Below are 219,146 nucleotides of genomic sequence, written 5' to 3'. Positions count from 1 at the left end.
GGCCCTAGTAATTAGAAGTTGGTAGGCGGTGGCCGACTCGGTGGTGTGGCCGACTCGGTGGGGAAATACGTTAGTTAACTAGTTAACTATATTTATCTCCAATTCGCGTCCGGCTTCAACTTCAACGTCAACACTCGGGCCTGGATATTGATGCGACGACCCATCAGAGATAGATATAAAACTGCATTTCAATCTCTGTAGACTATTAAGAGGTGGTGGACCTCTCCTATTGGCCTCCTCTAATAACCTCATTGCTGGCGTCGAGACACTCAATGTGGTCAAGAGCTGTTTGCTATCATCACTACTTTGACAAATCAGCTTGATTGCCTACTTTTTTCAAATGCCAAAACACAACCTCGCAAGCTGATGTAACCATCTCAGGTGAAGATCGTGGTCTCCAATAGCTCCTGCAACACAACGCGCCCCCCATCATTAACCCTAGCTGCCCCCCGCAGAATGTAGTGGTTCAGCGTGTCGGACATGACAATGCTTCCAGAAGAGCCTGAACCAGCCTAGTCTGCTGACCACCTCTCCATGTGAGCCCAAAACATCAGTACTGCGTGGCGCCCAGACGGAAACCGACAGAACGACGGGTTTTATGGTGGAGCTTGGAGTGATACTTCCAATTTGCCTGTGCCCCCCACGATGACTCCTATTCCTTGATGCCAGCCAAAATCTGGAATGAGTAGGGACTGATGTGCCCTCCATGATTCCCGTGTCGACATACACGAGACGACTAGGGCCACACGAAGCAAGACGCCATGATTCACCCGTGTCTAATTAGTGACTCGGTCCCAAAGTGACACCCATCCCTCAGGGGCATGGAGTCTTGAACTCTGATGGCGCAAGAGGTGTGAATTAACTCCACCTGCAAGCGCCATGTTTGGGACACCCCGTCTTGATATTGTTCGTTCTGTTGCAGCTTCATATTGTTGGTCTTAGCTACCATATCCCAGTCTCAGTCACCTTTGTCACCTAGCTAGACAAAGTCTTGATCATGGCCTTTGTCTTAAGCCCCCTGCACTGTTAGTATTGTTACACCTGACTTTAATGTCTTTTGCATACATTGTTTGTTTCAGGTGTTGCACTGCATGAATCTCCAAGAATAAGTGCCTGAGTGGCCAGACGGGGGCGACAATGTTGAGATTCACATGGGATTCCTTCGTCTCGAATATCTATCATGGTGGTCCTTTCTAAACAAACCTAATCTTCTTCCTCAATCTTCCATCCCGTTTCTTCCTTCGCGTTTCTCCGATCCAGAGCAAACAATTTCATCCCGGACTACATCCTCACCACGCGACTTGCTCCCACGTCGTACAGCATATCGCATACCTCTCCCCTCAGCTCAATCGTGGAAAATTGATCCATCATGGCAAACAAGACCTTGGATTTCGACCCGTTCGACCAGCCCTTGACCTTTCGCTACGCGGACGGCACCCCGTTTGTGGTCACGGTTGACGAAGTCGACACCAACCTGATCCAGTACAGCATCCGCATCTGCATCAACTATGCATCCCAGCTTGGTGCCACCATTGCCATTTTTGTCGTTCTGCTGCTGCTCACCAGACCTGAGAAGCGTGGCTCGGCCGTGTTTGTCCTGAATGCCGCCGCCTTGATCTGCAACATCGGTCGTACCGTCTGCCAGGTCACCTTCTTCTCCGGGCCTTTCGTGCGCCTCTACCCTTATTTCTCAGGAGATTACTCTAGAGTGCCGAGATCCGCATACGCTAACTCCATCCTGGGAACTGTCTTCCCTACTCTGCAGTTGATCTGCTTTGAAGCGTCCTTACTGCTCCAAGTCCAGGTCGTGTGCGCAAATCTCCGTCGTCGCTATCGCCGCGCCCTGGTGGTTGGGCTGAGCTTGATCGCCTTTATGGCCCTGGGTTTCCGCTTTACACTCATGGTCCTGAACTCGATGCTCATCATGGATGCCGCCGTTCCTAACAGTCTTAATTGGCTGGAAAGCGCGGCCAACATCACCCTGACAATCAGCATCTGCATCTTCTGTGCCGTGTTCGTCATCAAACTTGGCTTCGCCATCCATCTTCGCAAAAGGCTCGGCGTCAGGGACCTCGGACCTATGAAAGTCATTTTCATTATGGGATGTCAGACCTTAGTGATTCCAGGTACATTTTCCCTCCCCTCTCATCCACCCCAACGCCCCTATCTTACCCTACCGACCAACCCATAAACGTACCAAGAAGACTAACAGCATCCAGCCCTGCTCTCCATACTTCAATACGTCGTGACCGTGCCCGAGCTATCCTCTAACGTCCTGACCCTGGTCACGCTCTCCCTTCCTCTCTCGTCCATCTGGGCCAGCACGACCCTCTCGCAATCCAGCACCGGAGCATCCACCTCGCGCGCCAACCTCTGGAACGGACCGACTTTCAACGGCAAACAAGTGTCCTCGTCCACGTCGTCCAGCGGAAAACAAAGCACCACGATCTGCTACTCTGACCAGCCCAAAGCGCCGAGCTCCTTGCAGCAGGTCTTGAAAAGGGATGAGGACGAGGTGGATCAGGGATATGGCATTGCCATTGAGCATGATATCTCGGTCCGTAGCGTTCGGAAGGAGAAGAAGAGCGATGTCTAGACAGTCGTGACCATGGCCGTGTGCACGTACAACAAGGACGAAGGAAGGACAAAAAAGGGGGAACAGTTCAAGTCGAACGGTCGAATACTCAGACAAGCCCGGGGTTGATGCTGGTGGCGACGACGATGATGATGTTGAAGGCGTTCGTTTAGTTCTGTTCAGTCCTTCTTTTTTCTTTGCCTTTCATGCATCCTAGCCTTGTTTCTTTCTGAGGTATGCCTACCTTACCTAACCTATCTTGCACTTTTCATCGCATCTTCTCATCCATTTCCTCTTTCTGTCCCTTTTGCCCTTGTCGTGGCTCTTCCATTTCACTTAATCGTCTTGTGTTCCAACTTTCCTTTCTTCACTGTGCATCAATTTCTTTTGTTCGTCTTGCATTACGGTTGAGAGGCTTTACTGTCTTCTGGGATTAGTGATACAATAATAATCACCTGTTTATCTAACTCCTTGAGATTGACTGTATGCATGGAATAGTTATTGTGAATAATTTAATAGGAAGAATGGGTTTGCCTTTTGTGTGTGTCATTCAACTATACTCTATTTATGCCAGAGCCACGCTAGAGTCATCAGACTATAGATTCAGGCGGTACGTCCTTATGTAGAAATTCCAAAGAGATCATAATTCTATACTTTATACCGCTTTCAGATTGCAATTTATCATGGGTTTGCCCTTTACTGTTCTATTACATGTGCAAAATCATATTGTTTCCAGGAGATTAGACAGAGGGATCCTAGTCCATCCATACCTACCTAGCATTGCCTCTCGTATGGGAGATACGAACAGAGGGTTATAGATGAAAAGGGGAAGATAATTAGACAGATTACTGAAAGGAAGACACGTAAAGGGAGTTCGAGAATCGACTTCATTAATTATAAATCCACTCGACAAATTCTATTTTGCTTGATTCGTATGCGTAACCGTAACCACGCAGAAAGAAAAGTAAATAACCCCCTATCATTGCAAGAAAAAAGAGATAAAAAAAAAAAAAAAAAGAAAAGGGGCGAGTAGGACATGAAGAAGGGAAATGAAAAAAGACTACATACACCATTAGCTCTCCCGTCCCAGTTTCGCCAAAGACTCTTCCAGGAACTCGTTGGCGTTCATCAAGTCCGTACTGCCGTAGACGACTCTGCGTCTAGGGCCGCTAGTTGGACCGGCTCCCGGGCGGTTCCCGGCTACCGCGCCGTCGCTGCCCGGTTGTCCGCTGCCCTGAGCGACCCAGTCCTGCAGGTTACCGTATTCGTCCATGCTGCCGCCGCCGACGGTGAAGACGATGGCTTCGTTAAAGGCTTGACGACGTTGTCCGAAGCTGGCGCTGGTGCCGGGACCTGGGCCGCCTATGGGTCCGGACGAGGGGGCGTTGCGGGACGCGGAGGCAGGAGGCATGGCGCCACGGGCGTTGGCGCTGCGGGGGTCGAAGTAAAGGTAGTTCTCAGTCTTGGCGATCGCAGAACTAGAGGCGGCGGTAGGATCCATGATGGATTCAGTGATCTTGGTGAGGGTCAGGTCCTTGTTGGCGGGGAGGAAGTTCTTGACGCCGGAGATGAGCGAGTCAAAGTTGGCGCCCAAGGCACCGGAGGTGATGCGGTCGGTAAGTCGATTTGAGAGCGACGAGAAGCCACGGAAGATGTCTGACGATTGTTGTTGGGGGGCGGCCGTTGTCATCATCGTCATGCGAGTGATCTCTCGAACCTGTTTGACGTAGGCAAGGGAACTGACGTCCTTGACACCCGTGCGTGTGAGCGCTTCCTCGAATTGGCTCATGTCACCGCGGGACAGCTCGGTCTCGGTGCTGAGGAACCAGATGAGGAAAAGCCGGAGCTTGTCGGACGGCTCGTTGCCCTTGGTGGAGTCATTGATCAGTTCCAAGATCTGGGCCTTGGTCTGCTTGGTGATGTTCTCTTCCAGCTCGAAAAAGTTATCGAGTTGGCGGTCCTTGATGCCCTTGAGGAGCGCGGTGGCGATGTTCATGTGCATGTCCAGAATGGCCTTGCGCTCTCGCAGCTCCGGCAGAAGGGTGATGGCGGCCTTGAGGTGCTGCGCAGATGCGCTCGTGTCGTTCTGCAAATCCTCGATCGAAGAAGCGCCGGTCTTCTTGGTAATCTCGTTTGCATCTTCCTTATATCGCGTGAGCTCGGCATCGATGTCTTCCGCCACCTGAGGGAATGGAGCACCGGCGTTCCGTTTCCAGAAGAAGTCGTTGCTGTTGAGGTCATAGGCTTTCTTCGTGGCGCCTCGTGCTGGGTTCGACTCGTCCGCTGCGGTTTCGACCGTGATCCGGTTCAAATGCATCTGAAGAACATCTTGAACCAAGGACTGGTATGTCCATGAATGCGACAACATCGGGACTAAATCCACATTGCGGTCGACAATGATCAAAACGGGCCGAGACGAAGGGACGCCAGGTGCGGACTTCTTGTTGGAGAACAGATTATCCTTGGAATTCAGAATATGATCGCGTAGTTTCCGATCGAGTTTGGTTGCGATTAGTTCTGCAGCACCGCCTTTGGGACACCGTATGATTGGGATTGCGCCTGGGCATTGAGTCAGAAAATTGGAGCATTCGCGCATGAGCTGTGCAACATACCCATAGTGACGCTGACACTGAACAAACCACTGACTATCTTGTCCACAATGCTATCTAGGTCCTCATCGCTTGTTTGCGCGCTGTTGATCTTCCAATAGGCATCCTTGCCCAGACCGAGACTGAACAGGTCGGGCTCGGCGACGATGAAGTTCAAATATTGATCGAACACCTGTGAAATATGCTCCGACGCACCAGACGATACAATCTCCGAGGCGAAATCTTCTAGAAGGGGCCGAGGCACGGAGGATAAGAAATTCACGTAAGCGGGGGTGTACAGTCCGTGGGACAGATCTCTTGTAATCGCCTGGATATTGGCTGGAGTGGGTTCGAGGAGGTAGACAACAGGGACGTCGGGGATTGGGTATCGAGTGGAATGAATGTTGCTATGAAGAGATTCGTTAGTCGGCTGCTAGGGTCCTGGGTCGGAAGAAGTACATACAGATGGATCGTCACCCCCCACGATCTCAGATCATTGACACGAAGCACGCTGCTGATGACATCCCGGCCCATATTATCGAACACCAACACCTTCCAGATCGGATCTCCATCCTCGTTCAAGATCGGGGTCGAGTGGGAGATGAGACCCTGGGCGGCGGGATCATGGGAGCCGTCCTCCGCGGAACTCGTATCGTGATTCAGATTGAGGATCTTTTGGATGGAGGCTGGACAGTTGTCAGTACTGGCGACAGCTCAGCCATGGACTGGGAGAGGCATAGGGAACCTACCGACCTGACGGTCTCGCAGCGACATAGGATGCGATGCCATTGTTTGGTTAATTGAGCTTGCACCCCAGAACGGTATTCACGATGATTGTCCGCAGTGGACCAAATTCATGACATGTATCCAGGAGTGGATGCACCAGTGTTGTACTCAATGAATGAAAGTGAATTGAATTAAAGCGGCCGTTAAGGATTCATGCGAATCCAGGACCAGGGACATACGTAGGCTGCTGTCTCTAGCACGATCCACCAACTACACGCACTCTCCACCTGGCATCCTGAGGAGCTTCCCGTTTGATGAGGGCTGACATAATCCCGCCCGGGCGAGCATCACGTGTCCCCAGGCCGCCGGTAAAGGGACCGCAGGCGCCCAGCCGAGCTTTTTTTCCCAGTCTCACCACCTCCAACCACGCCCCTTCCCCCCATTCCCTTCCAACACCTCCTCGTAATGCGAATGACTATGCTGCTTAACTACAGCACAGTGCGGTTCCTTGTATGAGAACCCTATCCTTTCCTCTTTTTTAAATCAAGAAGGCAGATCTTAGGTGAAGAACAGGCAGAGACAGCTGCTCTGGCGAAAAGCGTGAACCTGGTGGATTTCTTAAGGCATCAAGAAGATTAGGAGGTACAATCGGAAGGACAAACAAACAGAGAAGTGCAGGCAAGAAGCAGTTTGAAGCCGAAACCGGGGTGCCCAGAGGAAGAGGCGACCGGATTGATCTTACGTCTACTATACGGAGTACCTGGTGTATTCGTGGAGTTTGGCCAACTTGTTGCATTCAAGCACGGTTCTTTTTTTTTTTTGCTTAAAAGAGGGTGCGAATTGGGCCCGACACAACGTGGACGTCTCTTCTCTTAAGAAGAAAAGCAAAAAACAAGAAAAAAGAAAATAACGGTGCCAATATTCCTCACGGCCTACCTACCTTTCTCTCCTAAGAAGCCTCTGCCCCCTCCTTTTGCATCCGATAGGAGAAGGGAAGGACCTCAGGTATCCAGGTATCCAGGCATCCAGGTGTCCGTCTCCTTTGCCACCGTCTGTCCTACCACTACACTCTACACTCCAACTGTCGGGAATCGCCTGACCTCCCACCTCAGCGGCGTCTTTCCCACGGCTGACAAACCACGCCGGCTCTGCTGTGGGAGCGATCGGAATCGACCAATCACGACTCCTCCCGGTGACCCCACCCCTGGAACATCTATCCCAAAAGGGACTCCGTTCGATCTTTACCTGTTTGGGCCACACTAGCACGTGGGTGCATGTGACTCCCCAGACGGGTTCAAAATACGTACTGCCCATACATTCTCCGTTGATTTCTCGTTCACTCCAGGGTGAACCTCGCGTCGGAGGGGCATTCACCACGCCAGGATGGAGCAGTCCACTCCGCAGAATATGTTGCGTGACTTGCCCCGTGCCCCCGTAAACTCTGGCTCGGCACCGGATTATTGGAACAACCTCGATGCCTTGTGTATTCCCACCTCCGATCAACATGCACATCCCGCACCGCAACGGCTCCAGCAGCCCCCGCCACAGCCACAACAACCACCACAACAGCAGCCCATGGGCATCAGCTGGGATCACCCGGTTTTCAGTCAACAACATCCGCAGCCTCAGCAAGAGCATGGCCATGGCATGTACCCTTCGGCTACACCCCAGTCGTGGCGTGCCAATTCACTGCATCATCAGCCGATCCTGCCATCGGGAAGTCCTCATGGATTTGGAGTTCCCGGACAATATAGTCAGCTGCATCAATATCCTCAGGGGCAGGTGTCCTTCGACTCGCGACCCTTGACTCCCTCAGATAATCCCGCATACCAGACGTTCCCATTCCCTCGTAATTATTATCCTCCGCAGCATCTGGCCGTTCCAGACACCTTTTCTCAATCACCCACGCCGCAGGCGACTCAAACGCCACCGCAACCAGTGCAGTATCAACCGGTTGCACATTCAAATGCGATCAATGGGTATCCTCTGTCTACAACCTTTTCTGACGAGAATGCGGTAAGATCCCCCCTCTTCCTTTTTCCACAGCTCGAACGAGTTCTGAACTAATACGTAATAGCATCCATTGGGACTCTCTCATGAATTTCCCGAACCCATCCCCAATGTGCCGGGCCATCAGACCATCAACCCTCAATTCCTAGACACTCCGCAGGCCACTAATCATCACCCATCTTTCTCCAACTATCTTTACGTAAACCCCAATGAATTCCAGGATTCTCAAGATCCAAAGTAAGTTTTCTGGCCCAATCGCAATTAGTTTGGAGGCGTTTCTGACCTTTACTCTCTCAGGGTCTTTGATTTCTATCGGAATGATATTCAACTGCAGGCGGGGCCGCCCGCTGTTGGCAGCCAAGGCGTCCCGGTACGCCCTCAGGGTATGGAAGCTTTCTTGCCAGCAAACGGTATGTTCGAGATTTCGCCCTCAATGTTCCTCCTTTAGCTTGACGTTAATCTATGGTATAGGACAAAAACCCGTGGCAGTCCCATTGCCAATAACAGCGGCCGATGCACGGAAACAGATACCGATTACCAAGATTCTACCAAAGAATGCTACCGGTAAAGTGAGTAGTAAGAGGGTTGATGGGAAAATGGCGGGATCTTCCGGCTCTGAAAGCGACTCCGATGACTCGGACCTCGAGATTGAGCATGAGCCCCCGGAGAAATCTCCCATTCCCCCCTCCCGTCCTACTGAGCCTGAAGCAGCTGCCAATTATGATACATTACGAGCTGTGTGGTTCCCCCGTAATAGACGACCTAACGCCGACAAAGTCAAGAGTGCTCTAGTTGCATTCAAAGATGTCGTCAAAAAAGTAAGGGATGCTTGGAAAGACAAGACGCAAGCCATGAAGATGGCAGAGAATAAGGGCGACAACGACAAAGCAGCCAAGTTCAAGAAGGAAACTGCCTCCCAGAGACGCATAATGAACGTGGTTGTCAAGACCACCCTGGACAGAGCCCACCCTATGATCATTGAGAAGTATGTCTTTTTTCTCTCTCCACCCCCGTCCTTTTCCTACTCCCCTACGAACCTGGCATATCGTTGTCATGGCCATAGAAGTCAGAAACGAATTGAAAGCCTCTCCCATGTAATTTCCATTAAAGGAATGCTTATAAGTAAGGGTGGCTTTTATGCTGTGCACCCAAGGACAATACATGTCCCGCTGTGTCCCTTAAAGAAAAGAAGAAGAAAAAAGAAACACGAACAAGTCAAGAATCGCGCGAAAGCCTCGGTATTCTGCGGAGATGCTAGTTTGGCCACATAATTAAACGTTTAGTGGGCTCACTAAGTCTCCAGCTGATAACGACTGGCCGCCGAGAGTTCTTGTATTACGACGACCCGTGTTCCAAATTTGCCCTCAATTTCGCGTTGTGTGTTTGAATTCTTATTAGCTTCGCAATGCTGACACAATTATCATAGGCTGGGAGAACATCCAATCGCAGTGTCTGCTATGTATTCGTTTCTTTTGGATCGTCATCAGGCTTCTGACATCGACGGGGTCCTTACTGTGAACCTTCTTGAGGTGAGTCGATATCATTATGCATATCCATTGATCAGACAACTAACATTTACACAGTTGCTTTCGCGTTTCACGACTATGGATGATGAGGCCCTCCAAAAGACAAACGTTGCTAAACTTTTGCCCAGATTTGTCAAGAAAGGTGGCGTAAAGGTTAGAGGTCTGGCACAAAAGATATTGGACAACGCTGCCGCATCTACCAAACGGAAGCAAGAAACTGCGAAGCCGGGGTCAAAGGAAGGGTCGCCTAACAGAAATGGCACGTCTACTGATACGGCACCTACCGAGGCTCCTGGCGCAAAAAGAGCGAGGGAGAACGACAACAGCAATGGGCTGCCTGCCACCAAGAAAATGGTGGTTACGTCCAATATCAAGAATCCCTCCAAGCCCAGTAACCCCGTGGTCGCCAACGGCCCTGCCAAGAAACCCCAAGAAGGAGCCGCGGTAATTGCTGCCCGTCCGAAAGCCAACATTATTGCACCCAAACCTACCAACCTGTTTGGAAGTTTGAGCTCAGCCTCGAAGAGACCCGGTACTTCTAATGCCGAGAGAGCGGCCGCGGCCGCGGCCACCCCGAGGCCCAGGTAAGAAGTCTTCCCATGTCATGTCAAACACAATGTCTAACTCCATGAAGCGCCCTTTCTGAAAAGAAAGAGTCTCAACCGGCTGCTCCAAAGCCGGCATTATCTTTCGGTGACATAATGGCAGACCTTAATAAACAGAAGGACCCTGCTCCCGCCCAACCTGCTGAGGACAAAACGCCCGAGACCGAAGAAGAGCGGAAGAAGAGACTTCGGAAGGAGGCCCGACGAAGGCTACGGGTTACCTGGAAACCGGATAGCCAGCTTGTCCAAGTTCGCACGTTCACGCATGACCCTGATGAGGAGCTTCATCTCGGTGATCATGAAGTGGGTGATGTGAAGGGTGAAGGGAGCGTACTCAAACTCCATAGAGACATGGATGATATGGACGAGGATGATGATGGCGGTCTCCGCGAGGAGTCTCTGCTTGATTATTATGAACCGACCGGTACGTTACTTCTTACTCTTGGCCTCATATCAATTTTACTGATTTGTCTAGCAATCGATGACGAAAACATCACGTCTCCAGACCGTTCTGGGAACTTTGTGAAACGCGGAGGCAACAAACAGCCTACCAGCTCCGAAAAAGAGGCTCAGGATCATAGGGAAGCCACCACCCTCATGGTGTTTTACACTTCTCCGGCGGAAGTCCCGCCCTCACCGAAGGAGCCACCTGCACCGACCGACGAGGAAATCGTCACGGATGTGGTTGATTTCGGGGAACTCCCAGACAAGGTCAAGGTATGTCTTTTCATATTCGGGGTTCTTTTTAATTTACGTTACAATCATCTGACTTGGCCTTTTCTACAGGCCCGACAAGAGCGGTATTACTCAATGGTCAACCCTAAACCTGCGCCTCTGGCCCAGCCGAGCACGCAGAACAGCAACAGCAACAGCAACAACCAATTTGACATCTCGAACTTGTTGAAGATCATCCAGAATGCACCTCTACAACAGCAGTCGACTCCGCCACCGCCACCTCCTCAGCCCGCACCACAGGCGCCGATGTCTGATCTGGAGCGAACAATCAGCATGTTCCGTCAACAGCAGGTTGCCCAACCCGCCCAAGCGCCAGTGTTGCAGGTGCCCCAGTTTCCTCCGGTTTCTCAACCGCCCGCAACACAAGGTCTTGATTTCCAAAAATTATTGTCCGTCATCAATGGACAGAAACAGATGCCCCAGCCCCCACCGCAGCCTCAGCCTCAGAAATCGCAACCTAATGTCGCGCCAAACCTTGCCGCCATCATTTCTCAGATTGCCAACCCCAATCAGCAAGCGACCCCCAACTTTGCTCAACAGCAAGGTAATTACGAGGATCCCGATCGCAAGCGTATGCGCGAAGGCAATGGATACGATGGACACGATGACGATCGCTATGGTCACCCCAAAAGAGGCAGACCAAATGGCCCAGGCAAAAAACACGTAAGTTTGCAGTGGAACATTTATTCAGTGATCTCGTTACTGACTATGCAATAGCCTAAAGCAGGTTTGGTTCCTTGCCGATACTGGCCTGAAGGGAAATGCATCAAGGGAGATGACTGCACCTTCCGCCATGACCCTCTCAACTAATATACTATTCTCCTTCTCAATCCCCCATTTCTGATACCCCATGTGACTTTTTTTTTTTTTTCCCTTTTCACTCTCATAGTTTCCCCTATGAATTCATGTATAACCATAATCTTGCATATGAGAGGCCCTCTACTCGACATCACTCCATGATAATGCGTTCGACTGGCGGATATTCCGGCGTTTGTTGTGCTCACGAGATTTACATTCATCCACTCGGCATTGTTCATCTAGCGTTGTGCCTGACTTGAAAGCATCTTGTGCATGGGTCAACACTGAGGAGTTTCGTGATTTTTGCAAAGCTGTCATGTCTCTTTTATTCTCTTTGTTTCCTGTCTTTCTCTCTCTCCTTGCTTTTCCTCTCATGATGGAATTACGCGTGGCTGGGTCGGACGCTCAGCCAAGGCACATTGACATCGCCACAAGGCAAGCCAAATATGTACATTACATTAGAATGGCATCCAGCGATGGACGATTGTCTCTTTTACCTTGATATGCATGTAATACGCAGCCTTTATTCTCAGAATCAGAATGTGTTTTGAGGAATTATATTTTCCATGTAGATTTGCCGATGTGCTGTAGATTCTGATACAGGCCTTGCAACAATAAGACTCGTTGTTCACAACACCCTGGATTTTACAAGTAAAAATCGAACCTCACTGAATCTCGACGTTGCCTCCTGCAAAGATGAAGCAGTGTTCTGACCACACAACATATAGAGTATATCCTTGGCGGGGATCAACTAGGGTTAGAAAATGGTGGGCCGCTCACTTCCAATTGATGCCCGAGGCATCATGAATCCTCCCGCTCTCACTGATACACTATTACAGTACTCCGTCGCAGCATCTACTTCTGAACCACCTCAGGAGACCACAGACATTTTACAAGTTTATTTATTTTTTCCTTTTCCAGACAGCGATTGTATCTATAAGATATAGATCCTGAAGCCGTGAGATCCCACAAAACCATGCCCCCCTCCACCTTCGACGTGCAGAAATGCACCCACCTGATCATCGTCTGCTGTCATGCAATCTACCTCGGGGGATCAACAAAGGGCATCTCAGAGGATGAATGGTAAGAAGCATAAAAAAAATAAGACATAATCCCACCTCTCCACCCCTACAATCAAAATAAACCCCAGATATCATTGCATGATGATTGCTGCAATTCATCCTTAGCTGACGCAAACATATACACCGAGACAGGCTAATTGAGCCCTTCCAAAAGGGCGAAACGCCCACTTTCACGTCCCACGTCAAAGCAGGTCTTCGAGCTGCGGCGGAGGATCCGGAAAGTCTGCTTGTATTTTCGGGGTATGTGTGTGTGTGTGGATATACTACCTGTATCCCGGCTCTATTCTTTATAACGTGGCATGGAATGGCTACTTAAGACTGATTGATCTATGTAACAGAGGCGCAACAAAAAGAGCCTTGACGGATCTCGCCGAGGGTGATTCATATCGTGTAAGACCTCCCCTTTACATTACCTAAATCACACCGATATCTAGATAAAAACGGACCCAAAGAAATACATACTCACCGTGACCACGCAGAACCTCGCCAAAGATAACGCCTACTTCACATATTCCGACAGGATCAACGCCTTACAAATAACAACCGAAACACACGCCACAGATTCATACCAGAATGTGCTTTTCTCACTGCTGAAGTTTCGAGTACATACCGGCAACTATCCGACGCGGGTTACTGTCGTGACGCACGAATTCAAGCGGAAGAGGTTCATAGAGTACCATTTTCCTGCTATCGGACTTGCTCCGGTCGCCTCGGCTTCTTCCACTTCCACTTCCACTGGTGCAGATGGGCGTGAGTCTAGATGCCAATGCAAAGGGAATGTAGTTGGGATTAATCCGCCGGAGGAAGTGACGTCGGAGGCGTCGTTGATTGCAGGAGAAGAGAAGAGGGGGATTGGGCTTTGGAAGGAAGATCGGTATGGAGTTCAGGTGGAGCTGGCAGGGAAGAGAGCGAAGAGGGGGTGGAATCCGGGGATGGAGATGGGTGTTTTTGGAGACTTGGGGCTGGAGCCGGTGGTGGAGGAGTTGGTATGTTGGGATGGGGGAGAGGGTGGGAATGAGTGGTTTTCGAAGATGGACCATTTACCGTGGTATAAATAGTGACGAAAAGAGAGTGAAGAGAGGAATAAAGTAATGCATACTCATTAGTCGTTATGGTAGATAACTTCTTGGCTTTTGCGGCCGTATGGTCTTGAAATTCATGGTACAGAAACCCCCGAAATGAAAGCAAATGGAAGAACCCTCCGTGTTATCCCTAACGCCTCCGTATAGAACACCTCCTAGTCCACTGTAGAATGCCGAGTTTAATCGGCAAGGCGGTAGCTGACGAGAGTCTCCACTCTGTGGTTATTTGTGCTGAAGCTTCTGAGCTGCACCTTCTCGGCGTTTTTGATCTCCTTGGCGTCGCTGTCGCCCCATTCGACCGGCACCTCCGAGTCTGCGTCCGCATACACGAGTACATTGAATGTGCAGTCTCCATCGAGGACGGGGAGGAAGGTAACAGAGGCAGTGATCTGCCGAAAAATGGCTTGGACCTCGTCCTGGATCTCTTTTTCGGTTTTCTCAACCGTTTCGGTAGCAGGGGCGGGAGCATCTCTGTAGACAAGAACAGTTAGTTTGCGTTCCTAAAAGTTGCATAGAGAATATTTATTACCCTGCAGCAGCGTTTTCCTTATCACCAGCTTTTCGGGCTGCCAAGCTCTTGCTGTGCTTGGTGTGTATTTGAACCTGGATCCCAATCAGTCTATGCAAGCAGGTTCTCGGGTCGGGTGACATACGTCAAACTGCCATCTCTCCACATGTTCACCAGTCTCCTTGTCGGTGATTACCACGACGAGCTTCGAGATTTTGCCTCCCATCATCCACTTGTTCAACTGCGACATGATCTTCTTGATGTAGGCTTTGACTTGGTCATCGGAGGTGACTGAATTGATCGGTAAGCGAGAGGGCATGTGGGAGGGAGCGAGATTGACCAACCGAGCATGTTGAGGCCATACTTCTTTACTCTGGATAGATGTCAGTCGCAACTTTTTCTCAAGAGGTCGAGAGAAAGAAAACTTACGTTGTGAAGTCTTCTGGGGGGTAGACTCCGCGTTGGAACCTAAGGGCGGGATTGATGAGTATCTTTGAATCGCAACTGACATAGACGTCCGCTTACAGAATGGAGTTGATGGAGTATTCAAACTAGTGTAATCAGCATAGTCCATGAATCCCTGACTTGGAAGGATTACTCACGAATTCAGCCACAAGCTTCGCCGACCCTGCGGGGGACGTTAGTTTCGCACTGACGAACGCTAAGACCCGTATGCCTTACCTTTCAGCGACAACTTGTGGACCTTGGACTTATCTTTTGTCGAGGACATGATGGGATGAGCTGGAGATCACTGAAATCGGTGGTGTTGAGAGTCAGGACAGATGGTTGTGTGGAGGGAAAAACGAGCGTCGCTTTGTTTACTCCGATAGTCGCCGCAGCAATCGACCGCCCGCCCAATCGTTTTCTCCGCAGAGCCGCACTTTTTTTTTGCCCGCCAAATCGGACTCCATCCAGCTGTCATCGACAAGCGCGAGAGGACCACCCTGACCTACACTCTCCTCCTTCTCATGCCATTGCAGCACTCCAGATGCGAGGATGCCTGCAATTAGCCAGATGGCTGAGCGCGGTGCAGAAATGCCCAGCTGCAAGCCCTCTCAAGGCGCCATCCGCCCGTTTTAACTACCTTCGTTCCTTTACCAGCGCCGCCGTTTACCAATCGGCACGTTCAAGAGCGGCCGCTGCCAAACCCGTTTCCGACCTTGAACAGAGAATCGCCGCCATCCCGATCGACCGATACCGCAATTTCTGTATCGTTGCTCACGTCGACCATGGCAAGAGCACGTTGTCCGACCGAATGCTGGAACTGACGGGGACCATCCAGCCGGGAACTAACAAGCAAGTGTTGGATAAGTTGGACGTCGAGCGGGAACGTGGAATCACCGTCAAGGCGCAGACATGCACCATGATCTACAATCACAACGGGGAGGACTACTTGTTGCATCTTGTCGATACGCCGGGCCACGTCGACTTCCGCGCGGAGGTCTCACGGAGTTACGCCAGTTGCGGAGGCGCATTGCTGCTGGTCGATGCGAGCCAGGGTATCCAGGCGCAGACCGTGGCAAACTTCTATCTGGCTTTCGCGCAGGGATTGGAATTGATTCCTGTCATCAACAAGGTGGATCTGCCGTCCGCCGATCCCGAGCGGGCCCTCGAACAGATGAGAACATCCTTCGAAATCGACACCGAAAACGCCGTGGGAGTTTCGGCCAAAACCGGTCTGAATGTGGCAAAGCTGCTACCGACTGTGGTCGAGAAGATTCCAGCGTAGGTTTCTTCTGCATTTGGACTGACTGTAACGCTAGTACTGACAAGACCTAGGCCGATTGGCGATTCCAAAAAACCCCTCCGAATGCTCCTGGTCGACTCCTGGTACGATACTTACAAGGGCGTTATCTGCCTGGTCCGTGTGTTCGATGGCGAGATTCGAGCCGGGGATCAGCTTGTGTCCTTTGCGACTGGGATTAAATATTTCGTGGGCGAGGTGGGAATCATGTATCCGCTTGAGACTTCGCAGACTGTCATTCGTGCTGGCCAGGTGGGATATATCTTCTTCAACCCCGGCATGAAACGCAGCAAAGAAGCCAAGATCGGCGACACATACACCAAGATTGGGTCCGAAAAGGCCGTGGAACCGCTTCCCGGTTTCGAGGAACCGAAGGCAATGGTTTTCGTGGCTGCGTATCCCATGGATGCGGATCATTTCGAGCATCTGGAGGACAGCATTAACCAGCTGATGCTGAATGACAGGAGTATTACGGTGCAAAAGGAGTCTTCCGAGGCCCTTGGTGCGGGCTTCCGACTGGGGTTCCTAGGAACCCTACATTGCTCGGTGTTTGAGGACCGCCTTCGTCAGGAACATGGCGCTAGCATCATCATCACCCCACCTTCCGTACCCGTGAAGGTGCTCTGGAAGGACGGCAGGGAAGAGATCATTACTAGCCCGGCTCGTTTCCCCGATGAGGATGACGTGCGCACGAAAATCGCGGAACTACAAGAGCCATACGTCCTAGCTACTTTGACCTTCCCAGACGAATATCTGGGGAAGGTGATCGAACTCTGCGAATCCAACCGAGGCGTGCAGAAGAGCATTGAATATTTCACGGCGACCCAGGTAATTCTCAAGTACGACATACCGTTGGCGCAACTGGTCGATGACTTCTTTGGCAAGCTGAAGGGAGGTACCAAGGGATATGCCTCACTGGACTACGAGGAGTCTGCTTGGCAACCCAGCAACATTGTTAAGCTCCAGCTCCTGGTCAACAAGGCCCCAGTGGATGCGGTTGCACGTATCGTCCACTACAGTCAGATTGAACGACTTGGAAGACAGTGGGTGACCAAGTTCAAGCAGCACGTCGACCGGCAGCTGTTCGAGGTCATCATTCAAGCTGCCGTTGGGCGCAAGGTTGTGGCGCGTGAGACGGTCAAGCCGTACCGCAAGGACGTTCTTGCCAAGCTCCATGCAAGTGATGTCAGTCGACGGAGGAAATTGCTGGAGAAACAGAAAGAGGGACGCAAGAAGCTCCGCGCGGTCGGAAACGTGGTGATTGAACATAAAGCATTCCAGGCTTTCCTGGCCAAGTAGAGGCAGGAGGGCCAGTTGTATAGTGTGTATTATATTCTAGCGGGGAACTATTACCATGGTGTATAATTAGTCTTGAGATTATACTAAAATTTATTGGAACAGACATGAATGTCACTGAGCTCTATGTATAGATCGCATTCAACCTCAGGCTGTCCAGGCTGCCCCATGCGGACTGAATGCATGGTTTGTCTTGTCTCTGCATGCTGATTGAATGGGACGGCGGAGGGGGCGGGAGCAGCAGCTGACTATTCCTGTTCGGGTAGTTAGGCAGGTCGCTCCGTCGCCTTTGCCCGCAAAAAAGTTCGTCGCCGACCCCGCCGTTCGCCCTCTCCTTCTTCCACAAAAGTCCTGCGGTCGCCGTCCCTCTGCATCTCCAAGTCTCCTTTTTTGCCTGGTCGCGTGTATCGGAACCGCGACAAGAGACCCAATCTGCTCATCTAGTCTATTTGTCCCTGCCATGGTCAAGCTTTGACGGCGGCGATGCAACCTCCGGAAGGTGTGCAGGTCGACCTGGGCAAGGCCCAGGTCATCGATCGTGTTCCGAAAGTTATCAAAGAGCTCAAATTCGGTGTGCTGTAAGCTCTGGCCTCTTTGCTTTTCTGAAGATTTTCTGTCTGTGCGTGTTTGTGAGCGTGGGTGGCGGGCTAACTGCGGATGTGTCATACCCAGATCCAACGATGACATTGTCAGCCAAGGTGTGGTGGAAGTCTCGGACCGGAAGTTTTTCGACCTCGACCAAGACCGATCGGTAATTCCGCATGGACCCCTCGACTCACGTATGGGTATTTCCAGCAAGAGTGCAACATGTCAGACTTGCGGTGGTGCGCTCCAGGTCTGCAACGGACATTTCGGCCATGTGAAGCTTGTCTTGCCGTCCTTCCACGTCGGATATTTCAAGCGGGTGATTACGATTCTACAGGAGATTTGTAAGGAATGTTCACATATCTTGCTGCCCGAAGGCGAGCGCCGTACCTACCTCCGAGAAATGCGTCGGCCGAATCTGGATAATCTGCGGCGATTGCAGATCGCGAAACGGGTGAACGAGCGCTGTCGCAAGACCCGAACCTGCGACTCCTGCGGCGCCATCAACGGCGTCGTGAAAAAGGCGGGAAACAGCGCGCTGAAAATTTCGCACGACAAATTCCGAGCCTTCAATGCCTCGGCATCGGTGAAGAAAATCCCACCTCCCAGCAAGATCGTGTTTGATCGGTCGTTCGAGGAAGCTAGGGGCCATAATGCTGAGGTTGAGAAACACTACAAGAAGGCCCAGGATGACCTGAATGCGCTCCGAGTTTTGAACTTGTTCAAGAAAATCTCGGACTCAGACTGTGAACTGTTAGGATTGAACCCGAAGGAGGCAAGACCCGAAATGTTCCTGTGGCAGTATATTCCTGCTCCTCCGGTGTGCATTCGTCCTTCCGTCGGTCAAGACGCCGCATCCACGGAAGACGATTTGACTGCCAAATTGGGCGACATTATTCAGAGCAACATCAATCTGAAAAACTCGTTGTTGAAGGGTGCACCGGTGCAAACAATCATGGAATGCTGGGATTACATGCAACTGCAGATCGCCGTTTACATCAACAGCGATGTTCCCGGCCTGAACAAGGCGGACTTGGGCAAACCAATCCGAGGTTTTGTGCAGCGACTCAAAGGAAAGCAGGGACGATTCCGTGGTAACCTGTCTGGAAAGCGTGTCGACTTTTCAGGTCGAACGGTCATTTCGCCCGATCCTAACCTCCGAGTGGACGAAGTCGCCGTCCCTATCCTCGTGGCAAAGAACATGACCTATCCTGAGGTTGTGACGCGGTACAACAAGGAAAAACTGCAGAAGGTGGTTCGGAATGGTACTAAGAAATGGCCCGGAGCAAACTACATCACGAAGAAGGGGTCGACTTTCAAGCTTTTCCTGAAGTATGGTAATCTCAATATGATCGCCGATCAACTGCAGGAAGGGGACGTTATTGAACGTCACCTTGAGGATGGTGATATCGTCCTCTTCAACCGTCAGCCCTCTCTCCACAAATTGAGTATTCTGTCTCATTTTGCGAAAATCCGCCCGCATCGTACCTTCCGACTCAACGAGTGTGCCTGTAACCCGTACAACGCTGATTTCGATGGTGACGAAATGAACTTACACGTTCCGCAGACGGAAGAAGCTCGAGCCGAGGCCATGGAACTGATGGGAGTAAAGAATAACTTGGCAACCCCGAAGAACGGAGAACCGATTATTTCCGCCATTCAAGATTTCATCAGTGCGGCTTATATTATGAGTAGCAAGGATAACTTCTTTGACCGGCGCTCCTTCACGCAGCTGTGTCTTTACATGCTTGGACCTGAAACTCGCTTTGATCTTCCTCCTCCAACTGTGCTGAAGCCACAGATGCTTTGGACTGGAAAGCAGGTGTTTAACATTCTTATGCACCCGAACAAGGATGACCCCGTTCTGGTCAACCTGGACGCAGCATGCAAGACGTTCAAGGCCCCCAAGGATGGCAGTCCTCGGGACTTGGACCTAAACGACAGCTGGCTCATCGTTCGTAACTCAGAAGTCATGTGCGGTGTGATGGACAAGTCGACAGTTGGATCCGGAAAGAAGGACAACATCTTTTATGTCATGCTTCGAGATTTCGGACCTGCAGCAGCAGCTGAAGGTATGAACCGACTGTCAAGATTATCTGCACGCTGGTTCACCAACATGGGTTTCTCCATTGGTATCACGGATGTTTACCCCAGTGAAAGGCTTGTGCAATCTAAACAGGACCTGGTCGAAACTGCCTACGCGCAGTGTGACGAAGTCATCGCCAAATACAAGGCAGGCACTCTGGAGAAGTATCCAGGTTGTGACGAATTGCAGACCATGGAAAACCAGCTTTCGGGTATTCTCAGTAAGGTCCGTCAGCAGGCAGGAGACGAATGTATTGCGCAACTCAGCAAGTACAATTCTCCACTGATCATGGCCACGTCCGGATCCAAGGGTTCTAGTATCAACGTGTCACAGATGGTTGCTCTGGTCGGTCAGCAAATTATTGGTGGTCAGCGTGTGCAGGACGGTTTCCAGGACCGGACCCTACCCCATTTCCCGAAGAATGCCCGTCAGCCCCCATCGAAGGGTTTCGTTCGTAACAGTTTCTTCTCGGGACTAGAACCGACGGAGTTTATTTTCCACGCTATGTCCGGTCGTGAAGGTCTTGTCGATACCGCTGTCAAGACCGCCGAAACCGGTTACATGTCTCGACGGTTGATGAAGTCGTTGGAAGATCTCTCTACCATGTACGATGACACTGTCCGGAATTCCTCCGCGGCTATCGTCCAGTTCCAGTACGGAGATGACAAACTCGATCCGGTGGATATGGAAGGTAAAGCCAAGCCTGTCCATTTCGACCGGACTTTCACCCACTCTGAATCTACGACATACGACAATGATGAGCGCAGTCTCTTGCCTGCCGAGATCATGGAGGTTTGTGAAGACATGCTGTCTAAGGAGCGTGCTAAACTGGTCCGAAAAGACCTTATGGGTACTGAACTCGGCTACATGGATCGGTCAGACCATGGTATTGATCAGTTTGAGAGTGCCCGTGACTTCCTCGACTCCATCCAGCAATATGTTTCCACAAAGGCCGACCGGCTTATCTCTCGCGGTGGTGACTTTGATCCTAATGATGATCGGAGTCAGAAGGGTCTCAACCACACTGGAAAGTTGACCGAGACGACTCTCCGTGCGTTCATCTCTGCGTGTTTGATGAAGTACAAGAAGGCCCAGGTTGAGTCTGGTCATGCCGTTGGTGCAGTGGGTGCTCAGTCCATTGGTGAACCCGGAACTCAGATGACCCTGAAGACTTTCCATTTTGCTGGTGTCGCCGGTATGAGTATCACACAGGGTGTTCCCCGAATTAAGGAAATTATCAACGCGTCCAAGGAGATCAGTACGCCTGTCGTTGCTTGCGAACTTGTCACCAAGGATAATATCATTGCGGCTCGGATTGTCAAGGGCCGTATCGAGAAGACCTATCTTCGGGATATCATTCACTATGTCCGAGAGACATGGACTGGAAAGGAGGCCTACATTACTGTCAAGATCAACTGGAAGACCATTCAGGACCTGGCACTTGAGTTGAACATCAGAACTATTCTCGCTGCCATCAAGAATCATCGGCGCTTTAAGGCCGACGATCTTAAATTCCGGTGCTCGCGGTCGCATATCCACATCCACATGGACCTGGACCCTGCCAGCAAAGCAGGCCTCTCTAAGACAGAGATTGCATCTACCAGCGCAGATCCGTTCCTTCGTCTCAAGCATCTCAAGCGCATGCTTCCCGAGATCCAAGTCCTCGGCCACCCCTTGGCCTTCCGTGCAATCATCCGGACCGACGAAACCTCCACTAAGAACACCCTCCTCGTGGAAGGTTACGGTTTGAAGGAATGTATGACGACTCTCGGTGTTGATGGCCTCCGCACATCCACCAACAACGTCATGGAAATGCGCAACGTGCTCGGTATCGAAGCCGCCCGCTCCACCATCACGCAAGAAATCAGCGAGGTCATGAAAGACATGGACATCGATCCTCGTCACATGCAGCTCCTCGCCGATGTAATGACCTACAAGGGCGAAGTCCTGGGTATCACGCGATTCGGTCTTGCCAAGATGCGCGACTCCGTCCTCCAGCTCGCCTCGTTCGAAAAGACCGCCGACCATCTCTTCGACGCCGGTGGTGCCGGCCGCACGGATCTCATCGAGGGTGTCTCCGAATGTATCATCATGGGCAAGACCATGTCCATCGGTACCGGAGCCATGGAAGTCGTCCGCAAGATGAACTTCTTCGAGGGCCAAATCGGCGCCAAGAAGACCACCTTCGAGGATGCCTGGACCAGCACCGAGGCTTCCCTCGAGACGACCAGGAAGAGAAAAGGCCGTGCTTGAACATAACATGACATGACAATACCAATACCAATAGAACCTTGGAAAACAAAAACATCCTTGATCTATAATCTTGGTGGCTCTTTGTTCTGATCCTATCTACCCACACAGTTTGCAAAAAAGTTCGCATCACCTGGCGTTGGAAATTTGATTGGGCTTGTTTGAACCAGTATTGCTTTTGTACTACTTTTCTTTTTGTCCCCCCGTGAACTAACTGCTTTTTGCGCGCATTAGCGATACTGAAGGTAGTGTGGATGGTGATGGTTATATGACAGATCATCCTTGTACTATTGATTATGTGTTAGTTTTAACAATGAATTCGACGATGATAGATGTTCATTATTATACTGTGTAGATACCCCTCCCTCCCCAACTCTTCCAACTCCGTTTGTGTACTTCAAGCATTATCTTCACCAACAGGAGGTTTCTGTTCATCTGTACTCCCGCGTCGGAATTTAGACAAAGCCTCCCACATTCTCTTCACTTTTTCCAGCACGTCCTCGTAAGATCTCTCAAGTTGTTGAAATCTGACTGAATCGGCCCTGTCCAAGGACGGTATATGGTAGTGATAACCGTTCGAAGACTCAAACATAGAGATCAAGGCCTGCCTTGTAGCCGATTTCCATAGTCGTTTGATATCCTCCAGATGGAAGGCGATGTATGCGAGGGGAGTAGTGATGGCAATAGTGATGCAGACTATATAGTAAGGCCAATTAATCGAATTTACCAGACAGTATCTCTATAGGAGTTTCTGGAAAAGCGAAAAAGGAAACAACACAAGTCAGGAAGCAGGACTTACAAAGCATTGGGAAGATCCAGTTCGGTTGGTAAGCTAACTCTCCTTTGCTGTCGTGTTGGAAGGAAGTGACGTTCAATGCGAAGAGAGAGGATAAGAAGGACATAGGGGTCTGTGGGGGTAGAGTTGAATTAGAATGAATGAATGGTGGACAGATAGGTGGCAAGCCTTACAAAGACGATAGTTATAACCGTGAAGACCATGAGGGTTCTTCCCTGTTTAACGGATTCGAAGGCCTCTCTGAGACTGGTGCCGTTTTGCTCTAGATTGAGAATTTCGTTTACCTATAAGCAATAAGGAAGATTAGCCTGTATGCAGTATATGCAGTGTGTAGTAGATAAAACTTACGGAGCTCTTGATGGTATCCGTGATCTCAATCATCTCGTTGACTTCAGTAAGCATGTAATGCGGCCTTCTTTCAGATTTCGGATGGAGTGGACTTTTCTGGATATCAGCAAGAACGTGATCCTGCTGGGTTAGTATCGCTTTCAAGATCGTGAGCTCATCGCGGATATCTTTGACCTCATCTAGGAGGTCAGCGGCCTTGCTGATGGACGACCAGTTTTCATTTTCGTCGGTTTCACCGTGCAATAGCATTTTTGAAGGTGCGTCATGCAGCTTGTTTCCTTCCTCTGATGGCTTCTCTGCTCCAAGCTGTCCGTTTTCTGGTTTGCTGTCACCCTGTTTGGTTTGTGTTTTCTTGGCCTTGGGTGCTTTTCTCTTCTCATCTCTCTTTCTCGCCCTGTCCATTTTCCTTTTGAAGGAGGCGAACAGGTTTTTTTCTTCAACGGCCTGTTTCCATTAGCCTCGGGTATCAAGGGATCACTCTTAGAACGAACCTTGCTATTGACTGTTTCAGAGAAGATCTCGCGTACGGACTTGACAGATTTCTGGTTGCTTTCAGGACTGGCAAGATCATCTGGACCAGAGCCCTGCCAAGTGACGGTATTGATGAAGTCGATGCAAAAGCTAACAATGAACTTGCTCATCTCATCAACAGAGGATGGCAAAGGTCGTCCCTTCTTTCTTGACTTGGCTTCCCTTAGGTGATTGAAAATGCCTTCGATCACAGGATCTTCACGACCATCCGGTCTGCAAGTAGAGGAGGTAATGATAGTCTCTTTGTGGTGACTTGAGTTAGTAAAATGCCACTAAATGAATGACGATGTCTTTGAAGCTTACCATCATCTATGACCCAAAGCCAGAGCTGGTCAACGCCGAGGATTGGCCACCAGTGTCTGCTTTTCTCCACCCCGTCACCATTCTTGCCTCCGATCAAATAACGGGTCACAACCTGGTTTTCGTCGCGGCCTTTGATATCATTTCCATTCAAAGAATGATAATAGAATTGATCCAGAGACCTCGTTCTATGACCAGATCCAGTTCTAGCTTGTTGTTCAGAATCATCCGTGGTCTCGCCAACCCTGTGTCAACCGTACTCAGCTCCATACAATTCCCGGGCTACCTTTTTGAACTCACTGGCTATCGCTCCGATCACGTTTAAGGAATACCAAGTATGGCATCTGAACAGTTAGTAGGCATTCGCGTGTCCTCTGGTCGAATCAAGCTTACATATAGAGCAGTCCTTTGATACGTAACTAGTCACTCAGCATCAGCATTGTCAAATTATACAATCAAGGTGATGCAAACCGGTTTGAAATTCAATCTGTTCGGGCTCAGTTATAACTTCCTTGGCTTTCTCTTGTTGCTTAGCTCCCTCTGGTCCTGCCGTGTCCTCCTCTCCTTCACCATGAGGAGGATTCGGCAATGTTTGAGTGGTTTTGTCCTGCATGGAGCGTTTCTTAATCTTTGAGACACTCTCTTTCTAAGAAACAAGTATTAGTTCTGTAAAGTTGGTATTTTGGGAGGACCTCACCATGCAGACTGGTTTCATGAACTTAGACCCAAAAGCACCAGTTGGCATCTCTGTCCAGCTGCTCCGCATAAAGTCTCGCATCGGTATATAATCATCCTCTCCTTTCTTTTTGTCTTGGTACAGTCGTAAGGCGAGATCCTAGTAAGGAAGATTAGTGAGCCCCAAAATTTATCGTGCCGTCATTCTTATAAACAATACCTCCATAAACCTCAACTAGTTAAGTTAGTTATCTGCCGGGATCTAGATCGATCAGGACGATTGTCACTTACATTATTGAGCGGTAGATGTATCCATCTCATGCGAAGATCCTCAGGCAGGTATTGTTTTTCCTTTGCAGCTTCTTCGCTGATCTTTCCCAGCGTCTGTCTTGCCTGTTGCATGATCTGATCCGCACCACCATCTTTTTCCCTCCCCTTTTCCGTGCTGGCACCCTTGTAGATGACATTCCACATTTTGCGTGACCGGCGAAGGATATCCACCCGTCCATTTGAGTTGTAGAAATCAACAATCGTGGCGTCATACTTCTCAATTTCGTCTTTTGTAGATGAATCTAGCTTCAACTTCTCGTTCAACTTGTGCGAATCCGATGCTTCTATCACGGGAGGGGGGTCTCGCAGCATATCCAAGGTTAGAAAATACCGGTCGTCAGTGCCTGATCCGGCCTTGTCGGTTTGGGACCTAAGACCATCGTTTCGACCGTCATTTCCTACTCTATCTCCGTCTCTTTCCTTACCGGGTTTTGGTGTTTTCGCATTCCTGAATTTCATCTTCTCCGCTATTTCTTTGGCTTCCCTTCGGTCCTGAGTTGCTTTGCTGCTCGGAGGAGCTGTTCTCAGAAGCCACCAAACAACAACATATCTTCCATGATAAGCAGCGAGTTTCAGCGGGGTGTTCGGTTCAAAATGGAGTTTGTGGCGCGGTTTTTCAAGCCGATTGAGGATCTCATAATGTTTCCGATGTCTTGCAGCCGCCCAAATAAGAATGCTTTCTTTGGTCTCCGAATCACTCATACCCATGGCCTTCGCAACATCTTCAAAATTGTTCTCACACTCCGCTTGTCGGAATGCAGCTGTTTTCTCGGTTCCATTTGCGAGGTTGGCGAGGACCTCCACAGCCTTTTCAGCGGCACTCAGCTCCTTCGTTTTCTTTTCGGCGTCCAGTTCGGAGTTATTAAAAATGTCTGCATAACACCGAACTGCCAACGTCAACGCATCGCGACCTGTATCGCCTGTTTTCAAGACACGGTCTGCACCTTTCTCCAACAGCAACTCAACCACATCACCAAACCCATTAGTGCAGGCTAGATGGAGTGGAGTCCAAGCATCACAGTCCAGGATGTCTATAGGTTGACCTTTATCAAGCAACGGCTCAATCATTTCTTTGCATCCGAACTTGCCAGCAAAATGAAGAGGGGTCTGGTCGTCCACTGATTTTGCCCAGATGTCTGCTCCATAATCTAGAAGCTTTTCTGTGATCTGTCTTATGTCGGTCTTATTCTCGTTGTAAACTAGTACATGGAGCTCCGATTCGTTGGCGTTGCTCTTCTTGTTGACATCTACTTCACGATCGATAAGCTGCTGTACAACATTTGCGGTCGAGTGGCGACAGGCCATCAATAGTGGAGTGTAATCGTCGCAGTTTTGGATATGGACATCGGGATTCCGAGCAAGTATGGTAGTTATGACCTCCTCGCTGCTATACCTTAAAGCTGTAAGTAGAGGCGTCCATCCGTCCATATCCCGCTTATTCAAGTCAGCGTTCTTCTCCAAGAGCGACCGAACGACATCCACGCTTGAATATTCAGATGCCATCATCAACGGTGTGCATCCCTCATCATTGACGGGGTTGACGTTGATATCGCTGCAATCAATCAATAGGTCAATGACTCCCTGGAAGTTGTGTCTTAAAGCCGCAAGAAGCGGCGTCCACCCATCTGGTCTCTGAGCATTAGGGTCGGCACCTCGTTCGAGTAGAAGTTTCACGATATCGGCTTTTCCTTCGATCGCAGCGCCATAGAGCGGTACCCATCCATCTTCATCTCGGGCTTCGATTTTGGCGCCTCTTTTGATCAGCAGCTCTGCGAGCTGGTAGTGCCCATGCCTCGATGCCAAATGAAGTGCTGTCTCACCAATATTCGTCTTCGCGTCAATATCGGCGTTGTCGTCGAGCGCCTTTTCCACTTCTTCGAGACACCCATCTTCAGCGTAATTCAGCAACCGCTTATCTGGTGTAGACTTATTCTCCGTTTCATTATCGCTTTCCCCGTTGGAATGAGTGCTGTCGGAGTCACTGGGGGAAGTGTCTTCGCTGCTTAAAGACGGCTTAGCGGGGCTGATGACAGGATCAACAGTTTGAGGTTTCTGTGCGCTATCTTCATCGCTGGTTGGGTTTGGGTCGTTCATGCCGATAAGGACTCGTTTATTAGAACAGGTTGCTGTAAGACACCGATGAAAATGCGATGCTTTTTGACTCAATCATCAACCCCCGATGGCCCTGGCTCATATGAAGGCCAGAAAAGAGACGGCGGCTGCATTAAACTAGCGTGTCGCGCGATATGCTGACATGGTCTGGGCTGAAATAAATACATGGCCGGCAACAGCTAGACTCGGTTCAGCTCCGTTACGAGTGTTGATGGCTGCAGATAGGCTGAGGAACTGAATATTTAATTGGCGTGGGGAACGAGCGCATGGACACCATGGATCATGGGACAGTTCGCATCCTCTTCGTAGATAGAAGCAATCACAGTCCGTCGTCTTCTTCAAGAGAAACAATTCAATGATAGATGCGGTCTAATTAAAGGATAATGTGATGAGGAAAAGAGAAAGAAGGATGAGAGAAGGAGAGATGTACTGAATAGGTCGTAACCGGGGTGGGGTCTTCCAAATTTCCCATCTTCCATTTCCTCTTTCGCTTCCAGCTTTGCTCCTCTCGTATTTGCATTCTGAATATCTTCTACAATCAATCCTCTATATTCAGGAACTCTGCATACACATACCACGTCTAGATGAAACAGTTTGGGTCATTTCTACCGGATGCTTCATGTAGCCGTAAATATATTTTAAGCCTGCGATACTTATCAATTACAAGGGCGATAAAGATACAAAATGTATTGAAAACGCTTTCCGAACAATAATTTGCGATCATCATGATTTTTCCAAGTTCACATTAACGATGGACCCATAAAGCAAGCCTGGCTGCCAGCCTGTCTCGCAGTGTGGCTATGAAAAATGGATCACAGCGCCAATGGAGGATCTGCCCTAAAATCTCACTACGAGCCGCGCCCGAGGCTGTGTATAGGTAGAACACCACAGCCTGATACCTAAAGATCCACTATCCACCTCGCTACGAGCGTTCCATAAATTGGATACTTTGCCTCATCAAAGAAGCAATCCCACGCAACCATCATCAAACGACGAATAAACCCGCAATGACACTCTGCAAGACCTGCGACTCACTACCCATCGGGGAGACTGATAAAGCAACGCTCGGAGAGTATAACGAGCTTGTTTCAAGAGCAGACGCTGGCTGCGACGGTTGTCGATTCTTCATCGCAGTTCTTCAGTCTTCTGGTACCTGGAAATCCCGCTTGGAAGAATTACCAGGGAAAGTGCTCTTCTTGGAACACCTTCGCTTGCAGGTTAAGAAACCGACCGAGTTGGGTAGATATAGATACACTGTGGATGATTTGAATTTCGATATTTGCGTTCCGGAAGGAGAAGAACGTATGTTCTATGTCGATATCCGCAGTTGAAATGCGATATGGTACCTTTTATTAACGAATTGTTAGACGAGGAACTTGACTCGGTGCGGATTGTGCCTACAAACCCCTTAAATGAGAAATGCCTCAATCAGATCCGATCGTGGGTTTCAGAATGCTCTGGACATATGAATTGCTCGAAATCGAGGCCCGTTAGCCTCCCCAAAGTGGTCATTGAAATTCCCAGTGACGAAAAAGAGGCGCCCCAAGTCTGTCTTTCCGAAGGACGAACAGGTAACTACGCTGTTCTAAGCTATTGCTCCGACAATACTCCAGCTCTGCCAGTTTCAGAAACTACCAACTTTCCTATTTCACTGGATGTACATTCGCTTCCGAAGACTGTAACGGACGCTATAGAGATCACCCGCCGATTAGGATATCGTTACCTATGGGTCGACGCGCTCTGCATGAGCGGCCACAACTGGGACGAAAACATACGGGCATTTGTTTCCATCTACAACCAAGCCGAAGTGATGCTTTCAGCCACGAATGGAGAAGATGCTAACTCGGGTTTACTTCACGAAAGACAAGTGCTCTACTCCCCGGCATTGGGCCTCGAGAAGAACAGATATCTGCGACAACAGCTGCTGCGGTGGGGATCAGATCTGGAAAACTCTCCGCTGGAGAAGCGCGGCTGGCCTTTTGTGGAACGCGCTCTAGCACCGCGGATTGTGCATTTTGGCAAACATCAGATGATATGGGAATGCGTGGCAGGACTCAAGTACGAGGCATCCAAGCACAAAAACAATGAGATCGGCAGTGGGCAGATCCGAATGCGGTATCGAAAAGAGGTGGTCCAGCCCTATATCAATAAGGCGCTCCTTGGCCACAGCAACAACGAACCCATAAACAGCAACGATCTCAATCGATATGAGGCCTGGCACCAATGCGTTGATGAATTCTCAGACCGAAAACTGAAAAGACCAGCCGACAAACTGCCCGCCATGGCTCCGCTAGCTGGTCTTCTAGATGACGGCTCCATGGGGACGTACTTGGCCGGAGTCTGGAGCAACAACATCGCCGTCGGTCTAGCTTGGGGACGACCTTGGGCTCTATTCACCCCATCGCCAGTTTACCGAGCGCCAAGCTGGAGCTGGGCCAGCGTCGAGGGCAAGGTAAGCTCGACGGTGCTTGGATGGCCGGAGGACCTGATGGAAGAGCATTGCAAGGACCCAGCCTGGATCAACAAGTACCAACCTAAACTGCTATCACATAGCGTGATCCTCGAGGACCCATCAAACCCCTACGGCCGGGTTTTAGAAGGCTCCTCCATCACACTCGAGGGCAGCTGCATTGGATTCACGAGCCTTGCGAAGGCGCTTGGACCCACTCCTCATTTTCAAGTAATCCCACTCTTAGACGAATCTCAGGCGTTCGATTGCCAATGCTGCGCTGGCCGATCGGACGAGGACCAGGAGACAGAAATGAAGATAAAGGGCGATATCGAACACCATATCTGCATGGTATTGCAGGGGGATGCATGGAGAGTACAAGAGGAGTGGAATCCACACCGGGGTTTCTGCGATCTTCTCATGCTGAAAGCTTTGGGCGACATGACTTTCAAACGGGTCGGCATGATGCGTATCAGTACCCAGGACCCCGAGCCTGCGCATGCAGCGTTCGATGCATTGGATTGGGAGAGGCGGGAGTTGAAATTGGTTTGATCTGCTGATCTCGAGTTGTGATGGATGTGCGCTTCCATGTTAGCTCAAGACAATATCACTAGATGACTACGGACTGATATATCCGGAACTGCATCCTGAAGCTATGAAGTGCATTCAGACTTATGTCTACATTCAGAGGCCTGTCGATTGCAAACTTGACGTCCATCATCTCATTCAGCCAGAATCGGACTGATAATGATAGAGCCAGTCCACAGCCCCGTGGCTAGAAGATGGACCATCTCTGTACACCAGCGCGTTTCCAGGGCCGGTTGACTCCACTGGCAACCGCACATGTTATAGAGACCTCCCCACGATGAACCGAGAATCCAGGAACCAAGAATATCGAGAGACCGAGCAAAGTAATTGTATTCGCCCCTATGTAAGGAAAAAAGCCGATACCGAATATCAAATCGTCTCAAAAAAGAATCTCTACAACAAAGATAGAGAGCAGAGCCGTTTCAAATGCCATCAATTAAGGACAACCCCCAGTTCGCAGAAAATATTCGTTACACAACAAATCTGCCAGCCTCCCGTTTTGATTTTCGCGCGCGGCAAACCGGTGGGGGAATCATAGTCGCCGAGTCATCGAAATTTTTTTTTGGTCTTTCGGAGGATGCGTCAAATTTACGAGCTGGGGTTGGCGTTCATCTGTAGAGTTCATCGCGTGTAAGCTTTCCATCTATCCATCTCGACTGGAGATTTCGATCCTCATCGAAGTCTCTCCATCTTCGTGGTTTGTTCCTTCATACCTTGCGCTTGCCTCCGGTCATGGTGACGTTGACGAAACGGCGAGTGTAGATGATTCTCTTCTTGGCGCGGCCCTTGGGGACCTTAGGCTTCTCCTGCTTCTCGACCTTGGGGGTGGCGCTCTTGACCTTACCGGCACGAGCGAGCTATACAACGATTCAGTTAGATATCACCAGTTCTGATCTGCCGAGGGGGGACCGTCTCGAGGGACGAAAAAGTGGCGGGTGGTGGGTGAGGGCGAGCTTACCGATCCGTGGACCTAGAAGAATCGAAAGTTAGCATACAAGTCCTCCTTTCATCATTTTGATCGCATTTTCCATCGAAAATGGCATCGAAAGTTCCAGGGACAACATACTTTACCCATATTGGCGGCGAAATCTGGTGCAACAAGGGAGGCTGTTTGGGAGAAGGGTTGTCGATGGCGTTGTCGTTCTCGGGAGGGTTTTGGACGAATTTTCGCTGTGCGAGTGCGGTCACGGGTTTGTGCGGTCGACCCACCGTGGGCTGGCCGGATTAATGTATTGCCTCCACTCAGCGCGCGGGCGGTGAGTCTGACTCAGCGAGCCTCGTTTAGCTCGGCTTTCCGGTGACTCACCGCGTAGCGTCACCAACTTACCGGTCGGATTCTGGGGGATTCAGTTGGAGTTGGGCAGTGGTTGGTGCTGATGACAGATGATATCATCTCAATTATCGGAGCATTCCTTTTCTCTTGGACAATGGCAATGAATGTTCCAGACTCGTGGCATCTGCCATAGGGATACTCCATGGCACATTTCCTTTACATACCTAGACTATGCGCAAAGCCACCTGAATTGCTGCGAAGTATTAAAGTAAAAAAAAAAAAAAAAAAAAAAAAAAAAAACCAATGAATAGACTCGGTCATAAGAGAAATAATCTTACAAAATAATACCCTACTATAGATCATTCAAGTATCCCCCGAAGTAGACATAACCCCTCTATTATCATAAGTAAAAACGGAGTAGCTATCGCAGCCATCCTACCTATCAACTGCCCCGCCATACTACCCGGACAACTTTTTTCTCCTCCGCAACAACCACCACCACAACCACCACATCAATCGCAACACCTCAAGACCTCTTCCATAACCTACGGAAAGAAACTAATCCTACCTACCGTACTCCACCAACTCAAATTTAACTCAACTACTATGTCGGAATACAAACCACCCGACCTCCCCTCGCCCTTCACACACACAGCCCCACCACCCACGCTCCTCACGCAAGGCGCCGAAGGCCACCTCTACAAAACGACCTACCTAACGCCGAACACATACGCCGCGCTGAAAGTGCGCCCCTCGAAACCCTACCGCCACCCGATCCTCGACCGCCGACTTACCCGCCAACGCATTCTCCAGGAGGCGCGATGCCTCGCGAAGCTAGTGCGCGAAGGGGCCAGCGTGCCGGCCGTGCTAGCGCTAGACTGGGAAGGTGAAGGGTCGGGGGCGAACGGGACCGGCGGGGCGTGGTTGATGATGGAGTGGGTGGAGGGGTTAGTGATGCGGGTGGTGTTTGAGAAATGGGAGGCGTGGATGAAGAACGAAGGGGTTCTGGAGGCCGCGCGGATCGAGGAAGAGAAGCGACGGGTGGGCGATCTGATGAGACGGATTGGGCGCGCCGTCGGGGGATTGCATAAAGCGGCAGTGAATCATGGGGATCTAACGACGAGTAATTTGATGCTGAGGCCGATGACGAAGGGATCGGGGTCCGAGTCGCAGATCGATGATGATGGGTATCCGTCTATGGATGGGGAGGTGGTGATTATTGATTTCGGACTAGCGAGTCAGAGTGTCCAGCCGGAGGATCGGGCCGTGGATTTGTACGTGCTGGAGAGGGCGTTTGCGAGCACGCATCCGCGGACAGAGCCATTCTTCGAGGAGGTGCTGGTGGGATATGCGGAGAGCTACAAGGGGGCTGGAGCGACGCTGAAGAGGCTGGAAGAGGTGCGTTTGAGAGGTCGCAAGAGGACTATGATCGGATGAGAGAACTTTCTATTATGACGATATCTCCATTATCTATTGCATATCTGTTGAATCGGGGACACCAACTCATGCATTCATCATTCATCATAAAGACAAGAAACGCCACGCTTTTTTCAAATGCACGAAAATATATACTGTGAGTGAGAGCCGTAGAAGAATAAGAAAGCAGGCAAGAGACCGGGGAAATGAGGCTGAGCAGAGGCGATCATGCACGATCTTTCACACAACTTCCGACATCCGCAAGTGCAAAGTATCCCTTGTTTTCAACCACTCCACGGTCCTTGACCACAGCCGTGTACTTGACCACCCACTGCGGCTCGACATCGCCCTGGATGCCATCCTCGGCGTTAGGGGCGGACGCAAGAATCCCGGCGCCCTTTTCACCAGGACCGAGGAGATCGCGAGTGGTACCGCTAGGCAGAATATCCATGCAATCATTGTGGGTGAGGAGTTGAATGTTCTCCTGCTTGGCGTAGAGGATCAAAGACTTCGGCACAACGCAGCAGTCCTTCAGATTGATCTGGTCGACCGAGGGCTTGACCTTCGTATGAGGCAGAAATCGAGCCAGTCTCTCACTTCCGAATTCGGCGACACCCAGCTGAGAAATCAGGCCCTTCTCTTGGAGGCCTTCCAGGGTCCTCCATGTCTGGATCATACTGTCAAAATCATCTGGCTCCTCGCTGCCGTTGTCGGAAGACATCTCGTCGTCGCTGTCGTCCTCCGCATCAAAGAGAATCCCAGGGAAGGATACGATCAACAAGTCGATAGAGTCGGCATGGAGCTCCTTCAATACTAAATCGATTGCCTCCCGGGTATGGGCGCATCGTCGGGATGCCGGAATCCCCGGCAGGTAGAACAGTTTCACCGTAATGTCATACTGGGATCGTTCTTCAGCGAGACCACGCTGCGAGAAATCGATGGCGGGGATGTAGAGCGCGTTATCGGCTATTTTCGTCCAGGAAAGATACTGCTGAACCTTTGGTACCCCGCCCGTCGCGGCGTCGGCGGAGGTCGAAGAAAGGTGTTGCGCCGTCTGAAAATTCGATCGCAGAGAGTTGATCAGTTCGACATTGGATTTGGCAGTGGCTGGCTGTCGGACAATGGTCGAACCACTTGTCATAAGATTACTGTAGAGAAAACTTCATGTTAGTTTGGTCAATCGGTGAGACGAGGGCGATCGCTGAAAAAGAGGGGCGCTTCATTGGCCGTCGCAGAGGATGCGATGGAACCTGACTTACGAGGTGGAGAGAATCAATTTCATGGTCGCTGGTGGCAAATAGATAAAGAGTGATGGAACAGCAATACTGAAATTTTCTGCAGACGATCTGTCCCCGTGGGTTGGTAGAGGGAGCGATAAACTGATGGTCAGAGAAGTGTCTGGAGGAGAATTGCTAAGCAGCCCCGCGGTTCGACTGTTTTCGGCCGCTCAGCCCGCCCGATAACGATGGAAGAATTCGATAAGGGTCCAGTTCTCTCAATTCTTTGTATACTCTAAACTTGAAGCTATATATTCTGTATCACACTTGAAAATGCATTCTACGCTCAATCATAATCAACCGTGGGATCCCAGTCTGTGGGATCATACTCGCCCGTGTTGAGCAACTGCACATCCTCCTCGGACAACTCGAAATCAAACACTTCGGCATTCTCCTGGATGCGACCGGGGGTGGCGGATTTAGGAAGGGGAACAAAGCCCTGTCAGATCCCAATTAGCGCAGTGTTCATGTCCAGGCAAGTATGGATCACGAATCTTACCTTCTGCAAACTCCAGCGGATCATGACCTGAGCGGGAGACTTGTTGTACTTCTTCCCGATCGTCTTCAACACCGGTTCGTCGAGGCGATATGCATGCGCCAGGGGAGAGTACGCTTCCACCACAATGTTGCGCTTCTTCAACCACTCGGTGATGTTAGTCCGATCGAGCCACGGGTGCAACTCATACTGTCCGACATCGATAGTGCTGCCCCCGCCTTCTTTGATGTACTGCTCCAGCTCCTCCAGATGATGGATCCCGTAGTTCGAAACCCCGATCGATTTGATCTTTCCTGCCTCTTGGGCCTCGACTAATGCACGCCACGAGCCAAGACGGGCTTGCTTTCCGCCGTAGGGAGCGTGAATCAGAATTCTAACGATCAGCATTAGCGCGGTACGCAGTACAACTGTACAACTCATCGATAGCGAGAGGAGAGGGGGTTTGATGCGGGGTAGCATTCGGCCGACATACAGGTCGAAATAATCCAGCTCGGCCTCTTTCAGACTGCTTTTGATGGCTCGTTTGGTGCGATCGTAGCCCATCGATTCAGGTGGGATCTTGGTTGTAAAGAAGAGCTGAGAGCGGTCGATTCCAGATTTCTGGATGGCGCGACCGCATGGGCGCTCGTTGCCATACATAATTGCGGAGTCCACCTGTTCATGGTGAGTATCTTCGCATGATCTTATAGAGTGTTGACCACGTACATGGCGATAACCGATTCTGAAGGCTTCCAGAGTGCTCCGCTCAGTTTTCGAAGAAGGACTGAAGAGGATCAGTGAGGAACACATCGAATCTTCAAGGGAAATGCACAAACATCATATAGACCTGTTTAGATTATCAGCGTTGTTTCCCCGCTCATAGCATCAAATTGACCTACTCCGTATCCAAGGATCGGGATTTCATGACCCGAGTTCATGCGGTACGTGGACCGTAGACCTTGAAGGGCTGCCATCTTGGTACTTGAGGAACTGAATAGGTTGTTGCAAAGAGTATGAGTAAAGAGAAGAAATCAAAATATGAGATGGGCGGATTGTGATGGCGATGAGATCATCGGCGGGTCCGGCTGCAGTGCTGCAGTGATCTCATTTCAGCCATCGACACCACCGGTGTCGAGATGTACTATGAAACTGTCTCATTCAAGGCTCAGACACCTGCATCAAAAATATGAATTTGATTTGAAGAATACAGTTGAGGATTTTTTTTGGTTTTGGTAACTTTACAAGCATGCCCTCATTTGCATTTAGCGGCCTGAGGCAGCTCGGGAATTATATGAACATTGGACATGCCTGATCCGATCACTTCTTTGTTGGCCGCTATAGAAAAGGTTATAAATTATAACCCATCGGATGTTTCTTCTTCTTTGCAAGTAATAATTAGAGCTGGATGCTCCTTTACCCTTCAAATTTTCATATCCGCAACGGCGAGATAAGATGCGGTTCCTGAATATACATGATTGCAGACCCACATACCACACTCAGTGTCAGTATGACATTCATTCTCGACTTTGAACTTTCGCTTTTGTAACTCAAAGTACGAGAGTAACTACCATGGGATTGATAATGAACCAGAGGAATGCATATAACTCGGCATAGAAATAAACCACCTCAGCACTCCAAACAGATCCAACCATTACTTGTTGGGGAACTTATTCACTGAACAGTAGCTCACCAGTGAAGTTATCTGGAGGGAATCAAGACCAAATTTTAAGATTCGGATCATAGGCAACTACTGTGGCTTTTCAGCGAAGAAAATACCCAAGAGAAAGTGACTTTTTCATCCACCCAGAATCCAGCAAGACAAACACACTCCCTCGTTTGTTCCCAACCATCCCTCACTCAAGACCTCTCACTCAAGACTTCCCATCTCTCGTTCAACCCCTCATATTCCTTATTTCTCCCCCTTATCATCATCCATCTTTTTACCTGTCCTCGCCCTGCCAAGATGTCCCAAGAGGACACCCAGCCCGACAATTTACTTCAAGAATTTGACCCCAACGGAGATGTCATTTTCGTCGTGGGAGAAGGCATGTTGGAAAAAGAGAGAAAATTCCTCGTCTCCTCCAGAGTACTGAGTCTTGCATCACCAGTCTTTGCGAAGCTATTCTCAGAAAGCTTCTCAGAAGGCATCGAACTCAAAAAAGGCACATGCCCCGAGCTCTCACTTCCAGAAGACGACCCCCAAGCTATGGAAACCATATTTCGAATCGCCCACTTCCTGAAACCAGAAGAAGTCGCACCCCCGATGACAGAATTCCCCGCTAAGGTTGCTGTTCATGCCAATAAGTACGACTGCATGAAGGTTGTGGCAGCGTGGTTGACAAAACATTTGTACCACCCCCGACTGAGACGACGCCAAGATGATCTGGACGCAATCAATTTCGGCCATATGCTCCTATCCGCCTTTCTTCTTCAAGACCCAGAGACTTTCCACGCCTTATCAGCTCTAGCTCAAAAGTCAATGACTCCAGGAAATCTTGAGGCATGGGAGTACTCCGGCATGCTTCAGCCAGGCCTATTTCCGCAAGAAATTTCAGGTAGGTTCCCTTAGTTGTTGACCCCCCCCTTATAAGGCCTTCATTAATTACCTGCTAGTCCATCTGAGGGTGAATATAGAAATGATGTTGGACAAGATCTTCGAAATGCTCCAGGCCGTGGAAGAAAGACTTGAACAGAACAAACACATCCATCTCATGGAAGGGGTAGTCTGTACGGACTGTGAAAGGACACACCCTTCCAACGCCAAAAGATGTCGCTCCTGTCCAAATTCCATAATGCATGAAAAGTATTGCGATAGCAGTCTAAGAGTGTCATTGTATGTTTCGGGATTGAGACGAGCGGGCCTACGACACCCCACTCCACGAAAGCTTAGAGCTAACACTGGGTTTCAACTCTCTGATAAGATTGGTTTGATGCATCTACAGCACAGATGTATGGCTGGACCGGGCTGTCCGCTCAATCTGGAGTTGAATAATTGCATTACGGATTGTGAAAAAATCATGCGCGACGCTGAGGGTCTATGGCTGCAGGACCTTTCATTGACTACCTGAATTTCATGCAAGGATCTAATACAATGCGTCCTCGAAATTCTGTTTCAGAATTGATATACCTTATTACAGCACAAATTTATGTTCTTATAGCAAGGATATGTTTTTTTACGCCCCATGCCTGACTTATCATTATTCCGCGGTCGAAATCCCTATGTTGTCCATCTTTCGGGTTCTTGTCATTGTTTTTCCTCACTGAAATGGCCTTATTATCAAAGCAGGGGTACTATATTCTAGCAACCCCATCCTGTATCGAGCAAATTGAACTCAAAACTTTCCAGATCCAATTCCGTTTCAGAATCCCCTAGATGATAGACAACCACAAACCGAGACACAAGATCTCGATACCGCGACGATAAAACAACAAGCCAACAAACCCCGCCGAATCGGGGACCCAAAATAGGAAAACCCCCGGCCGATCAAAAAACCCAGACAATCCTGCATGAATCCACAAGCTCTCCAAGGCCTATCAAGCAACCACACCTTAACCAGACAGCCAAAGAATCAAGCATCAGCGATTGCCTCACTCTGCTCCCTGTGCCACCATCCCTGCTAATCCTCTTCAGGATCATACTAACTATCTTAGACCATGCAAATCAACCAACATATTACCCGGTTTGCATGATAGCTGAGTATCGGCTCGGCATTGAATATCGGATCGGACGAGGCTCAGCCGTAAGATATTGGAAGGGAAAATAGAGTTGCCACGTACCCTGTAGAGTGCGGGCTCGCAAGACCCCATGAACAAGGTTAGCGGTCCGAGGACAAGCTAAGACCTACGCTAAACTAGGTTCTAATTCAGCAGAAACACAGCCTTGTGGACTGCGGAGTTTGGGGTGGCTGATAGCAGTGGTAGATAGGTAGCTTAGTATCAACTGTTGGATTTCATAGCGAAAGCAAATAATCAATTCTTTTTCCTAATGTCAAACCCATATTAAAAATCCTGTATCGTACACAGTATGTAAAGAATAACTAGAGCAAGACGAATATCGTAGATGTAGCTATGTATGTAGCACAACGTAGTAACCATCCCATCCTCTTCCTAGCCAATGATTCCCGGTAACGGAAAACCAACAGCGAATACCCAGAAAAAATTGCACCAAATGCATCTTGATTGCGAGACCGAAGAAATCAGCAAAGGATTCTAGCCCGTGAGTCATGAGGCTCTGACTCCAAGGCTGAGGCTGAGGCACAGGCTGATGCATTCCTCCATGCTCCGTAGGCCTAACGGGGGCGAGGCTACCGGCCGCCGGTGGGTTGTCGATCCTGCAGATCCACAACCCAGGTTGCGATTCGCCAACAACCTTCTCAACGTCGTGTTGACTACCTGCAGGCTATGACTAGGCAGAACAGGCTACTCAGACATGTGAAGTCATACAGTATTCAGGCTGAGCGGGGGACTGATGTCTGGGAAGATGAAGGAATATAAGGAGCGATGGTTTCGCTGTTCAGGATGGAAATTAACTACCAAGCAATCAATCTATCTATCTATTCCAGGACTCTGCGAATTTAATTATTCGCAGACATTTCATCCGGCAAAATTTTTCAATTTTTCAAAAGTTTTTCCTTTGAACGTTCCCCAACCATGACGCAGATTACTGGGGAAGTGATCAAGAAGGAGGAGGGCGTGAATCCCCCTGAGAATGAGACGAAGAAGAACGAACAATCCGGTGAGTACAGCTGACAACACACTTCCTCAGACCAAGCAAGCTAACATTCCCCGACCAGAGGATAAGAAGGAAGAGAAGAAGGAATACGCCCCCGTCGGCACCATCTGCGACGTGCAAAACCTCTACCAGACCAAACCCGACGAGAACGAGTGCACGTCATGGTCGAAGGAAATCCCCGACGACCTACCCGTGGCCGTCGAAGACGCCGAATCGGCCCAGTTCGCGCTAATTCTCCGAAAGACCAAATGCTACGACGGACTGAAGAGTCTCTCGATTCACTCGGTTGTGGTGCAGAGCGAGCCCCTGAAGAAATTCCTGGGCAAGGTGCTGGACGGATACCCCGGTGTGACGTTGACGTTGGATCGAGTGGAATTCGTCAAGCCCTTCGCTCCCCTCGTCCACCGATGGGAGGGCTTCAGCAAGGCGTGTGAGGAGGAGGAGGATGAGACGACGAAGAAACACGCGGATCTGTTCTACGGGATCCTCGAGGAGGAGCTGCGGGATGTCATCGCACGAAAGCAGGACCACATTAAGCACGGAGTCATCACGTTCAACCTCCTCTGGACGATCTTCGAGCCTGAGGATGTGGTTATCACCTCCCTTGGCGGCCACCAGAGCGGATGTCGATTTGTCAGTGGGGAGGTAGACTGCGAGGAGGGGTCTTATGAGGCGAACGTGAAATACGTCGAGTTTGACGGCGAGGATTTCGGATGGAAGGAAGACACCGAATCGATCCGCTTCTTTACGGGGACAGCCCCCATAACCTCCTTGGACATGTACCCTCTGCGATACCACCCTGAGAAGGCGACGATCCGGGAGTCATTGGTGGCTCGCGGAAAGAGGTGGGAGCAGCACAAGGGGTACCACTACAAGAACTACGAGGGACCAGCAGTCTCGGTCGGTAGAGATGATGAGGAGGAGACCAAATACCATGTCAAAAGCCGCATCATCATCGATGCCGAAGGATTCAACATTTTCCACCCCACCGAGACCGTCAGAGTTGATGAAACGATCCACGGTGATCTCTCCGACGACCAGCTACTAGTCACAACACCCGCGGTACACGGATACTCCCTCAAGGATAAGGAGTGGCTCCGACTATACCTCGACTCGACCTCCGACATCAAATGGGACTCCAACGCCTTCGAATCCCTAGTTCTCCCCTCGGAGCAAGCCAACTTGAAAGACCTGGTCCTTGCCTTTGCCAAAGCCCAGTCCAAACAGCTCGACAACTTCGACGACGTGGTGCAGGGCAAAGGCCGAGGAATCGTTATGCAGCTCAGCGGCCCTCCCGGAGTCGGTAAGACGCTGACAGCCGAGAGCGTGGCCGAAGTGATGCAAGTGCCTTTGTACGTGATGAGCGCCGGAGAGCTCGGTTCCAGCGCGGACACGGTCGAGCGACGTCTGAAGAACATCCTCCGCATGATCCCCAAATGGGGCGCCGTGCTTCTTCTCGACGAGGCGGACGTGTTCATGGAAGAGCGTAACGCCACGGACCTGCAGCGGAACGAGCTGGTTTCGATTTTCCTGCGTATGCTGGAGTACTATGAGGGAATTCTCTTCCTGACCACGAACCGGGCCGAACGCATCGATCCTGCCTTCGAGTCCCGGATCCACGTCTCGTTAGTATACAAGGAACTCGACCAGGCGTCGAGACGGCACATCTGGACGCAGTTCCTGGGTCGCAACACGTCGGCATTCACGGATGAGCAGTTGGACAGCATCTCAGAGATTGAGCTCAACGGTCGACAGATCAAGAATGCACTGAAGACGGCGAACCTTCTGGCTTGGGTGCAGGGATCGGATGTCAAGTATAACCATGTGAAAACGGTTCTGGACCTTCGGTCAATCTCCAAGCCTAAGCTAGATGGTTGAGCGATTAGAGTGGAAGAGACCTGTTATGAAATGATTTAATCTTAGCTCGTTCGTCATATAATATATCCTTATTGAGCGTTAAACCACAACTTCTATTGTAGACCGTTCTTTTCCAAAATTTGAGTTGATTGTCTAGACATAATAAATTCAAATCACTTAGCAAAGGAATTTCTGGCTCAGGGTGATCGAAAAAGCAGCCCTTCGAAAATTTCAGTCTCTGAATCACCGTTCTTCGATGGTAGATGTCAACTTGGTTGTGTTTGGAGAAAGGTCTTCCATCGTTGCATGCATAGAACGGTCATGGAAGGGTAGGCAAACGGCAAAATAACGTCAGCTTGCACCTCGGACATCTCAGAACCTACATTTTCGTGGATGAACACGAAGAAAAAAGCCAAATGACAAGAGTAAGCCCCGACGGGGCGAGGCAACTACACATACTAAAGACAGTAAATGCTGCTTTCAACCCGTGGATTGGAATGGAATAGAATCGAGCAAAATATATACAGGAGAATAAGTGAACAGAGAATCAGGAGGCCAAAAAAAAGCTCTATGACACCAGAAAGATGCGAATAAAAAAGCAGGGAGGAAAAAAAGCAAAACTTGACAACTCGTGAGAGTTATATCAATGTAGAAGAACTTGTGGTATATTCCCACAACTCCCGACAAAACAAGGGCAAAATCCGCGTGAACAACATTAAAAATGATATATAGCTGAAACCAACTGAGAAACTAATTGAGTTGAACGTAGTTTGCTACATGAATATTAGTATTTGCAAAAAGACGGCTGTGGTTTGGAATAAGAAGCCTACCTGGAAACTGCCCCTCGCGGCCGTCAACACGGCCACTCCACCATTCGTGTTGGTTGTCCGTCCTTTGGACGATTTCAATGACATCACCCGCGGAGAAGCTGAGGTCCCCATGCGCCTGTGCTTCGTAGTCGTACAGGGCCGTGACTGTCTCGACTTGTGCGGCGAACCGAGCCGGCTTGGGCTTGGGAGGGGGAGGAGCGGGCTTTGACTTGGCGGCAGCGACAAAGCTGCTGCCGGAGCTAGCGGCGGAAGTGTAGGGGGGCGGAGGGTTATCGACACCAGCTTCGGGGTCCTTCTGCCGCGGAGCAAAGCGCTCCTTGTTTTCGTTCGCCATTTTGTCCTTGGGGTTGAATTTCGAGTTCTGTCGACCCAGGCCCTTGGTCTTGTAATGAACGATGGTGAGCTCCTCGGCGCGCTCCTTGACGTCGCCTCGCTTTTTTTCGAATGCCTCCTCAACATCCAGCGCGAGTTCGAAGTATCCAATGTTTATCCCTTGCATCTTATCGTGCAGCGTGTAGAAGACGTTCAGTTGCATGTAGTAGAAGGACTGGAAGAGCGGACGAATGAATTCGGCCTCGAGGGCGAACAGTTTGGGTAGCTCATCCTTCATCAAGTCATTGTAGTAGTTGAATTCCTGCGTGGCTTGCTCGACGTCGTTTTCCGCCTTGTAGAGCGCCTTCTCGTCCTTGAGTGATTTGTCCTTCTTTTCCTGGAGCTTTTTCAGGGAGTTGCGATGTCGGTCGTAGTCCAACTTCTTGTGATCTCGCTTGACTCCGACCTTCCGAATAACCTTAATCACCTCGAGCAATTGATCTGCCGGGCTGATGATCCGGCTTTCGATCATTTCTAATTCGGGCGCTAGTGACTCCTGAAGATCGCGAACAATGGCCTCGTATTCCTCGCAGGCCTGGATCCCTTCCGGATTGCCTTCGATCGTGTACGAGCTGGGGTCGGAAGCACGGCCGGAAATGGGTTTGTATAGTTCGGTCATGGCCTTGGAGAATTCGATCTGGTGGTTCAACATGCCTATAGAGAGTGGCGGGGTAAGGTTAGCCGACACCGCGTGCGCCTAGTCACAAACCGCAGACCGGATCATACCATTAATGGCGTCAAAATATTTCTTGGACTCATCGTGGAGTTTTTTTGTCTCTGTCTCAAGTTCCTGGAATCGGCGCTCGGCGTCACTGTAGACCATGTCCTTGGTGTTTTCGCCAATGTTAAAACGGGACTTTAAGGTCTGCGGCGCCCGAACCAGGCTCTTCTGAAAGCCCTTCAAACTCATCTTGAAGTCGTTGCGGGTGCCCGGAAGTTATGCGGAAGTAGTGGGGGTAGGCAACGACTTAGTAGGAAGCGCGCGGAAAGGGGAATTAGAGGTCTTAGAGGGGGAAAGAGGGCAAGGAAGGGAAATAATCAAGGAAACGAAGAGGCAAACGCGAGCGGAGGTGGGGGGAAGCGCTCTTTTGTTCGCTGCGATAGTGATTCGATCGGGGCCTGCCCAAGGGTTTTGAGGACCAACCGGTGACGGTTAGACTGCAGTTCGTCTTTGCTCGGCGTGGCTCAGCTATGACATAAGACGCCCTACGCCTGTGGCTGAGCGTGTTTTGGTTTGGTTGCCGGGAAGTAATGGATGTGTGGGGAGTGGAAACAATGGTAAACACCAGTAGTCCAGTACGTTGTTCGGTAAACAAGGGAATGAAAAATGTTACTTCCACTCTGTTTTCATTTACTTTATCGGTGAAATAGCAGAATTATATCTCCTGGAGTGACCTTGCAGTCGATGTGGCGTAAGGCAGGGCAAGTGCCCTCCCATGGACCGTCGTTAGGCACCAGAGTATCCAGCACTAGGCCAAGTAGTTAGTTCAATAGTCGCTGAGCATTTCCGTTGTTTCCTTGCTTTTCCTTCCCTTTCCTTTTCGCCTTGACTATGCTCGATCGGGTCAATCTGACTGGCGTTTCTTAGGCTGGCACTAGGCATTCAGCAGCCGGCGACACAGCCTATTTCCCCGTATTTATATTGGCCGAGATGGGGAGCATTCTGGACTGCATATTCGGATCGTGCAAGGGTATATAGTCTTGGTTATTTCGAGAAAGATCTGACGAGCCAGAGTGCTTGGAAATCATGAGCGCCCGATGCCGATCGGGAAATATATAGTACTCCGGACGGGGAACGCCGATGGAATCGATGAAAGCATGCGTGTCAGATTCAACCAAAGAGGTTCAAATTCACTATTGAAAACACAGCTCTATCCTAAGATTCAAATCCCTATGAAAGAAACATACTGACGCAGTGAATACGGAGGAAGTACAGAAAACCCCGAACTCCGATCGGACTTCTATCAGATAAATCCGATCGGGTTTAGCGGGCTCGGCAATGATGATATAACCGGATCCAAACTTTTTTCCCACTCGCCGCCCCGTCTTACCCTCCCTTCGCTGTCATCATCTGCTACCAACTGTCCCTATCATTTTTGTATGGTTCAGTTGCAGTGTCATCTTCACTATGTCTAGTGTGACCCCCGCTGCCTTGAGACAGGCATCCCGAGCCTACGCTTGTCGACTTTCGTTGACGCAGCATGGTTCCCTTTCCTCGACTTTCCCGCGGCGAGCGCTCGCCACTCCGTCCAGACGCACCTACGTCTCCGAGACCAAGGCTGGAAATGCCCAGGTCTCCGTCGAAACGGCCATCAAACAGGAACAGAAGGAGTTCGTGAAGCAGACGGGTATGCAGCCCCAGAAGGCCGAGCTTCCCGGCTCTGGAGTCTCCGGCGATGCTTCGATGAGCCCGACGGCCGGCATCCTGAAGCAGGCCACCGTCATGGATCAAGGAACGCGACCCATCTACCTCGATATGCAGGCTACGACACCCACGGACCCCCGTGTCCTGGATGCTATGCTTCCCTATCTCACCGGAATCTACGGCAATCCCCACTCGAGAACTCATGCGTACGGCTGGGAATCGGAGAAGGCGGTCGAGCAGGCGCGTGAGAACATCGCGAAGCTGATCGGTGCCGACCCGAAGGAGATTATCTTCACTAGCGGCGCGACCGAGAGTAACAACATGAGCATCAAGGGTGTGGCCAGATTCTTCGGTCGCTCCGGCAAGAAGAAGCACATCATCACCACCCAGACGGAGCACAAGTGTGTGCTGGACAGCTGCCGACATCTGCAGGATGAGGGATTCGACGTCACATATCTGCCTGTGCAGAGCAACGGATTGATTCGCATGGAGGACCTCGAAGCGGCCATCCGTCCCGACACGGCCCTGGTCAGTATCATGGCCGTCAACAACGAGATTGGTGTCATCCAGCCCATGGCCGACATCGGAAAGCTCTGCCGCTCCAAGAAGGTCTTCTTCCACACTGATGGTGCTCAGGCTGTGGGCAAGATCCCCTTGGATGTCAACAAGCTGAATGTGGATTTGATGTCCATCTCCAGCCACAAGATCTACGGCCCCAAGGGAATTGGTGCCTGTTACGTGCGTCGCAGACCTAGGGTCCGTCTCGAGCCCATCATCTCCGGAGGTGGCCAGGAGCGTGGTCTGCGTAGTGGCACCATCGCGCCTCACCTCGTGGTCGGCTTCGGCGAGGCCTGCCGACTCGCCATCCAGGATATGGAGGTAAGCTAATTTTCACATTTCTTTATTGTTTTGGTCCCATTTTTTTCGGCGATGATTAAACGCTTTAATACTTCTCAACTTTCTGAGGGTGTTTGGGGGTAGCTGCACGCTTGACGTGTTCCCATCACTATTGATGTACGTAGCAGGGGTAATGAGTCGATTGTTTTTGTCGGGACCATGTTTGATCAGTTGGAGTCGAAGACTGTGATCGCTAACGATTATTCGCAGTATGATAACAAGCACATCGAACGTCTGTCGAAGCGTCTGTCGGACGGTCTTTTGTCGATGGAGCACACCGCTCTTAACGGAGACCCCGAACACCACTACCCCGGTTGCGTCAACATTTCCTTTGCCTACATCGAGGGTGAATCTCTCCTGATGGCCCTGAAGGATATCGCTCTGTCGTCCGGCAGTGCCTGCACCTCCGCCTCTCTGGAGCCGAGTTACGTTCTTCGTGCGCTGGGCAGCAGCGACGAGAGTGCTCACAGCAGTATTCGATTCGGAATCGGTCGATTCACCACGGACGATGAGATTGACTACGTCCTCAAGGCGGTGCAAGCCCGCGTTCACTTCCTGCGCGAGCTGAGTCCCTTGTGGGAGTTGGTGCAAGAGGGTATTGACCTGAACACGATCGAATGGAGCCAGCACTAATTTCGTAACCTTCTTGACCGGCTTGGTATTGTTTTGTGGCTATATTTTGTAATTTCGAAAGACTGCCAAAAGTCGACGGCGCAGTCTATTCCATTGCGTTCTTTTACTTCGAGATATCTATCTACCACGGGATGGCGTTGGATGTGTAACAATAAGCGGACGAGTGCTTAAGTCTGTACAAAGAATGAGATTGAGCGTAGGAATAGATTGATTTATTTTTTTATTTGAGCATTCATTTGGATTTTATAGACAAGGTAAAGCAAATTGTAAATGCAGTGGGTGCACGTAGTATGTACAAGTCTCCTCAAGACCCTCAAATCCGGAGTACCCCATCCGTTCATGGCAGCCAAGGTTGATAAGATTAGAAGATAAAATCCGAAAGCGGTTAACCGTCCAAATAAGCTGACGGCAACTCCACGGCCCTTGCAACTCACCGCAGACCCGAACGGGGTGGCGTGGGTGCGAGCGAGAAGACCCTTTAGCTCGCCTCTCGCTCGCTTAAAGCCCCGAAATCGCACCCACGGCTCAGTCTGCCAGACTCCCGGTTCATTCTCTAGCACTCACGCTAGTTTGCCTCCCTGACCACCCCTTTCGCTCGCACCCAATGTTGCCGCTGGTGCAGTTGTCAAGATCAAGCTTGAGATCGTACTTGAAGTATGTAACGGCTTCTGGAACCTCCATCCATGGATTTGTATATCACATCGCCATAGATAACCTGGAAATGTTCTCCAGTCTCAACCCCCACCGTTATTTCCTGGCCATTGCCCGTCAGTCACCTTAGTCCAATGACAACCCTAGTCGCTGCCACCCAAATATGATGGCTTTTGCCATCTATTCCGTGCTCTATAGTCACTGGCTGGCCCACCGGTCCTTAGTCAACGGTTCTCCCTCCTGCGTGATTGACCACGACGATAACGGAGAATGCTGCCCCTGGTCGCAAAATCCCGGTTTTAACAGCAGTCGGATGACACCCAATATGCTACAAACTGCCTCCCCTGGCTGATTAATTCACTCTTTTACCCGGTTAATCTCCGTGGTTGCGCCGTATTCTGGGAAGGACTCCCTCTTCTCCTCGTGCCGGACAAACCGATTGTCGGTTTGATCGGCTGAGCGGTTTTCGCTCCCTCTTTTCCCTCCGTCTTCTTTGTCCTCGTTTCATGTCTCTTTCTCCTTTCGTTTTCACCGTCATCATTTTGAGTTCTGTCAACCTCGTTCATGAGCCGGAACATTCTCTCTTTATCCCTTGCATAAACTACATTTTCACGTCACTGCAACTCTGAGCCTCTATCTTCCGCATTGAGTGTCGTCAGATCAAAACCCTCGTGTCAAGATCCCTCAGAGAACTTGTTTGTCATACCCCGAAAACATCATAATCACGTTGCTATTCAACTTTACTCCGTCTGTCGTGTGGCTTATTGGAAAGATTTGATCCGATAGGCCCCTCTATCTCTTGTCACACGACCACCGCCAAGGGGATTGATTGCTTTGTGGCAGGCAGGAACATTCACTTCATCAGGCTGTGTACCTGTTGAGGACGGCTGAGGGCCAGGTATCGATCCCATTTAGACTCGGCTGTCGACGACATTGTCCTGAGCGGCGTACGATTTTGAACGACATCATCTTGCGGCACGTGAGGTGCTGAACATTATTTACGAGACGGTTTCGAACATCGTCGGTCTCGAGATCTTGGACATACACTGCATATTGAAATATTCTATTCAGTCACAATGCTTCCCCCAGTCCCAGATCTAGCCGACTATGGAATTTCGCCAAGTCATGGCTTTCTTCCGTCCGAGATCCCTCTGGATATCTTGCCAGACCCTTACTACCATAAGTGGGAATGGACGGTGTTGAACATGCAATCTCTGCTCCTGAGTAGGAGAATTCGTGAGGTGGTAGACCGCATGCCGATGCTGTCTACTGCTTATCTAGCCTCGGAGGGCGAGTGGAGAAGGGCGTATGTTGTGTTGGGCTTCATTCTGCACGGATATGTCTGGGGTGGCAACAAGCCTGCCGAGGTACGTGATTGGCTCAACCACTCAATTGAATGCACCCTTTTACTAATTGATCCCAGAAAATCCCACCTCAGCTCACAGTGCCCCTCTTCGAAGTATGCGAACACCTTGAACTCCCTCCCGTGGCAACATATGCCGGGGTATGTCTATGGAACTACAAGCCTATCTTCCCGGACGAGCCACTTGACGACCTCCACAACCTGGCTTGTGTTAATTCATTTACTGGTTCGTTGGATGAACAATGGTTCTACTTGATATCCGTGGCTATTGAGGCTCGCGGTGGTCCAGCCATCCCGGTGATGCTGCAAGCAATCTCCGCCGCCCGCGGTGGAAACACCGTGGTCGTGACCGAGTGCTTGCAAAGACTTGCGGAGATTATTGACGAGGTCGCCACCCTACTGGAACGAATGTACGAACACTGCGATCCTTACGTGTTCTACCACCGCATCCGGCCCTATCTCGCCGGGAGCAAGAACATGGCCGATGCCGGTCTTCCCAACGGTCTCTTGTACGACAACGGGACGGGCAAGATTGATTACCGCCAGTACGGCGGTGGAAGCAACGCACAGAGCTCTCTCATCCAATTCTTCGATATCGTCCTTGGAATCGAGCACCGTCCAACTGGAGAGGGTCGTCCAAAGAAGACGGAGGACGAGAAGGAGGGAGTCCCCGGCGCTCCTCGGCATGGATTCATTCAGGAAATGCGGTCCTACATGCCTGGACCGCACCGTCGGTTCCTGGAACATGTGAACGCCGTGGCCAACATCAGAGAGTATGTGGAAGATCGAGAGTCCGACAAGGCGCTGTGCATCGCGTATGACGGATGTCTCTCCATGTTGCGAACCCTCCGCGACAAGCACATCCAGATGGTCTCGCGATATATCATCATCCCATCGCGAGACTCGAAGCCACGAGCTCCGCGAGCGTCCAGCCCGCGACGACAAGCACCGGCTATGAACCTGGCCAACACCCGGAACGCCAACGGCAAACTCGACAACAAGAAACTCCGAGGCACGGGAGGAACCGCGCTCATCCCATTCTTGAAACAAGCTCGTGACGAAACGGGCGAGCCAGCCATTGACGCATGGGCGCGGCGTCTACTTAGCGATCGTCCGGCCGAGACCTTCGCCTCGCTCAGCAAAGTAGGCGAGAACCACGGCGGCAATCTAGAAGTGGTGGGACTATCGGGGACCTGGACGGCCGCCGACAGCGAAGGAGGCATATGCCATTGGTGATGGACATACGGTATACTGAGTACATCGACGATTTGTTCTGATATGATTTCACTGCTTTGATTTATTGGCTCATCGAATGCCTTGTTTCAGCGATATAGCACGCTATGATTTAAGACCCAGTTAGAGCGCACATTTAGCGCTAGAGCGCCACAATGGAAGATTCCACGATCTCTGTCCACTCGATTAAGTTCCAGTAAATGAAATATCCAAGTAAACCCGGATATCACGCGTGGCCATGACGCACTTGCCGTACGTCATGGCTCAGGGGCGGCTATCACATGAATGACGTCATGGGTTATTCACTCATGCATGAGGGGAATAGATATAAAGACCCCAACGACTTCAACTTCCCCGGACTCTCATCTATCAAACAATCTGATTATCTACAAGCAAGTCTACAAGCAAGAATCTACTTTATCTACTCTACATTTCCACAATCCACTTTCATCAAACCACCATCACCATGTCTTCTGAGAACCCTTCCACTCTCAAGTCCTACGTTGACTCTGCCACTGGCCTCGCCCAGCGCGCCGTGGGCACCGTGACCGGCAACTCCTCCACCAAGGTAAACATCCCCATCCCAATACACCCACCTCCATACTCTTTCACCCACCAAACAAAAACTAACCCAGCTCCCCACAGGCCGAAGGCGAAGACGCCCAAGCCCAAGCCGCCAAGGACCACGAAGCCAGCCACACGACTGCCAAACTGGGCCCTGTGACCGCAGACCCCAACACTGGCGCTACTGCGGTCGACGACCCTCAGCGCAACAACGGCACCTGGGACCAGACCATCGGCTCGGCCAAGGAGTCGCTCGGCAACCTGACCGGCTACGAGAGCCTTCGTCGCGAGGGCGTGGAGCAGAACTCGCGCGGCAAGGCCGCTGAAGCCGAGGGCCAGCTGAAGGACTGGGGTGAGGGCATGAAGGATCGTGCGACGGGCGGACTCGGCAAGGTCGCTGCTGTCGCGAAGGGCGATCGCGAGGAGGAGCGCAAGTGGGAAGAGATGCATGATCAGGGCAAGGTGCAGCAGAGAGGTGCGGAGGCTGATATCCAGAAGCGGGCTGCTTAAGTTCGCCTGGGGTTGAGTGATACCTGAGCCAGGATGGTTTAATTTTCTTTTCTGCACTCTCGGAGCTGAGCTTGGAGGGTTGACTTCTGTCTTCTGATGAGAATGATTTACGATTACTATGGCGTTGTATAATATCGATATCCAAATCGCCAAATCTGATACTTATTCCTTACTGGATCTTTTTTTCAAATTGTAGACGAATCGTAGGTTTCTGATCTACGGTGAACGGTATAGTAGTTGTCGACTCTTGCTGAATGGTGACAGCCAGGTACCGTCTGCTCGACATCGATTCAAAGCTAGTAACTCCGATTTTAGCAAGGTGTGACACAATTGTATCATTCAAAAATGACAGGTTCAAGTCTTATAACATTTCATTTCTTTTATTACCAAATCTCCTTTCAATATCTGATGCCGATTCCTTGACTTGCTCTTCTGAGTGATAGTTAATTATAGGTCTATCATAAGCCCATAATAATTACCCATATTGCAAGCGAAGGCGCTAGATGGAAACTGGAGTCCTTAAAAAAAAGGATTTATTAAGATGCTAATCAGACGTCACCGAGACATACTTTACATAGTCTTATGTTACCCGGAAGAACTTTATCAAGCGAGTAACTTCTGCCTTTGAACCATGTACGAGGAGGATCAGGTTGATCAGGTGAAGACTTGCGTAACAAGACAAAGTCTCCTCATGCGGACGTTGCTGCCTTTGATTCAATAAATGAAAGGGTGTTGAAGGTGCCAATAGATGAAAGAAAACTACTAGGAATACATCTAACGCCTGATTCAAATATCCAACAGGACTTCTCCTGAAAACGTAAAAGTTTATTTGGTCAGTATTCAAGAGCCCGAAGAGGATATTTCCATGAGATTGAACACTTCCTTCGTCCTTCGTAGAATAGAGCAACAGGCCCAAATAATCAGGTAGAGGAGAGCGACGCTAAAGAAACTTTTGAAGCAAGATGAATCTTATTGCCCAAGCATCAGACAAATATCAATCATAAACAGTGGAGAAAGCTATTGCATTCTGCCTTTATAATACTCGACTTTCACCTAATGGTTGTTATTTTGGTGGTTCGGGCTTAATACCCTGACTTATGGAATACAGTAGACCATCCTCAAATGGGACAATTCTTTATCATACTTATTTTTGGATCGAGCGAAGATATATTTGCGACTTTGGCCTCACAGAGCGCAATGCATGAAATCTAATATGGCTTAGATCTAAGTAATGGGGGAAACATCCAGAAGGTCTGGTTTCACAAGTCCTTAGGAAACAATAATGTCCTCATGAAACAACGGCCATAGATCCCTTTTCTAGGTACGCATGCCTAGACATTCCTGTTTCTTGGGATTTAATTCTCTTGACAGACCCACGGACCTAAACAAGTAGAATATTGGTAGATATTAAAGTTCCAGGGGTATTTGTTGAATTTTGAGAACTTCAGAATAGAGAATTGAGTTAAAGTTAGGGTAGGCCGGCGGGAATCAAATCTTATCCAAATCACGATATTTATAGAAAAGGTAGTATCTGCAAAGACACAAAAATATTGATTAGAGAAATAATCTGTAGATCAACCCACCTCCCAAACTTTCTCTAATTCCAACAAACTCAAGCCAAAACAGCGGGAGTTTGGAGATGGGGACGGCGATCGACCGATTTTTGGGCTCTTTTGGATTTTTCTTGGAGATCTTTTTTGCGACATCTTTGGTGTCTAGATCAAATAGTCTATCTGTTTTAAGGCGGATAATTGATGTTGTTGCTAATTGGACAGTTTATTTCGTCTAATTAGATGTCGGTAGGATGTTTTATCATGACTTGTGTGTGTTAGTTGTATGTAATAGAATCAGTAAAATCAACGCCGCTCGATGTCCTCGACATCTGGATATATGTAAGCATGTACTTGCCCTCAAGAAAGAGGAAAAGACAAAAACAAGAAAAGAAAAATATAGACATCGTAAGTCGCATCACATCTAATCAAATCAAATAACAAGAAGCTGAACAACCTCAATTACCACTATCTTATAGGTTCAACCCCTCTATCACATCTAATATGTTATCCCGTTTCACCGGATCGTTAATTAGATCATCCCAGAGCTGCTGGTCTTCGAATGATCGTTCCTTCAAGGATGATTCTGTACTGCTCTCGTCTCGAGCCTTACCCGCTATGTGATCAAGCATGTTCTGTCCCTCCTCAGTCATGTCCATGTTATCGGCCGCTTGGGAGAAGATATTCGTGCCGTTGGGCCGAAGTACGCCGCGGAGGGTGTTTGTGATGAGTCCGGCGAGCGGCACTTGGGCTGTCATGGTGAGGTTCTTCATGACGTTCGTGTAGTAGGGTACTTCGGTGCCGTCGTAGAATACCGACTTGCCGACCGTATCGAGGGTGAGGGTCCCGTCTCGGATGGATTCGAGCTGGGTGGCGAGTACGGTGCGTAGGTTTTTGATCAACACGCGGAGGTCGAGCATCCCGTGCACTGGAGTCGAGTGGTTGCCTGGCCGGAGGATGAGGTTGTCGAGGGTGGCGTTGCCGATGACGAGGTCGCCGGATTTAACATCAAGGGTAGTTGTGCCCTAGGGATGAGTCAGTGGTGCATTTGGTGGTCGAAGTGGGGACAGGAGCGATACTTACAATTTCGAGTGTTAGAACGGAGGGGTTAGGTAGGGTTGCGTTGGCGATGAGATTAGTTCCGTCTTCTCGAGCGGGGAGCAGGAGCTGAGTGTCTTTGATGGCGAAGCCTTCGAAGGAATTCAGGGCTGCGGATTGCGTTAGTTCTGATACCCTGCATGATCTGACACGCTGGCATACTGTTCTGGGGAATATCCTTGTCCATCGTGATGTGGTTTTTGATCTGTCCTAGATAGGCGGTGGTCTTGCCCCATACCGATAGCGGACCGTGCTTCATGAACACGACGTTGTGCACGTACTGCGTCCACTCGGCGACATTCAATGGAGTGAACTGCTTATCTACTCCCAGCGTCGTGTTGCCGCTGATCGTGTAGTCTTTCAGATACAATTTTCCCCATGTGCCATTTCCGGGTGAGGCACGGTTGAACAGACTTAAAGTCATCGGATCAATGCGCACCGGAACACCCAGAGGAAGCTTCAGTGCAGACTCAATCGTGAGCTGCACGGATTCAGGTCGGGGGTGCATGACGTCGGCTTTGACTAGTAGCAGCGTCGAGTTATCCACGACTCGCTGCGCAATGGCGGGGATGATGAGAAGGAAACTGTTGTTTGTTAATTTCCGTACACGCAAATCAAATGGCAAGGGGCTATACAAGATGGGTAAAAATATGATGAGAAAGATGATACTGAAGAAGAAATAGCAACACCAGAACCGAGCCCAATGCCGCCGGAGATTCTGCGTGGGCGTCCTCTTGACCTTCTCTAGAGTGATCGTATCGGCCGTCTCGATATGCTCAAGGTCATACCCCTCGCCATTCTCAGGCAGAGGTCCGCGATGGATTCCCACCGCATTTTTGGCGTCTTTGGAGGCGAGATAGTTCTTCTCGTCCATGGCTTGTGCAATGCCCTTGTTCGGACCACAGAAGTCGAGATTATACAGCAATTCACTTGCTCAGGCGACGCAACTGACTGACTTGGAGATATATCGGATATTAATATTATAAATTAGCACAGGTATGTGTGAGCGCAGGGTGCAGCTGCATATGCAGTCAGGAGAATTGAGATGAGAGAGAGAGCAAAAAATGTTTGATCAATCGATCTCTCAACCGATCAATATTGCGATGCATGAAACAATTGATTAATTGGCACCATCCCGTCATTTTGCAGATAACCGAATACCCACACATAGCGGCGTGCATGGCTATGGCTCTCGTGGGCACCATTTTCCGGGCCTCGGGGATTCCACCCCTTTGAGCTGGGACGATCTCAGTCTCAGCAACCCTCGAGCCCGTCGCCAACACTCCGCATAGATCGACGCTGCAACGCTGTCGATCGCTAGCGAGGGGTTGGACCGAGCCAATAACGGCGATTCATTGCCACTCGCAGGAGTTCACATGCGGAGGCAATAGGATGAGGATCGACAGCGACTATTGAGGAACCGCGGTTGTTTTGGGGGAGCGACTTAAGCTTCGCACCAGGAGAAAGGTTCCACTTGCCTTTCGGTCAGGAAAGTTGGGGCACGGAATCATTGCCTCATTGAGATGCGGGGGTGAATGGTAAATGATGTAGGATGACCATTGGAATTGTCTGGATTACGGCAATTTTTTTGTCCTTGTTTCTGCGTTGATCTTGATATTTTTGGGACGTGAGATGATGAAGAAGCGAGGTTGATGGTTATGGGCGAGACGTGCTGCAAGGGCGCGTGATTCATTCCAACCCTACTTTTCCCTCGGCCGTCACCACCATCGATCAATAGTCTATCTGTCTATCTATCAGTCATTTTTTCTATAATACGTCACTCCTGGAAGAGTAGCAAAATCACTTCAATCCCCCAGTATACACCATGTCTTTCTACGACGACAAAAAGTCCCCCGACGAGATCACCCAGTCCCCCACCAACACCTCCACTAAGTCTCCCTCCCCAGACGACTTCGAGAAGCTCGAGAAGCTTGAAATTCTTCCTCATATCCTCCAAGAGGGCATTCTATTTGCCGGATCCGGATCCGCACTGCTCCTTCAAGCCGCCTACCCAGGCATCAAGAACCGCATCAGCGACAGCCAAAGTAATGCCGGCGACAGCGGCGCCCTGGCCAAAGAACTCAGCGATGCCCTGCAAGCCACTTTAAGCTACATCGCCTGCCTCGTCCTAGGCACAGAGAAGGAGAAAAAGACCCTCATTGACCTCCTGCAGCGCGGGCAACCGCCCTTCCGCGCCAGCGAGACCTACACGTCGCACCCGCCCACCCAGCTCTGGGTCTCTGCCACGCTCTACGCCACCGCGACGGACTTCTACCAGCGCATCTACGGGCGCGTCAACTACCGCACCGCCGAGAAGGCCTACGCCGAGTTCACCCTCCTCATGCACGCCCTGGGCATGCCGACGGGGACGTGGCCCGAGAATCGCCAGGCTTTTTGGAAGTATTGGGATGACCAGATCGAGCAGTTGTCGGTGACTGCGAACGCGCATCGCTTTGCGAAGGACCTTTTCGATCGTACGGATCTACCCCGTTGGGTGACGATGTTGAAGCCGCTGATGCGGGTCGCGACTATCGAAATGCTTCCGCCGCGCATCCGAGAGGCGTACGGGCTGAAATCGACAGTGTCGACGAGGGGGTTGTATCGTACCGCGATGGGCTTCTCGGTGGCTATCTATCCTGCGCTGCCCAAGGGGACGAGGTCGTATGCGTTGCAGTATTATTTGGAGGATTTACGGAAGCAATTGAATGTTGTTTAATGTGTTTTATTTCAGTGCCTCTTTTATTTGGTTCTTGTTTGTCTAGCTAGCGGTTGAATTGTGGTTTGTTTCAATGTTCATATATTCGTTCGTATACATATGCAATACCAGTCATGTCATTTCATCTCATCTGCCTGCTGCCTGCCTGCCTGCTTGTTTACTCCAGTCGAAAGAAAGGAAATCACATCAGAGAGCCCAATAATCCACCCAGAAGTTTCGAGATATTTGAGACGAGCTAAATCGTTAGTTTCAAAGTTAACCCTCAAACCAGAGAACAGAACTTACAGGAGTCGCATCTTCAATCAGCGTCGTAGTATCATTCACAAAGGTAGGCGTCAACAGCGTATCGGCATTATCGACCAGACTCTGCAGCTTGTCGATGTTCTTGCCCGACAGCAACTTCTGCAGATTCTTGGGCGTGTCGCCGCCCAAGAGCACCGCACCGCCCTTGACGATAGTCTGCAGATCTTCCAGCGTGTCCTGGCTGAGTAACTCCTTCACCCCGTCGATTAGCTGCGGAAGGTCAGAGAGAAGGCCACCGGTGGACTCAGGAGCTGGCGCCGCCACCGGGTTGGGGTTGGGGTTCGCGATGGCCAAAGGGGCAGCAAAAATGAGGTACTTGAAGAGACGCATTTTGAAAGCGGACTGATACGCTGGCTGACTGAGGTGACTGGACTTTGGTTGGACTTGAAACGCAGACAGTTATTTAGGCTGTAGAAGGGTCTTTGACAGCTAAGTTGGTCTTATAAGTAGAAGATAAGTCGGGTTGCCCAAATTAAAATCCGTATTAAGGATGACCCCGCCTTGTCTCTGAATGATTAATTTTTATTGCTCTTTCAATTATAGTTTCTTCTATTTCGCTCGTCCTTCCCGGTCTAGTGAGTAGTGAGAGAACCTAGTACGCAGGATCCCGCAAGGTCGAGGCCACATTCCAGTCAAAGCTGACCGCCGACAGGGCAGTCCAGATCGCTCCATTCTCATTCGACAGGTGTTAGAGTGCCTCTTTTGCAGTCTGGCCTCCGAGATCTCCGATTTTCTCCCTTGAATTGAGCGATTCCGTCATTTTCTCCCCCGCTGCCGTCTCTCCCCCGCTAGCCACGACTCCAGCAGCTCACCCGAGGCTTATGGGGCGCGTCCGTGTTGGTTTCCCCATGAAAAAGAGGAAGCGGGGGAGAGAAGGATTCAATCCGGGGTAATACAGAGATAAGAAAGGTAACCATGTGAATATGACCTCGTATCTACCGTCCTCATTTAATCCAGCTTTCTACTATCCCGAACTAAACCCCATCTCACCCGAGAGACCCCGCATGAACTAGGGCTCGCTAAGTCACCTTCTCAGGTACTGCGGCTGTCGATCGTCTCCAGCGTCTTCACTTCGCGCCCAATCAGCCCCGAGTGGAGGCCTTTGCACCTCGGAACAACCGTGTACATGTGAATCGCCTCCCGAGCTTGTTTTTGGGTCGTTCCTGTCCGCCCCTGGCATTGGTTTCTGGCGATCCACTTGCCATATAGAATCCTGCATTGGCCAATTGATGAGCACCGTAAAACAAGGCACGCACTGCATACCGAATCCGGTAATGTGTCAATTTGATCTCTCTGCCTCTATGTCTATCTCTCTGTCTGTCTGTCACCTACGTCTTTCATCTTCATATGATCCCGACAAGCACACTCCAGCCGTGCTGATGTCCAACATCTTGATTAAATTATATTAATGTCTCACTCATTACACCTCCACTCAAAGCTTGTCTGCTTGTCTTTCGCCGTCTAGGTCCCCGAATTATGTAGCCACTTCCGTAATTTGACTAGGATAGGATGGGGACCCTGGCCAGGAAGCCGATGCCCGACCTCTTCCCCTCAGTAAGACAGACAGATCGTTCCGACATTCGTCATAGGCATAGGCATGAATTCGGACGTAGACGTAGACGTAGACATGATCCCATTCATTCAATCAATTAATCATCCCGGAGGAAAAATCCCCTCTCCCTTCCCCTCCCTAGCGTATCTGCAATCCATCCCTCTTTGCCGATCCCCTTCAATGCACGTAAGATCGTATCGGCCGGTGCCAATGTCCACCCTACAGCGCCAACGCCACGCCCAGCACACCCAACGCCCCCATGCCTCCCACGACAAGTCCTGTCGGCTTCGCTCCCCCCGCCGCAGCCCCCGAGGAAGTCGCCGATGCGGCGCTACCGCCCGTGCTGGACGCATCCGCACTGGCCGGCTCTGTCTGCGCGGCCGCCTTCTTCGGTGGCGCGGTCAGCGCCCCCTCTGCGATTTGGCTCTTCACGACAGACAAGTAGCTCTTCACGTCCGTGGGTAGACTTCCGTACCAGTCCGGGGTCTTGCCGGCTTTGAAGTCACTGGCTAGCGAGGCGCGCTGGGCGGGCACGACCAGTGCGGCGAGCGCGGTCGGAGGCAGCGCATGAACGATCTGGGGGATTATAGACCGCGGCGGAGGGTCGATGTTGTCGAGGTTGGCGGTTTGGGTCGGGATTTTGAGCGAGAGGGATTGGCTTGTTTTGAGGTTAGTATATACTGTACTTCTGCGGGACTTATGGGTATAGGTTTGGGGTAGGGGTGTAGTGATGGATGTATGTACATGGCATTTCCCAGCGAGGACCAGTTCACTTCGTCGCCAGTTGGGCTGGCTCGTTTCTCATGCTCGTGCTCATTCTCGACGGCAGCTGCCCAGGCCGTGGTGGAGAGGGCGGCGAGAATCCAGGCGAATTTCATGGTGATGGACGGTGGGAAAGATGCTGGGTGTTGGGATTGAAGGACAGGAGTAAACGTGCAGCTGAAAAGTAAAAGTAGATGGAAGAGTGTCTAGAGTTGTCTTAAGGGGAAAGTTTGTACCAACAAGTACTGGGCTCTTCCCGAGATCCGATGTGGAGAGTCCGTGAGCAGGAGTGGCTGCTGATCGTCATATCCCCCGGAAGTAACAGGCGCTGGGCCTAAAACTGGGTTAAATTGATTCCCATGTGCTACTGGTTACTGGTGTCTAGACTTTGTGTCGGATTTATGATTATGTTGATTATGCATTAGTTGTTGACAATGATGTATTGGGGCTGGAACATGCTGTTGTCTTTTATGACATAACTGTTCTTATTCTCCTTTGAGTTTCCCAACTTACTATCATCTAGGAATTGATAAATTATTCATGATTCATCATACTAAAATGAAATCGGAGATACATACTCCCTTTCAACGGATGCCCAGGTTTTCCCTCAATACATCCAAGCGACCCTCAAATCTCTAATTCCTTTAGATATTCGTAATATCTCCTAATTTTAGGAATTCATTGTCTAGTTATGCTGCAAAAAAAAAAAAAAAAGAGAAAAAAATTTCTACGACAAGGACGCGATTTGAACGCGCGACCCCTAGGGGATAAGATGACAACCCAATATAGGATTCAAGTCTTACGTCTTAACCACTCGACCACCTTGCCTATATTTGTGGGGCTAGCCAAGATTTTGAATTCTTGCTTTTGAGGATATTGTACTACTCGACTAGACGGGCTAGCCTATGTCTTCAGACTCTAGATATTGTCACAATAGTGGAGGTGGTTCTTCTACCCAGTATACATAGAAAAATCCTAACGCGGCATATATCTTTCATGTAGAAATATTTGTCAAAGTCTCGCACAACAACCATTCATTTCAATTCCAGAATTCACCACACTTCATTAACTTGGTCCATTTCCATAGACCTTCGACATGTCTGGGCTTGGAGTGCAGTACTTGGATTTATTTCTTCTTTGGATCCAAGACGATATGCTTGGAAAATCCCTCTGCTTCTCGTTTGGTCGACGGTTCAGGCTCCAATATAACAATGAGAAGAACAAGGAAGTTAAGTCTCAGTCGTTGGCTTGCCAAAAATAGTCACGAATTTGCAGATCCCGAGAGCATAATATCACTGTAATTGAAGAAGTGCAAGAGTTGGAGACACGAGATGAAGCAACTGGTTACCCTCTATGATGCGGATTGTTCCAACACTGTCATACATGAACCCTGCTGAGGCCGAGATGAGGGAGATCCAGTTGAGAAAGTTGAAACTACCATGCTTGATACTCTTGAATTGATGTATGCTATCAAAGGGACTCGCAAGATGTGGCCATAGCTAGTGAGTAGTGTGAGTCTAGGACCTTACGACGGGCGTTCTCTCATTGAAACCATCACCATGACAAACAGCACTCAGTTGATGTCCACCGAACAAGTCAATCTCGCTGCAGGTTACCGAGAAGTCAGCGCCAGCGGCCGCGAGAGCTGACAGAAAGAGAACAGAGATGAAGTGCTTGAATTGCACTTTGAAGAATAGAGAAAATCGAAATATTCACACAGGAGAACACAGGAATTCTAATTGATCAATGTTGAGCTGGAAAAGACCAGGAGAAAGGCCTGGTATTTATTCCTTCGGAGCATCTCAATCATTTTTTAGTATTCATTATCAAGCCCGTCCAACATGCATGGCAGTTTAGCCACCGGGGGGGCATACTTTCCTGCGCCTAGTATGGCCATCTTGTTCGTTTTCGTTTATTCTGGCCAGGGAGTCCATCCCCACAACGGCGCAGTAAGCCAACAAGGCTAATGATTGTGACCGTAGGTTGTTGTCTCCTTTTAATATCGGACAGTCTCGGCAGTCTCAGTTGCTCTCCACCTAGCTGAACATTGTTAGAGCCTCATGCAACGAAGTAGATCAATTTTATTCATGGCCTTGCTAAGTAGCGTGCAGTCTATGTTGCTTTCCTTCTCAACAACGGTGGTCACTACAGATTACATTGAGTCTCACACAGTGCTACGCATTTGTCTTGGTCTATCACCTAGACATGAAGCTAGCCTTTGTGGTGTCTGGGAGTGTAGCAACCGTGCCCCAGAGGTGCAAAGTAATGGGGGAATTAGGGGCTTAAACATACTATCTCACCCTAACCCGGCGGGGACTAGAGGATGGAACGTAGAATCCTTAGTGGCCTCAAACCATGACGGTTCTGACTATTTGGCCCTAAAGATGGGACTCGAATCCGCAGTACTCGCCAATTTTAAACTAGCCTCAAGCAACTCGACGTTTCTACGAGGGCTCAGCGCTATCTACGGAAGATACTCGGAGCCTTATCTTCTCTTTGTTGAATCGAATCCACGGAGGCTCAAATAGTGTTTAAAGTTGCAAATGATATTGAGTAAGTTAATTTTATTCGAGTCCCTTCACAGTCCAAGTCACAGCTTTTGCTGAATAACACGTTCAAACTAATCGTCGTGCGCCAATCTAAAACATGTACTCTCAACAACCTCATCTATTGGCTCCTGGTGATACTAACATGAGGCCGGGTCTTAGGTATTGAAAACTTTCTAGGGGTACCATGCATGAAGTGCGATGCTATTGCATGGCTTAGCAAAATCCCCACTCGGCAAATCAACAATTGTAGTGTTATTAATATTTTGGGGGCCAACCTACCAGCCCTAGAGAGTACAATGTGATTTTTTATTGCCAACAGCCTGGTAATCAAGCCGTTACAGCAACAGTAACATATCAGGAGTAGCAAGATATCCGGTAGTTTTTCTCAATATCGCAGCTTATATTTATCGACCCTTTTATCAATTATTATTGGAATAGGTCATTACCAATATATGGGGCTTAAAAACTTAAAATAGTGCGCAATCCTGAGCGCCATTCCCCGTTTGAGGCTCAATTGGCCCACTCAACAATTATTATACACTAGGTGGACTATGTAGGTACTGCCAGTAGTAGGGTAAGGATCATGAAATCGGGCGCCGAAATGGAAATACATTTAGAGATCATTTGTTCATATTACTCTACCTGAAACAACTTACCTCTCTGCTAACAGTTCGAACTTTCCTCCGTAGCAGTTAGGTTGACCATTACTGGGTAATTGGAATGTTAACCACGAGGAAATAGCGTAAAGTTTTCCACCCTTTCGCTATCTAGCCACCTTATATCGCGAATGAAAAATCTTGTTCTCTCATAATGTTGACGGCGGAAGGTTTTCGTCTGTCAAGCATTCAAGTAGGCTACGTAATCTGTACTTACTGTACAGTACACATATATCCACTTTTTATACACTGTATCCCATCTGGCGCCCTATTAGGTGTTCTGAAGAGGGTGAGTTTGTTTTCTATATCCTCGCATTCCATCGTATAAAGCAGAACTGCTGCATATGGGCAATTCGTTGATACATATTTACATATGGCTATGTAACCATTCATCCCTGGCAAGCTCCTTTGCGGAGCTACGCTTTCCAGGCTCCCATTGCAGCATTTTGCGCATGAAACGTAAAAAGGCCTCTCGATCCCCTTTTCCCTCAAGGGTAGTTTCCCTCTCCTCAAGCGGAACCCGGCTTGTCAGCAAACTTGGAGCAAGGAAATTACGTAAAGCCATCTAGTTAGTGAAATTGGATGCCAAAATCCTCAAAGTACTGTTTAAGGGCAAGAATCACTTGCCTTCCCCTGAGAAAAGTTTGTCTGTTAGCCGCCCTTGGGTAAGAAGACTGGGAGGTGGAGGACCAAGAAGGTTGATCATTTCCGCAAGATGCGCTCGACTCCGATACCTCTCAAACTCAGGGTCATCGCCCGTAAAAAAGGAACCGTCTTCATAAATATCCCAGATCTAACTTAAATATTAGTAGTTCACGCTTCTTAGACTAACATTATCAGTATTAAGGACTGTTCATCTCACCATACATCTCACATTCCATATATCGGCACTATACGTCCAAGGGACCCCTAGAAATACTTCCGGTGCTCGATAAATCTTGGGCTGAATGAAAATCGAGTGGTGTTCATTGCCATGTACGGCTGAGCCAAAATCACAAAGAATCGGGGCTGCAATGTCTTTTGGTACTTTGAGTTTCTGGGAGGCGTAGATTATCCTGCCGTCTGGGTCTACTTCTTTCCGCGGAACAGGTCGTTGAAGTTCGTTCTCCTCAAAATCAGTGGAGACTGAATCGTCCTTGATCCCGAACATGATATTATCGGCCTTGATATCTGACAGGAAGAATGGTAAGTAAATTGAAGATGTACAGAAAGGGGGAATCGGGGAGTTGGGTGGAAGGTGATAGATAATTTAGGCTACAAACCAGTGTGTGCGATCTGGCACTCTGTATGAAGGTAATATAATGCTAAGAACAGGCGATGAAGAACCACTGCGAGAACTGCAGAGGGTAGTCTTTCGACTGGATTGCGGCGTAAGAAAGCTAGTACGCTTTCCCATAATGGAGGATGCACAAGGCATCGGTGCTTATCCTGAGGTCCGTCGATATCAAATGTATCAAGTAATTTCTTATAACGTCGCGGCCGGCATGGGTGGTTGAAGATCGCTCCATTTGTCGGTATATGGAGAGCTCATTATCAACATGTTGGCCTATCGATGAGGTCTGGACGGAGATTTTGAGCATAACATAACGGCGGTTGCTAGCATCAAAGTAAACAATACATTCGACAGTGTAATTCTAGCCTCACAAGAGATCTCACTCCATATCTCGTGCAAGCCATGCAGTCGAGGTAGATACAAGTCCTAGTTTGCCAATGACTTGATATCTATATCTCTTTGATAACTTCCCCTATTTGGGTTGGATAATAGCGCGAAGCGATATAATCTGGCAGCGTCTCTTCAATTTTTCTGCCCTTCAGGTATGCGGACGAAGTTCGGGTTAGAGAAATTGAGAGGTTTCCATCTCCGCCCGACCCGGGGAAAAGATCGCCAAAGCGATGAGAACATGGCAAGTGCGAAGACGAATGGTTCTGTTGTGTTGTAGGTTGTGGCTACTTGGAAGCGTTATTTTTTGGTCGCGGAAGGGATGAGCGTAAAGCCCGATATAACTGTCCTTAAACGGCAAGATGGCCGAGTGGTTCAAGGCGGCAGGTAGTCCGATTGTCAGTCCGGAGTCTTCGGCCATTACCTAGTACTCTTGTCAACTTTTGGTTTCTCTATTCTCTTTTGCGTCATTTCTAGACATATAGTTTTATTTCATATTTATTCATTATTGAGTTTAACTCTCACTAACCTCTTCGTCCTCCTAGTTCCGACCCAATAACATGTATCACGGCATCAAGCTCCGACAATAACCTCATATTTGCGCACATAGCTATTTTTGATCGTACCAAACCAATCACAAACATCGGAGGAAGAGGGGGAGCATCTCATCACTCAAAGTACAGCCAGGCAGCTATAAGACCTGGTAACATGACAATCACTAGTGCGGAGAAAGTCGCTCCTCACACACAACAGAAGCGGCAGTTCAAATAGGTAGCCTTGCTTCAAAGGCACCCATCGGCCTTCCCATCTCTCCCCCTCTTTTTGAGCTACAAGTGAATATAATGGGCTCAATCAGTCCCACTGAGGGGCTTGCTCAAGCCGCACCAGAGAGCCCATCTGGTTTCGCTCCAGGTCGAGCTGCGAATGGTGATCAGCGCTCTAAGGCACAAGATAGCCCTCAAATTAGCTGGCAAGACGTCCTCAAATTACTCAAAGAATACCAAATTCGCTATGACCAGCGATTCTTGGACTTGGAAACGGCTCTTAATCATCGCGATCCCACCCCGCCTGCCTCACCTGAGCGGAGAAGTGGTAATGCACACCACACGAATCAATCTCAACCCAACACACCCGCGGTTCGACTTGCACCTTGGAAAGCCGAAGAGATGGGCTATTTTCTTCCTGATGCATCAAAGCACAATCACAAGCCCCAACTTTATTACCAAGATGTGTATCTTTTTGTTGAACGAATGCGTGACGTGACTCACCTCAAGGGTCAAGACACTGTGAGGGCCAATATTTTCAGTTGCTTGAAAGGCGCGGCACTGGCTTGGTTTACCACTGAGCTTACTACCACGGAAAAGGATGGTTTACGCAATAGTTCTCTTGAGGATGGCTGGTTTCAAGTGCTAATTGACCGTTTCAAGCCGCGCCCTCATGAAGCATTGGAAAAGCTGATGAAAATGACCTATGGACTAAACGACGTCAAGCAGGGTCGCAACCCACGTGTCTTTGTTCAAGAATTTCTTCGCAGCGCTCGAGCCGCTCACATCGAAAAGTTTTCTCAACTGCTGCTTGTCTGGAATCATTTGGATGCCTCCCTGCGCCGCGACATTCCAGAACCTTCGTCAAATACGACATTGACAGCGTTCTTGCAACAACTTGATAAGAAATACGACATTTGGCGGGATCTGGCAGCTCAAGAGATCAAGTCTTGAAGAACGAAACGCAGTAGCCACATCTTGACTGATATCATCGCAGCAATTCATCTTCTAATGTTTACCAAATTGTTATCCGGCACTGACCTCTTTGAGGGTTATCTCTTCCCCATTGTAATGAAACGTTTATCCTAGTCTCCCAAATTGATCCGTCTTAAACAGAATTCCATGTTATAACAATTCCTAATCATTTCAGTTTCCAAAACTTCGAAACAGCGTCAGTTCTGAGGTCAAAAGCCAACAAAAAGCCTTGATTATGTGCAGCCATATCAAGTATAAAATTCAATAGACAGGTAGCTAGGTTCATCAGTATTTTGACTGCAGCACTCCATAAGTCATACCATATATTAATTAGTTCACAACTAAGCAAGGGAGCAGGTTTATTGAGAAACCTTTCTCATTGATGACACTCCATTCTGTTGGGAATGCTGTGCAGCACCCTCGCTTCCATAGCCCGATTAGGCTCAGTGCATCCCATAATGCCTATAGCTGAGCGCTGCAGATCTAGATAGGAACACACACCTTCGCGCATCCATTCCTGCTCAAGATATTCAATGCTTCGACTACCCAGTGGCCGCTTCCAGCTCAGCAAAAGATGGCGTATACATGGCGGGATACAAAGGTATTTGACAAAGAATAACGTGAATCTAGGAAACTATATTATGTTAAACTTTCAATGATTTCATGAAAGCGCTCAAGACAAGACAGGTCGCATATCGACGCCCAAAAAACGATGCTATTGTTGAGAGGTTGCCCAAGTACCTCCGCTCGCTTACATTACTGTATGTAGCTTAGCGCCGATTCTGGCGGAAACCGCCAGTAGGCAAGGCCTATCTATATAAGGATCCTACGATCCACCTCTGGTGAATAACACACGTTGCACCTCACCAGTGTTGGAACACAGGGACGTACCCTTCCGCCTGCCCTGGGGTTCGACATCGCTTAGTCATCACTTAGTAAGCTAGATATCTTAGATAGTTGGCCACACCGGCCATCCAATACACAACACATCAATCGTTTCCCACAACCAGCAAATATGAAGATCCAGATCGTTTCAGACCTTCATCTAGAATCTCCTGCCGCGTATGATGTCTTCGAAATCACCCCCAAGGCGCCATATTTAGCGCTACTAGGCGATATCGGCTATGCCAAAGACGCGGGGCTGTTTGACTTCCTCCGCAAACAATTGGAAGCATTCCGGGTTGTTTTGTTTGTATCGGGTAATCACGAAGCGTATCACAGCAGCTGGCCGGAGACAAAGTCTGCGCTCGTCCAGCTCAAAAAGAGAGTGGACGACGCTCGAGGACGCGATGAAGCGCTCGGTGAACTTGTCGTTTTGGACCAAGCCCGTCACGACATCTCACCAACCACCACCATCCTTGGATGTACTCTGTTTTCGCACGTGGCCGAAGCACACAAGCAAAACGTCAGTCTCGGTATGAATGACTTCTACCTCATCGATGATTGGACAGTCGAAACCCATCAAGAAGCGCACGCTGCCGATGTAGCGTGGCTGAACGAGCAGGTTGATCATATTTCGCGCTCCGAGCCCGAGCGGAAAATAGTCGTGTTTACTCATTACTGTCCATCAACCGATGATAAGGTTGTCGACCCGAAACATGCTAACACCAAAATCATGTCGGCGTTCATGAGCGACCTCTCTACCGAGCCGTGTTGGGAAAATCCGGCCGTCAAACTCTGGGCTTTTGGTCATACACATTATAACTGTGACTTCCAAGACTCGAAAACCGGGAAAGTAGTGACCTCAAACCAAAGAGGATATTATTTTGCTCAGTCGGAAGGGTTTGATTGTGAAAAGACCTTTGAAGTGTAGTGTCCCCATGGTGACGAGCTCTACTCTCTGTTCCGTTCCGTCCATTAGTAGCGAGAAATAAAGAAATTCGACTTATTTGTCAACTAGTTTTCAACGGAAGACGATGTTCTTCAATCAAGTTCAATCGAAGTTCATCAAGTATATGAAACATCGTAGGGCCCGACAGTTTTGGCGCATGATAAAATCTTCTGTAGCATTCTTGCAGTATGGTTGCATCGAAGAGATCTGTACTGTCGACAAATTCTAGTAAAAAGCTCAGAATGGCCATCCAGTATCTCTCGTGGGCAGTGTCGTAGTCCCGGCAAAGCAGCAGGAATCAAGCGAAGTACTGACATCCCACTATCGTGGGTACTCAACAGAGAGTAAGCAAGTAAGTAGTTGCCCCAAAGCAGGTTTGGAACGCCTATCGAGTCGAGCATACTTTGTATTGACGAGAAAAACCATTGCTAAGGCTCTACTTGATCAAGGGAGATTCCTCCATTGCCGATGCACTAAGTAAGTGCTTGGAGACCTGCGAGAAATAATGACAAAAGTCACATTTTAAGTGACGAGATAAAAATGGAAACCCCGCACGTCAGGGCAATTTATTACGTATAGCTGCAGGCTCCCATACTGAGAATAGCCCAGAAATGGAGGTTGTTTTACACGGGGCGGGTTTGCTTGGACACGCATCGACGGTGTGTTTCACTGGTCGAGGGAAGGGGGCTTTGCCTGCAGCCCTGGAAGTGCTAACCTAGTATGTATAGTAAGGGGTCATATACCTGACTAGTAGGGCAAATCACCCTCTTACTTGGTTCCAGTCGAGGCATGGAAACAGTTAGTTCTAATTTTAGTACATTAAGCGGGCTTTCTGAGTTCTCGAGTATTCCAGTGTCAATCTAGAATCGGGAATTGAGAACCAATCGTTATCATCGATCGCCATTAATGAAATCGAGTAACCTCTGGCTACGTCAATCAATATTTTCTGAACTTTCTACAGATACCGAGATAGTATGAACTCAGTGCGTACGCTGTATAGAACACCTGAACAGATGGTAAACGATCTCAACAAGCCACAACCTACTCCTCCACCCACACATATAACAACATATAGCAAGATAAAACAAATCTACAGAAGCCTCCCACCATTTCATCCCATCACGGAAAAAAAAAAAAAAAAAAAAGAAAAAGCAAAAGAAAACCACAAGCCACGTCCCCATTCGCCCATTAACGTCGATCAATCACGACACCCATCCCGCCCCCTTCCCCACTCTTCAACCAGCAAAGAATGAATTGAGAGAGAGGGAAGGGGAAGAGCAGCAGAATAGGAGCTATGACCCCTATCCATCGCCGAAATCTTACCCGTAGAGGTCTAGCTCATCATACTGTACTGTACATCCCAGCCCAGTCTACCTAGCAAGGTCAGCAGTTAACACAACAGCCACTATTAGTTATTCATAACCATAACCAAACAAGGTGAGAAACAGACCAAGCGCAACGAACACTAGACCCGACGGTCTTGGCCTGTACGTAAGACGGGTAAGGAGTCCTTTCCTGGTCCGATCAGTCAGATGGCTAGCTAACCAACTAACCAACCGACTAGTTGGTAAGCTACGAAACTTAGTCAGGTCACGTCAGTCGCCTAGGTAGGTAGGTAGATAACATTAGTCTAGTGGTCTGTGTCAGCTCGTATATTTGTGGATACGCCGACACGGACACGAGCGGGGTTAGGTCGGATTTTGTTTGTTGGGAGGAAGTGAGCTCGTAGTAGATAAATAAGTACGGAGTACTGTACATACTACGCTCAAGGAGAACAATCGAATGATCTGTCGATTAAAGCTATAGGGTACAGATTACGCACGGATCTAATGCGGTGAAGGCGGCTGGGACAATCGGCATATAGTATACGCACGAAGAGAGGAGAAGGGAGAAGACATGGTCCGGGTGAGTTGGCTATGCATGCGGAAACATCGCGGAGGGTGGATAGTTAGTTCCTCCGACGGAGGTCGGGATGAGGTGAGGATTAGGCTTATTTAGTTGGGCTACATACCTAGATTAGGTAGGTGGTTGGAGAAAAGTACGGAGTAGTTACGGCAGTGAGATATGAGATGAGATGGGTCAATGTAGGTCTGGATGTGATATGTAGCTTTTGCCGATGTGAGGGTGGAATATTCCGTAGGATTTCGAAGATTGTTGGTTATTGTTTGATTGATATAACTTGTGGAGTACTTACGCCGTCGGTACTTTCTTGTTTTGTTGATTCGTTTTGACTCAATAAGATGGTGAATTTCGCAAGGCTGGGGAAAGGCAAGCGAGCGTATGTACGGAGTAGTGCTTACGAGACTCAACCTGCAGGACAAGTCCGGTTTCAAATTATGGGTCGTGTGAACCGCTCAAATAAGGGAGAAGCGTGTGACGTGACTAAGAAACGTAGAATTAGTTATTCCGAAGGCCAATTGACCTACCTTGCTTATGGAATCGGACCTTTGTTCATTGGTGCTAAATCAGTTTAGTTTTCGAGAGTCAGACTCTCAGTCAGGGCTTCGGTCCTACTCTGCGTGTGTGACGCATGGTACGACTCATGTCAAGTCAGACCTAATTAAGTTACTCCGTGAGGGCAGGATCCAAAATTTTAGAATTTTTTATATGGGCTATTTTGGCCATTTAATTCATGTTTTCCCCAAAATGTAAGTCATAAAAATAGATAGAAGCAAGGCTGACGATGTTCATGTCATCGAAGCCAGTATCCACGTCGAATATTGAGATACATAGCCGGTTCCTCCCGGACAGATGGCATAGCCCGGTTTGCCCTTTGCCGAGCAAATGTTGTATGAGGCATTAGACGTTCGCATCCGATATCGGCTAGTTGAGGTCGCTCAATGTCCACGCCCGCTTGGGTCTTTTGAGCCTTGAGCTGGTCAGGCATCTCCAATTGTTGCAGATCCGACAGCCGAAGGGCCGGATCGAAGTTGATTAGAATGATCGCCTGATTACCGGGGCTCAGGCCTTCCTGGTCCACGGAGTAGAGTATCGACCGCTCATCTGAAATCGCATGTACCTTTCCTGCTCTTTTGGACGGGCATAGAAGTCTGTTAAGCTCGGGTGGGGCATCATCTGGAGGCCATAGAGATATCCCGCGAGATGTGTAACGCTCTTCGCTATTCTCCAGCGGAGTGCCGTCCGGCGAGGCCAATTCTGGTTTGTACAAAAATCCCTTGGAACCTTCGTCTCCGTCCTCGTCGATGGGGCATTTGCGTTTGCGCGAAGCCACGCGCAAACGCAGTCGGTCGTGTGGCACGAAACAACCGCCCGACGGAGGGCTCGGGTCATTAACCAGATCGACAAAGCTCGAGGCTGAAATGTTGTATGTGCGAAACTTTGTTTTTGCAAGGATGAAGTCCTGGCGTGGAGTTGGGCTAGTAGCACTGCCGCTGCCGGAGGCACCTAATTGGTATTCCTGGTGGAAATGTCGGCGTAGACGTTTCCGCGGCCGCTCGTAGTTGGGCTTATTGTGAGAATTCAGGGTTTTGGTCAACGGTTCGTCGGGCAATGGGGCGGGGGCTGAAAGCTGTCCTGCGTTGCCTCCCTGCCGCTTACTCTGGCGGATCTCAGCGGGCGACGGCAGAGGCTGCACGTAATACGTGCGACAGTTTTCGCTGCCACCGTCACGCCACTCACGCCGACACTCCAGAACCATGAGTTTATTCGTCGACTCGTCATGTCGCAGCGAGAGATCGGACCAGGTGTCGTTGATTGGACCCTCGCGATGCTGTCGCCGCCAAGTTCGGTTAAGAGTCACAGAGCCCGTATTCCTGCCCGGCGACAAACATACCCAGACGTAGAAAGACGTCCAGTCGACTTCTTCCTCCTCGAAGTCCACCTGCGTCGACACAGCGTAGAGATGCTTCTCGTGGACGCCAAAGCAAACCGTTTGCCCGACCTCGTACCCGGCAAAATTGTGCAATTCGATTGGTTTCTCGGTGATATGCTGCCCCGTTGCCAGATCGACGCAGCTGACCGCCCATTGCGGATATCCGTGGTAGCCCAACGCCGAGTGGGTGCCATAGTAGAGGTAGGCGTCGTCGTGACGAACGAAGAGCCGCCGTGTGGATTGGAGCTGCGTCCGGAGGCGCAGTCGCCCGCTCTTCCCGCAATCTCTCTTTCGCCGCATGTCCACGGCAAGCAGCCATGATTCGCGCCGTTCTACAATCTCTACAAGAAAAGCAAGCAACCCGTGTCCGTATTGCATCAGGGATATTTGCGTCGTGTCCTCTGCCGGATTGCATCCCGGGATGGCGCGGGAAAGAACGCTATAGAGGTTGAGCACCTGTTCGATCCGACTGCCGCCGTGTACATCCAAGGCGCGGATTTCGTCATTGTAGATGTAACAAAGGGAGCCGCCGCTGTACAAGAATGCGCTGCCGTAGCCCAAAACCGAGGCTGAGTAGGGTTGGGCTGTGGCGAACGCTTCTTTGATGTCAAACAACCGCCCAACTGCTCGGCGATAATTTTTCGATTGTTTGGCCTCTTGGCCTTCCTTGGTTTGGAGGAGGTTGTTCTAGATTTGGTCAGTATGTAGCCATACAAAACACGAAAAGGAGGAGAGAGAGAAAAAAAAAACCGAAAGAAAAGAATTACGCGAACGTAATAGGCTGACTTGAGAAGGGGAACTCACCTCGATCGTTTTTCGCGCAATTGATTCACATCGCATCAAATCATTGAGCGATCGGTTCACGCGACTCAGGTGGATGAAGTCATGACAGTCCAATGTCGAAGCTACCTGGTAGAAAACATCGTAGGGGATAGAATCCAGATTCTTGGTCACGACCGTCATGACCGAGGTAGTGCTGTGTGATTTTCCAAAACATCTGAAAGGGGAGTTCTGGGGTTGGAAGTCGTAAAAGAGGTTATATGATCGGACAAAAAAGTAAGCGGCTGATCTTGGTGTTTGCCTCCCAGAGGACTAATATAGAAAGAGCAGTAGAAAGATGGGGACGCATGGATCCACACAAAGACATTTAGTGCCCAAAGGGAAAGCACCCGGACCAGAACTTGAATGAATCCATGAGGCTAGTGGTGAATGTCGGAAAGGGAGGCATGTTTTATTTTACCCCTTGGTGGGTGCGGCTCTTTGAGAATGTTTAGAAAGACCAAAGAAGCGGACAAGGAATGAGAACCCAGATTGCAGGATGGGAACATACGGCCAAAAGTAATGCGATTGGTCTAAAACGGCGCGCGTTATATCCAGGATTGTAGGGAAAGCTAGGCTAAGCCACGAGGGGCCCGCACGCCGTGCAGTCTGATGATGCTGATGATGATCGTTTTGGCCCCCCTTTTTTAGTGGTGACGGGTTAACTTGACTAGTCCGTTTCGACTGTCGAGGGCGGCCGCTCGCGGGCGGCGCGGAAGGCCAGTCCAAGCAAGAGCCTCAAGTGATTCACTTCAGCACGAGGCTGCCTGCCTGCCTGTGCCACCGGGAGATGTGGCAATCCTAAAAATATTACGGAGTACGGCGATTCACATTCGGGCTGAGACAAGCCCAAGACAGCAGTCGTCAACAAAAAGACAAACTGGAGTACTGTACAGTCAAGCTAAGAACAAAAATAAATAAACGAGCCCCAGAGGCAAAACCCACGGACTAGGCTTCAGTCGCTGACTCGCTTCACCGACATAGCCAACTGCCATAAAGGGATCCCGGCCAAGACGCGAAATTGGCCACTAATTTTGGGGTCAGCCGAGGGACTTAATCTGACTTCTCTTAGGGTGCAGTCACCGGTCGTGTAATATCCCCTTTTGAGCCTCTTGTCTCGGCCTTTCTCAGCCTCTAGGCCCTCAATAGTCCAAAACCACGCAGGGACAGGCCCCCTCGTAAGCTTAAATTGCGACGCGCATGATGACGACGGCGATCGGATTGAACGAGATCTTGCACTAACAGCTTTCCAGTGGGCTCAGGACCGCGACCGTGCGGCTCTAGTTGCTGTCATGGCTTCGAATTCCTGGTTCCGTGGGTGGCCACCGTCAGCCAGCCTATCAGAGCCTCAGGCATCAACTTCCGATGAGGCTGACGGCGTAATGCGATCGAGGCCATAGCTCGGTCGATCTTATCGGCCACAGTTGCGTCTCTCGTATATTCTGAGATCGGCTGCATTTCTCTCTTAGAGACGGTGTGGTCACTGGTCTTTTTATCTCCGAGCACCGCTGATCATTTACACCGCACGTTGGCTCACGTCAACTCGCGTGCTATTCCAGCCTTGGATTTCCAATGAATCCTAGTTGAGTCGGTTGACCTAGGGCAGCAATGGCCAATAATGAGTGCCTGTGCCAATTCTCAAGTGCTCTCTAGAAGATAAGTATGGTGATAGAACTACTGATTAACCCCGCCTTGCACTGCCCCAGAACCAGGATCAGGGGTTCTGTACAAGGCTAGCAAAGCTCAAAGCGCTGCAGGTAGTAAAACCCTCAAGGAATGCGTGAATACCCAGCATACCAGTCGCATTTCGTCCGTGCTCTTGACATTTAAAGGTGCTGCTGTATACGTCACGCCTGATCTGGAGTAGCTACCAGCTACACGATGAGCTCAATTAATTGAGGTGATGAACGGCCTAACAGCTCGAATCCCGGTTCCCAGTTACATCTTCTCCAATCATAAATGGTCCGAACTGGACGAAAAATCAGCACTTGGGATCCCGGTCCTGCGGGGTTCCATAGTGACAAGTATAATCGGTCATCTTCAAGTTGCTCCCCGACGTTTTACGGTTGCACTCTGCCACGAGACGAGACAAAGTGACCTAGCCGGTCATCGGAACGTGTTCAGACCGGACTCCGCACGAGCTACCCACAATTCGACTTGGAATGGGCGAGTCTAGATCGTAGTTCCCATGTAGAGTTGATGTGGTGATGCAGCAATCCCTGCCTGTCACATTGATTGCGGTACGAGGCTGTCGCATTGGACTTCGGTCCAGTCCAGTATCCACGATTCAGCAGGGAGACTCGTACAAAATACGGAGAAGCAAAGAGGCGATATCTTGGAAAAACTCGCTAGAACATTGATTAAGGAGGCTCAAGACCCGCCTAGTCATCGGCAGGCTGCAATATATAACGTGATAAGTCATATATTCTTGCCACGATTTCGCTCTCAACTTTCTTACTTCTTCTTTCTGTCTCTCTCCCTTGCATGATCTCTTCTGTCTGCTGCATTTATAATGACCCAAGTCAATTTATTCTGGATTTGCCCCTGAAGATTCGGGATGCTATCGTTCATGAGGCGATAAGCGGTGATTTCCATTGTGCCAGTCACTCCATGACATGCATGACTCGTTAGTAATCGGGTGTAACGCCTGCATGCGAGAACCACATCACCTGACTCAGGAGAGCTATTTGCAGCCTTCAGACTGAGTACGCCGAGGTAAGGAGATGCCACAACCATTGCCCGACCACGGCACAGGGCGCACCGGGCACATCCGTGAAGGGCAATGACTCCCACTTTTTGCCCCGGATGTGAGGATATCGTCATGGTGTCATTTGCAGGCGACTCAGCCCAATGGATCCCCTGCACGCCAAGAGTCCAATGGGATATGCTGGTGCCTAGAGGAATCTTCTCGAATGTTGCCATTCCCGGGCAAGCGTCTGCCCTACTGGTGGGTTGCGACGGACGGATCCACGGATCATGATGCGTTATCCTGCCCATCCTTGGTCGCGGCAGCCGACGGGATTCGTGGACACGATCATGCTTAAAGGCTCCAACTGGTTTCGAGGGGAAACTAACGGAATTGACGGGTTTTAGCGTCTCCCATCAATGGGCGGGAGTTTGGGGGGCAGCGACCGTAGGGCTAGTAGATTCACGATAGACATTGAAAACGGTGGGCAGAAGATAGAGGGAGATAGGACGGGCATCATCGTTCAGATAGCACACTGAGCCAACCAATTTACCGGAATCTTTCCAATTTCCAACACTGATACAGGAGTTCTTCATGCTTGACCGCTGCCCTAAGGCTAACTTGCTAAGCCTGAAGTTCCTAAGCCTCGTGTCGGCCCCACTGAGTCCCCTCCCGAAGCGCACGTATCAGCCCAGCCCTGTCGCCCCAGTGCCTGGGGATCTTCATCTGTTTAAAATCTCTCTTTGCGCCGTCTTCCTTCCATCTTCTTCTTCTTCTTCTCTTCTCTCTTCTGCCCTATTTGACATACCAGTGGCACTTCCTCACGAGGTATTGATTGTGCTCATACCCCATCTCCATCGTCCTTCTTCTTTCTTGTACCCTCTTCGTGGAGACAGGACTTGGCAACTGTCTGATCTCCTTCAACCCCGCAACAGCCCCTCAATCAGAATCTCGACGCTCGTTCAATCGACCGATTGATGTACTACCCTCATTCCGCTCCTCCCCCTCCGCAGGGATGGGGGGACTACCCTCGCCAGCAGCCTGGATATTGGCCTCCCCCGCACCAAGGATACTAGTCAGCTTACCCATTCCTTTTCTCTTGTCTGCTCGGCATTGACTGACTCCTTCAAGTCCCCCGCAATACCCCCCGTCAGGCCCTCCCCCTCCTCAACAGTATAATCAGTATCCACCCCCTACGCATTATCCCTCGCCTGGTCCGTACGGTCCCACTCACACACCAACCCCACCTCCGCAATCCTCATCACCGTACGGGCAATACCACGCCCACGGTCACAGTAAGCCCATCCTCTCTGTGATTACCGGGTTAAAATCCCACAATTGTCCCCGCTGACAATACCTAAAATAGGCCGCTCGCAATCATGGCACATGCCCCCACGTCCACCGCAGGAGTCGCAGCACTTCGGTCGGGGAGCTCCGTCCAACTACCGATTCCAGTACTCCACCTGCACGGGTCGCCGGAAAGCGCTTCTGATCGGAATTAACTATTTCGGGCAACCGAACGCCCTGCGCGGCTGTATCAACGATGTCGCCAACATGTCGAACTTTTTGCACGAGAAATTCGGCTACCGGAGGGAGGATATGGTCATCTTGACTGATGATCAGAAAAACGCCATGAGTGTGCCGACCAAGGCCAATATTCTGCGCGCAATGCAGTGGCTGGTGAAGGATGCTCAGCCGAATGATTCGCTCTTTGTTCATTTCTCAGGTAGGTCACCGGTACTGATCGGTCGGAAATTAGAAGACTTAACGTGTCATCTAGGCCACGGTGGACGAACCCCAGATCTCGACGGAGACGAGGAAGATGGTAGGATTTGCCTCTGATGGATTTTGAATCGTGCTAACATCACCAAGGCTACGACGATGTTATTTACCCTCTGGATTACCGTACCGCCGGACACATTGTGGATGATGATATGCATGCTATCATGTACGAGAATCCCCTCTGCTGTGCGCTATTTCAATTTACTCATTATTATCTAGGGTCCGTCCTCTTAGGCCCGGTGTCCGTTTAACCGCCATCTTTGATTCGTGTCACTCCGGTACTGCACTCGATCTGCCTTATGTCTATTCGACACAGGGTATTTTGAAAGAGCCCAACTTGGCCAAAGAGGCAGCGCAAGACCTGTTCAGTGCTTTCCTCTCATACGGCAAAGGCGACCTGGGTAGCATGGCGCAGACGGCCATTGGGTTCTTCAAAAAGGCAGCCATTGGTGACTCCGCCCGACAGCGCACGGTGATGACCAAGACCTCACCCGCGGATGTGGTCATGTTTTCGGGATCGAAGGACACGCAGACATCGTAAGTCTACCCGCTTAGTCCAAGGCTCTTCCTCCACTAACAAAAGTCAGGGCGGATACATTCCAGGACGGAGAAGCTCGCGGAGCGTTGAGTTGGGCGTTCATCAAGTCATGGACGCAGCAGCCCAACCAGAGTTATCTTCAACTGCTGAACTCGATTCGATCGGAGTTGGAAGGGAAATATACGCAAAAGCCGCAGCTAAGCTGCAGTCATCCCTTGGGTAAGTACTCTATCATCTACCATGTCAGATGTCTTTTGCTAACAGTCACTCCAGATGTCAATCTACAATTTATTATGTGATCATATATGATGAACCACGATGTATGCATAGCACACGCGTTGAATGAATTTGGATGTTTTTTACTGGCACGAAAACGAACCAGATCTTTATGTCTATATACCAATATGTTACGGAGTTGGAGTTAATCTGTTGTTTTTACAAATATCATCTCCAGCATGATACAGCCATATGATGCGGAATATCTCTGCTTGTCTTACAAATCCTAAATGATAATTACATCATGCCCGCGACATTAGCATCGATCCTCGATTATGATATGTAAACTTCCGCTGACGAACATCTAGCGGCTCTGCGTCCCCATGGCATCTAAGAACGAGATGTTACATGTAACTTTTCCACAGTAATTTGAATCCCCTTGAACTAGCTAGCTAACTAGTTATACATCCCTTCCTTCGCACCTACAGCTCGCTCTCTGACCCCCTAACCCCCTAATCACGCACCAACCTAGTCAACATTAGTTATCAATAATCCAACCCATCAAACAGACAGATCATAAATACATACTGTACAATGAAGGAATACACACCTGCACCGTAGCCAACTATCATAGTCAGCTAAATAATCACCCCTTGCAGGAGCACTGAAAACTAATGAATAATTATTCATCGTTCTCCGCATTCTACTCCACAATTCCTACGTCATATCCCCGTATCCCCCGTCCATTTACTCTTAGAAGTTAGAGGTATGGGGCAGTAGATTGAGTTAACTCCGCCACAAATACGGAGTAGGTACGGAGTGCCTGGTAGTCAATGCCAAGCGACAGGGATCATGCCTGGAAACTTTTCCAGAACAAGAACTTGCCAAGAAACCACGGACCTTTGGGATTCCTGGTTTCTGGTTTCCAGCCTTGCGAGTAAGTTACTGCGTAGAATCTATCAAGAAAGGCAGGCTAGATAGATACGTCATGTTTACATTTCAAAGCAGTCATCCAGGTGATATGAGATTTTCTGACAATTCGGGACCAGTTACGATCTTCTGGGGATGAACGGGGAGAGATAATGGCGAGTCCTTTGATTGCGAAATATTTATATCCGTTCACTTCACTTCTCGCGACAGAACAAGAAGAGGTACTTCTAAGCGTGAGAATGTTAGCCTTAGAGCCCTGAGGCAACTAGGCATTGGGCACGAGTCCTCAAATATAGTTCCCATTTATCTAACACCCGTAACTTAGTCAATCCAACTACCCTTGAAAACCTAATGAGCACTACGTAGATTCCCAACACCGCTGACTACTAGCTCCCCAGCAACTCAGCAATCGGAGTGAAATATGTTCGTCTACAAACTCCTACAGGATAGTAGGGTTGCCTTTTCTAACATACGAGAGTGTCTGTTACCGGCCATATTGAGTCCACGATCGCGAGACTTTAAGTGGGTTTCTGATCGCAGTGCATTGAATTAAGACGCATTCTGAGATTCTGGGGCTGGATGAAGTGAGGAGTCCATGTGAGTTAACCTGTCCTTCATGTTTATCAGCCGGAAGAAGTCGTTGATCAATTAGAAAGGAATAATCTGGAGGAGTTCGGTGACGGGGGAAGTTCGATGATGGTCTCTCACTCCCATCAGCCCACATGTCTGTGATGAAGAGACCGTACCATCAGGATCCACGACTAGCAATCAAGCAGCATAGACTCGGGCATTCTAGTCCGCGATAAAGTGCCAGACGCCGCAAAGCTGAAAAACCAAGCCCCCCCCCCCCCCCACGAACAAGACACGCAGAATCCTCGACTTGTGCCACTAGACATTCATCGCCTCACCTCCAACTACGCAAGATCAATCATCCTCGATCGATGGACGCGAATCTCTTCCGACCGTCTCCAACTAGCTACAATACGCAAACCAACGGGGCTGTTCATCCGCCACGCCAACAGCAAACGAATTGGCCACCCACCGACTAGCGTACAAGCTTTCCTAAGGCGTGGTTCGAATGCGCCGTCTGATCTCGGAAGGAATAAACGTGTCGTCCCGGTTGACAGCTAGGGTCCGCTCAAGACAGAAAGACGACGCAGCAAGTACCGAGGGATGGAATCATAACATTCGATATTCTCCCCCGCCGAGGAGACCAGGCAACCCAATTAGGACCAACTGGGTCTTTACCAGCCATGGTTTGACGTCCCTGGAATTTGACGTGGCCATTGACTAAACTAAGATCGTAACCACTCAGTCTTAAAACGCTGCCACCTAATCCGACCGTCCGTGAGTCGTTCCAGCGACAGCTGTCATGTCATCCGTCGAGGCCGATCAGGTGGGGAATCGGAGACTGTGGCTCAAGCGCTGATGACGAACCCAGATGACGAGGAGGCGAGAGTATCCTAGAATGAGCGGACATGCACACACAGCGAAGGTGAAGATTCCAAGAGCCATAGGTTGCCAATTCGTTCTGAATGTTCATGTTGTGTTGATTTGTTTTCTCGGATGCATTGCGTGTGGCAGTACGTCTGTTGCTCCGACCCATGTTAGAAGATCGCGAGGCTGCGTGCGGTGTGTGGACTGGTTTAGATCTCGGCCGGACAGTTATGGACCAGAGCCACCCACAGCTCAGCCTCCCATGGATGGATGAAACGAAATCCTCACCTTTCCAACCATCGAAGCAAAAACAAACGAAACAAACCGAAACAAAACAGGCATCAACATTCAACATGCAGATGTTCCAAACTAAAACCAATAATAATCCAAAGTACTAATCAGATCGCTTACCCCAGCAAGCTACGGAGTATTAATATCTGCCAATAAGCATAAGGTGCTGGGATCGGCAAACGCAGCGGATCCCCATTGCCGCCCATGCATGACCAGACGGCAGGTTTTTTTAGTCCATCCTGCTGGGCGTAGTCCGTAGTCCGTATGTACTCGGTGTAAACACTAAACAGTAAGGACGGGGTACAGGATCAGAAAATATCTGCAAATTGGAGAATCACCCAGCCAACGCCCAGCTAGTTTTTTCTTCATCGGCATGCGGTGTACGCATATCGGCATATTCCGTGGACACGGAATCCCTGACTCAATCCTCGATACACCTAGCTAATAGCCGCCTTTGGAAACCATTGTTCCGAGTGGACCTCATATTCATACCTAATGAAGAGAGGGAAAAACAAGAAGAAAAATCAACCCGTAAACTTTAAAGCTTCAAGCCAGCCGCATCCCAGACACCATCCAAATCAATCAACCAATCCCTATGCCGGGTCGCGCACATGTACTCCGTAGTATCGGAATTGGATCCCGTCCGTCCCATAATTATTAGTTATCCGTTATAGTATTACCGAGTCCAGTACGGAGAAAAGCGCTATACATCGGGAATAGTGTTATTCCCTTGAGGCTGTGGGGGGCAGTGCGGATCAGAAAGGAAAGGAAAGAAAAGAAGAAACCCATATTTATTGCTGGGGCCTTTTCCCCTTCCTTCCCTTCCCTAAGGGGCGCTAGAAAAGAGGATAATCAACCTGATTAGTCCAACGCGAGGGTTTTGTTTCACCTTGCAGGCCAAGCGCAAATGTGGCTGGTTCTGCAGGAGGGCGCTAAGGTCCTTATGGGACCGTTAGTGCGCGGCACGTCGGTTACACACAGATTGGTTTTATTTCGCATCAGCCCAGTTTTTTTACCCATGATTTGTTTCTATTCGGGCGGCCCCCGGAGACAGAGGAGGGGGGAATGTGTAAAGGTGAGTAAAGCTGCCTTGGAAGAGGGGGGAATTAATAAAGAAGCAATGAAACAATTGGAGATGCAGGGACAAGGGGACGGATCGTCCGTTGGTCTCCGTACTGTTTGTGTTTGTGGTGTCATGATTTGCAGGTTGGGTTCTTGGCGGTCATTCATTCATTTCATTCATGATTACGGAGTACTATTCCATACGGAGTATGACTTGACTTTGTGTCTTGTAAAAGGAATAAAGGAAGTTATTCCCACCACCCCACCCAAAAAGGCAAATGTGGTACCAAGATGTGGTATCGTGATGTATCATCATACCAGCCGGATGTACGGGGTGCATCACACCACGGAAAATGACCCATTCCGTGGGTAAAAATGAGACAATGAATTTCCATCATTCCATCATTTGCCGCCGGAATGATTACTTCCAATGATTCCCACCCGTGGACCTTGTGGAAATGGATCACTTGGACCACTTTTCGCTTTTCTTTCTTTTTTCTTTTATTTCTCCTCAACTTTGGTGTTCATAGCTTATTATCACCCAGCCTCGTTTATTCAGATTTCATAATGTCCCGACGAGTCAGTGGGCAAGAGCTATAATGGCATACGCACGCAATGGACGCAACTTGGTCGCTACTGTGGAAAGTATCCGACATCGCCCAGCGCCTATGCATGTTTCAGGTAGATATGTATTTATAGATGGGGATCGATATACTTTGCCGTAACGACAGTATCAACCGGCTGCCAATGCTCGCGCAGCGTTTGCCGCCCCAGTAAAACCTCTCGAGCAGATCAACCCCAATGACTTGAAAAATTGGATTTGAGAACCGAGATCTGAGGTCGCTCCGATGAACCGATGGAGCTGGAGCTGAGATTTAGAGATCAAGAGAGGAAATGAAAGGGGAGAGAGCCACACTTGTCTCCTCCCCCCCGTTCTTTGTTCAGTGGAACTCTGGAAATACGAGAAAGGAGGCTGTTGCTCCGATGGATGGAGACAGCTCGGATACCAATTGATGTGGATGTAATACCGATCCAGTAATGGACCAGTTGAATCCATGATGCTCCGGAGTTCCACTTTGCCTCCTTTTAGTCTCTTTTGGCATCCGTGCTATAATTATTTCTTACCCTCCATTCCCATCCTACACCGAGATGGGACGAACTGTCTGACTCGGTCGAAGTTGGACTGAGAAATCTTTTCTGGTGCTAACCTGCTACTAATATTTTTCGTTTCCTCTTTCGCTCTATCACTCGTTACCTTGCCTGAACCTATCGTCAGTCCAAGGCCAAGATCAAGACCAGACCCTCGTTGACCTGCGTCTATACTATACCTTATATTCCGTTTATACATATCGCGCGGGATTCTAATAATATCGGATTAATCCACCTTGTACCAATTATACCACATACAACATTCATTCTGACAGATTGAGGATCTTTTGACGAAAGAAGAACAAAAAAAAAAAAAGAAAAAGCGATCAATCACAGCCAGACTTTGTACAACAGAAACAGAACGACAAAATGTTGACCTCACCCACCGAATCTCTATCCGCCTCCTCGTCCTCCAGCGGCAGCCCTATCATCCAAAACCCTCACCCCAAAGCTTGGTTTCCCTCTATCCCTCGTCGCCGCGCAGAGAAGGTCCGCGTACCTCGCCTACCTCGGTACTATGCCACGCCGTTGAAAGAGAACACGCCCAACTCGACCCCTCTACAATTGTACGGTCTAGAGGAGCGCGAACCGTCGATCGCCGAAAAGCCCAAGCTGCTGCGCCGCATGTCGTACGCGCTGGATGATATCAAGGAGGACTTCTCGCTGCAGCTGGAGCCGCGCGAGAAGCTGAAGAGCCGGCACCGCCAGTCCACCTTCATGCTGGATACCAGCGTAGGCGGCAGCTCGGGGCCTGGATCGAGTGCGGGCTCGTCGCTGTCCGGCGGGGAGAGCCCCATGACAATGGAATCGCCTCGCCCTCGTCCCATGTCGACCTTCACCGTGGATAACTGGACACCTCCGCCCTCGCAATCGCTCACTCGAAGACTGTCGACTCGGCTGGGTCTCTCGCAGAAGAAGCGCTTTCGCCCGGGTCAGGGAGCCAGCATTTCGCAGCCGAACTTGATTGGATCGTCAATGCAGATGTAATTTGACCATTGGACTGGACCGAGAAATCAACCATCCGCTCCTACCAAAAAATACTGGGGTAAAACTATATCTCAATAATTTTCCACCATACCATGGGACCGAACCAAGATTCAAACAAATCAGGACTATCATCTATCTCGACATGAAAACAAAAGCATATTGCCATCGGAGTTTCTATTCGACATCGCACTATACACACGGAGGCCTTTTTCATTCCTTCTTATTTCATCTTTTTTTTTTTTCTTTTTTTTTTTCTCTCATTTCATTTTAATATCCACCAGCCAAAAAGTCCCTCCTTATTTGTTCCAACTTTCGGCGTCTTACATCACACTTGATTCCCTCCTTAGACCGCTGTCATTTTGTCGCATTAGCTTGGGTGTTTGGGGTTTTTTCTTTTTCTTTTTCTTTTCTTGTTTGATCAACATTTCACCCACATTCTGCATGTGTTTTGTTTGTTTCCTGTTTGTACTGTACTTGCGTCTTTGTTAGTTAGTTACTGTTGCTATTACTTAGTCAGCTTACTATGTATCCTCCCATGTGGTCTTTTCCTGGTCTTTATTTGGATCTTCATTTTTACCCCTGATTATCATGTCACATGGCACCTGTCAGATAGACCAGCTGAATACATACATCATACATACATACATACAGAACCAAATGTCTCACCTCCATCGTAAAAACACACCGTCTGAAACCACCCAGACGCAAAACATGAGTTATATTGACACCAGAGTATCCGTAGGTCGTCAATCCTAGTAGACCATCAAACCACCAACCAATCAAACCCCCCCCCCCCTCTAACATCGTCACTAAAGCAGACAGATCATCACTAACCAACCACCAACTCCTAGCTAGTCCTATTCTGCTGTAGACAACTTCAAATCCAATGGACTAGTCTTGGCCAAGTCAAGTCCCAGCGTCACCAACCCAACGGGGTAAAAGGTAAGTAAGACAAGTTCGCGCCGTTGACTTTCCTAGCAGTGCCAGCAGGGATCCGAGCCCGAAAAGTAGGGGTCCGGTCCTATGACTATGACACCTGACAAGTTCCCAGGTTGAAACACGAGACACATTCCAGGTACGCGCCAGAGAAGATGTCTTGCTTAAGGGTGGCGTGGCGGACGAACTTAGCAGCATCAGCATCATCAGCATCATCAGCATCATCAGCATCATCAGCATCATCGGCATCATCAGCATCATCGGCATCATCGGCATCATCTTGGCATCATCTCTGGCTAGTCTTTAGCCACGTTAGATAGCACTCCGTGCTAGCCAGCTTAGCCTTAGTTACATTACTGCGCAGCAGTACTCCAACTCCGTAGGAATTGTAGCCACGTTGCTAACTAGCAAATGGCTTGATTTCTTAGGGGTTCGTGGGAAAATTAAACGATTATCTTCTTGCCCCCTGTCTAGGGTGTACTCTAGAGAGGGGTCTACAGCTAGTGGGTTAGCGCAGTAGTACGGAGTATGATTTTGTCTCTTTGTTTTTTCTGTGTTTTTCCTTTTTTTTTTATTTCGGTTCGTGTTAAGGTAATTTCAATAGGTGGATTCGGTGCCCGTTTAGCGCCCTGGGCGGCGGTGCTTGCTTCTGATGGTGGGTTTTCTCTTTGCTACCTAGTACCTACGGAGTACTCCCTACTTGCTTACCTTCCATGGACATACACATACGGAATACCTCGGTCATACCTTATTAGATCTCTCCTATTATTTCCCTGTTTGATGCTAATACTAACCCCAAGAAATGAACCGAATACCTCGTGGTCACCTACTCTGTTAGTTAGCAAATTAGCACCAGCTAAGTCAGTAACAACAACTTGGTTGAAACTAGAAAACTCGGATAGTACGCCGTACCTACTCCTAGTGTCCGTCTTGTCTCGGATATTTGAAGAGTGGAGGGGAGGGGGGAGGGGGGTTTAATTTCCGCCCGGTAGCCGACTCATGAACTAGCTACGACGAAGCGGCGAGATGAAGTCATATTTAATCTACGGCGCATGAGGGTCTCCAGTACGGAGTCGTTCTTGTTTGTTTTGTACCACTCACAGTAATCTGAATGATGTATTACATACAGACTTTGGGATGTGCCGAGATGGTGTCCACCGTACGGAGTACGGATAATAGAGTTAGGAACAGTCCTGACTCGCTCGCTGGTGGGTGCTATTTTGTAGATAACGATGATGTACATACTCCATTGTCCATATACTCCATAATCATACACGGTGTACTCCGATCCTGAATGAGAACAGACTGGCGGAGGCGCCGATGTGGTATCTGCAGAAATAGAATTAGGAACCGTCCTGACTCGCTGTGGCGCTATTTTGTAGGTACCATACTTCATGGTCCAGTATACCTCCATATATGTAGTTACGGTGTACTCCGATCCTGGATCAAGGTGAAGACAAGGCCTTGCAATATCATTATTAGGATTTTCTTCGATTCGAACGATCCCTGTGACCCGCTAATTGGTTCAAGATAATTGATTGTCTAACCTAGGTAGCAAACAGACCGAGCGCGACATGACATGGCGTGGTCCCTGAACCATAGGTAGGCAATTATTCTGAAGAAAAAGCAACGCAACGCAGCCAGCAAATAGGAAGTACTCCGCATCGTCTTGAACAAGGAACATGGATTCAAAATTATAACGCCGTTTCCCACCCCACTCGCTACGATGAAATAATAAAAAGGGAAAGAAAAACCCGTGTATCAAACAATAAATCAAAGCCCAAAAGTGCCCATATCGAGGGGTTCTTCGTCTTGTCTTGTCTTCGTCTTCTATCCAATGACCATCACCCCGTTTCTCCTTCCTCCTTTCCTTCAATCCGTTTAGTTCAATTTGCGTCATCCATCAGTTCATTCTGCCGTCTCCCCCCTATCTCCCTAACCCCCGTCCATATCCATGACCATGTCTGCAAGCAAGGCACGCCCGACAACACACCCCTATAACGTCCCACGCCCACTCCCCTAGAGCGAGTGCATACATCATAGCGTCACGCTCTCCAAATCCCTCATAACAACCGACATCTGGGCCCGTTTCGCCGCCTCCGCAACAAGACTGAAGTCTCTCAAGAATGGCGCTGTAGCAGTCGGCCCACTGGCTGGGGCCGGGGCTGGGACCGAGGCCTGAGACTCAGCCGCCACCGCAGCTGCAGCTACAGCGGGCGCAAGACCCGAGGGCCCAGTCTCTGCTGCGTGTGGTTGTTGTTGCTGCAGGTGATGCAGGGGATCGGCGGGCGCGTGATGCGGGTTGGGGTTTAGGGTTGTGTTGGTGTTGTTGCTGATGGTGGTGCGGGCGGAGGTGGATGAGAAGAGGAGCGGGTCTGAAGGAGGGTGCGTTGCGGTCGTGGGCGCTGTCGCTGAAGATATCGTTGCGTATGGTGCTGTGGATGAGGCGGAGGGTTGGTTGAAGGGATGGGGACTTGAGTCCATCATATTCATGTTCACGTTCATTGTGGAGTGGATTTTTTTTTTTTCTTTCTTTCTTTCTAATGGTTGTAAGAGTGTAGTGTAGCGTGGCGGAGAGTAGTGTAGAGTGAGTATACGTAATATCGTAAGAATTAGTCCTGTCTGCTGTCGCTGTCTGTGTCTGCTGTCTATCGGTCTATGTCGGAGGAAAGGAAAGGAAACGAAAAGTCTATATCGAAGGTGGAGGGCGTGCGGAAGAAGAAAACTTCATAGATGGGAATGGTCTGATCGGAATCCGGTGGAGTCGCGGTTTTCGACGGCGGGTAATTTAAAAAGTATGGCGTGATGGAGAGAGAGACGGCGTGGAGAAAGTGGGAGGAGAGAGAGCGAAAGAGAAGGGAAAAAGTGTGAGAGAAAAATTAAAAAAGATAGGAAAGAAGACTACGATAACTATCGTAGGCAACACGTGGGGTGGAATGCAAACCGATGACGTCCAGTAAAGAGAATGGATGACGCCGATGCAATTTAATTTAACCTTTGCAAAGGATTGGATTGAGGAGAAGCGAACTGCAACTTGCAGCGAATAGATACAAGTAAATAATCACAATCGCCGTACTTTTGTCCCTTCAAACTCAGGGGGCAAGGGAATCCGGAGATCCTAGATAGATGATCGACAATTCCCCCCTTCCGTCGGTCTATCACATCAATAATGTCAAGTCTTCCTTGCCGAAGGGGAAAAGAAAAAGTTGCGATCAACCATTTTCTTCTCCCGTTCTTTTTCTTCCAGAAGGAAATTTCTCCCGCGAGGCCGACAATTACCCGGTCCGGTAATATTGTAACACAGGCGTACCTCTACCATCTCCGCGCGGGGATTGCGCCCAGACGCAGGTACACCGCCCGTATGGTCGTACAGGCTCCGGTAAGGAACTCTCCTGCCGAGGCTGAAGGACCAGCCACGTGATCTCATGTCACTCGCCGGGCTTCACGTCCCGACGCTAGACCCAATGGAGACACCAACTTTACCCCCCACCATTGCGATCATCGCCCCTCACGAGTCACGACCTGCTCCTGCAACACCACCATGCCGGTATGCTCTCTCCCCTTGGTCACATTCGCACCGGTTCAATCCTCAAACCTAACTGACCTCCAGACTAAACCCACCAGCTCATAATCCTCACCGGCTTCCCTTGCTCAGGCCTCACCCACCGCGCCCAACAACTCGCCTCCGCGCTCGAATCCATCCAAACCACCCTCCCGGCCTCCAAACCGCGGTACAAGATCAACGTCGTCTCAACGCACGATGCGTCCTCCCACCCAAGAACCGTGTATGACCGCGCGCGCACCGAAAAAGAGGCCCGCGGTGTCGCGTACACCCGCGCGAAACGACTCCTCGGCAAAGACAGCTTCGTGATTCTTGATGGCATGAACTACATCAAGGGATATCGGTATTAGCTATGGTGTGAGGCTAAAGCGCTAGGGACAACATGTTGCGTGGTACGTTTCTATCTATCGGGGATATGGTTTTCGTTTGGTTAGGATTGGAGATGGTAGCTAACCAGATTGGATTCGGACATAGGTCCACGTCGGCACACCCGTTTCGCAATGCGTCGCGAACAAACGAAGCGCGTATCCATCGCCAGGAAGAACACAGCAACAAGATAGATCCGAATGAAGTGCCCAATGATGAGTCTGCAACGACGACGACAACAGACACCACAGAACCCTACCCGCCCGAACTCCTCCAGAACCTAATCTTCCGATACGAAGAACCGAGCACACATAGCCGCTGGGATAAACCCCTCTTTACTGTCCCCTGGGCCGATGTAGAGCCCCCAGTCGCCGACATCTGGAGCGCCCTAACCGGTATCCCATATCCATCTATTTCCGAAACGGATAAGCCATCGACTTTGGCGTCCTCGTTCGCAGCCAGACACATCTCCTCATTCTCCTCACCCTCCTCCACCGCAGCCGCAAGCAAAGCAGGATCCCTCACGAAAACACCACGCGTAATAATCCAACCACACCAAGCAACCAAGCAACCAATATCAACAGACTCATCAGCCCTCTACAACATGGAAAAACAGATATCAGCCATAATCTCAGCAATCCGAACCTTCACGCTCTCAACCCCATCCGCGGAAGCAGCCTTATCACAGGACGCAAACGGAATCCAGATCGCCGTCCCGGAAGCCTCAATACCGATATTCATCCCAGCGCATACGGCGACCTCGGGAACAACGGATGAGTTAGCCGGCGCGGGCGGGATCCTAGCTCTGCCGCGGTTACAGAGGTTGCGGAGGCAGTGGATTTCGTTGAATCGGGCGTATATCACGGGAAGGCATACGGCGAATGCAGCGGGCGGGATTGGTTCGGGGCAAGTTGGGGATGCGTTTGTGAGGTTTTTGAATGCGGAATTTGGCAATGAAGAGGAGTGATTCTTCTCATTTTGCGATGTCTTGTGTGTATTGCTGGGATTATTCGAGCATTATTGGGCGCAATAAAGGGGTACATGTAACGAGCCTACACACATAGATATAGAAGTCTGCGTGACGGTTGATCGAGAGATCAACCAACTAGTTACCAGGCAATCCATTAGACGATTACGAATAATGACCGATTTCCACTCTCAAGCACACATCTTATATAAGATCTACAATCAATGACTCATACAAGTCCTCCCCTACTAGAAAACAGAAGACAAAAGTCAAGTATAAGAATTGAAATCAAACTTTTAGAGTATATACCACACACAGGATTATTCATCGAAAAAGACAAGATCCCACCTCAACCCTAGGAAGAACCAAAAGATAAATGATAAAAGATAAAAATGTTCATGATCCAAGATATTTTCCAACGAAAAGACTATATCCAAAACCGAAAAAGGTAGGCAACCATCATAAAATAGACTGGAAGGTAATATCAACAGAAATAAGAAAGAAAAAAAAAAAAAAAAAAAAGATAGAACCCCAACATAAGCGGCGAGCTGAATCAGCCACTTCTGTACATGCCTAAAAAAACCAAAAAAAAAAAACAAACAGGATATCAATATGAGATGAACGAAACCAAAAGCCAAAAAAACCCCAAAAACCTCTAAATAATGCCCTGATATTCCTAATCCCGAACCCATGTACACGAGTGTGCTGTTCCCATCCGTTTTTCATGTGTTTTTTGGAGGTCGTTTCTTGTCTCGGACCACGAGTGTTCTTGAACTGTGAAGTCCTTGGAAAGTGGCCTTGTTGAAGGTCTGATGAGACAAGAAAGACAAAAGAAACACAAAATATCTCCAAAATACAAAAAAATGTTTATACAAATCAAAGGGGTTGTAGCAAGAAAGACAAAAACCTTTCAACAAGAACGTGAAATAGAAAGAAAAGAAAAAGAAAGGCTCAAAAAAGCCATGTATTGCAGCATGATGGTTTGGATAAACCGCTGCTCCTCACAAGCGTCAACAAACAAAGAGCTTAGCTCCGGGTCTGTTGGAAATAACGATGGTCGGCAATAGTCCACGTATGGCCCCAGTCGTCTTCAGGTAGTCCGTGGAGGGATGATGGTCGCGAAGACACATCATGATCGTTTGTGATGGGTGTTCCTGGTAAGCCCTGGAAGAATGAAATGGTCCTTGAAATAAAAAAAAGGAAATCCAGTGGTGGCCCTGAGAAAGTTGCATGGACTGTTTCCATGACTCTTTCACACATCATCAAAAAAAGGGTATGAGATTCTCATGTCTGAGATCATGAAAATCAATTTAAAAGAAAAGGTCCATCCGAGCGGTCGAGAGAGTCTGGGAAGACTTCAAAACCGAGTCTGGCTGGCACGTAATTTATGCCGGAAGACCGTGGGTCATCTGAGCAGCAGCCTGGCTGGCTTCAATGTGGCGGTAGTTCAGGCCCAGCGTGATCAGCTCCTGAAGGCTGGCATTGACCTTCTCGTGCATGGAAGAATCCTGGGGGATGATGTTGCTAAGTTCTTCAAGCAGACGGGAACGACAGTTGTAGTAGTTTCGCTCCGCGTTCTGCAGTCTCTGGCCGTGGTGAGCAGAGGTCTGCTGAACAGCCTTCAAGGAGTTGGACTGGGACTGAGTGGAGCGGGTCCGCTTCATTGTTTGAGCGCCAGAAACACCGGCAACTCTTCTCTTGCGTCCGGCGGCTTCCTTCTTCTTGGAGGCTTGCCCAGTGGTAGGGGAAGCATCCGGGGAGCTGGGGCGCTCCGAAGAGGCGTAGTCGTGAACACGTCTCATGTGGTCAAAGAGGTTCCATCGGCGGGGGAATCCATATCCGGGGACGGATCGGTCACATCCTTCAAACAAGCAAAGGTGAGGGTTGTCGCCATGGCCGTGGAATCCGTGGGCCTCACGCTCGTGACGGAACAGGCAGGCATTAGAAGAGAACTGCAACTGGGCATCCATGCAGGCGGGAACCTTGCAGCGGTATGGCTTCAGGTGAGAGTCCAGGTATTTGCTAGTCATAAATGTTAGCTTGAAAAGCGCACCAAAGCGAATTAATTTGGTTTGTTCCAACTTACTGGTATGCGCATTTCTGGGTGGTAGGGGGGTGGTTGCAGGGCTTGTCTCCAATGGCGTATGGGCAGTAGTATTTTCCATCACTGTGGGTTGGGAGGGAGTAATAGTAGTGGTCCCGGGGATTCCGCAACTCGACACCTTCCTTGGATCTTTGGCGAAGGGGCTCCTTGACGGGAAGAGGTGGGAAAAATTCGGCATCCTGTTTCACCTGGGGCTGAGACGGGGGAGTTTGCAAAGCTGGCCTACGCGCACTCTTTGAAGGTCGAATAGTCCTGTTGAACATCGTGTCAGTTTCAGTTGGCGAAACGAAACCGGACAAGGTGAGAAGGACTGACCTGTTAGGGTCTTGCTCATTGAGAGGCGGAGTGAGAGGGAACAAAGGATCTCCGAGGTTGATTCCCTGGTTGCCAACGGGGGTAGATGTTACATCCTTGAGGATGGCGTCGTCATTAGACATGAAAGATGGATATCCAGTGTGGGAGCAGGAAGAGGTAACAGAAACATCATTGCTTGCTTCCGTCAGAGGAGGGGAAACGGGGATTGGGTGAAACATGTTGGAAGAGAAGTGGTCCATGGATGATCCGGGGTAGTTTCTGGTATCTGCCACTAGGGAGTTCCATGCATCATCGGTGTGAGAGCTGTGGCTAACAGAGTGGGCATCATCGGAAGTGCAGGACTGGGAACCAGTTTGGGCTCCGACATCATTGTCAAACGCACTGAAATCCACTAGCGAGGAGTAGTGGGTGTTGAAATCCTGGGCATGTGAAAAATCCAGTTCGCTCTGGTCTGCCATGTCCTGGAGACCTGGGAATTCGGGTCCAGTGTGATACATTACATCACTTGGCCCCACGGTGGAAGGCATGAGTTGCTGAGACAATGAGAAAGACAACATTTGTACTTCCGGGGATTCTGGTTTAACTGAGGACATGACACCAGCGTCAAGTCCATCAACATCATTCACGGACCACGACTTGAATCCGGGAGTTCCATGGGTCTGGTGTGTGCTTGAACACAAGGAGAAGTTATCCTGGCTCGAAAGTTCATCATCCGGGATCACTCTGGGGGCCATGCTTGAAATTCCTTGGACTAATTGGTTGTGTCTGGATTGAGACATCTGATCCATGTTGTGAAGAGCGGACTGAGACAAAGAAACTTCAGGGTCGTTCTTGATCTTTGGGGACATTATATTCTTGAAGCCAGCTGGGCTTGAAGAATGAAAAAGCACTAGAAGATTTACAAGTCAGTACGCAAACTTTTTTCCGAAATTTTGTCATCACGATAAAAAAAATAAATATAAAAAAAAAAATTTAAAAAGAACAATGCGTCAAAGGCCGGGAGGAGGATCCTGCAGGTCTGTTAGCTTCAAGAGGACAAGGCCCAAGGATTCGAAGAAGGTACCAACCACAACTGTTGTCCAAGAAAGGCGAAGCAAGATGTTGTAAATCCAGGTGCATTAAGGCAAGTTCGAGGTCCAGGGGAACAGAAGTAAAATTGGCCAGAGGAGATTGGGGAGCAATACAAGCGAGATCAGGTCCACAACGCTTAGCTAAAAGCTACTCGCCGCGAGGTAATCCGTACAAGGCCTCAGATACCAGTGGTATCTTTCATCCAGGTGTTTAGTCCCGAAGACTACAAGGAATTGATGTCGAGGCGTGGAGGGTCAAGATCAGAGATCAACGGAATTCTTTTTCGTAGGTCCAGGAGTTTGTTGAGTATCACATTTTGGCTTAGTTTATTTCATCATTTGAAATGTCCAGGGTATCAAAAGCATTGGTTCTCCAGAGTGGGATCATTAAAAAAAAAAAAAAAAAAAAAAAGGCATCCAATTGGAATCCGTCCGGCATGGTTCTATGGTATCCAGGTTTTCAAAGGTCAAAGGCCAAAATCCAACTTGCACTCCAGGCTTGGAGGAAGTAAAAGGTAGTCACACGAGTCCAGGTGAAGGTGGTCCAAAGAAGATCGATGAGTGTGCATCATTAAACAACACTCAGAAGTGTCCAAGGCTCACAGCGGTTGCTGTGGACGGCTTTTCTCCAGGGGTATCATGCAATGAAACCGTCAAGAGACGGCGAATCCATAAAGAGATCAAAAAATCCGGTTGTCCAGGGCTTCATGGCGTTCAAATCGGCAAACAGTCGGCAATAACTCATCCAGGCAAGGTCGAGTGTCGAGACGCAGAAAGCAATGAAAAGAAACATGCACAAAACAAGAAAGGCACAGAGTAAAGGCAAAGAAAAGCAAGGGAACTACCTGTGATCTATCGATATTCGAACAGTCGAATAAAGAAAAAAAGAAAACAGCAAGGCAAATCCTATCCAGGATATGGACTGAGTTCCAATGGGCAACGAGGTCTTTCTTTTCTTTTGAAGCCAAGGGAGTATGAAATCTTTCCACGATCCACGGGGTTGGACACGGAGAAGATCAGAAAAAGAGAGAAGACGAAGAAGCCTTAAGTAGTAGTAAGTGGAAGACGGCAAGTAGTAGCAACAGGGTAGTAGTTCAAGTGGAGCAGCAGATTTGACTATGGCAAATCTAGCAACAAGGTGGAGCAGAGGTAGAAGAAAGTAGAAGGATGTTGGAAGGGAGATGGAAGAAAAGGTGGAGGCAGATCTGGGTATCTTGATAGCGGGAGGCTGGGAGTTCGTCTCGGATTGAGATGATGAGGATGAGATGAATTGAAGAGATCGAGAAGAATGAGATCCAGAGGGGAAAGGGCGGCCTTTTAGAGTCATTTTCTCAGCATCAAGCCGGAGATGAGGCGTGGGGGGGCAAGGCCGACCGAGGGGAGTCCAAGCGTGTGCCGGGCTTGCATTTTGCTGCAGCCGGGATTGGCATCTAGCACGATGATTTGATCCTGCAAGACATGGCGGTGATAGTGGTGCGACCGGAGGTGGTGTTGTTTGCGTCTCTCGGCCAATAATCCCCAATCGATACTCGTCCGCTGGACCTGACGTGGCAGCGAGTGGATGTATCACTCGCAAACACATCTAGCGGTGAGGCGCGGCCCACCCCCCGGGGCCCTCTGACTGGCCGCGACGTCCCGGGCATGGGCTGCGGGCTTGCATCACCGGCAGGCCCAGATGATGCAAGCCCGCAGCCCCCCCGACGGGGCTGCCAACCACTGAGAATCCCCGCTGATCCGCCCCATCAATCAGCGCCCGTTAGTGCGCGCTGCCCCGCTTCCCTCGTGAAGTGCTCCTGTTTGGCGCCGTCCCATCCTTTGGCTACGACCACAACCACGTCAATTCTCCTACGTCTCGGGGAACATGCTGCCTCGTCCCCTTCTGCATGCAAGTGTCGGATGGAGGGGGAGTTTTGGATTTTGATACTTCATCTATGCGCCTCATGCTGTCCAGCGATGCGTTTGCGAGGAAAAACCGCGCAAAAGTACCCTGGACAACGCTGTCCAGGTTTCAGGAGGGAAAAGGGGCTGCATTTATCTACACATGTGCACGAATGGTTCGTGTCTTACCAGGGTGGATATGAGAAGATCCATGACGGGAAGCCCAAGTTGGGCAGCAATGCATTTTGGCAGTCTCCATCGAACGTCTCAGGATTTTCTCGAGGGGCTGGAGTTTAATCGCGAGTATGAAGGGGTTTGTTTTTGATTCATTTCATTTTGATTATTTTTTCTTGGTTCCAATCTAAATTTTACCTGTTTTTGGTTTTCCTTTTCCCCTTTTTTTTTCCTTTTCCGCCGAAATTTCCGACCTAGGTACTCTTCAATGCAAATGTCAGCGTTAAAAGTTCCGGATGATCAATCAATCGAAGACAGGTGACAAGTACACGAGACAGGCAGGTGATATCAGACAAAGGTGAAAGATGGTATACAGTTGTCGTTCAACGATCCGAAGACCTCAGGTGAACTATGCTTATTGGTATTGTGTTCATCATAAAAAGATGCCAAGACCCGTGGGATGTCGAGAAAAAGAAAATAAACGGAAGATCAAAAATAGACTTACCCTGATTATTAAGGAGCAAACACCGGTTTCAGCCTTCTGCCAATCGTAATTTGGCTCTGCCTGCATCAAGGCAAGATCCAACCGGTCGCTGGCCACAATGAGTGGCTCGCGGCAACTCCGGAGTGGCAGGGTGTGGTCAGGGGACCAAGCGTTGCTGAGAAGGAAGAGAAAAGAAGAAAGGGGATTTGTCCAGTGCGAAAGGCTTTTGTGTAAGCGAGTCTCACGTGACAGTCTCACGGTTTATACTGTTTGCATTCTCGGGCCGCAGGCGTTGAACCAGAACCTGAAGAGCATTAGTCAACTTAGCTTGGATCACTGTCCGGCCCGAGCCGTACTCGACCAAGGCCGATTGCAAGCCCCATGGTTACGTAGTTATCCGTAGTTACATGGTGCGCAGTCTAAGCCCTACAGACTCGGGTTCGAAAGTCAGAACACTGGAGGGAATCGACGATTGACGGAACCGGAAGAAACAAGATGTTGAAATCTCGCGCTTCACCTTCCATCAATGTGATCCCTATTGGGGAGTTCCATGTTGACCTTATCCCTACAACTCGAAGTACTCGGTACCTCATCAAATTGCTTGCCTAATTGGCAATATCGCCCAATGGCATCTTATGATTATCTATGTTGGGCAATCGCCAGAAACCAAGTCTCATGGTCCCGAAAATTGGGTAGCTTCCTTCAGGCTTTAAACGCCAGAATAAAGAGGGTTGCCAATTGTAGGCCATTATGTGAATCATCGATTATTCAGTCTGGTCGAATATTATCAGCACCCTACTCTTCCAGTGACACTCAACACCATATCATACAGCACTAGGTTCCACTCTGTATAAATGAAAGACATCCGCATGGTCCATTCTCTGGATAGCTTGACTCTTTCACCTACATTGGGATGCTTAAACTAAATTGACAATCTCTCAGACTTTGTATAGCATTGTGCCACTCTTGCTACGATGGCGGTGCCATATAGGGAGTAGCCTCGGAAGCCGTACCTTGTTAGGAGTAGGTATCACATGATACTTCCATTGTCATGAGCAGACAACCACCCAATGACCCCGAATATCCGTACCCTCTTCAAACCACTCCCGTTGAGTTTGAGTCTTCTTTGATTCAAACCCGGCCATGAATTGGACAGGAGGCCGTCTTCACAGACATTCCAACAATAGTCACAATGCAAACTCTAAGAATCGAATAAAGAACTCTCAACAGTTCCGATCCAAGATAACCAAAGACTCGAATTGGATCCCGTTCTCTCGCTTTCCAAACTCAACAGTTGCGGGGGAACTGACAGAAGGACAGGTAGAAATTCGCGATTATGACCCGACACAAGAAGTGAGCGTACTGTTGCAATTGATGTCGTACTCTCGCTGATTAGAAATTTTAGTCCAGCGCTAGACTTTCGCATCTACAATCCCATCCTTACGAATGTCCACCCCTCGAATCCTTTCAACAGTCACAGCCAGTCAGCCGATTAGACAGCATCAAGCATCAGCTTTTGAATACGAGAGACTGGGCCGCGGTCGCCGTTTCAAAACCTCTCGAGGTCGCATTCACACGAACTGAAGAGATTGAGAGATTTGGAAAGAGAAGAAAGCTTACAGATGCCGATCGGAGAAGACTGGCGGATGCTGAGAACATTGTGTCCCGGATAGAGCGGCCGTTTCGCAAGACTTGGGGTGATAAAGATACAGCGTCTGAAATGAGAACGATCAAAAACCTCAACATCAGAATTAATGGGCGCAAAGTGCCGGCAGAGAGCTTGCCTTCGGAAAGCAGTAGTCTCCAAGCAAACGAATCATCTCAGTCGATGCTTTTGGGTCACGAATCAGCATGCTCGGAAAAGCCCGAAACAGTGGATTTACCTTGCTTTCGAAATGGCGAAGGAAGTGCCTTTAATCAAGGCCCCGAGGAGCTCGGTATCCCGGATCAATCGCCATTATGTCTTAGAAATTCTGTGGACACAGGTCCTAGATCTCCGAGTGGGATCCTTGACGTTGTAGCGAGCATATCTGCCGATGAAGAAGTGTCAGCAGTTGAGCAAATGTCATCACACAATAATCAAAACGATAGCTCCGCTCATGAGTGTCAAGCATTGGTCAACAGAAGAAGATTCACCATCGATGATCAGGTTGATCAAATGTTTGCCGATAATGATCGAAGACTGAATTCCGCCAACAGTGTGACTACGTGCGCCGATGAGATAAACCAGGAACGGCAGGAAATTCCCTACAACACTCCCATATTATCCTCAAAAACATTGAAGGTGTTGGATTGCTATGCACGTAGGACAACACATCATTTGGCAGAGAATCTGCTGCCTCCGGTTGGCGATTCTAATGACCAAGCACTCGAATCGTTCCATGATATACGAGCTGCATACAAATCGACTTACCGCGAGAAGGATGAGATTCCAATATTGTTTAAGCCACATGGAAATAATATCACTCTGTCCTCTCCTTATATGTTGGGCGCATCCACATCACCGACCAAAATATTTGGGCAACCAGTTGAGCTTGGTGATAACAACGATTGCGGCGCAATGCGATCGATATGGAATACGGACCGTGATACATCAATTCCAAACAGCTCAGCCAAAACACTCAATGAAACAGAGATAGTCTCTACTCAGTTCAAATCCCCTCGCATGATTGATAACGAGTTATCGCAAGATGCGGATCCCCAAAACCAAATCATGTTCCAAACACAAAGACCAGGCTATCATCCTGGCAGTGGCTTCGCATTCAGGACACCAAAGACCATGCTTCATTCACCGGCAACTTTGCTTGAAGGCTTCCTCCAATATGATCAAAATGCTTTCGGGCAAGGCCACAAACAAGCGGAATCGGTGGAACCGCCTGTAGGTTATCGGGACAATCTGCATAGTATCGAACGGTTCTATGCCAAGCGGATATCGTCATCCCATGCGCTCTCATCAGAATAGATATTCTAATGCTACTTGCATTCGCACTTCACCTACAGCAATCGGTCTGGTTTCCTTTTTGTTCGAACGTTGAGTGCCACATAGCACTAAACACCGATCTCCCTATCCGATGGTATGTAATAATGTGGGGCAAGCCTCATGAGTGCCTTAGAGTTTTGTTTCCAAGTATCTATTCTAAAAACTGCTGGTTGAGGTTATTTGTACCTATCAGGTATTGGATTTGCCGAAGCCAACGGATAAGTATAATTCGCGAACCGCCATGGACTGTGGTAAAATGGGAATCAGTATTAGTAGTACATAATCGACCTGGACTTCTTTCATGAGCTGAACGACATGATCGACGGAGAATTTTCTTTGTACTCACTATATCATAGTCTTCATCACAAGGGACTGTTGCCTGACATCAGTACATTTAAGCTTGTGCGACCATTTCCCCTTGGTTACGCCTACCCCGGAGGGCCACACTATCTTATCGCCGAGCTGTAGCACAACTTAGCCCCGTCAGGTACGACAGCCGCCCGACGATCACATGCCCGGACAACGTGACCTCATCCCAGCTCTCAGCTCTACATAATAATAACAACAACCACCATCATCTCACCTCACCATCAACACATCACCATCATCATTCTCAACATCTCATCGCCTCATATAGTATCAACCAACCCATTCTTCCAAACATTATACATCCAAACCGCGCCATCCCAATGCGTCATCTCTTACCAACCCTCACCCTCCTCCCCATCCTCGCCTCCTCCCTCCCAACCACCAACGAGCTCGCCCCCCTCCCGCTCGTCATCTGGCACGGCCTCGGCGATGACTTCCAACGCGACGGCATGAAAGAAGTAGCATCGCTCGCCGATGCCACGAACCCCGGAACCTACGTGCACCTAATCCACCTCGCGGACAGCGGCGCAGCCGACCGCCAAGCCAGCTTCATCGGGGACGTGAACTTGCAAGTCGACACCGTCTGCGCCCAGCTGCAAGCCGACAACATCCTCCGCACAGCGCCGGGGATCAACGCGCTCGGGTTCTCGCAAGGCGGCCAGTTCCTGCGGGCCTACATCGAGCGCTGCAACTCGCCACCCGTCCACAACCTCGTCACACTGGGCAGCCAACACAACGGAATCGCCGAGTTCCAAGCCTGCGGCGCAAGTGACTACTTCTGCCGAGGCGGCGAGGCGCTTCTCCGATGGGGACGATGGTCTCAATTCGTGCAGACGCGGCTCGTGCCAGCGCAATATTTTCGCGACCCGGAAGAGCTCGAGGCGTATTTGGAACACAGCAATTTCCTGGCGGACGTGAACAACGAGCGGGAATTGAAGAACGTGACGTATAAGGAGAATCTGGCGCGGTTGAATCGGTTCGCGATGTTCCTGTTCGAGGAGGACCAGATGGTGCATCCGAAGGAGAGTGCGTGGTTTGCGGAGGTGAATGCCACGTCTGGCGAGGTGACGCCGTTGCGGGAGCGTGAGATCTACAAGCAGGATTGGCTGGGATTAAGAGAGTTGGATGAGAAGGGAGCGTTGGAGTTCAAGACTGTTCCCGGGGGACATATGCAGTTGTCGGAGGAGGTGCTGACGAAGTTGTTTACGGAGTACTTTGCGCCGGTGGAGGTTGGCGATGTTCTTAGGGGCGAGAGAGAGGATCTTTAGGTTGGGGCCACTCTGGTTCGGCAGATCGGGGACTAGGGGTCTGAGGCTCTAGGTAGTCTGTACGTTCTATGAAACTAATGTAGGTATAGGTTCAAAAGGGAAGGAAGGGCACTCCGCACAGAATGGTGTATATTGTTGCCTTATGGATTACTGGTACTACTAGATACATGTAGTCATCGCCATTGAGAAACAAGGATAAATATTTGAACAATGGTAAAATTTTCAAAACATGTAGAATAAAAACGACACTCGGGCGAGGCGCTCAGAAAGCAATGAAAGAAGCACAGCTTGAGAAAGATAAATGTGTACACAGTACAGCTTTATCAACAATTCAAACAAAGAAAAAAGACCAGTGAAGTTCCAAAGGACGGAGATAAGTTCTAAAACATAGGAAATCGGGGCAATATTGTATAGGGAATGAAAAGCCGAAAGACTGAAATCAAAGCAATAGGCAGAATAAATGGATATGTGCATAAGCATCAATAAATGATAATAAGGGAGGTCATCGGGCATTACCGAAGGGGGAGAAAAGAAGTGAAAAGAAAAAGAGGTCAAAGTTGATCAGTAGGGAGGGCGTCCGATTCCTCCGGTCGCCGTGCGCCGACCAGTTCGCGATCTGCCCACAGGCTTTCTGCTCTCAGCGTCCATGGGGGACAAGAAACTGCCAAGCAGCTTTTGCACATTGTTTCTCGAGGTATCTGCATAATCCTGGCCATTGGTTTTAGGATTTTCGGCGCCGTCAGCAGCAGCCGCGAGACCTGTGCTAGATCGACTCTTGTGTCTGCTGAGGGATCTGCCAGACGTAGCATGAGCTCCCGCTTTCGCGCTGGCGCTGGCGCTGGACTTCCTGCGGGGCCGGCCAGGGGCACTTGATGGCCGATCGGCCGATGCTAAAGAGCGTTGGGATTCATTGGGGAAACCACCGGGGATTGAGAGAGAGGGTGGAATCGGGGGCACAGGTGGAATGACATCAGGGCCTGTCTCGCCAGAATGGAAGGAATATTGGGACCGAGCATTCTCCGAGCCGTATGCCAAAGCCGAGGCTTTGGGTGTTTCAATGCCATCGGCTTCTGGACCTAAATGCCCGTTCTTGATGGACTGGGGTCTCACCGAGGATCCCTCGCCATCAATTTCAGACAAAGAAAATCCACTGACCATGCTCTCACTGCTTGAGGAAATAACACTGCTGTTGGCGGTATCCAAGCGGCCACGGAGCGGGCTAAGTCTGCGTTGGCCCTCGTTGTTGACCGAAAGAACCCGACGGAGCTCGTTCACATGAACAGGAGAATCGCGATTAGAGCCGTTCAGTTGGGAGCCTGAAGAATTGGGTGCACTGGTCCGTCGGACGTTTGGCAGACCTGCTGCTGCGCCCGAGATACCGTGATGAGCGGATGCCGGCGAAGCCGTAGAAGGAGAGCTGTCGCCATGGCCATTGTTGTAGAATTGACTGCGCATCGCCATGGTCCCCGACTTCGAGCCGCTGATGGACAGTGCTTCAGCTTTCTCTCTCTCAGCAGCCGCCAGACAGGTTTCCCTTGACCATGCTGACAACATCTGCTCCTTGACGGTTGATGGAAGAAGGGTGGCCTTTTGGGCAGCTCCGGCAGACGAGACATGCGCCAGTATAGGGGTAGTGAAGTTCCGCCCAGGGGAGCTGGGCGGACTATGAGTCGCCGATAAGATGAACTCGTTATAGGCTTCCTCGAGGCGGTTGACGAGTTCCTCAATACCATAACCGAAAGGTGTCAGTTCTTTGATCTGCTCCATGCCGATATTCGCCCGCTGAGATGCCCGATCTTGGAGTATATCGTTGAGACTGGCTGGCGGCAGACGGATCTGCTCCACCCAAATACCATATCTCTGTCTCTTGACAATTTCATTCATGATTTCGCCTCCAACGCGACAATTCTCCAAGTCGAACTTCTCGGTCAACGCCCACAGATACCCATACACTAAGCTAGCGATGTTGATCTGGGCAATACCGGAGCTAAGGCTATCCACTGTAGTCAGGTCATCCTGAAGTTTCAGGACCATTGGAAGCCCATATCTCGCAGAATTCACGCCAAGTTTATCAACGAGGCTAACCAGAAGAAGATGGAGAAGCATGATTTCAGATTTCTCCTGGGAGCATTGGAGGGCAATGTCGTAGATCGTCAAATGAAGCAAACGGAGGAAGTTAGATTGCGCCATTATTAAAGCTCTCTCTCGCTGACCCGTGTTTGAGCTGACAGTTCGCTTTCCAGGCTTTTCGGCAATGTCGGCCAACTCGCGCTTCGGAGATTGACTCTGTTTCGCAGGCTTCTCCTTGACCTTCAGATCGTCCTGGTTGGTTTCCATTCGCAACCAAGCCAGAAACGCATCGACATAGGCATAGCGAACAGTTTTGTTTGGCTCGCACAGCAGCCACTGCGTTCCTTCCCATACGTAGCTGCCGACACGGTGTCTCGATTCAACACCGGCTGCTTCCGCGGGTTTCTTGGAGTTTGCGACCAGAAGAACGTTTTTGATGGCCTTGAGAGCGGTGACCTTTGCGGTGGGCGAAAAGAATATGATATGTTTTCCTTCTGCAGGGGATCCAAGAGAGCCAGCACCTGGGCCGAAGCCATCGAGCTGGGTTGGGAATGACGAGTTCGCAGTTTGACCATTGGAACTGGCAGGCTGAAGACGAGTGAGAATGGCTCTTATCATATCGACAACCTGATCACCATAGTATATGTGGGTCGTCAGGTCGCCAATGCAATTCTGGAGCAAACTAAGAAGCTCTTGTTTATTGTCCGACGGTTCACCCATATTCTCGGAATTGCCGTTCTCAGAGGCCTCCTCAGTCATCCTCTCGCCCCTCGATGGTGAGAGCAAGAAGGACATGTATTGCATAAGACCGAGCAAAACATCAATGACGCTGAGCCCAATCATGTTCACTGGCGATTTCAACAATCGGTCAATCATGTACATGATAGTGAAAGGGCCATCTAGAGAGCCTTCGGTCGGCTTGAGGTCCAGCAGGAGCTCCATGGCAGCGGCCAAGATGATAAAGCGGATCTGAACCGGGCACCATTTGGCAACAAGCTCAATCAGAGATGTTTCCCAGGTATCCCTAGTATTCAGCGACATTCCACGGTTATCCGTCTTCCCTTTGCGCAGAATGAAATCCAACACGACCTGGGTGGTAACTCGGATTTGACCACGACCGCTTCCAGTGACGATTATGCGTTCCAGACAACTGAGAGCAAGCAACCGTACGTCCATCTCCGCTTGTCTGTCCATATCCGCCGTGGTCCGGGCCGCTAGGGTCGGGTCCCCATCCACGGCATCGACGTTTTCTACGGTTGCAGTGCTAACTCGGCGTGGGCGCATCGAAAGATCGGCTTCTGCTTTCTCCGAGTCAAGAAGTTTGTTCTCCAACGTCAGGAGCAGATCATCCTCTCCATTGTAGAGGTTCTGCAGAATGACCGGCAGTGTAATCTTCAACGAGTCTCCGCCGTCTGCAGCTAGTCCCGCTTCCGAGCTGATCACGCCTTTGATTGCTCGTAGTCCGGCATTTCTCCATCGGATCGCTAGTTGAGGGCTCGAAGCGTCTCGCGCCTGGGACGTCGCCTCGATATCTGCGAAACTCGCGTACGTGCGCACAACCTCTCGGTACTGGCTCGCGAAGTCCTGTTCCGCGGATAAGGCGGCCATGTCCTGGTGGGAACAAAACATCTCAAAAGTCTCGATAGAATCCTCAACCATCGTTATGTCATTGGAACGTAGGATCGTTTCGATTACCGTCATGACCGATCGTGCGTAGATGGGCAAATCGCGGGGTACTTTCTCGATGAGCGCGCTGAGGATTTGAAGCGTAACCTGCACGTTTCTGCAAATCGTATCGAGTCAGCTACTTCATCTCAGACGATCCCAATCGGCTCCGACTTGAACCTGATGATATTTCCCATCGACTTTTTCCACTTACCCAATCTTACGGCGCCATACATCCCGGGCGGCCCGTTTCTCAAGAAAAGCGCCGACCTTGGTCAACTTGCTTCGGCGAGTGCTGGCATAGTAGAGCAGGTACGAGAGTTCGCTCGAATTCGGTTTGACATTCTGTACACCTTTCTGATACTGTGGGTAGCACTTGAGAATCAGGACCTGGTGTTTGGGCCGACATTTTTGGCGTACACCCTCCATTGGCTAGGTAGCCGGAGAAGGCTCCGAGTATTCGTAACGTGGGAAAGAGGGTCGGATTATTTGAATCGTCACTACCGGAACAAGTCAGGGGCGAGAGACTGTGTGAAGAGTTTTAGTAGATCCAGGTCATAGGCTCAAGTCCGTGGCATGGAATGCGATCTGATGTCACCGAGCCGTATTCGGCCAGAGTGGAGGACGAAGAGAGACCAGGAGAGAGTTGAGGTGAAAGAAAGAAAGAGAGAGAATCTCTGGGTCAGTCGGTCAGTCAGGGTCAACCCATCGGAATCACGGTTTGCCAACTGTGCAAAATGGGTGGACTGCACAAGGAGTGACGGAGGCTGGATAAGGGAGGGAGTTTCCTGGACTTTGGACGTTCCAGCGAAGTCTCCCGTCGGGAAAATCAGCCTGTCCGCCCCCCGTCAGACTTGGCGATCAACAAGACACGAAATCTCGGTCGGTGGAGCGACGTTATTGGGATCGCTGCTACGGTTATTACTACCACTAGATGTCTCAATTCAGATTTACTTCAATTCCTTGCATGAATTAGATCCTACAGGAGTACGGGAGTAGGGAGAACAAGAAAAAGCCACATCGATCCCAACCACCGAGGACGTCACCGTTGAAAAGCGACTAGACTCTCTGTCCGATGCGCTGCCCAGTATTGAGCCACTTGCATGAACCCCGATCGCCAAACATATCCCCAGCTTTATCTCTCGCAAGGGTGTGTAATGTGTATCCATGCTCTTGGTCTCTCATGTGCCGCACTCCACGAATTTAGCTATCGATATAGAGTATTTCCCCGCATTCCGAATAGGCGTTGAGATCAGTGCTCGTGATGGCTCGAGTGAAAAAGGGTGCTACGGGTATGTCTCTGTGGGAATCGCATAGTGTATGGGTTAAGCCGCCATGGTCTTTGTGGTTCCCAAGCACGCATAGCCGATGCCGTGGACGATCGCAGAAGAGAGGAAGCCTCGGTGACACATGACGCCGAAGATCAATCGCGAACCAACGGAATCGACGCGTTCAACGTCGCTTTCTCCCCGGGCAAGGATACAAAATTCTGCCGAAGAGCCCTACTGCCCCCAAGCGTAGATCCCAAAATTCTGCCCGCAACGATTTCCTTTTCTGGCAGGCGCCGGCCATAGCGAACCCCGTAGACAGAACGACCCGAGGACAAACGGCCCAAGGATAGCCACCGTCAAATCGACTGCTTTGAAAGATGTGCCACCTTGATCATGTTTTCACTGTCTTGTCTCCCGCCTGTCCTTGATTTTCCTGAGTATCTTGGGCTTGCTCCCCCTCCTGTTGTTCCCCAGCCTCCGCGGTCGCCCCATCCTGATTGATGCCGAGGCCAACGCCCGCCAATCCCTCAATCACGTCCGGTCGGATAATGTCTCGACGGAAGGTATCTTCCTGAAGAAGTCGTAGCGCACGCAAGGTTGCACCCGGATGGGTCAGGAACTGGGCATATTCCGGAGTTTTCCAGTAGGAGTAGAGGTAGGCAAGGTAGGCTGCGAACGCCTGCGCTTCAGGATCGACGGTATCGTTGTTGAGATCGCTTTCTTCGCTGGTTCTCGATATACCCAGCAGATTAGGATAATTGACTGCAAGATGCGACAAGTAGTACGGGTTCGCGAGGGAGGAGACGAATTCGAGCTCCAGGGTGAAACGCGGGTTCGTGAGGGTCGCAGGAGGTTGCTGGGGCTGCTCGGAGGGTGGCTGTTGATCCATCTTGACGATATACGGGACTTGGTTCAAGATAGGGTTGCCGTGAGACGGGGTTAGAGCAGAAAGTGAGTCTGCGACCGACAGAGGTTCAGGTTGTTGGGGAACAAAGCTCAAGCGACGGAGCTAAAGAGTTGGAGATTGCCAAGGAAGCGATGCCATATACAATGACGACCCACCTCTCCACTTCCACCTGTCTTACACTACTTACTGTGTACGTGAACGAGCAAAAAGACTCAACCAGGTTTCATGATACCTTACCTACGTACTTTAGGAGCATTTTGGAAGCTACTTCGTACTATTAAAAACTACTACTTATAAAGAAGGTATGTCACTAATTCAACTGTCTTTTTCTTTTGAAGCTGAAACCAAAAGACATGGAAAAAGAATGGCCTACTACCAAGCAAAGGTTCGTTATAAGTCGCTTAGCCTCTGTTTTACCTCTAGGAGAAAGGCTCGCCACTTCTGCGCTGATCTTTCATTAAATAATGGCAAAATCTCTATATTTGTCGACACACTGTTTCTCTCTTGGGAATGGAGGGTCTACACCTATATTATAAGTATATGATCCTGGCCCCCTGGACTCTGGTTCCTGTGCTCACCTATCCAGCTAGCAAAACTCTACGTCAAGGCGCGCAGACACAGATTCATGATTTTTTCACTATGGAACATCAGAGCTAATTGTATAAAACCTTTGAAGGGTTTCTGTCGCAGACCTCTAGATAACTTTTTTATTTGTCGGAACATTGACCCTTGGCTAGATGTATTATAAACACAAAGAATAAAGAGAACGATATATTGCCTAGCATTTATCCCACTGTGCCCTATTTCCAAGGACTACAGATTTCAATGCCATCCCCACTCTTCTAATACTCGACCTCTCTCCAACCTCATCCATTCTCCTCAAGGCTGAACACTCTACATTGCGAAATAAACTCTCCCCAAAATGGAAAAGATCTGATTCAAACTGCGCCAAACAGACTACCCTACACCCTTCGAAGAGACCCTATGCTTCGGTCCTACTGGCCATCGGATTGAGGCATTTCCTCTTCAAGATAAAGCAGGTCGACTCCGACCGCTGCGGGTGTGAATTAGTCTCTCAAGCGCCTAAACACGTCCTTATGGAGTGCTCGCTGCACCTCGCCAGTCGGAGAATAATGATGGAACGCCTCGACTCTATCGAGGGACTGCGTGGGCGTATACAGGACTACGACGCAGTCATGAACCACCCGTAGGCGATACGCTACGTCGCCGATTTCATGCAACGAACAGGCCTCCTACAGCAGTTCCGATTCGCCACGTTTAAAGACGAGGAGGACGAGGAGGTCCCGGAACCCAGCACCCTCCTAGAGGGACTCAATCTAAACGAGGAAGACGATGGTTATATTGAACACTAAGAGCCAGGAAGTCTCAACTGGCTACGTGACGCACACATGAACAGTGGATCCCACTGGAATACCACAGATAGAACGGAGCGGAAGGAGAGAACAGCGTCTAGGGGCGCAGTAGGCACGCGGCAGGCGTGTGGCAGCCGGTTTAGTTGTGTTACTTTTTAGTCTCTTTTGTCTACTGCATTAGGTTTATATGGCGTACGGGCTCGAGATTCTGCTTCATTCGGCGAAGCGCCTGCATAGCCTGTCGTTTCAATAGATAGTCTCCACCAGGTTAATAGAATTTTGATTGATTGATTGATTGAATAGCACTTGCGCATTCAATATCCTAAAATTCGGAACCAAAACGTTCGGCCTCTGACCTCAGTCCCAACGTCACTCCGCTGAGAATATTGAGATAGCCAGGGCCTATAGCTCCAAAGCAAGGGCTGATCTTGGGGGAATAGAGCTATTACTAGCGCTCAAATCTGCTGTAGAGCACCGTGACGAACAAAGACGATCTATTCAGATCATTACTATCACAGACGGAGAGCTATACCCAGTCCCCATTACAGAATACATTTGGTTGACCAGGAAAGAGCTGCAGAACAAAGTGCGATTCTTTGCCCTCGGAATCGGTGGCAATGTTTCTCACCGTTTGATCGAATGTGTGGCCGAATTCGGTGGTGGGCTGGGGGATGTGGTAGATTTGGTAGATTTGGTAGATGTGGCAGCAAAGCCCAGGATGCAGGCTCGCTTCAACCGGTTGATCCGCTCCGCATTGGAGCCTGACAGTTGGAACTGCGACATCAATTTAGAACCCCGATTTGAGAGGCAAAGCCTTCAGTGCATCCCCTGGGATAAATCCGAACCTCCGGCATTCATATCAACGCACATTGAGAGGCCAATTCCCTACGTTCAGGCACCTTTCCCGATTCAGGGACTGCACCCTTTTGCCTACCGATCAATCTATTTTCTCTTCTATTTGGAAAACAAAGATTTACCAACCGGAATTGTTGTGGAAGCAACAGCCCCCGGTGCGAGGAGAAACTCCTACCTAACAAATTCCATCTCACCCTTACTAGCGGCAGCGGCCAATGCACTCCCATAATGGCCGGTCTGAAGAAGCAGGTCCACATTGGCTCGTCGAATCCTCACCAGATAATCTAGAATTTCTCCACGGTGAGAATAATTGTGCCCATACGAGACTGCGCATGCCAGGGCGCTACCATAATTCCCATGTTGCAGAACCAAATCAACATCAGCGCCGCCCTCTTCTACCAAATATTTCGCAACCTCCGGCAACCCAAACGCAGCGGATTTGGCAAAAACACTGCCAAAGCCACTATGCCACAGCTGCATGTTCACGTCCGCTTGGCTTTCGGAGACCAAAAAACGCACCATGCTGAGCATATTGGGACTGTGTGTTGACAAAGCTGAGTCCAAAGCGCACGAGTCAGGCCCATTCCTTCTTACCTGTAAGTTTATGTCCACGTTTCCTTCCCCTAACAAAGCTCTGGCCGCCTCAATGTGTCCCCCAGAAGCTGCTTCCATCAGTGGCGTGGAGTAAGAGTGAGAGAAGCCTTGTATGCCGGTGGTGCCACCTTTCTGCAGGAGAAGCCGCAGGATGGCGACATGACCCTCTCTTGCAGCCACCATCATATAGGTACGATGTGCAGAGTTGATCAATGTATGGTCCAGCTCGGCCATTTCCCACCATTGGCTCAGTACCCTATTGAATCCATATTCACAGACAGCCAGAATAGAATTTTCAACAGGTTCCAAATACCGCACCCAAGCCCATTTCCGGTATTGCGCGTTACTGGCCTGTGGAGCACCAAGAAACCTTTCCAAGAGCGCCGTGACAGTCGATAAGTCGACTTCTGATATTCTGCTCTGTTCTGATGGCGAAACATGTTCTGGCCAATGATATGTTATATAGTATAGGAGTGGTCGCTTGAATACGGATTTATTGGGTTTCCGACGGCGAGATATGGGATACTCGAGATAAAACGTCTCACTCAGCAGGAATAGTAAACAAGATTTGCTCACCATCGTATTGATCACTCCATCGGTCCAGCCGTGACGGGATTTGAAGTACTCTGCGACGGACAGATGCGACACTCTCCACACGTTTTGTTCTGAGTCAATGACCAGCAGATTGCGGCATAATGAAAGCAATGCGTCTTCGGAGATGACGGTACACATATCCGCACTATCAAGGTCGGGATTGATATGAATCGCCTCGGGGAGATCTTCTCGTGAAAGGGGTTCACGTGCGGCCAAAACCCACATGACAGCCCGTTGCGCAAGAATAAAATCATGGGGCATGCCGTTGCTTATCTCCTCGTATAATTGGCCATACATTTCATCGAGTGTTCTGGGAAGCTTTCCCAGGCTGTCCAGTATATCCTCGCGGCTAATACATGTCCCGAGCTGCTCAAGCTGCAGGAAGACCCATTGGAATCTAATCACACCCAATTAGCAATCTTTATAGCCCTCCATGCGCGAAGGGAGGCAGGTGCTTACATTCCCTGACATCCCTCCAAGAGAGCTCTTGTAATCTCCGGCTCGAGTCCCTCGATTGCACTGTTCTTTGTAACTAGTTTTGGTATAATCTGGCAAATGTATGCAGGGATGTCGTCGCGGTTGTCCGTTTCCTGGATTTCTATATTTGGGCGCGAGCGGAATTCGCGCCTGATATCGCCGTCGGGACGGCTTGCGATGAGGAGTTTGATAGGTCTTTTGCTGGCGGAAAGCAAAGCCTCAAACAGCTCAATCAGATCTTCACGCGACGCAGGATCACATTCATCAAAGGCATCCAACACTATGGTGGTTCGTGGGTAGAGATTAAGAGACTCAATCAATGAAGTCCGGCAATGCTCCAGATTAAAACCTTTCCCACGAAGACGTAGCTCATTATAACTTGTCTGGAACTTAGACTGGATATACCCCAAACTGCTTTTCGCTGAAGAGGATAGTTGGCGAACGTAGCTTTGCGCCACGGCCAGGGGACGAGTTCGAGCATCCTCGTTCTTGTTACAGTAAAAATAGGCAAAGCCTTCGTTGTTGGAGACGGCTGCTAGAGTATCTTGAACATGATCAATGACTGGCCTTGTCTTCAGAAAGACTTTCCAAACACGCTGTGACTTGAGTCTCTATACGAGGCAGACAGCCTTGAATCGCTTGTAAGTGCTTTAGCATCTCCCCGTCGACCAGCGCGCCACGTTGACTCTCACACGCGTGGGCAGTCCGAGCGAGCTCCTCTTCCTTCGCAGCCAGATCCGAGAACAACTCTGAGGTTTTGTCAAAAATCCCTGCCAGGATTCTCGTCCAGGTCGACTTCGAAAACATCTCTATGGCGTGACTCAACAATTCCTGGACCGCCTGGTATACTTTGACAAGGTCTTGGCCCAGTGTTTCTACAATATCACCGGTTTCTGTTGCATAGATGAACTCGTACACTCTTCCACTATGCGTAACCTGCAGAACACGCTCTACTGTCCCGAGCAAAGCGAGCACTTGCTCGGTGAATTTGACAGGAATCTATACGCTAAGTCAGCAAGTTGACCTTGTCTCTTACAGCGAAGCTTCATCGGCGCCAGGTCGCTCGAAAACGAACTCAAACTTACCTTCAAAAACGCCTAGATCAGACCCCACGGGCCTGAAGCTTGCGAAGGTGCGAATGGCACGACAAGATCCCTAATGAACTATACCAAGGTCGCACATTTCGCCGCGGAGTCTCGCACGATAAGCTCATGGTTTTCTGATTTGTATTTCCAGCCCCCTTTCTCGCAGATATCCCGCTTTTCACAGAGATCTTGAACGAGGATGTCCAGATCTTGAGCATGCGGCGTCTTCGAAGCATCCGGTTCGTAGCCCAACTTCCGAAGATGGGATTGTGTTGCGGGCAACAACGCCTCAAAAGCTTCTTTCCAAAGGTCGCGAGGTATTTCCTTGTCCCGATGCTCCTCCGTTGACGGTATGATCGAGGTTGACTCTGTCGTTATACCTCCACTTCCGGGATCGTCGACCTGGCTTGGGGGTCTGTGGGATGATACCGATCTTCGCTTCGTAGAGAAGTCTCGAGGTGTGGTTTCGCTGCAGTGGTCTTCGCTCACAGTAGAGTAGGTCGTTCTTTCCTTTGAATCCTCCTTTGCGAACTCGTTCGCTTCGCTTCGAGTACCTTTCGATGTTGTGGATCCATCATCGGAACGTGACTCTCTATGGCGGAATCGATCCCATAAAGCTCTGCGCAGTTTTACCGAGCTTGGGGCGACCCATCGTGTATCAAACAGTGCAGGTCTCCTTGGGAGTGTCTTGCGGCTATGTCTGCTTTTGTTTAGGCGTGCTTTGGAGCGAGGCTGGTTGTGTGCTGGCTCAGTCGCGCGCGGGGTTGGGCGTTAGTTCGATTGAATTTTGATTTGACGTTGGATAACAATTGGCAGCAGCCATAAATTTGTTCTTTTTCCCTCTATTCATCCTTCAGTCTAAAAGTCTAATATGAGTATGTTGATATCCCAAAGGCCAAAGTTAATTATCAGTATCTATATCTATTATTTAATGAAGATATTTCCCAATCGCAATATGGATTATGAATTCCCCAAAATTCGGGTTTCCCCATAGACGAGTATCAAAGTGCAAGCTTACTCCGTGCTCTGATCCTCGCACCATAGATATAAAATATGATCGGCATAGGGATGAGCAGCGCAGCAACGCAACCTAGAAGAGTACAAGCCCATTCGACACCGAGACCGTCAAACTAAATCATCTCGAAGTCAGCACGTATGTCCCATATCTAAGACCAAGCCTCAACATACCATATAAGTCGCAAAAAGAGGAAAGATAGCACCCGCCAGAGACCGAAGGAATGTGTGTGCTGCAATCGCCGACGCCGCCCTATCAAGAACCAACCCGTCAGTCATCTACATCCCACAATAGCTTGCGTAGATTTTGGAAATGGATAAGCTCACCTCTTCCTCCTCGCCTCAGCCACATAAGAGATCGATGGCAAAAACATCCCCAAAAGCCCAAACCCAGTCAAAAGCCCCGAAGCAGTCGGTACGATCCAATGAAAATCACCCCGATACCCAGTCCAACCAAGCCAGAACAGGCCCGCCGAAAACGCCACAGAACCGGGGATAGCCATCGGCAGCAACCATTCCGGCACCATCTGTCCACCATTCGCCTTGATCTGACGACCCACTCGAGGCGAGCCCAGGAACATAGTCGCACCCGCAAGCAGCTGGCCCACGACGACGCCGATGAAAGGGAGGCCGCCCACGCCGGGTGTCATGCCGTAGATTTGCTGGAAGATGATGGGGTAAGCTGTGAGGAATAGGTAGAGGAGGCCGTAGACGAAGGCGCCGAAGATGCACATGCAGAGGATGATCGGGTCGAGGGCGAGCATTTTCAAGGGGAGAGCGAGGTAGTTGTGGAAGATGCTATTGAAGTTAATGTCGAGTTCATCGTGTTCCGCGTGGATAGACCAGTCTTTTGTTTCTTGGCGGAGACGAGCTGCTTTATTAGACAGAAGGACGGGGACGTATGTCTCGTCGTGGAAGAGGAGAAGCGAGATGAATGAAGCGGCGCCGAGGATTCCGGGGATATATTGCGTCCATCGCCAGCCTAGGCTATCGTTCATTATGATGAAGCCGCCGATGGTAGGGGCGAGGAGCGGGCCCACGAAGACCATTAGACAAAAGCCAACCATCCCAGCTCCACGGATCTGGGGCGCGAGGATATCACCATAGACGGCGCCAGAAAGCGTCAAAGGGCCAGCACCAAAGAAACCTGTGAAGAAGCGGCAGATAAAAATTGATTGCAAGTCCTTCGATACGGCTGTAGCGAAGGCAAATACGGTGAATCCAAACATAGCCAGTAAGAAAGGTGCTCGACGGCCTTTGACTTCAGAAAAGGGTGCCCAGATGATAGGCCCTGTCGCGAAACCCAAGACATACAACGAGACTCCGAGGGTTCCTACTTCGCGGGAGATGCCATAGATAACCATCAGTGCCGGAATGATCGTGGAGAAGATGCTACTAGTGAGAGCAGCTATCATGGTTGCCAGACCGAGGAGGACGGCAGTATAGAGCCTATATTAGGTTCAATCGACATTGTTAGCTCTAGTGTCAGTTATCTTCATTTGCGACTATATAGGGGCTTACTTACTTCTTCGTCGCTGGCCAATTCTGCGGATCAAGAGGATCGGCGTCTCCATCCAGGCGAACAATGTTCGAGTAGGTGTTTGAAAGGTCGGCATTGGTCGAGGTACCAGACGATAAAGGTTGTTGAAAAGTAGCTTCATCGGCTAGGCTCTTGTCAATTCCTTTTAACTTGCAGATCAAGACTTAAAAAGAAGACCTTACCTTCAGTCCCTGCCGGCTGAAGATCCGAGCTTTCCTTAGCATCCTCCATAGTTTCAGAGGATGTGTACACAAAGATCGTCGTCACTATAGTTGGTCTTACATATTGGCTACCCACGACCTTTAATAAGTATAAATCGAATCTGCCAGGTAAGACAGCGAAAACTTCTCAGCCCCTATAGGAGGTCCACTCGACAATTATGCAATCACAGATGCTATGTCCTATACCTTAGTATTAGTATTGTCTACCTGCCTGACGACCTCGGCAGCGGGAGGGGAATGATCACTAATACATTGGTATTGAGGCATCCGATAGGTAGGGCTTGATCATTATTCCCAAACCTGGCAGCCTCCCGGCAGTTTATTGATTAGTGATCATTTTTGATTAGTTACATCCCATTTATGTTGACTGATATAAAATATGGCGTAATAGTTAGGGTATCTGGCAGATTCTTATAATAAGTACTCCCATTCTGGACGGCTGGTGAAAATGCTCTCCTTGGACTCTCACAATGTTTGAGCTTAAGTAAATATTATTTCTCTTTTGCATGGTAGAGAAGGATGTTGGTATCATTTTCCGGTCATTGCACAGAATGCACGATCATATTCTAAAGCGGTAACACAATATGATAACCTGGAGATCAAATTCAACTAGATGGAATCGAAGGTTCGGTATAAGGTTCCCAGTTACAAGCTCGCTCCGTGTATTTCCAGGCACCCGGAAAGCCTAGTAAACTCATATATTTAGATCAAGCTCCCGTACCATACCCAGCAAGGCCCATATTTTCATTCCGCCCTACAAAACCAAGACCCTTACCTATGAGGCTATGATCCAAGGGACCCCCGTGGATAAGCGCGGTAGGGACTATGCAGCCCAATAGAAGACCCCAGCCCTTTGGTCAGCGCTGTCAAGTCATTGTTTCTCCACTAGGTAGCTATAACATCCTCTAATATGCTAGGCTATATCTGCGCGCATGCACGTGTAGTAGAGGTTCATTGGATAAAATGAACTAGGCATGTGGCGTTATCTTGGACGAAGCTTTGACTTTTGGGACCTTGTAGGGCTGGAAGATTGCATACATTGTATCGTTTCATTTGATTGTCAAGTCGAAGTTTTTCCTGGGGAAAATGTCAGAGCAGTTAAAAGGATTGCGCGCGTTGTGTTTGATATAGCTTACGGCGTATGTAGTTTGGATAGTAGACTTTTCAAATTGTGAATCTATTTGTTATCTGAATTTGTTCGAATCTGTCAAGGTTTGGTGGAAGGAATAGGTCGTTGTATTTTCATGCTGGTATACGTGATCAAGATCATAGGCCGTTTACGTCTACGGTTCTGCCTAGAACAAGCGGAATGTCAGACCAACAAACTACGGCAATTCCTGGTGGTTCGATCACTATATGTTAGTGCAGGGTGAGAAGGAGCAGGACGAGGCAACAAGAGACCTCCAGCCCAACCTTGTTCCGGGATCGCTTCCAACATGATGCAAGTCCGATAAGGTTCCTGACTCGATCAAGAAAGCCTCCAGACCACGCCATGCCACATACAGACAGCAAATCTCCGGAGTCCGACCTATCTACGCCCACAATTAGCGGACGTGCCCATTGTCGCGCACGAGGGCCACCACGTGCCCTTGGCGTGGCGGGCATCGCCAAGACGCCCAGGCTTGGCGAGGCACCAGGGACAGGGATCCAAGCTTCTCAGCGGACGGCTAGCCTCCGCACGTGTATCCAAACTGAGTCTCCGATTTGCCCGTGCGACAGCCAATTCACCAGGCTGCGGTTGCGGTGGTGGCATGTGCCAAGAAGCGCGGGACATGGGGGAGAGCTGCATTGCACGGTGTCCAGGATAGCATTTTGGTGGGAGACGCAAGTGAGAGGGGAAACTCGCCTGTCCGATCATCTTATTTTCTCGTCTTGGCTGTCACCGCGTACTAGAAGACCATAAAAGGCGCCGTTCGCACCGCGTTTGGCACTGATCTTCCCACAGCTGCAGGTCCCGGTTTCATACCTTCCTAGAAGTCCGTACCGGTCTTTTGGAACACCTCAGAGCTCGATCAAGATGAGGTCTTTTAAGATCTCCAGTTTGGCACTCTTCGCGTCTTACGCTGTTGCACAGACCTATCAGCGTCTGGGGGGTTGTCCCTCTCTGGGATGTGTCTTTCCTCCTGATCAGTGAGTTTCGCCGACTGCATTGTTAGCTAGGTACAGGTGGATCATTGGGACAGTGCTGACGGTTCAATGTCTCTTATAGGGCCGACTTTCTTCCAGGACAGCACTTTGATATCCGTCTAGAGGTTCATTCACCCGTCAATGGCTCCGAGGCCCGCAAGGGTGAGCCCGACCCCAACTTCAAGTTCACCATCGCGAAGAAGGGCCACAAGGCTGTTCCGGTCGATGAATACTTCGACATTGATGAGGCGAAGCTTGAGAGATGGAACTTTACCTGGTACGAAGGTAAGTCACAGCAAGACATGTCAGTTCCAATGCAATTCAGTTGGCGCTAACCCGCATAGACCTCTTCGCTGAGGATGCCGGCAAGGCTTCTCTCGTCAACGTGACCTCCAAGGCCTACAGAAGAGTTGCGATTTTTGAGCCTGGCGAGTACGAGGCCACCCTGACCTACTATGGCAAGGAGAAGACCGTCGCGAACTGGCATGTTCGTGACGTCCCGAAGAAGCGTCGTGCCAAGAACGTCGTTCTCTTCGTGGGAGACGGAATGACCACCAACATGATCACCGCCGCTCGCCTGATCGCTCACAAGAGCATCAACGGCAAGTACATGACCAAAATGGCACTGGACAAGTTCCCCGTGCTGGGCCACCAAATGACTCACTCGATGGACTCGTTCATCACCGACTCAGCCAACTCGGCCACGGCCTTGTACTCTGGTCACAAGACCACTGTCAACGCCCTGAACGTCTATGTCGACTCTTCCGAAGACCCCTTTGATGACCCCAAGTTCGAGATCATCACCGAGATCTTCCGTCGCCGACACCCCAATGCTGGCGTGGGTATCGTCTCGACTGCCTTCCTTGCTGATGCCACCCCGGCCGCTCTGTCCGCTCACACCAGCGACCGTGGAGAGTACGAGCACGTTATCAGCTCCTTCTACGAGGGTCTGACCGATTTCGATTGGAAGGAGTGGAACGGTCCTGACGTCCTCTTCGGCGCCGGTGCAGAGAATTTCCTGAAGAGCGAGGACGCTGCTCGCGACTACTACGACTTGTTCGCCGAGAAGGGATACAGCGTCAGCTGGAACAACACGGCTCTGCACAAGGCACCCAACGACACCCGGGCGCTGGGTGTTTTCGCGACCAACAACCTGCCCACCTGGCTGGACCGCAACGTCTACCAGTCCAACCTCCAGAACCAGAGCAACTACCCCGACGGATCTAGCCGCGACGCGGAGGATCTGCCCGGCCTCAAGGACATGACTCTCAAGGCGATCGACGTGCTGAATGCGCGGCACTCGGATGACGGCTGGTTCCTCATGTCCGAGGCTGCCAGTATCGACAAGCAGATGCACACCCTCGACTATGATCGATCGCTGGGTGAATTGCTGGAACTGGACGACACCGTCAAGGCCACCATTCAGAAGCTCGAGGCTCTGGGCGAGCTCGAGGACACTTTGATCGTCGTGACCGCCGACCACGGACACGGATTCGACGTCACGGGCGCCGTGGACACCGAGTACATGAAGGCGCAGGAGGACGACCGGGACAAGCGCAGAGCCATCGGCTACTACGAGAGCTCAGGTCTGTCGCAGTACACGGTGGGCGGACCCAACGCGCTGCGGTACTCGGAGGGAGTGCATTTCCCGGCACGGTGGGATCCGCGATACACCTTGCATTCGGGAGTGGTCGCGTTCCCGGATCACCGGGAGAACTACGAGGTGCACAAGGACGGGCCCCGACTCCCCGCCGTTGAGCAGCCCGGAAGCAAGGGCAACTTCGCCAACTATAAGGATGCGGTGACCGGATACCTGGTCAACGGCACGTTACCCGTGGACGCGAACCAAGGGGTGCACTCGCTGACCGACGTGCCCGTGTTCGCCCAGGGCCCGTGCCAAGAATTGTTTGGCGGCGTGTACAACTCGATTGACATTTTCTTCAACATGGCCGAGTGCTTGGGTCTGGCCGAAACCAAGCGCGGACGCGGTAAGAAGGGACATGGAAAATAGTGATCTGCATCTCCGGTTCCAGTCCAATGTTTTTTTTCTAATCTTCTCCTTTTTCCCTTCAAAATCTTGCATTATCAGGGTGGTTGGGGGCGTGATGAGAAAAGAATAACCTGCTGTGTATTATTAATAGTTGAAATGGATGACGACGAAATCAATCAATCGAACCTGTTTCCTTTCCCTCTTTCCCCTCCTCACTTTGCATAAGGCGTCTATTCCCTGCTCTCAGGAATGCCAGACATGATGTCACCGGCAAGATAGCCCTGATAAGCGATCAAAATCACCAACGCCGGCAAGCAAGGACATCAATCGCTCGTTCGAAAGCAGGTATCTGCCACGCAGCGCACGACATTCCCCAGTGGGAGCCATCGAGGTACGTAAGCAAGGACCGAGGGTTTGGTTTGCTTCGGATTTGGGTCCATTTGGGTCTCCAATTGCCAAGAAGGGGGAGCGAACCAGGTAGGGTCAGGGACCACCCCGACCGGCGGAATCATTGGAGGGGGATCGACGGGGTTGGGTTGGGATTGACATTGAGGAAAGGGAAAGCAGAGATAAAGGGGAGTGTCGATCAGGGCGGTCGGGATGGAATCGGCACATACACCGGACTCCGCAGACATGAGGACTTGGGAAGAGTGTGCGAAGTTGCTAACAGCCCCGGTCGGCATTCCTGACGGTGGTAAATCGAACGTACACGACAGGTGGAATGTGCAGCTGACGTTGTTTTGGGGGGGGGGGCTTTTTCTTTGCTTTTTCCTGTGGTCTTCGTGCTCAGGACATTTTCCGGGGAGGCAGAGCTAGGCCAGTAGGGCGTGTTAAATAGCACGGGCTGCATTTGAGTACCGCTTGGGAGGACACGGTGCGTGTTCAGAGTACCTTGGGGATTCTTCCGGAGTCATCACTCGTTAGTCGTGAGATGACGTACGGAGGAATAATAATAATAACAGTCAAGATGTTCAATGTTCCCTCGTACTCCGTAGATTCTGCACAAGCTTGAGTTCATTCCGGGGTAAAGCGTCGCAGGGGCCGGTCGAGGTGGAGTTGACCGGGCTGTCATGGTTCCTGCTTGCATGTGCCCTGCCGACAGACCTAGGTTCTCTCTTTCCATAGTAATCCTATCTATCCTATCCAGATCAGGATCGATACACTCCCCTTTCATCTTGCGTGGATGCACGTCGATCGCAAGTGAAAACTCCCGAGTGAAATGCTCCGTCTGGATGCACGGCGGTTGGTCTCCGTAAGCAACGGCCCTAAGAAGATGTAACTTGACTTCTTCTGCTGCTTAGTCTGATTATTTTTAATTATTGGGGTTTATTATTAAACCTGCCCCTTTCTTTCCTTTATTAACTACGGAGTACATTCGCTTCTCTCTCTCTCTCTCGTGTGTGGATGTCCGATCCTACGCCTTTTACTCCGTAGTTAACTTAGTTAACTTAGTTATCTTCCGCTCTCCTGATTATCAATTCCTGGGATCTGCTTTCTTTTATCCGTTCGTCGCCTCTTCTTCTCTTTCTTCTTGTCTCCTGTTCTCGCGGATCAGTCGGTGGTTTAATTATCCTCCAGCATCCATATTTGCCATCCTGCCCATCTCCACTCCCTCTTAATTAAACGGTTCAATCAGAAGAACCCGACTCACCCACTTCTTTCCTTTTTCCTTTCCCCCCCCTTTTACTTTTCCCCCCGACGATCCTTTCTCTCTCTCGCCTCCAAGGGGCCGCTTTCTCTTCCGCTTTCCCTCTCTTTCCTGTCAATCAATCCATTCTTCCCTTCTTTCTCCCTTCCACTTTCCCTCTCCCTTCCCCTCTTCATTTCGTTTTGTTCTCTTTTATCCTCCCGTGGGCTTTCTCATATCCTTCAGTCCTTCAGGATCAAAAGATAAACTCGAAACACCGTCGCATCAACCGTTCCAACAGCCAACCAGCATATCCCGACCGTCCTGCATACTCCATTTCCAAGCTCCTGCAATTCCACCCCTCCAATCGTCACTCCCCTGACCGGTTTCCGCGCCATCGCTGTTTCAGCGGTAGCCTAGGCCCTCGCTGCTAAGGAGTTTCGCGCTGGCTCTGGGATCTCCGTGCTCCTATTCTGCCTTCGCCCCGGTTTTATGCTCTTCTTCTAACTCCCAATCATCGCCCTCCTTCTCATCCTCTTCCCTGCCGCATTGCGTGGACTTCCAAAATGAACGCTTCGCAACGTCCGCCAGTTCTATCATATCCTTACCCACCCGGCATGTCGCTGGGCCCGCAAGGTGCGTCACCTTCCCTTATCTCGTGCGCGTTTCACGTCCGGCGGGGCCTCTTGCCCCCTTGGTTTGAGCACGATGCTCTTATCATCGTGTATTTGAGGCCGTGCATCGCCAGTCGCCCCCAGCTGCCGTTTTTTCTTTCTCAAATATCTCTAACATTCGGCCTGTCATCTCAAATAGTGTCCCCGGTCCGTCAAGCATCGCCGCAATCGGTCAACTTAGGCTCCAATAATCCGTTTCGCAACCGTGCGCTGTCGCCATCCAGCTCCATCACATCAGGAGGCCGCCCGGAGCGACCGACCTCGACCAATCCTTTCTTGGACGACGTCGATCCCACGTCGCCTCAGTCTGCGCCCGTGGGTAGCATGACGTTCCCGAACGAAAGACAGGACATCACAGGAAACACTCGCGATCTCTTCGTATGTTTAGCCTGCCACCATTTATCATTTATTGGATCGGAATCTCTAACCGTGGCGTGGTTATCTTTACAGGAAAACCTCTCCTTAGGCTCTGCTCCTCAGCCGACCGGTTACCGACCTGCTCCGCCCCCTCCGGCCAAACCCCAGGTGAACGGTGCCAGTTCTCGCCCTCCCCCATCTTCGAGAGAACGCCCCGACCGCCGTCAAAAGGATCCTTTGGACATCTTTGCCGACCCGGTCCGTCCTTCGAAACCTTCTGGCTCCTCCGGCCCCAGACCGCGCGATCGTGAGAGACGCCCGCGTCGCAACTCGGAATCTTCCGTAATGGATCGCACACCGAAACTCGTCGACGTCGACGATGAGAAGAGACGACGGGAGCGACGACGACGGGAAAAGGAGAGGAGTGAAAGAGGCGATTCCAAGAAGGATTCCAAGTCTCGTTCGAAGAAGGCCAACTACCAGCTTGACATTATCGACAAGCTGGATGTGACGAGCATCTACGGCACTGGAAGTGAGTTTATCCCCGAATCGGTAGATAAGGGCCATCACTAATGTATTCCTCCTTTTAGTGTTCCACCATGACGGGCCGTTCGATGCTTGCAACCCTAGCCGTAACCGCAAGGGACTGCGCACGGCTCCCATGCAAGCTTTCCCGAAGGACTCGACCAACATGGCCTTGGGAGGCGCCGGGCCCCTGAACCAGAACATCGATCTGAACCTTTTCCACGGTCGGACTGAGGAAGGGTACAATGATTTCGCCACCAGCGGTGCAGACCGCAGAACCGAAGGTGTCAGCTTTGACCCCAAGGCACGCATCGAACCGGTCCACGGAGCCCAATCCATGGGCTTGGGAACCAGCACTTTCCTCGACGGAGCTCCCGCAAGTCGGTCTGCGATGCAACGCCGAGCTAGCGAGAATGAGAACCAGGGCGGTGGAGGTGGTCTGCAGCGCAAGAAGAGTCTGGCTCAGAGACTTCGCGGAATGAACCGAGCTCCCAGCGGCCGCGTATTGACTCCCGAAGATTCGTACACTGCCCCGGCCGGTAACTCAGGAACGATCCGCGCCAATGAGAGGAACCCGTTCTTCCAGGACTATGATGACGCATGGGACAAGAAGGGTGCTCGAATTGAGGAATCGCGTGAAGTCGGGCGCACTCGTTCATCCAGCAGCCCGAAGCAGAGCCCTGGTCTCGAGCGGTGGAACACCAATGAACGGTACAACGGCAGCCTGGATGACCGACAGAACAACGGCGGTGGTTTTCTCAACCGCATGAAGAGCTTGAGAAAGCCTCGCCCGGAGAGACGAGTCAGCGACGATTGAAGGGTCTAATTCTTTGTCGCGTTTGTGGTATCTTGCAACTCTTGGATCTCTACAATCAACTCCTGGAGAGAAGAAAACGTACACGAGAGGGAAACAAGACAATCTTAACTTGTCCTCGAGGGCACGTTATCTGAACCAGAGCCTGGCAAGACTGTCTTAATGATCTCCAGGACGACACGCGGAGTACCATACCGTCTGCGTCTTAGATGGTTGGCATGGCTGACTACATTTACTGGCATTAATGGATAAACGCCAGTCAAAGACAAACGTGAACTATGGTCCCTACTGGATAACACTGTTTTTTCTCCCCTCTTCTCTTTTGCCTTTGATTCCCTTGACCCATTTATTTGTTTTTATTTTTCCTACATGCGGGCAGTGCAGGATGCAAAAAGGCAGGCGTTCATGGTCATTCATTCTTTCACATTTGAGGCTGGGAATCGGACATGAGAGTTAGTCGGGCATGCATGGCTTTTACTGTTTCTACTTAGTCGTTTAAGTCTTATCGAGATATTAAGTGAAATATCCATTTTATCCGCCTTTGTACTCGGAACTTTTGACACTATCGTACCGTAACAATATGAGTTAGAAATCACTCCACACTGTTGCAGCTCTTCCCTGTTCTTGTATCCCTGCACCTGCAGCAGATCGTACCTAGTATTTAGTTACTCACCTAGCTTATCTGTCTCCTGGACTTTCTCCACAGACGGACACCACCTTATTGACCAACTTTCCTTGAGGACTTGAAACATTCCTACTTGAATTTTCTTGACGTTGGGTAGTTCGTGGGCTTGATTTTCTCTGCTCCTGGATATGGACCCCCCTCCCTCCCTACCTACCTACCTACCTACATACCCAGAGATGACATGTCCCTAACTGTACCATACTCTCATCTAGATACATGCATAGATACCACTGTTCACTCCTTTTTATCGTTAGGGTACTTATTCCATTATCTCGTTTGTTCATGCTCAGTACCTAATCAAAGAAAATTGTAGGTTGTGATAGTCTCTAGTAAAAAGCACCTAGAAGAGACGGAAACAGATAACGACCTACTTAGACACTGTCTAAGCAGGTGCAGTAAGTAGCTAAATAAACTGGAAGTAAATAGATATGTGTGAATGTCTTTATATATGTATCTTTGCATGTTTTATTCAGTAATAAAATACCCTTGGTCAATAGAGAAGAAAAAAGAAAGAGCCGAAAGCGAAGCAAGATACACCACACCACACCACACACCAATCAATCAATCAATCATGTCCATAGATAAGGTAGGTAGGTATCAGTATCATATCCATACGGACGGAGTATATCCAGAACAAATGAAGTCAAATCAAATCAAACAAGAATAAATTCATGCGACGCCCCCAAACCCCGTAAACCCCGTTTGATAAAAGCCGACGATATTAACCTTGAATAACTTTCAGGTCCAATTCAAGAGCTGAAGTTAATTCATTTGTGTTTTGCTTTGCATAACTTCGAAACAAATCATGTCATGATAGAAAAGAAAAAGAAAATAGTATATCCATCTGTTTTAGAAGACGAAGATCGGCAGACCGTTTCTACCGCACTCTAGAGCTGGAACGGAAGTCGAATGGATTCGGGGCGGCAATACCGGCTTTGCGGTGCGATTGGGGCTTAGGGCGGGAGAGTGTGTATCTGTTTTCCCAATGGTTGATTAGTATACGCTTCATAGGAAGTGTAGGGAGGTAGGAGTGAATGGGAATGGAACGTACTTGGCAAATGCCCTGGATAGAGCCTTCTTGCAGCTGACCTTCTGGCTGCCAATGAAGGATTCCACCGTGACGGCGATGGCGCGGTCGATGTCCTGCGCGGAACAGTACTCTGAAAGACGCATCTTGCAGAAAGATTCGGCGATACGCATGATGGCTTCTAGGTGACGGACCTAGTTGATTTATTAGTTTACTGCATGAGCAAGGGACGGGTGTAGAACATACGGTAATAGGGTAGGCACCCGTGGCCAAAGACTCGCGTCTCATGTCTGCGAAGAGGCGGGCAACCTTGTCCTGGTCGATTTGGTAAAGCTTGGGGTGGCAGTGCTCGCGAGCATAGAGGATGTATTTCCGAAGAAGTTCCTGCGGTATCTCGCCCTCCTTCTCCTCTGCCTCCTTCTTCTTGGCGTTTTCGCGCTCCTGGAGTTCCTCTTTGGTCGGAGGAAGACGTTCACCTTCGTCGTTGATGCGGTAGCCTTCTTCGTCGACCATCTGTCCCTTGGCGTTAAAGAGGTTGCCCTTCTCATCTCGGGTAGGGCGAGCAGGGTTTGCGCGGTGGTGGGATTCCACAACGAAGTTGGCCAAACGTTCATCCTCGGTCGGCTCGACCAAGTCGCGGACAACGCAGAGGATATCAAAACGGGACAAAATAGGCTCGGTAAGCTCGACGTTAGCGGAGAAGGGTGCGGTACTGTTGTAACGGCCACCGATGGGGTTGGCGGCGGCGACGACGGCGCAGCGGGCTTGCAGGGTGGTAACGATACCAGCCTTAGAGATGGAGATCGTCTGTTGTTCCATAGCTTCGTGGATAGAGGTACGGTCCTGGTCGTTCATCTTGTCGAATTCATCAATGAGGCAGGTACCGCGGTCCGCCAGCACGAGAGCACCACCTTCAAGAGTCCATTCGCTGGTCAAAGGATCACGACGCACGCTGGCTGTGAGACCGACGGCACTGGCACCTTGACCAGTGGCGAAGACAGCCCGGTGGGCGGTCTTCTCCACGTACTTGAGGACCTGTGACTTGGCCGTACCAGGATCACCGAGCAAAAGAACGTTGATATCACCACGGATGTTCATCTTGCCTTGCGCCTGCTTGCTAACACCACCAAAGAGAGACAGGGCGACTGCAGTCTTCACGTCCAAGTGGCCATAGATACTAGGGGCGATGGATCGCACGATCTTGTCGACGATCTCGGGGTCCCTCGACAAGGCTCGGATCTCGCGCTCATCCTCTTCGGTCAAGTGGAAACCAGCCAGCTGGTCGTGAGACTTGACAACATGGTTCGCCTCGATGATGGTTGCAAATACAGGGAATCCGTTCTTGTTGTTAAGCTGGGCGTCGTAGCTGTTGCGGTAGATACCAGTCACCTCAACTTCATCTCCAGGCTTGGCCGAGTCAATCAGATCAGCCAAAAGCACGACTTCTCGTTGGCGAGGCAGACGACCGGCAGGAACAGAGCCAGGGGACTCCTGCAAGGTCAACTTCTGGTAGTTACGGTAGACGGTCTTCTCGGAGTTGACGGTGAACGGTCCCCTAGATTGACAGTTCTGGCAGTAGGAGATCTTCACTTCCTGGCTGGCTTCCTGCTGGAACGGGCCCAGAGTCATGTTACACTTGTTACAGGTGAACATGACATATTTCAGCTGAGGAAACACACCGGTGCGGCGTGTGACGACTCCGGTAACCCGAATGAGGCAGTTAAGATGCTGCTGGCGCAACTGCCGTAGCGTGTAAGTGACCGGAAGATCGGTGATACGGACGTGGATCTCGTTATGGATGTCATGGTACTGCGGGTAGTGGAACAAAGTAACGTCAAGAGCGACTTGATCGAAAACCTTGAGCACCTCAGTAGGTTCGTTCGCCAGGAAATATGAAAGTGCCGCCTTGGAAGTGCTCAGGTGGGTGTATGACACCTCAAGAGATGCAGAGTTCACCTCACCAAGAGTTTTGATCTTGTTTCCGTACACGGAACCACCAGTGGCATCGGTGTATTCGGTCAGGAAAGCCTTGAACTGTGTGTAGATGGAGCGAAGCACTTGAGGCTGAAGAACCCAATCGGTGACATTAGTGGCCTTGACGTCCATCATTTCGTCCAGGGAGAGTTCCTCCATGGCAGTGTCGCCCATCTCAATGTCGTCTCGGTCCTCATCGTACTGGTGCCTCCGTCGACGAGGTTGACGAGCGAGGTCAATATCGCCATCATCGTCTTGCAGGAACGCTGCAGGCATACGTCGGCGGCGCTCGAATTCGCGATCTCTGCGGTTCATGCAAGATTCCAGCTCGCGACGGGTACCCAGATCAAGCTCTTCATGATCGACATCATCATCATCGATGTACTGTCCTCGGTAGCGGTCGTCGGCAGTACTCCGGTAATCTCTTTCAAAGTTGTCATCGAACAGATCAATCCCTCCCTCGTCTTCCGCCATCTCTTCAATGTCGTCAATGTCTCCCAACATCTCGGCTTCTTCGTCTCGTTGGTCGTCATCATCATCAAAGGGGAGCATAGGAGGGGAGGAAGGGGGAGCTACACGAGTCAGTTAGAAGCCGGCAGTCTTCCATCGAAGGTCAATCAACTTACGGCTGGAGGGTGGAGCGACTGAAGAAGCATCATCATCGGGTTCTCTGGACCTCTTTCGTCGATTCAGGTTTCCGAGCCCGCGGTTTGCGGCGGAATTGCTGGGGCGGAGTGGTGAACTGCGCAAAAAGAATTAGTATGAAGGCGAAAGAAAGACGAGAAGGGAAAGGCCTTGAAAAGGCATTCCAGGTCATCGGGATATTGGCACATACCTCATTGTGTGTAGGGTTCAATGTGATTATTTGGGGGGGAGAATAGACAGGCCAAACCGATCCCACGGATGTTGCTGTGTGGGCGTCTTTTTCGTTTCCCGGGCAGAGAGGGAGACTTCGATCCTTGGCGCCGGGCTGAGGCGCGTAAGATACGCGTCGCGCGGTTCGACGCGTGGGGGTTCAATTAAACCCCGATTGGGAAAGGTGGTTTGGCGCCAGCTTCGATATGGCCTTGCTCAATGCTCAGGTTGCTAGGGATTTATTCATGACTTGGTTCACTAAGTTCCAGGGGCTTCAGCTCTATTTCCCTAATATACAATTATTCATTCCTGTAAGTACGCAGCACAATGCGCAATAATCTTCAGCATGACGACCCGTCATTCCGCAGTCACCACAATATCTGTTGAGAATTATCTTGGATTCGGAGCACTCTAAACTGACACCGCTACAAGCCATTGTATTTCATGATCACTATCAATTAAGCCTCTCCTAGGTCACCTCTCCCAATAGTTTCCACCTTGGACCGGACGACATAAACTTTTGTCCGTGGCCATTGGATGCAAACAGAGCAAACACTTAAGCTGTCGCGGCGCGTTACTCGGTACCTCCAGGCGAACTGAACGCAACATTAGCCTGACGTCGCCAGTGAATTCATCCATTGACCAGGCTTCTATTTCATCTTCTTTCTATGAACGGCTGGTGAACGCATCGCTTTCTTAACGAAATCCTTAAAATGACGACCAACCCTGATTCCGTCGACCCTCCCACCAATGCCGCGCAGGCGTTGAACGGGCAAGAAGCCAGCCAAAGGCGCGAAAGTTTCGGTTCGCAAAATTCGCAGACCGCAAGAGAGTAAGCATTGAATTTCTTTCCGATAGAAAGGCGCATCTACAGCGACCTTCTCAGATGCCATTACAGCCATCTAACCTGTTGGGTTATTAGATTTCTGGAGAGTCAAATGCGACTAGAAGCCGACGCCCGCGAGGTCCTCCCTTATGTGAGCAACCACTCGCCAATCACCCACAAGCCCCAAAGCTAACACAGCCGACTCTTCAAGTCCTTCGACACCTGCACACAAGCGCTAGGACCCCTACGACAGAGTCTCTTCGCCTGCCTCACCTGCAACCCTCCCCCGTCAGACCCCTCCGCTCCCCATACCGCCGCAGGCGTCTGCTATTCCTGCTCCATATCCTGCCACGGCGAACACACGCTCGTCGAACTATTCAACAAACGGAACTTCGTCTGCGATTGCGGAACCACGCGCGTCCCTTCAACTTCACCCTGCACGTTGCGCGAAGACCCCCAAACCGGCAAGAAAGGCGTGCACTCGGAAAAGGCGCACCCGGACAACAAATACAACCATAACTTCCAGAACAAGTTCTGCGGGTGCGGCGAAGACTACAATGCGGATCAGGAACGCGGCACGATGTTCCAGTGCCTTGGTCTCGGCAGCGCCGAGACGGGCGGATGTGGCGAGGACTGGTGGCATCCAGAGTGTATGATCGGGTTACCGCGGACATGGTATGAGGAGTTGAAGAAGAAAACCGGTGGGAATGAAGAGGCGGGTGGGGAGGACGAGGAGGACGAGATTCCGTTGCCTCCGGGATTTCCTTTGGAGGACGACTTTGAGACGTTTATCTGTTTCAAGTGCATTGAGTCGAATCCGTGGTTGAAGAAGTATGCCGGGACAACTGGGTTCTTGCCTCCTGTCTACAAGGATGGTGGTCTGCCCAAGGCGGGAACAGATGCTGAGCCAGCTCCAGAGACGTCGACCACGTCTGAAAACCAAGAGGAACAGTCTGCTAACTCAAAGAAGCGGAAAGCGGAGGACGAGGAGGTTGAAAACGAGCCTACATCAAAGCGCACTAAAGAGGACAGCGAGGAAACACCCGCAGAACCGAAGGCCGAATCAAAGGAGGAGCAAAAACCAGAGCCAGAGCCAGAGGCCAAACCTGCACAATCCGAACCTGCGAAGGACAAGCACAAGCATGAGCTCCTCCCCTCCTCTACTCCATCCGCCACCTTCTCCCTTTTCCTCAAAGAAGACTTCCGCGACCACTTCTGCCACTGCCCTGAATGCTACCCTAACCTCGCCCACCACCCTCAACTCCGAGAGGAGGAAGAGACCTACGAGCCACCTCTCTCCGAGATAGGTGACGATGCCAATGGTGGAGGTAGCACCGGCACCGGCAGCATTTATGATCGCGGCGAAGCTGCCCTCAACAATATCGATCGGGTTCGAGCCATCGAGGGCGCCATGGTCTACAACCATCTGCGAGACAAGGTGAAGGAGTTCTTGAAGCCGTTCGCGGAATCAGGAACTGCAGTTGGCGCAGACGATATCAAATCCTATTTTGAAAAGCTCCGTGGGGATGAGCAGCCGATGCGAGATGCGGCTGGACAAGCTTCTAAGTCCAATGGTGATGACAATAATGATAACGAAGATGATGGCAATAGACGGGAGCAAAGCGGTACGTATATGAGTCTCTAACATTTTTCAACTATCTTCGAATCTAACTTTGGCCCAGGCTATTGATTTTTTACACTTGATATGGGGTTGGGAATTAAGGGAACACGATGCGGGCGGAACCTGCTTTGACCTAGGCGCGTATGGTGGGAATTAGGACACGGACTTCCGATATGCACTAATCTAAATTGATATTATTTATTCATATCATACTTCTTTATTAATCAAAAGTTGAATATATCAATTCAATAGTCTCGCAATATCTGTATTCTTTCGAATGATTATTCATAATAATAAGAGTTACCATCACCGATTCGAGGAGGAATGAAAACGCCATCACCCGATGCAAAAGCAATGCTGAGCTCTATCAACTCCTGTACAAATATGTTTGCCGAGAAAAGTAACACAATATCAATATGCAACACAAACAACCCTCCACTATTCTTTGAGCCGTTTCGCAGCTCTCCCCATCAGGCTATCATCCGGCAGCCCACTCCGTTTCGTACCGGGCAAGCTACCCGATCGGATATCATTGTCGTCCTGCGTAACACGACGATGGGGATATTTACCCTCGAATCCCTCGAAGCAATTGGCCGGGATAGGCCCCCTGTTCTGGAAATACGGATGTTCAAGGGCCTCGCGAGCCGTGATTCTCTTAGTAGGATCATACTCCAGCAGTCGCGACAGAAGGTCGTATCCATCCGCGCCCGGCGTCCCAGTATTCGAGGCGGAAGAGTATCCGCCATTTTTCAAACAGTTCTGATACCAGCCCTCCAAGTTCGACGAGCGAGGCAGATGACCCGGCGCGCGGGACATTGCGAGGGACTGCAGCTGGGAGTATTCAGGCATCGATACGATACCCGGCCAGGCGTCCTTTGTAGGCAAGCCCATGATTTCGATGATCTTCATCATCTGATTCCGCTGGAACGGGACCGTCTTTTTGCTGTCCATTTTCGCTTCCTCGCCCTTGAATATAGGTCGGAGAGAGAGTAGCTCGGCAAATATGCATCCCACAGCCCATAGATCGACGGCCGGGGTGTAATGTCGGCTGCCCATTAACAGTTCGGGGGCACGGTACCATATTGTAACAACAACTTTGTCGCCGGAGAAAAGAGAGTTGAGAGGTTTGTAGAACAGACGCGCAAGTCCGAGATCTCCGACGCGAATAGCACCCTTAGACGTGACCAGAATATTCGCCGGTTTCAGGTCTCGATGCAGGACCCAATTTGTATGAAGGTAAAGTAAGCCATTGAGCAATTGGAATAGGATGGATCTGACCATCGGCGCTGGAATAGCATGCCTTTGAGGCTGGGTGTGGTGATGGATAATCTGAAGCAGATCATGTTCTGTGTATTCAAAGACCATAAAGATGCACTTGTCTTCCAAGATGATCTCCTCTAGCTGCACGACATTGGGATGGTCCAGTTCAGAGCACAGGGACATCTCCCGGATTGCTGACTGGGAGAGGCCCGTGTACTGGATAATTTCGCCCTCTTTATCCGGTTTGAACCTATGAGTGGTCAGCCATCGGAAGCCAATGTGATAGTGTGAGAATCCATGTCGACCAACTTTTTAATTGCGAATTCGCCTTTCTGTCCATTTTTCCCAACGGCCTTGTAAACACGGCCATAGGTACCGCTACTGATAAATCCCACAATATGGTATTTATCGCGCACACGGACTTTACTGGTATAGCCAGTCCCAGTCGATTTTCTCGGATCTATATTGTCTTCAAGTCCGGATAAATGTTAGCCACCGGATCCATTCTCGTTCTTCCGATCATGCAATTGAGTGTAAGAACGGATCCGTGATAGGGGAAGGGGGGAATGAAGAGGCGCGAGAGAGAGATAAAAGCCGAAGGAAGACAGAAAGAATATGACAACCATTCAGGCCAATGACCCACGGCCAATTCAGAGGGAAAAGCTATTACCACGTAGATAAAACCCGCCGATGGAATTAAAGAACGGGAAATTCCTTCCAAACATGATGAAAGAAAAAGCAGACAGAAAGGGCCGTCGTAGTACCCGGCGGTCACCGCGGAAGTGTCCTCCGAAATTATTTGAGATAGATTGCAGATAAAACCCCCTTATCCACCAGAACACATAGTGACGGGTCTAGACAGGGCAGAAATGTTTAACAAAATAAAAATAGAAATGTAAGATATCAATTAAGTGGCAAAAAGAGACTGTGATAGTCACTGGGTAGGTGATGGGGTGGGGGAATAATCTGATATTAATCGGTATTACCATCGACAGCGGTCAGTAGGCTCTTTTTCAAAGACAGACTCTGGCTGACGGTGGCCGCTGCGGGCCTGGACGATGCAGTGAACGGACCGGACGATGGCGGGTTTGTCAGACTCATGGAGAGCGCGGCGAAGGAGGCGAAGAGTGGAGGTGGGCTACTAGTTCATCTAATATTTATCAATCGGAAAAAGAGGCAGCAATCGGGCCCATGGAACCAGCGGTGGTGTGGACAGTGCACGGAAAGGCTGGTCTCCACTGGAGCAGCGAGCCTGCAGCGTCAGGAGTAATAATCAAATAGCAAGGCAAGGTGAAAATGCGGAGGGGATGGTTTGAAAAGACAAATGATCATGGTGAGATGCGACAATCAGGAACTTTAGAAGCTGATTGCTGCAACCCCCCAGTATTGGCGCTTTAGTCAGCAGGTGGCATGACTTGCCGCCGGGCTCTGTATGGTTGGGTTGGATGATCGACAATAAGGATCAAGTCCGGAGTAGCGACTGGGTTTCTGGTAACTTAGAGGTGAGGAGGTTATTCAAGTCTACGAAGGGATGGTTTGGAGAGCAAAGCTCCGAGTTGAAGGGGTGGTAGTTGTGCTAAATCGACATCCGTACTCCGCAGAGTATATATGGTCTACGTGAGAAAAGATAAAAAATAGGATGATCTGAACATAGTACGGTCGATAGTTTTAGGACAACTGCAAATTGATTGGCAACCTTCAGCTTTAAGGTGTCAATGTAGTAAGTTGTCTGCAATTCGACTGATGCTCACAGGGGAGTTGAGAGGGCTGAGGGACACGTCTCGTTTACTCCTGACACACATATCACGTGAATCAACCACTAAACAGCTCCTTCTGGAGGCGGTGCGATTTGGTACGGCAGTACTCCGTGCATGTGCCACTCACCGCCTTAAAGGATCTACCAAATACTCCGAAGCTCTACATAATACAAATGACTTGGAACAAAAAAAATAAGAAAAAAGGGAGAAGTCCAGAGGTTATTCCATACGGATACGGACCATACGTGTCCGATATATCCTTTGAACAGCGCTGAAATCCGGATCCCACAACCAGGTCGAGTAGATGTATCTCTATTAACTCCCGCTCACATAAATATATTGCACGAACATTGGCGTGAGGGACAGAATCAAGGTGATGGATAGAACCTAAGATGACAACACTGGAAGCCAATCCCAGAGTCTCCATAATGAAGAACATCTATTGCATACTACAGAAAGAGAATCAATCTGTTCCCATGATCCATAACCCTCTACTATGTGCACCCCGCACAAGGTCTCGGGATAATGGATCGATAACTTGGCAGCGCGTGAATCCCGGCTCCAAGCGGACCGAGGACTGAGCGTTGGCCGTTCTAATTAATTATTATCGATTATCCCCTCCGATAAGCAGAGATTAGCAAAGCCAGGGTACCAAGCCACTAATCTTAGCTAGATGATCCATCTGTCACTAGCTTACAGGCATCTGACACGGGACATCCAGCGCATCAGATCGAGCGGGCTTTGCGGCGAACCATTCAATTAAAAAGAAGGCAAACGTCGAGTCCTCAAGGATTGTCCGAACAGAACACATCTTGCGTCAGAATGCTCGGTCAACGTCAAGTCAGACCAATGAAGGCAATGGAACGATAGTCAACGAGCGCAAGGCCGAGGTTGAATGAACCCATCTTACTACTCCGTACTCCGTAGAACTACTAGGTATGGGCATAAATGGCGGATATATCTGGCGGGGGCGGGGTACACAATCCTGATCTCGGTCGAAGTTCCCCTCCTCTACTCTAGAGACGTTGCCACCTTCGCCGACGAAACGAATGCGAAAGATGAGGAGGGGCGAGAAAGTCTCGGACCAAGATATCCCAACCATTTTCCAACATCCAAAGCCTAAGGGCGGGGCATGACCGACCATAATTCAAGGAGTTAAAATCCAACATGCAGGATAACCCCGAGTCTATGCATGACTAGTAGGAAACGTTGGGATAATCTCTAGGAATCTTGTACTGCGTAAAAGATATCTCCTCGGTACTCCATGATACTACTAGTCAGTACTACCTAGGGGTAAGCAGTCAATCGATTCCTCCGGCGGACGAGAGAAGACCGGAGGAGGCTGAGACATCGTCCATCAATAAGAGTGCATGTTTTCCGACTTAGATCGGTGCCACCACGACGGAGCACCCTGGGATTTAATGGTTTAAATTAGCGGGAGTGACTGGTTTGGGAGTAATGCAGCAATCCTGCAGGCCAGATGCCCACTTGAATGATATGCACGGTGCAGTTCGCAATGCAGCTCCAGGGATGATGGAATTAGAAGCAGATGGCCCCCCTTCCACCGTGCGACAGTGGCAGGTTTCAGAAACACCGAAAAAAAAAAAAAAAAAAAAAAGGAAACATACATCTAGGAAATGAGGGAAGAGAAGTCAGAAACACCGGTTATTGAAGAGGAATGCGGGATTTATTCCAGAGAGGCTCTGATTCAGTCAGGGGGAGGCGGTGAAGTACTCCGTAAGTCCCTTGAACTGAGTGCTGGAGTTCCTCCATACTTTCCTCCATACCATCCCCTACCGAGGACAGACAGATGATATCCATAATGGTCAATGGAATTTCTCCCCCTCTTCTTCCATCGTCAAAGGTCATTGCTGAGCCACATCGGGAAACTGTGGTACACAAGCGCCAGACGAGAACAGAAATCGGCAAATAGTGCCTAGGCAGCCACTTTTCCCTCTCCAGAAGCCAAGTCGGCCGGTGGATCAAAGGCAAGACCACTTTTCTGTCAATTTCTAGCCTGACGTCGTGCTGATGGGGAAACTGCCAAGACCCGTAGCCGAAGGGTTCCGTGGGTTTTATTGCCGTTAGGAGGTTTATGTATTCATTCAATCTATCGTGGATCAAGAACGAGGGTCATCGGTCTCAGTGTATCATCACATCATGCACTTACGCCGTACTACTATGTAGGTAGGTTCTGTACTTACTGTAGTCTAGTTCTGTCTGTCTACATACCAGGATATAAATATAGTGATAGCGGAGCCTTCGGTTGAATTTAATTTAAAATCCCCCAAAATTAGTAGTCAGTAGTGCTTGCTGCCATTATTGCTGACCTTTCTTAAGAACCTCGTAAACCAGTAATCGGTCCAATCTCCCCCCTTCGCCCCATCAGTCCGTCGCCCGGGATTGTGAGCTTGTTGTTTCCTTTCTTCTTTCGCGCGCCCGGTCGTTCGTGTCGCCTCTCCTTTTCCCCCTCTGGCCTGTGTCCCTTCCATTCCGAACTTATCTTTTCTTACCCTGCACCTTGTGGCTATTTCTCCATTCTCTCCGCTCTCAGTCCCGATCGCATCGGCTGCCACTGGGTTTCCAGGATTTCGAGCAGCGTGTCCGGTACGTTGTGGTGGCTCCGAGTGTCGTAAATCGATCGACCCGGACGGATTGTAGATCAACCCGGCACTGGTAAACCGACAACCATCACCGCAACACCTCTCTGTCGTTGGAGAGCTGCATCCCAACGCTCCCCCCCGTCCATCAAACCATCCAAACCGCCCAATTAACCCGCCGAACTTTCGCTTGTCGATCCTTCTGTCCTTTCTACAATTTCGAGTATCGAATCAGCGGAGTTGACGCGACGTGTCCCGTCTTCCGTCTCACTGTTGAACCCCCGCACCTCCCGAACGGCCATTATGGTGCGGCTACCGATTCCTCAACGCCTGACCTCTCACCTGAGTACCCGGAGCAATGCCTCGACCCCTGGTCAGAGCCGGAGCACAAGTCCGATGAGGTTCCCGGATTCTAAACCTCCCCTTATCCTCAAGGTTACCGTGTTACGGGTGAGTGATGTGCCTCAACGGCAGAGATTACGTCAAGCTTTGCCGGCTGTTCCCTGTAACTGACCTTCGCCTCGTTGCAACAGGGGCGCAACCTCGCGGCCAAAGATAGAAACGGTACTAGCGATCCGGTGAGTTACATTTACACCCCTTCAACTCGTCCTCGAACAACCATGACTGACTGCCGGCGTTTTCCGCTTAGTACCTAATCGTTACCCTCGGAGATGCGCGACAGCAGACCCCCACGATATCAAAGACCTTGAACCCAGAATGGAACGTTTCCTTTGAAATGCCCGTTGTCGGAGTGCCGCTGTTAGAATGTATTTGTTGGGATCATGACAGATTTGGAAAGGACTACATGGGCGAGTTCGACATTCCCTTAGAAGAGATCTTTTCTCCCGGGGAGGTACAACAGCAGGTAGGTCCTGACTGTATAATTGGAAGATCGCGGGACTTGAATAGACTGACATTTCTCTGAAGCCGAGATGGTATACCCTGAAGTCCAAACGGGTTAAGAAGAAGGACAGCACCGTATCTGGAGAGATCTTTCTCCAATTCTCGCTTGTCGACCCCTCGAACCCCTCCGCATCCCCCGATGAGATCTACCAGAAATTCAAAAGTGTGGTGTGTACCAGCGAGGACGACGAAGACTATCCGCAGAATCCTTCCATCGTGTTGGGTGATGCCGACAGAGATGAAGAAACGTCGGATGAGACCGACGACCCGGCGAAACCGGAGGTCGTGGAGAAACGGCGCAGAAGGTTGCGGCTGGCACGACTCAAGCGCAGGTCATTGGCAGCTCGAGCGTACCAGTTTTCTGGCGCCGGAAACGGTGTCCAGGGAATTGTGTTCATGGAGATTGTCAGAGTAACGGACCTCCCGCCAGAACGAAACGGTATGATTTCATAGCTCCCGCTCCCTCATCTGCTCAACCCTCAAGAGTCAAGCCTGTGGCTTATCATAGAAACTAGTGACCCGTACTTCCTTTGACATGGACCCGTTCGTTGTGACCTCGTTGGGAAGAAAGACTCTCCGGACACCCGTTATACGTCACAACCTAAACCCAGTATACAACGAGAAGATGGTGTTCCAAGTCATGAAGCACGAACAATCTTACACGATCGGCTTTACTGTGATGGACAGGGACAAGTTCTCCGGCAACGACTTTGTCGCTTCCGCTGGCTTTCCACTTCAAACGTTGATCCAGTCGGCCCCTGAGGCCGATCCGGAAACGGGTCTCTACAAATTTTTGGACCCTACTCTTGATCCAACAGGGTCTGACACCTCTGAACCCGAAAACACGGCTGGAATCAAGATTGATATTAGTCCGTCCCCGTCAACCAATAGCTTGTCGAGGCTGTCAAATAAACCGAGGTCTCGGAGTAGCACTGCGTCTATGTCGGGTCAGTCAGTGCACTCGAGCCAGGAGCTATCAACGTCGCTCCCTCCTACGTTGGCCGTCGAGGAGGGCTCGGGAAGTAATATTTCCTCTGCCCCAACCGCGACAAACAATAGCGCAATCGCGCCGCTCGAGTCAGAAGGACTCCAATCGTATCGCATCCCACTGACGCTGAAACACAAAGAGCGATGGGAGGACAAGCATTCACCAGAATTAATTGTGAAGGCTAAATACATGCCTTATCGCGCCCTACGTCAACAGTTCTGGCGGCTAATGCTTCGGCAATATGACGCCGACGACAGTGGTCGCATCGACAAAGTCGAGCTCACGACGATGCTCGACACTCTGGGCTCAACGCTGAAGGAGTCCACCATTGACAGCTTCTTCGAACGTTTCAGTGAGGAAAATGAACTTTCCGACACAATGGACCTAACCTTTGATCAAGTGGTGATCTGTCTGGAGGACACCCTCCAGGCTCTACAGTACTCTCGCTCAGGCATTGACATTAAGAAGCTCGTGTCAACCTCCTCTACGGGCAGCCAAGAAAGCGAGGATCCGTCGAGTGGCGATGATGATTTGGAAGCCACCTCTGCCCTAGCCGCTAACACTGATCCACAGTCGACATCCGTACCTACATTGTCTAGTGAAGATCAGCTCGCTTTGAATGAAGAGGATCTTCACCCAGATGATCTAGGTGATGAACGCGGTGAGGAGCATGTGGTTGAAATCCGAGAATGTCCGCTGTGCCACCAGCCGCGACTCTCGAAACGCTCCGACGCGGATATCATTACCCACATTGCCACTTGTGCGAGTCGAGACTGGCGACAAGTCGACAATCTCGTGATGGGCGGCTTTGTGACCTCAAGTCAAGCACAGCGCAAGTGGTACACCAAAGTCATCACAAAGATTTCCTATGGAGGATATAAACTAGGAGCTAATTCCGCAAACATCCTTGTTCAAGATCGGATCACAGGACAGATCAACGAGGAGCGGATGAGTGTCTACGTTCGTCTTGGTATTCGCCTGCTGTATAAGGGGTTGAAGAGCCGAGATATGGAGAAGAAGCGAAGTATGAGCCTTTGAATCATGCGAATCAGCTGAAAAAATGAAGAAAAAGCTAACGATTTATAACAGTTCGTAAAATCCTGAAATCTCTCAGTATCAAGCAAGGCAAAAAATACGACGACCCGGATTCTGCAAGCCAGATCCGAGACTTCATCAACTTTCATCAACTTGATCTGTCAGAGGTTCTGCTTCCCTTAGATCAGTTCAAGACTTTCAACGAGTTCTTCTACCGCCAGCTCAAGCCAGAGGCTCGACCCTGCTCGGCTCCCAACGACCCCAGGGTCGTGGTCTCTCCGGCTGATTGCCGATCGGTCGTTTTTGACCGCATGAGTGATGCAGCTAGCATCTGGGTCAAAGGGCGGGAATTCTCTATCGAGCGCCTCCTCGGAAATGCCTATCCCGAGGATGCCCATCGGTACAAGAACGGAGCAGTGGGTGTTTTCCGTCTTGCACCTCAGGACTACCATCGCTTCCACATTCCCGTTGATGGTGTCATGGGAGCACCAAAGACCATTGAGGGTGAATACTACACCGTCAACCCAATGGCCATCCGCTCTGCCCTGGATGTGTATGGCGAGAATGTGCGTATTTTGGTGCCAATTGATTCGGTCGCACATGGCCGTGTGATGGTGGTCTGCGTTGGGGCCATGATGGTTGGTAGCACCGTGATAACCCGCCAGGCCGGGGAGAAGGTTTCTCGCGGTGATGAACTTGGATACTTCAAATTTGGCGGAAGTACTCTCCTTGTCCTTTTCGAGGAAGGAGCAATGAAGTTCGATGCTGACCTCGTGGACAACTCGAAAGGACCTTTGGAAACTTTGGTAAGCACCCCCCCCCTCCCCCCTTGCTGATTGAGACGCACAAGGTTTGCTAACAGAAGCTTCTTTTGTTTTCTAGATCCGCGTGGGTATGTCTGTGGGCCACAGCCCAGATATGCCCCAGTTCGAACCTGATATGCCCAAGAAGCGCGAGAACCTTACCCATGAAGAGATTCAAGCCGCTAAACGTAGAATTGAAGGTAGCCTGGCTCCACTGGCCGAAGGCGACGGGTTTCCATAAACATAGTTCGCTCCCGACGGGGTGAATTGTCATTTTTAGGGCGTTTCGTGATTTGATTTGGAGAAGGCCAGGAGCCTTTCATTAGCGATTTAGCTATCATTGTTATAACTTTTGTGATAAACCTGGACTATGAGTGCCAGCGACAGGAGAGAAGTGCGTGTTAGATAGCCATTGGACATATCGAGGCAAAGCAAAGGCCATATGTAATTTTGACATAATAACAGACCACCCATTCCCATGTTTGATACTTCGATCATATCATGATAAATCCATAGTTACTGACAATACGTCGCCAGAGTGAAGGCGGACGGAGTGTCACCCCAAAGGGGCTTAGCGCGCCATCCCCCACGCGCCACGACCAAAACAACCGCGTGCTGCGGCGACTTGCAAGAGCAAACCCCCCATCGACTCCGACAACGCCGGTCTTCGAGCCCTGCTGCACAAGGAGCGTCTTCTTAATTCCGCCAGCGACCTATGTGTCCAATCTAATTATCGCACCCCGCGATCTCCAATTGTGTCTGATTGTTGGACGCGCCTCCCCGAAGACCGACAATACGTCCTGGGAAAACCCCCCCAATCTCCGTTGACCGAATTCGCGGAACCGAGCTTCCCTAGTCAACTGCGACCGCGCGACATCCATCCACCCGCGCCAGTCGGATGAGAAGCACATTTGAGAAAATTCGCAACAGCGCGGATTGATTGATTATATTGAGATTTCTTGATTGTTGAGCGTACTGCGGATGCGCACTTGCTAAGGGAAGGGAGCTTGAGACACGACAAAACAAGCCGGCTCGGCCGCCCTCCTCAGCACCGCGACTATTTTCGAATTAGCAAAAGGGAAATCGCTGCGATAAAGCGCTGTTGCAGCTTGAGCATCTTTTTGAGCTTGTTCCGCGTTTCCACATCCATATACGCCCCTCCCCACCTTCTCTTGGTCTTGACATGACCGTCACTGTTGTGGCTACCCCTGCAGCGAAGACGAAACGTCGCGACCCCCTGAGAACCATCGACATGGCAACTTCCCAGGCCCAGGCGCGTCCTGCGCCATCCGCCACGTCTGGCAAAGCGGGTCGGAAAGGCATGAGATCGAGTGCGCGACTGAGTTTGAACAGTCAGGAGAAGGCCGAGGAGGCTTCAACGCGGGGGAAAAAAAGGAGTGAGTTATCCAGGCTGTTGTCATATTTCACCGCACTACGAGCTCAAAACTCGAGGTTCCCGCCATGCGCTTTGAATGCGCAGTCAAGAGTTGTCGCTAATGCTTAACTTCGGTCGCTACTGCAGATTCTTTCAGCGAGGACGACGATGATTTCCAGTTCACACGCATACCCAAGAAATCGAAACCTACGGTGGCCGCCATTCCCGAGCATGTCACTGAAGAGTCTGCACCGCAGCCGTCCCCGAAGAGAGGTCGACCACCGAAAAAGCGAGCTGCAGAGAAGTCTGAAGCTCCTACCGAAACGAATCATACGACGGAACCTCGGGCGAAGCGATCGACGAGAGGGAAGATGAAAGATCCGGCGCCTGAGCCTGAAGCACAACCTCAAACACAACCTCAAACCCAAACGCAAACCCACGCACAACCGCAACCACAGCCCCCACAGCAGCCTCAACCGGCGAATGATAATCATGATCGCACTGAGCCAGCACCAAAAGAAAAAGAGAGAAAGAAACGAAGAGGACGACCGAGCAAATCGAACGAGGAGGCTGAGCGGCGAAACGGACTCGTGTCTCCAGAGCCTCAGAAGACAGGGACGGCAACAATTGCACTCCCTGCGGCCGACACGCCGGTTATTCAACGGAATAAGGAAATGAGAGGACAGACAAAGGCAGGAAAAGGAAATAGGCGAAGCAGTTTAGGGATGAGAGGGCGACGAGCTAGTTCACTCATCGATTCTGGGGTTTCGAATGGTGACAAAATTTCTGGATCAAGCATTTCGACGCAGGATGCTAACAGCCTATAGCTTTACCCCACAAGGAGGTTGGCACGGCAGACTTCTACAAGCACATTTCCAGCGACGGTCTACCAGAGCCGAAGAGGATGCGTCAACTTTTGACTTGGTGTGGAACTCGCGCGTTGGGAGAGAAGCCCACTGGGTCGGGTGCTGAGGATGCCAGCGTGCATTTGGCGGGTAGGTTATATCGATCAAACTTGAGGGTTTCTGTGACTGACAAGTAGCAGCGCGTGTGATCCAGGAGGAAATTTTGAAGGAGTTTTCCATTAATTCCGAGCTATCGAACTGGTTCTCCCGGGAAGATATCAACCCTCCGTCGGTCGTGGTCAAGAAGCCGAACCCAAAGAATGTTCAGAATACAGAGAAGATCAAGGAGCTGGAGGAGCAAATTCAGAAGTAAGAATTGCTGAGCTGATTACCCTGAAACTAGCTTGCTAACAATCATTCAAGGCTACAAAAACAGAAGCATTCTTTAAGTGCGCTCCTCCGATCTTCGCCTATCCCGCCGATTAAGCAACCCCCAAGCCAACCGGATACTGCAACAAATGGGCATCCCGAGCAGCGGCTGTCACAAACGGAGCCTGATCCTAATAAATCTGGGCATCAAAAGCAGTCCCATCAACCCGACTCGATCGACCTTTCGCTCCTTGAGCCCTCTCAACTCAAACTTTATGCCTTGCTAGACCCTGATGCAGCAAAGCGACATTCAACCACGGAGTCCGAAGAAACAGCACCCCCTTCGGACGCCACTACTCTGCCTCTAATCAACCCTTCAACTATCTCTACGCGTTTGTCCCGTATAACCTCTGGTCTTGCACCAACCTTGGATTCGTTCGCGGCTGGCGTCCATGATATCGAGCTATATCGGGCTATGTCCGACAATGTATCGTCGCGGATCCTGCGCATCTGCGCCGAGCGATTAGATGAGCGCGAAGCCAGAAAATCCCTAGGAAGACTGGCTTTGGAAGAGCAAGGAGAGCAAAAAGACCTCAGTCTCCGGCCACGCGTTCGAGAGGACATCGGTGTGATCCTCGGGGCCCTCAGTCGAGTCGAACGACGGGGATAAGATACACCATGAGCCTATATGTTGAACAAGGGAAACATGTAAATACCTCGTTCACAAATCATGTACTTTTTTTGTGTGTTTGAATTTCGATATTCTCGGGTCCGACCTTTGTTGTTGGCCCGGGAATGCTTTGGGTTTGTTTGTTCGTTACTATTCAGGCAGCATGCAAGCAATGGAGTTGGGGTGTTTCTCCTGACTGGGACTTGGATCAGTTTATTTGTTGCGGATGCAAAATGGCTACCACCACCGGTATTATGGACTGCGATGCAATAGCTAGGGATTGATTCCGATTCCAATTTCAATATTAAAGCGGCAGATAAAGCAGCTAGACAGACAGACATTCTTTGTAAGAAATTTTCTGTCTCGCAATCAATAAGCCCGACTACTTTTCTACCACATATGAGCACTACTCCCCTCTCCTCGCCGGATTGATCTGTCCTGCTCCTTGAGAGGATTTATTTTAGCTCCTACAGTAATTAGAATACTCAGAAGATAATGTAGTATAATCATAACGTAACTCAAACTAGGTGTCCCTTCCCACGTCACAAATAGGTGGATCTGCTTCTGAGAATATAGTATACCCAGCCTATCATGATCAGTGGCGACATAAGACTTTAATCGCCATCTGCCATGCGTGACCCTTCTACTCCGAACGGACAGATAGGCGCATGAGAACATGAAAAGTAGGTAACCAGGATATGCGAGAATGACCACTCGATACCTAACCTAAGGTAGACATTGTCGTTTCTATCTATGTATCTACTTGTTTGGTTGACATGCACGCTTATCGATCCACAGGGAACGAAACCGAAGTCCCGCGTGTTTTCGGGGCTGATAAGACCAGGTAAATTTTGCCCTTATCCTATCCAATCCAATCCGATAACGCAATGTGATGCAATGCAGCGGAGCCGACATGATGTGCTGTTTAAATAATGATCGGAAGCATATACAATGGAGGATATAGTAAGGTAGTAAAGTTACTTATCAGCGTCAGCATTAATCTAGCTCACTTGGGTAGGAAGATTTTAAATCTAATATTGCATCAACGGCGATGATCATGACTTCATGATATCTACGATGCCATCGGGGTTGGTTCCTAGATGTTAGCTGGTCGATGGGGAGAAAACCTGCTTTTCGCAGATTGCACCACCCAGTCTAGTCTGTTCACCTGCACCACGTGGGAATAAAGTGGCCGGTTCGGTGAAGGAAAGAAGACAAGAATGATAATTTCTGGCTGGCTAAGGTAAGGCGAGCTAGCGACGGGAGTATGCAAGATAGTAGTAGGTAGTAGGTCAGTGCTTGTGCAGGATGACTTCAAGTGTATCACCTGTGTTAATTCAATTGGATACCAGCATGCAGCATATACCCCCCTAGGAGGTAACTATAGTACGGAGTAGTAAGTACTCCGTCGGTATCTCGGACTTGGGTACCTAACTATGGAGCACGATAGACTCGCATGAATGGTTCAATGCACGGATCTCTAGTCTGCAGTTTTGCTAGCTACAGCTCTTTATTTTATTTTATTTTATTTTATCTTTTTTAATTTTAATTTTTCGCAGTCTTATTTGCCCGTGGAGACGTTATTTTCAAATTATTCTCCGTAGGTGGTGGTTGGTGAGTGGGATCGGGGGATTTCTTTCTTTCAACCGTTGAATTCTACCGAGTTAGAGTCTAGAGAAAGGAGTAAAATAAGTAAAGCCCAAAAGAAATAGTGGCCTAGATTAGTCGGTGAAATCCTTTGAGATAGCCGATTGATTGATTGATTACCTTCCATGATTTCCAATACCTGATAGCTACTAGGGGAACAAAACTCAGGACCAGCTACGAAGCAGCGCTATTAGCATGTAGAAGGGGAACACAGACCATCAAAGCACCAAGAAGGAGGGTTGGACAGAGCGACCGGATTGAGAATGGGTGAGCCACGCCCAATCGCTCATGTCGAAGAACCTGAAAGGCCATGTGATTGTTGAGATACGAAGCATGTGGTGTCCGTACTTACCTACTAGCTGCAAGGACCACTTGATATTAGACTAGGGAGCGCTAAGAACTAGCGAGCTTTACTCCTGATTCTCATTATCAATTTTAATCCACGTAGCGGGCTGTCTGTTCAGAAACCTGTATGAAAAAGAGGGGGGAGGGGCAAAACCCAGAGCGTCAGAAAAAAAAAAAAAAAAACTAGATATCTTTTGCCAGCCACATGACCGACAATATAACTGGGGCAGAACAGATCTAGAAGCTTGGGAGCCAGGGGCTGCGGTTATCTAGTTCCGAAGGATTTGTCGTTGATTGTGCGGTTGGAGTGGATCGCCTTCTAGGAGGAACGGGGTTCCGCGCTCGGTTGACCTGTGGTTTCAACGAGCAATTGGCCTTATGGCTTATGTGCCTAGTCTACTAATCTAAGAGGTAGAACTAAAACCTACTTGCAGATGCCGAGGCGCCGATAAGCCAACTAACTTGATAGGCTGGCGCCAATTGAGTCATTGAGCCAGCATCTCTGATTCTGACGGATTGTTCGCGAATGAAGAGGAAATGGAATGTTTGAGGGGTTGAGACGATGTTGCCGTCATCAGAACTTACCTAAAAGGTTTTCTCGATCCGAGAATAGTTTCATTGCCTGACAATCTGTTGCTTGCCAAAGTTGCAAGCGGACAAGAGATGCAGCCTCAGGCCAGACCGGCGAGGCAAATAAGCTCGGACCCACTTATTCCCGAAATAGCAGAAGCTCGGATCGGCCGATGACTAAGGCGTCTTTCCATGGCTCCGGACTATGAGCCTGACAATTCTGATAGTGTGGCTAGGTCTATACGGTGTACTCATAGTCGCATCTTCACTCGTCAAACGACATGGGACACAAGATACTCCGTTATCCCCCACACCCCACGGGCAAAACATGACAGAATCTCTCATCCGCTTCTTGACCATCACACCCGAAGGGCACATACATCCGCGTCCCGGCTCGGCATGCCATTCTCCCCGGTAGGACGGGAGGTTCGTTGCAGGCGCCTCTGCCTCAGCTCTCGGATCGATAATTAGGTATTGGTCCCTGCACCCTTGCGTGTCGTACCAGCATCCTCTCGAAGTCACGCAGGGAAATGAATCGAATTCCGTTGGGTGACACCGCCCCCGGCTAGCTAAATGGGTTATGATGGATGGGGATGATGAAATGATGACTCAGGGCTGGGTTGACCGGGTGTGTGATTATTGACCCTTTTTCTCACCGGATATGAGAAGGGGTTCCAGGTCGGACTGGCTCACATCGTACAGAGCCCCCCCGGGTTTCATTTTGGACCTCCCCTTCCCCATTGCATCCAGACCAAGCCCCAGCGGATGAGCTGGGAGGCCGTCGACCAAGACGGGGCGAGAAAGACGGCTGTGTGACACCCCGCTTATGATATCTGAGAAATCTGGGAGCAAGTGAGCACTGACATCATGGAGAGAAAGGTGTCAGACATACGGAGTACAGGCGATGAGGTGGAAATTGCACATGTTGGAGACGAAATGGCCTTTCGCACTGACGGAGCCAGGAGGAACATGGAGTAGGTGGAAGATCAAGCTCAGAAGACAGTTGATGTTCTGTCGGTTTCTAAGAATATTTCCCGGTGGATCGGTCGCACTATACGTGTCAATCATGAAAATCATGTACACATACAATAGTCTTTTTAGTCATTTTTCGGTAGCCGGACAATACGGAATGAGTATGGATCAGTGACCCTAGGCTGTGTAAAAGTGGATCTGACATGACCGACAGCAATGCTAAACAAATGTAAGGAGTTGTTGCCCGAAACCTCCAGAAGCATTCCAAGCTCCCATACCTATCAGTTATGTCTTGATAATTCCGAGCTCTGAAACAAGGTCCAGCCACAAGGCAGACCATTTCGGTACGGACTACCTGCGGTCCTACGGACTTGTCGATAGCATGAAACGGGTTGCCTAGACAATTGATGGAATTAATTTACTAGGCTAGTGTACAGTTGGGCAGCCATCAGAGCTCATATCAAAAAATTAGCATGCAGCCCAATTAAAGGGGGGACATGCAGTTCTCGAAAAAAAGAGCGAAGAGAAAAACAAAAAGGACAGACCTTCGGGTGCCCAGTGCGTCTTGCATAGAGTCCACCGGATCAACGGTCAATCCCTCTCAGTTTAGGCTATAGTCAGTCATTCGGCGCTGATCATCAGGGACCGTCGCGCTGCACCCAGGGGCGACGAGCCAAAGGGAGGGATTCGTAATCTGTAGGCGTGACCTGCAACAGTCCAATGCAACACCACTCTTCACCTCTCTTTCTTCGCTTGCTGCCCCTCCTCCCTTTTTCCCGCTCTCCACTTCCCTTTGTTTCTTTATCTGTCATTGTTCTATCTATGTATTCTTCTGCCTAGCTAAGCCTTTCACCCTTCTGGCCTTACTCGTCTCATGTGGCGATCCCGATGAATTCCAGAGCCCGCCAGAAGCTTCGTAAGACATTTCGCTGACCTGCTAGCTATTAGCTATCTCTCTAGCCAACGCTCGAACATACCCACCCACCCTTCGCCTCCCCTTTTCCCTGTCGATGACGAGGATGGCGTGCTGTGAACAAGGAATTACTTCGATCTAGTCTAAGCTTTCGTCATGCATGGACACTCCGTCTATCGCTCATGGGGGTGAGAGAGACCGATGACCCGTAACCACCCTATCGGCTTTGACATTCACTGCCATCGGGTTGCCGAGAAACCTGACGTGCTGACGATAGCCTCTCCTATTCGCGCAATCCTATCCCTACTCGCGGGAAAAAAACCTACGGGATCCGCGTCCAGACCGACCGATCGTTCGTGGGTCCTCTTGTTGTCTCTCTCTCGGCTCTCCCTTCGCTTGTGCCTGGGTCCTCCCTCCGGCCCACGGTCCGGCTCGGGCGCTAAGAGAAGAATCGCTATCATGAAATCCATAATAAACTTGTTCTTTCGGCGCTTGGTGGATCCACTACAGTTTTTGTCTCCGAGATAAAATAAAAAGAAAGAAAATGAAAATTTAGAAAAGCATGAAAGGAAGAAAAAAGAGAGAGAGGGGAAAAAATCTTTTTTTCTAAGTGCTGACAGCGGATTCAGGAACCGCATTCGTCCCTTTCCTTCGCATCTATCAAAGGATCCATTGTTCTTGCGGCGTGAGAGGTTCCAGAAGGATGATCCAGGCTGTTCCACTTGGTGGGGTATGTTCGACAATTCAGCCCAACATTATATTGTTATTTGTTTCGATTTCCGACTGCATAGCCATATGGACTAATTTTCTGAATATTGCAGGGCGGGAAATTCGAAAGACAGTGATGCTTCAAGGTGGAGGGAAGATACAAAAAAAGAGTTGCTAAGAAAGAATGTGTCGGACAGGCCAAACGCCAACTCAAAAATTTCAAGGATAGGAGAAAGCTCCCGCATGGAAAAAAAAAAAAAAAGGGAAATCAAAGCTACTAGCTTATCGCCCTTAATTTTTATTTTTATTTTTTCTTGCTTTTCTTTCGGTTCTTGCCAGCCAATGTGACCCTGTTTTCTAGGCACTGTGGTACTAAATCGTGGAGCCCGTGGAACCGCTTCCGTCGACGACCGTGGCCTCAATCCAAGATAGTCGCAAAAAGAGCTGTCCTGCTTATGCCTGAATGCCGTTCTAGTCCCCCTGGGGTTGGGTGTCACCCTCTTTTCCGAAAAGTTTTTTTATCATATTCTATTCTGGATCCTCTGAAACCACAGCCATTGGTCGGAGCTCTGAAAACTGGAACGATCTATTTGATTTCTAAACTCACAATATTTCGAAATTCCCTGTCTGGGCCCTGGGGGGTCTGTGATTCATCTGCCAGATTCGTCACGCCTTTCGACCTTTCCGGTGATTTATTATGGTGGCAATGGACCCCGGTCTGATACAAATCCTCCTCTCCTCCCCTTTTGGTCCTTTTGATATCCCTTAACACAGGTCCCAACTGTCATAAGCGCACTTCCCAACAGTGGGACATTTATTTAATATCTAATATTTATTCCTCCGAACGATTTTTTTTGCTACACAGACCTACGCGAAAAGTCCGCGCAGAATTTTGTTCAATCGCTCTTTCTTTTTCATATGAATATTGTGTCCTAATCTTGGTAACTGATCTCTATTCGGGGTGTACTCTTGGCGGCTTTCATACATCGGACAATTTAGAGCTCCTCTTATACTGTCCTATCTTCTACCCTTTCTTGCATTATATCCTCCCCGACACCTTCGATCCCTCTCGCTTGTTTTTGCCATTAGGACATTTTCTCTGAACGCCCTGATTTGCGCCTCTCTTTTGACTATGCATCGGTGACGTACCACCATTCTTTGTAGCGGGACCTTCACCCCCTTCCTTCCAAACACCGGTCAGCTTCATCCATCGTGGATTGATTCCAACGGTACCGCTACATTTCACGTCCGTGCCCCTCCTCCCTGGCAGAAATCCTACAAGTACGTTTTCCTGACTTCATAAGTCAACCTATTGAGTTTCCTAAAGATGCAATCTCTTATCTGACTATCCCTTAGGCTGCCACCCAGAAACTCTCCTGAGCAAAATAAACTCAACAAAAACCAGAAAAGGAAACAAACAAAGGATAAAACGAAGATTCCCAAGGGATACCGGATTACTGGTGCCTCTGTTTGGACTCAGACCATCTCTATCAGTTTCGTAAAGAATCCGGGGAGGTACCACAGAAAGAAAAATGGCTGGAGGCTATTTTGATCTACCAATCTCCTCGTCCAGGCGCTCGAGCGTTACTGATGTATCGGGACCTCCTTACACCAGATCTTCTTTAGGGCCGCGTGTCTCGCCCGTGGTGACCCCCAATGAGATCGTGCAGGAACGGTCAATGGACGCCAGTCCATATCAGGGCAAGCAGAGGAATGCAGGCATTCTCAAAAGCGCCAATCGCGTTAAGTTCACCGTGAGCGAGGCGGGGCTTACCGCATGTCCCTCAGGACCAACGTCAGAGACCTCGTTTGATGGAAGGGGCTCATCGCTGCTGCCACAGAGGCCGTTGCCCACTGCCAGCATTCCTCCGGCAGAGAGAGCTCCCCAGGACACCCAATCGTTGCCCTTGGTCGATATCAGTTCTAACTCACCGGTAGGTGCCATGGGCTTAACGATCCACTCGCGAGCGAGCTCCCCGGGTCTCGTCGGCGATGATGAGGTCAGTTATGAGAAGGGGAGAGCCATTCATTCGGCTCAGGAGAGGGCTCAAAGACTTGCATCCCTTCTAGGTCGCTCCTCCAAATCTCCCCAACCAAGCCTTCGGTCCAGTCTGCCGTCATCGATCGCGTCAACCCCCACGGAGGCGGCCCTTCCCTTGGAAGAAGATGGGGATGAAATTCCCATGATCAGTCTCCCTGAAAAACAGTACAACTTCTCCGACGACGATGAATACGCTCCACTAGACGGACGACCCTCAACACGCACCGCCGAAGCCCACCAACTTGTGCGACAAATGACTCGCAAAGATCTCAACTTTATCACTCGAATCCGAGCCCCCTCACCCGGATTCCGTTCCGGTCAAGCCACCCCCATGGAGGAGAGGGACCCTGACGCTTACGTCGAACGGCCGACCCACTATCGGGGAGGCATCCTCTCTTCGCTTCTCAAGCTCTACGACCAGCCAGTGAACAACTTTCCCCCACGAGGTCGATATGGCTATGGCCACTCGCGGCAGAGTAGCTCTGGCGACCTCAGCGGACGAGGTTTGTCTCCAGACCCCACCTGGAAGCCCCAGAAGCCACGAAAGTGGTACGAAAAATCGCCGAATCAGTCCATGACTTCATTGTCGGGATCCACGGCGAAAAGCTCCCCTATCTCGAAGCTTACACGCTCGCGCAGCAGCGGGACTGTGCCGGTGGCCCCAAAAAGGATGGGCAAGGTCCAGCTGGAGGACGAAATCCGCGTCACTGTCCACATTGCCGAACTGCTTTCTCGCCAGCGATACCTCATCCGGCTGTGTCGTGCCTTGATGAAGTATGGGGCACCTACCCACCGACTTGAGGAGTATATGAAAATGACCGCCCGTGTCCTGGAGATCGACGGTCAATTCCTGTATTTACCGAGCTGCATGATTATCTCTTTCGATGACGCTTCCACCCACACCACCGAGGTGAAAGTGGTGCGATCTCCCCAGGGAATTGACCTGGGCAAGCTGTCCGACGTGCATGCTGTGTATAAAGAGGTCATTCATGACGTGATTGGTATCGAAGAGGCCATCCAGCGGCTGGACGAGATCATGAAGAAAAAGAACAAATACCCGATCTGGCTTCTGATTCTGGTGCATGGCTGTGCCAGCGCAGCTGTTGGTCCATTTGCATTCAACGCGCGCCCCATCGACATGCCCATCGCCTTCCTGCTTGGTTGCCTGCTTGGTACTCTGCAGCTCGTGTTGTCTCCTCGGTCGGAGCTGTACTCGAACGTCTTCGAGATCTCTGCTGCAGTGTTGACTTCCTTTTTGGCTCGGGCCTTTGGTAGCATTCGATACAATGGGGACCGTCTCTTCTGTTTCTCTGCATTGGCCCAGTCATCAATCGCTCTCATCTTACCCGGATACATGGTGCTCTGCGCTAGTTTGGAGCTGCAGTCGCGGAGCATCGTTGCCGGGTCTGTACGCATGGTCTACGCCATTATCTACTCTTTATTTCTCGGATTTGGAATCACAATCGGCACTGCGGTCTACGGCCTGTTGGACGGGGATGCATCTGCTGAATACACGTGCCCAGCCAGTCCGATTACCAATGAATACCTTCAGCGTTTCCCGTTCGTCATCTGTTTTACCTTGTGCCTTGCACTTGTCAACCAGGCGAAGTGGAAGCAAGTGCCTATGATGCTGGTCATCGCATTTGCCGGCTACGTGACCAACTACTTTGGCGCGAAGCGCTTCGCCTCCAGCACCCAAGTCTCCAACGCCCTGGGAGCCTTTGTCATCGGGATCCTGGGTAATCTTTATAGCCGACTACGACACGGTTTCGCCGCGGCCGCGATGCTGCCCGCCATTTTCGTTCTTGTTCCATCTGGGCTGGCCGCCAGCGGATCTTTAATCTCGGGAATCGCATCGGCCGAGCAAATCACCTCTCAAAATTCGCCCTACGCCGTCGTTTCGAACGGCACCCAGGGTTTCATGGACGCCGCCAAGAACATGACCCAGAGTCCTACCTCGCAGGACCAATTCCACGGTGTCGTCTTTGACATTGGATACGGAATGGTTCAGGTAGCCATCGGCTTTACCGTTGGACTCTTCCTCGCCGCCTTGGTCGTGTATCCTCTTGGGAAAAAACGAAGCGGGCTTTTCAGTTTCTAATCCTACCCACACAAAAGCACACTGCTTAATTCTCTTTATCTTGTCATTATCATTTTATTCCACTCTTTGAGCCTCTTTCCTGTGTTTATTTTGGTTTGAACTATTGACTATGTCTTTCTCTCAGCGAGGTCTTGTTATTTCAGCGTGATCAACAATTCTCTGTCGAATATTTGCATCATATATAGCCTTGAGCCTGTCTTCCTTTGTTGTATCTTTCAAATTTCCTTGATTATATGTGTTTCATTTTTCTACTGGGTCAATTTGTCTGGGATCAGTTTGTTTGATTTTCTTTGGTTTTGGTTCGATTTGATCTGGATTAGCGAGCAGTGCAGGCGATTTGAATTTTGATCGGATTCGCAATGTTTGGACACTGGCGGTTTTCTTATTTTAATTCTGGTGTTGGCTGAGATTTTGCGGAGCTTATATTTATATTTCTTGATATTATATGGGTATAGCAGATTACATAGACAATATTACGAGTGACGAACGAATCAGAATGTGAAATGCGATACCTATGACATCAGGTGCTCATTTTGCCAAGCTCTCTAGAATTTGAGTAGAATTGGTCAAGAAGCCCCTTGCTGGATTGAATTGTTAAAAATTTTTTCTTGCATGGCCGAGGAAAACTTACAGTCTGTATTGTAGTAGACCATCTGTGTCGCACTGTTGGAAGGTTAGTGCCTGTTGTCGAATTGACATCTCAATCGAACTTACTAATAGGGGCTATTCGTCGCTGAGGTCAGGCACGAGAATGACATCAAAGCCTTTGTAGAACCCATCAAGCAGAGTTCCCCACTATAAACTATTTGTTAGGTATGTTTGCATGATAACGAAAAAAATCTTGACATGACTTACCACACACTGGTCGATGTTAACTCCGCCCAGAAATAGCGTAGTGCTCTGGTTTTCCTGAAGCCAGAGCCCCAGCGGTGTCTGGGCTCCCCAGAGACCACTTTGTCGGTCTAATAAAATGTCAGAAAGATTGCTTGCAAGTCAAGGGTAATAGATCCTCATGTCCTACTTTTGTGAAACCAAAGATCAGTCCCCAGCTTGGCACCTTCTGTATAAAGACGATCCAGAGGTCCATACAAGCGACTATTCCAGGCATCTTGCCACAATAATCTGCCAGGCTTAATGCCGTCGATTTCTCCCATGTCGCTGCCGAATGTGCCTATTATTATGTCAGCTCAGCAATAACATCTGGTGACTTGAGGAAAACAGACTCGACATTAAATTGGTCCCGTTACTGAAATTGCCCAATAGAGATGGTGGCATCGTCAACATATCGAAGTCATCTATCCCCCACTTTTTCCTAGAATTAGTGCTCGACACGAATGATTATGGGGCTCCAGATACTTATGTTGACCCATAAGGTCTTAATATTGGCTTCGCGGAAGGACTTCACCGTTTCAACTGTGGTATTGACAATGCTCCTACCTGCTGTTGCGTCTGGCGCAAGAGCAGGATGCAGGAAATAACTGCAACATATCATCGTCAGCCAACGAGGAATACCGCCCCCTGGGACTGAACGGAGTACTTTGCATATCGATCATCACCAGCGCGGCTCTTGGTGGCTCTATGATAGCATTCTTGCGAGAACCAGCATATTAGTGAGTCGCTTGGGCTCTGTCACATTCATGACATCGGATCTTGTAAGGTCGTAAACACCATCCGAATAGGTCCAGCTGTATAGTTTTAGCTTTAGACGATCTATAGTGGTAGAAGGAAATATCGTACTGGTTGTAATAGTTGCCGATGACATTTCCTGATCGGTTGTGACCTGACGATATCATGGACTCGGCGGTCACAGAAACAAACTGCCATGACGCCGACTGCAAAGCAGAGCAATCTCTGTCTCATGTTTAATGCTTTATCGGACGACTGATTAAGATCAGCAATGGTTTCCACTGTTTTCTTGGGAGATAGTACCTTATAAAGTGCGCCTTCCCGCAACATGCGCATTCCGAAGACATCCTCGGTCCCGATACAGGCCATGGCCATGGATGGAAATGTGAATATTGAAATCGAGCTTGCGCAACAAATCATATACACTAAATCCCGGAATTAGCTTCCATCATCCCAGTAAAAGCCGTTTCTAAGTTCTAAGGCTAGGCTATTACTGAGCATTAGAACGCTAGTTGATATAAATTTGGTTTATGTAAAATACGTATTTGAAACCAGGGATAGCTAGCCATCGCACAGAACACAATCCAACCATGTGCTTGATACCTGTTCGAGGAGATATATTGGGCTTAGTTCCAGAAAACACTTGACTGCCGTTTTTGCTCCGTCGAAACTGTTGAAGAACACGAGGAAGACCATTATGAGGCCGTTTTTCCAACTCGGTCTATATGATATTCAATATGAGGCCGTGAGGAGAGCAACTGGCCGACAAGCGTCAATCCGCTGAGCCAGCGCATTCGGTGCAAAGCCCCCAAAAACAACGGAGTGGATAGCTCCAAGACGGTTAACCGCGAGGATTCCAATCAAGGCCGCGGGGATCATTGGCACTGGGTTCAGAATCAGTGTGGTGCGATCGATGCCATGGTATCCTAGAAGCACACCTACTATACAGCATTGCCACATCGCCCTTCTTGACCCCTTCTTGCCTAAGCGCCCCGGCTAACGCCTCAACCTCATCAAGGAGTTGTTTGTACGTATATCTTTCCTTCGTATTGGTCACCGGACTGTCATAATATATGGCCACCTGGTCCCCGTTGCCGGCCAATACATGACGGTCGACACAGTTGTAGCAGGTCGATATCTCGCCGCCGGAGAACCACTCCCAAGTGGGGTGAACAGTACCGTCGGGAAGTGTCTGCTGGGCCATTCGGAGGGTGGTGTCTGGCTTCTTGTGCCAATGGAGGTGCCCCGCTTGGTGTGCCCAGAATTCCTCTGGGTTCTGTAAACTTTCGAGAAGAACCTCATCCTGGAGATGTGGCTGCGTCGGCAATCTGGGAGCCATGACTGTTTCTGTATTTGCGGAGCGTTTGCAGGTAGCCACGATAGTTTTTCGATGCTGTTTTTTCAGTTCTGGTATACAAGTGCTGAATGTACGGCTTCTGCCGACAATATAAGAGTTTAACCTGCTTTTCGATGGTTATAGAAGTCTACTTTAGCCGTTCGGTCGTTCGGCGGCTGCACAAGGTTCGGGGTTACAGCCCGAATCTTGGGTTCCACCCACATCTAGCAGGCTTATAAGAATAGCATACTGAGATTGATGAGACACAAATATTTACTGTTGAGTAAATTTTCTTTAGATTTTTCATCCCTTGCTGAATTGAGATCTAAGCAGTATAAATGGCTTTCGGCACCATCTACACCTTCCCGGTAAGTAGTCGATCATCTTCCTACCCCTACATATAATAACAATTCCACTGCAGGGCGACCGGCCTCGGACCATCGCTATCAAAGCGGTCGCCAATGCCAACAACCTCGATTTCAAGATCATTGAAGAGCCCAAGAGCCCTGCCCACTTTGCGGTGAGCAAACTGGGCAAGGTTCCTGCGTTTGTCTGCGAGGATGGCTTCGAGCTCTTCGAGTGCATCGCCATCGCCATTTACAGTACGTCAATGCCCTCCTTTTCGTTCGATCGAAGCTCACATGGCATCAGTAACCTCCCAGAATGAGGAGACTACGCTCCTTGGAAAGACGAAGCGGGACTATGCCAATATTCTGAAATGGATGTCCTTCTTCAACTCCGAAATCATCACCCCCCTTGTCGAGAAGTATCTTCCCTTGGTCGGCATCCGTCCCTACAATAAAGAGACGGTAGATATGTTCGCAAACATGGCCCAGGCCGCTGTTGACGTGGTGGAAGAGCATCTAGACGGCAAAACCTTCCTTGTCGGTGAGGAGATCTCTCTGGCCGACACTTTCTGCGCCGGTATTATCTCCCTTGGCTTCATGTTCTTCTATGGCAAGGAATGGCGCCAGGCCAACCCCAATGTCTCTCGTTGGTTTGAGCACATTATCAGCCAGCCCATTTACTCTGCTGTCACCGAGAAGGTCGAATTCCTCGACGAGCCGAAATTGACCAGTGTGCCCCCCCAAGCAAGCTGAAACCGAGCCTGCTCCTGAAACTCCAAACTGAACTGTCGGAGCATTGAATCCCAAAACTGGCTCTCGAGGTATACCGGGTCACAATGAAGCCTTTATTGAGTGGTACTACATGGAGGAATGAGACGAGGAGAAACAAAACGAAACGACTCTGATCGTACGCCAAAGGGCTTACCACCTGCCGAAACCTCTCTCGGGACGTTCTTGTTGGCCGTGTGTCAATAGCGAGGGTGCCTACTCTAGGTTTAAGAGCCTCTCTTCAAATTTATTTAAGCGATCTAATCCCTTCAACCGGGGGAGTACGGAGTCGCCACTGCTATGGATGTGATACCAGCGACTCTTGAGATGCAGCTGAATTCACAGAGGTTATGGCTGTGATGTCGAGGATAAAATGTGGCATCGCCTTTACTCTGTGGTCTGTAGCTCAATTGAAGTCTTTGTTCACAGCCTAGTGTTCCTTCATTCAATGCCATTTCAAACCTTTATCGTTTACGATACCTTTCGTAGGATAGAAACTTTCAAGACTTGGACCAATTGTCTGCTTCCCGCCGAAAAGCATGCTTAGGTTTCACACTTCTGAGCCCTGTAGAGCCTAGATCTATCCCATGCGTCCAAGGACAGTCCTCCGCAGGAGATTATGCACACATGGTGCCGAAACATCCAGACCACTGACGTATCGAGCTTACCGAGAGCTGGATATCAACCCCGAAGAACCGGCGCTAGGTTGGACAGAAGAGCCAAGTTAGGGCATATCATAAGATTACAAGGGCTTGATCTATAGAAGTTGATAATTATCCAGGTGTTTTTCTCTTTCCATGGTATCTCATCTCAACTCAATCATGGTAGATCTAAACCAGCTACTGGCTGTCAAGCCGGCGTCGCTTCTAGCAGCGCTAACAGCAGCAATATTGCTCGCTCTCTACGGTCATCCCCGCCAGTTTCTCAAAGGCATACAAAACCTGCCGGAAGAGTATTCAATTACGCGCGCAAAGGCCAGAGTGGACACCGACCACGAGCAGCAACCTACTGAATTGCCGTACCCGGTGGATGCTTCTCCTGGAGGAAGGACAGTATATGGAACGATTCAGGTGTTTGAATGGGGACCCGAAAATGGCGAGAAGGTCTTGTTGGTGCACGGTCTCGGCACTCCATGTATTGCCTTAGGGGATATGGCAAAGGAGTTTGTGCGCAGGGGTTACCGGGTGATGATCTTCGGTGAGTCTTGTATTCTCATTCTGGCGATATAGATACATTACAGCAAGGAACCATCGTTGCTAACAATTGTACCACAGACCTCTTCGGTAGAGGCCACTCAGAAACGCCGAATGATCTCCCACATGACGCTCGGCTCTACACTACGCAGATTCTTCTCGTTCTCTCATCTTCCCCGCTCTCCTGGACGGGGTCATCCGCCTTCCATATCGTAAGATTCTCCCTTGGCGGCTCAATCGCGGTCGCATTTGCCGCTTACCACGCAATCCTGCTTCGTTCAATAACCGTCATCTGTCCGGGAGGACTGATCCGCACATCGCATATCAGCCGCCGAAGTCAGTTCCACTACTCATCTAGTTTCACCTTAGAGTGGCTACGCCTCTGACTCCTTCGTCGCGACCTGGAACCGAACAACGGCGCTTCAAGTGCAGATATCCCCGACAGAGCCCAGGGCGCAGATATGGACTTCGATGCAGTGCCGATTGCGGCGGATCGGCCGCAAGTGAGGATCGGTGACGTGATCCGATGGCAGCTCCGCGCGAACCCGGGATTCGTGCCGTCGTATTTGAGTACCATCCGAGGTTCTTTGGTATTTAGGCGCCATGACCAAATGTGGAAAGTCCTGAGAGACGAACTGGCGCGTCGTCGAACACCAGATGGACCGCCCGGTCTACCGGGTGTCTGATTCTCGCGGAACGGGATGTGATCGTCGTGAAAGACGAATTCCTCGAGGATATGCAAGGGCTTCTCTGTCGCGAATATGTTGACTTGCACGTCATGACCGGGGGGGGGCATGAGATTGGCGTTTTGCGAGGCAAGGATGTGGCATCCATAGCCGTAGAATCTTGGAAATAGATAACTTTAGACCTAGAAACATTTAGCTTCGACGATCCATACGCAGTATTACCACGCAGACTTGGATTTCGCGATGTACTACGTAGTCAGGCAGTAAAATCCTCCATATCAAGAACCTAATCCCAGTATAATCTAGGTTTGTACCGTACTTTTCATGGTCTTGAACATGGTACAACATCAGACATAGATTCAGTGCGAATAGAAAGCTCTAAGTCTGTAGAACGCCTCTCCGCATGCCAGCCCTAGTCCATCTTCAATCTCTCAGCCGCGCTCTGGACAATCTTGACCCGCTCGGGGTCTCTGGGCTCAATCCTGCAATCAAACCGCATTGGCCTCGGCGCTGGAACCGGCTCATACTCTAGTGTCTTTCGAATTTTATTTCCGTCCTTATCGAGTGGCCAGTCGATATTCACAGCCCAACCTAACTTAGCAAGTAAAATCACCAGACTTCGTTCCGCAAAGTCCACTCCAGGGCAGGCTCTTCGACCATATCCAAACGCGGGATAACCTTGACAGGTAGGGTAGACAGTGAGGGGTTTCTTGTAGGTTGGGTAGCTGGACTCCAGCCAACGGGCTGGGTTGAACAGCTTTCCGTCGGGATACATCTCCTTATCCGTCAGGATAGACCTAGTACAGTTAGCAAGCCTGAAGAGGGCGGTTAGTGATGCTGATGAATATTACTTACGCAAAAGTTGCATGGAACACAGTTCCCTTCTCGAAGGCGTATCCGTTATAAATATCATCCTCTTCCAAACAATGACTAATTCCCATCTCCGCCATTATAGACCGGTATCGGACGCCCTCCTTAACAATAGCTCTCACTGTCGGCAGGTTAGGGACATCTTGGTAGCTAGGCATTCGATCCTTGCCAATAATTTCGTCGACCTCCTTCTGAAGCTTCCTCTGCCACTCCGGATACTCCATCATCAGGAACAAGAGTGTGATGAGATTATTATGCGGGGAGCGGGTGCCACCGTCGATCATGGCTTGAAACACATGAACGGACTCTTCATTAGTCACAGCATAATCACTCCGATTCAATAGGAAATGTTTATAGATTGAGTCCATGGCCGACCCGTCTTTGATACTTGCCTGGATCTTTCTCCGAAACGACCACATCCGGCCCACATATTCCTTTCTGAGTTTCTCCATCTTTTGCAAACTGGGGACCAGCCAGTGGGGGAAAACAATCCGGACGAAAGGAGTTCATAATTTCTGCTGTAAAGTCCTCATTGTCTCCAATGAATGGATCGGATGACGAAGGGATGGAGAACCCCAGCATGGAGCTCGTAAGAACCGAGTAAGCATATCGGAGAAACTCATCGTGAAACGACGATGGCGACTGAATCAATGCGGACAGAGAAAACGTCGCTTCATCGTCCATGAGGCTTTGGTACTTGTTGATTGCGGCAATAGAGACAGCACTGTGTAGCATTTTTCTCTGGCGGCGCCAACCTTCTATTGGTCATTAGCATCGATAATTGACTCTTAGTGGGGTATACAGCTTACCGTCCTTATTTCTGAACCCAGGGCTTTGCTTCATCGAGATATATTCTACCGCATGGGGAGCTCCACGATCCGAATAGCGACTTCCTCTCTTAACGAACAGCTCATTCGCAATCTTCTCGTCCGACAGGATTACTTGCTTTGCGCCCATGAGGCTGATATGGGTAATAGGGCCATATTGCTCACCCCACTTGCGGAATATAGGGATCATGTCAGTGCTGTTGGCCGAACGCAAATCCAAAGCATTTCCCACGAAAGGCCATCCTGGGGCAGCATCGTCAGTCACGATTTCTCAACAAGAAACAAGAAAAAAAAATACAACAATACACCTTTGGGCCCTGGAGGTGTCTTAGCACCTTTCGTACGCTGATGCCTCACTACACTTCCAGTGAAATAATGCAGTACGAGTCCCAGCAGCGGGAGGAACCACCATTGCGATAGTAGGGTCATGTTTAGACTGGATATTGGCTCCTCTTACTCCAGGGTGCAAGGCTTCACGCATTCTCTTCCTCTATCATTACGCACGGTGATAAATCGCAGATGACATTTTAAGTACAATAGTCTATACCCTAACGTAAGCTAAATGTAAATCATACTAAAACCTGGACTTCATTCTTCCACATACTCTGCCCATTCGGAACCTAGTCTATTATGAGCATGTACAAAAACCCCATATGCTCGGGCTCGGTATTAGTGTCATCTCCACACGTACGTTACGAGACTGTGTAAACGTATTCCAATTCCATAATTCGGCGGACCAGGTATATAGTTGGAATTGCATGATGTTCGGGCCCACCTTTTCGGCTTCTTAACTCAGTCTGGCATCCGTTCGGTACGCTAAACTCGTTCCAGTACGGGCGCCGACTCAGTTCGGGCCGAATTGCCCAAGTCCGAATCCATTAGGGTTTCGGTTTTGGGTCGTTTGTCCTTTCGGATCGTCGGCTGATGGGTGTTTTCTCTATCTCGCCTGGATTGAGACTCGTAGAGTCTAGAATTTAGCATGGTTCGTTTCTGAAAGGATTGTAGCTGTACACAATAACGTGCACAGACACAGTGTCCAGGTTATGGATTTTGTAAGCCGGACGACATTCCCAATAATAATTTAGGCAAATTAGAATACAGTTATCTTGGTGAAAAGAATTAAATATGCGAACTCAATCGAATGGGAAATCAAAAATCCGTCCCTTGCAGGTGCTGGGATGGTGCAACGAGTCACAACTTGTGGAATGGTTGTGTGTTTTGTATGGCCCCGGCCAAGTAGATCTTTGTTTCTGGTGTTACTATCGGGGTATGAAGTCTCAAGAAAAGAATATAGTACGAGGACCAAGTACACAGCTCAAAGTTCCATTGAACCTCCCAAACTACAGTATTATACAAGGTTATATAAATTTCAAGGAAATACTCTCATATTAAATGCAGGCAAAGATCGCCAATAAATACATTTTAAAAAGGACAACAAAATAAACCATCTCAACGCCATATGCATATAGATCATCACCCCTCACTCATTTCGACGGCTCTTCTCCATCAATGGCACTCTAATCACACCATTGGACGCTAGCAGGAATGAGCCCAGAACCTCATTCAAGCCCTCTCCAAGTGCCATACTAACCCACTCTTGCAGCGGCAACACACTGAACGACCCAACCGCAGAACCTTCTAAGTATTCCTTCAACTGATCAATCGGCACAACCCCCTCGCCACTCTGGTGTACGTAGTTGAGCACGTTTTCAGGTTGTCGCTGCTTCTTATTGGTGCTTGCTACCGCGCAGTTCGCAATGTCTTTCGAGACAGTGTCAACATGAATGAAATCAAACGCTCCCGTGGAGCCCGTAAGATCGGGAACGGCCTTCATCAATTTAGAGTACCGTAGCACACTGTGGACAATGTCCAGGGCTGGCACATTCTCACCAGTAATACTGCTAGGGCGGTGAATCCAAATTTGCCCGTGGAACTGCTTATGAAGCTTCTCGAGGAAGACTTCACTCGCCCACTTCGACGCGACATATCCGTCTGAGCCATCAGCCGGCGGATGGAAGGCCGCCAATGATGATTCAGGCTGCATCGAGACGCCACTCAGGCTAGTAACACCACCCGTAGAGATGTAATGAATCGGAATTTGGCCGCGTATAGCCAAACGGGAGAGTTCAACGGTAGATTGGAAATTAGTAGCTCGCAAGGTGCGGTAGTTTTTCATGTGCGATACTTCGGCTCCATTATGAATAATGACATCGACATCAGTGAACAGATCGTCCACTTCCGCTTGGGTCATTCCTAGATCGGAGAGCGCGAGATCGCCGGCGTGGCGCACGACCTTTGGCGAGTCGACGCCCAGTTCTCGAGGCTCGCCCTGGTCATTGGGGCGAAGGGCCGCGCAATGAATACGGGTGACGTCGGAAGATTCAACTAGTTGGCGTAGAATAGCAGTTCCCAAGAAGCCTGTGGCTCCCGTAAGAAGAACAGAAATGCCCTCAGCACTGCGAGTTGAGTTCCTCTGTTCAGTGGGCAATACGAACATCTGCTCATCCACCCCAGTTTCCTTTTCCCAGTCGATTTGCGAATTCTGGAAATTGCCCGTGAGCCGTGCGGCTAGCAGTTCGAGAGTACTAGCTTGGAAAAGTTCCGGTAGGGAGAGATCAATTGCAAATACTCGGCGAATCTCTGCCTTGAGAGGTAGCAGAAGCAGGGAATTACCACCAACGGAGAAGAAATCGGAGCTGCGATGGATAGGCAGAGAGAAAGATGTCTCACCCAGGGCACGTCTCCATACTTCTCGCAAGCGAACCTCCACCTCTGTCAGTTGGTTGTTGACCTCCTCCTCGACAGAAGCCAGCGGCAAAGGCAAAGTCGCCAATTTGCGGTTGTCGAGCTTGCCTCTTTCTGTAACTGGCAGGATATCTAAGGGCAACATCATTGCTGGACGCATGTGCAGTGGTATCGGAAGCTCCTGGCTGAGTTGACGCAGATAGCTTCCCTGGTCGTGAATTTGGCTTCTCCTAGAGAACACAACGTAGGCAACAAGCTGTTGCTTACTGCTATCATCATCTCGGACTAGAACGGCCGCATCTACAAGACTGCCACGGGATGCTTGCACAATGGCTCGGGAGACATCGTTCAGCTGGACTCGCATGCCTCTAACCTTCACCTGGTCATCTCCATCTATCCGTCCGGATATCACGATAGAGCCGTCCGAGAGCATCCGGCCTTTATCTCCGGTGAGGTAAATCCTATCCCAGCCTGATGGTCCGTTGATGAAGGCATGATCCTTGAACTTGCTCTCAGTAAGCTGAGGGAGACCAAGATATCCACTAGCGACACCTGGCCCACTGATCGCAATTTCTCCAGGCCATCCAATGGGAACAGGGTTGCACTGGTCATCGACAATGTACGTTCCGTAATTGGCAATAGCCTTACCGATAGGAATGTTGAAATCGATTGTGTTGCCAATAGGAAATACATCATGCATGGAAGAGCAAATAGATGCTTCAGTCGGGCCGTATGCGTTGATAATTCTCAGCTCATTCCGGTTAAGGCTGCGGAACTGCTCGAGGAGATTTGTCGTGAAAGCCTCCCCAGCAACCATAGCAATGCGCCATCTAGAGCACGCACGGAGCTGATCATATCCGTACTGCAGCATGGATTGCATCTCTGAGACAATGAATACGCTGCAAGTGACACCCTCATGTACCATCAGAGCAGCCAATTCTGCGGGGTCACGGCGGTTATCACACATGATCAATGTACCGCCGTTAGCCAAAGCAATGAAAATTTGATAAATAGCTGCATCAAAGCCTTGTCCGCTCTGTTGCAGCACGACATCTCGGCCCAATGGGACCCGGTCGGAGACACCGAGGATAGTGGTCTGGATGTTGCCGTTGGTGAGTGGGATCCCCTTAGGCCTTCCTGTCGAACCACTAGTATAAAGAATCATTGCAAGGCCGTCCACAGTCGATGAATCCTGAACTCTCTCCTGTACATTTTGAGGCACTTCCTCGAGAGTAATGAAGCTGATCGGCTCGACTGTGCCACAAATCCTGTGAAGCTCCCTGGCCCGTTCCGCAGTAGCCGCATGGTAGAGTACAATTGTTGAATTGGACTCTTTCAGAATATCGGCCAGTCTTTCATCAGTACTGCGGACATCAAGGGGCACGTAGGCTGCGCCAATGCAGAGGATACCGAGTATAGCGGCAATTGTGTCTACCCCCGGGTCGAGGAACACGCAGATAGGCCTCGAGAAGGCTGCTCCGACGGTAAATAACGCGGCCGAGATAGCGTTTGCCCTGTCTGACAACTGCGAATACGTTGTTATACTCCCATTGATATCCTTAACCGCTATACCTCCAGGGCTTTTGTCTACCCAGGTACTGATAATCTGCGAGAGAGTGCCAGCAGGTCGGGGAGTAAGTTCCACCTGGGGGCCGGTGCCAAGCGCGATAGCCTTCTTCGTCAGATTTGTGGGAAACATAGGGACGCTACCAACTGAGCGATTGATGTCTTCAGACAGAATATCGAGCAAGTGAACGTATGCGTTGGTAAGCAATTCTGCACCCTCCTGGTCATACAGGTAGTCCTGTAGGGAGAATGTAAGCATGGCAGTGCCGTCGTCCAACTCATCAACGGACACCACAAGGTCGAAGGGGTTCTTAGCGTCAGCGTAATCCAGAAACTTCATATCTAACCCATGCATAGGAGAGGTTCGACTGGCCCCCATGCGGTAGTTAAAGACCACCTGGAAGAGCGGCGTCTCAGTTGTTGACGCCGGGATGTTACAAGCACGAAGAATCTCCTCGGTCGGGACACCGGTCTTCGCAAGCGCCGAATATGTCTTGGTTCGGGTGGTCTGAAGCACCTCGCTAAACTTCTGCTCGCTATCGACTCGAAGCAAAACAGGGATAGTTTCTAAGAAGAAACCTATGCTGTCTCTGAAGGTCTGATCAGAACGGTTTGCATCTACCATGCCAATACACATCTGTTCAGTGCCCAGCAGCCGGTGAAGCAGAACTTGGAACGCTGCGAGGAAGAAATGGAAGGATGTAGTCCGAGAGGCTTGGTTGGCCTTCTTCAGTGCGTTCATAACGTCAGCATTGACGTACGTGACAACATCTCTAACTGCGTACTGTCTCAATGATTTGCGTGTGCTGACTTTAGCAAAGGGGAAGAGCGGAAATGGGTCAACCGGTGTAGAGAACTCGTCTTGGAAAAACTTGAGTCTTTCAGCATAGGCTCCGTTGAACATGTCCTGTTGCTGCTTTATAGCGAAGTCAATATACTGAGTTGGCAGTGGCTTTGGTGAGTTCGGGTCGTTATAGAACTTCGCCAAATCCTGCTGGAATACCTGCCAACTGACACCGTCCATGATAATGTGGTGGTATCCAAAGATAATGGTATGAGAATCATAACTGTGTGACAGGATTGTAGCGATGAAGGTATTCCCTGTCTCGAGGTTGTAGTGATATTTGTGAGTTTGGTCAAACTCCCTCTTGACATCTGCCGGGCCAGTAATACCTGGAGTCACTTTCAGTTTAAATGATGATTTACCGATAACGCCTTGTACGGGTTGGCCATCTTCCTCAATGGTATAGAAAATGGTACGGAGGGTTTCATGGCGTTGTGTCACTGCCTCCAGGGACTTTTCTAACTTGGGCATATCGAGCCTGCCTGAAAGTGCGTAAGATACGGTACAGTTCAAGACAGTGTCATCATCCAGGTACTGAGATAAGAAGTACAGTCGTGATTGGCCCAAAGACAGTGACCTTGTGCGAAGGGTAACCGGGCGAGGGGGTTTCTCGTCCACAATGTCCAGGGCAACAACGGAGGCTGATGGCAAGGTAAGCTGATCGTCACTAACAGAGTCTGAATGAGCCATTCGCTCCGAAGATGCAATTGACTCCGAAATATCATCTGCCGGTGAAATGTTGGATGATACGTCCTTGGATTCTTCGGATACTACTTCCGGTGCCTTCTTTTCTGCGGAATGTTTAGCCCAGTCGCGAAAGACCGGAGCTGGAGCACTTTGGGATTTAACCTCTGAAGCCTCGCCCTGTTTCTCTTTGAGAGACAGGCTTTCAACCACCTCAGTGCAAATCTGCTTGACGGAGGAACCTCCCAGGATCTTTAAGACCGGGACATCATGACCAATCTCTGCGAATACCCAATTGCGAATTTCCACAGCCACCAAAGAGTCAATACCGAGATCAATGATCGGAGCATCTGTATAGATATTCCCAATAGACAACTATTCATTTCTGTCAGCTACAACAAGCGAATTTTCCATGCCGAAAGTACTGCCTACCTTGAGCGAGGATGCCAGGTACGTCAGAATGGCCTCTTCCATGATCTGGAGCGCATCATCTGGCCCACGGGCATCCGCGAGCTTTTCCTTCCAAGTCTTCTGAACATTGTTTCCAGAACCCTGACCTGTTTGGGACGAACCAGCATATGCAAGGAGGTGTGAGAAGCGCAGGTTCTCATGCCAGAACGGGCTGTTTTCGGAGTTAATATTGTAAGTCTCTAATCCCGTTACGATCTCCGGAGACTCGTCGCTACTACCGACAAGGATCGCTTCAGCCAGAAGATGGTGGAGATCGCGCTCTGAAACGGGCATGTAGTCCAGCTTTCGCAGAGTAGTCTCCATTGCGCTAATTCCATCACCATCTTTCGTCCTTTGAATAACACCAATGCCGATGTCCATTCCGATGTCAATCACTGATGCTACAAGGTTCCGGGCACGCCTTTGGGAAGCCAAACCGGCCATAAACTAGAAGATATCAGCTCGTCCGCACGCTTATCAAGTCATTCCCTTGTTCAGCTTACGTTATTTGCAGCAGCATAGTTGGCTTGGCTTCGCTGCCCAGTCACAGCGGAAATCGACGAGAATAAGATGAAGAAGTCAAGGTCGTCATTAGCGAAAACTTCGTCCAGATTCATGGAGCCGTCGACCTTGGGCTTCAGAACCTTTTGGAAGCTGTCGTAAGACATGTCAGCAAACAGCTTATCAGATAACACCATTGCACCATTGGCAACACCACCAATAGGTGGCATATTTTCAAGAATGCGAGCGCGGAGCTCCACGAGCTGTTGCTTGTTGGTAACATCTGCTGCCTCGATGGCAATGTTGGCACCTTGCTTCTGTAACTCATCTTTCCAAAGCGCTTTCTTATCAGGATTTCTGTGTCTATCAGCGAAACTTCATTCAACCGGATTTCTCGAGGAATGTACGTACCGGCTCGTAACGACAATATGCCGCGCACCATTGAAAACCATCCAGCGGCACATGGACTGACCTATCTGCCCACTAAGACCTACCAGAACATAGGTCTTATCCTGAGAAAACAGACTGCTATGCTCAATGGGCCTTTGCGTCACTGTAATCATCTGGTCACCTGTCCAGTCAGCGACAATGACATGTTTCTTGGTCCCATCTGTGACCAAAGCAGAGGCCTTGACAACGCTATTACTTTCCAACCCCCCCACGGGTGACAAGGGAAGACTTTTCACATCAGCCAGAGCTTCAAGGAGTACTTCATGTGGAGCAAGGCCATCAGAATCAAGATCGCTGAAAGAGACCACGGCAGTGTTAGTGGGGAGAACCTGTTTGATAGCGGAAAGCTTGCGTGTGTTAGTGTTAAGTCCCAGGTGAATGAGAACCCTCGTTTTGGGGGGTATCATTGATTGTAATTCCTTCCTTGAGGTATGAGGTCCAACCTCGATGTGGTTACTGGCACGGCTAGCACAAGTCGACTCCGTCTGGTAGTCGATGAACGCGAAGCATTTATCGGTGATACCCTTACGCCTGTTGAGAGCGGTCGCAAGAGGCCGGCCAGATTCGTAGAGCAGCGTAGTGTATCCAGAGGGCATCGACCTTTCGATAACACGCGACCTAACCTCACTCAGCAGGCTAATGAATACTGAGAGAGTTGTTGCCTCGTCAACGTCTTCGCCATCAAGTTGAATGGCCAAAATACGGGGCACTGTAATGATGGAAGAGTTGGAGTCCGACAGTGCCAAGAATCGCTTTCCCTCTTGTGTGCGACCAACACAGCAGAAGAGCTCTTTCTCGTGGTAGTTGGGCAAGACAGGCTCCACAGAACAATACTCCACTCTCAATGATATCAACTCCGAGCCTGTAGAAAGCTCAATGAGGTTTGGATGGTGGTGAAGTCCTTCTCCAGCCGAATACACAATTTCATTAGCATTGTGGAGCGAGCGAACAAGAGTGACAGGCTGCGCCCCAACAAGAGCTTGGGATTCCACTTTGCGCTTGAGAGCATTGATACGGTCGTTGCGCTCCCTATCAGGCAGAAGCCTGGGAATCAAGAGTTTGCCTTTCTCAGCCGCGAGCTCCGGTTCAATATTCCACAAAAGGGGACTTTTTGAACTATCTTTGATGGAAGCGCCTTCAACAAGTCGAAGCAAGCTCTCTGCAATTAAGGTCGTATCATCGTCAAGGGTAACCAAGTCAAGGAATTGTAAAAGCTTATGCGGGTTCTCAGCCTGGAACGTTCGCCCAAGTCCAATCGTGCCATTTTGGTAGGGGCTTTCACATCTTGCACCTTGAGTAACCCAAAGAACCCTTTTGGATCTTTCCAGCAGCAGCTGTAGTTTTGCAAATGTAGCAGTGCTAATCTGCTCGAGCACGGGGCGGTCCAGTTCTGTCAGACTAAGAACAGTTTCAGGATTGTCAATTAGTTGATCGTTCACGTCCGCAAGAGACTCGACAGCAATAATCTCTCCATCCCAGACGGGCAATAGCTTGGTCTGAATATCTTGGATGAGATTGGCGACCTTGGGTGAGGAACCACCCAACATAAGGAGTTTTCCACTCATAGCGATGTTTGATGCTGATGCAAGTGGAGATCTCAAGAACCTAATGCGATCATCTACTGCCTGCGACAAGATGACAGAGAATGTGTGCTTCTCTGGAACGTTGTCGAGTGCCATGGAGTCTACCCCGGAAAACCCAGCATTCTGGAGGACGCTGTGTGTTTCCTCGCGGTTAGCATTCGTTAATTGAGGATCGAAGGATCCGTCTTCCTCGGGCACTGGGGGTGGAGCCGACAACAAGAAGAAGGGAAAACGAAGCTGGTCTCCAGTTGCAGTCATCATCAGGAGAAAGCCTCCTGGTGTAAGCAGGCTTCGCATCGTTGTCAGCGCCGTTCTCTGTTTGGTGAAGGCCTTGTGAGCAATAATCAAGTCGAAAGAGCCGGGAGAGATAGTGTCTGACTCTTCGATTCCGTTTTCAACGTCGAAGGTTTTGAATTCAACTCTCAGATTATCCGCAGATAAGTATGCCTTGACCTCCCCGATAGCGTCCGCGGACCCATCCACAATAGTATATGAATCCAAAGCCTGTCCAAGTTCTTGACATACAGACCGTACAAGGTTGGCTGAAGATGGTCCGACTTGGAGAATTCTTAGACGTGGGTACCGGTGAGAAATTTGTTTCGCTGCGCTCAACATATGCTTGTGAACTTGGGCGAAGCCTATCCCTTCATTGTGCCAACGGGAGACAAGCTCACTCAGCGATGCCGGTGCTTCCGTGCCGACCGGGGAATTGTTCAAGAGCCTCTCGCCGATTACCTTAATAAGCAGCATATCTATGTGCTTCCCAAAATCTTCCATGATGGAAACCAGCTCAGATTGCGTTGGCTCGCTCGCATCACGGGCTGCTGCCTTCTCAATCAAACACATTAAACCTGGGATCTTGTCGGCCAGGTCGTAGAAGGACATGTCCATACTAAGTTCCGATAGGTAATAGTGAATCGTTTTTTCACAGGCATCAATGAGCTTCATCTCACGGGGAGGAGGATTCTGCTCCTCCGCTTCGAAGGCAGCCCCCGAGAGGATGTCTTGCTGCCACACCGTCTTCAAGTACAATACTCTATCGTCCTTGTCACCAGCGGGAAGAAAAGAGCTCATTGTAAAATCTTCGATGCGCACTTCTAACTGGCCGGTCTTAGAGTTGTAGATACTCATATCGCCATTAATGGTTGGCAAGGTTGCTTGGAACCCTAGTGTAAATTCGGTAAGGCGCGCGTCGACGGTCACCGAGCCTGTGATGTTTGGCGTCGGAGAAAAGGTCATGCGGCCGATTGTAGTAGGCATGAACGCTGTCCATAACCCACCATCTCGAGGAGCGGCATATGCTGCAAGGAACGTCTGGAAGCATGCGTCAAGCCAAGTCGGGTGGATCGGAGTTGACCTTCCCAGTTCCTCATCGATCGCGATGACAGCGGATGCCATGTCCATCCGTCTCTCCATAGAGGTTATGGCCCTGAACGGCCCGCTGTAACCCAAGCCAACTCGACTGAGGGATTCATAGAACTGGTTCACGTTGACGGACAACAGCTCATGCTGTGGTTTGTGGGATCTGATAGGAAACAAGCCCACGGAGTTAGAATCTTCGCTGGCGAGGGAAATACGTATTTCTCCAGTGGCAGCTGTCCTCATTTGTCCATCCTCCACTGTACCCGCGCTGAGACTGAACTCCGCTCGGATACACTCAGTCTTGCCCTTGATAGAGTCGATATCACTGCGCAGAGAGAACAAAGTCTCCGTTCCGTCAGAAGACTCATCTAAGACAATTGGTCGGAGGATGGCCACGTTCAAAAGCTCTATGCTTTCCACTTGCTTTCCTCTGTCCAGGGTCCTAGCAGCCTCCAGGGCTATAACGCAATATGTAGCTGCCGGCACAATGATCTGATTCTGGATGCAATGGTCGCGTAACCATGGCATCTCATCCGTCTTAAGGATGTTCCGCCATCTCGGCTCACAATCTGTGTCATCCGGAGTTCTGCTACCAAGCAGCTCCTGAGGCCGGGCCGCTCGGTGTCTGACCTGTTTGTTGAGTCTGGATTCCCGGTACATGATCTGCTTGTGATCCCATGGATAGGTGGGTAGACCCGACAAAGGAGTCGCATCTACTTGACAATTATCCTCCTCAAATGCAGATAGGTAGCCGGCAAAGTTGACACAAGCAGAGCCCAGGTGTGTCCAAACAAGGCCTAAAGCGTTGCTGAACGCCGTAATGTCGTCCGCCTTTCGGTCTAATACACAGGAATAAGGGACTTCGTAGCCAAGCTTGGTCCTCATCGTCTCCAGTGTCGGCCCTCTCAAGGCTGGGTGTGGTCCAACCTCAAGGATGAGATCCAGGGCTCCTCTACCATCATCGACCGCGGCCTCAAGTGCCTGGGAAAACAGAACTCGTCCAATCAGATTATCTGTCCAGTATGCTCCCCGCATATCGGGATCCTGTACATCAGTAATTGTTCTGCTGTCCTCATAGACGCTTGATACCCAGGCAGTGACACCATTGCCCTTTCCTACCTGGATGTTGCAGGTTTTGAGTTGAGCAGTATAGGGCTCGGCACACGGCAACATGTGAGATGAATGGTAGGCGGTGTCTACCTTGAGCACACGATTAAACAGGCCTTCATTATCGAGCATTTGCTTGGCCTTAAGGACCGCGTCCTCATCGCCAGAAAGTGTCACGCTCTTGGGCGAATTACTAGCGGCTACGGTTAAACGGCCCTTCATCTGAGCAGATGAACAGAAATTGAGCCCCTCCTCATAACCGAATCCGACAGCAATCATTGCTCCCCGATCTCCATATGGCCCATTGGCTAGTTTGCAGACGATGCCGCGGTAATAAGCAATCTTCACCGCGTCCTCCGCAGAGATCTTCCCGACAGCATACGCAGCACCAATTTCACCACCCGAATGGCCAACCACGGTGTGAAATGTGATGCCTGCTTGAGAGAGCAAACTAACAAGCCCTACCTGAACCGCTGCACAGATAGGAAGGGATAGTTCGGCTTTGCTTAGACGAGACTTGCCGGGTGGTGCCATTAGTTCTTCTTTGAGAGACCACTTCGGTGGATCGGGAAGCTGTGCCAGTGCCTGCTCCATGACCTCTATTGTTTCTCTGAACAAGGCACATCGTTTCATTAAAGCCTGACCCATACCCGGCCATTGTGCCCCCTGTCCCGTAAACACACCTAGAATCCGGGGCCGTCTGTTCTCATCGAATTCTATGACGGGGGGCCGGGTGCCTATGGCTGTACCAGGGTTCTCGCGGACTTTCGCCAGCTGTTTGTTGATCGCTTCTAGTACGTCTTGCTTCGAGCACCCTGTGATGGCAACTCGCACTGGAAGGGTTGAACGATGCAAGCTTAGGGCCATCGCCAGACGTTGAATAGACACATCGGTAGTCTTCAGGTAGTGCGCATATTTCTCCAGCATTGCGACCAGAGACGATTCGGAACTGGCTGAGAAACCAAGAGGGGTCGGGGTGAAATCAATATCCGTTGCAACGGAAGGCTGGAACTCAAAGATCGCCTTTGGTCTTCCCCATGGACCATGGCCATGAACTTCTGGAACGTAACTTTCCATGATCGCGTGGCAGTTGGTGCCGCCGGAGCCGAAACCGTTGACACTCGCCCGAAGCGGCTGGTTTTGAGGGACTTGGGGCCATTCCTGCGGAGTGGTGGGTATTTGCAGCTTCTTATAAAAAGGCTTCGCGCTCGGATTCAGGTTATGAAGATGCTGGTTGGGCGGAATTGTCTTGTGTTGCATCGCAAGTAATGTCTTCAACATTCCCGCAATACCGGCAGCTGCAGTGCCCGAAGTTAGCCTCTGATATGTGTAACAGGTCGAACTACATACTTCCTTCTGTGTGTCCAATGATTGTCTTCGCGGACCCTACAACCAGAGAAGGTCTCTCATCATGGTTGTGGCCAGGTGGGAAAAACGTTTGGCTGAGAGCAGACGCCTCTCTAGGATCTCCAGCCTGGGTGCCAGTTCCTACATTGCACAATCATCAGTCAGATTATCCCAGCCCAGCACGAGTTTGGTGATCCTGCAGAGACAAGGCTGGCAGACAGATGGAAACTTACCGTGTGCCTCAATGTATTGAGGCCTATCCTCGGCTCTCAAGATGTCTAGTCCCGCATTCTTATAGGCAGCGCTAATCAACGCGGCCTGTGCCTCCGCACTTGGTAGCGCAATACCTTTCGTACGGCCATCCGAATTGACGCAGGTCTCTCGAATGATTGCATCAATCCGGTCTCCATCCTGAAGAGCCTGAAAGAGTGTCTTCATAAAGAAAGCACAAATGCCTTCACCTCGGGCATATCCGTCTGCGCCTTGGTCCCACATCTGAGACTTTCCGGTGGCCGAGAGCAAATGGAGACTCGTGGACGCAAGATATGCATCCGGTCCCAAAATTAAGTTAGACCCTGCCACACAAGAAGCTGTACACTCGCCATTTCGTAAACTTTGAACACCGAGATGGACCGCGGCTAAACTAGACGAGCATGCCGTGTCGACCGAAATGGATGGGCCATGCCAATCAAAGAAGTACAATAAGCGATTCGAGAGCAATGCGCGTGACGTTCCTGTGATCATGTACTGGGACAAATTCTCAATATCCCGTGTTTGGGTATCCGTATAGTCTGCTGACATCGCGCCGACATAGGCGGAGGTCATGCTGCCTTTGAGCCCTTGTAGGGTGAGTCCTGCATTTTCCATCGCTTCATAGACAGTCTCGAGCAGGAGCCGTTGCTGCGGGTCAATCGCCTCGGCCTCACGGGGGGCAATGCTGAAGAATCCGGCGTCAAAAAGTCGTGGGTCCTCTTCGATGAAATAAGACTTGGTGACATTGCTGCTCCCGTGGCGCTCGCCATTGGGGTGGTAGAATCCGTCGGCGTTAAATCGTGATTCTGAAGGAATCTTCTTCGATAGATCTCGCGGCGAGTGCAGCAACTCCCAGAACTTTGATGGGGAGGTTGAGTCCCCCGGGAACCGACATCCGCTACCAATGATAGCGATGGGTTCTTTTGGCGAATGTGTGTATGCCATGGTAGATCTGCCTACGCTTGATGGCGAACGGCGACAAATGAGAAATTAGGTGTAGTGCATAGGTCTAACCCTGGCTTGGTCATCGAAGTAAATAAAGGTCATGGTGGGACGGCGGTTTAGCCGAAGGCCAAAAGGTCAAGGTACCGAATGATTCGGATCCGGTGCTTTTGTCGTGCCGAATCTGAGCACAGCAGGGTAATCATCCACAGAAAACCTCTTCTAATGTGTCCAGTCGGAGTTCATCCATATTGCCATATTCAACATTAATCCTATCACTGTACGGACGGCCGAACACGGTATTTTCTGCGAAAGGTCTCGTACTCTGTGAGTAATCGCTCTCTGGTCGCCGTCGCCGTCCCTGAGTCTGACCTTGTACTCAAGTCTTAACCATGGCGACGATGCATCCCTTCTTCAAGTCCCCCTTCTTCAACTTCGAGTACCTTCGCCTTCTCGCCATGGCGCCCCACGAGGGCGCCGAGATCGGTGAGGCCCTCGAAGCAGCCGCCAAAATCAAGGATCTCGAACCGGAATCGTGGTTCAGCGCCTTCCTCGATGCCGGTAACAAGGCAGAAGAGATCGCTCAGGAGGCCGAACAAGCAGGCGACCGTGTATCCGCACGTCGTGCCTACCTCCGGTCCTCCAACTACATCCGCGCGGCGCAATTCATGCTCAACGAGGGCCCGATCGGGAACGACCAGCGCGTTCTTCCGAGTATTGAGCGCGCTATTGCAAACTTTCGAAAGGGTGTCCAATATCGCGATGGGAGAACGTTCTTTCTGGAGATACCGTACGAAGATGGGCTCAAGTTGCCCGGCTACCTCTACCTGCCCGAACCTGCCAGGCGCATTCCGGGTCGCAAGATTCCTATCCTACTAAACTCCGGGGGAGGCGATTCGACACAAGAGGAGATCTACTTTGTCAACCCGGCATTTGGGCCCGAACTCGGGTATGCCGTGGTCACCTTCGAAGGACCCGGTCAGGGAATTGTGCTTCGTCGCGACAAGCTACCGATGCGCCCAGACTGGGAAGTTGTCACCAGTGCGGTCTTGGATCACCTCTTTGACTTCGCCACCCGCCATCCCGAGCTGGAGCTCGACTTGGATCACATTGCTGTCACCGGGGCCTCGATGGGGGGATATTTTGCCCTGCGTGCGGCCGCCGACGCCCGGATCAAGGCTTGCGTTAGCGTCGACGGATTCTACAGTTTAGCCAGTTTTGTCGGCGGCAGAATGCCCGGGCCCCTCTTCCACGGCTTCATGAACGGCTGGCTGCCCGACGCGGTCTTCAACGGCATTTTGCGGTCTCTCCAGCGATTCGACTTCCAAGCGCGATGGGAGCTCAATCATCTAAAGTGGGCCACCGGCACTACCACCGAGGCCGACATCATGCGGAGTTTCGGCGACTATACACTACTCAACCCAGACGGGACCGAGTATCTTGCCAACGTAAAGTGTCCCACGTTGGTCACTGGCGCTGGAGCAAGCTGGTACTTTGACCCGGCAACCACCACCGACAAGATTTACGACTGCCTGACGAGTCTGACACCGGGTGTGGACAAGGAAAAGTGGATCGCCCAGGACATCGCCCACGGAGGGCTCCAGGCCAAAATCGGTGCGTTCGGTTACTCGGTGCACAGAACCTTCCAGTGGTTAGACGCCAATTTTGGGATTGAGAGAGAGCCATTGGAGGCGAAATCTGATTTGCGTGAGCTGGTCCAGTAGTTTGGTAAATGGTCACGTAGCCCTGAGGGATACTCATGGTTGGGAAAGCGATTCGAAAGAGACATTCAAATTTCGTCAGTTAGTTAGTTCGCTGAAGAGTATAGTAGTATATTATTTGATCCAAAGCAAGTTTAGATCAATGAGACATCTCACTGGTGGAGTGGGTCCAACTCTCTGCGCCGATGTGAAGTGCATGAGGGAAATCCCCGTCTAGACACGCTGACCCCATGCCACAACCATCTCAACCCTTCCTCCCTCAATCTCCAGCTCCTCCCTCACCCGGTCTGGCAAGGATGACAGTTGCTCATCCGTGAAAGAATTTGACACACTCCGCGCGACCGACACCAGGGGCCGAATAGGCCCGGTCACCCCATGAATACTCTGGGAATGTAATTCGGGCTTCGCCTTCTTCCCCAAGGAAACGATGACTCTCTTCTCTTGGACGTTCTGCAGGCCCACTTCCTCCAACATGGACTTCAGCTCATTAGCGAAGTCACCCACCTTGATCCCGGCCCAGATCTCGGAGGCCATGCGCGCGAAGTCGGTCATGGCGGGACCGTTGCTGGGGGCGCCGAACGCATTCAACTCCATGAGCTGGACCCAGCCGCCCGGCTTCGTCACGGAGGCAAGGCCCTTGATCACATCGACGGGCCTCTTGGGGCTGGAGCCCGCCAGGCTCCCTCGGACATGAACGAGGTCGAATGCGTCTTTGTGCTCGTCGGCCCATGGCTCGCTGAAAGATTGGGGGAAGTATGTAATGCCGTCGGGTTGCTCAGGGAAGAGCTCCGGCTCGATATCGCTGCCGAAGTACTGGTGTTCGGCTAAGGCCGAGTTCCGCACGTCGCGAAGCCAGATACCTATAAACCAATATCAGTCGACATTCATCAGGATGTTGGAGGAGGGCCGCTAACCGTCCGCGGTGCCGCAGTCGAGGATCTTCTTTCCCGTCTCCTGGAGGTCGAGAGGTGCCAAGACAAGCTTGCCATCCATGGCATCATAGTATGTCGCGTGGAGGGCAGCCAGGCGTTCCAGCTCGGTCGTGTGACCAGCTTTCTTCGTCATGTCCATAAAATTATCCATTGTATGTAGTGCTGTAATGTTCACTGCTGGGCAAGGTTGGTAGCTGAGAAAGTCTATCGGACAGGGCTGGTCTTAAACAGGTCGCCTGGAATGTCTGCGAGCTAGTGTCATCACATGTTCTCCGTTTGGTTTCTCCTTTCACCTATTTTAGTGCTCGCGATCCACCCGCTACAGTACTTGATACCGAAGGTGGGAACTTGGCACCGAAACAAAGGTACAGTACTACAGTAGTCCGTACGCCGAAAGCCAAGCTCGCGGAGGCGAACATTAATTCCTGCTTCGCGGAGACCCGTGTTGATGGCGTCCTTGACGGCGGGAGGAGGTTGTCATACATCGAATCGAATGCCATGGTAAAGGCACTATCAAAGATCCGACCATTCACCCGAACACTGATGTCTCCCTTCATGACATTGTTCTGTTGACGCACCTTCTTGCAGCCTGCATTGGGGCTGTAGTGGGCCGTAACGCCATCGAGGTTCAAGCCCGTGGGGAAACCTATGCTGGCGATAATCGCATCGCCTTCGGTCAAGGCATCGTTCCCAGTGCTCTGCGGCATCCGCGTTTGCAGTTCCGTTCTCACCGTTCCCCTTGTCTAAACAAGTTTCTATTAGCACGTGTCGTTAGATTCATACTGTGCATCAGAGATGTCAGGATCGCGGTGCGATCAAGATGGGAAAGATGCTTGAATCCTGTCAGCGGAGATGGGGCAATTTTACCACTAGGATTCAACACCTTACCCCTTGCCGTCTATATCAACCCTGACGGCATTTCATGGCTTCAAGATAAGCCGATTTCAAAGAAGCCACGTAGTCATATTGCACTTTAAATAGCTTCGTTTCGATCGTCTAAATCAAGATAATCAGACCTTCATTGAGCTTCGATTCTGCATACAAATTACTAGGCAATACGAAACCTTCATGAACCAAAAAATCCTAAAGATGCAGCGTAGCTGCGAGAGAGCTATCTACCGTGTGGATCAGATAACACACTACCTAAACTACATTAGGAAGAAGCGGTCCAACACACCCTCCTATAGCTGCGGAAAGCAGCGAAAAACGCTCAAATTGTTTAAACCGTCTAAACTGCCCGATTCGTTCAAAAATGCAATAAAAATCGAACGATCGAAATCAGCGTCCATTTCATTTTAGAGTTTAGTGCGAAAACGGTCAAACTTCGGTCCGGCGAGCGCTTTAGTGAGGCCATCGGCCACATTATCGTCGGTATTGACGTATGAAAACTCTACGATCTTATCGGTGATTGCATCCTTGGCGAAAAGTAGCGAATGTCAAGCCAGCAGAGTGATAGAGAATAGTACAGTTTCTTGATCAGGGACAGGGCATTGGCGGAATCAGTATAAATCTGTACGGGATAATCAATGCTTCTATCTACCGATTCAATTAGTTTCTTCAACTACATGGCCTGTTTGGTTGTAGCGTCCCACGCGATAGATTCAGCGATAGACGAGATAGGGGCCACGATCGATTGCTTCTTGCTTTGCCAAAAGATTGGGGGTCCTCTGTAGAAGAAGATGAACGCCTCAGTGGAGCGGGATTTCTCGCAATCTGCATGGGATAAATCGATATATCCGTATAGGGGACCTTCGGGATCGCGTCCTAAAACGAGATCAGATTCGGGATTTTTTATCAAGAACCTGAATATGGTTAGCGTCGCGTTCATATCGTTCTCATTGGGAGCCATGTTCTTGCGTAGAACGCGGTATACGGGGAACTTGATGTCAGGACGAGTCTTCAGCAGCCAATTTAGACGGCCATTCTTTTTGCTGAAGTCCAATTTCCTTTCGGGATCAAATACAGGGGCGTCTGTTGGTTTCCAACCGGGTATCAGTAACTGCATTGTTCCTTAGTGGGCACCAAAGCCGAACAGTCCATGGATACGACGTGATCATTCATTATTTTATAAATGTTATGATTATATGGACATTTTTCAGATTTTAGCCTGACTGCGCAGCTCGATCTGCTGGTCGATAACATCCCTCGTCATCTGCTCCAACGACCGCCAGTGCATCCCCAATTCCGTCTCGGCCTTGGTCGTATTAACGGGCCAAGACTCTCCGGCAATCTCCTCTGAGATCTTGAACCCAAGGTGCGGGTACTCCTTCTTCACAATCGCTGCCACGTCCCTCCAAAAGGCCTTCTTCCCAGCGAGTAAGTACGATGACCCGTCCGGGATATTGTCGGCCAAGGCCTTGACATGGCCCTCGGCAACATCGTCGATATGGACAGCAGTAATGGGGACCAGTGGTTTCCCACCGGCAACGGTAAGGAAGAAAAGGGCGTTGGTGCCACTCAGCTCCTCGGCAGTGGTCTGGAGGGGGTTGTGTCCATACACAAAGGCAGGGTGGATGGTCACGAGGGAGAAACTAGGGTTCTCGGTCTTCTTGAAGTCCCAGCTAGCTTGATTTGCAAGGAGCTTAGAGGCGTGGTAGAGACTCATGCCCGTAGCTTCATCATTAGCACCAGTGAAGTCGGCAGTCTGGTCGACCGACAAGTCCCAGTCATTGTCCTCTGTCGGATGCGGTCAGCATCTAGCTAAAACAATCAAGACAAAAGACTGCATCCAGCTCTGATGGCTCACCTTTAATGACTCCTCCTTCGGGAAGACCCGAGGGAGGTGTTAAAGCAGCAATTGAAGAAGTAATAACCACCTTCTTAATGCTGCTAACCTTAGCAGCTTCCTTCAGGATAGCCGTGGTGCCTTTAACGGCTGGGCCAAAGTATGTCTCTGGGTTGGTTCCATGGGGCATGGGCGAGGCAATGTGCAGCACGTAGTTGGCTCCATCTAGCTTTCCGGCAAAGGAAGACTGCTGTGTGATATCTGGGGTGATGACAAAGTCGATTCTGTCTTCAAATTCAGACAGGGCCGCCTTTAGGTTGGGAATCTGTTCTTCCTTGCGAACGCTAATCCGCAGACTGTAGCCAGCTTGTAGAGCCTTGATGGCGACAGCACTGCCGATGAAGCCCGTTGCTCCTGTGATAAAGATGAGGCCGGAGGGCATGGTGATAGGATCAGATGCGGAAATTCGGGGATAGATTCAGGCGGGATTATATAGCTCTAGCTAGCCCTTGAGAAAATGTGTGATTTAATCAAATGTAAAGGTGTGTTGAATAATCGAGCAGGGTTATTTACTTGTTGACTGGATCTCAGTTCCAGATCTTATACTCTCCAGCTTTATACCTACTGAAACGTATAATCTGGTGATTCAGAACAGGATGATTATTGATCAATAGGTTATTAATCATAATCGTGACGCCATACCCCGAGGTAGTTAGTTAACTAACTAACTATTCGAGCCATATGACCAATCATGAAATGATAACGTGATTCCCGGCTGTTCCGGGGTATTTATCTAACTAACACTAACCGGACGTCGATCCGATTACTGATCTATCCGACAACCCCACTCCCAAGTATCCATGTATTTCTAGGTATTTGAATTCTCAACTTTGTAACGTGAGCCAGGAAGTAAGTCAGTGAGCGCGAGAATCTTTAATCAACTACAGTTGGGCGCTCCCAGGCTCGTAGAGCATTTCCTCGTCTACTTTTATGAAAATTGCTATATGAGATAGTCGGACTTACGTCCTAAACATCCTCACTAACAAGCGAGTGAATGTTTACTAATAAACAGCTTTCAATTTACCACACATTAAAAGAGTTCTCTACAAAAATGAATTGTGATAACATCTCTTACTGGGCTCGTATTGGTATTCCGCCGGAAAGTCGGTGGCTAACGTATTCGGCATCTTAGTTATGTGGAGCCGGGAAGATTAGTCGTGTATGGGCGCATGCCGTTGGCCTTGCAGAGAACTGTCTAGTAATGATCACTTAAGGTGATGCAGAGAATTAGAATCTCTGTTGAGGTGGGCTCGGCTATATTTATAATGCTTAAGAGCGGCGTGAAAGTCTTACATATTTGTTCAGCGTTTGACATCCTCTACTTGAAAAAAATTACTGCGATTCCTTTCAGCTTATAACCAAATACCCAACATGCCTCTTTGGCTCATTTTTCACCCAACTGGCACTTTCGAGGACACCGCTTCGAAGAAAGCTTTGACCGAAGACGTCACGAAAATATACACCCGAATCGGCCTCCCTGCGTTCTATGTGGTCATCAACTTTATTAAGCTTTCACCCGGAGACACCTGGGTCGGTGCTGAAAACAGAACGGAAAACCCGTTTATTCGAATTGTTGCCGAACACATTGCTGTTCGGCTCGACAATGAGGACAACGTTTACAACTCTACATGTAACGCGATTGAAAAAGCCTTGAAGCCTCATGTTGCCGATAGAGGTTATGATTGGGAATTCCATGTCGATGAAACTGAAAGGAGACTATGGCGGGTCAATGGACTAGTTCCTCCTCCGTTTGGAAGTGATGCGGAGAAGATTTGGGCGAAGGAAAACAAGCCCGTCAGGTGGGAAGGCGCTTAGTGCTTAAGCTAGCCTGGGATGCGAATTCCGATATGTGGAAGAGAAATTGCCCGCGATGGATCACTTGCAATCTCTTTCATAGTGGTGGTCTGATGGGTTGCCCATAATCCTCTGTACCTTCGGTTGTTGGAGATGGCACTGTTTGTCATGGCGCAAGCTGCAGTTGATTAGTTCTGTTTAGAATAGTCGATCATCTTCATGGAAAATTCTCAACACCGGCCTTAACCATAATTCTGAGCCTAATATATGCAACCACGCGTACTTGATTATTGTCAACCGTATGTGACCGCTAGTCACATAGGAGACCTTCCTATTCCGGACATCGGTATTGGTAACAACCGATCCCCGAGGATTATGCAGATTTTTCTGATATTTCCACGGCTCAAAAGTTATGTCTCTTCTAGCTGCCTTTTTAGGCTAGATTGCTTATCATTCTTCATGTATTTAATCCACCGTTCGCCGCTAGATTGAAAGAATCAGACCTTCATCATTCGATATTCCTAAGGGTACATTACTAGCAATTACGCCTAGAGAGAGGGTGCTTCCTGGTTAACAATTTGCGTGTCTGGCCTGAAAACAACTGGTTCGATGACCCCATCAGACTAGGGTCTTCATCAGCGAACCTAAAGATAACTATCGTACCTCCGCAAGACGAATCCAATCATGCGCTGCGCCAGCCAGAGAGTCAAAGGTACACTATAAAGTGGTCTATAACTGGGTGAAAAGTTGGGTCTTCAAGGAAATTGATTGCTGCGTAGTAGGCATGGTTATAACCGAACTGCATTTCACCTGCTTGCGAGGGATCAAAGTAAATAGGCCCTCTATCGATAGTATAGAGATTCGAGTCTGAAAGATTCCTTGATATCGACGAACATCTTCATCCACAAATTCCGCGGCTGGAAAACCCCAACCAAGTCAACGTAACAAATCGCGGGTGTTGATTTTTCCAATCCAAAAGAGTACGACTCTCCACTGCCTGCATCTCTGTGGTGACCCAGGCATCCAGCTCAAAGGACTTCGTCACTCTGGAATGATAACCTGGGTCGACGCAATTAGTTTCCAATCCTTGAGCGCAGCATCCCGATGCTCCGCTGCGATTGCTGCGTAGTCATCGCTGCCGAGCGTCTTGCGGAAGGTCTCGATGTTCGTGTATTTGACCAACACCACCGCGTCCCATTTTTCACCGTCTTCACCAACAATCTTTGATGCGGGAAGCCCAAGGTAGATCAATTCGAAGCCCCCAGCTTCGGTTGCAAGTCTTCGAAATTCAGTCACATATCTGGCAACCCAGGCCTCCTGGCCACTGCAGGGAGAATGTTTGCTTCCTTTCGGATAGTGCGCTTGGTCGTAGAAACGGAGAAGGTTGAGCATAAAGATAGGCTTATCTTTGGGAAGATCCGCGGGTATATTATCAAGAAGATGCTCCCACTTTGCCATTTTCAATCGGACAACAAATAAGCAGACCCAAATGTTCGGCTGGTTATGATTGTAATGGAATGTAAAAAAAAAAAAAGCCTTCTAACGTGATGGCGATCTTATATCCTCCTGCGACACGAGAGCTTGATATATATCTCCATCAAATCACTGACCGGTTCAGATTGTCCACTGAATCTTGAAATAAGTTCATGTGGAATATGTGGGTCTACCGAAGAAGTGATTATTCAACTGAGTTATATTCAAATGAATGAAGGTCTTAATTCTTCTAACAACACGATAAAGAAGCCGATATTTATGCAATCTCAGGGGCTTCAGGATCGTCATAAATCATACGATTAATGTAGATCGGTTCGCATGTAAGGCGATGATATAAGCGGTTTAGTCATCTTCCGCGGCCACAGTTCAGTCCTTGGACTCGCACGCGATCACTAATCTACGCGATCACTAATCCACCCGGTCCGGTATCTTGAGGACAAGAAAGTTTTCAACCTACTCGAATTTGTCATGATTAGTGACGTACTCCACCTATTTAGATCACTGTGACAGATGCACGTTAAGATGTGGATCCATAGTTTCTAATGGGACTCAAGCGAAGAAACGTAACTAGTTTCTCAGGGCACCGGATTAGGTAATAATCATGCCGAGATGAGAGCCTGGGCTTGCCGATTTTTCCAGGAAGGTTGTTCGATGCCTACGTCTTTGAGGACAGGGATTCCCACGGATGGTTTGAATGAGATTGATTTGATCGGAGGATCAAATAATCAACAGGACCGATTCATCTCATGCACAGTCGCATTGCCAGTTACACGACTATACTATCTTCGGACAAGGTTTGAGCATACGCAAACTTCGACCTGAGTTTGGGAAGCGTTGGAGGTTACTTATCGGTAATACAATGGAATGGCCGAATATGAGTAAGCTTATCCTCGTCAGCGGGGACAACCATTGGGGAAAACGAATATATAAGGCATAGAGTGCATCCTCTAGATCGCGAAGTGTAATTATTTCTTCGGATTAACTCATAATAACACGCCCCTACAATTGCCAACGCTTCCCAGAAAGAAAATGAGAGAAGTTCTAGTTATTGGCGGCACCGGCGCCCAAGGCCTGCCAGTCGTCAAAGGTGCGTATTAAATTATCGTTTTGTTCTCGTTATTGCTCATACCTGACTGTTATATCATAGCCCTTTCCTCCAGCAAAAAATTTTCCGTCCGGGTCCTCACTCGAGATGCAAAGTCTGCTCGGGCGCAAGAAATTGTGAAGCTGCCGAATGTGTCCGTGGTTGAAGGCCGACAGGATAGCCAGGAAGATTTGCATAGAGCCTTCAAGGGCGTTTATGGAGCATGGGTTAACACCGATGGTTTCACCCTCGGGGAGAAAAATGAGCTGTTCTATGGCTGTCGAGCATATGAAATCGCAAGGTATCAGGGGGTGCAGCATTACATCTACGCCTGCACCGACTTCGCCCTTAAGCATGCTAACTGGGATGAGGATTACCACTGGGGTCATAATGACTCCAAGGGCAGAGTGGCAGAATATATTCTGGCCCAAGGGCAGGATGGAATGAAAAGCTCAGTGCTTACCACCGGCCCTTACATGAACATGCTTTGGGATGGCATGTTTGTCCCTACCCAGCAACCTGATGGGACATTTGTCTGGGCTAATCCGGCAAGTACGTCTATACTCCACCAGTACGTTAAATGGGAACCCAGCTGTGACTGACCAATGAATTTTTGTCGGACAGAATCCGGCAAAATACCCCTCATAGCTCTGGAGGATATTGGACATTATTCTCTTTGGCTGTTGAACAATCCCGAGGAATCCGCAGGGCTGGACCTCAAAGTTGCAACAGACGAAGTCAGTTTTGCCGACATAGCTGCCGTTTTCACGGAGGTGACAGGGAAGAAAGGAGTCCACAGGTTCGTACGCTTTGAGGAGTACCTACCCATGGCCGAACCTTTTCCGAACGCTCCTGCGAATTTTGCTGCTGGTCCATATGCTATCAGGGATGAATCAACTATGTCGTGGCGCCGAAATTTTTCAGCTTGGTGGAGATATTGGGGAGAAGGCCGTGCTGAGCGCAGAAATATGGCTCTTCTGGATAGAATCCATCCCGGTCGCATCAAGTCTCTGGGTGCATGGATGAGATTGGTGAACTACGATGGGATACCAAGGAATGTGCTGAAGGGAGTCGAAGACTTGAAACGAGCGGCAGCGTTAGTGCAGCAGCAGCAACTCTCTGGTTGAGTCTACACTTGATGCCAGCAGAATCTTGTCTGTGTAGGCAAGCATATTCTTACGCAAGTCTGTGAAGAGTTCGCTCAGTGGATCTTAATACAAGCCGTAGAAACGGTGTGAGGGTAGGTAGCACTATTCCATGAATAGTGCAGTTTTGAAAGTAAGTTTGCTTTTTAGTTTGCTCTTATCTTGGACTGAGTAATGAAGCTTGTTCCGGATGTCGCGTGATACCGAGACTGAAGGGATCCTGGCTTCCTGTAGAATAATTGAGGACAATACCCTGTGGTCTAAACAGGCATGTGCGTACGATAGCCACGGGCTGAGCTTTAAGACAGGAGAGGATTCCACGTAGAGTTACTATACTGTACCTTGTACAAATTGAAGGAATGCCTTTTTGGCATCCACGCATCCTAACATTGCATTAGGTCACTGCAAACGTGAAGATCTGATCTAATACCTATGGGCCCATCACTACAATTCCTAGCGCTATTGCGTCCGGTTATTTAAGACGGAGTACTGTGCAGCAAGTAATATTGACCCCGGCCGTGACGTTGGATAGCGAGGATTCAATTGAAAAGAAACTGGGGTGTGTAGTAAGGCATTTTTCTGCGCGCGTATACTGACTGAAAATGGAAGTTGTCTTATATGGAGCACATAATTGAGCCTATAATATCGCGAACCACAAAGTAGTAAATGATTTGGCAATCAAATTCAGCTGCGAAGTTAACATTTTCGGTATTTAGAAATCAAGTGGATCCATCAGCGGCCAGCGTGATTCCTGTTGACCCATGCGATGAAATTTGAAAATGCAAAGAATAGGGTAAGGCGCATCCTGCCATAGCCTCAGCGCCTACTCCGAAAGGTGATAATGCAGGAACTTGGCCTGGACTGGGACATTTTGCTGGGAAAGGGGCCTGTCGTATGGTTCAGAATGCCCTCCCGGGACTATATGGAATTGCCTTGGCTCCTTCGCTCGGGCAAAGGCATCCAAGGCAATGCCAGAAGGCGTGAGAAGATTTGCGCAAGGATTGCGCTGAAATGCTCCGGGTTTTCTCTGTGACGGACAACCCCACAAAATAAGAACTCTGTAGCAACTCGACATCACTTTCGACAGACATGATGGCATGCCTTGAGAGTCTCAAAGTCAACTGTTTGAAATGTCCCAGAGATGATTTCCTGTATTCGTCAGCATCACTGTCGGGTTTGTGGTGGCTTTCCTCGTTCCAACCTCTGGAAAGTTCTCCATTGTACCTATCTCCAACAGAAACAGAATGGCCGCTAGAAAGAGCACTACTGCAGCAGGAGGAAAGAAAGAGGCGTCTGCTTCTAGCCCAACAAAGATACTTTGCCGTCAAAAACATGCCTTCGGGTTTTGTGAGGGGTGGTACAGGAAACGTGGGGTGACGAGCAGCGACAGCTTGGATACTTGGCAAAGATGTCACATGCCTTGGAAAGACAAATCGGAGGAGCACGCTTCCAAGTTGATACCTACGCGCAAGTCAATAGTTCGCTGGGTGTTAGTGTCGGAGTTTCAGTGGTACTGTCGAATTTTAAGTCGAGGTGACCACCAGTTGCCGGAGAGTGGGTTCGAGATTCATGGATCGAGGGCCAGCGTGGCTGCAAGGCTAATTTCCTCTGACTTCTGATTCCGTTGGCTAGACGCATGTCCTACGTTTGGTCCCAGTCTTGGTGCCTTGGCCAATAAACCTGATTGACCTGGACACCACGTCTACACGTCCGATCAAGCCTTCCGGCCATCGACGTTAGGCCACTTTGGTCCAGGTGCCCTCTGGGCCGTACGGTAGATGAAAAACGACGCATTTAGTATGGGTTAGCTCTTTCTAACGCGAATTCACAAAAACTAATACTCAAAAGATCACAACCAGCAGCTGTCGCATTCAGCCCAGCCTACTTCACTGGCTATGAGTGGACCGCCACTCTACAATGCTTTCCCCGTATCCAGTTATCCTATTGGGTGCAACCAGCTACCACCGAATGCAAAACCCACTTTTGCCCCGGAATTATTAGGCATGGTTCCTTTCCGCAACCCTACATACTACCCAGCCAGCGGCAACCATTGAGGTATACTCATGAGCGCGATGACATATTCTCCATCACTACTCATCCACTGCATAGCTTGACCACACTATACAGCGTTAATGGACGTTTAACGGTCGATCCACCTCAACCAGAGAGAGTTGTCGATCCATAAGTCCGAATGTAAATGGTGAACCAATTGATACTCAAGAGGCTGACTACTGATAGACCTTTTTCGATAATGAACCAACCAGAATGTTGTTGGACATCCAGTTCCGTCATGGGGTTAGTATTTGACCCTAACCTCGTCTTACCAATGCGTCGACCTCTGATGTAACCCTATAATACTTTGGCTCCAAATATGCTTACGGGCTGCAACCCACATTATCCATGGACGTCAACTTTTCATCCTTCACCGAACTATGCAGCATACCCATTCCCCACTGAGCAAAACGCTCAACCACGCAATTGTCCACCACAAGCTCAATGTTGGGAACGTAGTTGCAAAGGACGACAGTTTTCTACCTTCAGTAACCTATTGCGCCACCAACGAGAGAAGTCAGGCGCAGTCGCTAAACTAAAATGTCCTAACTGTGCTGCAGCATTTACGCGGAAAAACGCCCGGGGCGTTCACGTCGGTTCACGTCGCCCAGGGCTCATGTAGAGGCCGGAAGAGGCGGGCATCTCGATTGGCACCCAAGGAAAGCCGCTCTACGCATGATGTTGCGTCTTTTGACTCAAAGAAAAGAAAGCACTAGTTCTATCCTGTTCGGGGTGATTGAAGAAGCTTTTTGGTCGTACATTGGAGATCAGCACTGGGACAAAAGAAGTAGCCCACAGTCGCAACAGTGGGGTAAGAGTCTCTCGGCTCGGTGATGCTAAAACAATACAGGATGATTTGCATATTTAGCTAGAGAATACCTAGACCGCATGGGTTCAAACCTTCCTACCTTTCTTGCACAGCCGAGCCACCTGAGCCCACGAGGACGTTTCTGAGTGGAGGCTCGAGAATCATCATATACTGATGCCACAGTTTGCCGGATGTGTTAGTCCCGGTCGAGTATTGACTGAGAATAGCCATTCTCTGGTTTGATCCGGTACTACCTATAAGCAGTGTGCGCTTTGAACCCTCCCGGTACCTGGGTCTGGAAGACACCTTGCCTCAATGACGAATCGTTTAGTGTGCTACAGGAACTAGGCTATCTGTAGACCGCCATGTCGTCGGAAGAACGGATCAATGTCAAGATCATTTAGCGCCCACTCAAAGCCCGCGCGGAACCAGATCGATTCATACAGTCAAGGTACCAGGATGGCGTATAAGCCTGTAGAGACCTGACTGATCAATCGAACGGTATACCATGGTAGCTAAGATATAATCAGCATCTGTCTGATTGAGCAACGAAGAGGGCGGTAGACGAACCAAATCAGCAACCATATAAAGAATCTCCAATGGTAACGCGTGTAGCATGTTGTCTGGGTGGATGACCTGTATCCGTGGGTATGCTCTCCATTTAGTTTATAAAGAAAGCTACATAATGTTCGGATATTATATTTTCTCATAAGGCTCGAGTAATTGGTCAATGATGGGTTGACTTGGGAATTAAACTACCTAAAGGATGCATCACCATTTAACCGCACCGGAGCTGCAAATCGGTCAAGATCAAAATATACTTTGCAATTAGAAAATAACATAGATAGCAGCAATTTTCCACGCACTTAATCTGTAAACATGGTCTGGCCTAAATAAACTGCTGGCGATGCTGCCGCCTCAGTCCGCCTTCCCTATATGGCGGCTTGGCAATAGCGCTCAACCCCTTTCCATAGAGAATTCAAGCATTTCACTCCCGATTGAGTAGGCAACACAGCCATGTCGCTGTCAGATTAAGAGTCACACCTGCTCAGAAATAGCTTCAAAATACTCATTTTATGTCAGGATCGCGGTGCGATCAAGATGGGAAAGATGCTTGAATTCCTAAAGATGCATCTACCGTGTGGATCAGATGACACACTAAACTACATTAGGAAGAAGCGGTCCAACAAGAGACATAACACACCGCTGAGCGTCTTGAGCTCCTCAACGGGGGTTGTGGCAGCCATTTTTGCGACCGGCTCGTGAATAAACTTGGGTTTGAATTTTTTTGGGAAAGAAAATAGTCAGCGCCCATTGCTTTGCGCCTCGCCAATACCTATGGAACCAGTAACTAAGTATTTCGGGCCGGACCCATGCGAACTCCACCGGGTCGATGATCAGTCTATCCATGGGTGGACTACAGGGCAAACTTCCCGCCAGCTGAGGATCGGAGTTTCCTCCATCACGTGCCCTTCCGTCGCATTCGGCGCCGTTGCCCAATTTGACCATGGCGTCTCTCCCCGCCCGTCTCTCCCCTCCCACCATGAATGAAATGCCACTTTTGCTGGTTACGAATTTCTCCCAGCCAAGTAAGGCTGGTTCTGTGACGATCGAACTATTCTGTGTATGGACCGACCCCTGACTAGCAAAAGCGAAACGGAGCCATACATTTTCTTCCTCCCTCTAAATCTCCGTTTGATCGTTGCATTCCATATTCCAAGAACCGAGCCCAGCCACTACCATGGGCGACGTCGCCTCCGAACTGCCCTCGAAGAGAAAGTGTCTCGGAGTCAACTGTGCCAATGATGCGGAAGCCTTGCAGTGTCCGACCTGTTTGAAGCTGGGTATGAAAGATGGCTATTTCTGCTCCCAAGATTGCTTCAAGAAGAACTGGGTGGGTTTCCTCATTCGATTGGGGCTGGAATCTGATCGCTGACTGAGCTCGTGCTTTAGGCCGAACACAAGACCGTCCACAAAACAGCTCAAGGCAAGATACAGGATGGTATTTTCCGCAAAATCATCCCTCCGAAGGTTGTCTCTGAACCCGATCCAGTTACCGGACTTTACAATCCTTTCCCGACCTACTCCTTCACCGGGTCGGTTCGACCGGTCTATCCGCTGTCTCCGATGCGTACCCTTCCCAAGTCGATCAGACGCCCCGACTGGTCTGAGACTGGCATCCCAAAGGGGGAACGGCGCTTAAGCCGGGCGAAGATTGATATTCTCGATGCCAAGGGCCAGGAGGCCATGCGCAAGGTGTGTCGTTTAGCTCGGGAGGTATTAGACATCACCGCAGCAGAGCTCCGGCCGGGCATTACCACCGATTACCTGGACGAGGTCTGCCACAAGGCTTGCGTCGAACGGGATGTAGGTGTTACTCACACCCCGATGATATATATATATGTTTGCTAACACACACAGGCCTATCCTTCGCCCTTAAACTATAACCATTTCCCCAAATCGCTGTGTACGTCCCCGAACGAGGTGGTTTGTCACGGGATTCCAGATCAGCGGATCCTTCTCGATGGCGATATCCTGAATCTCGACATCTCCTTATATCACGGGGGGTATCACGCTGATCTGAACGAAACGTATTATGTGGGCGATCGAGCTAAGGCCGATCCTGACTCAGTCCGGGTGGTGGAAACGACACGAGAGTGTTTGGATATGGCAATCGAGCTCGTGAAGCCTGGCATCCTTTTCCGAGACTTTGGCAAGGTCATTGAGAAGCATGCAAACTCCCGAAACTGTGGCGTCCACGCGACCTGGGGTGGACATGGTATCAACACCGAATTCCACCCCCCGCCATGGATCCCTCATTATGCAAAGAGTAAGGTGCCCGGAGTGTGCAAACCCGGAATGACTTTCACCATCGAGCCCATTCTGACGCTGGGAAAACCTCGGGAAATCTATTGGCCCGATGACTGGACTAACGTGACGGTGGATGGCAAACGGACGGCTCAATTTGGTGAGTACAGCATGCATATTACGTACAGAGTCCCAACGCTAACATCTGTGGAGAACACACCTTGCTGGTCACCGAAATTGGGGTCGAGGTCTTGACTGCGAGACTGGAAGACTCTCCCGGAGGCCCGATTCCAATCCCCACGACCGACAACGGCAATAACGCATAGTCCACCTCGTACATACGAATTAAATAACATAGTAGAGTATGGAAATATTAGTCAGATGAAGCCGATAACTAAAGAGAAATAGGAGATTTTCAAGGCACGGTAGCACGTAGGCTAGATCGAACAACATCATGAGAGGAAAGTCCCCAGGAAGTGAGGCCGATGGCAATGTGATTGCAGGGCATGTGAGAGCGAGATGACTGAACGTTCTTCACATTCTCCCGAGGCTCTCCCGACTGAGAGCACTCCAAATACAAATTCAATACATTCAATAGAACGAAGTTGTTTTGCCCATCTAAGGTTGCATAGCGAAAAATCTGGAGATAGAACAATTTCATTGAATGCACTTCCAATGGAATGGCATAACTATCCGTCCCAGGTCGTTAGTCTAGCATAGCGCCTGCGTAAGAAGACGGGTTCAGTCCAATGGATGCCCGGTTCGAGGGACTCTTACACCGTCGTATATTCAGGAGACATGCATCCCCGACCACCGGGTCTTGCTCGACCTCAGTGCGGCGCAGAAAGCCTACGTAATACGCGCTGCGTGGCTCGGTCTTGACTTGGTATGGTTTGGGGCGATTGACCATGCTCGACACCGACTCAAAGGAATCTCGTTCCCGTGCGCATCCTTTGCCTTGTGGATCTGAAATACTGCCAGCAGTCGTACGACGGTGATGTAAACGCTCACATCCGCGAAAAAGCGGCCGGCACAGGCTCATGGGCCGTAGCCAAAGGGATCGGGCTCATTTAGGGGCACCATGTACCTCTCCGGCTTGAAGAGGTCTGGCTCGGAGTAGTTCCTTCAGGTCGCAAGAACCACCAGAGGAAGGGAAGTAAATACGATCCCTTCGGAATGAGGTACTCTCCGTAAACGATGCCTTCTTCGGATTTGCGATTATCGCCGATTAACTGTGATATTTACTAGCGTAAGGTTTCAAGATGATCTAACCTTGCACTCTGCATCAGGTCCGAACGCCGACCACGGTGCCGGTCCACCTCCTGGACTCGCTACAAAAGCTCTCACACCACCCTGCATCCCCCAATGGGGATACCCAGCTCAGAGTTTCCCACCATTCCACGAAACTTTGTCAGACCCATTACCACCATGGCCGAGCCCATCCAAAAGAGACGCCTCCTGCGCATGACAGTAGCGCAATACCGCCAACCAGACGTCAGTGAAGAGGACTTCCATCGCTGGGTGACCGAGCAACATGCCGCAAGCGCGGCCAAGGTTCATGCCAAGAATGGGATCGAGGGTTTTTCGATCGTAAGTGCCTCGTACGATGCGCCACCGGCGTGGTCTGACTAGCTACTGATACATAATTTTGTAGTATTTCGCTCCGAAGTCCTTCCGGGACATGACGGCGCAGTTGAACGCCCAAAGGGGTAGCCCCTGGGTGGTCCGCGACTACGACGCCCAGGTCGAGTATTACTTCCGCGACATGGAGACATTCTACAAGGGGGCGTCAGACCCGGAGTTCCAGGTGCTCAAGGCCAAGGAGAAGCCCTTTATTAGTGGAATCCATGCCGAGATCAGTATCGGGTGGGTAGAGACCTACGTGAGCGATGGGAAGGTGGTGAACATCGGTGAAGATGGTAAACCCGAATATCCAGCGTTTGCGCAGCTCAGTGTGGCGCCCTAGGCGGATCTTTGGTAGGAGGCGAAGCGACAGCGATTGACTTTTCTGATGAGTTTGACAATATCGAGACAGGACGAATTGTACCTACTTATGACCTTTCAGAATGCTAATGGCACAAGGGAAATCCGTTTTTATATTTCTGCCAGGTCGAATAACTAACCTAATCTGCGCCAGCGCCCAGTTTCCTGTCATCCCCACATCGCAACGCCAGTCGCCACACTACGTGGAGGAGTTTCATCGTGGAATCTTCTTTAGTCCGTATTGCCTGTACCGTCACTTTGGCGACGCCGCTCAGCCCGTAACCGCCCAGGGTGCCCTGCTCGCCTATCGTCCGGGCAGGTCGCATCATCTCATTCATTTGGTCGTGGATCTGTGTCATAGTGGCCTCGATGATGCAGATCAAGACTAGTGGCCGAGTCGACGACGACGCAGGTAATTGAAAGCAGCCGATGGCGAGCCTGGGTAGTTGCACGGGGAAGTGCTCCCCCGCTGTCGATCCCCCCATAGTCAATCGCACTTCTGTCCATGCTTTGATGTGCTGCAAGATCATGTCATACGCCTCGATTAGACAAAGATAACTGGATAGAACCAGCAGCTGGGAGGGTTGGTCTAGTGTCAGCGCCGCTGGGGGCGATCCGGTATGTGTCTGGCGGGTCTTGTATTGAGAGAAGATATCATTGAGAGTTTCCGTATACTGATGGGAGAGTTTGAAGGTGCGACCTACTGCCAGTTCCTGGGGGAAATTGGGATCGTTGCTCGTCTTGGAGTTGGTCCACGGGCTGTGCTCTACATCGACCGACGGAATAGCCAGCATATGCTGATGAAGCTCCACATTTATGTCTGACAATTTACGAACCCACGAGGTCATGTCTCCCGTCTGTTTGGACGTTTGTTGCGAGTATGAGCTCTGGGTGCCACTGCTGTTCGAATATGGTCGACTCGAGACGGATTGCCCGCACCCAGAATCCTCTGTTGTGTCTTCACCGCTGCTGTTCAACGCCGTACCGTCCTCATGGTCGAAGTTCATAAGCTCGTTCGCTTCATGTGGCGGACCGTTCTTGTCTTTGGGAGCCACTGTCCTGGTTAGAGACAAGCGATGTTGGGAGTGTGCGGTCGGTGGTTTGGCGTAGGACAGCAATGTGGATGTGGAGGGTTGGAGATAAGAGCTTTGTGATGCGGCGTGGAGTTCATGCTGATGTTCCGGTTCGAGTCGCCCACCCATACAGCTCCGTGGCTCCGGAGGAAAGGGTTGACTCTGCGGATGATTCTGAATAGGCCCTAGATCCATTCCGGACTGCAAATCGCGCGCTTCCAGGGGATTGCCCATTTCCGACTGCGGCGACGCAAAGTCCAGTCCTAGATCCAAGTCCGCGGGAAAGTCTAACAAGCTCGAGGGGAGAGATGGAAATCCGCTGGCACGTCTTTGTTCGTCTGCTCTGGTGGATTTACTTTGCCAAGGTGTTAGCTCTTAGATGTCCTCCAACATCTGCTAGTGAAAACCCGGGCTTACCTAGGGATTGTGTCGGGTTGGCATTCGATATTCCTGTTGGTTGCTGCGTTGTGTGTGCCCGTGGGCGATGTCTGGATCTCACGGGCCTTGGGGCACACTGGACGCCTGCTTTCTGACAGCGGACACAGGGCTCACTGTTGTTCTCCCGGCGGCATCGTAGCTTCTGGCCGTGACAGCGGTCGCATGCCCTGTGCAACAGCCCGAGATCATGAACAAGCATACTCATGGTGTCTTTGAATTATCCCCTTATTTCTCTTTTCTGTCAAAGGGAATTTGAAGAAGGGTTGGATCTGTCAAATAGTATCCTGACCACACATTGATTTTTTTCGGCCGCTACCGACGATGGATCGTCCGCCGTGCATTTCGCGTTCTTATGGTCGCCTGCAGCATTTTAAATAAACTAATTCAGAACAATCCAACCACATACTACTGCAGAGGGCGACAAGGAATCCCATCCTGGCGCTAAAATGAATGGGGGGATCGAAAACAACATCCCCATTTTCCACCATCCCCAGCGCTGACCCCGAGACATGACATCCTGCGCCGCAAGTCAAAATGGTTATGACAAATAACAAATCCAGCTATCAGGCAGGCAAGGGTGGAGTAAAATTATCGCAATCACACCCGGGCAGCGTCTATTTACCTGAATGAAGGCAATTGGCTCGAGATTCGTCCACAATAATGCGGCGCAGGAGATGCCTCCACCGAACCCCTGTCAAAAATGCACCTCTCTCTTGGCCGCTGATCGTCTTCCCCTCATTTAGAGACACCGTGACAGTTAGACAAATTATGGGAGATAGAATCTGTTAAGTAATGATAGGGATCGGCTTACAAGTCTAAGATTAGTACTCCCGCGCAGCCCACTGGGTGCGATAACCCTTGTTGACCTATTCTAGGCCACTCTAATAATTTCGGGATTGATATAGCAGATCGTCTAGCTAAAGAAGCTGTCGGCCTGAAAGGAACGCATCCCTTCTGAAGACTAGTATCGGGAGAGAAACGGTTTATTCGTAATTAGATCTATAAGGAATGGGAACAAGAATGGAGGTTATCTAAAAAAGGCGAACATTTGCGCGGGATTGACAGCACGCTCCCCTCTATACATCTCGCTGTTAAGAAGTTAAGCATATTTACCAATATACTTGCGGACTGATTATTCATGGCTGGCGTCTTACGGGGAACTCTATCGCTTTCAGGACGATAAATGTGAGTGCGGGGTGAAAGAAATGGTTGTTTATGTTCTGGTGGACTGCCCTCTACTGAGGGTCCTACGCACTGTAGGCCGTGATGAGGCTCAAAGATTGTCCGCATGAAATGGTACATTGTAAATAGATACACAAGGATAGATATAGTTGTGGTGGCCTGCATATCGCTTTCAAATTTGCGAGGGGTCAGGGTCTCTAAATGACATCATCCATCCATCCATCCATGCGTTGTACATTTTCTGAAGATTAATGGGATTATGGAAGGGACAGAAAGTTCTATTATTGTATGATGCACATGGGATTGCTCACTGTACGTAAATTCCAGGGCATTGACGAACAGCAATCCACAGGGGATGTAGCATGATTACTTCAACCCCTCCGTGAGGGTCGCCACTGTGGCCGCAAAAATACACAAGAACGCTGGCACATTCACCAAGAGCGTCCGGCTGTGATGCCGGGGCAACCACGTCTCGAGGGCGCTCTCGTTAGGGACCCCCGCCATCGTAGGATCCTGAATGCGTCGCAGAATGGCAAACATGGACGGCCCCCAGCAGAAATGAGCGATGCTGAACAACGCACCGGCGAAGTAGAGATGACGGATCTCCGAGCTTTGGCCGCTGAACCCGTTCACTAGGCAGAGCACGGTGGCTGGTGGGTACGTTAATCCAATGCCCCAAATTCCCGGTTTCATGAATGCCGGCAGGAATCGTGGTAGGATCTTGCCGCTCGGGTGGGCGGGATCCTTCCGCAGCGAGGGATGCAGGAAGGCGCCGAGCGAGATGTCTTGCGCCCAGCTGAACATGAGGGACGCAGACGAAATGACGAGCGGCGACACGCGGAGGAAGGCGACACCCATCTGAGGAGCATTATCGGTAATGAAGAGACATGTCATGATTGGGTACTTTTGGAGGTCCATCGATCTGTGTAGTTGCCCTTCACGGGGCCTTTATTGTTGCAGCTGCAACGCGTCCGGCCGGAGGCGTATAAGCCCATCGAAGGACCGATGCAGGGCCGACTGGTTCGGTCCGATGGATTGCATGACAGGTGGATTCCCAAATCTGGGTAGGTCCGAACCACCGAATTGGCAAAAAGTCCCAACCAGGACCTAGAATCCTTCGGATTGACTAGTATTCGCCCGATACCGAAGGACCCTCGGTAGTAACCGCTCTAACGAGCGGATTCAAAACATGTCGGTTTTCACATACTATGCTCGAACATGGTAAATGTCACCTTGTATTCTTCTCGGATAGTTCATCATGCCGCACAAGAGGATAGATTACGACGCGATCGTCATTGGTGCCGGCTTCAGCGGTATCAGGTCCCTCTGGGAATTACGGAACCGGGGCCAGTCCGTCAAGTGTTTCGACGCGGCACAAGATGTAGGAGGAACCTGGTACTACAATCGCTATCCCGGGTCCCGGACGGATGGCGAGGCTTGGGTTTACATTTTCAATTTTACCCCGGACTTGCTCGAGGAATGGAACTTTAAAGAAAGATATCCGACACAGGAAGAAATTCAACAATACTTGGGTCGTGTTGTGGGTCAGTTGGGACTGCGCTAGCGCAAAGGCAAAGGATACCTATAGAGCTAACAACGAGGCAGACCGCTACGATCTGCGAAGGTATATCGAATTTGGTACACGAGTCGCGTCCGCACGCTACAGTGACAGTGAGAGAATCTGGACGATCACCACGGCTAATGGAGTGTCCACTACCTGTCGCTACTTTCTCCCGGCCACGGGAAACTTGTCGGTTCCCAAAGTTCCGGATTTCCCGGGACTCCAGACATACACCGGCGAGTGGTACCAGGCGTCCACCTGGCCTGCACACAAGGTGGATATCCAAGGAAAGCGTGTCGCCATTGTGGGCACGGGTTCCACAGGCGTCCATCTCATTCCTAAACTTGCGCCCGCCGCCCAGGAACTGACTGTGTTTCAACGCACACCGAACTACGTGCTTCCTGGGCGCAATTATGCCATCGATGAGTACCAGGTCGTCGACATCAAGAAGAACCACGATACCACTTGGGAAATGGCATCGATGAATCTCGCCGGCCACGCCTGCAGAGCATCTGGGAGAACCCTCAAGGGGACGGACCCCGACCAGATCCGACAAGTCTTCGACGATGGCTGGGAACGCGGCATTTTTAACTTCCAGATGGAGACATTTGATGATGTGTTTATGGACCCCGAGACCAACGAGCAGTGCGCGGAATTCATCCGCCAGAAAATTCGCGCCATCGTGAAGGACCAGAAGAAGGCAGAGATCCTGTGTCCCAAATATCCGTTCGGTGCCAAGCGTCCGCCGTCCGGACATCACTACTTTGAGACCTTCAATCGACCCAACGTCAAACTGGTCGACATCAGTCGAGACGAGATTGAGCTGTGCGAGAAAGGAATTCGGATTAGCTCCGGTGCGGAATACGAGTTTGATATGATCATTTTTGCGGTAGGATTCGATGCCGGTACGGGGGCGCTGAACCAAATGGAGATTACTGGTAGCCATGGAGAATCCTTAAAGCAACATTGGAGCGACAGACTGGGCACTTTCGCTGGTGTGCTGGTCAATGGATTTCCCAACATGTTCATCGTTTGCGGCCCTCACATGCCGGCAGGCAATCAGCCAGTGATGCTCGAGATCGCCATGGATTGGATCGGCAAAACGATTGGTCACATGGATAATAACAAGCTGGCGACTGTTAATGTCACTGAGAAAGCTGTGGATGCATGGACGGACCATGCTGACGGGCTGTGGAATTCTGTCTGGATCTCCAAGCCCGCCACCGAGCACCGCTCTTGGTTCGTTAGCACCAGTATCCCGGGCAAGCCTGCTAAAGTTATGTTTTACTTTGGCGGCGTCCAAGGGTGGAAGTCGTGGCTCGACAGAGAGCTGAACACGGAATGGTCCGGTATGGAGTTTACTGCTCGCACAGTCACGGACGAAGATGAGGATACTGCTCCAGTGGAAGAAGATACCTTCGGTCAGGCGACCTCCGTGGGCGGAGTCCCAATTACTGCGGAGGTGCTGGAGTCGGTTGTCATGCCCATGCAATCTGATGACATTGGAATGTCCGCGGCCGAAAAATTCAACGTCGGCTCGGCAGCCTGTGCCCGGTATATCGACTGGGCTGTCAAGGAGGTGCAGGACCGCGAACTGGTCGTGAAACAGGACCACCGAGTCCGCTGGTGGAAGGTGATGCAAGGGTTTTTAGAGTCCGAGTCAGGACAGGCGCTTATTGAGCAGAGCCCAAGCACCAAGGAAGACCTACAAGCGCTCACTTCGAAACTGGGCATCGAAGGCGAAGCGATATCCCGCATTGGGCCAGAGATAGTTCGCATGTTGACCGGCCAAACCAATTCGCTTTTCCATATGCTCAGAGATAACCTCCTATTCCGGATGTATCTTTCCGACGAGGGCGCCAGACCCAACAGATACGTGGCCGAATATGCTAAGATACTCACCAGTCGTAAGAAAGGCCTAAGGATCCTAGAGGTCGGCGCTGGCACAGGAGGTACGACCTTCCAAGTGCTGAACGCATGCAGTCCGAACGGTGAATCCTTCTGTTCGCAGTATATGTATACAGACATCTCACATGGCTTCTTTAAGACGGGTCAAAGTACCCTGAAAGTTTGGGACGGTCTGCTCACATTCAAAACTCTAAACGTGGAAAATGACCCCGCCAAGCAAGGATTCGAAGAGCACTCATATGACTTGATCATTGCGGCGAACGTCGTACACGCGACGAGGTCGCTCACTAAGTCATTGGGTAACATTCACAAGCTGCTGAAGCCCGGCGGTGTGCTCGGACTGGTCGAACTGACTCGTTTAACCCCTTACTTCAACATGGCTTTTGGTCCGCTGGCTGGCTGGTGGCTTGGTGTCGATGAGGGTAGAACGGAGAGCCCCCTGCAATCTGCAGAGCAATGGAACAAGCAGCTGAAAAAGGCTGGCTTCTCTGGCGTCGATCTAGCAGCTTACGATTTGCCAGAACCAGAAAGACATAGTGCTCTTCTGTTGTCTACTGCTCTCGCGGCTCCTGGTGGGATTTAATGTTGTAGGATTGATATTTTGTCGTTGTTTCTTTAGTGGTACCTACAAGACGAATCGTGCGTCGCTTGCTTTCTAAAATCTATATGAATAACGCCAAGCAAGCTCACTCTATATCGTGTTAACCAATAGTGATATCGGTAAGGTAGGTACAATAGTATCTGCCTTATGGTAACCTATAAAAAAGGCATCTAGGTAGAGAAAGGAGCAACTTTGGGGAGTTGGGGATTAGTTGTCGAAGAGTGTATCACGTACCTAGTACACAAGCACAAAGTATATGTTAGTTTTACCCGGGAGGTGCATATCCAACATCAAACCAGTATATAAAGAGGCCCGGTCACAACATTGACAGGGACAGAATTTAAAGAGTATTATCTCGAACCCAAAACCAAAATATACCCTTTGTCCCGTGTAGGAAGGTTGTCAAGAGTGCCCAAGCAGCGGGAAGAGCGGTTCTCTCGGTTAGGCAATACGTTAGGCATTTTACAGCACTATATCTTATTTCCGGTAATGATATTTCCGAGGCAGGTGTGGGTGCTTGAGGTATTATTCCACTCGTCACAGCCAAACAGCCAAGAGTCTGGAATTTCTTTCTCAGTGAGCCGATTGCTGTACCATAGATGATACCACTTTCATTGCTCTAGCCCAGGCCGTTCCCTACTCGGTATTCTTCAAACTGATTGCAAGACTGGGATCCAACGTCAGAGTTGAAAAGGCCTGGCCAGAATCTTTGGTGATTCATCATATGCAGCCCATATGCGCGGTTACGCGAGCGAATAACAGCCTCTGGCCACCGATCTCCGAAAGTCTTGAATTGCCAAGAGCAAGCCACAAGCCCGTATCTAAATTACTGAACACTTAGAGTCGATCATGATTTCTATGATGTTTATATGTTTCTTACTGGTTGCCCTACTTGGTGATTTCATACATACACATGAGGAATAATTTCCTGCTTCTTCACAAAATCGCTGTCACTTTCTAGAGTAGGCATAATCAGAACTAATTTGAATAACACACTTTGTACATTCAAGATAGTATGTAGTATAGAAAGAAAAACAAATTTTATTTGTGTCGCTACACAGGCCCGTTCTATCCCCAAATTCCGCGTTAAATCACCAAGGTCGATCCTGAAGTTCCTGTGGGCTTGAATTAGACGGTTTTAGGCAGTAGAAGCGCACCTACTGCTGACAATGCAGACTTGCGCTTGTCGCGGCCGTGTTGGCGACTGCAGGCTATCCCCGGCAATGGCACCTTTTACCACTGAGCATACACTTGAAAATGACGCCCAAGCTCAAGGAAACACATATATAAGTGTGCTCTCATTTAGGTCCATGGGCATTTCTCGTTTCTCAAGCTATCCATATCTCACCATTAGCCTTAGCTTTCTTCTTCACGTCTCAGATCTACTACCTATCACTGAGTCTTTTCTGGAAACTACAGCCATAGTCATGTCTTGGTACGAGGTTGGCAGAAACGCTGGCAGGAGTGAGGGGTACAGTTCTGGGAGGGCGGCAGCGCTAGATGAGCTCAGGAACAAGGAAGCAGGGGAGAACAACAAGACCAAGCAGGCTTGTCTGGAGGAGCTCAAACAGGAGGATCCGAAGGTTAGAGCCCATTTGGATGCATGTGTTTACTGGGTCTTCCGTCGAATTCGCTAATACAGATCTGCAGAACATTTACTACTTGTCAAACCTCATTCGAGATTTTCTTGCTGATTTCTATAAAGCAGTAAGTCTAAGCCATCCCATCAATAGCACTAAAGTTGTTGAGTAATACTAAAAATCGCTTCTTTATATAGGACTTTGACGGTGACGGTAAGATATAGATCTGCGAATAAAATACACGATCGCAAAAGCTGACCGCACCACCAGGACGCGTTACCCTGCAAGAACTGTGCCAAGTCTGGAGACCTAACGACGAGACAACTTACAAGACACTTGCAGTCGAGTTCAGGGAAGCGGATGTAACTGGGGACCAGAAGCTAAACCTGGCCGGTAAGAAGCACGTCATATTATTATGTACCTTCTAAAAAGCTAACCAGATGGGCAGAGTTTTTCATCCTCGGCTTTCTTGGAGATGACCGCAAAAATGGCTACAAAGGTGCTAAGAAAGTTGACTCGTAAATTGCCCGACACGTGGAGCTTTGCAGGGATCAGAGCTTGGTTTCTCTGTGGGAATGCCCAAGTCTTTTTGCACCTCTCCCACAAACCGAGGACTACAACGCGGTGCGGGTAAAGGCGACCAAAGAAGGGAAAAGAATAAGTTATTTTCATCAAAGCACTCAACTATTATTATGTTGGAAATGGTTTCTGTCTTTGATAAATTGACTATATGAAACATATCAGTTATCCATCGATGATGCTCAATATACAGTTGTTTTGACTCCATTCCTTCGTATCTTGTTATGTTGCAATCATATTGATGGACATCCCGCAAGGGGTCATCGAGGGCGATTATAATGACGAACAGGAAAGCAAAATAACCATAGTAGTTTCAAGGCCATGACAATACAGCAGTCATATTATTCAGGATCACTCAGCTTCCACAGTTGCTTTAGCTCATCTTTCAACTTCAAGCACGGCCACCCTAGATGGGATTCGGCCTCCGTTAGCAGCTCCAGCAGCACTTTAGTTTCACTTCTGTCGGAAAATAGCTCCCCACACATAGAAATGACCAATCCTGCGGTTGAACGCGCCGGCATATATTGTCTATTAGCCAAAGCCACCCCACAGATCAACCGAACCGACTGCCTAATAGCGTCGTCGTGATTTCGTCGTTGAGCTAGTCTCCCAATGCGTATTTGATAGGCACTCGGATCCGACGCAAACAGTAGAATACGAGAAAGTTCAGTATACTGACTAGCAGCAACATGATAATCACTGCAGAAATGCAACCTTGGGAAATGAGCAGATGTGGCACTTCTACCGCTCCCGCAGAAGATGGGCCGGAAGGAAGGCAGTCGTAGGCTCTCCCAGTCGTGAAGGTATTGCATTAGAAACTCCCATTGTTCTTTGGTACGATATTCATTAGGTCCGTAGGCAAAGTCGGTCACTTTGGCCACTTTGGCGGCTAGAGCGATGGCTCTATGCGCCCACGTAGGATCGCTGATCGGTGGTATAACCGGCCTTGGACAACGTGCCTGGAAGGTAAAACGAAATTACGTTGATACCATTCAACTGGGCGAACATTTGAGCCGATATTGCCATCACGGTTTGGTGACGGTAACGACCAAACATATCCTAATCAGGTTCAAAGCATGATAAGCGCTCTTTTCTATATGACACAATAAGATTATTAAAGCCCACTTACCGACCAACGAACCTTTCCAAGCCCACCCTCATAGAAGACGGCCTGCTGTATCTCAAGGATTACATTTTGGATATCCGGGTCTGTGGTATCACCATTCGCATGAAGGTCCGCCAAGGTTTGCTTGCATTCGGACAAGAATCCGTATCTCGCAAGCCAGCGAGGTGTTTCTGGAAGGAAAAATGACATGAAAACAAGAACTGTTGCGAGACCCATCTGGGCACAGAATGGAGTTCGGAAATATTCGTTGCTTGGGATGGGATAATAAACAGCATAGTTGATCCAACATGACAGCATGTAGCTAGAAATCAGAAAGCTGTATTCAATCCCGACTAAGAGACCACGCTGGTTCAAATAAAGGTCAGCAAACAATTGTTGAAGCAGAAAAGGGGAGGACTAGGGCTGATTGTATGTACGCGATGGGGTCGATCAATCTCAGCTTGAATAATCGGCATTGTCATCGACAGCATGCCGACTGCAAATCCTTGAAGGGTTCTCCCGGTGATGAATGCAGCCAGATTAGGCGGCAAGCACTGTATGATAGCTGCTACGAGATTAAGAGATTCTCCCATTCTGACACATCGTTTTCGCCCTAATTTGTCTGCCAGGGTTCCGGAAAAGAGGGCTGCGATAGCCGCTGCGATTTGAAGATATGAAACAATGATAACTGAGCATCTATTCCGTCATGTTTGCCCTAATCAGATGGTTTGCATGTGCGGCAAGCGACGTACCTGTCAGTGAAGCGTTGACATCATCCGTGGTCCCATTGGCCCCTCCTCTGTCGGATAGATATTGTTTCACCCAGGTCGAATTGACAAGGAGTCCAGCCATGATTCCTATGTATCTCATTAGTTAGCAGCTTTCGCTCTGTTGACACGGAGAACATACACGCGTACCTTGGTCAAATCCAAACAAAGCGTCACCGAGCGATCCAAATATTGAAGCCATCCATAGCAACTTATTACCAGTAAGCCAGCGAGGATAACGAGCTTTGTAAGATTGAATCCATGGCTGTTCCTGGGGATTGTGTCCTTGCGGTAAACAAGACGCATTGGGTAGACTTTGAGCACCAGGCAAAGTTTCCAGATGCTCAGATGAGGTGCCGGATTTTCTTGAAGGCGTCGCCATATCTCCAAATGAAGCACGCGCTATTCGGAATTATCAACAAAATCTATTATTATTAACTCCTGCTACCTTTCCTTCGCAGAAATCGAACAACTCGTCGTTTCTTTTGTAGTAGAGGGTCTTCCCCGCATTCCATAGTCACCCCGCATGCTAAGGATTTCCTATTTTCCTGGGGCTTCAAACTAATTGAGCTGATCTTTCGTCATTATGGCTCTGAATGCATACTATATTCTACATACGGCTGAGTATGGAGCGCTCCTTGAGATGATTACGGAGATTTGTGGGGCACTAAGACGACGGGGTCTGTTACCAAATGCAGAAGAATTTGCCGTTTGTACCCACTTTCCACTCTGCGCCAATCCTCTCTTAAACCTCGTCTGAGATTCTCCAGCCGAAGGGAAGAACATATCGATAGGCCGCGGTAAGGGTCTTAAAGATGGGACTGGCACCGCTTCACTTGCACCAAGATAACCGTTGCTAACTTATTCTACGTATGCCATAGTATAGTTAGCTTACCTGCACTTTCGAATTACTAGACCTATCGCATTGAACGTACTTCGATTGTTGTATATAGCTAGAAAAGTTGAATAATGCCCGCGGTCGTTAGTGTGCTTTTGTGCACATTGCCATCTACTGTAGCATGCGATGTTGACGATCGGCCTTTAGGTACAGGAGCCTACCTAATCCTCAGCCAAGCTTTTACATTTGGTACCGCGCCCCGAGCTCCCCAATCGGAGTGTTTCTAGGGATGTTTCTACTAAGGCAGGTACCTAAACAGCGCATCTTACGTAGGAGGAAAAAAAGTAAGAAAAATTGGCTCCTGGTATAGAAACATCAATTAACCTGCCCAGTCCTCCCTCTACTTCCAGGCACCTACCATCATCTCGACGGCACAAGCGGATTGGACGCCCCCCGACAGCCCAAATCGGATGCCGAGCATCTCCACTCGTCCAGTTGTTCGGATCTTGCCTCGAGACACGTACCACAACGTCGTACAACGCATGTAGCATGTATATAAATCAGTCCACCCCGGTTCCCTGCCCCGTTTACATCATAATGTGTCTCTCCCTCATCTCCTATCTCCTGCTCTGGATAAATCGCATCCCGAAGAAAGAACCCGAAAAAACAAACCACCTACCCACCAAAATGTCCGCCGACGCAAACGCAACAATCCTCCTCGAAATAGCGAGCAATCTCATCGACTCTGTCCCTAAATCCGATACCCACTCGGTCGCCAGCGCAGCCATGGATTCCAGCGGGCGCATCCACACAGGCCTCAATGTCTACCACTTCACGGGCGGCCCGTGTGCCGAACTGGTCGTGCTGGGCGCCGCAGCGGCCGCGGGCGTCGGGGTCGGATTGAGCACGGAGATACAGTTGACGACGATCGTGGCGGTCGATAATAGCGGAAAGGTGCTGAGTCCGTGTGGTCGATGCCGGCAGGTGCTGGCGGACTTGTGGCCGGGGATCGGGGTTGTCGTGGATCAGGCAGACGCGGAAGAGGGCCGGGAGAAGGTATTGAGGGTTGTGGGCATGGAGGAGCTGCTGCCTTGGGGGTATGTCTGGGCTTATCAGTCTTGATCGGGCGATGGTGTTGGTTTGCGTTGTATGGACGGGGTTGGTGGCCTGGTTTCGGGGGTGTCGTATCATGTGCTCTGGCGGGGAGTATAAACCTCCCCCCTCTTTTGCATCTTTCTTCCGGATTCATCTCTGCACTGGGGGTTCATGCGGGCGTTTCGTGTTGATTTCATCATTTTTTGTGTATTTACTCGGCTATTATGGGATCTACGATCTGTTGTTGCACTCTCGATTGAATCTTTGCAATCATCATCATCAGGAATGTAGGTATACAGCTTCTGGCCCGCAAATCATCAATCATCATCGTTACCATCATTAAATCATCCAACCATCAGACCTACGGCTTCTGCGCCTTCACGACCAGCAGATCGAATATAGCATGAACATTCCCATCCAACGCCTCCCTCCTGACACCCGCATTCAAAGCCTGCACCTGCTCCTTCTCCCACCCCAGGATCTCCGGAAACAGCGCCGCGGTGAAGGCATCGACACCCTCCACGAAATTGACCCTCATCAAACTCCCACACCCCTTCAACCTCGCATCTTTCGGCCAGCTGCCGACCGGCAACTTCACCCTCTCAACACTCACATTCACAAACCCCGCCTCCTCCACCCACCGCCGAATCCTCGGCGCCGGGTCCATCGTCTGCCCGATCATGTCGCACGCGCGCATCAACCCCTCCATCATCCTCACCATATAGCTACTCCCATCCCCCTTGAGACTCCCATCATCCGAATACAACGTATTCTCCGTCTCATGAAACTCAATCCATCCACCGGACGCCAAATTCTCGAAACACTGCCTCACCAAAAGGGCCCAGTCCCGAATCGACCCAGCCATATACCTACAGTGGATGAAGTCGTAGGGAGTATTCTCGACCCACGACTTCTCCACATCGTCTACATAGAACTTCACGTTGGGCGGCACCCACGCCGGCTGGATGGGGCTGATATCGACGCCCACGACGGCCTCGGCGCCCGGGTACGCGTCGCCAACGTCCAGCGCCCAAGTGCCTGTTCCGGTGCCGATATCGAGGACGCGTTTTCCCGTCAAGTCGATTGGCGCGAGAAAGAGCCGATCGCCGAGGAGGCGGAAGAAGACGTGGTGGATCATGTCTAACCGGTCTTGCTCGGGCTGGTCGTTGGGGAAGTAATACGTTCCTCCGGTTGCGGGGATGGAGCCCGAGGAGGGGGAGGAGGAGGCGTGCGCGTACCGTCGGCCATGGCGGTATTCGTACTGGAGGATGGACGAGGCCAGAGAGGTGCTGGTGGAGTCGGTGGAGGGGTGGTCGGTTTCGTCGGGGTCGACTTCGATGGGGGGTTGGATTGAGGGCATCCTGGTTTTCTTTAAGGTTTGGCACTTATTTGGTTGGGTTGGGTTTTGAAGGGTTCACTGTAGGGGTTCAATCAACTTCTGTAGATTAGGCGGGGTGTCGTGCAGATGCACAACGCAAATGATGTTGATCTGAATACGGAATTAGTTCTGCGGCGGTGGAATGATCGGAGGCGGGGAAATGGAGTGGACAAGTCAGCGCTAAAGGAATGAAGAATGCGAAGATCAAACTAAATTGGTTCGAGGAACTAGCGCTGGTGGGCATGGCTAGGATAAGCCAGAACCATAGGTTGGAGACGAGAATTCTTCAAGGGTTTTGTATGCTGTAAAAGATAGAGACTCATGGCGAGAACTCAAAGACTAAGGTTTGCTGACAGTAATCAAGGGTTGTTCAAAGGTAGAGCATTAATCCTCAGCTTGACCGAGTACATCGGTGTACTTCGTAGAGCACGCGAAAGACCTATCCTCTAGCATGATTGACCCCTGCAAACAATCAAAATCACTGACGTCAACAACACAACTCGATTAACTAGCCACCTCCTCGACTTCAGAATGGAATATGCAAAGGCTGTATCTCATTACCCAAATTGAAATCCCATGCAGCCCCCGCCAGCTCTCCACAGGGTTCCTCAAAAGCAAACACAAACAAATCTACGCCGGGTGTCGGCGCAGCTGAGCTGAGCGCACATCCTATCTATGGGTTTGTCTTAGGTAAATGACTTCTCCACATCTGCAGGTTCGCTGGCTTGGAGAACACCAAATTTTGATTTGCCAACGAACTGTCCGGAGCTTGGCCGGATGGTTTCCTAAGACGCAGTTCATGCATGAGTTCCCCACTCTTTTAGTAAGTGATAACCCCTTTGGGAGAAGTATCGGTGCACGCGTCTCTAAGGCTGAGAGCAAGTGGGAAATTTGGCTGCTGATGCATGAACGAGACATGTTCTTGGCTTGAGTGGTTGGGATCAGGGCATTTGCATTCTGTCTGCTCTCGTGAAAATCAAAAAGAAATCCTACATGAAAACAGTATGGCATAGATTGATAGGATGTCAGCGCACAGACAGAGTCCAGGCCTTCTACTATCTTTTCTCTTTCCCTCTAACTGAAATCTAACATACTAAGTAGTTTTTTTTACTGATGATATCAAGGCCCTTGAAACATTTTCTTCTCTCAATACTACGACTATTTTTCTGACCAGGATTTGAACTTAGAATACATGCTTCAGTGCCATCGCATTCAAGCCTCTACATGCTGCCTGAAGATGCAATTGCAAAATACACAAGCAACATAAAAGATCCGGATAGCCCAAAGTTCTGTGCCATTTTGTGCACATCTAGAGGCATGTATCATTCTCTTCAGCTCCACCACAAACTCTCGCTTGCTGACGAACATGTCAATTCGACAGTCAAGGTTGCCTACAGGTTTTGCGACATGCGTCTACAGCATGCGGTTTGCTAGCTTGCGTCTACTAAACTCCACATAGGCGCTGGGCCTCTAGGATCTCTATATGGAGGCGCCGCCACCAGAGGAAAGAGAAGGTATCGGGATCCAAACATCCAGCCAGCCATGAAGTTCGGGGACTGACTTCAGCTCGCTTTCGATCCGGAGATCGTAATTTTTATTGGACACCACTGGAGCCCGACGGACAGGGTTGAACTGGAAGTAGCATTTCCAAAGAACATCATCGTTCAGTTGGGGACGAGCTTTGCGTAGAGCAGCACCGCCGACCCGATCAGATCTGAAGGACTTTTGCCTTCGAACAGGATATAAAAGAGGGCAGAAGGCACCTCATCTGCTCTCATTATTCCATCATCATCATCATCGGTTTCAACATCAAACAATATATCATCCCATTCTTCCTTGCGATCTCTCAATCGAGACTCCCATCCAAGATGAAATCCCTCACCCTCTCCCTCGCAACCACCATCCTCCTCTCCACCACCCCCCTCGCCACCGCAAAGACCTACACCACCAACATCCCCGTCAAAGAAATCTCCGGAACCTGGTCCATCATCGGCAACTCGATCACCTGGACAGAAGACGGGTTCAAGACCTCCATCGACTGCGACGACCAAGCCGGCAACAAAAAGCTCAGCCTCAGTGGCGACAAGAAATTCGCGGGATGCTGTCTGTCCGGACAGAGACTCGTCGGGTCCCCCGACACGGCGTTTGATTGCTGCGCCACGGGACATGATCTCGCTGGGTCGAAGGAAACCGGATATATCTGTTGTCCAGAGGGCGAGGTCTACGACGGAGTCGTCTGCAAGGCTAAGGATCCGGTGTGTCAGAACGGAAAGGTGTTGGTGAATGGGGAGTGCGTATGCCCTAAGGGCACAAAGGAGGGACCCCACGGCATTTGCGAGGCCGTGAAGTGTGATTCGGGCCTGCAGACCGGTATGTCTTGTCCCTCGTCCCGTTCTTGGATCTACATCTCTATTCCCCTGAAATTGAAACCCAAGTGAGCTAGTAGCTAACCAACACCCCAGGAAAATGCTACACCTTCACCGGCGAAAACGGCCACCGCCTCGGCTTCGGCGGCAGCTGGTTCATCACAGACGCCGAAAGCATGGCGCTGAAGTCCGGACGCTTCAAGCTCTGCAAAGACGAGGCCTGCAAGGCCGGCGAACCAATCAGCCCCTCAGACCAGGTCTACATCAAGGATATCCACGGCAATCCGCGCACAGGGGCGCTGCCGAATCGGTGGTTGAACGCAGCCATGAACGGCGCGCATGTTGGCAAGACGGATGTTTTCGCGCAGGCGGGCAAGTTCTCCATGACCAAGTGGCCGTGTGGCAAGTACTGTCTGGGTGGATTCGACTATGGTCTCGGACCGGCTTGTCCATCTACCACGCCTGCGTTGACCTTCTTTGAGAATGATAAGCAGGCGTGTGTGCCGTTTGAGTTCACTGAGGTGCCGTGTGATGTGAAGGCGGAGGAGAATAACTGTATCTGGAAGAGTAGTGAGGATCAGTGCTGTGGGGGTGTGGTTGATTGCAAGGGGCGTTGAGTCTGGGTATTTGGCTTGATCTTTTGATGTGCACTTGGGGAAGAGTGTTTGGAGAATCAAAATCGGGGATAGTTTGTGAGTGAGAAGTCAAGATGGTTAGTTCTTATCAGGAGTGGTGTGAGTGGTGAGTCTTCGCTAGTTCTCTACGAGATAGGTTGCATATTTTTGAATTGAGCAGGAATCTACAACAGGTTTCTTCTACCTCTAGAGGTAAACAAATCTTCTGTAGGATTATCAGACTCCATATACCTACAGCGAGCCATTAGGTTGATATATAAAAATTAAAATCATAAACCGCACAACCATCTCAACATTTGAACCCTCAGCCCAGAACATCCTTGACAACACGCGCCGTCCGTTCAACAATCAACTCCACCTCTTCCTTCGTCGTGTTATACGGCGGTGCCAGAACAACATGATCTCCATTCTTCCCATCAGCTCCCCCATTCCCAGGAATAAACGAAATAGAATGCTCAGGCTTCAGTCCAGTCTCATGGACATTCCATGACACTGCTCTAGACGGCGGAAATGGCTTCTTCGTGCCCTTATCTTCCACGAACTCGATCTGCACAAACAAGTTAACACACTGTCTGCCTCGCTAACAAGAATTAAAAAAGAAAGACTTACAGCCCAGAACAGTCCTCTCCCCCGAATATCACCCACATGCGGATGACTGCCCAGTTGTTCATGCAGAAGCTGGCCAAAATACTCGCCCATCGCGCGCACATTCGCTAGCAGATTATCCTCCTGGATAATAGTTTGGACTTTGAACGCGGCGGCGCAAGAGACCGGGTGACCCTGGTATGTCTGGCTGTGAGTAAACGCGCCCGTGCCCTGCGTCAGTACGTCCACGACGCGTTTATTGTACAGGAGGCCCGCGATGGGGGCATAGCCGGCCCCGAGGCCTTTCGCGATGGTCTGAAGATCCGGGACGACGTCCTCTTGTTCCCAGGCATGTAGAGTACCAGTGCGGCCCATGCCCGACATGACCTCGTCGAGGATGAACAGGGCGCCGTGTCGATCGCAGACTTCTTTCATTGCCTTCAGGTATCCTGGTACCGGTGGGACGCATCCGAGAGTCTAGAATTTCCCCCCTCAGGTAATTAGCCCCCGAAACTAAGAAAGCAATTTTATTCGGAAACGTACAGCACCTGCCATCGTCTCAGCCACGAAGGCGCAGACGGTGTCCGGGCCTAGTCTCTGGAATTCATCGTCTAGTTCCTGCGCTAAACGAGCGACGTAGGCTTCAACGCTTTCGTCGGTCTTCATGTCACGGTACGGATAGCACTGCGAGACATGAGTGACGTTCTTAGAGAGAAAGCTCTCGTAGATCCCCCGACGGGCGGCATGATATCCGATAGCCAAAGATCCCAGAGTGTTTCCGTGGTAAGACTGCTTCCGAGAGATGAATTTGACGCGCTGGCGCTGAGGTGCTGGTAGCTCAGTGAAGTATTGAATAGCCATTTTAGCAGCGGCTTCGACGGCCTCGGTTCCTGGCAACTTGTCAGTGCCCGATTCCTATCCTATCCGAACAGAGTCGGATTAGCTGGATAGAGCTACGCGAGTAACAGCTTACCTGAGCAGAAAATAGATGCACGACTCATCTTCCCGCCTGTCGAGTCGACCAAGAACCCAGCCAGCTGCTCCGCCGCACTATTAGTGAAATACAAAGAGTAGCAGTAAGGGATCTTCTGCAGTTGCTCGAGGATGGCGGCATGCACGCGTTCATCGCTATGACCGAGACAAGACACAGCCGCGCCACAGGTCGCATCTAGGATCTCTCGGCCGTCATCGGTCAGGATATAACTGCCTCGGCCGCCCACGATGTTCAAGGGCTTCTGCCGAAGTTGACGGTAGAGAATTGCACCTGAAGAGCTGGTGGTCTCGAGGTCCTGTTTAGCAACTGTCGCATCAGCCAAAGCAGGTGCTGCTGCAGCAACCGCAGGATCCTTATAGTCGCCCATGATGATTCTTTATCAGGTCAAAAAACAAGAATAGGAAGTACGAAGTAGGTAGAAAAACGAAGAGACAGTCGTAAAAGATGTCAAGATGGACAACGACCCAGACCCTTTTTATAGCCTTATCCAGAAGCTACTCCGCATAGCGCCCTCTGACAGCACCGCACCATCATTGGCGACACCTACCATCGTGACAACTGGACGACCGCTTCGTGCGGATGTAAGGTAGGTACCTATACAAGGGGCGCTAATCCGCAAGGGGAAATCTTTGTCGGATCCACATGGATTGGCACCGGTCGTTGAATCTGATTTGATGGATAAGAGAGGGCCATGACCACTCCGTTGCATTCGGACTTGGAAGTCAGGCTGCATGCTACCTCGGAGGCTCGGATTGGATGTCATGGCCGATAATATCAGATATGCATGCGTGTCTAGGCCGATGCTACCGAATCCAACTGACTAGGCATCACGGCTAAGAAGTCCGATTATTAATGGGTACACGATCTGCGCAAATGGAAGACGCCCTGTCTATTACTATGACAAGGACTCACATGCTATCATCTGGAACCGAAGAAGGGCGGCCCACTTTGGTCAATGACGGTCGAGGTGAGCTCTTTCGGAGCACTCTTTAGATCTTGAAATGTGGTGGTTGAGGCGAGTTCAGGTTTACGTCGATTTCTTGGCGCCTTTTGAATAGTTACTGGCCAATTTGGAAACCTCTAGCCGGACTACTAAGTGAAATATGATGGTTTAAAGGGATTGTGGGGATGAATCCTCTTAAGGCGAAATGAAAAACATATCAGCCCAATGGAAGGTTCAGAGTCGACGAGATTACGCCAATCCCAAAGATAGGATGGAAAACAGAAAAGTTGGCTGAAAATGGGAATACAATCTCTAGTGCTATGGGGACGTAGTCATACTTATTCGTAAGAAATGCACTGTTGTGCTCAACATTAAAGCATGGCAGAATTGAGAGAGAGAAAACAGGATCAAACACCATCCACAATGTGGAGAAGCTCATAAAGGACGCCAACCAAGACATTAATTCATAACAGCCATGCAGCGAGATCGATCACCAGTCCTTGCCAATCAAGCTCTCTGTGGATTGAGAGTGGATGCTATCGATAATTCCACTTGACTGGACACTCTGAACATCAGTGACTGATGGAGGTCGGTCCACCTCGACAGGCTCGTCATCTAATCTTTCCGTCCGACCGTCATCAGACCGGTTAACCTCCTCCCAGTCATCTTCGCTCCTTTCATCCGACTTCATTGTAATATCCTCGGAAGGCCTTCCCCTACCCCTATGACCTGCATTAATCTTGGCTTTCTTAGCTTCGGGTTGTCCTTCCAAGGCAGGGTCCACGGTAGGTGGGTCAGGAAGCTTAGCTGCAAGCAACTCGGGAGACGGCGAAGACTCACCGTCAACGTGTGCTTGTGGACCAGTTTCCTGACCACTGGAACGGGGCACGTCCTGGCCGACAGGGGGGAAGTAAGTTCTAGATAGAGGTCAGCAAAGTCAAATAAAAAAAAGGGTCCGAAGGCAGAACTTACGGAATGTACTGCTCGTAGGCAGCCTCATCGGCCGCTTCGAAGTTACAGAAAATGATCCGCTCCAGCTGTCCACTGTTTTCCGGTCGCTCCAGGAACTTTCGAGTCTCATCAAGAGCAGTGCAGGCCGCCTCTCTCTTCGGGTATCCATATGTGCCAGTGCTGAGAGCCGAGAACGCAATGCGCTTCATGTTGTTCTCCACCGCCAGCTCCAGACTGCGCCGGTAGCAGCTTCGCAGAAGAGCTTCCGGCTGATTCGGACCGCTTCGCCTCTCGAGCTCGTAGATGGGGCCAACGGCATGGATGACCTTCTTGCAGGGGAGATTGTAAGCTGAGGTGATCTTGGCGTCGCCGGTGTCGCAACCACCCAGGGTGCGACATTCCCTCAACAAGTCTGGGCCTGCGGCGCGGTGAATAGCACCGTCAACCCCACTGCCTCCACGCAACGTCTCGTTTGCTGCATTGACGATGCAGTCGACGTCGTGCAATTTGGTGATGTCATTTCGGATAAGCGAGATAGTGTCGTTGAAGGTTTTCGAGGGCGATGCCTGGGGAGAGGAGGCTGGGATCAAGCGTCGAAGCTTGTAGAGGAGGGAAACGGTGGGGATTTCGCTGATGGGAACCGCCATCTTAGATTGCGGGGTAAGGGTGCGTTTTAGCACGCGTAGGGATTTGGGTAGGAGTGGTGTTTGCTAAGACAATGAGAGTTTGCCCGGGGTTCTATCCTGGATGAATGGACAATGGAAATGATGATAAATGGAATTCAGGCGTGTGGAAAAGCACGATGTAGAGGCCCACTTAGATCGCTGATAAGACCAGCTATAAGTAGACGATGATGATGGGGAAGAAAGGCACGTCAGTCGTGCCAGAAGGAGGGGAAAGCTTCCCCGCACGTGATCCCACATGATTCTTCTGATTATCGATAAGGAGTTCTTATCTTATCGTACGAACATCTCCATTGTTATTTGCCTAAGGAACGGAATACTCCAGACCTGTACAGTACCCAGAAGACATCCTTCGCTATGCCTGGGAGTTCCAGTCCAATAGAGCTGCTGATGGGATCGTTATCACATTATTCAATTACTGCTAGAACAGGCTTCATATCGCGCAGTATTGGATCAAATATTGCCATTAGTTCCCACAGCAAGATCTAGTATGGATGCGCTGGAATAAGTCCCGATAATCTGATCAGCGCAACAAGTATATTATGTAGATGAGGTTGACTGACCAAAGATCATGCCAGATCGTTAAATGACAAATACTTATGAATAGCAACTCACAGAATCATCCTCAGATTTATAATAAATACTACGGAGTACTTGAAGTCAAAAGATGGACTTTCCTAAAGCAGCCTGTACTCCACGACCCATCATCTCGATCCAACGGCCACCCAATTTCCAATATGACACCTCCCAGTCCAACGTAGATGCATAACGCCGACCACCCTATTAAAATGACGAGTTTAATCCCCTTTCCCCTACACAGGCAGAGATAACCTGATACGCGTCCACCAGATATGACCTGTGATTGGTAACCGGTATACAGAGCATATGTATGCAATGTTAGCCTCACGATGAGCCTCACTATTAGACGGATTATGGACTCAATATCCGTACTTTGATCTAAGACTAAAAAGACTTTCCACCCATCTGAGATTTCCGCACTGCGATCCTGATACCCCGCAAGACCGAACAAATCCTAATGCAAGGGTTATCTCTGTCCCTTAATTTTTTTTTTTTTTTAACTGGTCCTGTCTGCTTGCCCGATCATCTTCAATGTTTGCTTATCATTACCCGGAGGGATTTTTCAGCAGGCAACCAGGCCAACTTCGCCAAGACCTATAATGCATGCTTAATTATCTGCATTGCCACATCACCCTGCAGCTACTTCACCGATCCGATGCATAAGAGGGGTGGATAATTTTATTACCCTCCTAAAGTAGGGTAAACTCAAAACCAAGGCGCCTACACGTATGTTATCGTATGTAAAGTATGTACATATTTACTTGTATCTATACCTGTACTTGTACCTGTACCAGTAATCAGATCTCAACTGAGCTCCACTGATGGTATTATCTCAGGCTGTTAGGCAACCGGGTTGCCTTTTCGGGTCTTACACAAATCAATTTCGACAGAGGGCTCGAGTAAATTAACGGAACGCGCACCAACATCTATACGAAACCGACAGTCGACGAGAAATGTGGAATATACTCCATATTTGCCGGCGCAAACTGCGGTCAATGACAGCTGTCATTGGTCCCTTGCATAGAATGAAGGGGTACTGGCCACTATTGCCTATGTAGACTGTACGGCGTAGAGTCTACTCTCCTAAGTCAGTGGAATTTATTAATTATTAGTCGTTACAGACCCAGTCTCAAATATCTCCTATTAAAGCCGGATATGGTGGATGAGAGGAGGAGCACTACTAGGCAGATACTAGTCATTAAATCCACGAGAAATTTAGTCGCAGGATAGAGTCAAAACCACTGACAGCAAACCCCACAATATTTGGACCTCGAAGTTCAAGCAGCTACATCATCAGGTAGAAGGTTCAGATGCACTGCCGCAATTGTCTACCGATCAGGGGACGATCTTGCGAGATCGGCGATCTCAAGGGTGTTTGCTGACGATCTCAGGGCCGGACCATCCGTTCATTGCTGTCTCACCAACACGCGGACAGGCCAGACAGGTGGAATTGACGTCAAGAAACCTGTTTTGGTCAGCGAACCGAAGAAATAAGAGACGAAGAAATCAAATTCCCAAAGACCAGACGACAAATCGCTGGTCCATCTGACCCATTTCGGGCCGCTGGGTTTTTTTCCATCCGTGTTCGCCGCCCCACCCCGCCATCCTAACAGGGATTGGATCTCTCAGCCGGCGATCGCGGCTCTAGCTTCCATCCACTGATTCAAGCCACGGTGGAGTCGGTGCGACGACTGGTCCTCGATTTTCTGGTCTCCCTTTTCATGGTTCAGATCTGAGATGGCTGCATGAGATCTTCTCTTTGTCTGTCCTATCATTGGTTCAACGCCGTGACATGCGAGTTTGAGGCCTTGCAGAAAGCATCAGGGAATGTGAGTTGAGATTTTGAGACAGGAGAGAGAGAGGGAGAGAGGCTGGTGAGGAGTCCACCCCCAACCCAAATTAGCTAGGTAACAACTAACAAATCAACCACACTGTGGAGGACACGGTATTTCGGTCGGAGAATCGCATTCCCCACTCTCAACCCAGGAGCGCAAAACTTACCACTCCATATAATTCGCTTGCGATGTCTAATTCAGTAAGAGATTTCTGTAGTCAACTAATTAGCACGGAGTAGACAATTTGGAATCCTACCAGTGGCCACGCACCATCAACTTTCCAAATAGCGACCTACGTAGCGGGAGCCTCAGCGTAGGTTAATACCTCCCCTACACTTGACGTAGAGAATTGCCGTCCAACCAATCCCTCCAACCCCAAACTCGGTGTGCATGCAGATTGCCCCAAGGAAGGGAAGCTCCATCACGCTAAGGAAGAGCCATGCATGCCATCAGCCAGTAAGGTTGGATCCCCTCGTGTTCCTGTCTGAATCCCAAGGGGGCCAAAGGAGCTGACACCATACCGATTCAGGAGAGGAGCCCTCCAGATGGATCGGTGGTTCCGTTTCCACTCGTTCCAGCAATTCTCAGATCCTGGCCTCGCATCACTATTAGACTACGGAGCCCGATTCAGTAGTTGAATCTAGATCGTTGGGCTGGAAGGATTATCGAACCTAACTGTAAGTCAGATTGCTCAGATACAATGGATACAAACATACCTGGGCGTATGTATGGTATGCGAGTTTGTCCTGTGTGTATGTTGGGTATGTACAGTATGTACAGTATGTACGCATTGCTATTAAATCGCTTCTGTTTTCGTATATTATCACCCTAACAAACTACTCCCACTGGAGCCAAGAGACCATTACTGCCCTGCAATCACTCTAGATACCTCTCGAGCGGAAGAGTTTGCCCTCGATTTTAGCTATCGCTGCAGTGCGACCACTGCAAAATGCAAGCCTTGCTGCGCGTTCCCATGTATGCAGAAAATCGAGAATATGGCCTACATATGTCGATACTGTACATACGGGCCCTACCTGAGCAGGATCAGACAAAAGTAAAACAAATACAAACCTCATATACGTTTCACCACATATACATACCAACATACCTACATATGTACGTGTATGTATGGACGTACGGGCCCAGACAAAAACCAAACGCAAACCACCCCCCAAGCCAACATGAAATATAACATGTATCATCCTGGAAGGTTAAAACCTCCTGACCCAAACTTAGCTCAATATCCAACACCTTTCTCTATGGAGAACCAGTGAAGGAGCAAGGCCTACAATCCTCCATCCATTCATTGCCTATACGGATGCCCAAAGAAAAGAAACGAAACAGAAAAAGGAAGATCCCTAACTACTCCGTCCACGAACCACCTAAATGCCGAGACAAAGCAAATGCCGAGCCCACTAAGCCGCCCAAGACGAATTAACTAACCAACCCAGATTTATTGACCCAGTACCACGGATAGAACAAAAAATAGTCCAAGGGCTAGGCACATACGGACACATAAGGGCTGATGTGCAGTGATGTGCACACGGGAAAACCCGCAGTAACCCAGTGATCGGCACCGAATTCCATTGCCAAGGTTTGCGTTATGTCGGGAGACGGAATTCGACTTGACGATATTGTAGATAGAGACTGCATATGTAGATACTAGATAAGCAGCTATCTCGCGCTTTCGTGCCACTAACCACTTACTTAGCCAAGCCCGCTTTTAAAGGCCCCAACCGGTCCGTCGCCTGTCGACGCTTTTTCAAATCAATCGGCTAGCGCCGCAGACTACGGGTGCTACCTGAGCGAACTTACGTGCATGGCTCCACTAACTTAGAACCGGCTGTTGTATCCGATCAATCATCAATGAAGGACGATGCCGACTAATTATAAACACATGGGGCATTGTGGACTTTAGCTGGTGATGGAAGTCTAAATTATGGAGGGAGGATATACTCCAGAGAGGGGGAACACGGGAGATCGGAATGAAGTTTCTATTTAGGTGTGGTAAAAGCGATGCTTAACCGATCCCAAAAGCAAAAAAGGGTACAAACCATAAACTAGCCTAGCTAGCCCCAGAGAAACGCCCAATCCGATCCTTGCATAGGTAGAGATAGTCGAGCTAGCTAGAAATTAAACATCAGCCTAGTCTACCAGGTAGTGCATAATTGCATATCTCCTCGGGAGCCGGAACACGGCCAGATAGACTACGATAAAGACTGCTTCCCAAATCGAGAGAGCATCGACCCACTCCCGCGATCGATCGCCCCAACAGAAACTCACCCCGATCTCTCGAATGTAGAACTGAATCTTGCTGTACCCCAAAGAATTCGACTAAGCTTACAAGGGGAGAAAGAATCCGCTCAACATATTTGGCTGATCTTGCGAGGGCTTGCGCCGAGATCACACGGAGTATGCGACTGTGAAGCTCTAGTCATCCACCTTCGTGAGAGACACTAGAATACGAGATGGAGCCATCAACCCAACAGGAACATACATACGAGGAAAGCAAAAGCCAAAGAAACAAACAGCGGAAAACCCTGTATAGTGCATACCACTGACGGTTTCCTAGCTCTGTTCCTAATTTTCACGACTGGAACACCTCGATCAGAACCTGGGTCGGATACTCCATGTGGGTCTAATGTTTTAGTCCCGCCGAAAGACAGCCACACAGAGAGAGAGAGAGAGAGAGAGCGAGAGAAAGCATCGAGACGAGCAAAATCACTGCCCGCGCTATAGTAAGACAGCCCATACACAAGTGCTCGCGTACACCGTACCACCACAACATTCCCCCCTAAATGAAACAGGAAGCGTATAGACTTTTTCTCGCAATATAAATTCATTTATCTGTCCTCCCGGTTGAAACCTATGACGTACACCTCATCCCAAACCATCGGGTGACACAGGGTTTCCTCGGTCGGATCTCGGAGAAAATCCCAAAGTCTGGAACAGAGCCGGATGTTCGCGCACATGGTGCTTTGGGCAAGCCCCGGCCGAGTACATACACCGTACCTACACCGTCCCCTCCGTACGGCGGATCTGATACTGACCAACCCGAGTAAGGCAAGCCTAGGGTAGCCACCTGGTCATAGCGGTGATGTGGCATGACTGATTTGAAATCATCTGAGCAGGAAAAACGAAAATTAAAACCAGACGTGGGTACGCGGCACGTTAATTCCAAATACTTACTTGGACTACTTCTGCATGTACAGACCTACATGAGGTATTTAGAATGCGTCCTCCGTACAGACATGAAATTAAGATACCCCTTGATACCTGGACCAAACGTGGGGAAAAAATGACGGATACCTGTATTACAGGACGGATTTTGGTTCAATACGCCGCCTAAAATACCATACCTACCCTCCCCGAGTCCTGCTCCATAACAACGGTTCATCTGTCCGGAGCGTAGCGGTCTGGAATAGATTAATACCATGTGGCCTAGACTATCTAGAACGCAGGATCAAATCTAAGTGAATCTCGATGTTATCGATGAAAAAAACGGCAGATGGGAGCACCATTTTATTTATCGCAGATCACCATCAAACTTTACAATGTATAAAACTTTGACTAAAAATCGTCGATTCCCTATAGCTTCTACATAGGTAATAGGTAGTATACTAAAAGTCTAAAACTAAGACCACACGCCGAACGTTACACAACTATCCCCATAGGAAAAAAAAATATGCATTCGCCACGGTGTACTCCGAGTGGGAAAAAGAAAAGAGAAACCCAAAAAAATCCTTCTCAGGAAAGCCAAAAAAAAAAAAAAATAAGAAGAATAATAATCAAAAACAGCGGTGAGACGAAATCTCAGCCCTCCCTGCACGGAGTAAAAAAGCCAAGAGGTCACAGGGTTACACTATTGACGAAATTCTGACCCTTCCGGGTGATGGTGGCTTGAGCCGAAAAGCGGTAGACTAGGAGCGGAGCCCGCGCGAGAGGGGGCCTTCCCCCTCATGCAAGATGAGATGCGATACGATACGATATGATTGAGATGAGATGAGATCCCGATCGATTACTTGCCCATCCCAAAAAGTAACGAGTGACCTACACCGTACAGAAATCATGTCGCTATGACAAGGTCACGTCCGTCTGTTGGTTTTCCTCATTTCGCTTCGCCCTTCTCTCCAGTCATAGTGTCGAGATAGATTGGGTGTTTGTGTTTAGTGCTCTTCTAAGAGCTAAAACTACCTGTAAGGCGACCGATGATTATTACGCGACTATATCGGATTTGTCAACAAATGCCTTCTCTGTAACTATCCATATCTACATCGTAGTATTGTGCCTCGATTAATCGCTCGCTGTCTACGAGTGGTGGGCCGTCATCAGTAACTTAATTAGATTAATCTAAATCAAAAAAAACACACGTTCGATGAGATTCCACGATTTTGTCACGTAACGTTCCTTCGCATGTGAAGTCCGAGGACCAGTCCAAGCTCACCCTAAGAAACCAAAAAAAAAACTCAGAAGGATGCCGAAGAATTTCCATCTCGCAGACCGACTGACTTCATAGCAGACACTTTCTCCCGGCCGTAACTCATCATGCCATAACTACTCCCCGAGGAATGGAAGCATCGGTGGTTCCGCGGGGGCGGTTCTGGGCGGTTCTAGTGCTTCCTGGACCATTCATTGGTCAATGGATTGGAGGTAACTAGGATAGGAAATCGGATGAGGTAAGACAGTTAAGTTCGACTAGACCACATCGAGTAAACCATTTGTGTCTCCCGCCCGACAGAATTGAAGCATACAATTGTTCCGGTAGTCAGGGTCTACAGTACAAGATCTCGACAACAAAAGCCCGGTTGAGGCTTAACCCTATGGAGAATGTCACCAATAGCATCATTAGATTTTTTTTCTAAGCCGGGGTCCGAGTTGCCCCCGTCCGAAGCGACGGCGTACTCCGAAGCATTTGAATCCCGAGATTCACTCCTATCGGGCGATAGTATCGAACTCAACTCCCGAACGCCTTCAACGATGTCTTTCGGAAGGAGAAAACCGCGGTACTGGTGCTTCGCTTGCAGATTCTTCAGGAGGCAATAGTCTAGAATAGGCAAGTTGGAGTCAATAATTATCAAGCCAAGTCTTCGGTTCATGTGTATACCCGCCGCCACAGTAGCGGTGGCTAATAGAACAGCCCTATGGGATTTGGGGATGGCGAATTGGATCATGCTCAGAACTTTCAGAGGGTCCTGTATGACATAATTGGATGCATGAGATCCAGGGCGCCGGGGGGGGGGGGGGGGGGGGAATTGCCAAATAAAAAAACCCATAAATGATGTGTGGTTGCTTTGGGGGCCCAGTGAAAAAAGTGCCA

At 49.8% G+C, this 219,146-nt stretch overlaps 67 protein-coding genes across 67 annotated transcripts; 38 read left to right on the top strand and 29 right to left on the bottom strand.

Annotated features, from left to right (window-relative positions):
- Nucleotides 1-1,369: 1,369 nt before the first annotated feature.
- preB (alpha-factor pheromone receptor STE2) lies at nucleotides 1,370-2,596 on the top strand (the record flags this gene model as incomplete). The annotated part of the gene is made up of 2 exons (XM_053100704.1): nucleotides 1,370-2,126; nucleotides 2,220-2,596. 2 exons carry the CDS (start codon nucleotides 1,370-1,372, stop codon nucleotides 2,594-2,596), a joined length of 1,134 nt encoding a protein of 377 aa, XP_052955716.1.
- Nucleotides 2,597-3,647: 1,051 nt separating this feature from the next.
- Nucleotides 3,648-5,952, bottom strand: sly1 (syntaxin-binding protein; the record flags this gene model as incomplete). The annotated part of the gene is made up of 4 exons (XM_053100703.1): nucleotides 3,648-5,134; nucleotides 5,188-5,570; nucleotides 5,627-5,849; nucleotides 5,913-5,952. 4 exons carry the CDS (start codon nucleotides 5,950-5,952, stop codon nucleotides 3,648-3,650), a joined length of 2,133 nt encoding a protein of 710 aa, XP_052955715.1.
- Nucleotides 5,953-7,272: 1,320 nt separating this feature from the next.
- KD926_007814 (uncharacterized protein) lies at nucleotides 7,273-11,575 on the top strand (the record flags this gene model as incomplete). The annotated part of the gene is made up of 10 exons (XM_053100702.1): nucleotides 7,273-7,905; nucleotides 7,967-8,136; nucleotides 8,197-8,309; nucleotides 8,371-8,884; nucleotides 9,326-9,428; nucleotides 9,483-10,009; nucleotides 10,060-10,454; nucleotides 10,506-10,747; nucleotides 10,817-11,428; nucleotides 11,483-11,575. 10 exons carry the CDS (start codon nucleotides 7,273-7,275, stop codon nucleotides 11,573-11,575), a joined length of 3,402 nt encoding a protein of 1,133 aa, XP_052955714.1.
- Nucleotides 11,576-12,539: 964 nt separating this feature from the next.
- On the top strand, nucleotides 12,540-13,703 carry KD926_007813 (DUF218 domain protein; the record flags this gene model as incomplete). The annotated part of the gene is made up of 4 exons (XM_053100701.1): nucleotides 12,540-12,646; nucleotides 12,778-12,885; nucleotides 12,984-13,035; nucleotides 13,125-13,703. The coding sequence occupies 4 exons, from the start codon at nucleotides 12,540-12,542 to the stop codon at nucleotides 13,701-13,703; spliced, it is 846 nt and encodes a 281-aa protein (XP_052955713.1).
- A 203-nt stretch (nucleotides 13,704-13,906) lies between these two features.
- On the bottom strand, nucleotides 13,907-14,965 carry KD926_007812 (spindle checkpoint protein MAD2; the record flags this gene model as incomplete). The annotated part of the gene is made up of 8 exons (XM_053100700.1): nucleotides 13,907-14,198; nucleotides 14,257-14,330; nucleotides 14,381-14,526; nucleotides 14,580-14,608; nucleotides 14,665-14,703; nucleotides 14,761-14,786; nucleotides 14,838-14,863; nucleotides 14,917-14,965. The coding sequence occupies 8 exons, from the start codon at nucleotides 14,963-14,965 to the stop codon at nucleotides 13,907-13,909; spliced, it is 681 nt and encodes a 226-aa protein (XP_052955712.1).
- Nucleotides 14,966-15,223: 258 nt separating this feature from the next.
- KD926_007811 (GTPase GUF1) lies at nucleotides 15,224-17,278 on the top strand (the record flags this gene model as incomplete). The annotated part of the gene is made up of 2 exons (XM_053100699.1): nucleotides 15,224-15,960; nucleotides 16,015-17,278. 2 exons carry the CDS (start codon nucleotides 15,224-15,226, stop codon nucleotides 17,276-17,278), a joined length of 2,001 nt encoding a protein of 666 aa, XP_052955711.1.
- Nucleotides 17,279-17,758: 480 nt separating this feature from the next.
- On the top strand, nucleotides 17,759-22,199 carry KD926_007810 (DNA-directed RNA polymerase III core subunit RPO31; the record flags this gene model as incomplete). Its single annotated transcript, XM_053100697.1, has 2 exons — nucleotides 17,759-17,853; nucleotides 17,948-22,199. 2 exons carry the CDS (start codon nucleotides 17,759-17,761, stop codon nucleotides 22,197-22,199), a joined length of 4,347 nt encoding a protein of 1,448 aa, XP_052955710.1.
- A 394-nt stretch (nucleotides 22,200-22,593) lies between these two features.
- On the bottom strand, nucleotides 22,594-27,270 carry KD926_007809 (uncharacterized protein; the record flags this gene model as incomplete). Its single annotated transcript, XM_053100696.1, has 12 exons — nucleotides 22,594-22,892; nucleotides 22,996-23,104; nucleotides 23,166-23,276; nucleotides 23,341-23,784; nucleotides 23,832-24,112; nucleotides 24,175-24,416; nucleotides 24,472-24,515; nucleotides 24,565-24,590; nucleotides 24,643-24,817; nucleotides 24,869-25,006; nucleotides 25,067-25,081; nucleotides 25,138-27,270. 12 exons carry the CDS (start codon nucleotides 27,268-27,270, stop codon nucleotides 22,594-22,596), a joined length of 4,017 nt encoding a protein of 1,338 aa, XP_052955709.1.
- Nucleotides 27,271-28,295: 1,025 nt separating this feature from the next.
- Nucleotides 28,296-30,289, top strand: KD926_007808 (putative HET domain protein; the record flags this gene model as incomplete). The annotated part of the gene is made up of 2 exons (XM_053100695.1): nucleotides 28,296-28,590; nucleotides 28,656-30,289. 2 exons carry the CDS (start codon nucleotides 28,296-28,298, stop codon nucleotides 30,287-30,289), a joined length of 1,929 nt encoding a protein of 642 aa, XP_052955708.1.
- Nucleotides 30,290-32,204: 1,915 nt separating this feature from the next.
- Nucleotides 32,205-33,035, top strand: bud32 (serine/threonine protein kinase BUD32; the record flags this gene model as incomplete). Its single annotated transcript, XM_053100694.1, has 1 exon — nucleotides 32,205-33,035. One exon carries the CDS (start codon nucleotides 32,205-32,207, stop codon nucleotides 33,033-33,035), a length of 831 nt encoding a protein of 276 aa, XP_052955707.1.
- Nucleotides 33,036-33,240: 205 nt separating this feature from the next.
- On the bottom strand, nucleotides 33,241-35,740 carry KD926_007806 (uncharacterized protein; the record flags this gene model as incomplete). The annotated part of the gene is made up of 7 exons (XM_053100693.1): nucleotides 33,241-34,174; nucleotides 34,621-34,730; nucleotides 34,791-35,160; nucleotides 35,260-35,441; nucleotides 35,493-35,550; nucleotides 35,603-35,613; nucleotides 35,666-35,740. The coding sequence occupies 7 exons, from the start codon at nucleotides 35,738-35,740 to the stop codon at nucleotides 33,241-33,243; spliced, it is 1,740 nt and encodes a 579-aa protein (XP_052955706.1).
- A 989-nt stretch (nucleotides 35,741-36,729) lies between these two features.
- On the top strand, nucleotides 36,730-37,335 carry KD926_007805 (BTB/POZ domain-containing protein; the record flags this gene model as incomplete). The annotated part of the gene is made up of 1 exon (XM_053100692.1): nucleotides 36,730-37,335. The coding sequence occupies one exon, from the start codon at nucleotides 36,730-36,732 to the stop codon at nucleotides 37,333-37,335; it is 606 nt and encodes a 201-aa protein (XP_052955705.1).
- A 2,081-nt stretch (nucleotides 37,336-39,416) lies between these two features.
- Nucleotides 39,417-41,376, top strand: KD926_007804 (ATP-binding protein; the record flags this gene model as incomplete). The annotated part of the gene is made up of 2 exons (XM_053100691.1): nucleotides 39,417-39,501; nucleotides 39,560-41,376. The coding sequence occupies 2 exons, from the start codon at nucleotides 39,417-39,419 to the stop codon at nucleotides 41,374-41,376; spliced, it is 1,902 nt and encodes a 633-aa protein (XP_052955704.1).
- Nucleotides 41,377-42,105: 729 nt separating this feature from the next.
- KD926_007803 (amphiphysin) lies at nucleotides 42,106-43,467 on the bottom strand (the record flags this gene model as incomplete). Its single annotated transcript, XM_053100690.1, has 3 exons — nucleotides 42,106-42,128; nucleotides 42,186-43,211; nucleotides 43,284-43,467. The coding sequence occupies 3 exons, from the start codon at nucleotides 43,465-43,467 to the stop codon at nucleotides 42,106-42,108; spliced, it is 1,233 nt and encodes a 410-aa protein (XP_052955703.1).
- A 1,218-nt stretch (nucleotides 43,468-44,685) lies between these two features.
- Nucleotides 44,686-46,452, top strand: KD926_007802 (IscS subfamily cysteine desulfurase; the record flags this gene model as incomplete). Its single annotated transcript, XM_053100689.1, has 2 exons — nucleotides 44,686-45,801; nucleotides 46,030-46,452. 2 exons carry the CDS (start codon nucleotides 44,686-44,688, stop codon nucleotides 46,450-46,452), a joined length of 1,539 nt encoding a protein of 512 aa, XP_052955702.1.
- Nucleotides 46,453-48,179: 1,727 nt separating this feature from the next.
- KD926_007801 (indoleamine 2,3-dioxygenase) lies at nucleotides 48,180-49,702 on the top strand (the record flags this gene model as incomplete). Its single annotated transcript, XM_053100688.1, has 2 exons — nucleotides 48,180-48,470; nucleotides 48,527-49,702. The coding sequence occupies 2 exons, from the start codon at nucleotides 48,180-48,182 to the stop codon at nucleotides 49,700-49,702; spliced, it is 1,467 nt and encodes a 488-aa protein (XP_052955701.1).
- A 463-nt stretch (nucleotides 49,703-50,165) lies between these two features.
- KD926_007800 (putative mismatched base pair and cruciform DNA recognition protein) lies at nucleotides 50,166-50,773 on the top strand (the record flags this gene model as incomplete). The annotated part of the gene is made up of 2 exons (XM_053100686.1): nucleotides 50,166-50,267; nucleotides 50,345-50,773. The coding sequence occupies 2 exons, from the start codon at nucleotides 50,166-50,168 to the stop codon at nucleotides 50,771-50,773; spliced, it is 531 nt and encodes a 176-aa protein (XP_052955700.1).
- Nucleotides 50,774-52,796: 2,023 nt separating this feature from the next.
- On the bottom strand, nucleotides 52,797-54,295 carry KD926_007799 (DUF3712 domain-containing protein; the record flags this gene model as incomplete). Its single annotated transcript, XM_053100685.1, has 4 exons — nucleotides 52,797-53,348; nucleotides 53,407-53,531; nucleotides 53,584-54,050; nucleotides 54,117-54,295. The coding sequence occupies 4 exons, from the start codon at nucleotides 54,293-54,295 to the stop codon at nucleotides 52,797-52,799; spliced, it is 1,323 nt and encodes a 440-aa protein (XP_052955699.1).
- Nucleotides 54,296-55,246: 951 nt separating this feature from the next.
- KD926_007798 (oxygenase MpaB family protein) lies at nucleotides 55,247-56,137 on the top strand (the record flags this gene model as incomplete). The annotated part of the gene is made up of 1 exon (XM_053100684.1): nucleotides 55,247-56,137. The coding sequence occupies one exon, from the start codon at nucleotides 55,247-55,249 to the stop codon at nucleotides 56,135-56,137; it is 891 nt and encodes a 296-aa protein (XP_052955698.1).
- Nucleotides 56,138-56,318: 181 nt separating this feature from the next.
- KD926_007797 (uncharacterized protein) lies at nucleotides 56,319-56,770 on the bottom strand (the record flags this gene model as incomplete). Its single annotated transcript, XM_053100683.1, has 2 exons — nucleotides 56,319-56,372; nucleotides 56,423-56,770. The coding sequence occupies 2 exons, from the start codon at nucleotides 56,768-56,770 to the stop codon at nucleotides 56,319-56,321; spliced, it is 402 nt and encodes a 133-aa protein (XP_052955697.1).
- A 1,441-nt stretch (nucleotides 56,771-58,211) lies between these two features.
- KD926_007796 (uncharacterized protein) lies at nucleotides 58,212-58,870 on the bottom strand (the record flags this gene model as incomplete). The annotated part of the gene is made up of 2 exons (XM_053100682.1): nucleotides 58,212-58,650; nucleotides 58,737-58,870. The coding sequence occupies 2 exons, from the start codon at nucleotides 58,868-58,870 to the stop codon at nucleotides 58,212-58,214; spliced, it is 573 nt and encodes a 190-aa protein (XP_052955696.1).
- Nucleotides 58,871-64,461: 5,591 nt separating this feature from the next.
- KD926_007795 (uncharacterized protein) lies at nucleotides 64,462-65,337 on the top strand (the record flags this gene model as incomplete). The annotated part of the gene is made up of 1 exon (XM_053100681.1): nucleotides 64,462-65,337. One exon carries the CDS (start codon nucleotides 64,462-64,464, stop codon nucleotides 65,335-65,337), a length of 876 nt encoding a protein of 291 aa, XP_052955695.1.
- A 1,036-nt stretch (nucleotides 65,338-66,373) lies between these two features.
- KD926_007794 (uncharacterized protein) lies at nucleotides 66,374-67,171 on the top strand (the record flags this gene model as incomplete). Its single annotated transcript, XM_053100680.1, has 1 exon — nucleotides 66,374-67,171. One exon carries the CDS (start codon nucleotides 66,374-66,376, stop codon nucleotides 67,169-67,171), a length of 798 nt encoding a protein of 265 aa, XP_052955694.1.
- Nucleotides 67,172-69,881: 2,710 nt separating this feature from the next.
- Nucleotides 69,882-71,984, bottom strand: fbx15 (F-box domain protein; the record flags this gene model as incomplete). The annotated part of the gene is made up of 2 exons (XM_053100679.1): nucleotides 69,882-71,708; nucleotides 71,826-71,984. 2 exons carry the CDS (start codon nucleotides 71,982-71,984, stop codon nucleotides 69,882-69,884), a joined length of 1,986 nt encoding a protein of 661 aa, XP_052955693.1.
- A 3,519-nt stretch (nucleotides 71,985-75,503) lies between these two features.
- Nucleotides 75,504-77,145, top strand: KD926_007792 (uncharacterized protein; the record flags this gene model as incomplete). Its single annotated transcript, XM_053100678.1, has 8 exons — nucleotides 75,504-75,601; nucleotides 75,658-75,821; nucleotides 75,893-76,252; nucleotides 76,307-76,351; nucleotides 76,399-76,474; nucleotides 76,528-76,845; nucleotides 76,896-77,065; nucleotides 77,120-77,145. 8 exons carry the CDS (start codon nucleotides 75,504-75,506, stop codon nucleotides 77,143-77,145), a joined length of 1,257 nt encoding a protein of 418 aa, XP_052955692.1.
- A 5,155-nt stretch (nucleotides 77,146-82,300) lies between these two features.
- KD926_007791 (uncharacterized protein) lies at nucleotides 82,301-82,918 on the top strand (the record flags this gene model as incomplete). The annotated part of the gene is made up of 1 exon (XM_053100677.1): nucleotides 82,301-82,918. The coding sequence occupies one exon, from the start codon at nucleotides 82,301-82,303 to the stop codon at nucleotides 82,916-82,918; it is 618 nt and encodes a 205-aa protein (XP_052955691.1).
- Nucleotides 82,919-83,575: 657 nt separating this feature from the next.
- KD926_007790 (uncharacterized protein) lies at nucleotides 83,576-84,161 on the top strand (the record flags this gene model as incomplete). The annotated part of the gene is made up of 2 exons (XM_053100675.1): nucleotides 83,576-83,656; nucleotides 83,970-84,161. The coding sequence occupies 2 exons, from the start codon at nucleotides 83,576-83,578 to the stop codon at nucleotides 84,159-84,161; spliced, it is 273 nt and encodes a 90-aa protein (XP_052955690.1).
- Nucleotides 84,162-85,891: 1,730 nt separating this feature from the next.
- Nucleotides 85,892-86,359, bottom strand: KD926_007789 (uncharacterized protein; the record flags this gene model as incomplete). The annotated part of the gene is made up of 1 exon (XM_053100674.1): nucleotides 85,892-86,359. One exon carries the CDS (start codon nucleotides 86,357-86,359, stop codon nucleotides 85,892-85,894), a length of 468 nt encoding a protein of 155 aa, XP_052955689.1.
- A 1,036-nt stretch (nucleotides 86,360-87,395) lies between these two features.
- Nucleotides 87,396-88,749, top strand: KD926_007788 (putative RNA polymerase II Elongator complex associated protein Kti12; the record flags this gene model as incomplete). The annotated part of the gene is made up of 3 exons (XM_053100673.1): nucleotides 87,396-87,401; nucleotides 87,479-87,759; nucleotides 87,891-88,749. 3 exons carry the CDS (start codon nucleotides 87,396-87,398, stop codon nucleotides 88,747-88,749), a joined length of 1,146 nt encoding a protein of 381 aa, XP_052955688.1.
- A 1,385-nt stretch (nucleotides 88,750-90,134) lies between these two features.
- KD926_007787 (putative C2H2 finger domain protein) lies at nucleotides 90,135-91,956 on the bottom strand (the record flags this gene model as incomplete). Its single annotated transcript, XM_053100672.1, has 3 exons — nucleotides 90,135-90,771; nucleotides 90,836-91,105; nucleotides 91,169-91,956. The coding sequence occupies 3 exons, from the start codon at nucleotides 91,954-91,956 to the stop codon at nucleotides 90,135-90,137; spliced, it is 1,695 nt and encodes a 564-aa protein (XP_052955687.1).
- Nucleotides 91,957-95,917: 3,961 nt separating this feature from the next.
- On the top strand, nucleotides 95,918-97,736 carry KD926_007786 (uncharacterized protein; the record flags this gene model as incomplete). The annotated part of the gene is made up of 2 exons (XM_053100671.1): nucleotides 95,918-96,127; nucleotides 96,180-97,736. 2 exons carry the CDS (start codon nucleotides 95,918-95,920, stop codon nucleotides 97,734-97,736), a joined length of 1,767 nt encoding a protein of 588 aa, XP_052955686.1.
- Nucleotides 97,737-98,443: 707 nt separating this feature from the next.
- Nucleotides 98,444-99,391, top strand: KD926_007785 (palmitoyl-protein thioesterase family protein; the record flags this gene model as incomplete). Its single annotated transcript, XM_053100670.1, has 1 exon — nucleotides 98,444-99,391. The coding sequence occupies one exon, from the start codon at nucleotides 98,444-98,446 to the stop codon at nucleotides 99,389-99,391; it is 948 nt and encodes a 315-aa protein (XP_052955685.1).
- Nucleotides 99,392-99,952: 561 nt separating this feature from the next.
- On the bottom strand, nucleotides 99,953-103,555 carry KD926_007784 (uncharacterized protein; the record flags this gene model as incomplete). The annotated part of the gene is made up of 2 exons (XM_053100669.1): nucleotides 99,953-103,244; nucleotides 103,341-103,555. 2 exons carry the CDS (start codon nucleotides 103,553-103,555, stop codon nucleotides 99,953-99,955), a joined length of 3,507 nt encoding a protein of 1,168 aa, XP_052955684.1.
- Nucleotides 103,556-104,788: 1,233 nt separating this feature from the next.
- On the bottom strand, nucleotides 104,789-105,286 carry KD926_007783 (mediator of RNA polymerase II transcription subunit 31; the record flags this gene model as incomplete). The annotated part of the gene is made up of 1 exon (XM_053100668.1): nucleotides 104,789-105,286. One exon carries the CDS (start codon nucleotides 105,284-105,286, stop codon nucleotides 104,789-104,791), a length of 498 nt encoding a protein of 165 aa, XP_052955683.1.
- A 2,417-nt stretch (nucleotides 105,287-107,703) lies between these two features.
- Nucleotides 107,704-113,067, bottom strand: KD926_007782 (synaptic vesicle transporter; the record flags this gene model as incomplete). The annotated part of the gene is made up of 9 exons (XM_053100667.1): nucleotides 107,704-109,117; nucleotides 109,180-109,764; nucleotides 109,892-110,196; nucleotides 110,367-111,025; nucleotides 111,301-111,412; nucleotides 111,471-111,549; nucleotides 111,624-112,745; nucleotides 112,822-112,960; nucleotides 113,019-113,067. The coding sequence occupies 9 exons, from the start codon at nucleotides 113,065-113,067 to the stop codon at nucleotides 107,704-107,706; spliced, it is 4,464 nt and encodes a 1,487-aa protein (XP_052955682.1).
- Nucleotides 113,068-115,074: 2,007 nt separating this feature from the next.
- On the top strand, nucleotides 115,075-117,195 carry KD926_007781 (alkaline phosphatase; the record flags this gene model as incomplete). Its single annotated transcript, XM_053100666.1, has 3 exons — nucleotides 115,075-115,187; nucleotides 115,267-115,469; nucleotides 115,529-117,195. The coding sequence occupies 3 exons, from the start codon at nucleotides 115,075-115,077 to the stop codon at nucleotides 117,193-117,195; spliced, it is 1,983 nt and encodes a 660-aa protein (XP_052955681.1).
- Nucleotides 117,196-119,367: 2,172 nt separating this feature from the next.
- KD926_007780 (Pal1 family protein) lies at nucleotides 119,368-121,174 on the top strand (the record flags this gene model as incomplete). The annotated part of the gene is made up of 3 exons (XM_053100664.1): nucleotides 119,368-119,853; nucleotides 119,926-120,364; nucleotides 120,423-121,174. The coding sequence occupies 3 exons, from the start codon at nucleotides 119,368-119,370 to the stop codon at nucleotides 121,172-121,174; spliced, it is 1,677 nt and encodes a 558-aa protein (XP_052955680.1).
- A 1,559-nt stretch (nucleotides 121,175-122,733) lies between these two features.
- Nucleotides 122,734-125,697, bottom strand: KD926_007779 (MCM DNA helicase complex subunit MCM2; the record flags this gene model as incomplete). Its single annotated transcript, XM_053100663.1, has 5 exons — nucleotides 122,734-122,830; nucleotides 122,908-123,077; nucleotides 123,130-125,429; nucleotides 125,484-125,599; nucleotides 125,693-125,697. 5 exons carry the CDS (start codon nucleotides 125,695-125,697, stop codon nucleotides 122,734-122,736), a joined length of 2,688 nt encoding a protein of 895 aa, XP_052955679.1.
- Nucleotides 125,698-126,425: 728 nt separating this feature from the next.
- KD926_007778 (putative metaphase-anaphase transition protein (Mlo2)) lies at nucleotides 126,426-128,228 on the top strand (the record flags this gene model as incomplete). Its single annotated transcript, XM_053100662.1, has 4 exons — nucleotides 126,426-126,544; nucleotides 126,635-126,689; nucleotides 126,750-128,163; nucleotides 128,221-128,228. 4 exons carry the CDS (start codon nucleotides 126,426-126,428, stop codon nucleotides 128,226-128,228), a joined length of 1,596 nt encoding a protein of 531 aa, XP_052955678.1.
- Nucleotides 128,229-128,597: 369 nt separating this feature from the next.
- On the bottom strand, nucleotides 128,598-130,520 carry ssn3 (cyclin-dependent serine/threonine protein kinase SSN3; the record flags this gene model as incomplete). The annotated part of the gene is made up of 3 exons (XM_053100661.1): nucleotides 128,598-129,669; nucleotides 129,729-129,888; nucleotides 130,406-130,520. 3 exons carry the CDS (start codon nucleotides 130,518-130,520, stop codon nucleotides 128,598-128,600), a joined length of 1,347 nt encoding a protein of 448 aa, XP_052955677.1.
- A 3,559-nt stretch (nucleotides 130,521-134,079) lies between these two features.
- KD926_007776 (putative phosphatidylserine decarboxylase Psd2) lies at nucleotides 134,080-137,746 on the top strand (the record flags this gene model as incomplete). The annotated part of the gene is made up of 7 exons (XM_053100660.1): nucleotides 134,080-134,226; nucleotides 134,310-134,354; nucleotides 134,426-134,641; nucleotides 134,704-135,118; nucleotides 135,195-136,691; nucleotides 136,757-137,508; nucleotides 137,585-137,746. 7 exons carry the CDS (start codon nucleotides 134,080-134,082, stop codon nucleotides 137,744-137,746), a joined length of 3,234 nt encoding a protein of 1,077 aa, XP_052955676.1.
- Nucleotides 137,747-138,688: 942 nt separating this feature from the next.
- On the top strand, nucleotides 138,689-140,764 carry KD926_007775 (Mis12-Mtw1 family protein; the record flags this gene model as incomplete). The annotated part of the gene is made up of 5 exons (XM_053100659.1): nucleotides 138,689-138,902; nucleotides 139,028-139,654; nucleotides 139,708-139,875; nucleotides 139,926-140,094; nucleotides 140,149-140,764. 5 exons carry the CDS (start codon nucleotides 138,689-138,691, stop codon nucleotides 140,762-140,764), a joined length of 1,794 nt encoding a protein of 597 aa, XP_052955675.1.
- A 6,687-nt stretch (nucleotides 140,765-147,451) lies between these two features.
- On the top strand, nucleotides 147,452-150,061 carry KD926_007774 (putative DUF1212 domain membrane protein Prm10; the record flags this gene model as incomplete). The annotated part of the gene is made up of 1 exon (XM_053100658.1): nucleotides 147,452-150,061. The coding sequence occupies one exon, from the start codon at nucleotides 147,452-147,454 to the stop codon at nucleotides 150,059-150,061; it is 2,610 nt and encodes an 869-aa protein (XP_052955674.1).
- A 723-nt stretch (nucleotides 150,062-150,784) lies between these two features.
- Nucleotides 150,785-152,062, bottom strand: KD926_007773 (Isochorismatase hydrolase; the record flags this gene model as incomplete). Its single annotated transcript, XM_053100657.1, has 6 exons — nucleotides 150,785-150,856; nucleotides 150,917-151,023; nucleotides 151,083-151,232; nucleotides 151,499-151,539; nucleotides 151,599-151,687; nucleotides 151,880-152,062. The coding sequence occupies 6 exons, from the start codon at nucleotides 152,060-152,062 to the stop codon at nucleotides 150,785-150,787; spliced, it is 642 nt and encodes a 213-aa protein (XP_052955673.1).
- Nucleotides 152,063-152,419: 357 nt separating this feature from the next.
- Nucleotides 152,420-153,026, bottom strand: KD926_007772 (acetate-CoA ligase; the record flags this gene model as incomplete). Its single annotated transcript, XM_053100656.1, has 2 exons — nucleotides 152,420-152,571; nucleotides 152,630-153,026. The coding sequence occupies 2 exons, from the start codon at nucleotides 153,024-153,026 to the stop codon at nucleotides 152,420-152,422; spliced, it is 549 nt and encodes a 182-aa protein (XP_052955672.1).
- Nucleotides 153,027-153,361: 335 nt separating this feature from the next.
- psoE (glutathione S-transferase psoE) lies at nucleotides 153,362-154,123 on the top strand (the record flags this gene model as incomplete). Its single annotated transcript, XM_053100655.1, has 3 exons — nucleotides 153,362-153,391; nucleotides 153,445-153,625; nucleotides 153,675-154,123. The coding sequence occupies 3 exons, from the start codon at nucleotides 153,362-153,364 to the stop codon at nucleotides 154,121-154,123; spliced, it is 660 nt and encodes a 219-aa protein (XP_052955671.1).
- Nucleotides 154,124-154,959: 836 nt separating this feature from the next.
- KD926_007770 (alpha/beta hydrolase) lies at nucleotides 154,960-156,017 on the top strand (the record flags this gene model as incomplete). The annotated part of the gene is made up of 3 exons (XM_053100653.1): nucleotides 154,960-155,335; nucleotides 155,413-155,667; nucleotides 155,764-156,017. The coding sequence occupies 3 exons, from the start codon at nucleotides 154,960-154,962 to the stop codon at nucleotides 156,015-156,017; spliced, it is 885 nt and encodes a 294-aa protein (XP_052955670.1).
- Nucleotides 156,018-159,194: 3,177 nt separating this feature from the next.
- nrps14 (PKS-NRPS hybrid synthetase psoA) lies at nucleotides 159,195-171,550 on the bottom strand (the record flags this gene model as incomplete). Its single annotated transcript, XM_053100652.1, has 6 exons — nucleotides 159,195-163,928; nucleotides 163,986-164,450; nucleotides 164,507-164,861; nucleotides 164,916-170,304; nucleotides 170,357-170,494; nucleotides 170,587-171,550. 6 exons carry the CDS (start codon nucleotides 171,548-171,550, stop codon nucleotides 159,195-159,197), a joined length of 12,045 nt encoding a protein of 4,014 aa, XP_052955669.1.
- A 398-nt stretch (nucleotides 171,551-171,948) lies between these two features.
- On the top strand, nucleotides 171,949-173,271 carry psoB (hydrolase psoB; the record flags this gene model as incomplete). Its single annotated transcript, XM_053100651.1, has 1 exon — nucleotides 171,949-173,271. One exon carries the CDS (start codon nucleotides 171,949-171,951, stop codon nucleotides 173,269-173,271), a length of 1,323 nt encoding a protein of 440 aa, XP_052955668.1.
- A 210-nt stretch (nucleotides 173,272-173,481) lies between these two features.
- On the bottom strand, nucleotides 173,482-174,907 carry psoC (methyltransferase psoC; the record flags this gene model as incomplete). Its single annotated transcript, XM_053100650.1, has 3 exons — nucleotides 173,482-174,128; nucleotides 174,183-174,324; nucleotides 174,536-174,907. 3 exons carry the CDS (start codon nucleotides 174,905-174,907, stop codon nucleotides 173,482-173,484), a joined length of 1,161 nt encoding a protein of 386 aa, XP_052955667.1.
- An 854-nt stretch (nucleotides 174,908-175,761) lies between these two features.
- Nucleotides 175,762-176,205, bottom strand: KD926_007765 (uncharacterized protein; the record flags this gene model as incomplete). Its single annotated transcript, XM_053100649.1, has 1 exon — nucleotides 175,762-176,205. One exon carries the CDS (start codon nucleotides 176,203-176,205, stop codon nucleotides 175,762-175,764), a length of 444 nt encoding a protein of 147 aa, XP_052955666.1.
- Nucleotides 176,206-176,295: 90 nt separating this feature from the next.
- On the bottom strand, nucleotides 176,296-177,367 carry KD926_007764 (putative 3-beta hydroxysteroid dehydrogenase/isomerase; the record flags this gene model as incomplete). Its single annotated transcript, XM_053100648.1, has 2 exons — nucleotides 176,296-176,876; nucleotides 176,947-177,367. The coding sequence occupies 2 exons, from the start codon at nucleotides 177,365-177,367 to the stop codon at nucleotides 176,296-176,298; spliced, it is 1,002 nt and encodes a 333-aa protein (XP_052955665.1).
- Nucleotides 177,368-178,356: 989 nt separating this feature from the next.
- KD926_007763 (tautomerase family protein) lies at nucleotides 178,357-178,800 on the top strand (the record flags this gene model as incomplete). The annotated part of the gene is made up of 1 exon (XM_053100647.1): nucleotides 178,357-178,800. One exon carries the CDS (start codon nucleotides 178,357-178,359, stop codon nucleotides 178,798-178,800), a length of 444 nt encoding a protein of 147 aa, XP_052955664.1.
- Nucleotides 178,801-179,820: 1,020 nt separating this feature from the next.
- On the bottom strand, nucleotides 179,821-180,237 carry KD926_007762 (uncharacterized protein; the record flags this gene model as incomplete). Its single annotated transcript, XM_053100646.1, has 1 exon — nucleotides 179,821-180,237. The coding sequence occupies one exon, from the start codon at nucleotides 180,235-180,237 to the stop codon at nucleotides 179,821-179,823; it is 417 nt and encodes a 138-aa protein (XP_052955663.1).
- A 1,065-nt stretch (nucleotides 180,238-181,302) lies between these two features.
- Nucleotides 181,303-182,484, top strand: KD926_007761 (NmrA/HSCARG family protein; the record flags this gene model as incomplete). Its single annotated transcript, XM_053100645.1, has 3 exons — nucleotides 181,303-181,360; nucleotides 181,421-181,909; nucleotides 181,982-182,484. 3 exons carry the CDS (start codon nucleotides 181,303-181,305, stop codon nucleotides 182,482-182,484), a joined length of 1,050 nt encoding a protein of 349 aa, XP_052955662.1.
- Nucleotides 182,485-187,103: 4,619 nt separating this feature from the next.
- Nucleotides 187,104-188,496, top strand: fpaI (putative methionine aminopeptidase, type I; the record flags this gene model as incomplete). Its single annotated transcript, XM_053100642.1, has 4 exons — nucleotides 187,104-187,256; nucleotides 187,316-187,729; nucleotides 187,784-188,330; nucleotides 188,384-188,496. 4 exons carry the CDS (start codon nucleotides 187,104-187,106, stop codon nucleotides 188,494-188,496), a joined length of 1,227 nt encoding a protein of 408 aa, XP_052955661.1.
- Nucleotides 188,497-189,598: 1,102 nt separating this feature from the next.
- Nucleotides 189,599-190,136, top strand: KD926_007759 (EthD domain-containing protein; the record flags this gene model as incomplete). The annotated part of the gene is made up of 2 exons (XM_053100641.1): nucleotides 189,599-189,760; nucleotides 189,825-190,136. The coding sequence occupies 2 exons, from the start codon at nucleotides 189,599-189,601 to the stop codon at nucleotides 190,134-190,136; spliced, it is 474 nt and encodes a 157-aa protein (XP_052955660.1).
- A 157-nt stretch (nucleotides 190,137-190,293) lies between these two features.
- Nucleotides 190,294-191,869, bottom strand: fumR (Zn(II)2Cys6 domain-containing transcription factor fumR; the record flags this gene model as incomplete). Its single annotated transcript, XM_053100640.1, has 3 exons — nucleotides 190,294-191,581; nucleotides 191,644-191,740; nucleotides 191,866-191,869. The coding sequence occupies 3 exons, from the start codon at nucleotides 191,867-191,869 to the stop codon at nucleotides 190,294-190,296; spliced, it is 1,389 nt and encodes a 462-aa protein (XP_052955659.1).
- Nucleotides 191,870-193,212: 1,343 nt separating this feature from the next.
- Nucleotides 193,213-193,764, bottom strand: KD926_007757 (uncharacterized protein; the record flags this gene model as incomplete). The annotated part of the gene is made up of 1 exon (XM_053100639.1): nucleotides 193,213-193,764. One exon carries the CDS (start codon nucleotides 193,762-193,764, stop codon nucleotides 193,213-193,215), a length of 552 nt encoding a protein of 183 aa, XP_052955658.1.
- Nucleotides 193,765-194,104: 340 nt separating this feature from the next.
- On the top strand, nucleotides 194,105-196,898 carry psoF (bifunctional monooxygenase/methyltransferase psoF; the record flags this gene model as incomplete). Its single annotated transcript, XM_053100638.1, has 2 exons — nucleotides 194,105-194,390; nucleotides 194,452-196,898. 2 exons carry the CDS (start codon nucleotides 194,105-194,107, stop codon nucleotides 196,896-196,898), a joined length of 2,733 nt encoding a protein of 910 aa, XP_052955657.1.
- A 1,445-nt stretch (nucleotides 196,899-198,343) lies between these two features.
- KD926_007755 (uncharacterized protein) lies at nucleotides 198,344-199,018 on the top strand (the record flags this gene model as incomplete). The annotated part of the gene is made up of 5 exons (XM_053100637.1): nucleotides 198,344-198,499; nucleotides 198,567-198,623; nucleotides 198,694-198,709; nucleotides 198,767-198,889; nucleotides 198,945-199,018. 5 exons carry the CDS (start codon nucleotides 198,344-198,346, stop codon nucleotides 199,016-199,018), a joined length of 426 nt encoding a protein of 141 aa, XP_052955656.1.
- A 960-nt stretch (nucleotides 199,019-199,978) lies between these two features.
- KD926_007754 (uncharacterized protein) lies at nucleotides 199,979-201,329 on the bottom strand (the record flags this gene model as incomplete). Its single annotated transcript, XM_053100636.1, has 5 exons — nucleotides 199,979-200,134; nucleotides 200,205-200,546; nucleotides 200,618-200,868; nucleotides 200,933-201,037; nucleotides 201,098-201,329. The coding sequence occupies 5 exons, from the start codon at nucleotides 201,327-201,329 to the stop codon at nucleotides 199,979-199,981; spliced, it is 1,086 nt and encodes a 361-aa protein (XP_052955655.1).
- A 1,143-nt stretch (nucleotides 201,330-202,472) lies between these two features.
- On the top strand, nucleotides 202,473-202,907 carry KD926_007753 (uncharacterized protein; the record flags this gene model as incomplete). Its single annotated transcript, XM_053100635.1, has 1 exon — nucleotides 202,473-202,907. One exon carries the CDS (start codon nucleotides 202,473-202,475, stop codon nucleotides 202,905-202,907), a length of 435 nt encoding a protein of 144 aa, XP_052955654.1.
- A 334-nt stretch (nucleotides 202,908-203,241) lies between these two features.
- Nucleotides 203,242-204,240, bottom strand: KD926_007752 (class I SAM-dependent methyltransferase; the record flags this gene model as incomplete). Its single annotated transcript, XM_053100634.1, has 1 exon — nucleotides 203,242-204,240. One exon carries the CDS (start codon nucleotides 204,238-204,240, stop codon nucleotides 203,242-203,244), a length of 999 nt encoding a protein of 332 aa, XP_052955653.1.
- A 1,886-nt stretch (nucleotides 204,241-206,126) lies between these two features.
- KD926_007751 (cysteine-rich secreted protein) lies at nucleotides 206,127-207,241 on the top strand (the record flags this gene model as incomplete). The annotated part of the gene is made up of 2 exons (XM_053100633.1): nucleotides 206,127-206,628; nucleotides 206,721-207,241. The coding sequence occupies 2 exons, from the start codon at nucleotides 206,127-206,129 to the stop codon at nucleotides 207,239-207,241; spliced, it is 1,023 nt and encodes a 340-aa protein (XP_052955652.1).
- A 322-nt stretch (nucleotides 207,242-207,563) lies between these two features.
- On the bottom strand, nucleotides 207,564-209,205 carry KD926_007750 (PLP-dependent transferase; the record flags this gene model as incomplete). The annotated part of the gene is made up of 4 exons (XM_053100631.1): nucleotides 207,564-207,806; nucleotides 207,869-208,321; nucleotides 208,388-208,734; nucleotides 208,818-209,205. The coding sequence occupies 4 exons, from the start codon at nucleotides 209,203-209,205 to the stop codon at nucleotides 207,564-207,566; spliced, it is 1,431 nt and encodes a 476-aa protein (XP_052955651.1).
- A 1,066-nt stretch (nucleotides 209,206-210,271) lies between these two features.
- On the bottom strand, nucleotides 210,272-211,379 carry KD926_007749 (macro domain-containing protein; the record flags this gene model as incomplete). The annotated part of the gene is made up of 2 exons (XM_053100630.1): nucleotides 210,272-210,698; nucleotides 210,754-211,379. 2 exons carry the CDS (start codon nucleotides 211,377-211,379, stop codon nucleotides 210,272-210,274), a joined length of 1,053 nt encoding a protein of 350 aa, XP_052955650.1.
- Between the last annotated feature and the right edge of the window lie 7,767 nt (nucleotides 211,380-219,146).

Source organism: Aspergillus affinis (assembly GCF_023601865.1).
Source record: "Aspergillus affinis strain CMG 70 chromosome Unknown NODE_48_length_219146_cov_87_397053, whole genome shotgun sequence".
NCBI lineage: Eukaryota > Fungi > Ascomycota > Eurotiomycetes > Eurotiales > Aspergillaceae > Aspergillus > Aspergillus affinis.
This window is presented reverse-complemented; position numbering and strand designations above follow the sequence as displayed.